Source organism: Eubalaena glacialis, chromosome 3 (genome assembly GCF_028564815.1).
Source record: "Eubalaena glacialis isolate mEubGla1 chromosome 3, mEubGla1.1.hap2.+ XY, whole genome shotgun sequence".
NCBI lineage: Eukaryota > Metazoa > Chordata > Mammalia > Artiodactyla > Balaenidae > Eubalaena > Eubalaena glacialis.
In genome coordinates, this window is record NC_083718.1 from 34766920 (window position 1) to 35049849 (window position 282930).

At 50.4% G+C, this 282930-nt stretch overlaps 6 protein-coding genes and 1 long non-coding RNA gene across 25 annotated transcripts; 5 read left to right on the forward strand and 2 right to left on the reverse strand.

Moving 5' to 3' along the window:
* The first annotated feature begins 462 nt into the window (after window positions 1-462).
* PLEKHA6 (pleckstrin homology domain containing A6) lies at window positions 463-126166 on the forward strand. Of its 16 annotated transcripts, none has more exons than XM_061187448.1 (24): window positions 463-503; window positions 84071-84151; window positions 84808-84922; window positions 90255-90359; window positions 91031-91103; window positions 93619-93719; window positions 97327-97529; window positions 99041-99523; window positions 101079-101595; window positions 102074-102160; window positions 108531-108599; window positions 109832-109912; window positions 110199-110348; window positions 111164-111259; window positions 112654-112765; window positions 113336-113475; window positions 115863-115992; window positions 116192-116298; window positions 117160-117336; window positions 118362-118529; window positions 118607-118740; window positions 119262-119407; window positions 124977-125100; window positions 125789-126166. In XM_061187448.1, the coding sequence occupies exons 1-23, from the start codon at window positions 466-468 to the stop codon at window positions 125090-125092; spliced, it is 3429 nt and encodes a 1142-aa protein (XP_061043431.1). In that variant the 5' UTR covers window positions 463-465; the 3' UTR covers window positions 125093-125100; window positions 125789-126166. The 16 variants fall into 16 exon arrangements, with proteins under 16 accessions (XP_061043431.1, XP_061043432.1, XP_061043435.1 ...); XM_061187449.1 differs by having other exon boundaries at window positions 117163-117336; XM_061187452.1 differs by lacking the exon at window positions 124977-125100.
* An 8205-nt stretch (window positions 126167-134371) lies between these two features.
* GOLT1A (golgi transport 1A) lies at window positions 134372-148599 on the forward strand. The gene is made up of 5 exons (XM_061185500.1): window positions 134372-134565; window positions 144319-144410; window positions 145437-145615; window positions 147535-147598; window positions 148274-148599. Exons 1-5 carry the CDS (start codon window positions 134541-134543, stop codon window positions 148310-148312), a joined length of 399 nt encoding a protein of 132 aa, XP_061041483.1. The 5' UTR covers window positions 134372-134540; the 3' UTR covers window positions 148313-148599.
* Window positions 148600-149913: 1314 nt separating this feature from the next.
* On the forward strand, window positions 149914-155333 carry KISS1 (KiSS-1 metastasis suppressor). Of its 3 annotated transcripts, none has more exons than XM_061185502.1 (3): window positions 149914-150025; window positions 152903-153023; window positions 154935-155333. In XM_061185502.1, the coding sequence occupies exons 2-3, from the start codon at window positions 152921-152923 to the stop codon at window positions 155246-155248; spliced, it is 417 nt and encodes a 138-aa protein (XP_061041485.1). In that variant the 5' UTR covers window positions 149914-150025; window positions 152903-152920; the 3' UTR covers window positions 155249-155333. The 3 variants fall into 3 exon arrangements, with proteins under 3 accessions (XP_061041485.1, XP_061041484.1, XP_061041486.1); XM_061185501.1 differs by having other exon boundaries at window positions 149914-150021; XM_061185503.1 differs by lacking the exon at window positions 149914-150025 and adding an exon at window positions 152372-152407 and having other exon boundaries at window positions 152914-153023.
* Window positions 155334-165820: 10487 nt separating this feature from the next.
* Window positions 165821-176134, forward strand: REN (renin). The gene is made up of 9 exons (XM_061187464.1): window positions 165821-166012; window positions 169097-169247; window positions 169804-169927; window positions 170525-170643; window positions 171607-171803; window positions 174203-174322; window positions 174731-174875; window positions 175163-175261; window positions 175886-176134. Exons 1-9 carry the CDS (start codon window positions 165933-165935, stop codon window positions 176045-176047), a joined length of 1197 nt encoding a protein of 398 aa, XP_061043447.1. The 5' UTR covers window positions 165821-165932; the 3' UTR covers window positions 176048-176134.
* Window positions 176135-177385: 1251 nt separating this feature from the next.
* Window positions 177386-179067, reverse strand: LOC133087839 (uncharacterized). Its single transcript, XR_009700452.1, has 3 exons — window positions 179016-179067; window positions 178398-178722; window positions 177386-177542 (listed from the first exon to the last, which is right to left on the reverse strand). It is a non-coding gene; the product is annotated as an uncharacterized LOC133087839 (long non-coding RNA).
* ETNK2 (ethanolamine kinase 2) lies at window positions 178104-196256 on the forward strand. The gene is made up of 8 exons (XM_061185504.1): window positions 178104-178610; window positions 180258-180517; window positions 183494-183616; window positions 188244-188386; window positions 188982-189065; window positions 191509-191654; window positions 193354-193427; window positions 195053-196256. Exons 1-8 carry the CDS (start codon window positions 178353-178355, stop codon window positions 195123-195125), a joined length of 1161 nt encoding a protein of 386 aa, XP_061041487.1. The 5' UTR covers window positions 178104-178352; the 3' UTR covers window positions 195126-196256.
* Window positions 196257-199797: 3541 nt separating this feature from the next.
* Window positions 199798-244025, reverse strand: SOX13 (SRY-box transcription factor 13). Of its 2 annotated transcripts, none has more exons than XM_061187467.1 (14): window positions 243415-244025; window positions 211577-211775; window positions 210247-210358; window positions 210075-210161; window positions 208722-208894; window positions 208105-208173; window positions 207550-207661; window positions 205041-205126; window positions 204644-204806; window positions 204126-204235; window positions 203892-203988; window positions 203430-203573; window positions 202347-202563; window positions 199798-201698 (listed from the first exon to the last, which is right to left on the reverse strand). In XM_061187467.1, exons 2-14 carry the CDS (start codon window positions 211772-211774, stop codon window positions 201422-201424), a joined length of 1845 nt encoding a protein of 614 aa, XP_061043450.1. In that variant the 5' UTR covers window position 211775; window positions 243415-244025; the 3' UTR covers window positions 199798-201421. The 2 variants fall into 2 exon arrangements, with proteins under 2 accessions (XP_061043450.1, XP_061043449.1); XM_061187466.1 differs by having other exon boundaries at window positions 207550-207664.
* Window positions 244026-282930: the final 38905 nt, after the last annotated feature.

A 282930-nucleotide genomic window follows, 5' to 3' on the forward strand; every position in this document is an offset into this window, starting at 1 on the left:
TGCTAATTATCCATAAGGTCTGGGGCAAGTGACCCACCCTTGGCTCCAGCTTCTGTTTCTGTGATGTTAGCAGGGGTGATCCTGAGGACCCTTCCAGGGCAATCATCTGTGCATTCACTGCTATATCCCTGGGGGCCAGCACAGGGTCTGGCACAGAGTAGATACTCAATAAAAGTTTGTTGAATGAATGAGCAAAGCCTGCAAAGCAGTGATCTCTTTGGTCACTTTACTGCTGATTGATGGGGGATGTCTCCTCCACTGCCATCTTTCTTATTTGCTGGAAACACAGACTGATAGAAATAGTGGACGGAAAAGGGTGAAATTGTTGGTTTGAACACTGCTGGTTTATCTATGAATTTTCCTAGTTCTCCTGGCCCCCATCCTTCCAGAGTGCAGATTGGGCTTGTGGAAGAGAGGGTGATTTTGTGATCTTGCTTCCTCACAGGTTTGCCCAAGGGCTGGGAGATGGATTCCACCCAGGAAGGAGCTGTGTATTTCATCAAGTGAGTAAAATGGAGTTTCTTTCTGGTCTTGCTGTTGGTTCTACTTTTGTCCTTGTACCTGATGCCTCCTTGGGCAGGGAGATAGTTAAAGGGTCTTGCTGGAGGCCTTGCTGGGGTCTGTGAATGGCCAGGAGATGTCAAAGCTTCCAAGTGAGCACTGCAGATAAAACCCAGGGTGTGTGTGTGTGTGTGTGTGTGTGTGTGTGTGTGTGTGTGTGTGTGTGTATGTTCGTCCAAGAGAGCCAGTGTCAGTCATGGGAATTTTTCTGAGATGGGGTGGGGTGGGGAGGGGTGAGTGGAGCTCTGGGCTGGGCTATGTGGGTGGGAGGGACAGAGTAGAAGAAAGAGGCTGTTCTAGACACTCAGGGCAAAAGTTTAGAGGAAGGAGATGAAGCACGGTGTGTCATGAGAGGTGGGAAGTGGAGCTGGTTGGAGGGAAGGTGTGAGCCGGGCAGGTCAGGTGGTGGCAAGGTGGACAACGTCACTCTTGCCCTCCTGGATGGGGGCATTTGCCATCCTGGGGGTGGCGGGTGTGTGTCTGGGCTCTGTGTTCCCCTCGGGGTTTGGTCAGAGCCCTCTGTTGGCTGGGGTAGCTCGTGTTCTCAGCAACTTAAGGTGCACCTGGGAAAGCTGCCTGGATGTGACCGTGGAAGCAGAAGGCAGCTCTTTGGGCTGGGGTGCTCCACATCTACCCAGCTGGACTTATTTCCCTCTGCCTTGGCCTGGGTCTCTCCACCCTCCAACCGGGCTGGGTCCTGGCTTTGTTCCCACGGGTGAGGCAGGTGTGCTCAGGCCTGCAGGGCTGGTGGAGAGCAGCTGCACAAACACCGGCGCCGGCAGAGGGAGCCCTCACCCAGCCGGCGAGGGAGAACCTCCTTCCCGCCCTCCCTTCCTCCTCGCCTTCCTTGTCTGTGCTATGAGAGGTCCTCTTTCCATCTCCCACCTCAAGACCAGCCAGCACTTACATCAACTCGGCTGTTAACCATATTCTTAAACAAAAACAACAACAAAAATGGACAAATTATCCATTTTGGAAGTTGTTTTGATATGACATGGCTCTTATAGCCTGGGCTTTTCCTGAAATTGAGCCAACTCCTTGCTTCAGTTAAGACTTACTCCTTTTCTCCTTGAAGATACCACCTTAGTATTCCTTTATATATGCCTGGTTCTTGAGATCATTTATGAAGCACTTTCTTATTTATTTATTTATTTATTTATTTATGGCTGTGTTAGGTCTTTGTTGCTGCATGCGGGCTTTCTCTAGCTGTGGTGAGCGGGGGCTACAGTTCGTTGCGGTACACGGGCTTCTCGTTGTGGTGGCTTCTCTTGTTGCAGAGCACGGGCTCTAGGCGCGTGAGCTTCAGTAATTGTGGTTCAGTAGTTGTGGCACGCGGGCTTCAGTAGTTGTGGCTCGCAGGCTCTAGAGCTCAGGCTCAGTAGTTGTGGCGCATGGGCTTAGTTGCTCCGCGACATGTGGGATCTTCCTGGACCAGGGCTCAAACCCGTGTCCCCTGCATTGGCAGGCGGATTTTTAACCACTGCGCCACCGGGGAAGTCCCTTATGAAGCACTTTCACATGTATTTTTTTTTGGCTGCATGTCATGCAGGATCTTAATTCCCCGACCAGGGATGGAACCCATGCCCCCTGCAGTGGAAGCACGGAGTCTAAACCACTGGACTGCCAGGAAGTCCTGAACTTTCACATGTATTACCTCATCTCATCAGTCTTTAAAAACTACTATGGTCTGGCCTTGCTCCCCTCGCTGCCCTCATCTCCCACAACTGGGCAGCTGTGCTGATTTTCATCTTTCTTCTCCATCAGGCCAAACTCACTTTTACCTCAGGACCTTTGCATTTTCTGTTCCCTCTGCCTGGGTGCACTCTCCTCCTATTTTGTACATCTGGCTCCTACTTAACATTGAGCTCAAGTGTCATCTTCTCAGCGGACCTTTCCTGATGACCCTTCTGAAGTTCCCTCCTGCTCCTCCTTAGTCCCCCTTATTTTTCTTCATAGCACCTACCGCTACCTGAAAGGTTTTTGTTTATGTATTCCTTTACTTATTTTATTGTTGGTGTCCCCCACTGCTGTGTCAGCCCTGAGAGCAGATTCTGGCTATTTTGTGTTCTACTCTGTCCTGGAACCTTTCTGGCACAAGATAGGAACCCAATATTTGGTGCAATGAATGAATAAATGAAAAATGTTGGGAGATAAACAATAGAGGCATAATTAATTCCTCTCTACCAGCCCAGAGCATTCTCCTCAACATCCCCAATTCAGCCTTTCCAGTCCTGAACTCATTGCCTTCCCATCACCAACACCGGTTCCATCTTTGTCAGAAGTGCCACCAAAGCAGAACCTTCAGGCCCCTCCCCCATAGGTCCTGTCAATTTTCCTCCTAAATATCTCTCAACCCACCCACCTCTCATCATCCCCATGGCCACCACCCAAGTTCATGCCCACATGGGCTCTCACCTGGATCATTCTGCAGCTTTCCAACTCATCTTCCTGCCTCCAGGCCATACTGCTTGCAAGAGTGCTTTTTTCTTTCTTTTTCTCTTTCTTTCTTTCTCTTTCTTTTTCTCTCGCTCTTTCTCTCTCTCTCCTCTCTCCCCCGCCCCCCATCTCCCCCCCCCCTCTCTCTCTCTCTCTCTCTCTTTCTTTCTTTCATTTTGGCTGCACCAGGTCTTAGTTTCGGCATGCATGAGGGATCTAGTTCCCTGACCAGGGATGAAACCCAGGCACCCTGCATCGGGAGCATGAAGTCTTACCCACTGGACCACCAGTGAAATCCCAAGAGTGTTTTTTTCTACAATGCAAATTTGGTCATATCATTCTCCTTTAGACACCTTTCATGCTTCCCATCAGTTATAGGATAAAATCTAAATTCCTTACTCAGGCACTTGAAAGGGCTTTGTAATCTGGCTCCAGCCCCACTTCTCCAGCCTCCCCTGACACCCCATTTTGATAGACTAAATCGCCTGTGGTTCCCTTAAAACACACCTCCATTCCATGCCCCCAGCCTTTCTTAGTGGAATCCCTCCTCTAACATGGCTTGTGTCCACCTGTGAACACTTGCTCTTCCTTCAAGACTCTGCTCGTTGTGTCACTTGTTCAGGAGAGCCCACCTGTATTGTAATTGTTTGTTTACACATGTGTCATTTTCTCTAGATCAGTGGTTCACAAACTTAAGTGTGCATCAAAATCACCTGGAGGGCTTGTCAAAACAGATTGCTTGGCCTCAGCCATAGAGTTTCTGATTCAGAGGGTCTGAGACTTTGCATCTCTAACAGGTTCCCAGGTTATGCTGCTGCTGCTGCTCTGGGGACCACACTTTGGGAACTACTGGTCTAGAATGAAAACTCATCAAGGGCAGAGGTGACATAAGGTAGCTGTAAGGTCCGGAAACATAGACAGTATGATTTCATTTTGTATTGTGATGAAATGTCAGCTATCCTATCATACATTTGCATCATTCCCAGATTTGGTGGCCACTCTGTACACCAGGAGCAGCTGTGGCCACTCTCAGAGCTGAGTGCTTTACTACATTTACAACTCATTCAATCCTCGAACGGCTGTATGAGGGAGGTACTGTCATCTCTAACTGTTTGAGAAAGTAAGGAAAAAACCGAAACTGAGTAAATACTTGTTCAATGTCATGAAGCTTATAGAAAGCAAAGCTGGGATTCAGCCTCATGTCTGCCTGATTTCATAGGCTGGGCTCTTAGCATAATGCCACAGCTGCATCCAGCATCCTCGGTGCCTTGCTTGGACAAGGGAGGCATCAATAACCCCTGACTGAATGAGTGAGTGAGTGAGTGAATGAATGAATGATTCTGGCCCACTCTCCTTATTTTCACAGTTCCCTGCACAATCAATTCCTTACAAAGGTTTATGACATTCGGTTGGTGGGTGAGTTAGAAACTGAGGACCTCAGACATGGATCCCAAGAGGTAATAATAAAAGTCAGATATATAACTTGGGAAGCTGGTTTTCTCCTTCTTCTTCTTCTCCTTCTCCTTCTTCTCCTTCTCCTTCTTCTTCTCCTCCTTCTCCTTCTCCTTCTTGTGTGGTTGAGTCAAATTTCAATGAGCAAATACTGATATTTGCCTGGGATCAGACAAGTATGATAATTGTGTGTCGATAAACTCTTTCCTTCATAGTGCTTGGGAGGTGATTCTCATGTTTCCACAACTGATGTCATTGCTCAAGCCTGCCTGCAGTTTTAAAGGGGTCCTTTACCAAAAAGGGTGGTGCAGGAAGAAGAGAAAAAGCAAAGGGTTAAAATGTGGGTAAAACCCATTGCAAGCCTGTATGCATGTACCACATATGTCCACTAGAGGACACCAAAGCACACATGACTGGCCCCGCTAAGGCCTCTAAAGGGTCGGCTCAGTGGTGACTCCTCAGGCTGATTGGGTGGGTCCTTCCAGAGCCGATAGGGCCATCTTGACCATCCTCTGCCACATCTCAACCACTATGGGTCTGGTAGACTTCTTTCTGATGCTTAAAGATCTGGCTATGTAACACCCATCCCTGATTTTCTCTGGCCCCTGACTCCTTCCCCTGCTTCCTGCTAAAGCAGCCAGCTATGGAGCTTGTCAATTCTGTCTCCAAGAGTGCGTCTCTCTTCAGTTGGCAAAGAGAGTGATAAGGCAGGGACGCTTTCTGCAGAACCACACCCCTGATAACCCTTGTTCCCAATCTGGGCCCCACTGCTCCTCCCCACTGGTACGGTGCCCCCATGGGCCATGCCAGCCTGGCCTGGCACCTCCTCCATCTCAGGGAGTCCCACCCAGCCGCTGTCACTTCCTTGTTCTCGTCTGAATACTTCCTCCAAGAAGGGGCCAGAATGGGTTCTCTGCACCTGTGCCTCCGCTCAGTCGGGAGTGGCTCAGCGCTTTGCCAGGGTCTGTGGAGGGTAGGCGTGCAGGAGCCCAGGGCTCTGCCCCCAGGACTCGAGGGCTGGGTCACCGTGAGTCATCAATATAGACCCCAACCCGTGGGACCCGAAAGGAGGCAGTGTCCCAGGAAGTACGGTGGAGCTTCAAGAGCTGTCCTGTTGTCTCCAAAGGGCAGACAAAACAAAGGTCCCAGGGCAGTAAATCTGCTAATTAGTGACCCGACTGGCTCTGCTTTCAGAAAGGCAAATAATACCCCAGAACAGTAAAGCATGAGACAGATGAAGAGAAAGGTGGTGCATGGTATGTGGCTCAGGGCAGAGAAGCCCCATTTGCAGATGAGGAAAACTGAGGCTCAACAGTCAGGTAGCTTGTTCAAACTCCCTCAGCTGGTAGGGGATGGAGCTAGGGCTCAAGCTCAGGTAGGTCCTGAAAGATAACTCATCATATGGGGCTCCTTTTTCTGCTCCCCAACTGGTACCTTCTTGCAGGAAGAGAGCCATCTGGACGTGGCCAGTGAGGAAAGGGCAGGGCATATTTGAGGGGTAACGAATCAATCAATTTAGTGGCCACCAAGACTGTGTGGTGAGGGGTGGCGATGACACTTGAAAGGCAGGGCGGACCCTACCCGAGTGTTTAGAGACTGTGAATCCCTGACTGAGAGTTTTGCACTTTCTCTTCCAAGCGCTGGAGGCCATGGATTCCAGAGCAGAGAATGGACAGAGTCACAGAGGCACTTTCTTTGGAATATTCTCCCTCACACCCCCTCCTCACGCCCTCCCCACCTGAGTCTCTCAGATAAGTCTCGCTTCTCCTCTGCTGGGTTAACAGAAAGAGAATTTAGATTTGGCGAAGGTAAACTATTTTCTCAGCTTCACCTCACCCATCCTTGTTGGACCTCTAAGACTCTTCTGCCGCAGCATCTCCCCCGCCTCGCTCCCCAAAGCGAAGGCTCTGCTCCCACAGCCATCTTCCCTCGGCCTCTCATGCCCCCACAGCCACCAGATCTCCCAGAAGCATCAACACTTCTGGCTCTGGCCTCTCGGAGGATCCAAGGGACTCATCTTCAGCCCTTGCCCTCTGTCTGCCACAGAGAAAACCCTCCCCGTAGGCCCGTCTGTCTGTCTCTTGCCCTTTCCAGCTGTCTGAAGATTTTGTGGGATGGAGGCTGGGGTCCTTGTCCCCTTTCCCACCTTCTCTGTCCCCTCCTGGATGCTGTACTCTCTTGCCCCAGCCTTACTTCACTCCATTGGCTCTTCGAGGCCAGAGATCCCCCAGAGCCCCACATCTTTGTCTGGCTGGGAGCCAGCTCTCCCCCGGCCTGTACTGGGCAGCCTTGCCAAGTCCTGGAGAGCCGGGGCAGGTGGGTTAGGCTTAATCGGTGCTGCCTGCACTGGGCCTGCCTCCAGGACTTCTCTGCCTCTTCAGCTGGGTTGAACTCAGCATCTCAGCGTGGTGCGGTGTGACCTAGGGATCCCCCTCCCCACTACAGCTGCAGGCAATTGCATGCTACTCTAACCTGGGATCCCCAGCTCCAGCCTGGCCTGCTCTAGGGTGGGAAGGATGGTCATTCCAGTAGCTCTCTCTGGGGTGTGTGGGAGAGGGGTGTAGATCAGATGCCCTTAACACTCCCCTTCCCTCGCTCCTCCTGGACCCTGGGAGGAACTCTGTGCTCCTGCACCTTCCATAGTACATTCTTTTTAAAGATAAAGGCTTCAGTTGGTGAAAATGATGCTTACACTCAGATCACATTAAAAGAGACCCATGGAGAAGGGAAATAGTTGTATTTAAGTGAAGAGAGACTTATTTTTTAAAAATCAAGTTCATTCAAATAAACATTCAGGAAAGATCTAATAATCAGGTGGGTGGGTGCTGGCAGCTGCCCTTATCTAGCCCCTGCTTACTGAAATATTTCTTTGTTCAGAAGTGACCCCAGGAACTCACTGGGGTCTCCAGCTTCTGGGTCTCAGGGGCAGGTAGGACTGAGACCCGGTGAGCCTGCCTGGAAGCTCCCGTGGGAATACTCCATTTTCTTTCCATCTTTCTGATCCTGGCTGTGAAACTCAGTGTTTCTCCTGCACTTAGTTATTGTCACAGAGAATCTTTCCAGCATCCTCGGAAATGTAAAGAGAAGGAAACTGAGGCAGAGAGAGAGAGGGGGCGGGGGGAAGGGAGAGAAGAAGGGAGAGAGAGAGATCTCTGAATGGCATGGGCTTTTCTACAGCAGAAACAGGGCTGAAATCCTATTATCTGAAGCCCTCCTTTCTGCCTCTGACCCTCAATAATGCAAAACGCAGGTACCCCCAGCATCCTTGCCTAAGGTCATTGGAGACCAATTTGGGCTGAGGACCTAGAAGGTCCTGACATCTTGTAACAGACTCCAGTCAGCTCCAAACATGATTTCTTTAAATTCGCTGTGTGGGGTGGGGGGATGTGAGGGCACTAGGCCTCTGGCCAAGGCCTCCTGACACCCAGAGACATGCCCATCTCTTGGGCAGACAGCCATGGAGACAAAAGACAACCACAGGCAGGCCTGGTGAGGCCCCAGATGCCAGCCCCCTGGGCAACTTCTGGCTCCCTGCGCTCTGGTGGGAGGACTGCAAAATGCAGCTTACACAGACGGTGGCCCAGATCCCCTTTGGGGGGCAGCCTCGTCGCAGTGGTGGAAGGCTGGGAAGGCTGTGCTGAGGTACTCTGTTCTCACTCAGGCAGGCAGCATGGGTGGTTAACAGCTTGTCGCTGGTGTGGATGGAGTTAAAGCTTTCTGGGGACTATTTACTCCTGATCCTAAGTGACAGCTCGGGGAGGGAGAGTCACGTGGCCCTGAAATCCCTTTGGGAGACGATGGAGCATGCCCAGCTGCTTCTGCCTGGGAAAGACACTGGATTCTGCAGTCACCACAACAGCATCCTCTCCCTGCGCCAGGGACCTGCCAGCTGGAGAGATGACTGATTAGACCACATCAGATCGGAGCCCTGCTGCTCAGAAGGGGGCCCCAGGGGTGGGGAGGAGGACCCCAGCCGGCCTGAGCTGGGGGGAGGGGCGCCTGAGGGCTCGGAGAGTTGCAGCTTTTCAGCGCGGGGCTCACACCTCAGAAGCCGGTGAGTCTGTCTTGATGCACCATATAGATGAGGTGGGAGGAGGAAGGCTGGGCTCTGGTCAGGGCTGGCATCCCGCCCGCTGCCGTGTGAGTCTGGGCTGCTGGCACTGCGGAGCCACTGCCTTCCGCATCCCTCATTCTTGGCAGTGATACTTAGGGATCATGGATGCTGAGAATGTTAATTATAGCCCTCTCTGTGCCCCCACCCCCACCTCCAGAACCCCCAGTGAGGGATAATGTTGTCTGAATTTATCACATTTGAACCGAATCTCCTGAGTGAGGCCAGCTTTGGGGCTGCCAGCTTCCTAGGGTTCAGCTGGGGCCCCCAGCCTGGCTAGAGCAAAGAGGCCAGCCCCACCCTGCTTCTAATCTTGCCAGAACAGTGAGTTTAAGGCCAGCAGGAAGGAGAGATGGGGGTGTGGTCTGGGGGTCAGGCTCAGGTCAGCCCCAGGGACCCACCTCCTCAGTGTGGGAGGGGTCAGGGTGTGTCTTTTATGGGTCAGAGGTTGGGGCTTGGGGCTGCTGAGGCTCTTGAATTCCTAGGAGGCGTCTGACCTCTGGGGTCTCGGGTTTAGCCGGGAGCACCTGAGGAGCTGGAGCCGGATATGTGAGCATGGGGGGATGGGGGCATGGGTTTATAACGGTAGGGCCAGGCGGCAGCTAGCAGAGCCTCGGGCTTATTGTGTGAGGCTCTGGGCAAAGGTTGAGGAAGTGGCAGGGTGGGGTGTTGAGAGGTAGAGTGGGGGCGCTGAGAGGGAGAGTTAGATGGGAACGGTGGAGGGAGAAGAAGGGAGGAGAGGCTATAGGCACCTCCGTAGGGGAGATGCTCCTTGCAACCACAGGCAAGCGCGGAAGAGAAGAGAGGGGGCTGGAACCTGGGAGGGTCAGGGATGGGAGAGCCAGGAACGAGGGAGCCAGTCCTAGGGCGCAGGGCTGGGGCGGTCTGAGCGACTGGGGGGAAGGTGGTGGGACGAGGATGGACTCAGAGTCAAAGGGGGTCACGGCCTTCAAGGCTTGGCAGCACCTCCCCAATCCCTATAGGCCCCTGGCCCACAGTCTGGCTCCCCTGAGGGCCTCCTGCACGTGGGGGTGAGAGCCCTGGTTGGACTGTCTCTGCCTGAGCCTGCTGTCCAGACGGCCATAGGGACATCGCAGGCACCTGCCCTACGAATCCCCTGAATTCTGGCTTCCAGGCTCCTCTGCAGGAGCACGGAGCTTGGGGGATCCTGTGGGCTCCCACCTCAGAGCGCTGCATCCTAGCTCGGGCAGGAGATGAGCAGATTCCGCTGGCGCTGGCGGAGCGCAGGTGGGAGGGAGGCCCCACAGAGGCCCAGCCTCTCCCCCGCACAGGCGCACAGGCGAGGCCTCCCTGGAGGAGCCAGACAGCGGCCCGAGGCTGGAGCCATCTCCAGGTGGGGCGGCCGAGGGGCGAGCCTGGCACTGCCGTGGTGCTTGCCTGACAGAAAACAAGCGCTCTCTGTGTCCTCACGAGGGCACAGAGTGCTAGGCTGCAGATATGAATTATTAAAAGTCCTTGGCTTTCCAATCAGCGGCGAGGTGCTAAATGTGTTAGCGCGGCTGTGTAATTAATCCTGGCTGCGGCTGCACAGGCTCGAGACAATGGGGGCCTTTTTTTTTTTTCTTTTGCCGGGTTTGGCTTTTTTTCCTTCTTCACAGGAAGGTGATGGTGCAGGACGCATTACACAGATAATTACTTTTAACGTGTCTGCCTGGATTATTGAGTTGGATTCTTCCTGCTCGGTGGAAATGAAGTAATTACCGAGGAAGTCAGTGAACAGGCAGCCGCGTGGCCTGGGCTGACACCCGGCCTGATGGGCCTGAGCCCGTTTCCTCTGTCTTCCTCCCTGGCCTGCTGTGGGTCCCCTGAGGCCTTGCCACTGAGCCTGTGGGCCCCTCAGAGGACGGTCAGGAGGAGGGAGCTTGCAGCGGGGCGTCGGGGAGAGCTTGCTGAGCAGCGGGGGCTGCGGCCATAGCAGTGGGTCCTGGCTTTGAGAGGTTTCCCACGGTGTGCTGAGCTCTGGGCTGAGGTGCTTGGACATCAGTGCATTAGTGAGATGACTTTGGCAGGCCAGTCTCCAACCAGTTAAAAAAAAGCCCACATATTTAGTGAGGAAAGAACACACTTTGGGAAACATTTAAAATAAACAGAGAGGAAGCGCATTGAGGATAGGCTGAGTGGGACCCTTTCCTTGGCAATCACTCAGTCCAGGTGAGCTCCTGCTCTGCGCCCACAGCTCCAGTTGCCCTCCAAGCCCAGACCAGCCCTCTGTGGCCTCCCTGAGGGGAACACCATCCTCGCCTGGATAATTCCAGCGATGGGGAGTTCATTACCTCACCAGGCTGCCTGCTCCAAGGTTAGAACATTCTGTACGGAATCAAAATCTGCCCGCTTCTGTGTTCTGCCCTTTGGTTTTGATTCTTTGAAGCAGCACAGAGCAAGTCAGCTCTCTTTCCCACAGTGATAAAGATGGTTTTCTTCATATTTAAAATAGTGTATAATAGCCTTTGGATGTAATGTATTTTATGTAATCATATTTGTATCGGACATTTAGGTGGTTAACCTTATTTTCCTTTTACAAATAACACAACGTGATCATTTTTGTGCATGAGGCTTTTCCTGTATTTTGGATTATTTCCTTAGAATAAATCCCAAGACATAGAATTAATGTGATGGAGGGTATACATTTAAAAAATTACTATTCTGTGAGTATAAAAGTAGTACATAGTCATTAAAAATGTAGAAAAACCCATAAAGAAAAGATTAAATTATGTGTAATTCTCTCAGAGATTTAGTGTATAATTTTAACATTTTGGTGTATATATGTTTTTATGAATTCATACACAGACATATGACTATATTTATTATCAAAATACTGTTAAAATTTTGGAACAAGTATATATTTTTATCACTTAAATAAAAAGCATTTTTCCACGTCATTAAGTATTCTTTTACAACATCATTTTTAAGTGACTGTCTGGTATTTCATTATATACCTATTCTATTTATTTGTTTGTTTAATTGGCCCCTATGTTAAACTATGTGTTTCCAGTTTGTCATTTTTATAAACAATGCTACAATGAACATATAAATATCTGAATCTTTACACATATCAATGATTTTTTTCCTTAGGTTACATTTCCAGACGTGGAATTCCTACGTTTTAAAATATTTTGACATATTTTGCCACTTCCTTGTTCGAAAGTACTAATTTCCATTCCCAGCAGCTGCGTATAAGAATGCCTTTTTTTGCATGAGCATCAACATTGACAGTTATAAATTTTTCACTGTTTTAATTCATTGTTTCTTCATTGTTTTAATCCATTTGTTTGATTAGTAGTGAGTTTTAAAATTTTAAAAAGAGGTTTTAAAGTATGAAGGTCCCATCTGTTGTCATTTGTTTGTTCAAGTCTTTGTCTTTTTTTAAAAAACAATTTAGTGCAGTTGTCAAGATCGCAGTTATGGGGCCAAACTCAGGTTGAATCTGGGCTCTGCCACTTACCAGGGATATGAGCTTGACCGTGATTTAATCTCGCTGTGCTTCAGTTTCTCCATCTGTAAAATGAAGATAATAATGTACCTTATCTCATAGACTTCTTGTGACGATAAATGAGGTCACATATGTAAACCACATAGAATCATGCTGAGCAGAGTAAGTGATTAATGTGTTTGTTATTATCTTACTATTGTTGATTTGCATGAGAAACATATATATCTGAAGCCAGTATCATGATTCCCCTCCCCCCAAATCCCCCAAGTCTCCGTGTTTGAGGCTAGATGCCTCCAGTGACCACCACCCCCTTCCTCATGCTCTCCTGGTGCTTCACCCCAGGTTTGATCTCACCAGCACAGAGCATAGTGAGACAGCCACTCCCCATTCCCAGGGTAATCCCCTGGAATGTCACACTCTGTAGCTTCTTCTAGCAGGTGCCTCACAAGGGAGTTTGGCTCCTCTAGTGTCTTGTGGCTCCCCTTCTCCAGCCGCCCAGTCCCCCTGCCCAACCCCTCACACGCTGCCAGGTGCACATCCTCTCTTGATCCCTCAAACCTACCCAGACTGTTCCCCATTCCTTTGAGCCTTCTTTGCACTTTCCAAAGTAGCACTAGCTGATCTGATAAACTAATTCTGGTCCATCTGATAAACTAATTCTGGTCCATGAGAGAGTCAGTGCACTGCCTGCTGGGGTGTAGAGAGAACGCCCAGCTGGAATTTGAAGACATGGATTCAAATCCTGGTCCAAATTAGCAACTGTATGATTTGTAGCAAATTGCTTAATCTCGCTGAGCTTTTGTTTCTTGGTCTGAAAAATGGGGTTAGTATCACTACCTGCTTACCTAGTTATTAGCTAGATGAGTAATACATATGAAAGTGATTTGTAAACTGCAAATAATTACACAAATGTCAGTTATTATTAGACATGGTATTTGAACAATGTATATCAGAAGGCAATGCTTTAACTCAAAGGTCAGACAGGTGCCGAGGTGGGTTAGTAGGAAATATGTTTAGGGCAGATGGTATCCAGGGTGACTGTCAAATCCTCCCAGGTCATTTAGTCTCTGTAAAGGGTTGGTCCTTATTGTGTGAACCCAGGATATAGGGCTGGGCAAGTCAACACTGATCTGACAAACATGGATGGATGCTGAGGCTTTCCTCCTGCAGGGCTTGGGAACCCCCTCTGTGCGGGAGGTGAGGTCCCTCCCTAGCTCTGACATCACCACGTCCACTCAGTCTGGCTCATCATTACCTGAGAACCGGAGTCTATAATTGCAGGTGCCAGTTTGCTTTTAATTAGCCTAATGCTTGCAATTAGCTTGTTAAATTCAACCTGGCCTCTGGTGGTGAGGTCATTTTTCTGATTTTGCTTGGTTCCTGGGTCCTCATTAGCATCAATGGGCTATCGACAGACTGCAGGCCAGCCCGCTTGCCTCACCTGAAAGTGCAGCTGCCTAGCTGGGGAATTGAAGAGGTCATAGCAGGGAAGGAAAATCTGCTTTTGGTGAGGAGGGATGGTGGGGTGGGAAGGTGGGGTGGGAGTGTCCTAATGGAAGTGTAGTTAGCCTTGTTGGAATCACAAGTGAGGTCCAGAACCCAGGCTCCTTCATTCTAATCCAATGTTCTTCCACTTCTGAGCCTCAGTTTCCCCATCTCTAAAATGGGAGTAATAATTCCTGCCCTGCCTGCATCACTGAGGTTCAAATGAGTTAATGTAGGAAGTGGGTGTGGATGTAAAGCAACATGAAATTGCTTTATCACATCAAATGTGGAAGTTCTTTAGAATTAGAGAAATGGTCCCAGTGTCCCTGGACACTAGTTCCTGGTCACTTCTCATGATGTCCCATAATTCCTGATTCCCTTGTCTTCTTATCTTGTTCACTCTCCCCCAAACCATGGGTGATTTGAAGGCAGTGGCACATATCAGGTGCTCGATAAATGTTGGTTGGATATATAAAGATTTGGAGGGGAAGGAGTTTGGCCCAAGAAATAGACAATGGGGAAACAGTCATGAGAAAGCCTTTGATGGCATTGGTGGGGGGCATTTATTTCCTGTCCTCCTCAGGCATGCCCCCCCACTCCACTACACTGGGCTGTTTCAAGGCAAGAGATAGTCTTATTTGTTTTTGCCTTTGTGATGTTCCACACAGAGCCAGGCACATAGCAGTTGTTTGATAACTGCTTTTTGACTGACTGAATGAATGAATGAGACAGGGTAATGTGGTAGAGAGAGCATGGAATTAAGGCAGATGAACAGGACTTGGAATCCCAGCCCCATTACTTTCTTTTGGCAAACATTTACTGTATGCTCATTATGGACCAGGTACTAGGTTGTGAAAATGAATTTTTAAATTCACAGTCTAGTAAGGGAGCAGATGTGTGTGCAGATGATTGTCCTGTGTATGATAGAGACATATGTTGCATTTGTTGGGGGCCAAGAAAGAGAGCAATAGAGTCTCCCTGGAGAGTCAGGAAAGGATTCCTGAGGAAGGGCCTGAAGCTGGGTCTCATCAGTTTGGGAAAGTTGCTTAACATCCTTGAGTCTCAGTTTCCTAAGCTATTGTGTGAGGAGACTAAAACCTCGTTTATGGAGGTAAGGATGAAATGAAATAAAATAATGTAAATAAAACATCTGGCACCAAATAATCTTTTAATAAATGTTAAAAATGTTTTCTTGAAGTCGGGCTGGGTACTTGGAGGAGGTACACTAGCCAGGGGCTCAAGGAATTTCAGAAGCTGATTTGTACAGCTTCATTTTAGCTCTGCAAGTTAATACCTGTGTGACCTTGAACAGGTTCCTTAACTTCTCCAAGTCTCAGTTGCTATGTCTACCAAGTGGGGATAACAAGTTTGTTACCTGGATCGATGGAGAGACTTCAGGCAAGGTACCTGGAACATGCTTGGCACATAGTAAGTACTAGAAAATAGTAGCTCTTCCTTGTTATTATTACCAGCATATATCATGGAGAGACTACGTCTGCACGCTGACACACACATGTTGCATGCATGCTGATTCCCGGATATGCTCAGAAAGGGAGGAGGGTGAGGGGGCCCAGGGTTAGGCTGGGTGATAGCCAGTTGCTGCTCATTCTGAGAAACCTTCCTCAAGGTGAGGTGACCAGAATTCTGCTGTAAAGTTTGGAGGCTACCAGGCTTGAGTGACAGAATTGGGTAGGTTGGTTATAGCTCTTGCCCCCAGCTGGGGGAGGCTGTCTCATGGGAAACTAAGTAGTAGCCCCCTACAGCAGGAACTTAATTCCCTCAGGCACGTAGGCCCCTCAGTCTGGGCCATTCCTGCAGGCAACATCCTAGTGGCTCTGTCGCCCGGCTGGTCCCCGACCTTCCTAAGCAAGGCAGCCTGGCGGCCATGCTGGGTTGCCATGGTAACTGGCAGCCTCCCAGCTGGGTTGCCCTGGTAACCGTTTAGCTAGTATGGGGGGAGGGGGATGGTGAGCTAGGGGGAATCAGCCTCAAAAGAGGCAGAGAAGGACAAGGGTGGGACCAAGAGGAAGAGAAATCCCAGATGCCCCCAGCATAGCCCTCTTCTCTCTCCCTCGTGGGACTGGGAAAGCCAGAGAAAGGCAGGTAGGAAAGGATGTTGTGTTGTTTCCTGCCATGTGTGTATGTGTATTTTGTGGTATGAGTCATCTTGGGCAATGCAGGACGTTTGGAAGATTTGATAGGGTAGCGCAGGAGCTCTCTCAGGCCGTGACAAAGGCAGCGAGGTCCAGAGAGGGAGCCATGGACTGTCCAAACCTAGGTCTCCATCCTGGTCACCCCACCCCCGGACAACTTAACTTGTTTGAACTCCAGTTTCCTCATCTGTAAAATGTTAACACAGACCTTCAGGGACATTTATTGGGACAGTGCCTGGCACTGTCAATGATGGTTCCCCCCTCACCTTCCTCGCTGATTTTCTATTCATTGGATGCTTTCCAGCCTGTGAACAGCTTGTATTGGAGGCCCACCCTAGTCCGAGCCCAGCACAATGCGGGGAGGGGGTGGGAGGGTTGGAGTTCTTGAGAACCCAGAGACCTGGCTCTCAGCCTCAAGGTGTTTACCATCCCAATCTTCTGAGGGCAGGAAGCAAGTTTATACAGGTGGGAACATTTGCAAGAAAATTTTCAAAGTAGGACCTAATCGAAATTTTTGACTGCCACCAGCAGAAATACATTTTTCATCACAACCCAGCAAACACGTGTGCGATACCCTTACTGTGTGTGGTGCATGCTTCGTGTCATATTTGAGTCTAGTCTGGTCTATTTGTTTTAAAAAAAGATATCTTGACCCTTCGGCTGGATTTCATACCCACTTTTGGGTCACTGCCTTCAGTTTGAGAAACACTGGGAGAGAATCCTAACTAAAGCTCCTCAGGCACGTATAGGACCTCGGGCTTCTCCCACCTTCCATCTGTGAGGTTGTCTGGTTGGATCCTTACAATTGCAATCCGCGAGGTAACTGAGGCTCAGAGATCATATGACCTGCCCAGGGTCGCAGATCAGAGGTCATACTATTGGCCCAGGGTCGCAGAGGCAAGGCTTGAAAGGGGGTCTTTGTGCTGAATCTGTTGCCCATTTTCATTCTTGCTGCAAGAGGAATTGGAGGATTCCTCTTACAAACAGAGAAACCAGGCTCTAAAGATCCCAAATGAGGGCCTAGAGCTGAGCCTAGGCCTCTGTCCCTCTTGTCTGCTAGGTGCCGAGGGTGCTGTGAAAGATGAGGCTGAGCCTGAAGCGGTCTGGGTGCTCCCTCTGCGTCTGTGAGGGAGAAGGGGCGAGGAGGGGGGTGGGCCTGGCTGCACTGAAGCCGCCCCTCACGAGCTTTCCTGGGCGCTGAGCCTGTGTCAGGGTCCTGGGGCTGCCTACAGGCCCAGGCTCCTGGGAGATTTTCTGATAGGAAAGCCTTAAGCGAGGCCCAGGAAAAGCCAGTTTTTAATTGTCCATCTCCAGCGTGACGAAGGAAGTAATAGCAGGAGGCCGCTCAGGTACGGCCTTGACCACAGAGTAGGCTCAGGTTGGGGAGCGCTTAGTACCCAGAGGTGAGGAGTGTTGAACCCCAGGAGCACGGCCCTGGGCAGAAGGCTGCCCCTGTGAATACTTGTGACAGATTCAAGATCAGGCCCAGAGTAAGAATCAGAGTGTGTGGAGGAGTTCACAGGGCTCGGTTCCGTTTTCAGCTGTGCTGTGAGAACGTGCCTGTCTTTCCGTGTCCCAGGACCTGTGTCTCCCGTCCTGGAGACGGGCCGGTCCCCCTCTTCCGGCGTGGACTCTACCCTTTGCAAACAGCAGAGCAAGGTGCTCACATCTGAGGCGCTTCGTTTCCGTTTGGGTGTGTTCCCTTTGCAGCGTCTACGCAGCCCCTCCCGCACAGGCTGCCTGGTGTTGAACGGAGGCCTGGGGAGCAGTGGTGGGGCTGCAGCTGTGGGAGGAGAAGGCCGGCTTCAAGCCTCTGTCCTGGTCCTCTAGGCTTCATGCTGTCTGACTCGGTGGCCAATGTGATGAGCATCCACGACCCCGACCCCTCGTGGCCAGGCTGCTGGATTCAGGGCCTTGGGCCAGGGCAGTGGGTATGTGACTAGGAATTCTGCTGGGGCTCAAGTGGGGGTGTGTTTCTTTCTGAGGCTGGGTGAATAGAGGCTGAGAGATGGTGGGTTTCCAGTCAGGAGAACTGATGCCTTGGGATCATACAAGGAGACTGTGTTCAGTGCTTGAAGATGAACTGATTCACGTGGGAGTTGCATGAACATGTGTCTCGTAAGATGAACTGATTCACGTGGGAGTTGGATGAACATGTGTCTTGTAGGGACCCCTTATCTCTGCATCTGTGTATTCTATGTATGCCCAGTATGCTCTATAGTAGCTTGTCCAGGGCGACTTGATTACCCCTTTTTACTTATGAAGAATCTAATATTTCTGAGATGATGGGCCACTCATCCGAGACCACGTTGAGAAGTGGAGGAGGAATCAGAATTGGGATTTATGGTTTTCTGCCCCTCATGTGACCCAAGTTTGAATGCATGCATATTAGCCAGAGATAGTGAGATAATGGAGGTGGGAGTGAGAGGGGGGGAAGATGTGATTATTTTCCTCTACTTTGTTATGACACCCCCAACAGTCACGGCTCATTTTCGGCCTCTCAGGGCTGCCCTGCTGGCCTTCCCCAGGTGCCCAGACCCTGTGTCCTGGGAGGGGCAGGAGGTAGATGCTGCTTCCTCTGGAGGAGTGAGGGTGTGTGCATGTGTTACTTACAGGTTCATGTGCATGTAGGAAGGGGCTGTCAGCTGCTGGCAGCCCTTCAGACCATGTAGAAAGAAAGTCACAGAGATGCTGAGGAGAAGGCTTGAAGGCAGAGCTGAGCTGCAGGGGGAATCAGGGACCATATGCGGTGCTGGTCCTTACAGCCCCCTTGGCCCACATAGAGCTGGAGGAGGGCATTATCTAACCAGGCAGCAGCTCCTCCAGGAGCCATAGCCTCCTTTAGCAGTGTGGGCCTTCTCTGAATCCAGAAACCAATGTCCTCATTTAAACCAACTTAACCCTCTGGTGGCAGCCGGCAGGGCGGGCTTAGCTCCTTCTCTTCTTTCCCCTGTACTCCACTCCCAGGTGTTTCTGCCCTTCCCCAACATCCCCATCATTGTAGTTACTTTCTCTGTGTGTGTGTGTGTGTGTGTGTGTGTGTGTGTGTGTAAATGTGAGTGTGGAGAGAGATGGGGGAAGTTGGGTGAGCTTACTTTTCCTAATGCCTCTGATCCCACTATTAAGGTCGAGTGATTCATCCCAGAAAGGAGTGTTTGTGTAGGGAACCTGCCGCAGGGGCAGGGAGCAGGGCATGGGGTGGGAGAAGAGGGAACAGGAGGGGTCATGGTTGATGCTGCTGTCCTGTTCAGGGTGACGCTTGTCACACCAGCCACGTCCGTCAGCTCTCTAGGACTTGTGCTGTGGGTGAGGCTATACCCAGGGCAGCATGCACATGGGTTTTGAGGGGGACCAAGATGTAGATCCCACAGACCTGCCTCATGGCAGCAGATCCCAGATGTGAAGAAAGCAGGCAGAAGAGGGAGAAACTGAGACCTCCGGCACAGTGGCGATGGGGAGTGTGGAGAAGGTTCCCAGTGGAGGGAAGCCTTGACGGGAGTGGGGCCGAGGTCTGAGAAAGGAAGCCTGGATCGGCATGGACAGGGCCAGGCTCAGATACGTGTTGATGGGCTGCCTCTGGTCAGCTGTTCTGGAGGCGGAGTGGCAGAGTGTGGCGACTTAGAGAGTGTCTAGACCCCAGAAAGGACTTTCTTGAATCTAAACGGAAAGCATCCTGATCGGGCCCAGCATCTTCCAAATCTGGTGTTGTCAGAACCAAGGCCAAGCCATCAACACTTGTGTACTTATTAAGTTATATTTTCAAAAGTGTCCTTTCATTGGCTGAAACAGCCAGTTGGAAATAGAAGTTGCTCTGAAATATTTTCTTTCACATATGTCTTTCTGATAAATTTGTATTTCCCCACAGTAATTAGCATAGTGTCTTGAAATAGTAGATGCTTGATACATACCTTCCCCCACCTTCCCTGGGCATTATCCTTGGGATGGGGCAACATGCAAGAGAGTAAGATATGAAGATGCTCTCAGCCCAGGTCCTTTTGTGGGCTGAGATTTCAGATGATTTCTCTTCCTTCTGGTTTAGAGCCAGTTATTGGCTGAAGGATTTGCAGGGTGGAGTTTGATCGTATTTCATCCATCCTTCTCTGCCTTTCCTCTTGGAGACGTGGCTTCATCACTCACTTCTGGGGTACTTGGATAATGTAGATAAGGTGCTGGCCCAAAGTATAATTTGGGTTAGGAAACACTGACCTCTTTCATACTTTTTATGATGACTCTCTATATTTTTAATTATCTCTTTGAGAAGGAGTGAGCTATTTTCAGCCAGTTTAGAGGAGTTTATCACTCCCAAAAGAACCTCCTGAGATGGTAACAGGTCAGGGGAAGGAGGTGTCAGCAGGAGCTCATTTGCATATTTGCCATAATCCTTCCTTTGGCTCAGTTTACAGGCATCCTAGGCAAGTTGTAGTCTGGGCATAGCTGTCACTTTCTCTCCATCACATACACCAGAATCTGTGGGCAAGTCTGGGCTAAATGTAGCTCATTATAAACGCTGTGCTCAGATGTCAGAGCCTGTTTTTCCAGATGGAGGGACCAAGACAGGAGAGGGACCTAGAGTCTCAGGCTTGGAAGCAACCTTTCATTTGGTCCAAACTTCCTCCAAATAGCAGCACCCCAGACTTGTGATCAGCCAGCATCGCTTGAACCCCCAGTGACTAGGAGCACTGCTCTGTGAAGCAGCTTTTTCTACTGTTGGACAGCTTCAACTCACATCCTTCCTTGATGCTGAACTCAAGCTTTTCTTCTCTACCATCCACCCTTTGGTTCTAGTTCAGCATCCTGGCCATCCTGATCATTCTTTTCTGAGCTCACTTGTTTGTCATCATTTCAAGAGTCAGACCAGTGTTAAGAGACAATATGACACAGTGGGAAAACATAAGCTCCAGGATTCATCTGCCTGAGTTTGCACCTGGCTTCACACTCATCAGCTCTGTGACCCTGGTTATAATCCTAACCTCTCCGAGCCTCAGTTCATCCATCTGTAAAATGTGGATAATGATGGTACTTACCTCATAGGGTTGTTGAGAGGGCTAAATGAATTAACACATGTAAAAGGCTTAGAACAGGACCTGGCAACTACAAGCCACTCCGTGCATGGTAGCTTTTTATCTTCTCTTAAAATAAATTGTCTAGAATTGAACACAGTATTCCAGATGTTGTCTGTTCAGCGGGACTCTGATGCCCTCTGCTTGACCATCTCTTTCTATTATATCAGACTCAGTTTGCAAATCACCGGTGTTTAAATTGGGCTCACTGGGCTGAAATCCTCAGGTTATTTTCCCGTGGACCGCTGTTAGGTTTAGGTCTCCCCTCTTCTACATAAAAGATGTGATCTGCTTTAGAGGGAAGGCCAGTGTCAAGGGGAGCCCAGAGCGTCCCTTCACATTTGTTCCACTCACACATGAACCCTCATTGATGCAGTCTGGTCGTTTTTATAATGCTACTCTATATCTGGTGTTCTATTTGGAAAATACCTTGACCCACACTGGTCTGAAATAAAATCCCCACCCCACCCCCACCATGGGTCTTTTCTCTCTCAGTGGGTCTCTTTCACTCTTCTCTGCTCATCTGATGCAGACTTGCTTATCAAGTGAGCTGAGCTGAGCAAGTACTGTTGGAACTTCCTAACCTCCAAATTCAGCTCCTCCACTTCTCAGGGTTCCCGGGCTATAGGGGAGGGGACACAGATGCCCCAAACGTATTCAGAGTGCCTGGTTTCACAGGTAAACCTTTGAGACCCTGTAAATCCTTACTCTTTATAGGCCAGCTGCCTCTACATCATCTGGGAGCTTGTTAGAAATACAGAATCTCAAGCCTCACTCCTGACCTACACAATCAGAATCTGAATTTAACAAGATCCCCTAGGAGTTTCATATGCACATTAAAATTTGAGAGGTACTGGTCTACATTATTCAACTTGGGGTAGGAATGAGGGTGAGGTGGGGAGAATTCTGTCTTCCAAGATCTTGAAATCAGTCTTACTGACGAGGCTTCTAGGGACAGGCATAAAACTATTTCCAGGATATTTGATCACTAACTGTCTACATGCCCTGTTTGCTTCTTGGACTGCCAATAATAGGGTTTTTATAAAACACTCATGCATTTTTTTAAAATATATAGATTGTATTTGTGTTTCCCCATTTTATTAGTCACAAGCTGTTGAGCATATTTCAAAGCTTTGAATTATATGTACAATTGGAATCTTTTAAATGATAAGTGTAGGGTTTTACATTTATGATATATTGCGTTGGCCAAAAGGTTCATTCAGTTTTTTCCGTAAGATGGCTCTAGTAGCACTTAGTTGTCTCTAACTTCAATTTGTTAGATTGTATGTGACAGCTGTCATATTAACCTTCCTTTTAAAAAAGACATCAAAATTGGTGAATTTTTGTGTAGCCATTTTAATATTGAAGATGGAAGGAAAAAAGCAACATTTTTGGCATGTTATGCTTTATTATTTCAAGAAAGGTAGAAACGCAACTGAAACGCAAAAAAAGATTTGTGCGGTGTATGGAGAAGGTGCTGTGACTGATCAAACGTGTCAAAAGTGGTTTGCGAAGTTTTGTGCTGGAGATTTCTCGCGGGATGATGTTCCACGGGCAGGTAGGCCAGTTGAAGTTGATAGAGATCAAATCAAGACATTAACTGAGAACAATCAATGTTATACCATGTGGGAGATAGCTGACATACTCAAAATATTCAAATCAAGCGTTGAAAATCATTTGCACCAGCTTGGTTATGTTCATCTCTTTGGTGTTTGGGTTCCACATAAGTTAAGTGAAAAAAACCTCGACTGTATTTCCACATGAGATTCTCTACTTACACGTAATGAAAACGTTCTGTTTTTTAAAACAAATTGTCACGGGCGATGAAAAGTGGATACTGTACAATAATGTGGAATGGAAGAGATCGTGGGGCAAGTGAAATGAACCACCACCAACCACACCAAAGGCCAGTCTTCATCCAAAGAAGGTGATGTTGTGTATATGGTGGGATTGGAAGGTAGTCCTCTATTATGAGCTCCTTCTGGACAACCAAATGATTAATTCCAACAAGTACTGCTCCCAATTAGACCAACTGAAAGCAGCACTCGACGAAAAGCGTCCGGAATCAGTCAACAGAAAACGCATAATCTTCCATCAGGATAACACAAGACCGCATGTTTCTTTGATGAGTAGGCAAAAACTGTTACATCTTGGCTGGGAAGTTCTGATTCATCCGCCGTATTCGCCAGACATTGCACCTTCAGATTTCCGCTTATTTCTGTCTTTACAAAATTCTCTTAATGGAAACAATTTCAATTCTCCGGAAGACTGTAAAAGGCACCTGGAACAGTTCTTTGCTCAAAAAGATAAAAAGTTTTGGGAAGATGGAATTATGAAGTTGCCTGAAAAATGGCAGAAGATAGTGGAACAAGAGGGTGAATACGTTGTTCAATAAAGTTCTGGGTGAAAATGAAAAATGTGTCTTGTATTTTGACTTAAAAACCAAAGGCACTTTTTGGCCAACCCAATATTTCATTTTTGTCAGTGTTAGGCCAGTATTTCAGTATGTGGAATCTTGATTCTGCCATAAATTTGTTAGCCATCCCTCCTGGCCTTGTCAGGAGCAAATCTGGTAGCCTTGCCTTCTGAGTCTTTATGCAATTTGTGGATGAAACCGTGGAACACAGCAGGATCTTGAACAGACCCCTGTAGTGCTCATTCATTCATTCAGCCAGCCTTACTGAGCGCAAGAGCTGCATCCTGCAGTCAGATGAGTTGGTTTGAGCTCTGGCTCTGCTCCCTGCTGCTTTTGTCACCTTTGGCAGGGTATTACCGTCCCAGACTCCTGTTTCTTCATTTGTAATTGAGGAAATTGGAGTAGTCATCAGGATCCCTGAGGTGCCTTAAAGAAATGCATGTGCCTGGGCCTCCTTCCCTCTCCCCCAGAGATCCTGATTCAGTTGGTCTGTGGTGGTACCCAGGTACTAATGTATTTTTAAAAAGCTCTCTAGGTAATTCTCTTGTGAAGCCAGTATTGAGAACGCCTGGACCAGATATCTCTAACTGCATGATCTGCCGCTCCGATCTCAGAGGCTCCCTGGCAGCCTGATAGGCATCTTCTGGGGCCTCTGGTCCCACAGCCTGAGCAATACTGGCTGGGTCTGTGGTAGGAGAGACGGCTTGGTGTGCCGGTGTAGCACAGTGGCCAGGTGCTGGGCAGGCCACGCAGAACCGTAGGGTACCCTTGTCTTCCCCAAATCCCTGGGAGAGGACTTGAGATGCCTCGTATCAGCCACTCGCTCTCCTGCCCTTCTCCTCTGGACAAAAGAATTATCTTTGACTTCTCTGACATTAGCTACTTTCCTGTGTTTCGGAGCTTGCTGCTTAAGAAAAATAGCCAAAGGCCAGTGTAAGTCAGTTTCAGCATCAGCTGGACAAGATGGCTCCCTGTCTGATTCCTCTCTGTCCTCTCTTTATGTCCCCTTGTAACTCAGGAGGTGACAGCACCTCTGAGGCCTTCTCTTACAGGTCTTTCCCTTCATGGGCTCCCATAGGCCAAAAACCACCCCAAGTTGCAGCTGTGGCAGCTCCCGGGAATCTTGCTGGCAACACATGGATGCATCAGACTCCTCTGACGTGGCACTGGGGGTCAAAGCACTGGCTTGCCTAGCTTGGCTTATTTGGGGCAAGACTGGCCTCTACCCTGGGGCTCAAGATGTTGCTTTGAGCATCCCTTCACTGCTTCTGGGGTAGGAGTGTGCCCAAGATCTGTGTCATCTTGTCCCATCCCCTTCCTCCCCACGGTCACTGCTGGGTACCACCGCTGGATACGGGGAGTGTCTCTGCAGTGGGCTTGTTAATTGGCGCTTCAGCTGGCTGATTGACTCTAATGCGGGTGAACATTTATTTACCCCGGCAGCGCCTCTCAGACAGCCGTTAATTGCAGGCACGAGAGACAATAATTATGGGATAATGGGTGTCTTTTGTGGGAGTCCTTCTCCTTGCACTGTGTTAGCAAACACGGAGGGTTTGTTTCCTAACATTCAGCTCCCCTACTGGAGAGATGCCACAGCTCCATCCCACTCGCTCCATTCCTGTCATCTAGCCCCCACCCCTCCCCCCAGGGTTTTACCCACATCCCCTGGGTAACATCTTCCAAAATATCATTTCCTAATTCCCATGCAGTCATGACCCTATTTTTAGGATTTGTAAGGTTGAATTGGTGCTTTTTAGAAAGTAGTACCTTAATCAACTTTGCCTAAAACAAGGGTAAGTAAATACTAAACTATATGCTTTATTCCATGGGCCCCTCTGATCTTTGTTAATATTTTAACATAGTTATAATTAGTGTGTAGCTATTGTCCTGTGCCATGCATTTTTTTGTTTAATGTTATTTTATCCAAACACGTCCAGATATGATGATGGTCCGTAAATTTTTCATTTTAAATAGCTATAAATAATTCTGTCATGTTATTCCATTACTGTATTGCTTTTCTCTTATTACTGGGAATCTAGGCTGTTTCCAGTTGGTTGCTATTATGAATAGCTCTGCTATAAACATCTTTATATGTTACTGATTTTTTCTCCTGGTTATTTCCCAGTGGGTAAATTGAATTATGAGTTATATTGATCTGGCATCATGTTGGGAAGAGTTGAGGGGAGTGGGGAGCTGGAGGCTACTGGGAGAGTTTAACCGATTCCCTCCCCTCCCTCTCCCTCTCTTCTCACCTCTTTTCCCATCCATTTCTAGTAGGATTCTTGCTCCAACTTCCCTAGTAACAGCCCAGGTTAGTGAGGTGGAGACTTAATGCTCTGGCAAGAAGTGCTGCAGAGTAGACCACCCCAAAGGGTAGCGGCTTAGCACAACAGTGATTGCTCCCTTAGGGTTCTCTGGGTTCCCCAGGCTCAGCTAGGTGCTTGCTTGGGTTGTCTCCTGTCCTTGCAGTCATCTGAGGGCTGCACTGGGCCAGACAGCCAAGGTGACTCCTCACATGGCTGTCCTCTGGGAGCTCAGCTGGGGCTGTCAACCTGAGTACCTACATGTGGGCTCTCCATGTGACCTGGGCTTCCCTCAGTGTGGCAGTTGGTTCCCAGAAGGAGTGTCTCAAGACAGAGTATTCCAAGAGACCCAAGTGGAAACTTTAAGGCTTCTCATGCCCTAACCTCAGAAGTCACACAACGTCACTTCTATTACATTCCATTGGTCAGACTGAGTCATGGGCGCACCCAGATGCAAGGGGAGGTGGAGCAGTCTCTATCCTTCAATTTGTAGCCATCTTTGATCTCTATTCTTAAAGACGGAAAGCATGTACTGATTAGTATCCTATGAATCCTATTAGCTTCTGCCTTCGGAAAGGCCATATGAGAGACCTGGCCCCTTGGTTTCCACTCTGAATCCTGCCCATTCTCAGGCTTAGAAGTCGTGTGATCTCTCCTCAGAGCCTTCCCTGGTGGCCCCAAAGGCGTCATATCTCTCTTCCTGGTCCCTCCTCTCTTCCCTTTCTAAACTCCCAAGGCTCTGTATCTGTGTCTGCCCTTGTCTTACACAGCTCTTATCACACATCATAGCATTCAGTTATTTATGGGCTTGGCTTGTTAGGTTGTAAACTCCTGTCCCATTCTTCTTATTAACCTCCACACCCTACCCTAAAGACCTAGTAAAGTGCCTGGCATGGAAAAAGGGCTTCCAAAATTCCATTCCCTTCCCCCTTTTCATACATTGGACACTCCATTGTCTGTTGAATGAATGAGTTATTTATCTTAATGAAAGCAGGGGTAGGGGAAGAGGACAAACATTTACTGAACTTAGTATGTGGAACTTTATATGAATTATCTTATTTAATTTTTACAACAACCTGGGAAGTATGTAGTGATATCCCTATTTTACAGATGGTAAAGCTGAGGTTTAGAAATGTTAAATAATATGTCCAAAGTGACAATCACTGGGTCACGGAGGTAGAAAATTGTAGAGCCTAGGTCTTTGGGAACTTGGGGCAAATGTTCTCTCCTGTACACTTAACCTCTTGGAACCTTAATTTATCTATAAAACAGGGAGGATAACACTTACCTCATAGGGTTGTTTAGATGAAAGGAGATAAGACATGCCAAATATCCCGTGCTTGGTGTAGAGTAGGCATTCACTCCATGTTGCCTGTCATACATGACTTCTTGTTTGGGAGGGTTTGACAAGCACTCTGTACATTTGGGATGCCTTTATGGCTAGCGGTGTAGTTGATGGAACTGCCCTGTTAACATCTTTGTGTGTGTGCATTGTTCGCCAGCACATACATAACTGCTCTGGAACATGCTTCCCAATTACTCCTCCCCTCCCCCTGGAGCACTTGGGAGTCATTTCCCCTGGATTTTCCTCTGGTGTGCACCCTCCCACCTTCTTTGTAAACATAGTGCTGGCAGCCAGGGCTCCAGTCACCCAGGTGGCTTCCCCTAGAGCAGCTGAGCATGGGGATTCCACTCTTCCACATTAATTGCTTTTGTTTGGTCTTTGAAAATTAATTCCAACAAGAGCTCCTTAGTTCTCTTTCTTTTTCCTTATCCTCATGCTCACGTGTTCTCTTCACCTCTCTGCCCTGTTTCCAGTTTTTGGTCTCTCTCTGTCTCATCACATACAAGTATCCCATTCAGGATGATTATACAGTGGTGATGTTTCACTGGGTGAATTATTATATAAACTTGAAAGGAGATTGCCTCATCATTCTCTGGCTGGCGATGCTGCCTAGGAAGGGAGGAGCTGGCTAGTCCAGGCGTCCACTAGTCTGGTTTGGTCTTCTGTCCCTTCATTCCAAGCTCAGTTTCATCTCCCACCCCCTTGCCTGGCCACTGATATATAGCATTGAGTTGCCAGAATCGCAGATGGCAGAGAAGGTTGGATTTATTTTTTCTTAACTCTTCTCATACCCTTCCCTCCAAAGATCCAAACTGAAAAGGCTGGGAGTACAGAGAGACGGGAGTTACTTAAAATTCTTTCCTCCCTGCCTCAGGTTCTTCTTTCCTCATGATGCTAGGTATTTGGTAGGGCCACAGGGCTGAGGAGAGGGGAAATGGAAGCCCTATTAGCAAACCACCCTGCAGGAGCCATGGAGGAGGCCTCTCTATACCCTGCTGTCTTTATCACTCTGGGCCAGCAGTAGCAGGAGGCTTGTCACAGGCAGTTGCTAGCTTTTGTGATTCTGTTCCAGTCTGATTCTGTTCCTGGATGCCTGGAGTTTGACAGATCTTCAAGTGCAAAAAAAGCATTTCCTGCATCCACATGTATGTCCTTTTTGCTTACCAACTCATGATGGGGGGGTGAAGTAAGGAGGAGGAGGGCAGACCAGTTACAAGCTGGTCCAGTGCATGATTCTGAATACTACTTCCCACCACACACACACACACACACACACACACAGACACTTTCCATGAAGTCTGGCCTGATGGCCTTAGCCAGAAGTGATCTCTCCTTCTACTGGATTCCTCTGGCACAGTGACTTGTAACACTTACAGGAAATTTATGCTTTTGGTTGTAGGGTGGAAGTAGAAGATCATATTGGACAAATTGGGGCTGGATTATATAAGGCCTTGCATCTCGAGCTAAGAAGTTTAGCTTCTATCCTGTAGTCAGTAGAGATACATTGAAGGTTTATGAGCCAGGGCATGACTGAATTATCATTTGAAGAGGGGAAGGGGGGGAGTGGGGTGTGGAAGTGGGGGAGACCAGATTCAGAAGCACTCTTTCATCTCCAGGGCAATGGAACTGAGGATTACATAGTTCAGGTGGGTTCCTGGGTCATGTTTAAGTCTGTAGTTTAATGACAACATCATGGACAGGAAAGATTTGTTGGTGATGGAAGTTTCTGATGACAAACCGAGAGCTATTTCAGGGGCTTAGGGGGTGAGGTTGGAAATCCAAGTCTTAGGATAAATTTGAATTGGTGAGTGGAGGCAGGAGGATTAGGGTTAAGGTTAGGGTTAGGGCATATGGGACCAGATGGGAGATTAGGTACAGGACCCCTTGGAAAGCTCCTCTGACACTAGAGAGGTTTGCATCCCCACGTGTAGGAGATTTTGCCCTGTGCTCTGGGTGCTAGTCGTTTGTTAGAACAGTAGGACTCAGGAAAGGTGAGCTCTCAGGGGAGGGATCAGGTGTCCCCCTGGAACAGCTTAGAAGCACCTCTTAAAGTGACCCAGCAGAATTGTTTGCTGGCCATCAAAGTCATTGAGGTGAGGTGACAGGGGACTGTGGTAGAGCAGTGGCTTGGGGGTGTGGGAGATTGAAAAGAAGGTGCAGATATGCCTACGTCACATATGTACCATCGTTCCCCTTGCATGGCTAAGAACAGCTGGCCCTTCCGTCCCCCCTTCCTGCCGACACAGAAGAGGGGAAGTGGGGGAGTAACATGATTCCTTGTCTGTCAGCTTTCTTCCAAGGTCACTTTTGTCTCTGCTCATCAAAACTGGCACCATCTTTCTGGCACTGCCGTCCCTCGAACTGGGGCTACCCAGTGTTTCCTGAGTGTCTTCTTGCCTTAATCCGGTTTCTCTGGCAGAGAGCAGAGAAGGGTGTAGCTGCCCACTGCAGCCTCAAAGATGCAACCATTTGAGAGATGGAATCCTCCTTCAGACTCTAATCCTGAAAAACAGCCTCCCTCTCCCCACTTCCTCCCCCAAGAGGGGCCTTCTCTAGAGCCTTTCTTTGGTGGGGAAGGAAGGGAGGAGCTTGGTCCAAGGGGCCCAGCCTGGGTGTCTATACATTGAGTAGAGCTGTCTGCAGTGCTGGGCTGAGGCCAAGCTCAACACACCCCCAGCCCCACCAGCTGCCCCAGCCTTCCATAGCCATCCTGCTTTCCCTGCCTGGCTGGGAAGGGGGTGGGGGTTGTGGGAGTTGTCTGTTGGTTAACCCTTTGGGGGCCAAGGGGAATGAAAGAGTCCAGGAGGAAAGTGTCTCTGTCTGTTTCCTAGACAGGTGGTCTCATCAGACCAAGTCTAGAATGGCAGGCCCAGAGCCTTCCTCCAATGGTGACTTTACGGGGAGTGCAAATGTATTTCAGGGATAATTAGAAAAGTTGTTTGGATGGTCGGGAGCTTTTATTGCCTCTTTCTTTTAGCTCAAAGATTTAAGATTTCATTGAACAGGATGCAAAGGGGACTTTGCTTACAACTCACCTTATTGCCTCCCCCACTTGGCTTCTCCCTCTGAGATGGGGGGAGCTATGCTGTTTGTCTTATTCCCCTGCCCAGATGCATGATTGCCTCGTGAGAGCTTTCTCTGGCACCTGGGCTGAAGCATGTCTAGTGCATAGAGCCTGCTCCCAGGGAAGGCTCTAGAGACGGGGGATTCTCATCTTCCTCCACCTCTGCCACGATCAGCATCATATGACTCTTGCCCATTTATGTTCAAATGCTGGGGAGAAATGGCTCAAGGCTGGACCTCTCAGAACTCAAAACCTCAGAAGGACTTTGTAATTTGAATAGGCTGAGGAAGAATTTGTTGTCGATCAGGAGCTAGATGAGTGGACATTTCTTAAATTTTTAAGGGAATTTATTGCCAGTGAAACCCTGAACTTGCCATAGAACAGCCTGTGTTTAACCCCTGAGGCCCCTGAACTTGCCCGATCTGGAAGTAGGTTGCTAACTCTTGGCTGAGGTAGCCCTTCAAAGGAGCTCTTCCCAGAGCGGCTGAAGAGTAGGACCAGGGCCCCCCCCCCCCAGAGAGCAGGACCTGTCCTCCCCATTTAGTGTTTATCCTGCCTCCTGAGGTCCAGGCCCTGGGCTGCCTGAGGGGAGAGAAACAGGCTCTGAGAGACAGAGATGGGGTTCCTGTCCTGCCTTTGGCATTTCCCTAAGATGTGTAACTTCAGATTACTCACTATCCCCTCTGAGCCCCAATTGTTTAATCAGCTGAGGAATAGGGATAACAATGTAAGGCTTCCCTCCTTTGGGTTCTGTGAAGCTGCAATGGGAAACAGTCTGTGTATATAAAGAGCAATGTGCAAACGTCAGAGATGATTATTTATAGCATTATTCTTAGGAGAGGCAGAGAACTCTTGGAGACCTGGGTTTGAGCCCCAGTTCCCCGTGGAAGTTCCTGCAGCCCACAGCTTTCTCCCTGGAGAAGTAAAGGAGAAGCGACCCTTGGGGTATGAATTGCCTGCTCCTCCAAGCCACTGTGCTTTAGCTCAAGCCTGATGGTTAGAGAAACCCTGGTCAACCCACAAATACCAGTCCCAGGGCCAGATCATGCTACCCTGCCCCATCCCTTACTTGCCATCCTTCCTGACTCTCCTGTGCCTGCATTTTCCCTCTGATGGGGCTGGGGGACCTCTGTTCTTCTGCGTAAGGTGCTGAGGCCTGGAGGCCTCAGTGTTCTCTGACTTGGTTTGTCATTTGCCTTATCCTTCTTTGGGATGGAGCTGCAGAGCCTGACCGAAACCTGCTTCCTCCTTCCTCGGTGTGGCGAGAACTTTGTTTATGGTAATGACACGTCGCATTTATAGAGCGTGGCTTCCTCTACAAGTCCAGCGCTCTTGCCCTTCAGCGCATGCTCCCATCGCTCTGCAGGCACGGGCTGAGCAAAAGGATCACGGTAACTTTATGACGAAGACTTGGAGCTGCTCAGTGACTTGCCTTAGGTCGCAGCCAGCAAGTGGCAGAGCCAGGATTTGAGTTTCAGAGTCGGCGCTGCCTCTGGGGTTAGTTGCAAGGTCCCTCGACTCTCCGTTGGGGAATTTGTGGTCCACTTGCTCAGGGCCTAAAGGGTGAGGATGGATGCCTGCTCTCCTGGCTTTGGTGGAGGTTGACTCCAAGGTAACCTTGGGTCTTGTGGTCCCTGAAGGTCAGTGAGCGTGAGGAGGTAGGAGGCGGTCATCTTGTGACCGCCCAGCATGGGCATGAATATGGAACAGGCACCTTGGATGAACGCTAGGTTAATCCCGTGTCCCCTTCAGCAGTGTGTCCCAAAAGGGCGGGCTCTGGCAGACTCCCTTGATTGGCCACTTGGCCTGAGGTGGAGCCGGCCCCTGGCACTCCTCCCCTCAGGAGGCAGGTGGGTCAGTCCGCTGTCTCTCTCCAGGAGCAGGCTGCCAGGAGGTAGGAGAGGACCATGGGGCCACGAGGTGTGTCCGAGAGCTGGCTCCTGCATGCCCGTCCTGGGCCAGTGAGGCAGGGAGCTCTCTCTGAGCAAACTGGGCTGGGAATGGCCGCTGGGACCCTGGAGGCCAGGGCTGCGGGAGTGGGGTGGGCAGTTGGCTGACCCATGGCTCTGGTTATGTGGTCCTGGGGGCCTCTGGAACCTTCCCCACCCCATCTCTCTCGCCTCCCTCTTTACCGCTGCTTTCTTTCTCCCTTGCTCTCTTCTTCTCTTCTCTCCCTTGTACTCAGTTATTTCCTTGGCAGATCTGAGCTCTGGAATGTGCCAGTTCTGGTGCTCACCCCTCTACTTCCTCCCTTCTAAAGGCTTCTGCAGACACCCCGTCGTACCTGTCCAGTTCCTTTCCCTTCTGAGTTCTGCGTCCCCTCTCCCTCAGTCTTGTCTCCTCTCCCAGGAGCTCTGCGAGCTGCAGCAGCAGGAAGTGGTAGGGGAGGACCAGCCTGGGCGGTGCCAGCTGTTTGCCCAGGGTGGGGTTGGCCATGGCCTGGGTCCCTGGGCCGGGCCAGAGTGTGGGCTTGGGCGCTCAGCTCTGCTGCGGCCTGTCCTCCCCACTCCTTCTGCCTTCTCCCTCCTCTGCTTCCCCATAATGGAAGCGGAAAGGCAGCTCAGCATTTGATCCGGCCGCTGCAGATGCTCCTTTGCGGGATGCCATTTCTTTTTCAACCTCCAGGGTAGTGAGAGGCTAAATTCAGTATGGGACTGGGAAAGCTGGGAAAGCTCTTCGTTTTCAGCTCTGAGTCAGGATGGTCTGAGGAAAAGCCGGAGTGTGGCATTCCGCCTCCAAAGGTTTGATATGGCTCCACTGCTGTCTCGTGGTGGGACCTTGGGAGGGTTGCTTTCTCTTCCGTAACACTAGCTCTACCTCTGTCAAAGGCCTGAGGGGATCCAGCTGTAGAAAGTGAGGTGTAAGTTGTTACAGTGCTAGTACTGGAAAGGGGAAGGCAGTCTGGGGGGTCCTCTCCCATCATGTTCTCAAGGGTGGGAGAACAGAGGCCAGAGCCACTGGCCTGGCCAGTTTGGAGGAGTTTATTGCACTGTGCTTATATCACCACAGTGATGATCATGGAGAGCCTGATTTTTACTTTAAAAAAACTTTTTTATCATAGAAAACTGCAAACATAGACAAAAATAGAATAGTGTAGTAGCCCTCATGCACTCAAGCTTCAGTAGTTTTGTTTTGTTTTTTGTAAGCTTCAGTAGTTTTGAAGTCATCTCATGGCCCATCTTGTCTTAGGTACACTCCCAATCCTTTCTACCCTCTGATTATTTTGAAGCGAATTCTAGACAGCTTATCATTTCATCTCTAAACATAGGGATTCTTTAAAAAAATCATTATCACACCTAAACAAAATGAACAATTCCTTAATATAATGAAATATCCAGTTAGTATTCATATTTCTCTGATTATTGTAAAAATTTATTTTCTAGTTTTCTTTTTAATTTGGCTCCGAATAAGTCCATGTATTGTGATTGATTGCTACAGCTCTTAAGTCACTCTTAATCTATAGGTATTCTTTTTCTTTCTCTTGCAATGTTTTTCTGAAGAAACTGGGTCATTGGTCTTGTAGAGTTTCTCACATTCTCGATCTGGCTGACTGCATCCTCATCATGTCATTTAACATGTTCCAAACTTGGAACATGTTAGGGCTTGGTCAAACTCAGGTTCCTTTAATTTATTTATTGGAGGGGCAAGGATCCCTTGGTTGTGGTGTGTACATATGTCAGGAGACACACAATGTCTGGTTCTCTCCCCTTTTGTGATATTAGCAGCCTTGATGATCATTGCCTAGATCCATTCATTCATTACAGGCTAATTGCCTATTAATGACTCTCTCTAATTAGACGTTGCTTCTTTCATCCCACAGTAAGTGATCTCTTACTTTGGAAAGAAGCCTCCTTCTTTGGGAGGTGTTGCTGTGGAGGCTGAGACCACATGGCAACAGGGTGGCCCACTCCCACCCGTTTTGGTGTCTCTGTGGATTGGTAAGGCAGGTGTCTTATAAATACCAGATTGGGAGTCTTGGAAAGAGTCCTGTGCATCTCTACAGTGTTCAGTCGGATTTCAGGTTTTTGTGTTGATGGAGGGAGTGAAAGCCCGGGATACTCCGAATAATTTTTCCAATTAGCTTTGATTTACAGTTCAGCCATATTGAATCAGATTAATGCTCAGACACAAACCTTCCCTATCTCCTATACCCACCCCCTAGCTCATACTACTATCTACATACTACTACTCATACCTGATAACTCTTTATATTTGTATAATAGTTGACAGTTTGCAAAGCACACACACACACACACACACACACACACACGCGAGATGGAGGCGTTGAGGTCAGCTTGCTTGAGTGTGGATTTTGATCCAACTTTCTAACTGCTTGGCCTTGGGCAAATTAGCTAACTTCTCTCTCCATCAGTGTCTCCACCTACCTTACAGGGTAGTTATGGATATTAAATGAGATAATGTAAACAAAGAGCTTAGCACAGTGCCTGACACATAGTAGGTGCTCAGTAAGTGTTAGCCATTGTTATTTTGAATGATCTGCTCAGAGCAATCCAGTATCTAGCTGTGAGATCTGCAGACACTGTACAAGAACAGAGCATCAGCAGACAACTGAAAGCTGACCGTATATCACAGATGTAGGATTGTATGCTAGCTGTTCCAGGAGCCACCGATAAGGAGGTCCAAGCAGCATTTGATAGCAGTTTCGTTTCTTTTCAGCTTAGCCAGAGTCATCAGAAAGTGGCCCAGGGCTTCAGCCAAAATTTTAAGGATGATGAAGTTGTATCCAGAGAAATCAGGGACCTTGCTCTCAGAAACACGTGCCTCAAATGGGGAAAGCAATCCAGCCACCCTGGCTCCCTGATACCTGCTCTGTCCCTTCCTTAGGAATGGGAGCAAGCGGGGAGGGAGTGGGAGGCCGTGGGGTTTGGCTTAGACTTGCTCTTGTATTTTTCCCTTTTGGAGGCCTGGCTGTTTCTTGCCCTTGAGGAGGCCCCCTGAGGCCTTGGGCCTAGAGAGCCAGGTGGACGCTCCTCCTCCCCGGGAGCTTGCAGTCCCCTGGGGCCTGGCACAGCTGCTTGCCCATCTGCCCATGCAGATCAGAGATGGAAATCTGCAGTTAGACAATTAGACACAACAACCTGCCTGGGCAGAGGAGGAAGCCTACTTACGATGTGCCAATCAAGTGTGGGACTTCCAGTGCTCTCCTTGGCCTAAGTGGGCCAGAGACTCCAGGCCGAGAAGGGCTCTGGCAATGGGGCTCATGGAAAGAGAGGAGACTGGCAGGCACCAAGCTCCTTTGCTCTGTATGAGCTCTTTATCACTGGCTGGTTCCTATAACTCTTCAAGTGCTGGGCAGTGTAGACAATAGGACACCATTTGTGGGCCTTGAGAGAGACAGAGAAAGGAATGGAACTGAGATGAATAGGAAGTGAGGCCTCAATGGGAAGGACAGGTAGGAAGGCTGGGCAAACAGTAAGCATTGCACTGCTTTCTTAGGCATCAAAAAAGGAAGACTGGAACTTAACGAACAAAATAAATTATTACATTTCTGTTTCACTGGCTCCTGCCTATTATATCCTTGAGCTAGTTCTTTTGCTGGGAGCTCAGTCTTGTGACTCAAGCATGTGAGCAGAGAGTGGCAGAGTTTCCATCCCAAGCAGAAGAGAAAGGGGGAAGGGAGAGACTGGGGCAAGGCAGAAACCCAAGTAGCTGCTTTGTCCATAATTTCAGACTACAGAGGCCGCTGTTTGGAGCTGGCTTCTGCCTGGACCAATTCTAAGCAGAGGGCCCCAGGGTCTGGGCAGTAAGCAGAATTCAAGGGCACAGAGCCATGAACATTTGGATCATATAGCTGGAATGAGGATGCTGGGGGCCAGTGGACACTGAGTGAGGTCGGATTAAACTTTCCCCCAGAGTCCTAATGCCTAACTCTGTGCTGGCACACAGAAGGCACTCATGAAATACGAATTGAGTGAATGAATGGATGAATAAATGAATGAATGGACCAGTTAAGGAGAAGGAAAAGGGGTTTGACTACATTTCTCCTTAGACCCTTTAAAAATTCTCTAGCTTGATCCTTAGGGTTTGGACTTAGGTCTCAAAATGGTTGTTTGTTGGGAATGTGTTGTAAATCGGGGCAAAGCTTGATTATCTATCCCACAGAGCACTGCTTTGTGAATTAACCAAGATTTGGGCTTTCTTCTTTCCCTTTTATCTCCATGTCTCCGCATGTGCTCACTTGGGTGGGTCCGTGGGGACACAGAGTGGGACAGCCATACTTAGAACCTTAGAGTGAGAGCTGGGAAAAATCTGTAGCTTTCAGCTCCCTGAGTCCTCCATCCCTCCTTGGGTTCTGAGTCTGGGTTTCAATTGCCTGTTTCTTTCCAGTGCTTTGCACATAGTGGGTACTGATAGGACATTTGCTGAATAAAGAAATACTAAGTTGGCAGAGGCAGGAGGGAGAAGCCTTCTCCATCCTAACTTCTTAGGCCCTGTTTCTTCTTCCCGGCCTTATAATGGGGCAGACTGCCTTTAAGGGACAGAGGAGGTAAGTATCCAATCATGCCCTCTGGTCTCCATGAACTCAGGGGCCCAGTTTGAGCCTGGGCTCTGTTTCAGCTGGCAGAAGGGGCATGGAACTGGAGCCTGCCCTCGGCCCTAGAGAAAGTCGGCTACAGCAGGACTGGACACGTCAAGTGCTCAGCAGCCTGTCCTACAAAGCAGCTTAGGAGAAAATTAAATGGATTCAAGCCAGGGGAAGCTCAGCTCACGGCACTGGACTCATTAGGTAGGGCACTGGGCAGGGTGAGGAACGGGGGGCACTGCCCTTTTTTGTGCTCTGTCCAGTCTGTAAGTTAATGACAGCTCAGCTGTACTTGGCATTGGCAGCCTGGAAATGGCTGTTATTGCCTCTCCCCATGCCCATTCTTTTTTTTTTTAATTTTATTTATTTATTTATTTATGGCTGTGTTGGGTCTTCGTTTCTGTGCTAAGGCTTTCTCTAGTTGTGGCAAGCGGGGGCCACTCTTCATCGCGGTGCGCGGGCCTCTCACTATTGCGGCCTCTCTTGTTGCGGAGCACAGGCTCCAGATGCGCAGGCTCAGTAATTCTGGCTCACGGGCCTAGTTGCTCCGCGGCATGTGGGATCTTCCCAGACCAGGGCTCGAACCCGTGTCCCCTGCATTGGCAGGCAGATTCTCAACCACTGCGCCACCAGGGAAGCCCCCCATGCCCATTCTTGAATCTCTTGCTTGCCCTGACCACTGAGATCTTTGTAGGATGAAGTGACCTCTGGGGAAAGCCAGGAAGCAGAGTCCTGCTCTATGGCGTCCTCCTGGGTTTTCTTGCAGGCTACCCTAAGAAATCACCAAGAAGGAACTTTTTCAGGCCTCAGGGTCCTGAGCAACCTCAGTCATTTTCTAGCAGATTTTGTCCTCAAGTTTAAAAGGCAAACTTATCCAGATCTTCTAGAGGAACTAAGGCCCAGCGAGGCCAGCATGTGCCCAAAGGCTCCCTGGGAGGCATCTGGGCACTTGGCGCCAAGTGCAACCCTGGGACCCAAGCTCTCAATATTTCTGAGCATCAGAATTCCATGGGGTGCCAAACCAGAGGCTTTTTAAACATGTGAGCCCTTCTTTAGGGTGACCAGTTGTCCCGATATGTCTATGTTTTAGCACCAAAAGTCCTGCATTCTGGGAACCCTTCTTTGTTGGGCAAACTGGAACAGTTGGCCACCAATCCCTGGGGATTCTCTGTGCCAGCCCTCTAACCCCGGTTTGCATTTCTCTGCATTGCTTAAATCACGGGGAACATTTCTTCCCGCCATTCAGCTTCTGTGGGCTGATCCTAGAGATCTGAAGGCACAGATAACTGGGCAGAGATGTCACCTACCCAAGGTGCATAAGGCACTTCATTCCCATTTCTCAGGAGCTTTAAGACAATCAGAATAGTTGCTCCTCTCTCTGCAATTGGAGCAACTGAAGCACAGCCTGGAGGTGGCTCCTGCCTGTCTGTCGCCAAGAGCTCTGACCAGATCTCACGTTTCTGCATCTCTTCTCCTCTAAATAACTTCAAGCATCCTCTGGTCCCTGGTCTTCTGTACCCTAACATGGTGCCTAGGCCAAAGGATGAAGACATGTACAGGTGACACAATACCCTCTTAATAACTGGAGAAGCTGAAGTCTATGGAAGGTTTAATAAGCTTTTGGCCCAAGATCACACAGAAGCACTAAGATCAGAATCAACGTATAGTTCAGCACCTTTAGGCACAAATCTTCAGCTTTTGTGATTTCTGCAATAGTCTCTCCTGCTTCAAATCAGTTCTTCTGAATCACATCCCTCCCAGTTAAGATTTCGTCAGAGAAACTCGGCCTCAGAGAAGATTATTTCTACATTCTCTATCTTTGGCCCCTGTCCCTGTCTTGTTGGTGGTGAGACTTTTCCTGTCTAAGTGTCAGCCTCCTTTCTGATGGGGGCCAAAAATAGCCAGAGCTGGAGTTGCCTAGCCCCGTCCTTCCCATCCCCTCCCATAAAGGGGTTATTCACTGAGGCCCCTCTCTTTATCCTATTTATAAATCTTTCCAGCATGTCTTTGTCCCAGTGACAGACACTGCTCTACCCTCCTTAACCCTGCCCTCTCCTTCAGCCTTGGTTGAGATGCTAGAAATTTCCTTCTATCCTCTGTTCTTCACAATTCGTAGCCCTGACTCTTACCAGGCCTGTTTGACAATCAAGTCAGAGAGAAGAGCTGCTCTTTTGGGGATAGGCCCCCGGGTCACGGCAGGACTCTGGGAAGTAGACACTGGAGAGGACTCATGAAGTCCTTGTGCAGCTGAAACACCCCCGCTCCCTGCACCCGCCCCTGCCCCGGGCTGGATTTTCATTACACTTCATTACAGCCAGGGGTGACTCATGCGGAACCTTGGGGCCCAGGGCAGAAGTGTGACTTCAGTCTTCACTCAGCACTCATCAGAACGCTCATTCAGTGTACTTGTAATGGGAATTGAGTGATTATAATGGATGGCAGGAGCATATGACCTGCACTTGGCTAACGTGGTCAAGAGCACAGCTCTGGAGTCAGTCTGCCCAGGTTCCATCCAAGTCCTGCCACTCTGGGTATTTAACCTCATTTTGTCTCATCTGTAAAAGGGAGATGATAACAGCCATCTCAAAAGATTGCTGTGAAGATGAAGTGAGTTGCATTTAGGATTATGCCTGACACAAAGTATGCACTCAAATAGCTATTATTATTAGCTAGCTCATACCCTCTGCCATTTGCCTCTCTAGTAAGTTGTTCATTCATTTGACAAATATGTATTGAGTGCCTATTATGTACCAGGAATACAAGGATAAACTTGTTCAAAGTTTCCTGTTACACGAGCATTTTCTAAGGCCCTCTATTTTTGCTTTAGCCTCTTTCTTCCTCAGGATCTATTGGCAGCAACTGCAACTGAGGTTGAGAAGTGGGTCATCACTCAGGTCCCATCTAGCTCTTGATGACCCTAGTCTGCATGGTGTGGGGCAGGGTTTTGTGCATAGGTCACTCTCCTTGAGAGTCAAAGGACCTGAATTCTGTTAAAGACCTGGCTGGTAACCAGGTCATATCATCCAAGTGACCTTGAACAGGTCACTTCATCTTCCTGGGCTTCAGTGTCCCCATCTTTCAAATGGAATAATAACGTCTTCCAGCCTTACCTTGTATGGGTGCTGTGCCGATAAAATGAGATAATGGATGCAAAAGCACCTTGCAAAAGTAAAGTTCTTTGTAAATGACCGGTGCGAGGATGACAAAGAGGGAACAGTTTCCAGAGAACTCCCAGTCTAAGTGCGGAGGTGGGCCTCCCCCAGGAAAGGGCCTGAAGGTAATTAACATGAGTGCAAGAAGCTCCTTGAGGGCACTGAATGTCCAGTGCCTAGCAGAGTGCTTGGCACATAGTAGACACACAATAAATGCCTGGCACATAGTTGTAGGCCTTTAGTAAATGTTTGTCAAACGAATGACTATAACGAATTGCTCTGTCCAACGTAGTTGCAGGGAGGATATTAAGTTCTGAGGAAATGCAAAGCAAAGTCAAGATCAGCGTTGGGTGTGGTCTATCAGGACAATGCTAGGACTAAAGTCATACAATTTAGAGCCTTGAGTTAATACATCATTATTAACTCCTTAAAAAAAAAGGAAGTCTGGGCACACACAGGTGCTCATTTATTTGCGTATTTAAACTGGGCAGCATGAGACTAAGGGCAAGGGGTGGTCAGACCGACCTGAGGTCCTGTCTAAGCTCTGCTGCCTACTGTGTGACTTGAGCAGGTTTTTCAACCTATTGGGACCATCCTGGAAGAGATAATTTAGATTTAGGATGGGAAGAAGGAGAAGAACTTGCATCAGTAAAATGACACTCCATGAGACAGGAAGGGCATTTGCAAAGTCCCCAGGGCCAGTTAGCTTGGTTTGAGTTGGTGGGGGGTGGGGGTGGGGTGGTCACAGAAGAAGGGATTAAAAGGAGTGTTGTAAAAGGGTGTTGGGGAAGAGCCCTTGAAGCCCAGGCAGAGGAGTTTGCATAGTCAGTAGCCACAGCTGGGTTTTGAGAGAGAAAAATGCTTGGTAGGGGAATGTGGAAGAGCACGTTTGAGAAGTTGATTGTGGCTGGTGGGGGAGCAGACCACAGGAGGCCTGTTATCTGCTGTTTCCCCATTAAGGACAGAATCCCAGTGGTTGATAGCTCTGGATAACAGGGACAGTGGTTGGGGCTGCAGGGGCCTGGGACCACCTGCCAAGCAGCTGCTAATGACACTTTGAAGATGGCAAAAGCTGGATGGCAGCCCTCTGCCATGCAATTTCACTGGCTTCTCCCAGGCAGAGTGGGGAGCTGGCCTGGCTTTTTAGTTTTGGGAACTTCTGTTGCAATGGGAAAGGAAGGGAATAGAGAATTTCGGAGGCTGCCTGGGCAGCTAGGACTAAACTCATACAGTTTAGAGCCTTGAGTTAATACATCATTATTTCCTCCTTTTTAAAAAAGAAGTCTGGGCACACACAGGTGCTCATTTGTTCACATATTTAAACTGGGTGGCATGAGACTAAGGGCAAGTGATGGTCAGACCAACCGGAGGTCCTGCCTAAGCTCTGCTGCCTGCTGTGTGACCTCGAGCGGGTTTCTCAGCCTCTCTGGGCACCACTTTTCTCATCTACAAAGGCCTTCGTCAGAGAGTTAATTTGAGGATTATAAAAAATTGTGTGTCTAAAGTACTGAGAGCTTCACTACATAGTAGTATGTAGTAAAGTTCTCAGGAAGTGGTCATGGTTTACGTTTTTAGTGTCTTCTTCCCAATATCCTTTCGTCTCCTGCTAAGGGAGAGGAGGCAGAGCAGGTACTGCAGAGCCCCAGGGGCAGCTCCTGGCACCTGCTTTTCCTGACTCTGCTGTAGGCTGGGCTCTGTGCCTGCACTGTCCTATGCACTGGGGACACCAGCCGTGAGACTGCCTTTCTCTCCTCTGTATCCTGGTACCTCACAGTGCCTGGCACAGGGCAGACATTTACTAAATGTTTGTTGGATGGAAGGTGAATTTGACATGGTCCTTTAAAGTTCAAAGTCTATCAGGGGAGACAGACTTATAAACAAAGAATTGAGAAAAATAAGACTAGATGCACAGAGGGCTTAGCAAACACAGAGGAATGAAGACTGCCTGAATGGAAGTCAGGAGTGGCTGTAGGGGGCAGGTTTGGGCTCCACCTTAAAGTATGGGTGTGTGGGTGGAAGGGGTGCAGCTCAGGCAGAAGGAACAGCATGCCTGGAGGTTGAGATTCACGAGGCAGCATGGGAACTGGAAATACATCTGCACGGTCGGGGCTGAAGCACAGAGAACATTTCAGGAATCTCAGGGTAGGAGGCCAGAAGGTGATGTGGCTTGTGAAGAGCTTTGGCAGCTCTACCCAGGAGAGCGGGTTTAATCCTTTAAGGGTTTGAGCAGGCATGGATCACAGTTTGCTTCCTCTTTTCTCCTTGCCCCTGTCCTTATGGCCCTGCACAGATGAGTTACCTGAGGATCAGAGAGGCTTGTGGCCTGCCTGAGAGCACACAGCACATTAGCTGTAGGGTCAGAATGAGAGCTCAGTGCCTTGGCTTCCACTAACTGTTGCTTTATATAGTGGACTGTCGTTGTGGATGCTCCCGAGGACCATCAGGGCAGCCATGGCCTCCGGCTAACACTATGCAACATTCTGCCTTGCAGCAGCTGCCTTGTCCATTCAGAGAGCCCGGTGCGATTGAGCCCGGACCTCCCTCCCCCGCCCAGTTCTCTGGCACAAAGGAGAAGCCACAAGATCCGCTGGAATACCTTCCTGCTTCATTTCCAGGTGCCTGGCTGCCTGGCATGTGCCAGATTTGGCTTGAGGACTTGTTTTTCAAAAGAGATTGGGCAGGATTTGCAGAGTGTGATGGCATTATTCAGGATTTTTTGGAGAAAGCCAAGAATCCCTTCTGCCCTCACCTGCCCCTACCTATTCTAGAGATCTAGTCCCCAGAGTTTGCCTTCAGGGCCAGTGTGCCTTGCAGATAGGAGGTCTCCACAAACACATATGGAGTGAGCAATGGACCACATGGGAAGGGGCTGGGGACCTGGTACTTTCCAGAAAAGGAGGAGGAGCAGTGGGGGCCTCACAGGAGCTCAGGCTGAGCAAAAAGTCTCCTTATCTCCTCACCCCAGGGAAATTCCAGAGAGGAGCCAGCTTGTTAAGTTATGGTTTCCAGTTGTTTTCCTGAGTCATGCAGGAGCCAAGCCTGTTCAGGAGCCCCCTTCCCACAGAAGCTGCCCCTCCCTCCTGCCTCAGGGAGGTGGGGTGGGTGTTTGTGGGGAATCCAGCTGGAGGAATGTGGCTTCTTCCTCAGGTTCCTGTGGCACCAGCTCCTCACCTGGGGAGCACCCCCAAAAGCTCACCCCACTTCTGGGGCTGGGCGTCCAGTGGAGGGGCCTCCCCAGCCTATGTTGCAGGCTCCCATTCCCCTGAATCCATCCCCATCAACCAGGACAGGAATGAGCCTCCATGTAACAGGTGGGAACGACAAGGCATGGGAGGCAGTGCAGCGTGGGAGCATCCGAGAAGAAGCGGCAACGGGCTCTGCTCACTTTCTGGAGGCTCTGCTTCACTTTCTGGAGGTGAGAAGGAAGGACAATGGTGTCCTGGGAAACTGCCGGGCCTCCCTGGCAGCTGAAGGCCACCCCCTTATAAGTGCTCCTTAATTATGTCCTGGACAGGCTCTGGAGGGTGCAGCCTGTGTCTGTGCGTCCCCGTGAGACTTAGATCAGCCGAGGGCCATGTGCCATGGTCCAGTCCCACTGGCTTGAGGAGACATTATCTCCTGGTACCCGCTCACCCATCCTTCCCCCCTCACTCCTGCCTGGCTTCCTGCTTGCTCCCCCATCTTTCCTTTCTCCCTCCTCAGCCCTCCCTCCCCCTTCCATTTCTCTCTTCTCCCCCCTCCCTCTTTATCCATTCCACTTTCCCTGCCTTCCCGCCCTTTCCTCCCCAGACGTTTATTGAGAAATCACTACATGCCAGATACCAGGAACACAAAGATGAATAAGGCATGGTCACTGCCCTCGAGGAACTGGGGGAGACAGATATGTAAACAGATCATCGCAATATGGGATGAAGTCGTGGCTCAGAAATACCTGTGCAGGAGAGGGAGCAGTCACTTCTGTTGGGGTGGGAATGGGGGATTGCTGGAGGAAGAGCAGTTCCTACCAGTTCCAAAAGGAGCCTGGCCTTGCTGGGACCTGCCCTCACATATTCACAAAGTCTGTGACCAGGAGCAAGTCCCTTAACATCTCTGGATCTCAGTTTTCCTTTTTTTTTTTGTTTTTGTTTAGAGTGTTTGAGGCTTACTACAGAATGAAAAGACACAAACAAAATCATGGGTTTGGCCTAGTAGGAGGCAATGTTAGCCAATTCTCACTGGAGAGGATGGTGAACAAGGATGCTGGGAATTTCAGAGGAAATGGTCCATGAAGCTGGTGGGAGAGAAGCGGCCGCTCCTCCTCTGGCTCTGTGGAGGACCGTGGGCGGACCCCGGGAAAAAAGAGGCTTCATTCAAAATTACAGTCGTGTTGTGTTCTTTTGTCTCTCCTCTTTCTTCCCACCAGAAGTATCAGCTGGGTTTGATGAAGCCCATGGTTGGTTCCAGAGATAAACTGCTCAGATTGAGTACTTAACACATATGGTTACGAGCCCTGTTAACCAGCTTCATTTCCTCCAACTATTGTAGTAGAACTCTCTGGACTCTATGATGGGACCCTGGGGGTACTGTTTCCTGAACTCAAGCCATTAGAAAATTAAATTGCTTGGCCTTGAGGCGAGTGCAGATGAAGCACCCCTCTCACGAACGGGGCAGCCTCCTCGGTGGCAGAAACTTTTTAGGTCTGGCTTCCCTTTCACATGTGAGAAGGTGGCGTCAAAGTGAAGCAGACAGTGTAGTATAGTGGGTAAAAGTCCAGACTTGGGAGGTAGAGCTCAAATCCCAGCTCCACTACTGATGAGCTGTGGGGCACATTAACCTCTCTGTGCTGTTTCCTCGCTTGTAAGACGGGAGCAGTAATACCTCCCCCATAGATTGTATTGAATTAAATGAGTTAATCTGGAAAGCACTTAGCATAGTGCTCTCAGATGCTTGTACTCACCCTGCTCAGGCTCATGTTCCTCAGATTACCTAAGCCTCTTTCCCTAAAGCTATGTGTGCAAACACTCATGAAACCTATGAGACTTGGGAATCTGACTCTTAGCATGTATTGCCTTCGAGAGACACTTCTTAGCTTTTCCCACAGCACTGGATTTCAGTCTTTCCCTCCACACTACAGAAAGGTATTTACCATGTAAGCACACACACACACACACACACACACACACACACACACACGTATGCATAAATACAGAAATTACACTTTTATATAACACTTGTGCCAAACACCTTTCCAAACGCTTTATGTATATTAACTAATGTAATGCTCACAACAGCCTTATGAGCTGGACACTGTCAGGGTCCTCATTTTATTTTATTTTATTTTTTATTTATTTATTTATTTATTTTTGGCTGTGTTGGGTCTTCGTTTCTGTACGAAGGCCTTCTCCAGTTGAGGAGAGTGGGGGCCACTCTTCATCGCGGCGCGCGGGCCTCTCACTGTCGCGGCCTCTCTTGTTGCGGAGCATAGGCTCCAGACGCGCAGGCCCAGTAGTTGTGGCTCATGGGCCTACTTGCTCCGCGGCATGTGGGATCTTCCCAGACCAGGGCTCGAACCCGTGTCACCTGCCTTGGCAGGCGGATTCTTAACCACTGCGCCACCAGGGAAGCCCCAGGGTCCTCTTTTTAAAGATGAAGACACTGAAACAGAGAAAGACAAGTGACTGAGTCAATACTCTGACACTGTGTGTGTGTGTTATGGGTTTGAAAAGTATCACAAAATAATACTCTTACCAAGTGCACACTGATATTTTCTATTCTGTTCCATTAAATTTTAAAAGTGCTGATCTTGATTTACACAGTTGATTTCACAATCTGCTGATGAGTCGAAAATTAACATCCTGAAAGTCACTGTCCTACAGAGTCTACTCAGAAGAGAGGAGGGTAATGAGGGGAAACTTCTGAGGGGAATGAGGACAAAGACATGGCAGCTTCGCATGGCCTTTGTCTAGAAGTGGTGGAGCTCTTGCTGGGAGCGCTGGGGCTCTGAGAATGGGAAGGGGCCTTGTGGCTCCCAGATGGGGGCTCTCAAGAGAATGTGCTCCGACCCTTGGAGGTGGCTGGAGCAGGGCTCAGGATGTCGCTCTTGTTATCTTATCCCTTCCCAGACTCAGATCAGGGAAAGGCATCCCAACCTGGAGCCCTTGCCTGGAGCCCAGGATGCGGGCCTGACTGCTGAGGGCTTGAGGTACCTGGGCCTCGTCACGAGCTGATTGGTGTTCTATCAACAGTACCCTGTGTCTTGCTTTTAGGTTTAACTTTTTTTTTTTAGGAATTATTTATTTATTTATTTATTTATTTATTTTTGGCTGTGTTGGGTCTTCGTTTCTGTGCGAGGGCTTTCTCTAGTTGTGGCAAGCGGGGGCCACTCTTCATCGTGGTGCATGGGCCTCTCACTATCGTGGCCTCTCTTGTTGCGGAGCACAGGCTCCAGTCGCGCAGGCTCAGTAGTTGTGGCTCACGGGCCCAGTTGCTCCGCGGCATGTGGGATCTTCCCAGACCAGGGCTCGAACCCCTGTCCCCTGGATTGGCAGGCAGATTCTCAACCACTGCACCACCAGGGAAGCCCTAGGTTTAACTTTTGAAACACTCATATTTATCAAGTTACTTTATGCTCACAAGAGCTAAATTGAGTGTAGGTTCCATTCCATTCCACAGGTGAAGGAAGAGAGTCAGGTTCAGCCTCTCTTTTGGCCTCAGGTTTGTTCAATGGTTCTGCCAGGGCTCAGGGAAGCCTAGAATGCAGGTTTCGGGCTTCCGGTTCCAGTGATATCAGCTGCAGATTATACGGTCGGTGGTGTGATTGAGTGTCAATCATGGAGATGTTTAAGGAAGTGGATACACAGAGGCTGTTTCACCCATCTGGGGTTCATCACCTGGTTCCTCTGTGCTTCAGCCCCAGTTGCCCCCGGTGAAATATAGCAGAGCACCCCCCGCCCCTGGGTACCCTATGCGGAGGCCGGAGGCACGAGGAATAGGCCGTGCTCAGCTTCCGTCTGCCTGTGGTGTCATTCTTATCAGGGTGAGTTTGATATCTGTACTGACTTCCCCAGGGGGGGGACGGCTTAAATCCCAGCCAGCCAGATAAAGGTTAACCCAAAGACTGGGAGGCTAGAGAAGGCGAAAGCCAGGGGAAGCTGTGACCTTTTAGAAGGGACCTCCGTCTCTCTGGAACAGGTCAGCAGAGCCACTGCCCTCTGGAGCAGGAGGAAGGACAAGATCATCTCAGGAGGCCCTGCCAGCTCTGCGGAGCCCTGCCCCACAGGTCCGGCACTGGCATTAGGGACAAGGGACTGCTGGGGAGGTTGGGACCACTAGGCGGGCCTGGCGGGAGCATTTCTCCCGGGTCCCTATCCTGAGCGCCCTACAGCTGTCTTTCAGGGCAGCTGTCTCCCGGGCCTTGCTCGGGTTTCTGGTGGGGACTGTGCTCTCACACCCACTCCCACATCCTGTGTCAGGAAAGCCAGCCTCTCACCCAGCCAGCGCCTCGTCTCCCCTCATCTGTCCCAGTGGTGCTTTTAGTAGTCTAAAAAGTTAGGAAAATATTTTTCAGAGCTGTGGTTGCTCCTGAAGGAGCCCGGCTTCCTGTTGCTGGGAGTGAGCCTTCAAAGATCATTTTATCTATCGATCAGTAAGAACATATTTATTGAGCAGGAGCCACTTCGTGCCTGGTGGGATTCACAGCCTGGCCCCCAACACTCCCCCAGCTCTAGTTAGTTATGAGGGGTAAACGAGGTCATAAATATGGAGCGGTAAACTCAATAGTGAAGACAATACATGTTAGTTCCTATCGCTATTCTTTCCTCCCAGGGTGACCCCTGACCTAGTCAAGGGTCCGGTCTGCCCCACCTCTTTTCTGTGGCTCTCTTTCTGGGATGCCTGCCCTGGGTCTCTCAGGAGCTGTTGTCTCCATGCGGATGCCTCCCTGACCGTCTCCCGACTCTGCCTTCATACTGCCCTCATCACGGGCTGTCTTTGAGGGGAGGGCAGTTTGGTGGGTTTGGTTTGTCTGTGTCCAGTACTAGATTGGGTGTTCCTTGAGCACAGGGACCCCCTCTCATCTTAGTCTCTAGCACTGTGGGTGCACAGGATGTCCGTGTAATGAATGGCCATATCTGCACGGGGGAGGGGGCTTTCTGTGGGCTGGGGGTGCTTGGCAGAGGCTTTCTGGAAACGGTGGCATTGGAGTTCAGCCTTAAAGCAGTGTCCACCTGCCTCCCCTGGGAGATTTGGATTCAACAGGCAATCTGGGAATCTGTTTTTTAGAGAAATTCCTCAGGTTCTCAAACAATCAGTTTGGTTGAGATCTGTTACCTTAAAGGTTGGCTTGCTCTGGTGACTGGAGAGGAGTGGGGCATCCTGGTGGGAGGTGGGGCATGGCCAAAAGCAGAGATCCCTAAGGCTTTTGGGGGGAAATATTGGGAAGCTCTGGCTGGATTAGAAATTTTTTACATGGAGTAGTGGAATAGGATGTTTGAAAGATGACTGGGGATGAACTGTGGTGAGCCTTAGGTGCCAAGACAAGGTGTTAGGCCTTTATGTAGCAGGCAGGGGAGGGGGCAGCCACTGGAAATTTCTGAGCAAGAGAGTAACATGATGAAAACAGGCATTAAACCATACCCTACAGGGAGGAAATTGGCTGTATTTTTAAAGTACAAAGGCAGAGTCCTAAACTTCCTCTTATCACTCATTCCAAGTGCTTCTTGGTGTCTAACCTAAATCTTTCTTGCTGCAAAGTACAGTTTGTCTCCTAGGAGTTGGAAAACACCTGGACAGAAAGAAAAGTCCTTCTCCCATTTCTGTCAGAAGAGAACCCACATATCTTGGTGGAACAAGTATGTGCGCCAGGGTCCTGGGCCAAGCCGGCAGAGCCCCGGGGCACGGGAGGGCACTGCGGCCAGCATTGATATAGGTGCCCACCTCCAGGGGTGTGGGTTAGAGTCATTAGAGCCCCCATGGGATTAGAAGCCCTGGATTTGTCTCTTTGGTGCTGTTGTGCCTCCCCACCCCCAGTACCAGCATACGCACTGCCCCTTGGAAAAGCTTGCGGGCATCAAGACAGGCCCCTCTACCCTCCTGCTCCGTTGTGAAGGTAAGAGAGATGAGGCTGATAAAGGTCTCTAAGCCGGGAGAGAAGGGCATAGAAGAAGAACAAGGTATGATTCAGCGATGGGCACAGGAGAAGAGGTTGGGGGGTGTCTCACCCCTGCTTGTCGGGGTGCCCATCGGACACCTGAGAAGAGGCTCTGCTAGGAGGGAGGAAGCTGCGGTGTCTGCCCTCCAGTCTCCAGCTTAAACCAACCCCAGGCTCAGGGGAGCGGGCTCGAGTTTGAGTCTGTCTTGTCCTCCGAGGGTCCTCCTCGGCTGTTGCCCTCGCCCCCTTCCTCCACCTGCCGTCTGCAGCAGTATCTGGTGGAATCCCAGAGATGCCAATCTCTAAAAAAGAAAGCTTTTCCTGAACAGGGACTCTAACCCCCTCCCCCCGGGCTTCCAGGGCAAGTGGAACATTCCATTTAAAGGGTGAAACAGGAACAGGTGAGCGTACAGTGCAGAAAAGAGAGAGGACTCAGAGACAGGTGAGAGGGGTGCAGCTGAGCCACTCACGCTGCCCACCTCCACCTCTGCCACCTTCCTACCCAACTGCTGGAGGGCCCCTTGCTTCCTGAGCCCAGACCCCAAAATAGGATATGGCTCTGGGACACCTAAAGAGGCCAGGTAGGCAGACACCCTCTCAGAAGACCCTGTCCTTCGCACCTGGGGACCTGTACTTTCCCACCCACCTGGGGCTGCTGTGTCCCAAAGTTCTGGGGGCACCATTCACACTGTGCTCCGTGTGAATGGCACCCCCGAGCTGTGCCAAGGCCGGGAAGTCAGTGCCAGCAGATAAGGAGGAGGGCAGAATCAGACACTTTTCCGTTCCAGGCAAACAATAGGGACCTTCCAGGAAGCTCGGGGTAGGGAGTTGCCTGTAAGAGGATCCCTGCTGGATGGTCTGTGGGGTGACTTAAACAGGTTTTTGCATTTGCCACTGATTGCTTAATTAGACACCTACATAGTGCTCTCTGCTAATGACCATGTCTCCCAGGGAGATGATAGATAAAGGGGTGGGTGGCTTCAGAGGCCAGGTGGAGGTCTCAAGGACAACCGCCTGAGAATGGGGGCGAGGGAGGTAGAACCTCCTGGCATTTCCTTGGGCCGGTATGGACTACAGAGCATCAGAGAGAGTGGGTGCTTTCTCTCCAGGGACTGAGGAGAGATGCAGGGCTCGGGGCCTGTTTCTGTCTCCAGTCTTAACATCCTGTGTGGGCTCCAAACTCCTGGCTGTGGTTTGCCCTCTTGAGAAATGGGGAGGGTCATCCCCTGTGTCCAGGTAGTCACTGATGCCCGATGAGCCCAAGGTGCATGTTTCTGGAGGTAGGTGCTCTGAGGTGCAGAACAAACCGGTGTTTTTCCAGGCACCTGCACGTTAGGTTGGAAAGAGCCGGGTAGGGAGCTCTGACGATTGCCTGGAGGAGGGCATCACTCAGCGCTATGAACTCCAAATGGACAATTAGGAACCATTCTGGGATCTGAAGCTGAGTTTTGATAATGGGCTAAGAGCTTAGCCGCAAATATTTCAGAGCTGCTCAGAGGGTGTGCTAGAGGCAAACTGATGCTGGTAATTATCTGCTCATGACTGGGGGACTGGCTGGATGTAAGTGTTTGTGATCCTTCTTGCCTATCCTCAGCCCTCTCCAGCTCATCTTCCTAGAACTGTGGTTGTTGGGATGTGGGACAAAGAGGCCCCAGCCCTCTCCTGGGTGAGCCAGCCAAGTATTTACCAAAAGCAGGGCTGCAGAGGAAAGGTGCCAGGATCCAGGTAAATGTTGTGTTTGTACTGCCCAAACAATGCCATGCTTCATGGGCTCCCGAACGCCACAGCTCCCTGAGCCAGGCCCCCGTGAAGACTGACTGTAGGGAAGCACGGGACTGTGCACCATGTGTGAGACAGAGGGATGCCATTCCCATTCTGCCCCTGGGTATCTCTGGGATGCTGGCATCCTGGCATTGGATTGTCTTTGGTCTCCTTTCCTCCATCCCAGGAAGGCCCGAGTGTCTCAGGAGTATGGAATCCGTTGAGGGACTGCAGGATGGCTGTATGTTTCTGATGGTCATGATGGAAGTAATCATTTCTGCCCATTTCAAAGACGGGGTGGGGTTAGCAGAGATGATCTAGTGTCATGGAAACTTTGGGCTGTAGGGAAGACTGAATTTTGAAGCTGGGCAGACCTAGCTTTGAATTTTGGCCTTACTGCTAACTAGCTGTGCATCTTGGGGCCAGTTAACTAACTCCTCTAATCAGAGTTTGCTGTGGCCTAAAATGGGATTTCAGGACCCACATTGCCATGGGTGATTGTGATCATTCCTCCTATAATGAAATAAACCAATCTATTCTACAGATTAGATAAAGCATAACCCTGAATGCTTTCCTGTTGGGGAGCAGGGACTATATTCAATTTCATCCCATAAACATTTTTTTAAATTTATTTTATTTTATGTATTTATTTTTGGCTGTGTTGGGCCTTCGTTGCTGTGCACGGGCTTTCTCTAGTTGCGGCGAGCGGGGGCTACTCTTTGTTGCGGTGCACGAGCTTCTCATTGCGGTGGCTTCTCTTGTTGTGCAGCACGGGCTCTAGGTGTGCAGGCTTCAGCACTTGTGGCTCACAGGCTCTAGAGCGCAGGCTCAGTAGTTGTGGCACATGGGCTTAGTTGCTCCGCGGCATGTGGGATTTTCCCGGACCAGGGCTCGAACCCGTGTCCCCTGCATTGGCAGGCGGATTCTTAACCACTGCGCCACCAGGGAAGCCCCATAAACATTTTTGAGCAAAGGTATTTCCAGTTCCAAAGAGTCAATGATTTTATGTCTTTAAAAACCCTTTGAACATCTTGGAAGGAAGAAATATTCGAAAACTCTATTATATTTGGCAATTATCATTAGTTTTCTTTTTGTAACCCACTCAGAAAGTCTTTAACTGTTTAGTTCAGAACTGGAAACAATGGGTGGAGGCAGAAAGTGTGATGATGGCACTCTTCAGTAGTGGGATAGGCCACCTTCAAAGGTAGTGAGTGTCTTGCCCTTGCGGGAGTTCACGTGGCACCTTCATCTTTCCAAGTGTTGGAGAGAGCTTTTCCTGCATTGGGTGGGAAGGAAGACTGCTTTGTGCTGAGATCGCTTCTCCTAAATGTGGGAGGTTCTGATTCTGGGATCACCAAAATTCCCCAGTTGAGGACAGGGGGTTTCCCTACACTACCAGGCGAATGCATGAGAGATCAGAATTAGGGGAAATTTCCCCTGGAGCTTCCTGACTGCCTTCTCCAAAGCACAGCCCCTCTCGTTTGGATCAAGCCTTGACTCTAACATCTTTCCTCTCCCTATATGTTCTTTACTACCATCAAAGGCTTGTGTGCACTCTTGCCTTGCCACATGTCTCAGAACCAGCTTCTATTCTGGGTGGGTCTTTTCCCTGTATTCCAAACCATCTGTAGCAGGATGGGAGATTAACAATCAAGCAACCATTTATGGCATTCCTACTAGGTGCAAGGCACTGGTGTAGGAGCTAAGGGGGAAGGCAAGGAATTGTCGCAGTCCTTAAAAAGCTTCAGTCTCTCTTTGGAAATAAGCTTTACACAAGTAAAAAGTCAGTTAAGGGTACAAGGCTGTATGAAACAACAGCTGAGTGATAAAGACAGTAGTAGGGGTGTGTGTGAGAGAAGTAGATAGCTAGTTCTGGGCTGAGGCACTTGGTGAACTGGGCCAATGGATTTTGGACACTGATTACTGTTGGAGTGAGAGACAGGGGTGGGAGAGAGTCAAAGCTGACCTTGTAGTTATAAGCCTTGTTGCCTGGGACAGTTAATGTTGACATTGACAGAAGTAAGAGAACTTAGATGGGGAGCCCATTAATAATTGACTGTTTTTTTAACATGCATAGGTTACAGTATTCAAATGGTACAGAATAGTATTCAGTGAAAAGTTTCCCTCCTGCCCCCTCTCAGATTTAGCCTCAGCTCCCTCCGTGAAGGTCATCACTGTTACCAGTGTCTGGTATGTCCTTCCTGAGATGCTCTAAGGCAGTCTAGGCTATGACCCATGAGCCAAATCTGGCTCCCCACCTAATTTTGTATGAGCCAGCAATTGTGTTTATGTTTAAAGGGCTAAAAAAATAATAAGAAGAAAGTGGTTTGTGATGCATTAAAGTTGTATGAAATTTAAGTGTGTCCACAAGTACAGTTTTATTGTAATACAGCTATGATCATTTGTTTACGCTCATTTCTTTGCATATTCTCTGTGGCTGCTTTTGTGCTACAAAGGCGGAATTGAGTAGCTGCAACAGAGACTATAAGGCCCACGAAGCAGAAAATATTGATATTTACCATCTAACCCTTTACATAAAAAATTTGCTGACCTCTGCTCTAGGCAAATATATATAGGTAGTTACAAATCATTTCTTAACCCAAATGGTAGTATATGAAGTTAATTGCTCTGCCCCTCACTATCTTCATTTACTATATCTTGGAGACTGTTCCATATCAATACTATAATATAGCTAGTCAGTGGGTGGTGAGTCTTAATTTGATTTTCGATTTGTGAGTTTAAGGCCGAGAACAGTTACCCTTGGGGAAATGCTCAATGTGTGGTTGTGCTCGTGGGACTGAAGCTTGGAGCCTGGAGGTGGAGATGTGAGGGGCATCTGCAAGGAGGGCTTCGATGCGAATCTATGACCTTGGCCTGTAGATCAAAGATTTTCCTTTATAGAAATGAAGCATTGCATTCTGAGCACTGTTCAAAGTAAGCTCTGAATGCTAATAGGTTGACATAAAGACAATGAACTGGAAACATTAAACCAACACCTGGAGGAACAGTAAGTACTAAAGGCAATTTAGAGTTACCTTCTTGAGTCCGAAGCCAGCCAACAAAAGCTAGTGTGCAGTCGTGGACAGAGGGGTGCACAGTGGATCTTTACTGAATGCCTATTATGTGCCTACTGCTTTATGCCTGTTACCTATGTATTGATAATTGTTACTCTCTCATGTAGAATCGTTTGCCTCATTTTACAAATGAGGAAATTGAGGCTCAGAGAGGTTAAGTGATTTTTCTCACAATCAGTGGTTCAAGTGAGAACCTAGTTGTGTTAAAGCATATTCCATCTGACTTTTGAAGCCTTCTCTTTCCATTCTACTACCCAAGATGCCAAATCTGGCTAGGAGTCACGGCCTAGCTTTGACAAGCCATTTCATCTTCCTGGCCTCATCTCCCTCATCTACAAAATGAGCCAGTTGTCATCAGATTTCCCTTCCCACTCTCACCTGGCCTGATTCTGTTACAGGTGAAACATAAGGGAAGGGGTGGCGCTACAAGAGCCGGATGCAGACACTTGGAAGAGGAGAGGAAGGTGTGGTTAGCAATGAGTATATACCAGACCAGTTATCTGGAAACTGATCCTTAGGAGAATATTATTCCTTGATATGGAGGAAGACTCTAGAAATCTTTGCTCCTAAACTGAACTTACCCATCACCGTCAATGCCATGACCCTGAGCGTCACTTAAGCACCTGGACTTGAACAGCTGGAGGGGCTGGGGCTGGGAGAGACTGTGGACAGCGCCTGACAGGTCTCTCTCTGGGCCTGCATGGCTCCACTCTGCTCTCCTCTCTCGGGCTTTCTGGAGGAGCTGCAGCTAGAGGGCTGTCTGATGTTACCAAGTTGCAGCCTGGGTGGGGAGGGAGGGGAGTGCGAGGGCGGGTAAGCCATCAGACCCAAGGAGCCGGGGGTGTGAGTGTATTTATATAGGACTCAGCCAACCTGCAGTTTCAGATTTCAGACTCCGCTTTATCAGGAGAATTTTCCCTGGTTTTCAGTCAATGCTAGAGCAGGGAGCGAGCTGACACCAGAACCTTCCTGGAAGGCTGGGGAAATTTTGGATTCCCGGGCCCTCCTTGTCTCCTTCCTTCTCATGGGAGCTGCAGCAGCCACTCTTAGCAATTTTCTTGGGTCTGGAGTATTGTTAGGATTCCTTCCCAATCATCAGTCTGCGTCTTCCAGTTGGGATCTGACTTCCAGCATGGAAGGTAATATCTGGGGTCCTGGGCACGTGGGCTAGGAAGAACTGGGGCTACCCAAACTTCAGTGGGGAGGACCGGGGGGAAGGATGCACATGCTGGGCAAAGAGGAATAATTCACAATAAGAGCGATGAGGGAGAGAGAGAGAGAGGGAGGGAGGGAGGGAGGGAGAGAGAGAGGGAGGGAGGGAGGGAGGGAGGTGTGTCTGTGTAGGAGGGAGAGGGGGGAAGGGAGTGTGTGTGTGTGTGTGTGTGTGTGTGTGTGTTGGGAGCATTGCTATTGTATTTGGAAAGCAAATCTTCTTTTAACACTTTCTCTTTATTTATCCCCTCTTTATCTCCTAACAAATAAGACTGTCCCAAGAACGTCCATCTTCCTTGAGGGTCTCCAATCATAAAGTTAGAGAAAATTTCTAGCTTCTGGAATGTGAATATTTCCTCATTTGTGGGTAGGGGGCTGCAGAGGGAACTTAGTGACATGGAGGTATGTGTCCAGAGGACTAATGTCCCTAGAACCGGCCCTGGTTTTTGCAGGCATTTGGAAACACTCCTGGTAAAGCTAACTGTAAGTCTGCGGCGTGGTGGGAAGGTGTAACCAGTATAGATTCCAGCATGGTCTCTGTGTGGAATTAGCTTGAACCAGCTGAACAAGATCAAAGCTGTGAGACAAGTGCCAGGAGCACTTTCTTCTCAGAGGCTCGGAATTGGGCAGGATAGAGGCCAATGTCTGGGGTGGGCGTGGGGTGGGGGCTTGGTCCTCTTCCCGAAAGCACAAATTTGGATAGGGTGGTGATTGGTGAGTCAGGCTGGCTGAATGTGGTTCTGTCTTCCCAGGGCTTGTGTGGTGTTTCTCAGTGGCAGGAGCAGAGTTCAGAGACCTACCTCGTACCAGGGCCGGTGGGCGGGCAGCCTGGCCTCGCTGCCAAGACCTGTCTATGCAGTCGTGCCCAGTGGGCAGCACATGCAGTGAGGCAGGATCCGGCAGGAATGGCGGATGGGCCAGGCTGAATGTGACTTGGCAAGGGCCTGGAGGCGGCTTTTGAGAAGCAGATTTGGGGCAGTGCGGTAAGCATTGGAAGAGGGGAGTGGTGGAGTCCGCTGGAGGCAGAACATGGAGTGGATGGAAAGTACCCAGGAGAGGGGACCAGGGAGTCTTAAGTTCTGATACAGTCCCAGGCTGCAGCCAGCAGGGACCTCAGCTGTCAACATAGGTGCAACCTGAAGGAGGTGAGAGAACCAGGGCTTACCTACCGACTTCTGAATATAATGAGATAGATGGATGAGAGGTGATGTGGGCTGGGCAAGCACAGTAGAAACACATTTTCAGCCCGAGAAATTATATAATGCAGTAGAGTCTGGGAGGCAATCACACAGTTATTTATTAGGCAATATAATTAGTAGGTTGTATAGTCTGGTCACTTTTGAAACTATGGGCATTTTAAAAAATTATTTTTTATTTGCATCACCTGCTACTTCCAAATAGAATTCCAGTGTCTTTGTATACTTGCAATGCAAGTATACCGATGCAATGCATCAGTTTGGCCAACGGATAATAATAACCTTTCATTTTATTCAGTTGTGTACGGTTTTCCAGCTTGGAGTGTGCTTTCAGAGACACTCCCTTCTGCAGATTCAATATATTGAAACATCGGCTCAATTCAGCAGATGTTTACCAAGCCCTATTCTCTCCTAGGTACTGTGTTAGAGATTACGTATATAGACACAGATGAGACCTGTTTCTGCCCTCAAGGATCGCACAGTCTAACTGCAGTCCTGTCAGGAAGACAGAATATCATTCCCACAATATAGATGAGGAAACTGGAGCCAAAAGGTGCTAAAGGACTCATGGTTAGTCGGCAGAAGGACAGGGATTAGGATCAAGATCCAACTCCTAATCCAGTGCTCTTTTGTGTTTCCCCTATACCACAGTACTGTCTCGACTTCCCTCCGCCTCTTCACCCCCCACACTGTCTCCGTCAGAGTAATGAGCAAGAAGCAATCATCTGTGGAAGGCAGCCCGGAAAAACTGCTCCCTGGAATGGAGTCAGTCCTCTCTGGGCTCCTACTTGTGCAACTGAAACGGCATCAGTGGGTCTGCATCTATGTTAGCTGCTGATCTGATGCTCTCTACCACTCACCAGTGGCCGCCTTTATCTCTTAGATAATTCTTGACTTGGGGCAGATTGTCTTCCTCCTTCTTCTCCCTGGATTATCTGAACAGATAAGGGGACTGTAAAATCCAGGGGCTCACGGAAACCTGGGAGGCTCCACATGGGGGTGGATGCTCACTGAACACTAGATTTATAAACTAATGAACATTGCTTAGTTCTTTGTAGTTGACAGAGTGTGTTCACATGAGCAGAGAACAGTATGCTTGTCAATTCCCCCTCCCTTCCACATTTGCCAGCTCAGGTTTCCTGGAAGGGTCTGAATCACCAAAGCTTAGGATTGTTCTCTTCATTTTTAGGCTTAAGCTAAAAGGGACATAGAGAGGTCATCTGTCCCAGTGATTATCAAATTTTGGTCTGTGACAGAGTTTTCACCAGTCTGAAATGAAATGAGAAAAAAAGGGAAAGCATACTGAATTTTTTTTCAGGAAGCAAAATGTATTCAGTTTAAAGGATTACTTTTGGGGGCAGGAGATGTACTCAAATATTTATTCTGAGGTTATGGCTTGCTTATTCTTTTCATGAGCTGATGATGAGAGTAGATGGTAGCTAGGCTTTTTTAATGTCCTTATTTGGCAAAATAAAGAGTTGGCAACTTTACAGCGGTTCCTTACGTTTCATTTTTTGAAATTTAACTGGTCTATGAAATCAAAAAATCTTGCCTCCCGGCAGGCTCTTCTTCAAACAGATGAGACTCTATCTCCCTGATAAGGGCTCTTTGGGGCAGATTTCTGAAAACTTGGATTCTGATCTTGTCACCACTGTTCTTTCCCTGTGGGTCCTTGGACCATGATAAACTCACACGGAGTCTCAGTTTCCTCATTTTTACACTGTGGGAGGTTTCTGCCTCCAGGATAAGGTCACTGGCAGAGGAATGTGTTCTCACTTCCTCGTCCTCTTTGTCAGGAAGTCTGAGACTCTCCCTTCTCTGAGGGGCTCTGGGATCAGGCCTTGCTGGTTCCTAGTCCTATAGTCATTTTTGGGAAATGATGGAAGTCATCTCTTATGCTTGGAAAAGACAGAGAGGATTTGTAGTTTGAAATATGGGAGCAGCATGAGGTATATTTTACATTTGAGGTCTTGGCATCCAGTGTTAATCATTTGGAAACACGGGTATTCAAAAGATCTTGCCATCAGTTTTTGAAATGGTGGACCTTCTTGAGCTCTCAAGAATATCAACTGGAGCTTTTCTAAATCTGGAGGCTCCTGGAGGCCTTAGAGTGTCTGGGTCTTCTACCTTCTGGAGAGTCAGGCCTGGAATAGCAGCAAATACGTGGGAATCCCCAGGCAGCCCCAGCTGCCAGACTGAGACGTGTGGTTGGGTGTGCACATGTGTGCAGACTTGTAGGAGAGAAAGCGTTTAGAGGAAAGTCAGTTTGAAATCACCCTGGAAATTTAACTAGATGCTCTTTTTGAGATTTGTTCTAGGACCCTTTTTTCCTGAAAGTCAAGAGGCCTCTTAGTAGGAGAGAATTTTCTGATTTTCCACCCCAATTTTATGTTCTGAAACAAGAGCCCTCCTAGCCTGGGAAAGCAGTGGAGATCCTACCTGGGCTGTTGAGTTTGTGGGAGTGGGTAGCAGACCCTTACCTGAAGCTTTCCTGGGACAGAGAGAGAAGTAGGACAAACTACTAAAGGCAACAGGGAAGCCTTAGCCTGTGAGCTCGAAGACCAAGCCTAGGTGCATTAAATTCTCCTCTCCCAAAGGTTTCTGGATGGTGATGGGGCAGTAGAGCAGCACAACCCCTAAGAACAGTGCTACAGAAAAGCCTAAACCCATGAATGATGGCAGACACCACAGACTTATTCAGATCAGTGGAGGGGGAAAGACAAAGTGAAAAAGAATCCAAGAAGTGCAGATGAAAGATCTCCGCCACCCGAGGTGCTCCTGCACAGGAGACCCCTCCACAGACCCTCTGATGGCTCCACCTAGGTTTGGGACAAGTGAATCATGTGTCAAGGCAGTGATTCTCTCAGCTCATCTCTGGTCACCAGCGACAGTGGCTTTCCCCAAGGGGGCTTTCATAAGGATTTTGTCCTAACTTTGGGTAGATTGGGACACAGAGTCAAGGAGTACAGTGAAATTCTTAGAAATTAGGATCTCTTCTGAGATGTTCAAGACGAAAGGGCAGAGGGTGAGAACCATTCAGCATGCCTTTTTCTGACTGTAAAGGTCAACGAGAACATGACTGGGACCTCAAAGATGTTCCCATCCTTGTCACGGTGAGGCAGTGGAAAGCAATATCCGGACTCCAGGGCCACCTTTGTCTTCAATCGACTGCATGATCTTGGGTAATTCAGTCCCTCTCTGGGCCTCAGATTTCCCATCTGTGAAGCGAGGGGGTTGAATTTGATTGCCACCATCCTAGTCAACTCTACATGCCTCAACTCTCCATTTGACCAATAGGTAGACCTTATCACTCCAAGAGGAGAGTCTCGTGCCTTTCTCAGAGCTGCAGGTCTGCTGTCCAGCAATTGCATGTCTGTTGGAAAAGTGGCTTGAGGTGGCAGGATGAGATGGGTATTTTCAAGACAGCAGATCCAGGGTCAGAACTGAGATGCCCACTTGGACGACAGTGCATTGGGACAGGTCAAGTCCTTCCCAGTCATCAGTAAGTCCTGTAATGGACGGCTAGAGCCAAGGGAGCTGAGAATAACAGTTGCTCAATATTGCTCACAGTTATGGGCCAGGGCTGCTTTCCTATTTTAAAAGCCTCCTGGGGCAGTGAAACAGCATCAGGAGGAACATGCCAAACCTGTTCCACTGTGTGTCAGATATTTGTTTCTCATCCAGAGTGTCCATCTTCATCATCTGCCTCACACTCAGCATCTTTTCCTTCCTTTAGCCCAATTCCCCACACACTTTGGCCCCCTCTACCCCTTAGTATTCCGCGAGGCGCTGTCATTTCTTCCCCTGGGAATGCCTCTAGGGAGTAGGTAGCAGAGATGAAGCTGTGGGACGGTGGTAGAGTGGGGAGAGCGCTGGAAGCCCAGTGAGGTGGGGAGTTGGAGGCATGTTTGGAATATTCAGGCATGTCTATACCTGAAGTCCAATCAAATAACAACAACACACTGCCTCTGCTAGCTCTGTTCGGGTGGAAAAGCAGCAGATTTGTACAGGCTGAAGGGCTGGTCTTTGGATCCTCTCCCCTACCCCATGCCAACTTGTGTCTCAGGTTGCTGGCTCCAGGCTTCAGGAACCCAGGGACCCAGGAGAGATTCAGATTGTGATGAGGCAAATGCTTTAAATGTTTGTCAACATCTTTAGTTTAAATAACTCTAGTGGCTTCCTGAAACCCCTGACTTCAGGGGCTGGAGGAGGAGCTCAGGCAGCTCTACAACTCATCATCTGGAATGCCTGGGGCCTGTGGATTTCAGAATGGTGACATGACGCACACCCTGTGTATTACATAAGAACCTCCAGCAGGGTCTGGAGCAGCTCTGAAATCACACATACTAATATTTCTGCAGCAAGATATATCTCAAAAGTCATACAAGTGGGATAAATAAAGGCTAAAAAGAGTCTCATGCCAGTTCAGGTCATGCTTTGCTACTAACTAGGTTCAAGTCAGGTTGGGTTCTGTTGAGTTAGGAAAAAACTTTTGATTTTCAGATATTTGTGGATTTGGGACTGCTATTAAGGCATCGCAGTTCTATATTGCCTCACATAATCCTACCAGGTGGAATTAGCATTCCCATTTTACAGGTGAGGAAGCTAGGGCTCAGAGAGCATCAGTAACTTGTCTAATGCCATTCGGCTGATAAGTGGATTCCAATCACAGAGCTGAGCTGTGATTCCAATCCAGGTCTGTCCGTCTCCGTCTCCGGAGCCAGGCTTTTTCCTCCGAGGTATGATGCACTTTACCTTTAGGAGTGACTGAAGGAGAGTTGAGGGTGGGGGTGGGGAGCGCTGACTTCGGCATCTTCCCTGATTAGGAAGGCGCTTCCTGCACATCTGATAGGGATCATTTATTGGCTTGTTCTTATTCATACCTTGACTTCTGGGATCCCAGTAAGCTAAAGTCTCAGAAGAGAGGAAGCTAAAGTTCAGTCAACTTTGTGGCTTACAAGAAGAATCCAGCTGGCTTCGTGGGGGCTGTGAGAGCCAAGAACAAATGGGGTCAAATTGGATTTAGTGAGAGAAGCATCATCTGCAGTGGAAACAACCCCGTGCAGAACCAATGGAACGCACAGTGCTTCCTGCTTCCCCGCCCACCACCTGCTGTAGAAGGCTTGCTTTGAGTAGGGACCCATCTTGAGAGAAGGACTGTCTGGGAGGGTCACAAACTCCAGATGAGGGTGAGGGTGATGTGCAACTCGAAATAAGGAGAATTCAATTGGAGGGGGGATCTCACTGGTCTTCATTAGTGATGTGAAAAAAGGTCAAAGGAAGAGCTAATTCAATTTGTTGAAGATACACCGCATGCTTTTTAACACTTCATTGGAAAGATGGACGTTGGTCTGTTGTCTGGGCAGTGACATAGGTAACCCCCTCCCCCTACCTTCTAAGTGCTGTCAGATGGTGGCTGCCATTTCTGGGTCATCTGTAGGTCAGCTAAGATTTGAACTCTTACTATGCAGGCACACAGGAGTCCACAGTGTCCTGTGCTGTCCTGCTGTCAGTGAACTCTAAGCAGCACTCGGGCCAGCTGCTCTGGTTGGGGAGTGGTCTGTGCTGTGTGTGTCCTTCTACCCATTAGGAAGGGTGGTAGGTTCGTTGCCATAGGAACAAGGAACATCTGCTCCAGACAACTAGAGAACAGAGTGGGGGAAGATATTCTTAAAGGGACCATTAGCTCATGGAGTTGCTGCCCGGAAAGTAGGTTTTTCTAAAGAAGACCTGAGAAGCAGATCAGAACCCTTGGTCTGAGAGAACTGTGAGCCTCTAAGGTGGCAAAGGATCCTCATTTGCTTTGGAAAGTGCAGGAGGGAGGATATAAGATTTTCTTCTCCCCCAAATAACGGATGTCCTCTGGGAATGTGTCTCAAAGCTGTGTTAGCCTGTGGGCTCCGAGCGCCCTGGCCCATCCATCAGCAGGGCTGGTCTGCCACCTTCGTTAGGGATCTTAGTTCACCCATATAGCCCCCACTTCTCGTGTTGCCCACTCCCCCTAAACATCCTGGGAGCGTTTCTAAACTGGGTAGTAGCAAACTTATCTGCTTTCTCTGACTGTACCTCCACCCTGTCCTCTCAGACAGCCTGACTTCTAGGCCAGTCAAGGTCTTCCAGCACCGTTTTCTGCTCCCCTTGGGCAAACTCCCTGGTCCTTTTCCTTCCTCTTTTACCTTCCTTTTCTTCCTCATGCCAGCCACATCTGCAGAGTTGAGACGTTGGGTCCTCCAGAAGTCATCTTGTTCTTCTTCCTGGTATTAGTTAGGACTTTTGAGTACGTTACTGGAACTGCTCAAAGCACCTTAAACCCCAAAGGGGATTTTATTGTAAGGGCCAGAGAAACGGCTGGACCACAGGAACAAACTAGAACCAAGAAGCTAAATGCTGCAAGTATGGTCTTGCCCTTTGTTCCTCTCCGTGTGCTGGCTTCAGTTTCTTCTCCCTGCAGAGCCCTTCCAGCTCCGTGGTCAGCCTACAGGGTGGAAGAGATGGCTTCCAGCAACTCCCTCGTGTACCTGTTACCTGGAGAAGGAATGATCTCTTTTTTTCTCTCAATCCCAATTCCCATCCCTGGAAAGGTGTTTTGACTGAGCTGGGGTCAGGTGGCTACCTATAACCAAGAGAGTAGTGTCAGGTTTTAGGAGCATGGCTGTTACCACCGGAACTCTGTGGGTATCAAGGTGGAGGGGCAGTTTCTAGAAAGGGATGGGTACTTTCTATCACCATTAGCCTTTCCTGGACCTCCAAGCCTAGAGGAGTTTGGCTTGGAGAGTTCACACACCCCTGGCCTCTTTTGTTCAGCTCTTTTCCCGCCTGGCTATGGGGGCTGGCAAGTCCTAGTAGGTAGCACGGCAGTGTGACTGAAGGAGCCAGGGCATGGCTGCGGAGTCCTTGCCGCTCCCCGTGGGTGGAAAAGGCATGGAACCCGAATCTTGAAGGCCATTCAGGCCCCCAGCCTACCCAGAGTTAACACTCTAGCCTTTTAGTAAAGTCCTTCAGGAAAGATTTTATCGTTCCATCAGACACTAGGGAGTCAAGATCTAAAAGCCTCATGCCTAAAAGCGCGTCACTGTTTCTAAATTCAGTCTTTCATAATGTTATTGAGTCCACTGTCCCCCATTCCATCTCGGGCTTGTGAGGAGGACCGATGCCCACCATCTTGTTTAGGTTAGGATCGAATCAGTGACTATGAAATCATCCCCTTGCGTGAGAAGACAGGGATTTGGGCCAGGGTATATGGGATTTGGAACCATTTCTGGCTGGCTGCTGCCCTTCATCCAAATGAACTCCAGGGAAGAGAAACACATTGAGAGGTCAAGTTGTCTAAGCCTTTCATGGAGCTGTCCCTCCTTCACGCCTTCCTCTGCCCAAACTCTCACCTCCATCCACTGTAATGGCAGACATGGCCAGAAGTGCTGGGGCTGGAAGGAGGAGGCGCTGAGGAGGCAGGCCCCACTTGGCTCTGCTCCGGGAGGGGCGGGAGGGCAGTGGAGAACTGAGCCCTTCCCTCTGCTCTTGCCTGACTCCCCTGGAGCCTGTGAGGTGGGGGTGTCTCTGGGTGGAGGAGAGGGAGGGCCTGCAGGGACCCAGGAGCTGAGCTATTTCTGGAACACAGAACACATCTGCAGCAGCCGCAGAGAAGGTCAAACTCTGGGCGCAGGGCTGGAATGCAGGGGCCAGGCGGCCGGGGGAGCTGCGGTTTTACCCCTCTTGGCAGCTTGGAGGGCCCCTGCCTTGCCCTTTGGGGAAGGTGGGGCTACCCATAGCAAAGTATGTGGGGTAGGGAGAGATGTGGCCCCGGTGGCGATGGTGATGGTGCAATGCATTGGAGGGGATTTGGGGAGTGGCACAAAATCCAAATACCCATTGCACTGAGGTGGGGAGAAATTTAATTCCAGGGTATGGGGGCTCTATTTCGTGCTCTCTGTCATGAAAAATAAATCAGGTCAGGCAAAGCACTGTGTGATGGGAAAGAGAAACAGTGCTGAGGCAGGAGCTGGGAGGCTCAGACAAACACAGGTGTGTGAGCTGTGCCTGAGTTCAGAGGTACGGATGGACAGACGTGGGGGCGAGTTTACCGGGAAGCGGTGCAGCTTAGCTTCAGCCTCCCACTCGCACCAGCGCCTTCCAAGGCTCCCTCTAACTTGTACTTGTAGTCTTTTTCTTCCTAAGAACTGCCCAAATTGTATAAGCTTCAGGCCCCACAGACCTGGCTCTGCCCCTCCATCCTCATGCACCCACATTCACTCACCCTCCTTCCTTCCCTTGCTGCCACTTCACAAGCCCTTTCTTCTACATACAATACCCGGTGTCCTCTATGCTTTACCCTCATCCTCACACATGCCTGTGTGTGGCCTGGGGCTTCTTGAGTTTCTGTTTATAGTTAGAAAATTGCCCTGCTCCAGCTCTGCCTTTGTCACAGAGGGGCCATCTTGGCTAAATCTGACCGCTGCTTGACCTTTGGGCACCCTGCCCTTGGTCTGCCCCTCTTCAGCCCCCTAGATGCATAATCTGTTGGTTTGTTTTCCTTCTCATGCTGTGGGTCCTCCTCAGCTGGACCCAAACTGTAAAATAGGGAGAGAACGCCAGAGGAGCTTTCTCAAGGAACCTGAAGTGCTGAGGACTTGGTAGCCTCTTTTGTCCTCTCATTCACTCTATGCGCAAGGTAATTCCCTGCTCAGGCCCAGTGGGCCCCAAGGGGCAAGCACTTGCCCACATTATACAGCTGGATGGGTGCAGTACAAGCACTAGAACTTGGGTCTTCCCAGACAACTCCTTCAGCCCAGTGATGTAGTCCCTAGAATTGACTTGCTTTTTAACTTCCAAGTGTGACATGACACAGAAAAACAGAATCTCTCTCCTAGTTCAGAGTATGATACGCCGGACCTCCCTCCTCTTTGAGATTCTTAGGTGTTGATTATTCTGGCTCCTAAGGGTAAGGGGTCTGCCTCAGATGATCACAAGTGATCTGAGGTGGGTGGTGGCTTAAAGGCATTACAAACTAGATTGAGGAATATCTAGAGTGCCATCTTGATGGATAACTTCTTTACGAGCAATTATTAAGCATTCATCTTCACGTGTCAAAGTGCTAAGGGGTTTTGTAGTCAAAAATTAGGTCATTGGTTCCCATGAGTGAATGATCTGAGACAGAGGCAGACAGTTAATAATGATTACTGGCATTTACTGAACATTGCTAGGTGCCAGGATCTCTCTTGAATTCTCTGCTTGTATAATCTCATTTAATCCTATGACAGACCCTTGAGGTAGGAGTTTATATTATCCCTGTTTACAGATAGGGGAATGAAAGCACCGAGAGGTTAAGTCACTCACTCAAAGCCCCTTAGGTAGTAACTGGTAGAGTCATAATTGGAACTGGGACAGTCTGACTCCAGAGCCAAAAATCTCAAGGCCAATGCAGATTCAACTCAGCAAAAATAAACTAAAGGATTAGTTTGTAGGATGATGCACGAGAAGGGAATTTCAAGTTGCACAACGAACTTGAAGTGGGAAAAGACTGGCTTTGGGCTGTGTCCTGGGCTCTAATCCCAGCTTTCCCACTTCCGAACCGTGTAGCCTTGGGCTGCTTACCTGACCTCTCAGGTTCCTCCTCCATAGGTACAGGACAGCAGTACCTATCTCGGGAGGTTCAGCAGAGAATGTGCTAGTGTCATGCCTTGGGTAGGTGTTAATTTCCTTTCTTTTCTGTGCCAGTTGTCAAGGTTAATTCTTGTTTCGGGAAGAAAATGTCCAACCAGCCCTCCAATACCTAGTCTTCTGGACAAGACTTCCTGCCATCACCATTGGTCCCTCTTGGGACTGCCTGGAATTGGAGGAAAGACAGGCTGGAGAGAGAGGGGCATTTGGCTTAATGTAGCTCTCAGGCAGCTGTCACCCTCTGACCCTTATTACTTCATTATCTTTTCTTTCTTTTAGAAACAAGGATATTCTCTTGCATAAACACAGTACAATCAACAAATTCAGGAAGCTTAACATTGATACAATACTATTATCTAATAGACAGTCACCAGTTGCCCTAGTAATGTCATTGGAATCTAATCCAGGAGCATGTCTCTACTCCTCTTTAATCTGGAATAATTCCTCAGCCTTTCTTTGTTTCTCATGCACGGAGGTTTTTGAAGAGTGCAGGCCTCTCTCTGGCCCTTTCTGGGCCTTGTCCAGTCTCCCCATTTCCCTCCCAGTCCCCCCAGTCTCATCCCTGAGCAGGGCTGACTTGGGTGAGGTGACTGAGGCACTCTCCTTAGGCACAAAATTTAAGAGGATGCCAAAAAACTCAGTAATCAAGATAAATAACATTTAATGCGATATTTTCAAAAATCAAAATCAGTGTAAAAATTTCATGAAGAACAAAAATATCAACATTTTCAATAACAACAGGATAAGTAACAGTGTCATTCCAAGCAATGTTGGAGCCTCAGGCTAAAGGGAAATTGAGTAATACTGATCTGGTCTTTACTTAAAATGATATTTCATTCATCATGGATTTTTTGCACTAATTTTTATTCCAAAAAATATTACATTAAAATATTATCAATCTCGATCATTGAATTTTTAGATGCCTCTTACATTTTGTGCCCCCATGCCCTGCAGAGTGGGTTTCCTCCCTCCTGTCATCCTGTCCTCAGAACAAGGGAGAGAGAGAGGTGGGGCTCCCAGCCAGCCCTGGCCCTGGCCAGAGTGGAGGAGGAGGGAGGGTGGGGGACAGAGGAGGAGGGAGAGGAGGGGTGCAGAGGCCTGGAGCCCTCTAACAGCTTCCAGCTGCTTCCACACCCACCAGACTTCCTGCCTTGGGAGTGGTGTTTGGTTGGTTTTTCCCCCCTCTTTTCTCATCAGATGTGTGATCTGATTAGATCCTTAGATACCCTCATCTCTCCCAGTCTCCCCTGTCTTAACACTGCATGGTTCCCCTTAGTTGAGCCTATTCTGACCCTAGATCTGCTCCTGTTTTCATCCATCCTGGGACCCCTTCTGGGTCTGTCACTTGTGCTGTAGAAAAGCATCCACCCAGTGTGGGGTGAGCACCACGATGCTGGTTCATGTTCCACAGCTCTGGGAGCGGAGCCAGGGCTGAGGGACAGGCGGGGGTGTCAGCCAGGCTGTGGGCAGACCGCGTGTTAACAGGAAAGAGCTCCAGACTGAGGTTAAGAGACTCTGGGTTTAGCCTTGCCTCCCATGTAGGAGGTGGGTTATCTTAGTCAAGACCCTTTACCTCTTTGAGCCTCAGGTTTTTTGTTTGTTTGTTTGTTTTTTGTAAAATGAGAGTGTTAATATTTTTCTGCTTACCTCATAAGACCGTAAAAGAATCAAGTGAAATAATGATGAGAGGGCTTTGTGAACTGTACAGGGTTTTACCTGATATTTTCCCTCTGTCATAAAACAAATAATTCTTTATTTTTATAAAGGCCACATTCAGGTCTGCCACATTATTTGACCTAAATCCAGGAGAGGAGTCCAGGCTGATTCAAGGCCATGTCCATTCCTGTCTTTAACCAGCAGACTAAAGCGGGTCACTATGAAAAGCTGGAATCCCTGCCCACCCCGCCTTCACTTGCCCACATTCATCACAGTATAAAACATAATGGGTGAGGCCCAGGAGTAGGTGCTGGGTTTTTTTTTAATGTCTCATATAATATACCTCTATAAGAGGTATAATTGATTTATGATAAACTATTTAAAGGGTAAAATTTGATGCATTTTTTGAAACCATAACTACAATTAAGATAATGCACATATATCCATCACTCCCCAAAGTTTCTTCCTGCCTTTTTGAAATCCCTCTGTCTACCCTATGTCCATGCAACTTCTGATCTGCTTTCTGCCACTATAAATTCGTTTTATGTTTGTAAGGGTTTTGTATAATGGAATCATACAGAATAGATTTTTTATTTGGGGGGAAGGGGTCTGGCTTTTTTCATTCAGCACAATTATTTTGAGAGGCATCCATGTTGTTATGTATATCAATAATTCATTTCTTTTTATTGCTGAGTCATATTCCATTTTATGGATGTAACACATATTGTGTTCACCTATTCATGGACATTTGAGTTTTTTGCAGTTTGGGGCTCTTACAAACGAGCTGCTATGAATATTTTTGTTCAAGTCTTTGTGTGGACATATGCTTACATTCCTTTAGGTAAATACCTAGGAATCAATGGGTTGTATGTTAAACTGTATGGAAAAGTTTGGCAGTTTCTTAAAAAGTTAAACAAAGTGGACGTACCATTTATAGTCTCATCAGCAGGGTGTGACTTCCAAGTCATTTACATTTTTGTCAATATTTGGTATGATTAGTCCTAATTTTAGCAGTTCTGGTGGGTGTGTGTAGTGTTATTATGGATTCAATTTGCATTTCCCTAATGACTAATGATGTTGAACATGTTTTCATGTGCTTTATTTGACATAGTATATCCTCTTTGCTGGAGTGTCGGTTTAAATCTTTTGCCCACCTTTTTTTTATTATTGTGTTTGCTGTCTTAATATTTAGTTGTAAGAGTTTTTTATATATTCTAGATGAAAGTTTTATGTCACATGTTTTGCAAATATTTTCTCCAGTTTATGGCTTACCTTTTTATTTTGGTAACAGCATCATTTGAGAAGTAAAGTTTTTTATTTCAATGAAGTTCGATTTCTTTTTCTTTTTGGCTGTGTTGGGTGTTCATTTCTGCGCGTGGGCTTTCTCTAGTTGCGGTATGCGGGGGTTACTCTTCGTTGCGGTGCACAGGCTTCTCATTGTGGTGGCTTCTCTTGCTGCGGAGCATGGGCTCTAGGTGCATGGGCTTCAGTAGTTGTGGCTCATGGGCTCTAGAGAGCCGGCTCAGTAGTTGTGGCGCACAGTCTTAGTTGCTCCACGGCATGTGGGAACTTCCCGGACCAGGGCTTGAACCTGTGTCCCCTGCATTGGCAGGCAGATTCCCAACCACTGCACCACCAGAGAAGTCCCTTAAGTTTGATTTCTTGATATTTTGTTTAAAGTGGGTGCGTTTGTGTCATATTTAAGAAATTTGCCAAACCAAAAATCACTCAGATTTTCTCCTGTGTTTTCTTCTAGAAATCTTATAGTTTAAGCTCTTACATTTTAGGCCTTAGTCCATTTTGAGTTCATTTTTAATGGTAGGGTCAGGGGTTTTGTTTTTGTTTTTGGTATATGGACCTCTAGTTTTCCAGCACCATGTACTGAAAAGGCTGTCATTCCCACATTGAATTGCCTTTATACCTCTGTGGAAAACCAATTGACCATATATACATGGTCATTTGGTCAATTCCTGGACTCTCTATTCTGTTACATTTATCTGTACATGTATCTTTATGCTGATACCACATTGTCTTGACTACTGTAGATTTATAATCTTGAAGTCAGGTAATCTAAGACTTCTAACTTTATTCTTTATTCTTCTAACCTTATTCTTTTTTAAAAATTTTTTTGGGGTTATTATAGGTCCTTTTCATTTCTATATGAATTTCAGAATCACTTTGTCAATTTTTACAAAGAACCTATTGAGATTGTATTGACTCTATAGGAAAATAAGTGGAGAATTGATATTTTAACAATTTCCTTTTCCATACAAAGAGTATATTTCTCCTTTTATTTATATTTTATTTAATTTCTCTCGCTAGTGTTTTACAGTTTTCAGTATATAGGTCTTGCACATCTGTTGTCAAATTTATTCCTAAATATTTCATATTTTTTACCCTATTGTAAGTAGTCTTTTTAAAATTTCAATTTTTCATTGTTTGCTGCTAGTATATAGAGATACAACTGATTTTTCTATATTGACTTTTTATCCTGAGCCCCTCTCCCCCTTTAAAACTCAATTTTACAGAGCTGGAACCTGTAAATACTGAGATGCAGGGCTTTTACATGATATGATAAGCATTTAAAAGCATGTAAAAACATCAGCATCTTTCCCCATTTTAAGTTAATAAATCATACTGTAGCAGCCCTGCAGCCAGATGTGAGAGGAGGGAGTGGTATGGTGAACCTGACCCTCCACAGGCAGTGCAGCCCTAGATTTCTGGGGTATTCTTGAGGGTGAATGGAGCAAGTGGGAATGCATGCAGCCCCTTTAAGAGACCAGGGCCAACCAGCCATCAGGCCGCTGGGAAGGCAGCCCAGGAGATAAGATAAGGCCCCCTGGCAGGTTTAAGCCAGGGTCTTGAGCCACAGTGACTGGACTACTGACAAACAGGAACCAGGGGTGATGAGAGGAGGTGCAGCTACTAGACTCAGACTGGCACGAAGTGGAGCAGCCTGACCACCCACTGGGGCCTGAAAGGAGAAGGGGATATTAACTGTGGGTGTGGAGAAAGAGGGCACTTGCATTCTCCTGTATAGCCTATCACGTTTATGATCATGGTTTAAAAACGCTACTAGACTGTACTTCAAGGCTTTCTATGTAGTAAATGTTCCATAAATATGTTTATTAACCTCTATATGCTCCCTCTACTGATATCCTTATGCTGTCATGAGATGCTTTGTTATTGGATTTGGAGACTACCTGATTTTTTGCTCAAACTAGAAAAATCCTGGCAAGGACTTACTCTGAAAAGTCTGGAGCTGCTCATTTGCACATATCTGCATAGATTTGCATGTGTCCTACATGTAAATACTTCTATGCTGGATTTAGACTTCCCCAAATCAGTTGCCTATTTTTAAAGGGATAAAGAGGTGATTTGACTCTACTCATTCCTGCTCACCTTTCTTCTGCATCCTCCAAAGATGCAAAATTATTTCTGCAACTTTGAAATATAAAGAAGACCACCCGTGACACACAGTTTGTGCAATTACAAGCAATCCTTTGCCTGTCAAGTTATTTTCCATCTTCGTTTCTATTACAATTCCTAGCTCCAAACTCCTGGGTGAGTCAGGGAATTATTAAGGCAAAGAAACCCTGTAGCTAAACAGCCAGGAGCTGAAATTGCTTAGAAGCCTTCCAGGATTGTGCCCTGTACCTAGACAGAGAGGCTAGAGGCACATACATTGACCTGAAGACCACCTTCCCACTGTTTCCTGGCCCAGGGCTAGGGATGCTATGACTACCTTTGTCTGTTCTCCCTCCTCCAGGAATAAATAAAAATCTCATCCCCTCCCCCCAATCCTGGCTCCTCTATTGGCCTGCTAGGCAAATATTTCATAATGTGGGCTCATCCAATTAGGCATCATGCCAGAGCCGAGCACCTCAGGTTGCCAGCGTGCTCCAATCAGGCGGGGCAGCCTGGGTGGGACTAGAGGGCTCCTGCTTTCCACATGGGAGGCAGCAGCATTACTCAGGTGGATGGCATCAAGGTGGGACTTGCCACTTTCTCAGAGCTGGGAAGAGGGGACAGGGCTGTCCATCAGCCAACTGGAGGCAACCAGCACTGAAGGGGTTAAGGCCAGTCAGCATGTGTGGCTGTTAATGATTGCTACCCACCAGGGACCTGGTGAGTGTTAAAGGAGAACCTTTTCCCTATTCCTGAGTGTGAAAGGAGTCAGGGCGAGAGCAGAGGGGACCACAGAGAAGAGCCGGTGAGTGAGTGGTTATCTGTCTGCTGTATATTTGTCTGGGTGGCTCTGGAGCAGGTAAGAGAGCACCAATATTCCCATTCCATCAGCTAGAGTGGGCTTTTGTTACAACCGGATACAAATTCTCAGCTTGGGGCCAGATTTCGGTGTCATTCCTATTTATTGGAAGGAAATCTTTAGGGTTGTCTTAGTCTAAGGGGTGTGAACTACTTGGCACAGAAGCCGGAAATACACATCATTGTCTGTCCTGACGCAGAGACAATGGTTTGGTGTGGCCACCTTGCACACAAAGCTGGAGCCCTGCTCTTCCCCTCTCCCTGAGCCATTGTCTCCGGAGAGGGGCTCAGGAGCCCTGGGCAGAAGCACCATCCGCCTCTTCACAGCCATTTGCTGGGACCAGCCCAGAAGGAAGGCAGGGAGGGCACAGCCAAAGGAGATGGGCATAGCTGTGCCTTGCCTTTTATTCTTTTTACTTCAAGTCAGGTGTGGAGAGGTGGGAGGCAGGATGCAAGGGGTGGGGGTGGAGCAGAGAGTTGGCGGGGACTCAACGTGTTAGAAGATAAAGTTTGTCATTTGGGAGCAAAACAAATCCAGGAAGAGAGAGAACCAGTCTTTTCTGTTTAGATGTCTGTTGTCCCCTTGCCCCCAACTGCCCATTCAGGACCCTCATTCCCTCCAAATATTGGGCCTCTTTGACCCAGGCACCTTCTCATGACAAGTCAGATTTGTGCAGGGAATGTGGACAAGAGTTTCTTGGCTTCGTTGGAGGAGGTGCTAAGACGGAATTTTCTCAGCTGATTCTGTGTGTGTGTGTGTGTGTGTGTGTGTGTGTGTGTATGTACTCATGCGTGCACAAAAAAATGAAAGCCTGATTTGTCTCCAAAGCAGAAATGTTGACTTTACCCCCTCTTAGCCAGGAGCCTTTTGTCCCCCTGCCTCTTTCTCGGGAGGAAAAAGGTTCGATGACAGAATGGTAATGGCAGGCGGCCCTGGAGGGTCTGTTGGGTAGGAACAGAGTGCGCCCTGTGCCAGTCTTGAAGGCAGGTTTGAGAGATAAGGCAAATCCACCCCCCGTGGCTTTCAGCTGTGGTGCTTCCTCCGGCTAAGCTGCCCACAGGCAGACAGAAACCAGGCACGGTAAGGGGGAGGTGCCAGCCACCAGACCCAGTGGGACAGGAGCAAATGCAGCCAAGCTTCTGGGCGTGTGAGCCAACAAAGAGGGGGAAGTCGGGACTGGGAGAGGAGCCGGGCCACTTTCCGTGTTCTGCTTTGTACTAAGAGTTAGCCACACGTAAGACTAGCCACCGTCTGTTCTCACACTCCCAGGAGAAGCAGCCCAGAGGAATTGGTATTCCCAGGCAGGGAGGGCTTCGTGGGCATACAACCTGCGCAGTTGCCCTGTGTCCTCAGAAGGGTTTGGTTTAATGCTCTTCTGTCACCATCCTGAACTTCTTAATTTTTGAGCAAGGAGCCCTGCATTTTTATTTTGCTCTGGACCCTGTGAAGTATATAGCCAGCGCTATTCCCAGGCCAGCCACAAGGGGCAGCAGCAGGATGGTGTTCCTATGCTCCAACAGGCATAGGCAGACTCACCTGTTAATCAGGTGTCACTTACCAAGACTGGCTTCTGTCCTGACCGGGACCAGTACAGCATCCCTTTCCCTTTCTTCCTCTCTACTCTCCTCCCAAAGCGTCTGTTTCTTCTTGTCTTAGCAACCCTGCCTAGTCTTCCTTCAAGGCTACTGCGTGGCAGGGGGACAGGGGAGGGGCCAGCAGTGTCCCTTACCTGATCCCCCCCCCACTTTCCTTTTCTCCCCAAGTTCTTCTTTCCCTTACCTGGGCTCCAGGCAGGGTCTAGGTCTGGGAGTGCCTCTTCCATTCTTCTGAGATCGTCTCCTCTCCCCTCTCTAAGCCACGGTTATCAATGGACACACTCTGGCACCTGCTTCATGTGCTATTTGTTTAGGAACAGATTGTACCCCTGTGATTACCACAGGCTCCCGGCTGGGTGGGGGCCGGGGTGGGGACAGGGGAAGTGCAAGGGAAGGAAGACTCCTGAGCCTGCTGTCCTCGGTGGCAGTTCCTCTTCGCCTCTCTTCCCCTCTGTGCTGGCTCCTCCCACTGTGGACCGCAGGACCCTGCAGACCACGCAGCCGACCTGTCTGCTCTTCCTCCCTCCAGCCTCACCAGAAGCTGGCCAATCCAAGAAGGAAAATGAGGCAGGAAGGAGGGACAGTTCCTTGTTCTTTCCCCTTTTCCAACCTCCATGATCCTCTCTGTAACCTTTCCCAGTTGCCTCCCCCAGGGCCTGCCCCCAGTAGGGCTGTTAGTAACAATATTTTCAAGCCCTGGAGGGGAGTCTTAATGCATATATTTTAAAATGATGTATTATCCAAATTAATTTTGATTGGACTTTGGAATGTATCATTTGATTTTAGATTTTTAACTTTTTGGTTATTGTTGGTAGCAGATTTCCTTTTTGTTTGTTTGTTTGTTTAGCTGAGGACTGTAAGAGAACTTGCATTTCCTGAGGACACTGAGCACATATCAGCTGGCAGAAGGACAGACTGCTTTGGAGTTATGTGTTTTATAGAGTCCAAAAATATTAGAACTGGAAGGCGGCTTAGAGAACACCTAGCCCAGTGCTGTCCGATAGAATACTCCACAATGGTGGAACATGCTACAACTGTCCTGTCCAGTTTGGTGGCCTCTAGCCATGGTGGCTCTTGAGCTGTGGCTAGTGTGACAAAGAAACTGAAATTTTAATTTTATTTAGTTTTAATTAATGAAAATGTAAATAGCCACATATGACTAGCAGCTACTAAATTGGATGGAATTGTGCTCCTTGTTTTATTTCATTCCTTTATCTTATAAATGATTATGACATCAGCCACTGACTGAGCAACTGTTAGGTGCCAAGCGTTCTCCTAGGTGCCTTAAATCTGTGATCTTGTTTAATCCTCCCAGCAATGTGGTATCATTCCATGTTACAGATGGGGAAACTGAGGCCCAGAAAAGTAAAGAGGTCAGTACTGCTCAGCCACAGCCACGCGCCAACCATTCTTTGTTTTCATGTTACAGCTCTCTTCAAAAGTTCTCCAAGTCCTTTCCCTTCCAGGTCTCACTTTCCCTCTCTGGAATGTCAGGGGAGCTCACAGTGATTTTTCTCAGCACACAGAGGTGGAGACAACAACGTCTCTCTCCAGACACAGTCATTTCCTGGCTGGTTCCACTGGTGGCCCTTGTCCCCAAGCTCCTTTTGGATCTTTTCTACAGCAGACAGCAATCCGGGGAGATTCCTCTGCCCTTCGAGCCCTTAGCAAGCTCCCTGAGTACATGGGAAGTTCCAGATTCCTCACTCCCTGCAGAAGGAGGCGTTCAAAATTTCCCACAATCCACCTGCATCCCTGCTCACCTGTTACTCCCAATCTAGGAGAGACAAGAAGCTGAGCCCTCCTAGGGGGCAGGTGAGAAGCAGTGCTCACACTAGACCTTTGCTGCCATCCCACCTGCCTTTGCATCCACACCCCATGCAGCCCTCTGAGGTGGGGGCCTCCTTCTCCCAAAGCAGTCACCAAGGCTCCTGCCCTCCTGCTCCCATTGATTTATTGCTCTCTTCTTCCCCAGACAAAGCCTCTGCTCAGTAGACTCTTATCAGAGTCCGGCTGGCCAGTAGGAAGTGAGAGGGGAGAGGAGGGGCCATGGAGCAGATGGAACCCACCCATTGGATTCCCTTGTGAGAGGATTCAAGGCTGAGCTCTCCTGCCTCGCACTAGCAATTCAACATCCCAGAGCAGAACAGCACACGTTCCCTCCTCCCACTGTGGTCAGACCACTGGCCTGCCTCTAAGCCACTCCACCAGACAGCCATTCAGTTCCTAGGTGTGAGGTGCCGGCCAGGCACGGTGACAAAGAAGGTCCAGGTTGTAAGCAGTTTGTGTGTGGCTGCCCCTCCACACCTCTGCACCCAGGCAGGTGTGGTCAGACTAACATTTTTGGGTACCTCCCACCCTACATCACACACAGTGCCCAGACCTGTAGCCCATGGGGGTTAGCAGCAAGAGGGTTTGTGACTTTCACCCCTGTGTTCTTGCAGCAGGCCTTGTGGAGCTGTAGTCTCCCCCCTGAATCATGAAGCTCTCTTCTCTCCTGGAGATGAGGAGCTCAGGTTGGAGAAGCAGCAGGGACTGGGGACAACCAAGGAGACAGGAACTTTGTCTTGTCTCTCTTGTCACTATAGCTAGGGCAGTGAATCTTGGCTCCCCTGACTCTGGAATGGGCTTTGCCTTCCTCCCAGTGCAAGGGCCAGAGACCACATGAGTTTAATGTTTTCCCAGTGTTTACCCCTTCAGAGCATCATCACCTTTCTTCCTCTGCTGTCTAGTCTGGTAGGAAATTTGTGTTGTCTTATAAACAGGTCACCACTTATTACTACTGTTTCATTCTTAAAACGAGGAAACTGAGGCATGGAAGAGCTTGACGCCCGCAGATTGCTGGATTGGGAACCAAGAAGGCATTTGTAGCTTTTGAGGGTGTGGAAGGAGGGGCACCAGCCCAGCTGCATTACTCTCCAAACACTTACTTTGTACAATTCGTTCCCTTGGGGTGGGTGGGGTGACTGCTCTCTGTGGGACACCAGGACCAAATCTGCTGAGCTAGGAATGAGGAAGGCTGGTTCCAGTGACCTTCCATAGGCCTAGAAACAGACAGCTGGGCTTCCTCAGTCTCTGAAGGGTAAGGGTTTGGGATTTGGCTCAGAGCTTGGTGGGGGTGTGTGTGTGGGGGGGGTGGTAATTAATTATTGCTCTGCCCGTTACCTCTTGGGCCTCTTTCCAGTTGCTGACTGTCAGGAGAAAGCAGCTTGGAGGCTGAGGGGAGGGGACTGGAGCCCTTTTCCCTCTGCTTCTATCTGGCTTAGATGGGGGCCACTCAGGGGAAGGATGAGAGAAGGAAAATGTGGAGCTGGAGCCGTAGAGAGCTCCCGTTTCTCCTTTCCTTTCCTTTTCCCCTTAGCAGGGACAACACAGAGGCACAGGACGAGGAGCATAAGGACCCCCAGGGAGCTGGGTTGCCCCAGTTTTCCAAGTTGGGTCAGGGTGTGAGGGGAGAAATGCCTCCCGACCTGCCTGAGATGACTTCTGTGCCCAGAATCACAGTTCTTAACACCTGGAAGGGCCGTCGGTGTTCAGATAGTTAAGGAATGGTCATCCCAGCAATGACACTCAGTAATTTATCAACCAGAAAGGACACTGGCCTGGAGTCCTGGAGGGCCCCAAGGTGTCTCTGGATCACATAGAGGAGGGGAGGGCCAGTTATTAAAATATTGAAATTCTTCCTTATTGGAAGAGTAGCCCTTTACCAACCAATATGGAAGAACTTCAGCATTTTAATAACTGGCATGGTTATGCCGAATATCCACCCTGTTTATCTTTATTTTTCAGAAGACAAATGGAGTTCCATAATGTAAAATAATCAGTTTGAAGATAAGATAATCCAAGTTGGGGTAGAAGATCAGCATGAAGATTCCCCACGAACTTCCCCTGAGTGATATTTGTACTCTCCCCCTCACCAGACACACACACATACGCATAAACACACATGCACGCACTCACATACACACAATGAAGCATTACCCTGACTAAAGAGTACACAAGGCCCTCATACCCTTACCTGCAGTTGTAAGCTTGAATGTCCAGGCTCAGGTGATTATATAGTGAGAGACTAGAGAAGGACATCCACATAGGATGGAAGGGAAGAAGCCTGGATCTGGATCCCTGATTTGTAATTTCCATCCCTTGGCTACTGAGCCAGCTTTTCTGCTTTCTACCTGAGGTAGGGGCCAAACTCAGGTGAAATTCCCCGAGTGTTCCATGATTGGTCATAGCAGGGAAGGAAAAGGTGTTTTGACCCTTTGGGGCAGGGAAGGGGCTGTGAGGACAGGCAGAGTTTAGCAGGAAAGAGAGCAGCCTGAGCCTTATCTCCTAGGCACTCAGCCCAGTAGCCAGCATTTTTGGATGTTCCAAGCTTACTTGGAGAAGACACTCTAATCTTGCCAGTTTGGAAATGACTGTGGCACAGGAGGAGGGGTGGAGCGAGGGCTGGAGCGAGGGCAGGGAGGAGAGGAGAGAGTAAATGCAAGTACAGGGCTGACAGCTGTGTTCCTAGAGCCTGCAGGACTGGTATTTTGATCTGTTGGCAGCATTTGGAAAAAAGACAGTGTCAGGTAGAGGGGCCTTTCCCGCTTGCAAATACCTAGAGGTGCCACCAGGGCCGACCCCTTTCGACCTCCTCTTTGTGTGGCTGCAGAGGGATTTGGGTGGGGAGAACTTGGCTAGGAAGTGTATTTTTTCCCAGGAATGACGGGGGTTGGTGGGAGTCTCAGGAATCAGGAACATCAGGATTGTTGAGAATGTAAACCAAGTTGGTTTTTCATTGGGAGAGAAAGGTAGAACACATAAAGCTCCTTGAAAATGATGATGAGATCCAGAGGGGAGGTGGAGAGCAGGAGCCAGAAGTCTCCCCCACTTCGCCTCCTTTGTCGGCTGCAGAAATCCTCCCTGGTGTGTGGACAGTCTGAGCTTGGAATTTGCTAGCTGGGGGAGAAGGAGGTGGGAGGGACGGGCCATAGCAGCCCTCCTTCCCACTCGCCTCACAGTCCTCTCTCCATCTAATGAGCGATAATGCCAGAAGCCAAAGCCTTGTCTGGATGGGAAAGCCTGGCGGGGCTAATTCTCAGGAGCTCTGGGGACGCCGCAGCTTGGTGTCCTGCAGATAACCAAGAGGGGCCCAGGGTGGAAGGAGTTGAATGTATCTCTCTAGTCATTCTGTATTTATCACGGAGGGACCTCTGGGTGTCCATCCTGAGTGTGTGGTGCGTGTGTGTGCACACACGTGTGGACATGCATGCCTGCAAAGAGTCACGAAGACCCGGGTTGATTTTGCTGCTTTTGACTGCGTAGTGCCAGGTATCACTCCAGATAGATACCGATTCTTGGGGAGGATGTTTGGAGATGAATCAGTACACAGTTACCTTCGTAGTGAGGCTGTCACTAGCGCCTGCAGTTAGAGGCTGCAGGTGTCTGTAGAACTGTAGAAAAGCCCAAACTAGATGGAGGACAAATGCTTGGAAAATGGAGAGGATCTACCTCTTTTCTTTGTAATTTATTGGTTTTGGCACTTCTGGAATGCCAGTCCCTCATTCCCAGCCCCTGCTCCATCCACTGCCATCTTAAGCCTGAGACTGTGTTTTTCATTTTCTAGCTCCAGTACCTAGCATATTTCTTGATTTGTTTTTTAAAAATATTTATTTATTTATTTATTTATTTATTTATTTATTTATTTATTTATCTGGTTGAGCTGGGTCTTAGTTGCGGCAGGCCTTAGTTGTGGCAGGTGGGCTCCTTAGTTGCGGCACATGGGCTCCTTAGTTGTGGCATGTGAACTCTTAGTTGCAGCATGCATGTGGGATCTACTTCCCTAACCCAGGTCACCTGCATTGGGAGTGTGGAGTTTTATCGACTGCTCCACCAGGGAAGTCCCTCTTGATTTGTTTTTAAGCAGAATAATCATAGCCATTATCTCTTGTGCATAAAAAAAAAAAAATATTTCACATTTTGAAAGTTTCCAGTTATTATTTCATAGAATTAGAAAGTACCTCATTTGCATGTGAGAAAACTAAGGGCCAAAGAAGTCAAGTCACCCTCATGTTGGACCTTGGACTGAAAGCCTGGTGTTGCCAATTCTCTTCTCACTGACGGCACTGCCATTGGGGCCACCTTCGTAGGTACCGTGGATAGGGGAACACCTAGTGGGCAACTTGGGAGTTTAGGGATGCTCCAGCCTTCATAGCAAAATCTCCTTTATTGCTTGAGATTCCCCCTTCCCTTGGGTGGAATTCAAGAAGTCCATTTGGAGATGGATTCATAACCATTTGTTCTTGAGAAATGGAGGCCTTTGACATCCCAAAAGAAAGGGAAGAGGAGAGAAAAAAAAAAACTGATTACCTGTCCCTGTTTCCCTTTTTTAATGTTCCGTACCTGGTAAGTTCTTCCTGGTGTCTAACCTAATAAAAACCTGTCATCTGTGAAGTTTAGTGGCAAAGGAAAAAAACTCCAGCCAGGCATTCTGTGTGCTCACTTAATCCTGAGGATTTCAGAGCTCTCAACAAGCAGGGGAAACCCTTGAGCCTTCCTTCCTCCTCCTGTGCTATCTTCAGTGGGCATGGGAGAAGTAATTTAACTTGCAATTTAAGCAAAGGCTGTGGGAGGCCCCTGAGCTCAAATTGAAGGGAAAAGGGATATTTTTGCCTTCTAGAGGAAGAAAACTCATTTCCCAATGCACCTCCACCCCTCCTCCTCTGCAGATGAGCTTAATTTTCTTCCCCTCCTAATGAAGATGGATCAAAGCCAAGCTATATATTCAAGGGGGAGCCAGGCAGGGGAGCTAAGTGAAGGGGTGAGGGGACGGAAACAGAGCTGCTCTCATGGAGAGGAAGTAATTAATTTTAAGAGAGAGCAAAGATAGGGAAGCCCTTGGTAATAGAATGTCAAACTCCAAATGCAGGTGGCTAAAAATTAAATCAGAGCATATGGAGTTTCTTTTGTTCATTCATTCACTTATTCATTCAACAAATATTTATTGGGTACCTACTCTGCACCGGCAGAGACCCCAAGCAGGCATCAGGAGAGAGCCCAGCTCTCCATAACCACAGCAGGGCTCCAGTAACTGGATTAGGGATAGGGAGAGGTGGGATCTGGAAAGTGAAGCCACTTGTCATCAGGATAAAGCATTTGCAGAAGTACCACTAAATGGCTGAATATATTGACCTTTTGGATTTAGGATTAGTTGCTTAAATATCAGCAGCTGTTGACCCCAGCTATATCCACCCGGCTTGTCTCATCACTGGTTAAATAATTATGTTGTCCTTTTCCATTCACTGATTGCTTTGTTCTCTGACCGAGTTCTGTCCTCAATCCAAAAAATTAGATTAGCTCCTCCCTTTCAGTGTCTGTTGACATCACATAATTGCCATAACAACAGACTATGATGTCAACAGAATGCCTGGTGCTGCTGAAAGGAACCACATTGGTCAGAAAGGATTCTGTCATCCAAAGATAAAAATGGAATGATATCAAAAGCCAGAGGAACTGAAATTTGATATCAAAAAGAACATCTCGGCAGTATAAGATAACAGTGGGTCTGGAGCTTCCTTTCCTGGAACCCTTCACAAACAAACAAGGCACTTATTGAGACTGATTGGAGAGCAGGCTTGCCTGGAGGCAAGGGCTTGGAAGGGATGACCTTCAGAAGCCCCTTGCATGGAGGGCCCTAAGACACAGAGGACATTAGGAAAAGGGGAGATGTGACCATCTTCGATCTCTGGAGAGTTCAGAGTAGCTAACAACGATGCAAACCTCCCTGCCCCAAGCAGATCTGACAGTTTCCAGCTGGAATTTATTATATTGCATCTGGGCAGATTTACAAAAATAAACACATGGTGACCCCCTCTGAGCCTCATTTGCTACCCTCTTCCTCATAAGATTTGGGAAGAAGCTTTTCTTCCATTTCACCCAAGCAAAGAAGCCAGTCCTCGCCACCAGCTCTGGCTCCATGACACCCACGCCCATGTGCTTCACTTGCTCCCTCATCTGCTGGGCCGCCCCAAGCGCAGGGCAAGCACCTGGGGCTGTATCTAAAGGGAGTGTGTAGGGGGATGCTGCAGACAAGCTTCGTGTTCATTCTGCTCCTGTTCGTACCGAAGGCTGGGCAGGCTGGGAGGAGAGAGAGCTTCCCGGCTTCGGCAGCAACAACAATAGCAGCACGTGAATCTGGAGCCTCATGTAACCCTTGTGCCCACTGGGTCGGAAGGGTCTCTCTGAAGCAAGTGGATTTCAGCCCAAGGGCCTGCGTTCTGGGCTAGGAGTTGGGGAGGCAGGGAGGGCTGTCTTCCTGCAGGTTGGGCTGGCATGGGTTTCTGCCGTGCAGATGGGAATGCAGCCCCAGACTCCTCCGTCCGCCCAGCTACTCTGCGTCCTTAGCTCGGCGAGGTCAGACTACCTGGAAGTTGTACACCTGCTCCCTGTACTCCGTCTCTCCATTTTTGCATTTTCTCCTTGGGCACCTGAACTGAGAAGATGTCATCCCCTGCTCACTTATTCTGCCTCTGGCACTCTGCCGGGCAGTGTTCTGTCTGAATGCTGGGAAGCCGCAGACCCCCTAGGGCACCTGGGCACCCCTACCACCACCCAGGGAGAGGCCCTCCCCCTTCCTGGTGCTGGAGCCAGGAGGAGGGGAACGAGCAGCGCCTGCCGCTGCCACGTGCGCCTGGAGCTCAGCCACGGCCCTGCGAGCCGGACCGGAGGACTGACTTCTCAGAGGGATGGTATGAGCAGGGTGGCTGGTGGGTCCTCTGAGGCTGCCAAACAGGGGACAAAGCTGCCAAAAAGATGTTGAAGTTTCGAGCTGATCGACGGGTCAGGTAGGGATTTCTTCAGTGGATTTCTTCAGTGGACTGTGAACCAAGTGAAGTGAGAGCTGAGTTGGCAGGTCACTGGATCTGGGGACGTCAGAGCGAGGGGCCTGCCCGATGTGACCTGGAGAAGGGAGAGTAGTTAGGTCAATGGTTGCTGCATTGCAGTGCTTGTGAAGGGGAAGCTGTTTTGAAATTGGTAGCACCGGGACGGAGCAAGGACGTCATTTGTAGGGGTTGCTGGGTAGGAGAGTCTGGGGCAGGAAGAAATTTGGTGTCCTCTGAAAGACTGGTGCCAGCTGACAGCAGACTGTGAGTGTGCCTCTGTGTGTGTCTGCCTCTCTGTCCATCTATCCATCAGTGCCTGCAGGAGAGGTTCCAGCAGAGTTAGCACAGGGAACGTGTACAGCAGAATGGGCCAAAGGGGACGGAATGGGTGGAGGGGTGTCGGGGGGCAGGTGATCTGTGCCACTGGGAAACAGCAGAGACCTTGGTGCCTCAAGGATCTTAGCTGTCACAGACTGCCTGCCCCCACCCCTAGATGAGGCAGAGCCAGGGATGAGGGTGACTGGAAACAGCTACTGTTCCTTGCAAAGATCCCCTGTGGTTAAGTTGAGGAGAGCATCCTTATTGGACCTGGGAAGAAGGGAGGAGTAGAGTTTAAGAAGCAGGGAGCGGGTTATCAATGTGCTAGAGTTAGAACTCAGGCCGAATAGACACTGGCCAGGTTTAGGGTCCTGGCTGCAAAACCAGATTTCCACAGAGGCTGTGGCCACTGCCCACTGGGCTTCTAACTCCCACATGTCTTTGGATTCGATCTGAACATGACTGGTTTGGAAGCTGAAAAAAATACCCTCTGATATGATCTTTAGCTTCAGCAGACATCTTAAGGGCTGGGAAGCATCCTCGGCTATGGAAAGGTGCTCTCCAAAAGGTTATTTTACTTCTCTCATGCAGCTGAAGGGACCACGCTGAGGTCTGTTTTCCCCTGGTGCTAGCTAACCTGCCACTTGCCAAGCAGAGTGCTGGCCCTTTGCTGTGGGAGTGCGTGGTGGCCTGGTATTAAGACCCACAAGCCGCCGTGCAGCCTTGGTAGGCTCTGTGCAGGCACCAGCTTCTGGGGGTGGACTGAGCATGCTCTGGGCTCTCACAGTATCTCCCAAGAGGGGTAGGTGAAGAGGACCTTAAAATTGTTCCAGCCCCCCACTGGCTGCACGCTTGAATCTCCCACAGCTTTCTTGCCAGGTGGCCCTCTGCTTGCAGAATCCATCTCAAACTGCTGCCATTTATGGCTTAGACCCTCTGCACCAGCCCCTCCCTAAGCTCTGTCTGTTGCCCTTCCTCCCTTACCTCCCTGCAGAGCCACCGGGACCTAGCCTGGCAGCCAGCCAGCCAGAAGAGCCACAGCTCCCAAGGGAGCCTCCCATCTGCCTCTGCACAGACCCCGGCCCTGGCCCATGTTCGCCCCTGCTTCCTGGCAGGCTGTCCGCACTACCCTCCCTGGCCACAGCATCCCTTAATTAGATCTGACTGAGAGCCAGCACTCACCTCAATGCTGGACAGCTCCTGAGGTGTCGGCTGGTCAGGTAGCCCCTAGACGGGGAGGCCCTGGACTTGGGGTGTGAGTGGGGCCCAGCCCAAGCTCAAGGATGGAATTTCTGGATGTCTCATTTCATTTGAAGAAAGAGATAGAACAGGAGAGGAAGGAGTCCAAGGTTGCAAGAGAATTCTTTTAGCAAATAATGAGTGAGCGGTTTTTATGTGGAGCCCTGGCAGGAGTTGTCCCTGGGAGGGAACCAGCCAAACACCAAGTCTTGACTATTGGGGCCCCTCCCCGCCCCCCACATACATGCCCAGGATGGCCACTGAAAGGGTTAAGTGGGGTTTCTTTCCAGCCTGGGGATCTCTAGTAAGTAATTAACGCTGTCAGAAAGACATCTTCCCGCCCCCTCCCCTCCCCTCCCCTCCCCTCCCCTCCCCTCCCCTCCCCTCCCCAAACGACCTTCTACAGCCCAGCCCTCTGTCTTGCTGCTTACGGTCCCACTGGAGGACAGAGCAACAAGCTCCTGTGTGGTCACCATCCCTGTCACTGCCGAGGGCCTGTCCACCCTTTAGCCTGTGTCTCTGCCTTCTTCGTCTTGACCACAGCTTCTCTCTCTCTCTTTTGCCTCCACAGCCATAATGAAAGACGGAACACATTTCTACACCCACTGACCGGCCAGGTCCCAGAGGAAAACAAAAAGTTTGACTTGAAAATGTACGTTTACCCCTTACTTGCTGTTTGGCCTTTCCGTCCTTAACCACCATCATCCCGCTGCCTCTGCGTAGCTAGGAAGAGGAAGGGAGTGGGGGTCAGAAAGGAGAGCGGGAGAGGTTTCGTGTCGCTCACCTCAGTTCTGAGGACTGGAAACTTCTGAGACCCATCTGGCTTGATACCCTCAACCACTTTTTTCTGGAATCTTGCAGGTCCCAGGTTGGTGTATCCCATGGGCTGAGCTAAAGGAGTGAGACATGTCTGAGGCTGGCATATCACTCACCCGGGGCCTCTGAGGAGAGTAGTGAGGGAATCTGCTATGACCATGAGAGCTAAATGCTAGTTCCTCTGGTCTTGGCTCAGTAAATGAAAGGAAAAAAAGATAATTAAATGACTCTCATAGTCCGAGTTCCAGAGTCCTAGGGTCTAGGTTTTTAAGATAAATTTGCAGGAAAAAAAGAGGAGACTGTCCAGGGTTACTGGTATATAATCTCGGAAAAGCAGCGGGAGCCGCTGAGAGGACCCCTTGGGAGCGCTGAGGGGACCTAATTTGTGCTGAGTGCTGGAACAGTGAATGGCAGGGTTGGGAAAAGGGATGGGTGGCACCTATTGTTTCCTGGTCTCACTAGTCACTTCTTTTTTGGTCAACTTGAAATCAGATCGACCTTGGACATGTCCAATAAAGCAGGTGGGAAACACCCAACTACCACCAACAGTGACCTATCCAACCACAACATGGTGTCCGAGGTCCCTCCAGAGCGGCCCAGTGTCCGGGTAAGTCCGGTCCCCCACGCAAGCTGTTGGGGAGGAATCCTAGGAAATGTATTAGGCTGCTTACTTTTTTCTACAGGTTCCAAAGAGCAGGTGACGTGATGCAGGAAGTGGAGAGTGGGGAGGAAAGAGGGCTCAGACCAGAACCATACAGAAGACCAACATCTAGACCAGGGGTTCTCAACCTTAGCACTATTAGCATTGGGGGCTGGATAATTCTTTGTGGTGTGGGACCATTCTTTTTCTGTAGGATGTTGAGCAGCAGCCCTGGCCTCTACCCACTAGATGCCAGTAGCCCCCACCCTGTGACAACCAAAAATGTCTCCAGACATTGTCAAATGCCCCCTGTGGGACGAAATTGCCCCACCCTCACTGAGAACCACTGATCTAGGGGGACAGCGAAAGAAGAATAACTCATGAGGGACATGGCAATTGGGCGCTCACAAAGGAAGGAGGAAGGAAAAGACCGTCAGGAGGAAGAAGTAATCAGAGAAGAATGTTGCAAAGAGGTCCAGTAAGATAAGGGCTAAAAGTATCCATGGGGTTTAGCAACATCGTGGTAATTGGAGACCCTGATAAGAGCAGTTCAGTGGTGTGAGGAGGGCAGAAGACAAAGACAAGCTGGAGAGGGCTTAAGAGGAGATGGGAGGGCAGATACAGGACACTGAAAAGTAGAAAACTGCTCTTCTAAGAAACTAGATAGTAAATGGTAGTGTAGTCATACAATGGAGGACTCTCCAAAAATTAAAAATGGACTAGAGCGAGATGTATAACAAGGATAAATCTTAAAAACATAATGCTGAGGAAAAAGCAAGTTGTAGGATATGAAAAATATGGTATCATTTATGTAAAATGTACAAACATGAAAAGTAATTCAGCGTTTTTATAGATAAGCTTGCAGTACAAGCATATAACCATGGACAGGCATACTAATTTGTGGTCAGTGGTCACCTCTAGGGAGGAAGAAAAGGTAATGAGATTGGGGAGGGACTCAAAGGGAGTTTCAACTCTATTTGTCATGTTTTATTAGGGAAAGAAAACAACATGCAATGGTGACTTAGTCCCTACTTTTCTGAAATGTTTGAAATATTTCAAAAAAATTTTTTAAAGAAACTTGACCATGAAGGGAAATCAGGGGTGGAGGGTGGCAGCTAGGAGAGATGCAAGATGCCGGGAGGTTTTCTTTGTTCACTTTGTTTTGTTTCAAGGTGTTAAGGGCAGGAGGGGAATGACCCAGTAGGTAGTTTCAGGAGAAAAGGCATAGCCAATGAGTCGTGTTTGTGTAGAGACAGGAGTCAGGTGCCAATTTGCTGTCAGCCTGGATAGGGGAGGGGCCCTCTTCCTGAGGCTGCATAAGAAAGGTATGTGAAACGTGGCGGTGGGGCTAGGAAGTTCGAGACACTCCCACCTGATGTTTTCAACTTTTGCAGGGAAGTAGGAAGTAGGGTTTTCTGCTGAGAAGAGTGGGGTGGATAGAGAGGCGTTGGGGGGCGGGGGGCTTCAGAATAAGCCCAAGGGTCAGTGGTCAACAAGGAACATTTGGAATATTGCCCAATAATACTGAAGGGTCATCTGAGGTCGTAGACTGAATCTGTGTGGCTCTGATCCACAGGTGTGTGTGGTTTTTCTCCAGCAATGCTATGGCCTGGCAGATGGGTGCATTGACCGGTTGAGGGTTGCTGGGAAGCTGTGGCAGAAAGATAAGGAGGCTAGAGTATAACTGCGGGGTTGGCAGGGGAATGGCTGAAGTGGCAAGGAGCAGCTTTTAGGCTGCAGAGAGCAGGTGAAACTATGACAGATGACGGACTGAGAAAAAAGGGAAAGATTTTAGGATTTACATATTCTGAGGGTGGTGGATGACTTCTTCAGATGGCTGATCTCTGCCATTATATGTGGGTTTTTACAAGTAAAGTACAGAAAATAATTTCATTTCCCAGTTTGGGAGGTACTTTATGATAAACCCCAGTTTCTTCTTTCCTTCCTTCTGCAAGTATTTACTAAGTGCTTATTGATAGCTGGGCACCTTGCTAGGCTCTGGTGATAAAGAGATGAACAAAACAAAAGTTTTTCCCTACAAAGAGCTCACAGTCTCGTACGGGAGGCAGAAAGTCCACAGTTCTGTTGCAGTGTGACAGATTCTAGACTATGAGAAGATTCTGAGAAGAGGAAGCAGCAACTACTCTGGGAGAACAGGGAGGTTTCGTGGACATGGGGGGCCTGCACTAGGCTGTGAAGGATGAGTTGGGATTTGGTAGTGGACAAGGGAAGTGGGGTTCCCCCGCCTCCCATGGTGAGCAAAGCCCTAGGGAGATGGGAGAGAACCACTCGGAGTTTGGCATGACCAGCGGTGGTGCCTTTCTGGTGGAGTGGCAGAAAGTGGGTGGTGGCCCAGCCAGATCTTGTAGACCTGTCCTTGTGTGCTGTGCTGAGGATTGGAATTCTCTCCTAAGTGACGAGAGGTAGTGAGAAATTTTAAGCAAGAGAGTAGTATGATTAATAAAGTATTTTTAGAAAGATAACCTTAGTTCAATACAGAGGGTAGACAGCCAGAAGAGATGACAGCCCATGAGGCACCAACAGCGGCACTGGAGAAGAAAGGACAGGCTTGAGATCCATTAAGAAGACAGACTTGTCAGCCCTGCGTAAATGATGGTGTGGAGGAATGGAGGGAGGAGGGGACGGTGCGAGCTTGTTCAGAGTTCTGGTTTGGGCCACTGGGTAGATTGTGGCCCAGTCACTGAGATGAGAAATACGGAAGAACAAGTTTGGTTAGAAAGAGGATGAGTTTGGTTTTGCGCTTATTTAATCCTAGCTGGACAACTAGTGAGCAAATGGACTGGGACAAATGAATCTATATCTACATTCATTCTAGCAAATGAATCTAGATATGGATTAGGGAGTTTTCAGCATATTGCTGGCAGCTGAGGCAATGGGTATGGATGACATTACACAGGCACAATGTATGACGAGAATAAAAGAGTAAGTTTGAGGTCTATCAACACTTAGAGTGGAGGTGGAGATTGAGAAGGACTGGCCACAGATGCAGATATTGGAAAGTAAGAAATAGTGCCCCAGAAACCAAAAGAAGAGTTTCAGGAAGGACATAAAGGTTCACATTGTTGGTGCTTAAGAATGTCAGGGACTGAGTGGCCTGAGCTGACATCGCAGGGACCATTTCTGAAAAGAGGTGGAGGAGGTTTAGGAGTAAAGGGAGGAGAGGAAGTCAGGACTCTTCCCAGCAGCCTATCTCTGAGGAGAAAGAGAGGGAAGGGAGGGAAGGTGTTACCTGACGGGGACAGTTGGTGGAGGGTAGAGGGGGCAGTCAGGTGTGTGTGGGTGCGTGAGGGCCAGTGAGAAGGAGGAGAGAGAACGATTGAGAGAGACAGAGACAGACAGTGAGAGAGAGGAGAGAGAGAGATTGAGAGAGAGAAACAGAGACAGACAGAGACAGAGAGAGAGACAGACAGAGGGATGCTTTAAGATGAAGAGACCTGAGCATGTTTGCTTAGGAGAAGCAGCCAGTGGAGGAGGAAAAAATGAAGACAGATTTGAGAGGTTATCAATGAAGCAAGTCTCAGAGGAGACAGCAGGCTGGACCCAATAGCCTTGGAAAGGAGGAAAACACCTCTTCTTCTGACATTGAAGGGAAAGAGACAAGGAGAGTGGTAAGGGCAGTAATTTTCTGGGTAAAAGGGTGTGAAATTGAGGAAGCGCGTGTCTGACAACCTCAATTTTCTCTGTGGGGGAGGATCCAAGCCACTGCGGGGAAGGCAGAGGCAGGCAGGTCGCTGGGCTCGGGAGAGAGGTGAGGGTGTGCAGCGGAGCACCGGGGACCGAGGGGTCATGGTGGCCTCGTCTGTACTGTGGTGTGATTGTTCTCCAGCAGCACCATAATCTGGCTGTGAGTGCAGGGAGGGTGGATAATTTGATTAATCTGGGATTTAGAGTTTCAGAGAAGGTCAAGCGGAAAGGCACTGGATAGGGTGTTGGTGTTGGAGAGTGCGGTTGATCTATTCCACCACGGGGCCTAGGCTTTGTAGGGAAACAACTAACACCAGGAGGTAGCTCATGGATCCAGGAAAAAAAGGCAAGGATTGAGGAGTTGGGGATCACAGTGGAGTAGAAAAGCTGGTGTCGTTGAGGGATGGAATGAGACAGCCCAGAGGATGGGATGCTGTGATCAGAAGATGGGGATATGAGAATTGACAATGCTGGTGGTGAAGGGGCTTGGGAGCTGGCCAGGTCTAAGGTGTTGCCATGGGAGTGAGTTGCTGGGGTGGAAGTGGAGGATTTTGGACTTGAGGACATCAAGGTAGTTTAAAGTTAGGCCACTGGATGGGTCATCCTCCCTCTCACTGTGGAGCAATGAAATTGTCCACGGTGATGGCAAGACTTAGAATGGAGAGGATGACTGATATCAAAATCCTCAGACTCTGAAAAAATGATCTAGAAGCTGATAGTGGTGAGAAGGGCTAAACAGTGAAAGATCACTGATACTTCGAGAAAGAGAGATTGTTGCCAGAATGTGGGGAACTCCCTGTGGCAATAAGGAGCTAGGAGAACACCCGTACATCCTCCCTGCTCTGTGGTGTGTTGGACATTCAAGAATGAATAGGGGGCTTCCCTGGTGGCGCAGTGATTAAGAATCCGCCTGCCAATGCAGGGGACACGGGTTCGAGCCCTGGTCCGGGAAGATCCCACGTGCCGTGGAGCAACTAAGTCCGTGCGCCACAACTCCTGAGCCTGCGCTCTAGAGCCCGCGAGCCACAACTACTGAGCCCACGTGCCACAACTACTGACACACGCCTAGAGCCTGTGCTCTGCAACAGGAGAAGCCACTGCAATGAGAAGCCTGCACACCTCAACGAAGACCCAACACAACCAAAAATAAATAAATAAAATAAATACATTTATTAAAAAAAAAAAGAATGACTTGGGCTTGGAGAAGATGATGACGTAGGGAATTTACTTGAAGTTGAATGGGTCTGAGAAAGCATTATGAAAGAGGTAAGGAGTAAGGACAGTAGAGAAGGATAGGCCAGGAGTGAAATGAAATATCTTATTTTCTCCTTAAGAAAAAACAAAAAACACACATCGCTGTGAGACAGGTAGGACTATAATTTTGAGCCCAATTTTAGAGATAAGAAAAAGAGCCAAAGAATTGAAAGGCCGTGCCTTGAGTTAGTAAGAGATCCAAGCTTCTCACCTGGGCCTCTTAACGTGAGGGCCCCCAGGGCCCTGGAGAGGGATAGCTCCCACCAAGGGCAGCTCCCCTTGCGGGTGGAGCAGGAAGGAGGAGAGGAAGAGTTAAGCTGCCTGCTCTCTGCATCCCTAGGCCACCCGGACGTCCCGCAAGGCCATTGCTTTCGGCAAGCGCTCGCACTCCATGAAGCGGAACCCCAGTGCTCCTGTCACCAAGGCAGGCTGGCTTTTCAAGCAGGTGAGGCCTCCTATTCCATTCTGCCCACCGCATCCCTGCATTCTCCTCATAGCGCCGTAATTCCTCTGTGGTTATAACAGCCCATGTATATTTTGCTATGTCCTTCCAGGTCCTATTTTGGTATATCTCTGTGAAATCTCCTAATTTTATAAAGGCTCAGAGAGGTTGAGTATCTTCCCAAAATCACACAGAGAAATTAGTGTTATATTTGGGAATTCAGCCAGGTGTCCTGATGGGCAGATGCAATGACTTTGAAATACGCTGTCATCAACCCTATCAGAGCAACCCAGTGGCTCAGTCAGCAGGGCCCTCTTGCTATGAAGGGAGGGGGTTGTCTCCTCTAAGTCTAGGGGTCCAGTTCTCCTCGTTGACCTGGCCACTATCCCTGCCTGACCTTCTGCTCACTCTTTCTGGCTCATCGCTGCACCGTTTATCTTCCCTGGGGGAGACACTGAGGCCCAGAATGACAGAAGTGGAAGGTCACAGGCAATAACGTAATGTCATTCCCTGCCTCTGAGGGCTCTTGGGGGTTGCTGCCACTTGTTAGTGGCAGAGCTGCAAGCAGAGGCAGGATGTCCTTATAATGAGTGCAGCACTCTTTCCACTGCACACACCCACCTCCCCAGGCCCAGGTCACAGACTATCCTGTCTATTCCCCACTTCTCCTGCAGGCCAGCTCCGGGGTTAAGCAGTGGAATAAGCGCTGGTTCGTCCTGGTAGATCGCTGCCTCTTCTACTATAAAGGTGAGCTTGCACCTGGCACTGGCAGGGGCTGTGGGAATCCAGGGCCCCCTCTTTCTCATTCTGCCCTGTCGCAGAGCTCGGTTTCTGATGGATGTTGGGGGTCGGGGGGGCACATATCCCCTCTGTGGTCTCCGGCACCAGTGGCACGTGACAGGGGATAAAGACAAAGCTCACTTGCTCACTCATTCACTCACTCATTTCACATTCGACAATATTTACCGAGTGCCTACTAGATTTCAGGCAGAGTTCTAGGCCCTGGTGGGTGGTGTGGTGGATGAACAAGACAGTCAGATGACAGAAGGTGAAGTCCGGGGGAGGGCGTGGGTGGGAGAAGAAAAGGAGGAAGAAGAAGAGGGTCCCTGGCCATCACTAGCAGGTCACCTGCTAATTGGACCTTGTATGTTGAGCTTCCCCCGTCCCACTGGAATGTATGATCCAATCTGTGTAGGCAGGATTTTTTGGTCAGTTTTGTTCGCTGCTGTATCCACAGCACTGAAAACAGCACCTGTCACATAGTAGGTGCTCAATCAATGTGGAGTAAATGATTATCCCCCAGCTTCTGCCCTCTTTGCCCACCCCAACACTCACTCCCTTTCCTCCCCCACAGAAAGGAGGGCAAAACTCTTATAACTTTGGTGCAGCAACCTCTAGGAAGTTATTTTTAAAGTATGTACAGCAACAATATGTCAAGGAGGGCAGGGAGGAACTAGTGAGGGTTGATGACAGTGACGGTTCTGTCACACTGATGCCGTGCAAGGAGGCCTGGGCGCTGAGGAGAGGATAAAATGATCTAGCAGCAGGAGTGGCTGTTTCCTTTTCCTCCATGCCCTGGGAATGGCAGAGCTCTGATTTCTCCAGGTGTCCTGGGAGCAATTCACTGAATCATTAACTTTGGCAAACAAAGGTTGTACCCAGTGACCACCCCCTGCCCTTAGAACACTGCTGTCCCTGTGCCCTGAGGCACCTGAATCCCAAGGAGAGAGATCAGGAAGGGGATGCACATCCAGGGTCTAGTCACAGAGGAAACCCCAAGATTGAGGGAGAAGAATCTGCTCAGGCTGGGCCCGAGGATGTAGGGCCGCACAGGAGCCAGAGTATAACGGAAGCTGGAGGGAAAGCCAGGGTCTCTGCAGGGAAGGCACTCTGGGCCTGGTGTGAGGGGAGAAACTTATGAAACTCTGAACTCAAGGGACATGGAGATGGGGGGTCACTATGCATGGAGAGATGCTCTCAGGAGACCCCTAAACACTGGCCTGGACTCAGCCAGGCAGGGGGCCCACCTCCTCCTGGGGATGATGGCCTCTGCCTTCCTGAAGAAGCTCTGGGTTTCCAGCCCTCCTGTTCCTTTAGCTTAGTCCATCCTCTGGGTACCATGCCGAGGTCTGCCCAGGAAACTGGACCTTGGGCTAAGTATCTTGTGCAAGTGATGAGTAAGGGGAGAAGGGGAACTAGTGGAGTCTGTAACCCCTGTGAGATTTCTTCTGAACCCTAGCTGAGGGTTTTACAGGGTCTCCAGCCCCAGGAATAAAGAGCTATCCCAGGGAAGTGGGGAGGGTCTTGCCATGGCCTCATAGTTAGCCCCAACCTCATGGTTCCCACACAGCACCCCTACCCTTTCGGTCTCCTGCTGATAGCTGGGGGCCTGACTAGCTAATCCATCAGGCTCCTTTGGAGATTCGGGATGAATTACGCAGCAGCCTGATTGTTAGCCTGCTCCTGGGGATCAGAGGGCCAGAGTGCCATACAGGGGCATGTCTTCTGTGCAGACATGGGGACTGTAAAGGGGAGGGGTCTAGTCAGGAGAAGACAAAGCAAGCTGCCAGGTGCCTGGGAGAACCTTAGAGACAGTTACCCAGAAGAGCCAGAGCCAAAGATTCGAGCATCCACTCTACCGCGCCCCATCCCATTATATCCTGTTCCATGTGTCACTGTTGGAATCACCTTGTTTGGAGAGGCACTGTGGATGGGAGGGAGGTTAAGAATGCTAGCTCAAAAGTCAGACTTCTTGGGTTAAAGACTAATCCACCACTTTCTACTTAAGAAACCTTGGACAAGTTATTTAATCTTTCTGTGTCTCAACCTCCTTACCTATAAAATGGAGATCATAAGAGTACCCATTCATAGGATTGTTGGGCAGGTTAAATCCATTAAGCCTTTAACTTAGAACAGTGCCTGACATATAGCAAGCACTCCAAAATGTTGGCTCTTCTGTGCTTGTTTGCTTGCGTACTGGAATGTGAGCTCCCCAAGTGTGGGTGCTACTACTCTCGCATTCACCTCTACAGTCCTCAAGTCTAGAACAGTGCCTGGAGGGCTGCCACGCTCCCCAGCTCCAGGGAGTGTGCCTCTTGCTGTGCAGAGCACGCCCCGTGTGGTTGTGTGGTGGCCCCAAGTGCCTGACAAATAGTAGATGAGTAACAAATATTTGTTGGTATTTATCCTAATAGGGCTGATACCCTCCCCTCCCCCCCCCCAACACACATACATCTCACTTGTGCCTCTATTTCCTTGACAGATGAGAAGGAGGAGAGCATCCTGGGCAGCATCCCCCTCCTGAGCTTCCGGGTGGCTGCGGTGCAGCCCTCAGACAACATCAGCCGAAAACATACCTTTAAGGTCAGTTGGCCTTCCTCTCCCAGGTCAGGTAGGGGAGGGAGGCCGGCTCTTCTAGAGCACGCAAGAATGGAGCAAGATCAAGAGCCACCTCCTTAGGAATCCCAAGTGGTAGTATTGGGGGGAGAGGCAGTGGTCCCCGGGCTCAGTACAGGCTGTTGTAAGGCTCACGTGAGGCTGTGCCGGGACCCCTTCCTCTTCTCTCCCCAGGGTGGGCCTGTACAGATGAGCTTCAGTGGTACCACAGTCTTTCCTGGGGGAGAATTAGTTATGTGCTGAGGCCATGGACCCTCTGCCCGGCGGCCTGGCACCTAGGAAATCCCTCACAGCAGAGGCAGGAACTGTGGGCGGGTGGGTTTCTAAGATCCATTCTGGAAAGTCTTCCTCCCCACTTTGGGCCCAGGGAATTAGACCCCCAGTCAAACTTACTCAAAGGGTCTCAGATGTAAGTTGTTCACTACTATTCAGTGTACAGCACATTCCCACTGGCCCATGTAAGGGCTCTCAATTTGTCATTTGTCCTCACTTTCCTTTTTTCCCTTTGCCCTTCAGCCTTGCTGCCTGCACCCTGTCCCCTCTCCAGCCCTTGTCATGGGCCAGCACCCTAGTATTTTTGCCACCTTGGAAAATGGGTTTGGTAGGCCTGTGTTTTTTAGTTTCCATAAATGACATGCTCTAATTAAAAAAAAAAAAAAAAAATCTTTGCAGAAAGTTAGGAATTGAGTTTCATTATAATTGAAAGCTACAAACCTCACAGAGACACAATTTGAGGGAATAAGGGCCCAGGGAGATAGACCTCACCTGCCTGCTCAGCGTCACTCCTCGGAACCCCTGGGGGATCCACCCATCAAAGACGGGACTGCAGCTGTCTCATCCTAGGCCAGTGTTTTTCCACATTTAAAAATTCATGGCCCATTAAAAACAATGAAAATTCCATGCCCTTTTCATATTTTATGATGCAAAGATCATAGGTTCTTTTTCATTTTCCATATATAAAATTATGATATCAACCATGTATTTTCTTAGTACAAAGCCCTCTCTCCCCCAGTTGAGAATTGCTGTCCAAGACCCTGAAAACCCACAGGTTACTCGAGGGCAGCATCCGAGTTCCTGGGGCCCCAGAGACTCTGCCCTTTCTGTCCTTCAGCTCTGGTCACCTGGCCACAGAGAGGTGGGCAGACACACAGATGCTGCTCCGGGGAACAAAGAGGGACTTCTTAGGCACATAATTAGTTTCCAGCCTCCAAGGGTCCTGTCTGCAGAATGAATAATCAATAAAACACTGGCTCCAGGGAGCCGGATTTTAGCTGGGGAAATAGGAACAGGCTGTTTAACCAACAACAAACAGGCCTGCTATACACAGACACGCACACACACCCACACAGTCAGACAGCCTGTCTTACCCTTCCCGTCCAGACCTGTGCGCGCGCGCGCACACACACACACACACACACACACACACACACTCCAGCTCGGGAGCTCTGCCGGCAGCCGCATTAGAACAACGTCCCAATGACTGACACACCCCTCCATAAACCCCAGATCTCTGTGCCCATCAGCCCCTCTCCTCCTTCCTTTTCCCCTGAGGAGTGCACTGCCTCTTTAAAACCCAACTCTGAGGGCTGTGCTCAGTGGCCCACAAAAGGTTCGGATTGTGGCTATTCAGTGGCCTTTCCCCAGGGAAGGGAGGGGAGATGAGACAGATGGGGGGCTTGTCCTGCTGGGGCCACCAAGCGAAACCCTCAGATGGCCAGTAATGAGCCAGCACTGTTCCCACCCAGCCTGCTGCTGAATGGCCTTCCTCTGTCCCTGCACAGCCCCATGGGGGCTCTGTGGGCTCATCCATGGGGGCACCTCCCTCAATTCTCTGGTCCCCTTTCATGCTTCCAGGCTGGTGCCCTCTCCTGGCTCCCCATCAATCACCCTGTCTTTTCCCAGGCCCTCTGCCTTCTCCTGTCACAAGCTGTTGTTCCCGTGCCTTTGCTCTCTCCTTGTTTCCCCGTGGGTATGTTTTGTCCTCCAGCTTGACCGTGAGCTCTTCAAGTGCTAAGAGCGTGTCTTTGCTTTCCCTGTGACTGGTGCCCAGAGCAGAGCTCTGCACACACAGGATGCTCACTGGATGCTTAGCTGCCACTCCTACCAGCCCAGGACACACCCACTCATCCCACCTGTGTGTCTCTCTCCTCTACAGTAACCCTGTGTTCTCCACCCCAGAGGCCTTGCCTGGGCCCCTACTCTCCATATCCCTGTGCAGTTTCAACCCCCAGATGCCTCCTTACAACTTCACTGGCTTTTTGTCAGCACCTCCCTGTCTCTGCCTTCCTGCTGGGCAGCCCTGCTGGAGGGTGGGGACTGGCCGGATCCAGAGGAAGGAGGCCCATCTCTGTCCTTAGAGAAGTAGGATGCTCCCTCACTGGGTAATGGCTCCTGTGGAAAGACATCATGGGCTGGGGAAGGTGCTGAGGAAAAGTGAAGGTCCGGCTGGGAAAGCACTCGAAGGGTGTGGATTTGACACTTTTGCTTAGGAGAACCCTGGGGCTTGGTCAGAGGAGCCCTGTCTTCTCTCCTTCCAACCCCCAGAGACCCAGGATTTAGCACCCAAGGGGTCATAGGCCAAAGTGAAGTCCACATCTGAGACTCTTAAACACTTTTGGGTCTCTCATGTTGAATGGGATGAACAAGGCTAGCTGCTTTTTCTGGGTGATTGGTCTCACCTAGGAAGTGTTCTGAGACCCCAGAAAGAATCTAGCACTGGAGCGTCTTTTCCTCGTGGACCCTCCCCATCAAACAGATGCATCAGTTAAGGCCAGAGCAAAATCTCGAGTTGTTTACAGTTGCAGGGCTGGTCGGGAACAGAGCTAGGATTAGCACTGGGCTGCCCTGCCTTCTCTCCTCAAGCAACCCAGGTTTGCCGGGTGCAAGCTCTCCACCCCCACTCCTGGTGGGCTGACCTGAGCCTTGCTGGGTGCTGAGGTCCCAGTGGTGACACTGAGTAGAAGGGGCTAGTCTGAATAGCTCCCCACTTCCCTCTGCTCCTCAACGTTCCTGTCACGTCTCCTGTCTCTCCCTCTGGTGTTCGGTTGACCTGTTCTCTGCTTCTCCTCCTTCTGGCCGCGTGAGGACCCTTCCTCTGGACAGGAGCTGGCTTCTGGGTTACCGCCTGCTGCGCCTGCTTGCAGCCGCCAACTAGGTAGCGTGCTCTGACTGTCTGTGCATGCCCCCCGTGTGCCCGCGCTGTCCCGCTGCGCGGAAAAGAGTGCCAGCTTCTCAGAGGCTGAGCTGGGGCCGAGACTGGCATGTGGTTGTGGTAGGGGGGCATCTCTCCCGGGCATGGGGTAATTGCCGTTCAAATCAAACATGGAATTTGATGGGAGAGCGGGCGAGGTAATTGTCCCTCAGGTGGGGCAGGTCAGCTTACCTGGCTATTGAGCTGCCTAGTGGTGTCCAGAGAGCTAGTCAAGGCAGATACTTGGATGCCAGCTGGAGCACTTGGGACAGCTGTGGGCCTCCTCACATTGCCCTGAGCTCCATATGGGGCGAAGAGCTGCAGGTCAGGGGAATGACCTGCCTGACCACCTGTCCTGTGGGCGTGGGTGTCTTCTCCCCACAGGTGACTGTGTGCTGGGTGAACGAGGCTGGGGACAGTTCCACGCACTGCCTCTCCCCACAGGCTGAGCACGCCGGGGTCCGCACCTACTTCTTCAGTGCCGAGAGCCCCGAGGAGCAGGAGGCCTGGATCCAGGCCATGGGGGAGGCTGCCCGAGTACAGATCCCCCCAGCCCAGAAGTCGGTGCCCCAAGCTGCACGTCACAAGTGAGTGCCGGGGACTGGGCATAGGTGTGAGGACTGCTATTAGAGAGAGAGAGGAGGGGTGAAGAGGCGCCCATCTCTATGCCCTTGCTGAGCCCAGCATGTGGACTTGAACCTCTGAGAACATGTGAACCAACTCCTTGCCTCCCAGCAGGGTGCCTGGCTAGTGATTTCAGAGCCTGTAGTCTCTTTTCCCCTGGCCAGCTCCTCCTCTTCTCTCTGAGCTGGTGGAGGCCAAGAGAGAAGCCAGGTTCCATCTGGGACTGGCCAGGAGCCAAAGACCAGGGTCATTTGCTCGTTTTGTTATGCATACAGCCCTTGTGGGACTCAGGTTTGAATCCCAACTTGGCCACTTGCCCACTGTGTGACCTAAGTGTAAGTTACTTAACCTCTGACCCTCAGCGACAATAATTATAATCCAACCTCATAGGGTTGTTGTGAGGACTCAATAGTATAGGTAAAATGCTTGACATGCAGCAAGCACTCAGTATGTGACTGCTCCTGTCACTTCATCCCGTCATCACCCGGAGTCTCAGCACCTGTCTCTACTTGAACTGGGCATTGAGTCTTAAGTTAGATGTTAACAGGGATCCAGCAGAAGGAAGTTTTACAGTATAGACTCCAAGTCTGTGTACATGTCTTGAAAATGTTTACCAAGCAGTGTCTCAACAAGGATGCTTGACTATGTTGAATTGGGGAAGGTGTAGGGAAAACATTGTCATGAGATTCCATCTTTGCTTTGACCAAGGGGTGGAATTCCAGAACTTCACTCATTCTCTTCATAAATATTTACTGTAAATAGAAATGTGTATAGGGTGCTAGGAAAACAAGGTAGGAAAAGTCTGACAAGCTCCTACCTCATGGAGCTTATACTCTAATAGAAAGTCCTGGAAGATGCTTGTTTGGGAGAGGGGAACTAGCCTCTTTCTATGCCTGTGAAGTTTGAGGCAACAGCTTCAGCCCCTGGTGCTCCTGCCATGTTTGATCTCACACAGTCCTACGCACCCTGCCAACGAGGAGTCCAAGACTCGTGGAAGTTAAGTAACTTTCTAAAGGAGAGAGGGCTGACCTGTCACAAACCTCTGCAGCTGAGACATCAAGGATGGTTCCGATTATGTGTGGTGCATAGTGCACACCAAGTGAGGGGGGCTGGATCAGGGACAGACTACAGGAGAGACCTAGTCTGGGTGAGGTTAGTCTCGGCCATAGCTAGGAGGCTGGACTCAAGGCGTTCCAGCAGAAGGGAGCGGAGGGTGACACACGAGGAGGACCACGAGGGCAAGACGAGCACATATGCACAGGCAAGCTTGGATTATGCTTTATAATTGCCCAGGCTGGAGCAAGAATATAAAATGGTAGGATTTAGGAAACAGAATTGGAATTCATTGAATCCTGTTTCCATCACTGCCTTCCTGTCCATCCTTCTGCACTCCTTTTCTCCTTCCCAGTTTCCCCCCACCTGAACTCCATGCTGGGCTGGAGTCCCTTACAACATCTCCCTTGGCATCCCACAGCCACGAGAAGCCAGACTCTGAGAACATCCCACCCAGCAAACACCACCACCAACCCCCCCAAAACAGCCTTCCCAAGCCTGAACCAGAGGCCAAGACTCGAGGAGAGGGTGATGGCCGAGGCTGCGAGAAGGTGGAGAGGAGGCCTGAGAGGCCTGAAGTCAAGAGCGAGCCTCTGGTGAAAGCCAATGGTGTCCACGCTGGACCAGAACCAGCCTCAGACCCGGGCAGCCCTTACCCTGAGGGCCCAAGGGTCCCAGGAGGGGGGGAGCGGCCCACCCAGCCCAATGGCTGGCAGTATAGCTCCCCAAGCCGGCCGGGGAGCACAGCTTTCCCACCTCAGGACTCAGAGAGTGGGGGGCACCGGCAGAGCTTCCCGCCACGTGCCAACCCCGACAAAATCGCCCAGCGCAAGAGCTCCATGAACCAGCTTCAGCAGTGGGTGAACCTGCGCCGAGGGGTGCCCCCTCCTGAAGATCTTCGGAGGTGAGGCCTGGTGGGGTGGGATGGAGTGGGGATGGTGTTCCGGCTGGGGGCTGGGGCTGGGGGAGTGACATGGAGGCACCCTCTGTTGGAAACCTTCTGGAAGCCAGGCTGAATTGGGAAACCAAGAAAACCCCAGGATTCCCTGCTTGCCCAGATGCTTACTAACCCCATGGTTCCATCTGCAGAGTTTGCCCCCTGCCCCTGATTCTTGCTCCCTCTGTCTACTTCCTTCAGAGGAAGGGACAGAGCACCCAGTGCCTCTCACAGGACGTTGGGCAGCCTGAAACATGCAGGCAGTCACAGCGAGGGGCCTTTAAAGCTGTTCCAGCCAGACATCCGTCCGTGCTTCCCACCCTTGTACAGCATCCAGTGTTTCTACCAATGTGAGACTCACTAACTGCCAAGGCAACTCACTCTGTTTTTGAAGCTCTGTTTGCAAGCCATTATTTATAAGCAGTTTTTAAAAAAGAAAAATGTTGCCACTCATTGGCCCTAGTTCTTCCCAATAGACCAATTTACTTCTTTATCTAGTGACTGGCTTTCAAATATTTGAAGACATTTATTGGACCTGATTGTGTTGATCAGGGCAAGTGGGGCTGCCGCTCCTTCCCTGGGGGTCTGGGCAGCTCCAGGGGCTGCAGGTAACAGCCTCAGGAGGGCAGCTCACTGCGGTGGTCTGCCCTGCCCTGGGGAGAGCGCCTCACTAGGGTTGAGTCCCAGGAACGGACTGGTTGGGTCCTTGACAGGATCATAAAATCAGCGAAGGCGTCCCTTTGTGCCTCCTCCGTTGTCCCCCTCCAGGTGCCTGGTGCACTAGTGCTCCCTTCTGCTCTTAGCCTCTCTGGAAAGAATCTGATAAATTGGTTCATGCTGAGACAGAGATGGCTAATACGGCTTAAAGTTTCTCCCCAGGGAGACAAAGAGACATCTTTGTCTTTTTTTTTAAAAAGGAATTCCTTTATTTTTATTTATTTTTATTTATTTATTTTTGGCTGTGTTGAGTCTTCGTTTCTGTGCGAGGGCTTTCTCTAGTTGCGGCAAGCGGGGACCACTCTTCATCGCGGTGCGCGGGCCTCTCACTATCGCGGCCTCTCTTGTTGCGGAGCACAGGCTCCAGACACGCAGGCTCAGCAGTTGTGGCTCACGGGCCCAGCCGCTCCGTGGCATGTGGGATCCTCCCAGACCAGGGCTCGAACCCGTGTCCCATGCATTCACAGGCAGACCCTCAACCACTGCACCACCAGGGAAGCCCATCTTTGTCTCTTTTAAAGAGACAAAGATGGAAGCTCTGAATGGTGAAATTTCTGGCCTCAGGGAACTAACTGGTTGAGGGGGAGAGCTTTGAGGACAGGTCTTTCCTTGCACTTCTGGAAACGAGCCTCCGTGCCTGGGCAGTGGGCGCCCCCGTATGCTCGCAAGGTCAGCCTAGGGCACCATTCACCTAGTCAGACCCCACTCTAGGCTGGAGGACAAGGAGGAGGGGCTGGGGCACGGGCAGGGGTCTGGGGGCGTGCCCATTTTGTCTGGCTTCCTTACAAAGTCCTCTCTGTGTCAGTCCCTCTAGGTTCTACCCTGTGTCCCGTAGGGTCCCTGAGTATTACAGCCCCTACTCCTCCCAGTACCCTGATGATTACCAGTACTACCCGCCAGGGGTACGGCCCGATAGCATCTGCTCCATGCCGGCCTACGATCGGATCAGCCCACCCTGGGCCCTGGAGGACAAGCGGCACTCCTTCCGGAATGGAGGCGGCCCCGCCTTCCAGCTGCGGGAGTGGAAGGAGCCTGCCGGCTATGGGCGGCAGGATGGCACCACCTGGATCCCCAGCCCCTCCCGGCAGCCTGTCTATTACGATGAACTGGATGCCGCCTCCGGCTCCCTGCGCCGCCTGTCCTTGCAGCCCCGTTCCCACTCTGTGCCCCGCTCGCCAAGCCAGGGGTCCTACAGCCGCGCCCGCATTTACTCCCCCGTCCGCTCACCCAGTGCCCGTTTCGAGCGGCTGCCGCCTCGCAGTGAGGACATCTATGCTGACCCTGCTGCCTATGTGATGAGGCGATCCATCAGCTCCCCCAAGGTGAGCCACCAGCCTTCCCCTCCTTCCTCAGCCCCTGAGATCCCCCAGAAGCCTAAGACGATCTGCTGAGAAGAGGTGGAGATGCAAGGGCATCTGGGGACATGGGGTCACTGGGCTGTGTCAGCAGGACCAGGGATGCTGCCCAGGGGGAGCCACTGACCTTGCAGTTCTGTCCATAGGAGAGCAGCCTTGGGGGCTTTGCCTTGCCCCTGAGTAGGAACACTGCTCTCTGTGCCCATCCCCAGACTGTACCAGGAGCCCTAATTCTATATAAGAGGACAGAGAGTTCTATCTTTTCAAATCTTGAGGACCTGGACAGATCATTGCAAGGATATTGCAATGGTTAAAGGCTGTCCATTTTAGTTTGAAATCTGCTCTGGGACAGGTTACAAACATCCCTAACCTTGAACTTCAGTTGGTGGGGAAGTCCATATCCCAGCCGGACCCCCTCACCTCTCCAATCCCCTTTCTCTTCCAGTATGATTACCTGGGAGACAGGCGGCCAGTCCCTGCAGGACTGTTCCCCTACAACTACCCACCATCCCCCACGGTCCACGATAAGATGGTACGTCCTCTCCTCCCACACCACTTCCCCTCAGGACCTCTCCTCCCAGGGCGGGGCCAAACTAGGGCAGACGCAGGGATGCTCTGTGCCCAATGCCTGGCCCATCTGGTCTTTAGCAGCCTCTGGATACCTCCTCCCTCCAGCCTGGACTCTAGCCCCAATATAGAGAGTGGTGCCAGTTACCCCTCCTCCTCTGTGACACAGGGCAGAGGAGCAGGGACAAGATCTGGAAGCGTGAAATGTCCCCATTCTCTCAATCTCAGAACAACTCCTTCAGCATGCAGAGGGGCCTGGACAGGGGGCTTAGGCTATGGGCTGGGAAGAAAAGTTAAGCTAGAGATCCCAAAACAGGCATGATCTTCTAGTCTTCCTCCCCCTAAGCATACTTGCTTCAAGCTTGTCCTTGCCTGGAATGTCACTTTGGGGGGAAAGAGACTAGAAGTCGGATTGAGGAAGAAAAGATTTTCCATACTGTGTCTCCTCCTACTTTCTCTCCCCTTTCTACTTGTGTCTCTTCCGGGAATTTGTTCTCCTGAGAATTTTTGTCTCCACCTGGAGAACTCGATGCAGATGCTCCACCTGGGGAGTTGGGGAGAGCCACTGGAACCAACCGGCAGAATCCTTGTCCCCGACGGCCTGTTACTGACCCCTCTCTCTGAGTCTCCTCTGCCGGTGTCCAAACTCTATAGCCAAGACACACAGCAAATGCACCCATCCATAAACAGTGGATTTTCCAGAAAACTCAGAAAAAGCTCCAGGAAGTGCTGACTAGATGGCTTCAGTGGTGCTTCCCTCTCCCAGGGCAGGGCCAGGCCAACCCAGGAGCCTTGGAGTGTGTCCCTTCTCTAGCTGGGCTTGTCCAGCAGACAACCTCTGTGGCTGCCCGCACCCTTCCCCCCTCCCTTCCCTAAACTCCTCAAGGCCAGAGAGGCCTCTCTTTGTCGCTGCCCAGCTAACTCTTAACTGCTTTGCTTCCTTTTTATTGTTTTCTTTTGTCCTGTTCCTGTTTGTTTGTGTTGCTGTTGGGCCTCGGGCTCCGGGTAGGATGAACTTTTAGACCTTCAATTGCAAAGAAACCTAGAGTATTTGGATCAGCAGGTAGGCAGAGCTGGTGCCCCTTACCATCCCCCTGCCCTCCCTTCACGTCTCCCTGCTCCTCCCCGCCTCCTCATCCTCCATCCATTTGACAACCTTTGTTGGCAAAAGCAGGACACAACAAAGTGGCTTATATTTTGGTTTGCACCTTCACACCCCTTCTGTGCAAAGCCCTTTAGGGCAGCTGGGAGTTTCCTGGGGAAAGGAGAATTGTAAATTACCACATGAATAATTAATATCACCACCTATTTGTTCGGCCCAGATGGAACTGCCCCCAGGGGGCAGGCGGGGATTTGCATTTTTGCTGGATAGAGTTGCAGAGACAGGGAGGAGCTCTGTGCTGGGGCCCAAGAGGCTAAGGATTTAGTTCAGCCTGAATCTGGGAAGTTAGCCTATCCTATTCCACAGGTTGTGGTTAAACTCCACATTTTGTAAGCGAAGGACCACAGACCTGCCCTCCAATGATTTTTTAAATTATGGTAATTCAGTATATATTTTAGTTCCTCTGCAAAGTTCTTTTGTATACATGGCTCATGTTTTCCTGAGAATTCAGTGCTGTAGGCAGAGGGAATGTTATCAATCCAGTGTTACAGATGAGCATCCTGAAGAGGCAATGAGTGTCCCCATGTGATGAAAGCAATCGGCTGCCTGGGCTCTCACCTTTGGCTACCTTGCCTTTTGAGACTAAGGAGGCTGTGATACTGGGTTTAGACAGGCCAGGGGTCAATATGCTGGGCAATTTATATGAGCACATACTCATATTAAGATCTGTGCTACAAATCATGGGGGACCTGGATGTGTACCAGATCCAGGTGGAGGCAGCCTGGGGTGGTGGAAATAATAATGTTAGTAATAATAATAATAACAGTGGCAGCAGTTACGATAATTGGATGCTTCCTCCATGCCCTGCACTATTCTAAGCATTTTACAGATCCTAACCTTAATAACGACTCTGCAACGTAGGTATTGTTATTATCCCCATTTCGTAGGGGATATGATGAAACTAAAGCCCAGAGAGATCAAATAACGTGCCAAGGACACACAACCAGTGAACAACAGAGCTTGGATATGACTCTGAGCTTTTGACTCAGTTTACAGCTGAGGAAACATCTAACATGTGAAGAAGCTGGGGTTGAACCTCATCAGGATGATTTTGTGCTCTTAACATTGCAGAGAGAACCATAAACTTGATATCAGAGGACATGGCTGCAACTGCTGGTGGTTCTAGTCGCGAGCCATGTGACCGTCATCTCACACGGTCTCGGTGTCTCAGTGAGGTCGTCCTCATGGGAGCCCTTGGGTACTGGGAAGCATGATATACACATTTTAATCAGCAGTGATGGCTCCTGGCCCTCAAGAACATTGCATTTTAGTCCCAGAAGGAGCATGTGGTGTTGACACCATAAGCATTCTAGTCTATGTGGGGATGACTCCCGGCGGGCCTTCCTCCCCGCAGCCCATCCACACCGCTGGCTTTCCAAGCATTCAGTGCAGATGGCAGGGCCCCTTCCTGGGGGCTTCTGCCCTCACAGAGGGGCTGGGGGCTTCAGAAATAACCTTTCAGAGGACCTCTTCCTAGATAAATGATAATACTCTTAAAAGGCAGTCTTGTATGATAAGAAGAGTCCAGAACGTAGTCAGACACGGCACTCTAGTTCCAGCTGTGCCATTTACAGGGATTTTTTTTTTTAAACTTTGGTCTCTCTGGGTCTTTGTTTTCTCAATCATGAGACGGACATTGTAAGACCTGCCCTTTCTGCCTCACAGAGTTATTGGGAGAGTCAAGTGAGAATGTATATGAGAGCACTTTGGCAGGCATTGATGAGGGCTAGTGATTGCTACTATGATTATTTTATTGTTCTTTTTCTTCCAAAACTCAAAAATATTAATTGACCACCCTTGACCCCAGTGCTATATATAAGGTACTGGGTTAGGTGCTTTCTCACAAAATTTCTCCAACATTTTGGAGAGACAGAAGGTGACACACAGGAATCCTCCTAGAGGCAAGGCCCACATGGGCTGAACGATCCTGAAAGCCACAGCATGTGTGGGAGCAGGCCAGGGTGAGAAGACCCCTGCTTCCTTTATTGTTTTAGATCTACTGGTTGGGGAAGGAATGAGGTCTGTGGGTGACCAAGAAGAGCCTGGGCCTCCCTTGCCCTCTCAAAGCCTGATGTGTTGGTAGATCTGCCTTGTCCTACACACATACACATAAACACCACACACGGGACACAGGTATGACACACAGGCAGCAAACATAAACATACACATACCACATACAATCACACATACACCACACTGGCACACCCCATACACAACAAACACAATCTCATTCACACACACACACACACGCACATGCGCGTGCACAGCCTCTAAGAAGACAAGGACTGACTTGAGTTCAGATCCTCACAGAAAATGCGGTTGATGTCCTGTTGACTTTTAACCATTTTGCAAAGACTCAACCTCATATTACAATTGCTCTTTTTTTTTTTTTTTTTTTTTTTTTTTTTAAAGTGAACACATGTCCAAGATTTTATTTGACTCATGGACCCAGTAAGATATTACAACTAGTTCAGACAGGAACTCAACATACCACCTTTGCAGTCAGATAGGGATGCTGAAGTAAATTTGCAAATGGATGCAAAACTGGGCAATATTCATAGGGTTACAATTACTTGCATTTTACTAGATACAATTTGTATTTCTCTGGACAGAAATTGTTTGCATTACTATCAGTTTTCTGCAAATTCTACTTCTACAGAATTGTGAGATAGTCTTGTCAAGGACAAAGGTGGAGGGACTTCCCTGGCGGTCCAGTGGTTAAAGACTTCTTGCTTCTGCCACAGGGGGCATGGGTTCCATCCCTGGTTTCAGAACTTAATGAAGCTCAGGTTCTTGATGTCTCATCGCAGAAAGAATTCAGTGAGAGACAAAGTGATAGATAAGAAGCGGATTTATTTAGAGAGAAACACACTCCACAGACAGAGTGTGGGCCATCTCAGAAGGTGAGAAAGGCCCAATTGCTCTTTTAAAAGCCTTTTAAATCACACTTTATATCATAGAAAAAATTCCCAACTGGGCTAAAGAAGTAGCAAAATCAGATCCTAGGAAAGCCTTTTAAAATGCTCTAGAGCCTGTGAATGGGGTTGGAGGGGTGCCCCTCGCCCTGTCTACAGCGCGCAGAAGCAAGGCTGCTTTGGGGCTGCCGCCTACACAGGGCAAGAGGGAAACATGTGTGGGTCCAGCAAAGATTGGGAAGACAAGGGCAAAAAACGTGGGGGTTCCCTGAACCGTGACCTGAGAAGATCTGCCCTAAGGTGGCTCCGTCCCTTCCCTTACTCACTGCCCCTCCCCAAGAAGCTTTTCCTGCACAACTCCTCTCTGTCTTCTGCTGCCTTCTCCTGGAGATCAATTGAGTTAAAGGGACATAGCCAAGGACACTCCCTAATATGTTTACATTAGATGCTATCACACTGGAACCAGTGGGGGAAATGATGGCATTCCTGGTTGATTTGGTTGGCTCGTCCTCCCTCCCTCCCTGTCCCTCTCCCTCACCCTTCCTCTCTCCCTTTTATTTTCATCTGGCAAATAGTCTTTCCCCCTCCATGTTCCTGATGATCATTGATGCATAAGGATAACGTGTTGGGAGAGCAGTGTTCCAATCTCTGGTGTCCCTTTAACGTGGCTTACGTGCTTTGGCCTCCTTGTTTGCTCCCTGGCGCCATCCCAGATTGGCATGGATGCTACCAGCCCAGCTCTGGAAACTGTGTTTAGCAATCCTTTGTACTCTAGAGCAGAGGTGGGCAGGGTTTGGGGAGAGAGACGTGTGCCTTCCCAATGTGACGGCCCATCCAAAGAGCAGGTCACATTTTCTTTAAAGTGGTTTCATTTAGTTCAGATTTTGGGAGATCGGACTTTCCAACTGCCTTTGTGGTCTTTGACCAAACCAGTGTGAGAAATGAGAGCTGGTCCAATGGGATGAGACCCACCACACTCAGGCGCCCTGGGGAGGTGTCACTGGGCTGGGGCCTCTTCAGAGCCACAAGCGAGGGCACAGTGGCCTCCCAGCTCCCTTCTGTGGGCTTTCCTCAAGGGCAACTTCAGTGCGGGTCCTGAGACGGAGTTCACAAAGGGTGAGTGATGGGCAAGGCCAGGCAGAGGATGCTGGAGGCCTCAGAAGGAGCTGTCCTTTCCTGTTTCCTGGAAAGCAAGCACAGGCGGGCGTGGGGAGACGTCTCTCTGTGGGTCTGAGTTTGAATCGTCTATTCCTTCCTCTGCTGCAGATGAGTGAGAGTGAGACTCTCATCAGTATGGTGAACCGCATGGTGGAGAACTCCTCCCCCAGGGCCCAACTCTTCATGCAAGTAAGACCTCTGCCTGGCAGCATGGTCCCCGTCAACACCATTTTTCAGCTGCTTGTGCATGGTCGGTGCACCCATCAGGGATGAGTCCACTCCGCCTGCTCACCTGCCAGGCCTCATCTCCCAGGCTCAGCCTGGCCTCCCTCCTTTATTTTCACTGTGTCTCCTCCATTCTTCACGCTCATGGGTGAACCCAGGCCCATTTCCCAGACCATCAAAATAGCCAGCACTGACATCTCATGCCATGCCAGGGATCGCAAAGCTGCTTTTTAACGTTCAGGACTTCTCTTTCATGTTTGGTATCTTCTTAACAGTTGTTGGGGTGAAGGGCATGAGGGGTGTGATATGGAACCATCCAGTGACAGAGTTGTGTAGAATGTGCTATGGTTGCTGCATGTGTCACCAAGGGCAGGCGCCTTTGCTGGACTGAGAGACGCTTCTGGTTTAAGCGCAAGCCCTGGGGCTGGCGTTCAATCTAGTAGGGTGGTCGTTCTCAAATTCTTCCAATGCTCATTCTGTTCTCCCAGGTCTTATCCTTATCAAAAACAGCCAAGACTTAACTGCTGTTCTCATGGTTGTTACCAATAAGCCATTTGGGAGCTACACAGCCCTGGAGTCCCTCTTGGCAGTAGATTCTAGACCTTAGAGGAGAGGAGATACAGAGCACGAGTGAGCAGCATCTCTACCTCCAGAATCAACCCAGGACAGTTGGGACGGAGCTTAGGCTGGGCTGTCCCACGCTTTCCTGCCAGGGGGCAGAGCACAGCTCCGCCCAGGTCCCCAGAACAGATGCTACCTGAGGTGATGGAACTGTGGTCGGTGGCAGGAACGAGGCAGGATCGTCAGCTCTCCCGTCCCTGCGTGCCCGGCCCTGGCTGTCCTCTGCTGTGGTAACCGGCCTCCTGTTCCTGCAGGTCCCTCCATACCCAGAAGTGTTCCGGGACAGCCTCCACACCTACAAGCTAAACGAGCAAGACACAGATGTAAGAGCAGCTCGCCCGCTCCCTCTGTCCACTCCAGCGCGCCCCCCCCCACTGCCCTCCTCATCCTCACTCTCCTCTGTGGGGGCTTTTCCTCCATCCATCTCTCATCTTCTGTGGCCCTTCATACATTTGAGTCCTGTCCTCTGTCACCGCAAAGACAACATTCTGCCTGAGCCTCCTCTCGTTCTTACCACTCACCCCTACCCCCCACCATGGCTGTGTGTGTTTCTCCACTGAGTTCGAGGCCCTCTTATCTACAGCGGTGGCATGTGCCTATTTCAGGAGCACAGACTTTGTTAGGAGGTAGAGCATGTAGTCCCCAGGTGCCTGGAAAGAAGAACGAGGCCTGGCTCCACCCTCAGGGAGCTTCTGGGCAGTGGGAGGCCCAGGTAGCAGCAGGTGGCAGCACAGGATTCATATGCTGAGCGGACTGTAACAGGGTCTGCAGGAGTGCGGGGCAGGGGGACCACGTGGGCTGGTGGAGGCCGGGGACAAAACAGGTGGCACGTGAGCTGGGCCTTGAAGTAAAGGGCCCAGAGGACAAGATTTGGCCCACTAGAAATAGCCAAGGGGGTATTTGAGGAGTGGCGTGGATAAAGGTGTGGATGCAGGAAAGCACAGGTCTTCCCAGAAGACAAGCTTGGCCTAACCTGCCTTGCCTGGGTAACAGATCTGCCCAACAGGCAGGGGAGACGCTCTGTACAGGCAAGGACCAGACCTCAGAGGGAGCCACCGTCAGCCATCCTGAGACTCTGGAAGGAGGAGGGGAGATCAGGGTCCTGTGGGACTAGGGAACCAGTTTACATTGTTCAGCGGTTTTGCTAAGACTGTTGTTCAGAAACCGGCCTACGCCTCTAATTCATACACACCTGGAGGCCTAGGAGGCGAGGCCGTGTTATCTCCTCAACCCCTTGTGAATTGGAACCACAAGAGGATGGGAGTGCAGAAGCTTAACATTTGGCTCTCAGCCCTCTCCCCTCTCAAGCTGACTCGCTTCCTCAGAGAATAAATTTGTCTCCCCTCCCAATGGGTCTTTGGAGAGTCCCCCAAGGTGAAGACCATCTTCCCGTTCCCAGGAGCCTCCAAGGTCAAGGTGAAGGCCCAGGGTTCCTTGGCAGGGGAGAGGAGGTGGTATCCAGAGGCCAGGCCCTGCCAACCCAATTCCCAGGTCCCCATCAAACCGTGTCCTTCACTCCCTTCTTTCTCCCTCCCTTCCCCCTTGGGGACCCCAGAAGCTGCTGGGCAAGTTGTGTGAGCAGAACAAGGTGGTGAGGGAGCAGGAACGGCTGGTGCAGCAGCTCCGAGCTGAGAAGGTGAGAGCCGTGGGGTGGCCCTGAGTGGGGCAGATGGGGGGCTGGCCCAGAGAAGGTGTGGGTTGCTATCTCCATCCTGACCAAGCTGATGAAGCTTTGCCCCTCCTTAAACTTCTGTCCTGCCCTTAATCAGACCTGCCGAAGCTCTTCTGGGGACCTTAGCCAGTGGGAGGGAAACCTCCACTAAGCTGCCTGGTTGAAGCCCTAGGGCTCAGGCCTCTGCTGCTGAAAGCCCGGGAGAGGAGATATCAAGGCTGCTCACAGCCATTCCCCTGCCTTTCTTCAGGAGAGCCTGGAAAGTGCCTTGATGGGGACCCATCAGGAGCTGGAGATGTTTGGAAGCCAGCCTGCCTACCCGGAGAAGCTGCTGCACAAGAAGGAGTCGCTGCAGAACCAGCTCATCAGCACCCGGGTGGAGCTGTCTCAGGCAACCACGGTAACCTGGGAGCTGGGTGTGTGCTCCCACCCCGGTCAGCGCCTGGACAGGGGAGCCACCTTCCAGCCTGTGCTCCTCTAATTCCTGTTCTCCTCTGACGGCAGGAGCAGGGTGCTGTCTGCGAGGGGCATAAACAAAGACCTTAACACTGCCTTACAAAGAGGCAGCAAATGTGCCGGCCTGCTCATCCCATTGAGTCTCCACCAGGGAGACTGGCTTGTTTCCCACAAGCCACATCTGCACCAGGATTCGTTCAGCACAAAGTGAAGTTGAGGGCCACTTATTTCCTTGGCTGCTCTAACAGCTTTGCTGCCCACCTTTTCCTCTCCCCTGGAGAACCAGGATACCGGCAACATGCCACCCTGGTTACTTCCCAGTAGACACAGGGCAGACCCTCTGACACAGAGAGCAGCAGCAAAAGCCCCAGGAAATTGTGGCCCAGAGGGAGGAAGGTCTCTAACCTCCAGAGAACAGGCACTCCCAGCTCTTTCCTTTTTGCCCTCTACTCTCTATCACCCAACCTGGGGAGAACAGGAGGGGTGTGAGAGTGAGGTTAGCCCCTTTTGGCCTGCCTGTCATCCAGAGAGGATTCCGTTTTCCCTCTGTTTGGGCATGCAGTAGGCTGGGCTGTTGCACCTCCTAAAAGGCCAGTGTTTGGCTGTCATCAGAATGTCTCAGCCCTGTGCCCTCTCCCGTCCCTCTGCATCCTCCTCCCTGATCTGCCGGACCCCAGGTACCCGGGCCCCAGGCCCTGAGGCAGGATGAGGAGGGGAGGTTTGGCAATTGCAGCTTCTCAGTAAGCCCTCCCCTTGCAGGCCCTGGCGAACAGCACCATGGAGTACGAGGGCCTGGAGGCAGAGGTCTCTGCCCTGCACGACGAGCTCTGGGAGCAGCTCAGCTTGGACCTTCAGGTGAAGAGGCCCACAGGCAGGCGGGGCTGCTGTGTGCTTCAGGCCTTCCTTTGTCATTTTGGCCAAAAGAGACCACGGTGGCTTCCTTTCTTGCTTTAGAAATTTCAGAGACTTATGACCAGGAGTTGGTCCTGAGATGAAAGGCAAGGTTCAGGGCCTCTTAAAACAGACTCTGAGTTTCAGGGTGAAGATAATGTGGGATCGTTCTTTAGTTCCATCAAATCATGGGGGAAGAAGAAAAGTTGAAGCATGGGAGACTTTAACAGATATATGAATGTAAACAAGATCATGATAAATACAAATCTCTCTCATGACGTCGGAAGAGTACGCAGTGTGGGAGCCATCCACCGGGGAATTTTTAGGCGGGAAAGAGGCCTTTCTTTCTGGGATGGGTCAAAAACACTCTGCTTGGAGGCAGGAGGATGGACATTCCTGGGGCATTCTTCTTCTTTTCCTTCCTCTGTCTTTTCTCTTCCCAGGCTCTGCCCCTTCTCTAGCTCGCTTTGCAAGCCCTGTCTCTCTGATGCAGTTAACACCCTGGTTTCCCCCATTTTCCTCCTGTTTCCCTCCTGGTAACAAAACTTACCACCCAACCTTGCAGCTTGTTAGGTGGGTGAGGTTAGGGGCCTCTGGGCCAGAGGCCCCAAATGCCACCATGTTCTGTGGGCAAGCCTCACTTTCAATGCAAACATTTTGGGAGGTGAGATAGCATCATGGTCAGGAGCACCAGCTCTTGAGACCAGATTCAGATGGTGGCCACACTGCTTACTAACAGATGGTCTTGGGCGTGAGCCTCTTCGCCTCTGAAGTGGAGACAACTGCTGTCCTTGCCTCGTAGAGGTGTTGTGCAGCCGCAGTGAGTTCATGTGTGCAAAGCACTCAGCACAGTGCCTGGTATAGGCGGGCAGGGTGGGGTGGGGGGCAGCGGGGCGGGGAATGTTAAATAAAAGGTAGCTATTATTTTTCAAAGAGTGGACACTGTAATTGAGTAGAATTCATGCGTATCAAACAGTCCCACAGTATGTGAAACAAGACAGTAAATCAGAAGCTCTTGCCTCTGGAAAACAGGCCACCATCAAGTGTCCACCTAGAGGGGCGTTCACTCCAAGACCACCCTGAGCTCCCCTGGGTCGGGGGGGGAATCAGAGGGACAGCTTCTCACTCTCTTCATTCTGAGGCCACATGTTCACCTAAAAGTGCTCTTTGCTGTGATGGCAGAGCCCTCTCCTCCCGCAATTCCGGAAGCCGAAGAGGCAAAGGCTGCCCGTGAGAAAGATGAGTGTGCTAGAGGGATGTGTGTGTGTACATGAGCGTGTGAAAGCTCCCACCGGGAGCTACCTTGGTAGCCACTCCTTGGTAGCCACTTCCTTTGACCTGCTCTCTGGCTGTTTCAGAATGAGGTGCTCAACCGACAAATCCAGAAGGAGATCTGGAGGATCCAGGATGTGATGGAGGGGCTGAGGAAGAATAACCCATCCCGGGGCACAGACACAGCCAAGCACAGAGGTAGGCGCTCTCTCCGCCGGCCTCCTGGCTCCTGGCCTCACCAGAAAAACCTCCAGTGTCTCTGGTCTCCATCCCACACCTGCCAACTCATACCTCTCCAGGCCCTCACACTGTGCTCAGAGACAGTCAGGGCCTTCTCAGGGGTCCAGAAATTTGCCCCCGCCCAGAATAGACAAGATGTACCAATCAGAGGTGCTGTTGCCCTGATACTCTAGATTCCTCCCCAGAACAGGTCAAAGAGCACCTGCACCTTCCCAGCCCCTAAGCCCATGGGCCCATTGGTGATCTGAGACCATTACCTTAGTGTCTTCCTTCAGCCCAGGGACCTTGGGCTGGCTTTCTGTGACACCTTTGAGGTAGTGGTGTCATTTCCATCCATTATCTTTTCCTGCCCAGCTCGCCTCTCAACAGCCAGCCTGTGAGCCAGCCCGTTATAAGTCCCTTCAGCAGGCCCAGGTGGCCCTGAGACCCTAAATCCTCCCCTGCCTTCTCCACCTACAGAGCCCAGCCATACTCCAGGCCACACCCCTACCCCTTCCCTCATCTCTCTCCTCTTCTGTTTCCCCAAAGGAGGACTTGGCCCCTCAGGCACCTACAGCTCCAACAGCCCCGCCAGCCCTCTCAGCTCCACCAGCCTCACCAGCCCCCTGAGCCCTTTTTCATTGGTGTCTGGCTCTCAGGGGTCCCCCACTAAGCCCGGGTCCAATGAGGTAAGCTGAGATCACGGAGAAGAAGGTGGGTGGGGGAGGGAGGACTAGGTCCTCATTTGCCTGAAATTGTACCAATTCTGTGCCCATCTCTTCCCCAGAGGCCTGCAGTCCTAGTGCTTCATCTCTGTCTAAGATAGTCATTCTCACACCCAGTTTGGTGACCCTCCCTCCAGACTTCTCCTTTACTTGTTCTCATCTCCAACTGTCATCTTTAGTTGCCTTTCAGGGAAGTCTTCCTGAGCACCAGGATGGTTAGCAGAGACACCAAACACTTAATAGGAATTTAAATCTAGGATTGTTCTGCGGGTGAGAGGGCTGAGGGTTGGTGTGGGGGGCATTTGCCTAGTCAGTCAATCAGCAAGTGTTTTCTGAGGCTCTACTCTGGGCAAGGGACGGTATGAGACCCTCTCAGAAAGATGCCTGAGGGCCTTCACCCCACCCAGCGTCCAATGGGGACCAAGACCCATTCACAGTGAATAACCCTCCTCTGGAACGTGGTGGCATATGTCTCAATACTGAGCCACGTGGTTCAGATTATAAATGTTCTGATGTTCCAAAGAGAGGGTGGAACTTAAACTGGGCCATGAAGCATTGGACAGGTAGAGGAACAAGGGAAAGGCATTACAGGCTGGAGAGCTGGCAGAAGCAAAGGTACAGGGGAGGGGTGTGCCCGATGTGATGGGGAGACAATGAGGAGAGAGCTTCAGAGAAAATGGGGGACCAGTGCATAGGTGGGGGCTCAGCAGAGGAGGGCCTTGTAGGCCAGGCAGGGTTAGCTCTGGAGGTGGCCCTCCATCCAGGCGACGGGCGGGAGTTTGGTGGTCCAGGGCCCCGCCCCAGGCTCCAGCAATGTTGTCGTCTGCCTCTGCTAATGCTCTTTTCTTCTGCTCTCACAGTGGCTGCTCTTGTTCCTCCTAATGCTCTGGCTTCTCTCTGCCTCAGGAGCCTGGCCCCCCGCGGCCTCCCCTCCCCAAAGCCTACGTCCCCCTGGAGTCTCCTCCCACCGTGCCTCCACTCCCTAGTGAGAGCCGCCTCTGGCCATACCCCAACTCCCCTTCCTGGCATCGCAGTGGCGAGACAGCCAGGGGTCAGGTACCCAACACCCTTGGGTCCTGGAGGGCAGGGACGGAGGGAACGGGGCCCGGCAGGAGACCAAGTCATTGTCCCCTTTCCAGTATTAATTTTCTCACAGCTCAGCTTCTACTGGCCCTCTGTCAGACTCTGGGATAAGCAAAGGGGTGGTTGAGATCCTCATACTGGTCCTGTTTCCCCTTTTTGCTTCCTGTGGACAATGAAAAAATGAGTTGCTACCCCATGGCAGCCCATGGCTGTAGGTGGTGGTTATGCCCCCCTCCCTACCAGCATGACCAGATGATGGAAATCCAGTGACACCCCCCCACCCCCCACTGGTGCCATTCCAGTCCCTTCCTGCCATTGTCCACCTCAGACCCCAATCCTCCCATGCTCTCCCTCTCCCCTTGCCTGTGTCTCTGCCTTATCTATGTCCTCTGAGTCTCATCAGCCCCTGAAGTGTAAGGATACAGACCCTTTTCTCCCCTGTTCTGGCTCCTTCTCTCACCTGGATCCCTAGCCAAGATCCAGGAGAAGTATGCAGTTAGGCTTGGAAGAGGTTGCATGGTGAGTAGAAAGACTCCTAAAATAGGCTCAGCTACTTACTGGTAATATGCACAACCCTTGAGGGTCTGCCTAGTGAGGTGGGCAGAGCAGGTATCATTGCCTCGGTTTTACGGACAAAGAAAGGTGGTAGGACTTACCCATGCTCTGTAGTTGGGCCAGAGCTGGAGTTTCTGACCTCTGGTCTAGTCTCTCTGTACTCCCCTCACTGAGACTTAGATTCTTCATCCCCGTGGGAGGGGATGGCTCAGATGATGTCTGAGGTCCTTTCTAGTCACATGATTCTGTGAGACCACCACCTAAATGCCCTTTTCCTTCCCACAAAGCTCATCTTGTTCTTTTGCTCAAGTCTTGGGTGGGATCCCAACAGAATCCACAGATATCCTTGGCCTTGTAGCCCCCTCCTCCAACCATTCCTCCTCAGGCTCACAGCAAGTCTGTGCTTTTCGTGTTTGCCAGGAGGACTGGTTGGGCTGAGGGATCTCTCTGATGGGCCTCAACGGAGGCCCTCTTGGAGGCCATGAGCCCTCATTCCCCAAGAGGACCACACATTGGCCAGTTTAAGGTGGCATGGGTGGGAGGCTCCAGTGCATCCTTGCCCACTTCCCAGCTGGCACACACAGTTTCCCTGCCCCATGTTTTTTCAAAGGTTTGCACTCCCACCACTGCAAAACAAAGAAACACCACCAGGGACCAAATTCTCAGTGGTCACTCTAGCACCATCCATCCGTCTTCTCATCCCTTCTCCCTAGCCCAAGGCAAGCTATGAGCAAAGCAAGAAAGACCCCCACCAGACATCACCCCTGGACACCACTAGAGACATCGGCCTTGTGCCCACCAGGCAAGAGGTGGAAGCAGAGAAGCAGGCAGCTCTCAACAAAGGTACTTCCTGTTCCATCCTCCCCTGGAAGTGAGGCTAAGGGTCAGAGAAGAGCCCAGAGAGGTGCTCGCTCACATCCAAGGAGGTGCTTCCCCACCTGGGCCTCTCACCTCCATGGAGGGCGGGACTGAGCCTCTCTGAGAAGCAGGCTGCCCTGTGTCCCTTTTTATGGGACCCACTGGCTACTGTGTCTCCCTGCAGTTGGCATTGTGCCCCCTCGGACAAAGTCACCCACTGATGAAGAAGTGACCCCATCAAGGGTGGTGAGGAGGAGTGCCAGCGGGCTCACCAATGGACTCTCCTCCCGGGTGAGTGCACGCCCGCAGGCCTCGAGAGCTTGTGCAGGCCTGAGCTGGGCTGGGAGCCCAGGGGCCTCCGTGTGTCCACCTATCTGTCACTGTTCGAGAAACCCAGGGCTAGAGGAGGAAAGTAGAACAAGAAGGAAGAAGGCAAGTGGAGGAGTTCTCCCTCAGGGAGATGTCACGGGACAAGGAAGCCATGCATAATAAAGATATAAGAATATTTAACAAAATTATTGTAATGTGCCAGTGATGAAATACAAATGCAAAAGTCAGTGGTCAGAGTCAAATGTGCTGACCAGAGGCACCGTGGTAGTTTCCTGGGATTGCTAGGAAGTTAACAAAACACCACAAACTTGGTGACTTAAGACAATAGAAGCTTATTCCCTCACCGTTGCAGAGGCCAGCAGTCCAGAATCAAGGTGTCCGCAGGGTTGGTTCCTTCTGGAGGCTTGAGGGAGCCTCCATTCCATGCTCCTGGCTCTGGCTGTTGCTGGCAATCTTTGGCTTGTAGACGCACCCCCTCCCCCACCAACTGCTGTCTCCACCTTCATATCACCTTCTACTCTACGTGTCTTCTTTTTTTCTGTTTCTTATAAGGACACCCATTATTCGATTTAGGGCTCACCCTAATTGAAGATGATCTCATCTTGAGCTCCTTAACTTGATTACATCTGCAAAGACCCTATTTCCAAATAAGGTCACATTCACATGTACTGTGGTTAGGACTTGGATATATCTTTTGGGGTCCACTCTTCAACCCATTACAGGCAGGCTTCCCAGAGAAGGGAAATTTTAAGGGATTAGAGCAGATGAAAAATCTGGGTGGGGGGGTGAGGCACCAGTCAGAGCCCCGTTCTCCCACTACAGCAGGAGCGCCCCAAGAGTGCTGTGTTCCCTGGTGAGGGCAAGGTCAAGATGAGCGTGGAGGAGCAGATTGACCGCATGCGGCGGCACCAGAGTGGCTCTATGAAGGATAAGCGGAGGAGCCTGCAGCTCCCGGCCAGCCCGGCCCCCGAACCCAGTGCCCGGCCTGCCTACAAAGTGGTAACGTCCTCCCAGCCCCCACAGGCATGGCCTGGCATCTGCCAACACTGCCCACGCCCAGGTCCCCACCAGCCTGGCCTGGAGGGGTTGCAGGGAGGGAGGAGGTCTTAGTCAGGGAGAGACCAGGAAGGACCCAAGCTGGGCGCCTGGGAGACCTGGGGGACGCTTGTCCCCCACTGGGCAGAAGAGATACTACAACAAGTGTTTCCTTTTTTTGTGTTTAAAGAAAAATAACTCACAAAAAGGAATGCCTTGATTATTTTGGCTGAAATGAATTATACAAAATCAGTTAACAGAGGATAGTACAAAATCTGTAACCTAGAAGTAGCCGTCACTTGTTTCTAGAGCATTTCCTATGTGCTTAACATTGGGCTGGGGGTTACTGAAGGTAATCATCATAGCTCACCATCACGTGGCACAATACAAGTCACAATCCTTTTCATGTTATTTCATTTAGTCATTTCAAGGATGCTGGATTAGGAAGTATTACCCCCATTTTAGAGATAGGGAAACAAAGTCATGAGAAATTAAGGGATCTCTGGGCCACACAGCTATTAAGTGCAGAGCTGGGAGTAGCCCAGACTATTGGCCTAATTTTTCTTTCCATTAAATTTCAGAAATACAAGAAAAATTATGGCCCATGAGTCCTGCCCTCAAACACTTTACATTCTAATTGGTGGACTAGAACTTCTAGCATTTGAAAAAATTAGAGATCAATGTAAGACACACTGATTCAGTTGCCCAAAATATTATATATGGCCCAGGATGTGAACACAGGTACAGCAGCATGGGGGCAGAAGACAGTGATGAGATTTCACCTTGGGGCCCTTGTAGGTGAGCAGGCTTTGGACAGCAGCATGGAAGAAGGATAGCTTAGCAGTGGGGGGTGGCCAGGTCAGGCCTGCTAGGCAGGGACAGTGAGGACACGGGCATGGTTAGGGCTGCCTGGAGGCGTGGGTAGCAGTGGAGGTGCTGCTGGCAGTGGGACAGAGGCCCTGCATGGTCACAACGGTGCTGCCACCTAGGTGCGCCGTCACCGCAGCATCCATGAGGTGGACATCTCCAACCTGGAGGCAGCTCTGAGGGCAGAGGAGCCTGGTGGGCAGGCCTACGAGACACCACGGGAGGAGATTGCCCGGCTCCGCAAAATGGAGCTGGAGCCCCAGCACTATGATGTGGATATCAGTAAGGAGGTGAGCAGAGTCCAAGAGGGGCCGGGCGGGGGCAACCCCAGGAAGGGATAGAGGCGGTGACCTCAGTCCCTCCACAGCTCTCCACCCCAGACAAAGTCCTCATCCCTGAGCGGTACATTGACCTGGAGCCTGACACTCCCCTGAGCCCAGAGGAGTTGAAGGAGAAACAGAAGAAGGTGGAGAGGATCAAGACGCTCATTGCCAAGTCCAGGTAACAGGCCTTCGGTGAACCTCCACTTCCTCTACCCACCCTGGCTCCTGGGGCACCTGGGGCACTAGTGCCACGGAATCCAGTGTCCGGACTCATGCAGTTGGGGTTCCCGAGCGTCCCCAGCAGAGAGCAAATGAAAGCAGTGGTTCCAGGCAGCAGACCGGGCCCAGGCACATGGCAGGGTTGGTGACGCTGCCATCGGTGCCAAAAAGACCTACTGGGCTCGTGCACGTGCTGTCATCAAGACAAACTGATGGGTTGCTCTCTGGTGACTTCTTTTCCCTGTCAAGCCGGCCCTAAATGTTCACTTGACCCTTCTAATTCATTTCTAAATGGTGCAGGTAGGGGTCCCAACACGCATTTTGCTAGGGTCCCACTCACCCCAGGAGACAGGCTTGCTGGGAACCGGAGCCTGCACATTCACAGGCCCCTGGATCCCTGCCAACCTCAATCTGCAGGCCCCCAAGCCAGTCGGACCATCCTGTCCCGCCCTCCATTTCTGTGTGTCTGTGCCTCTTTAGTATGCAGAACGTGGTGCCCGTCGGCGAGGGGGACCTTGTGGACGTGCCCCAGGACTCAGAGAGCCAGCTGCAGGAGCAGGAGAAGCGGATTGAAATCTCCTGTGCCCTGGCGACCGAGGCCTCCCGCAGGGGCCGCATGCTGTCTGGTGAGAGGGGCTGGGCCTCGCTCCGCCAGGGAGACCGGCTGACCAGGCATAGGGGAGGTAGTGCAGTGCGGCAGGGGGCCAGGGACAGAACAGGGAGATGTTCCTTGAGGTCAGAATGAGCACTCATTGAGCGCCAGGGGCTGTGCTAGTCTCAGGGGGTGCAAAGGGGCCAGAGTTGCCGACATCTGGGAGCTCAGAGCCAGGACGACCCGCCTAGCTGCTGGATAGAGGAATGGCCAGAGGCCATGCGGGGAGCACAGGGAGCCATTCTACCTGGGCAGGTCCAGGAAAGGCCCAGAGAAGAGGCGATAACTGAGCTTGATTGGAAAAGATGCAAGTATGTACCAGTGGTGGAGTGAGGGCCAGGTATTCCAGGGTATTCTCTGACTTCCCATTCGTGCTGCATGCAAACAGCAGGAATGAAAAGGGAAGATGGTACAAGCAGCCAATACAGTCACCGCCTTGGCTACTGACCCAAACCCACTTTTCTGCTAAGAAAAGATGAGTACAAGGAACTGACTTCACACTGATACAAAGGCTAGTGGGTCTTAGTGGACACTATGGGGTTGCAGCCAATAGGATTCACTTCCCCTCAGCTTGAGGAGAAGCACCCCGGAATAGAGGAGAATGTAATTGGGAAGAATAGAAGAGACCCTATGAATGGGAGGCTTTGAGGTGGAGGAAGGACAGTGGTTAAGTAATTAAGCATGGGAGACAATATTCCCTCCTCCTGAACACGAAATGTGCTTAGGAGGGAGAGAGAGAGGGAGGGTTCTGAGGACCAGTCCAGACGAATGCCCTGGATGGATGCCAGGCTTGTGATGACTTTGGTTGAGGGGGCAGAGACAGGTTGTGCCGGCCAGAGTTATGGTAGCCTGGGCAAGTGTCAGATTAGAATCATGGCTGGACGCACAGAGGAAGGAATGGCGTTTCGTGTTGGTGACTTGGAGGGTTTCAGTTTTTGCTCTTTGAGGCTCCATTTCCTCATCTGTAAAATTCAAATAAAAATACCTGTCTGGTGGTGTGAGGATGGAAACAAGGTGTGCTAAGCACCTAGCACCGTGTCTGTCACCCAGTAACTGCTCAATAAATGCTAGCCGGCTGTCGTAGAAGTAGTGCTGGTGCTGGTGGTAGTATTAGTTGAAATAGCAATAGCTAAAGTAGAAAGAGAAATGTTTTGTGGGTTTTCTAGCTATTTTAAATATGGATATTTTCAGAAACCAGAGGGTTTTAGGCTACAGCAAAGGGGATTTAAGTAAGCGTTAAGGAAGAACCTACTAGCAGTTGGCATATAAATGGACATTAGAATGGGTGGCCAGGGAAAGCCCTTGGAGATACTTCAGAAACAGGCTTTCAGTTGGTCAGGAGTTGAGGGCAAGAGAAGGGATGGGCTTCAGAGAGCCCCATCTTGCAGCCAGAACCAGAAAGCAGCAGAACCAGTTTGGCTACAAGGAGGCTTCTGACAACCGCCCTCGAAGCTTCCAAAGATCAAATTCCACATGTTCTGGGCAAAAGTCAACTTCCTATTTCAAGGGTTAGAGCATACAGCACTGTTAAAACTTCCCTCTGCCCCTTCCCCTGTCCCAGCCCCTGGCTCTCTCTTCTATAGCTCCCCCGCCAAAGGTGCCATGAAAACAAAACCCACCCTGGCTCTTCAGATTCCCCCTTGATACACATGGGCTTATATTTCAGGGTCAGTGTGCTGAAAACAAATGGTCGCCTTGCTTTTGCCAAGACCCCAACTATTTAAAAAATGGCTGTGGCAGGGCCAGACCTCAGACTTAGCCCACTGTCCCCACCACCCCTGGCCTATGGCCCAGATTCCCAGAGCCACAGTTCTGCCAGGCACAGCAGGCGCTGTGGGGGTGGGGGGAGTGCTGGGCACAGGGGGCATGAGGACAGTGCAGCAGGCAAGGGATGTAGATAGTGCCTGAGTGGGGGTGTGTGGCATGGATGCTGTGGTCGGTGGCGAGCTTGTAGCAGTTGTTGGTATACCTGGTGTGCAGTATCTGGGAAGATGCGGCAATTTTAAGTTTGTATGTGTGGCGTGATGTCATTGCAGTGTCTGTATTGGGTAATGGTTGTAGATACATATGTATGGGTGCGTATGCACGCATGTTATGTGTGGGTGGAGGGAAAGTTTGAGTACAAATATAGGAGTGTGTCTGTGTGTGCAAAATGTCTATGGGTGTTGTGCGGAGACCCATTATTTATGAGTACAGATGGTGTTTGGGAAGCTGTTGACGTGAGTGTACAATACGTGGGTGGAGGTAGTGCTTATGAATGCACATATTTACGTGTGATAGGCTTTCTCTGCAGTATGAGGAATGATAAAGAGTGTTTGTGTATATGTTGTGCACAGTGTATGTACTGCACATTTGTGAACACATACCTGTGTGCGCAGGATGGAGAGAGCACAGCCTCATGAATGTGAGTACATGTGACCGATTATGCCTGCAGATGTGGTAGCACTTGTGAACACACAACTGTAATAGCACATCTGTCCACTGCCTATCCACTGCATATGTGAATTTATTTTGATGGATATATTCCTAATGTGTTTAGTATTTTTCTGACTTCTTAAAGAGGTTATATTTAGCAATCAATCTTTCTTGCTCTCGCTCATTTAGTATCATTATAAACATCCTTATTTTGCTGACCTCTGTGGAAGAGATGCCCTTGGGGGCTGTAATCCATACAGATCTGTTTGTAGCCCTGCTAAATGCTACCAAACTGTTACACTTTTTTTTGGTAATAGATCTTTATTAGAGTATAATTGCTTCACAATACTGTGTTAATTTGTGTTGCACAACAAAGTGAATCAGCCATATGCATACATATATCCCCATATCTCCTCCCTCTTGCGTCTCCCTCCCACTCTCCCTATCCCACCTCTCTAGGTCGTCACAAAGCACCGAGCTGATCTCCCTGTGCTATGCTGCTGCTTCCCACTAGCTAACTATTTTACATTCGGTAGTGTATATATGTCGATGCTACTCTCACTTTGCCCCAGCTTCCCCCTCCCACCCCGTGTCCTCAAGCCTGTTCTCTATGTCTACGTCTTTATTCCTGCCCTGCCACTAGGTTCGTCAGTACCAGTTTTTTGGGGTTTTTTTTTAGATTTCATATATATGCATTAGCATACAGTATTTGGTTTTCTCTTTCTGTCTTCACTCTGTATGACAGACTCTAGGTCCATCCACCTCATTACAAATAACTCAATTTCATTTCTTTTTATGGCTAATATTCCACTGTATATATGTGCCACATCTTCTTTATCCATTCGTCTGTTGATGGACACTTAGGTTGCTTCCATGTCCTGGCTATTGTAAACAGTGCTGCAGTGAACATTGTGGTACATGACTCTTTTTGAATTATGGTTTTCTCAGGGTATATGCCCAGTAGTGGGATTGCTGGGTCGTATGGTAGTTCTATTTTTAGTTTTTTATGGAACCTCCATACTGTTCTCCATAGTGGCTATATCAATTTACATTCCCACCAACAGTGCAGGAGGGTTCCCTTTTCACCACACCCTTTCCAGCATTTATTGTTTCTAGATTTTTTGATAATGGCCATTCTGACCAGTGTGAGGTGACACCTCATTGTAGTTTTTTTTTTTTTTAATAAATTTATTTATTTTTTTTATTTATTTTTGTCTGCGTTGGGTCTTCGTTGCTGTGTGCGGGCTTTCTCCAGTTACCGTGAGCAGCGGCCACTCTTTGTTGCGGTGCGTGGGCTTCTCGTTGCTGTGGCTTCTCTTGTTGCAGAGCACGGGCTCTAGGCGCATGGGCTTCAGTAGTTGTGGCGCACGGGCTTCGTTGCTCCGTGACATGTGGGATCTTCCCGGACCAGGGCTTGAACCCGTGTCCCCTGGATTGGCAGGCGGATTCTTAACCACTGCGCCACCAGGGAAGTCCCCTCATTGTAGTTTTGATTTGCATTTGTCTAATAATTAGTGATGTTGAGCATCTTTTCATGTGCCTCTTGGCCATCTGTACGTCTTCTTTGGTGAAATGCTTTAAAATTATTATGTCTACTTTTTACAGAAGATTTTCTGTCTTCAGTTGTGCCTTATATAGATGTCAGTGGGCCTCTCAATTCCTCTCTCTCTCTCCTGATTTTCCTGTTTCTAATCTCTCATGGGCTAGAAACTCAGCAAGTCAACATATATCAGAATTGTGTGTACATAAGTGTAACTGGACTCCAAGGAGCTCTTCAATGAATAAATTGTAAGAGCTTCACTGCATGTACATTGTAACATCTATTTGGCTTCCTTGAGATCTTCCTTGCTTAGGTTTTGATTTTTTGACTCTTTTAAAAGTTGAAGTTGCCAGCCAACTAACCATTATCTGTGATACGGACATGCACACAAATGCGTGTTTTGAAAGAGTTTGTGTATGTGTTTGTATGGCAAGTTACAAGTGTGTTGGGTCATGTGCAAGGCACAGGTTCAGAAGTGCCCATACACACACATCTGAATTATGTGTGCTGAGTAGAAAGGTTTGGTATTGCTGGATCCCATGCACAGACTGTGGATCACTTCCCGTCGGGGAGAGCACTGCGTGTCTTATGTATGTATGTGGGCGAGTGTAGATATGCGTGGGGCTGCATTGGCCCTTTCTCTTGTGCAGAGGCCAGGGAAGGTGATGAGGTCCAGGGTAGGGTGGGAGCAAGGGACTGGGAAGTTCAATGCCAGGATCCCTCTCTTGGGGGAAACACAGTGTGACCCTGGCTGAGGTCTGGTTCTTCTCTGAGCCTGAGTGAGGATGCTCTCTCACAGCTGCACCAGGGGTGCACAAGGGTCCGGAGACGGTGCAGAGCTTGTTCCTAACAATACGACTCCCCTTTCCTTGTCCTTCATTTTGCTGTTCTCAACATGAAATAATAATGATAATAGAGTAAAATCTCATTAATTCGAATGGCAGCACTTTAAGGCCTTTAATGATCTGTTTAGGGGTGGATTGGAATTTGCCTTTCCTGGTTTGATGAAAAGAGATAGTAAGTGACTGTGGGGAATCGTTTTCGGAACCCTCCAGCCTAAGTTAACCGACTGGCTTGAAGCCTGTCAGAAACCTCTGTTTGCATGGAATTGATAAACACGGTGATCACTTGGATTGAGTCATTGAATGAGGGCCTGATGATTTGGATTAGTGTGATTTTACTGCACTATTAATCATTATCACTAGCGATATCACTGCCTATGAGGTGCCATCCCTCATTCTGTTCCACAGTCGTGGAAAGGTACGTGTATCTCCCGGTTGCAGGGATGGAAGGGGAGCCCTGGGCTCAGAGGGGCTGGGCCTCGCCCACAGTCACAATGGTTCTCAGCAGAGCCTGGATTGGGCCAGGGCTCCTCTGGGGCCCCATGCTCTCCTCCATGGCACCCCTGGAACCAGGCCAGCTCTGCCTCAGCTTGAACAAGTTCCCAAACTCAGCTCTCCTTCTGCTTGCCTCCTGCCTTGCTCCCGCGCACCGCACGGAGGGGGGCCTCGCTTGCTCTGGGCGCCCAACCTCCCTCCTCCCACCCCCGGCCGCCCCTATTCACTTCCCTGTTCATTTCTGTTTCCAGTGCAATGTGCCACCCCAAGCCCTCCCACCTCCCCTGCCTCCCCGGCTCCACCAGCCAACCCCCTATCGTCTGAATCCCCACGGGGCGCCGACAGCAGCCATGCCATGCGGGTCTGAGCTCTGACGTAAGCACTTTTCTACTGTATTTCATCCAGCCCAGGGAGCGGGACCCCTTCCCTCACCCCCGTTGAGCCATCTGCACCCTCTTGTTCCGTCCGGCACTGCTTCTCCCCTCACCCCAGTGCCCCTTGCCGCTCTTTCCCTTCCATCCATCTGCTTGAGCCCGCAAGCATCCCCACGCAGTGTCGGGCTAGAGCCGGCTGGCAGGGCCGCTTCTTGGATGCTGCAGTGCCAGTGGCTTTGCTTCTCCAGAAGCAGACGGGAACAGAGCTGAGGCCTCTCCTGTCCGCTGTCTGAGGGACTGCCCTGACTCCCACCCCTGCACTTCCTGTCGGCCAAGAAGCCTGCCATCTGTTGAGATACACAGCAGTCCTGCCTCAGAAGCCCCCAGAAGCTGCTTGTCCCAGATCTTATTTCTCCCAGATCACTCCCAGATCTTACTGTAAATTAAAATAGCACTGGGAGATTCTAGGCAAAGGCTGTGTCCCTTCTTTCCCCCTAGCACGCAGCTGCTCAATATCAGGCAAGTGAACAAGAATTGACTTCTACTCGTTTGTTCCCCTCTCTCAGGGTTGAGGGGGGTGGGCGGGTTTCCACAGGTTTTTGCAAGGCAAGACTTCTCTCTGGGGAGGGTGGGCTGGAGGGTCTGCCCCTCTGTGCAGCGCTTTTCTCACCCGCGTCTCTCTCCTCCAGCGCAAGCCCTGGCCGAGGCCAACGCCGTGAAGCTCCACAGAGCCACGTTCTGAAGCCCGCCTCTGCCCATCCTGGCCCCCTGGCCCCCCGCCCCTGTGCTCCCATGGGAATGCCACAGAGAGCCAGGCTGGGGACCGGGGTTCTGCCGAGAGGAGCACGGATGCCTCAGTGTTCACATACCCACGGCACCCGGCCCTGAAGTCCTTGCTGCTCAGACGGTGGTCCTAGGCCAGGGCGTGAGATGGTGGGGTGAGGAGCGCCATCCTATCTGATGCCCACGGCACAGGGAGCGTAGGTCTGGCTCTGGCTGGGGTTGTGATGGCCCTACTGGAACATTCCCTGATGGAGAAGATGCCCTGGTGGGGAATGCGCTCTGGGCTATCTTAGGTTAGGACTCCTCTCTTGACGCTGAGAACAGCACCCACCATCACCCCCTTCCCCCATCACCCCTGCCGTCCTGCCCCAGCTGTGCCCAGGGTCTTGGCACATCTCTGCTTATGGGTGCTCCTTTGGGGTCCAGTGGAGACTGACCACCCTGCCTGAGCCAAAGACAAGATGATGAGAGATGGGGAGAGGCTCCTCGGCTCCCAGAAGACAGTGCTGGCTGTGGATAGAGAGCAGCAGGTCTGTGCAGTGTCTGAGGGCAGGTTGAGAAGGGTAGCAGAGAGAGAGGGAGAGGTCTCAGGAGAGTGGGAGGAAAGGGAAGCAGCAGGACTCATGCGCAAGTAGGAGGAGGAGGACGGAGATGAGAAGGGGTAAGGGATTGGTTTCCCCAGGGTGGAACCTTAGGTTAGTGCCAAGTGTAGTGCCAGCTGTTGGCTCTGCTTCTTCCACCTCGTCCCCAGGATCAGCGGGGCTGCCAGACCGAGGACCTGCCATGGAGCATACTGCTGTGGGTATGGAGGTGTGAGCTGAGGGGCTGGGCAGCAGCAGTCTGGGAGATGGCTCTTTCTAGGTCTGGGCCTGGTTCTGGGGTCAGGAGCAGAGAGAAGGACCTGTCTTACAGAGGGTGTGGTCAGCCTGGGGGCCTTTCCTAAACATTTCTGTGACATTATCTTGTCTCCCTTCCCCCTGAAATGTGCTGTGGGCCAGCTGAGCGTGTGCCCTGGAAAGAGGGAATGTGGCCTTAATCTGGTAGGCCAGATTCTGGGGCCCTACCCTGCATCCCAGGCATTCCAGGCATCCCAGATGAGGACAAGTCGAGGCTGTATGGAAGGTCTCCCTTCTAGCTTGGCTCACTCACAACCCACCTACCCAGGGAGCCAGTAGTGGAGAGACAGAAGCAAAGCCCATTCTCCGTATGCTCCACCCACCTTCAGATGAATGTAGCCAGAGAGGATGGAGGAGAGAGAGTGAAGCTGAAAAACCTTGGCCCCTAGGCCTTCTCTTTGCCAGAGTTGCTGCCCAGAGACTTCAGTCTGACCTCCAGTGGCCCCAAGAATGATTACTTCATCTTCCAACAATTCCTCTCCACTCCTTCGTGGCTGGGACAGTTATGGTTCATATGCAAGTAAAGTTGACAATTCACTCAACAAATATTTATTGAGCACCTTTTATGTACCAGGCACTGTTCTAGGTGCTTAGGATATTCTCATGCTTCTGAGCATTTACAGACGGGATTCCACTTACCTTCACTTCTAGCAGGTTTTTTGAACATGACCCTTGGCTGCAGTTCCCATCTTCAGCACAGCTCAAGCACCCCAAACCTGTCCCTTCCCCCCCACCCCAGACTGGCAGGTGGGATTGGCTCCCAGGTAACCGTCTCTCCCTTCTCCATCTTCTCCCACACCTTATCCATCCATAAGAAACAGATTTTTCAGGGCCTTCCATGCCTTCCCCTTTCTTTGTCTGTCTCTCCTTTTTTTTTAAGTGATATTTTTAGAAATACATGTAAAATACCAAGGATTAATGTCTGCCCCTCTGCCACCTCTCTCTCACCTCTTATTTCATAAAGCTGGCTCTTTATGTTGCTTTACATGCCTTAATATATGTTTTATGAAGATTATACATATTATAGATGTATATGTAATATATATATATATATTTGTTTGGCTGTCTGATCCTTTACTAGAACTCCTGCCCAGGCCCATTTTCTCTCCTTTACTTTCCACATCATTCCTAGCATACTGCGGCCATACCCCATGCCTTTTGATCCAAAGAAGGGGAGAGGAAAGACTTATTTTAAGACAGATCTATTTTACGCTTTTGTTATAAAAGCAAATCTATTTTCAAAATGTGCAATGTCTGAATGGAATTGGCAAATGATATGAGGAGACTGGGACGGCTGCCTCTAGGTCCAACCCTCCACCCTTCCCTCCTCCTCGGCAGCTTCCTTCGTCCCATTCCCCAGTCTGCAAAGGGCTGGTCCCCAGAGCTCACCCGGAGAGGATCTTGCCAGGGCAGGACATTCTCTTGCAAGTCCTGGTCTAAGGATTTGATTACGCTGTCAACTTTTGATGACCCTCTAGGGTTATTGGGTGTGAACCCTCTTCAAGGAAATGTTTACAGTTGTGTGCACAAAAGTACAGCCTCGCAGGCACACACCCCCCAGATGTGCTCCTGGACCACCTCCTTTATCACCCTGCTGGAAAGGGCAGCCTATGCCAAACAGCACTGAGAATGTCAGTCTATTCTTTGATGGACCTAGAATATTTTGCAACGGCCAAAGGAAACGGTTTGGCATCACAGGTCCTTCGGGGCAGATACATTCAAGTTCCTTGGACTTCTCACACTCCTTTTCACTTGATCCCTCACTGGTCTGGGTGACACCTATGGCATCTGTCTCCCTCTGTGACCTTTCTTCTGGGGGCCATTGTTAAGGGGATGGTACCCCAGTCTGGCATCCAGACTGCGAAGTCAGCCCAGAGGGTCCCACGGACAAGGTACATCTCAGACTTGCCAAGGACTTTCTTGCTGCTGGGGCTCTGAACTAAGCCAGCTCAGCCTTCCAAACTGCTTATCGACTGTTGAAGTGGGCAAGGGGCTCTTGCCTTGCAAGAATTTGGGCAGAATGGATGTCTTTTGTCCAGATCTGGAATCAAGGGTTTTGGAATCTAGCACAGAGCTCCTGGCCAGCATTTGAAGCCTGGCTTCCCACTTTGACATTTGCTGGCACCCTATTCCCAGCCTAAAGCATCTCGCTATGAATGAAGGGGGCCTAGATGGAGGCCCAGGGCGAAGTAACCGACCTGGTGACAGCCCTGGTTACTAATCTAGGGCCTTCCCAATTAGCACATTACCTCCCTCATCAATAACCAAGAGGCTGTAATCAAATACTAATACTGTCACTTTAGAGTTTTTCTGAGGTTGCAAGCTGTGTGCACTTGCTCGCCTTCCTTGGTGAGAGGGATGCTCTTGGAGCAGGGCTGACTATAGCAAGACAGAATTAATTCCTTTCCCTTTAGGTATCCCCCGACAACCTGGCAGCTCTTCAAACTAAGGAAAATATGAAATATACATATATATATATATACACATATATCTATTTATGCACATATTGGGGCCAATTTGATTTGCTAGTATTAGACAATAAACCATACAAGGAAATTTATGACTCAGTGTCTTTATTTAGTATAAAAGTGACCTTAGAAGAAGAGTTAAGTTTAGATAAACAGAGGGCATCTCTGTCAGGGGACCAAACAGCCGTACCAGCCCCTTAGCATCTTTCTAGCCGACGAGCCCCTCCCCAGGGAGGGGCCGTCCTGAGTGACAGGCGGGAGCTTGCTTCCCTCTCAGCAGCATTCTTTTTAGATATAGGTACTGAAGCACTCAGTGAGTTCTGCATTTGTATCTTGCAAGTTTGTATAAACCCAATGCAGGGAATAAATGGTTTGTACAAGTGGTGTGTCTCTGGCACTCTGTGTCCGTGTCTGCCTGTGGCTGGCCTTGGGGTCCATGAGTGTTTACGTGCTTGGCAGAAGAGGGGAGGGGTATCTGGGGCCGTCTTTCCCTAAGAGAACTGGGTTCAGAGCATATGCACCCCCCATTCCCCCCATGCCTTGGGCTGTCCATCTCAGCCTCCCCAGGCAGGGATCCTGGAGTTCTCAGAAGCGTGCCACCTCCCCATGAACTAGGGAATGATGGTTTGTTGTCAACACCACTGTCATCTTTTTGATCCAGGTGATCCCAGATCAAGGTTTGTCCCAAGGTCCTGTACAATGGAAATATCAGATTCTTCAGGCCCTGGAAGCTTCCACTGAAGGCAGGGGTGGGGGGAGGTGGTATCAGAAAGGTTGCCCAAATTCTTTTCATCTAGCCTCAGTGTTTTGGGGTCATTTCTCTTGGCAGGTACTCAGTGGTTATCCCTTATTGACACTCAGTGTGAAGGACTTTACCAGAGCTGCTCAATTTGAAGTGTTTGTGAGGAGTGAGAGTCAAGAAGCCCTGTGAATTCTATAGGGCGGGGGGGGGGTGGGGGTTGGGGGTGGGGGGGTAGGGGCGGTGGAGAGAGAACGGGAGCCCAGGACAGCGGCAGGCTTCCCTGGGCTTCTGCAGGATGTCTGGGGAGAGGAGGAAGCATTAATGGTTCAAGAAAGAGGATATAGGAAGGCAAGCTTCTTGTAATTCCTGATTAGCCTCAGCCTGGTTCTAATGGCTGATTTTGAATTCTGGACACTTCTCATCCTTAAAAGGCTAGTGGAGTATGTATTTTGTATCTATCATCTATCTATCTATACTTTTAAAAATGAGTAAAATGACTGGATTTTGTAACATCCCTGGGAGAGCTATAAACCTTGATGTCCTTTGTGAATCAGGGAGAATTGGGACCAGATACAGGCTCAAGACAGACCTTTAGAGTTGGAGGAGGTATACTGGAGAAATTGTCAATTTCCTGGACCTGCCTCTCTGTCTGCAGCTCCCCCTCTAGGCCAAAGCTATTGACCTGGAGAGGAGGTGGAATGTGAGAACACAGGGCACTGCTGGGCGCTTCTTTCCAAGCATGATGCTCACAGGTCCCTGCCCGCTCCACCCTCTGGCCCAGATCAGCCCTTCAATCAAGCCAGGCTGGGGTTGCAAAAGGGGGCAGTAGTCAGGAACTATAAATGAAAAAGCAACTAGCAGAATGCCCTTTAAGGAGTAGTGCTCTGTAACTGTGTGGTCGTGTATTCTTGAAGAGAGGCATGCTAGGGCCAGGCGGCAGCCAGGCTTCAGACCCTGCTGCTGCCAGGGAATGGGGGCCATGCCACATGCCCCCTTATCCCTAAGCCTCCAGTGCAGAACTGGCTCACCCCATTGCTGAGAATGATGGAGGAAAGGAGATGCCATGCTCAACTCCTGGTTCCGCTCCTTGCTACCTGCATGAAGATTTGGACAAGTCACTAAAATTCTTGAGTCTCAGTTTCCTCATCTGCGAAATGGGGGTATTAATTGCCATCTTATGGAGCTCTCAAGAAAGTCAAATGAAAAAATGGATGAAAAACCCTTTGAAAACTCAAATTCATTTACAAATGAGAGGAGATGGTGGTGACACTGTTGGCCCCTTGGCTGCCTTTAGGGGCATGATGAGGGAAGAGGGAAAATGTTTCCCAAGGTCTCCCCTTTGCTGGCTCCATAGCGTTCGCTGGAGGACGTCAGCAGGGCCCCTGTTGTTCAGCCATCTGAGGTGTCCTCCCCCTGCCCACTTCTATTCCTCCAGTCCCAGTGAGTAGCTGCACTATCCCAGCCCTTCCCCACGGTGATCAGGACAGGCTTTCCAGGGCCTACGTCCTCCTCCCTGGGGTTGCCCCCCATGAAGGGGGCCCCTCTCCAGGAAGGTGGGCTATAGACAAACCCCTTGGGGCCCAATTCTGGTGCCCAGTGCTGTAATCTGAGAACCAGGTGAAGAGGGCCCAGCTTCAGGAGGGTTCAGTTCTGAGCTTACAGGTGGGCTCCATTGTTAGGGGAGGTATTGTTAGCTGCTATTTTATACTCCTGTGGGAGCAGTTTAAAACCACAATTAAGAGGAGATCAGGTCTTTCACATAACAGCATTTAACAGTGCACGAATAATAGTAATATTAATAACACAGTAATTATCATAACTATACTAGAATAGTAAGAACAATGACTCGTTATTTACTATGAGCCAGGTACCGGGTTCTATGCACCTCACATGCGTTTACTCACTAATTCTCATTATATCTTTACGTGATAGGTACTATTATTATCAAAGGAACTGAAGCACAGAAAAGCTGAATAAAATATCTGTCTCATGGAGCTAGGATGAAGCCCAGGGCGTTCTGATTTTATAGCCTGAGCTCTTAACCTACCAGTTTCAATGGGGATGATACTGCCTCCTAGGGGTGATTTTGGAAATTTTCAGGGGAGCTTAAGTTGTCTCAGTGCTAAGGGGGCAAAACTCTTGCTGTCATTTAGTGGCTGCAATGCACAGGGCAGGTTTCCAAAATAAATAATTGCTTTCTGTCCTGCACGACTTTAAAATGTACAAATGGACTAAACCCACTACCAGTATGTCAGTCATACTGGAATTCATAATAGTCCTAACAAGTTTTTATAAGCTAAGTTTTTTAAAAAATAAGTTCTATGAATAACTCAGTAAGTTAGGAGATGGTTATTATGGAGAAGGCTCTTAAGTGGAATAAAGACATCGTCTCAAAATTGTTGAATAATCTGCTCCACGCATTGTCTACACAATGTATTCTAACATTGCAACTACCGTATATTTGGTTCCAATGCAGTAGGGTCTTACTGAATAAGCAAAGAGGCTGACTGAAAACAGTTAACAGAGGAGCTCTGAGAGAACCAAACATCATTAGAGCAAAGACACTTGAAATGCAAGGGGTCTCCTTGGATCTCCTCAAGAAATGTTTTTAGAAATTATTTCATATTATTGCCTCCTTTATATTTTTTAAGTTTTTTTACAGCCCAAAGACGAACACCTATGTTGTAACAATTATATGTGGAAATGTTTTGGGGAATTGCCTGTTGTTTTTCTATTTTTCTCTGACACTGTCCCAGGGGTCCACATTCAATTTCTCTAAACGGCTTATATCACCACTTCTCTTTCCAATCCATCCTCTCTTCCCCATTGCCTATTGGAAATATATGATCTCCAAGGCCTTTTAAGGTCCCACAGACTGAATTTTGCCTCAACACATGATGGCGTTTCAAAACACAGATCTATGTGTCTGTGACATGTCGCCACTACCCCATTCCATGTGGTAACATGGGGAGCTATTTAAACAACACACACAACACACGCAGTTTTTGGTTTGTTTTTTTTGTTTTTTGGCTGTGCAGCACGGCTGGCGGGATCTCAGTTCCCTGACCAGGGATTGAATCCGGGCCATGGCAGTGAAAGCCCTGAATCCTAACCACTAGACCACCAGGGAACTCCCTCAAACTCAGTTTGTTTGCATTCACATGGTGTTTCCTCAATGTCTCCACCTTGCCATCTCTAACTTGCTTTGCTATGTTATCTCTACTTCAGTGAAGTTTATTTCCCTCTTTTTTTATATGCAAGGACCTCTGGTCTGTTTTTACTTAGCTAACATTAGTTTTTATTCTAGTATTCACTCCCTACTGCTCTTTCATTTTCTTTTATGGAGAGAGGGGTTATTTGGGTTTTTTGGAGGGGTGGCGGTATATAATAATGGTGGTCTATTTCTCTTAAGTTCAAACTTATTGCAAGTAGGTGCAAGCAATCTGCCTACTTTCTTATGTCTTCTGTTAAGTCTTGCCTGAACACTTATATACTGAGAGACATTGTGTTTTATTATAATTTTTTCTTCTTTATTATAATTAGCTTTGAGGGTTTTTTTAATGATGTATGTAGACTGGTCATATCATCTATGAATTGCACTGCAGGATAGAGGGGACATTACAGAGGGAATGCTGGCTCTAGTGGGATTGAGAACCACTGCTCTACAATGAGAGAAAGGATGTTAGGAACTGTCCAGCCTCTCTTTTTTTCAGGCCCAAAGAGGGTGGAAAGGATGCAGCCACATCTACACAACTGGTAGGTGGATTAGAACCAGGCTTCCTGAATCGTTGTCCGGCCCTACCCTAAGCCTAAATTCATCTTTCATTTTCCATAGCTCAACTTCACAGTCCAAAGTTGGACACTGCTGGAGGAAAGGAGATCGAAGCCCTCCGTGTCTAACTCCCTTGGGACGTTTTTGCCCTAGATTCAACCGAATCTGGCGCTCTCCTAAGGCTGCCAGCAACAGGTTTTACTCAGTTGTTTGTCGCCCCTAGCGTCTAGCGTGGGTACTGGCACAAAGCGAGCAAACTACTTACAAGATGAATTTAGTACTTTTCCAAAGAGAAACAGATCCCACCTCTTCCCACACCTTCCACCAAGCCAGTAAGGAATCCAGGTACTCCTAAATCCCAATTCTTCCATAAAGAGTCCAAATTTTGCAAAAGAGATGGAAACAGCTGAACTCAGCCTCAGGGCATGGGGTGGTGGGGAATACAGGGGTCAGAGGGGCGTGGCCTTCTCCGAGTGGGCGGAGCGCGTGGGAGGGAGCAGTGCCCTCTGGGAAGAACCCGGAGGGAGACTTCTGACTTTAAGCAGCCGTGTGTGTGTGTGTGTGTGTGTGTGTGTGTGTGTGTGTGTGTGTGTGTGTGTGTGTGTGTGTGTGTCTGCCTGTGTGTGTGTGTGTCTGTCTAGGGGGAGTTAATGATTTACCAGAGGCTCATTTCACAACTTACCAAGGGTCAGCTTCCCTTGAGCATGTACAAATTCGGTCCTCTGGGCTCCTCACCCCTTGCCAGCTTCCACCCGGAAGGTCCCCCAGCCAGCCTGCAGCATGATCTCCATCACCGAATGGCAGAGTGAGTGCGAGGGGCCGGTGCTGTCGAGGGGGCTGGGCTGGACCGGCTAGGGTGGGTGAAGATGCAGCCCCTCCCAGCCGGGATCTTTCTCTGGGGAACCTGCAAGGCGACCTCTGGAGCTAGTGGCTGGGAGCTGCCCTGTTGGCATCCTTCAGGCAGCAGGGCCAGGGCCGGGTGTGGCTCCCTGCCTTCCAGGGGGTGGGGGGTTGCCCAGGGCCCCCAGGTAGCCAGAGGCTGGTGCCTGGAGGAACTGGCAAGTTCACCACTCAGGCTGGTCCCTTCCCCATTCAGGATTCTTAAACATGGGATACTACAAGGGTGGACCTAGAAGGCCTCTGCCTATTGAGACATCTTTCCCCCACAAAGTCTTAGGGTATCCTGTGGCCCTGGCCCCTTCTTATCAGAAACTAAACTCAAATCCCCTCCCCAAATCACTCTGTCCTCACTCCTAAATATCTTTCCCCTTTATTCAGGGAAGAGGGCAGGGAGGTAGTCCCAAGGTCCAAGAGAAGTGGTGAAAACTGTGGCTCTGTAAGTTTCATTTGGGTGAGTTACTTAAAGCCAGTGTCTTATCTGTGAACTGGAGATAATATTCATTCATTCACTGAACAAATTTGTCTCCTTTATGCGCCAAGCACTGTTTTGGGCACAGGGTATGCAACAGTGAATGGAACTGACATATTCCCTGCTTATGTTCCAGAATGAGGAAACAGGTAATTAGCAGATGAAGTCAGTATGTAGTATGTCAGATGGTGATACCTCCCTCTGGACAAAAGTAAAACAGGGTAAAGAGGCTTGGGAGTGCGGGGTAGGAGGGGTTACTGTTTTATATAGAGTGGTCACTAAGCTTACCTGGGAAGGTACTTTTATACAGAGACCCATAGGAAGTGAGGGAGCAAAGCCACGCAGCTGTCTGGAGGGAGGGGGGGAAATGTTCTAGGAAGAGGGGACCGCCAGTGCAAAGGCCCTGAGGCATTAGCATACTTTGGTGTGTTTGAAAAACCAGGAGGCTGGTGTGGGTGGAACAAAGTGAGGAGAGGGGAGAGCAGTAGGAGGAGAGTCAGGGAGGTCACTCAGAGGCCAGGCTGTATAAGAATTTTGGTTTTATCTCCATAAGATGGGAAACCATTAGAAGGTTTTGTGCAGAGGAGTGATATGATCTGCTTATATTTTTAAAAGATCACTCTGGGTGCTGGATTGAGAATAGACAGACTGTGGAGGGGTGGGGTCAGCAACAGAGAGACCAGTTTTGAGGCAAGAGGTGGTGAAGGAGACCAGTTCTGAGGTGAGAGACGGCAGAGACCAGTTCTGAGGTGAGAGGCAGTGGAGGAGACCAGGGTGGTAGCAGCAAACTGGTGGGGAGTAGTCAGTGCTGGATCTGCGCTGAGGAAGTTGCTGAAAGGATTTGCTGATGGACTGGATGTGGGTTGTGAGAGAGAATTCAAGTATGCCTCCAATATTTTCAGCCTGAACAATTAGAAGGGTTGAGTAGGGGGGAAGGCAGGAGTTGGGTTTTAGACATGTTGAGTTTGATGTCAAGTAGGTAGTCAGGTATATTACTCTGCAATGGAGAGAAATTTGGGAGTTGCCAGCGTACGGATGCTATGTAAAACCATGAGATTGCCTGGGCACAGTTTCTCAGCCTCCCCACTACTGACATTTGGGGGCAGAGTAGTTCTTTGTTGTGGGGGGAGGGGGATCTGGCCTGTCCATTGTAGGATTTTAGCAGCATCCCTGGCCTCTACCCACTAGATGGCAGTAGCACACTCTCACTCCCAATTGTGACCATCAAAATGTCTTCTTATGTTACCAAATGTCCCCAGGGGAACAAAATTGCCAACCTACCCATCAGCACCCCCCCCCCTCCACCCCAAGTTGAGAAACACTGACTTAGGGGAAAAAATAGAAGAGGGCTGAGGCCTGAGCCCAGGGGCAAGCCAACATTAAACCAAAATGTGCTAAGTTCTATGAAGAATGTGCTAAGTAAGTCCTACGAAGAGAAAAAAAATGAGGGAACCAGATTAAGTCGGCAACAGATAGTGGACCAGGTTTCCCTGAGAAACTGACATTTGCGTTGAGACCTGAAGGAGTGTGTGTTGGGCAGATAGCAAGTGGGGAGAAACCGCGTGTACAAAGGCCCCGAGGCAGGAAGGCTCATCATGGAAACAATGATGTGTTTGGAGTATGGCAGGCAAGGGCGGAAGATGAAGCTGGACAAGCAAGCCTAGGCCCCATCATGCAGGGCCTGTAAGCCAAGGCATGGGTGGGAGGACTCTTGCATTCTAAGCCAGTGGGAAGCCATGACGGATTGTACGCTGTGCTAATATGAGCGGGTTACATGTTTTCCAAGGCCCCTGACTGCTGTGCGGAGAAGGGATAAGAGGGTGGCAGGAATGAAGCAGGAGACTAACTGGGGGATGTCGCAGGAGTCCAGGAAAGAGATAATGGTGGCTTAGAATTAAGTGGTAAGAGTGGAGAGAAGTGGACAGCTTTCAAGATACATTTAGGAGGAAGAAGCAATAAAACTTAGCTGTGGATTGAATGGAGGAGGGGTGGTAGGAACAGTGAGGGAGACTCAGTGATGGCTCTTGGGCTTCTGCCTTGAGCTGCTGAGTGGGTGGTGATGACATTTCATTCATTTGGGGAAAACTGTGCCAGGTGCAGCTTTAAGGAAGGAAAATCAATAGCTCAGTTTGGACCTGTTGAGTTCAAGATGCCTTGGAGAGAGAAAAACACGCAGATATGCCAAGTAAGCAGCTGGATAGGAGTTTGGAAGCTCAAAGGAGGCATGGACTAGAAAGATAAATATCAACATTGTCAGCACACAAGAGATACTTAAAGATGTGGAAATTCATGTGAAACTAGAATGAGAAGAGAAATGACCTGGAGCTGAAGCCCTGAGCAATTCAAACCCCAAGAGAAGAGAAAGAAGTGGGAGCTGGCAAAGAAGCCTGGGAAAGAGTGGCCAGAACAGCAGGAAGAAATCAAGAATATGGTGTCACGGAAGCCACCACAGGATATTTCAAGAAGGGAGTGGCCAACTGCTGACAGATGAGGACCGACCCCTCTCCTTTGGATCTGGGAACATGGACGTCATGGGAGGCCCAAGCAAGAGCCTCTCTGTGGAGGGGGTGGGGGCAGAAGTGGACCGGACAGGGCTGGTTAAAGGCACTTTTTCTAGAGCCAGTCTACTGGGTTCACACCCTGGTTCTGCCAGCTGCCGGCTGTGCACCCCTGGGCACAGGTTAAGACCGCTCAGTGTTTCCGTTCTGTTTGTGAAATGGGGCTAAAGCATACCTACCTCATAGGCAGTTATGAAAATTAAACGAGTTAATACACATAAAGTGCTTAGACTGCCTGGCACCATGTGTTCATTAGTGTTAACAATTATTACTATTAATCACTGTTGTTAATTTTGAAAAGAGAAACAAGGCTCTTTCTCTTCCCCTTTGCTTCCTTCCTCTTCCTGAACAATTCAGTCCTAAAGCCATGAGGTAGCAGGGGGGCGGTGCCCAGGGTGGGTGTCAGGGCCCTCGCTGGGCTGGTGGGTTCACACTGGGGTTTGCCTGGTGCCAGGCCAGGGGGAGGGGGGCATCCTGGCAGGGTTGGGGTGGAAACAGGAGAGTAACTTTATAGTGGAGGGGCCTGCAGACTCCGCCTTGATGAAGTACTTAAAGAAACGTCATTCAGTAACAGGTCAAATTGGAACTGCGCATCACCTAATAGATGCAGTGAGAAGCACACAGCATCACCTCTGGTTGATATCTCTGCATAACCTGAATCTAGTCATGAGGAAACATCAGACAAACCCAAACAGAGGGACAGCTACAGGATAACTGGCCCAAATCTTCGTAAGTGTCAAGGTCATGTCAAGGGGGAGACTGAGGAACTGTTTCAGACAAAACAGCCTGAAGAGACATGGCAACCACATGCCACATGTGATTCTGAACTGGATCTTTTTGCCGTGAATGATATGACTGGGACAACTGATGAAACCTGAATGGGGTCTGAGGGTTGGATGGTAGTAATGTATCAGTGTTAATCTCCTGACTTTGACATTGTGTCCTGGCTGTATAGGAGAATAAAGGAAACCACAGCCAAGTATTCAGGGGCGATGAGATAGCTGGTGGCAACTGCTTTCAAATGGTTCAGGAAAAAAATTCTTTGTACTGTACTTGCAACTTTTATGTCCATTTGATATCGATTTTAAAAAAAGAGGGAGAGGGACTTCCCTGGCGGTGGTTAAGAATCCGCCTGCCGGGCTTCCCTGGTGGCGCAGTGGTTAAGAATCCACCTGCCAATGCAGGAGACACGGGTTTGAGCCATGTTCAGAGAAGATCCTACATGCCGCGGAGCAACTAAGCCCGTGCGCCGCAACTACTGAGCCTGCACTCTAGAGCCTGAAAGCCACAACTACTGAGCCTGTGTGCCACAACTACTGAAGCCCGTACGCCTAGAGCCCTGCTCTGCAACAAGAGAAGCCACCACAATGAGAAGCCCGCACACCGCAACGAAGAGTAGCCCCTGCTTGCTGCAACTAGAGAAAGCCTGTGTGCAGCAACGAAGACCCAACGCAGCCAAAAATAAGTAAGTAAGTAAATAAATAAATACAAAAGAATCTGCCTGCCAATGCAGGGGACACAGGTTCGAGCCCTGGTCCGGGAAGATCCCACATGCCGCGGAGCAACTAAGCCCACGAGCCACAACTACTGAGCCCACGCGCCACAACTACTGAAGCCTGCGTGCCTAGAGCCTGTGCTCTGCAACAAGAGAAGCCACGGCAATGAGAAGCCCACGCACCACAACAGAGAGTAGCCCCCGCTTGCCGCAACTAGAGAAAGCCCGTGAGCAGCAATGAAGACCCAACACAGCCAAATAAATAAATAAATACATAAATTTAAAAAAAAAAAAAAAAGAGGGAGAGAGAAAGTGAATGGTGTCTGAGGCTCCCTTGCACAGCCTCAGACCAGAGGGACCCATCCGCCTGCTCCAGGGGATATCGCTTTCCTTGGAGCTGTAGCTGCTTTCTGGATGCAAGAAAGACATTGAACCTGGCTTCAGTTAGTGCTGCAGGGCGGGGTCTAAACAGGACTTCGGAGCAGCCATCAGCCCGGTTGTTCTCTGCGGTCTGGGGAGGGCCCCACTTCTCACCAGGTGGCGCCCTGCAGAGCCAGGCCTCTCTGGAGAGCTCTGTCAGTCTCCCAGCTGTTCTCTGCCCCAGAGCCTGGAGACTGGGTGACCTCTAGCAAGGGGTGCGCTGCCCCAACTGTCTGCATCCTGGGGACGGTGGGCTGCAGGCGCTTCTGTCACTCCCGGTGACGTGTCCCACCCCCACCCTCTCTGCCATGCTTTCTGCCCCAAGAAGAACTTCAGGAGCAGCCCCTGGCTGGTAATTTGACTGAAATCCCTCAGCTACTCCACAGGTGAGAGAGGCAGAGCAAGGTCTGAGGCTTGTGTGTGAGAAACACAGTTTCTGACCCTTTTCTATGGGGTTTTGTGTTCATGGTGCAGTTTCTCCACTGAACACTGGAAGCACTAATTGTGGCCCATAAAGAAGGCTGACTCCATTGCAGAAAAATTCTGGAAATGCACCAGCCCTTGAAGGGCAGTGTGGAACAAGTTGGAAAAGTAATAACCATACAAGCCAGCAAATCATTGTTGCAGAAAAAAGTATAATATAGGAGAGAAGACATGAAATATGAATTTGAGAAATGTATGCTATTTCTACAAAGAGTAAGAGGCTGTACTTAAGTGTTTACAGGTTGGGCATGTGGATATTTTAACAAAACAAAATGAAAACCCAATAAAATGCCCATGTTATGTTTCCACACAAAAATATCTACTAAGGGAGATAGAGCGGAAGGGTGTATTGTCAGAACTGACCTATTTTTATGGTGAGTGTAAGCTAATAAGAGATTTTTATAACAGGCATAAAAACTTAAAATACCTTTGTCATTCAGATTAAAGAAATATGGTTGTGGTCTTCCTCCACAGTACCCTGGCCCGTGTAAAATTATCATGACAAGATAGATGTACTTCTAGACCCTCAACTTATTGTCTCTGAGGGTAGAAAAATCATGCAACATGGAAAGACAGAACACAACCTTCATAATGACCAAGGGGGTTGTACTCTGCCCAGTGTCTTGGGTGCTAAGAGATTTAATTCAGGCAGGCATTCTAGGAGGTGGAAATAGGAAACAAACTTGAATAGATTATGGAGATTTGTCAGAAACAGGAGGAATCGCCATTAGTAGCAGATGGATTCTGGGCAGCCGGGGGGATATGCTGAGAGAAATGATGTTGTACTGGTTCCTAGCAAATCCAGCTCTGCCAAAAGGGAGACCCAATTAGACTGGCATTTTTCTAGAATATGAGTTGCACGAGGTTTCAATCCATAATTTGAACAATAAATCTCATCTCTGTATTTTTAATGATCTTTTAAAGAAGTCCTTTGGCCTTATTTCTATACTGGAACTGATCCTAATCCTCTTAAGATCTGTATGGTAACAGATTAGGAAAGATTAACTACCTACCTGAAAGACGATTGTGTTTCATTTTCTTTCAGCTGTAAATGTAACTTAGCCAGTAAGCCTAATCTTCATAATTTTGTTTTTGTTTTGTTTTGTTTTTACAGTTCTGCCTCTTAACAACCAGACTTTTAACAACTTTTTACAACTCTCTGTAGAAACACAGCAATAATACCAATTTCATAGAGATTGTAAGGATCAATTCTAAGATGTTAGTTAACAAGCCCAGTAAAATTTTACTCTTTAAAAATTACCTGTGTTTTCTTTGTAAAAGTTAAGCCATTTTTAATAAAGTTATACATGTTGTAGTTTAAAAAGACACTCTTGCCCTAACCCTATTCACCATATAATTTACAACAAAAAGAAAATAAGGCATTTTAGCTATATTAAGTAAATAAAGCAAGTTGCAAAACTGTATATACAATATAAACTTCAAGTTGTACCTCATCAGTAATTTTTTAAAAGGAAGCAACACAGTTCCATTTACCATAGCATCAAAAAGAATAAAATACTTAGGAATAAACCTAACTAAGGAGGCAAAAGGCTTGTACCCTGGAAACTACAAACTGTTGCAGAAAGAAATTTTAAAAGACACAAATAGGTAGAAAGACCCATATTCATGGATTGGAAGGCTTAATATTGTTAAGATGTCAATACTACAGAAGGCAGTCTACAGATTCAATGCAATAATGTATCAAAATCCCAATGGTGTTTTTTGCAGAAATAGAAAAACCCATCCTAAAATTCACATGGAATCTCAAGGGATCTTGAATAGCCAAAGCAATCTTGAAAAAGAAGAACAAAGTTGGAGGTTTCAAACTTCCTGATTTCAAAACTTATTACAAACCTACAGTAATCAAAACAGTGTGGGACTGGCATAAAGACAGACATAGAGACCAATGGAATATAAAAGAGAGCCCAGAAATAAACCCTGGCATATATGGCCACATGGTTTTCAACAAGGGTGCCAAGACCGTTCAATGGAGAAAAGACAGTCTTTTCAACAAATGATGTTGGGAAAACTGGATATTCACAGGCAGAAGAATGAAATCGGACCCATACCTTACACCATATGTAAAAACTAACTCAAAGTTCATTTTAGCTCTAAGTAAGATCTAAAACAAACTCTTAGAAGAAAACATAGGAGAAAAGCTTCATGATGCTGAATTTGACCATTATTTCTTGGGTGTGATACCAAAAGCACAGGCAACTAAAGAAAAAAATAGATACACTGGACTATATGAAAATTTAAAACTTCTGTGCATCAAAGGACACAATCAACAGAGTGAAAAGGCAACCTACAGAATAGGAGAAAATATTGGCAAATCTTGTATCTGATAAGGGGTTACTATACAGAATATACAAAGAACTCCTACAACTGAACAACAAAAAACCCCAAACAACTGTTTTAAAAATGGGCAAAGGACTTGAATAGACACTTCTCCAGAGAAGATATACAAATGACCAACAAGCACATGAAAGATACTCAACACCACTAATCATCAAGGAAATGCAAATCAAAACCTCAATGAGATACCACCTCACACCCCTTAGGATGGATGCTATCAAAAACAAAACAAAGCAAAGAAACAGAAAGTAACAAGTGTTGGTGAGGATGTAGAGAAGTTGGAACCCCTTGTACACCACTACCGGGAATGTAAAGTGGTGTAACTTCTGTGGGAAGCAGTATGGTGGTTTCTCAAAAACTTAAAAATATAACTACCATACGACCCAGCAATTCCACTTCTGGGTATATATCCAAAAGAAGTGAAAGTAGAGTCTCGGAGAGATATTTGTTCACCCGTGCTCACAGTAGCATTATTTACAATAGCCAAAAGGTGGAAGCAACCCATGTCCATCCACAGATGACTAGATAAACAAAATGTAGTATATGCATACAATAGAATATTATTCAGCCTTAAAAAGGAAGGAAATTCTGACACATGCTACAACATGGATAAACCTTGAAGACATTATGCTGAGTGAAATAAGGCAGTCACACAGAGACAAGTACTGTATGATTCCAATCATATGAGGTACCTAGACTAGTTAGAATCATAGAAAGTAGAATGGTGGTTACCAGAGAGAGTGGGGAATGGGGAGTTGTTTAGAGGGTATAGAGTTTCAGTTTTGCAAGATGAAAAGAGTTCTGGATGTGGGTGGTGGTGATAGCACAACAAGGTGAATGTACTTAGTACCACTGAACTGTATACCTAAAAATGGTTAAGATGATATATTTTATTTGTATTTTATTGTAATTTAAAATTTTCAACTTGATTCAATTTAAAAATGAAGCAACAGAATGAATTTTCATTTGTTGACTACCAGAGTGGCACAGATAAAGTAAAATGAACAATTCTGTGTGATGGAGAGGGTTTAAGAGAAAGGGAACTTCATATCCTAAATAGCCTGCATATCTGTGCTGGGCTCCCTGGCTCTGAGCCAACTCCTGTAGTTCAAAGAACGAGGAGACACAAAGCAAAAGACACGCTGCTGCTGGGGCCCACCTGTGGTTGAAGTTAGGGTTCCGAGGGGTGTGTGGCAGGGCAGCCACGGTGCTGGCTGGGGTGTAGACTCCAAGGTGATGAGCACATTTCCGGTCAATGACTTCTCTTTCCCAGTCAAGTGTGAGAGGTCATCATCAGAAGGCTGGGAACCGGGGCGGTTTAGAGAAGGAAGGAGACACTGTGAAGAATTGTTCAGGAGGGCAAGCCTCCTGAGAAATAGGGCAGGCCAGCTGGGCAGTTCTGAGACACTTTGGGGATATGGTTGTGAGTTTTCAGTGGTACCCTTCGGCCCTGGTGTGAGTTGGGCATCAAGCGGCTCCCAAAAGCAGAGGCCAGGAACAGAGTAGGCAGAGGGTTGTGTTCAGCCAGAGACCCAACCCTGATAATGATCTAGATGACGTGGCATTTGAAGACAAGAGGAAACTGAAAATAGAAAGTGGTGAGAGTATCACTAGCTACTAGACGTTGTGAGGACAGGACGCCAGAGTATATAGAACTGACCAGCAGTTTCCAGGTGCTAAACATCGATTCGTGCCCATCCTTCCCTTCCCCTCCTGCCATTCCCTGAGAGCACAGAAGCCAAGATTCCTGGATGGCAGTGGAGCCACCCCATCCCCCGCCCCCCAGAGGGCACCTGTCCAGCGGCAATGGGGGGAAGTTCCAGCATCCCAAGCTGCTCCCCAAAGCCCATCCCACCACAACCTCCTTGCCCATTGCAGAGATTGGTGTGGGCACCACCGGCTTCGGCATCTTCTTTATCCTCTTTGGAATGCTCCTGTACTTTGATTCAGTGCTCCTGGCCTTCGGAAACGTGAGTCCCCAAGCCCTGTGAACCCACCTGAGGTCTCCGTTGCCGGGAGGGTCAGCCCTGAGTTTATTCAGATCATGCCCATCCAGGTGCTGGGCACTACCAAGCCCAGGCAGGCAACGGGTGGCTGGGGATGGATGGTGAGGCCTATGGGGCACAGAGAATCTAAGGACCTGGATTCTCATGCCAATCTCCGGGCAAGGCCCTGAGGGTACCAAGATGAATCAGACGCCCGTCAGAATCCCACCACCTAGGGACACGAATGTCACATCAACATACACGACTGGGGAGGAAGGCAGGGGCAGTGGTAAAGTCACTGTAAGATAAACACATCTAATATGAAACAAGGTGCTTGGAGAAAAGAGAGCGCGCCCTGTGGGAGAAGGATGAAAAACAATTTAGAAAAATAAATGAGCGTGGGGAGGATAAAGCACTTCCAGGTGGATGGAACAACAAGAGAAGAGGTATGGAGAAGGGGAGGGAAAGCATGGAACGTGCCGGAAGAAAGCCAGAGAGTTCAGTTTGACAGGAGGCCAGGCACTCTTAAGGGATCGTTAGGAGCCAAGCTGAAGGTGGTGACAGGGCCATAGAGTGGAGGGCCTGGAGAATGCTGCCACAGGCAGGAGCCCTGACACTTCCCTGTGACACTGGGTGTGGCTGCCTAACCCATTTAGGCTTCAGCCTTCACCTTCGTAAAATGGAGAGAATCTCACTATCTTTCCCATCTTACTTAGGAGGTGTGATGAGAAATGATATCATATAAGAAGAAGTGCTTGGGATCCAAGAAATTGGGTCGAATTGGGTGACAAGCTAGAGACCTTCAAAGGTCTCCTGGTCCACCCTGCCTCTGGGCACTTCTGTTCCTAAGCAGTTCAAATTACTCACCCTCTCCAATATTATCCCTCCTTGAAGAGTCAGCAAGTCCTGCCCCAGGCCTGATGCGCAGCTCCAGGCCTGGCCCCTGACTCCCGAGGGAGCAGAGGGAGCCAGTGTGTTTGTTCTCACACCCACCCCCTCCCTCTCCCACAGCTGCTGTTCCTGACCGGCCTCTCCCTCATCATCGGCCTGAGGAAGACGTTTTCCTTCTTCTTCCAGAGGCACAAGCTCAAGGGGACCAGCTTCTTCCTGGGGGGCGTGGTCATTGTGCTCCTGCGCTGGCCCCTCCTGGGCATGCTCCTGGAAACCTATGGCTTCTTTAACCTCTTCAAGTGAGTGCAGGTCCCCTTCCCCTGGATGGGCCCACCAGGGCCTCTGAACGGCTGAGATCAGGTTTGGGCAGCGTGACCAGCAGTGCATACAGAAGCTGGACTTTATCCCGCAAGAGACGGGAGCCTCGGAAGGGTTGAAAATGGGGAGGAGCATCAGGTGGACACCAACCGTAGGCTGAAGGATAAGTTGGGGGAATCGGCCCATCCATCAGTAAGCATGGAGCACCTGCTGTGTACCCATCACTGTGCCTGTCACCAGGGAGGAGACACAGGACCTGCCCTCAAGTCTAGCAATCCAGATAGGGAGGAAGGGCAGTGAACTAAAATCTACTAAGCCCCTCACATGCACCAAGCATGCTCACAAGCATCCTCTCATTTTGTCATCTCCACAACCCATTGTAGGACTGTCCTCTACTTGCAGATAAGGAAACCAATGCTCAGAGAGGCTGCCCCTGCCCGAGCAGGGGCAAAGGATCTGAACTTGACCCAGGTGTCTCTGGCTCATGTTCCCATATCCCTCGGCCCGTCCAGTGTCAGCCTGGGCCTGGTGAAAGACACGGTGGAACTCAGCGAAGGTGTGTGGCCTCCATCAGGGCCAGGGAGGTGTCCCAGAGGAAGCAGGACCTGAGACAGGCCTTGAGTGGTGGGTAGGGTCTCAGAGAAGACTGAAGGGTCCTTAAGGAGAAGAAAGAAAAGGATACTGAGAAAGACCATCTCTGGGGCACTGTGGAGAGAACAGGGGTGGGATGGGGATGATGTGGGCTAGAAGAATCATGGCTTATGGACTCATGGGAAGGAGCTGTGGACCAGGAACCCTAGGCTAATCAGAACCATCAGCTTGCTCAGTGTAGCCTTGAAAACACCTGATCGGCCCAATGCCCTAGACTTCAGAGACATCATGTAGTGTGGTTGCAGGAAATGAAATTCTCTCACATGTGTTCTGCCATCCATTATTTTTCAACGATGTCATTATTCAAACAGTCATTCACTCAAATAGTCAGATACATAAAAAGTACCTACTACGTGCCAAATACAGGGCTAGGTGTGGGGATATGGCACTAAACGAGGAGAAACTTCCTGCGGAACTTGCAATTTAGTGAGGAAGACTAACTCTGACAATAGTTACCATTTATTGAAGACTTGGAAGTGTGAGTGGGGCCACTGCAGACTCAGTAGTTCTAACCAAAAGTAAACCTTGAGAAAGACACCTTGCAGCAGCATTGAAGGGGCAAAAAAACCCCACAAAACTCAGAGCTATAAGAGACCTCAGAGACACAAGCGAACCTCAGGGACCTGAGGCCCAAGGAAAGGAAGTAGCTCAGCCAGAATTCAGATTTCTGCTTCCCTTCCCACACCAACCTCCGTGCCTCCAAGCCCGTTGGGGGATCACCCATCCATGCCAGGGGGTGTGTGGTAAGAATGGGGCACCAAGGCGTGGGGGAGAATAAAGTGAGCACAGCCTCCAATAGCAATCCATGCCTGGAGCCCAGGAAACCTGCGGCAGGCGGTACACACCCAGTCTAGGGAGGAGAAGACAGTAACAATAATAAAAATAAACATTTCCCAAACATTTCTTTGTGGAAGGCCCTATGATGTAGATACTATTATTATTAACCCCATTTTACAGGTGGAAATAGATTCAGAGAAGTGAAGAAATTTGCCTAAGTTTATACAGCGCCAATGAGTGGTAGAGCCAAGATTTGAACCCAGGGAGTCTGACCTCAGGGCCTTCATTCTTAACTACTCCACTTGACTGCCTCTCAAAAAACAGGGGTGCAGAACCACGCCCGCCCCCAGTGCCCAGGGGCCCATTCTCTTGGGAGCCAAAGCTGGAGCCTTTGGGGGGACCTCAGCCTCGCTGCCCTCATCCTCCCCTCTGGGGCCATCACTGACCACTCCCTCCGCCTCTCTGCTCCTAGGGGCTTTTTCTCTGTCGCCTTTGGCTTCTTGGGCAATACCTCCAACATCCCCTTCCTGAGCGTGGTAAGTGGATTATGCGTGTGGCTTGGTGGCGGTGCCCTGGGGTGGGGGAAGCGCACGGACTTAGTAAAACAGCTGCCCCAGGTGCAGTGGACACTTCCCCATCTCCCCTCAAAGCCCCTTCCCCAGGTGGGCCAGCCTCAGCTCCTCTTCCCCTCCCTGTACCTTCTCCATTTGACAACAGCAGATGAGATGAGAGGTGTGAGCAGTTGTGCCAAAGGTGTGGGTGTAGAGAACGGTGTTTGTCAGTAGCTCCCTATTAGAGCCAAAGAAACGGAGCCTTAGGGAGTCTAGGTGACCCAGCCAGAAAGTGCCAGACTTCTGGAGCGCGGGCTGAGTCTGGGCCCCAGGCAGAGAGAGGATGTGTGACAGCCAGTGACAACAGGAAAAGCAGGTGGCAGATTCTGTCCTCTCCTTGGGGCAGGCATGGGGCAGTGGTCCCTAGCCCCTGCCCCTCCCTTTCTCTGAAGCACCTGACAGAATACAAGCTCTCTGAGAAGCCCAGAGAGGCTCTAAGCCAGCACCTTGACATGCCTGCCCCCGGACACACCCCCGCTGTCCCCTCTCCATATCTGCGCCTGGCACTGCTCCCAGCTCTCAAGGCCAGCTTCGTAATAACCTAGATATTGAGTCTGCTCTGCACTCTTTGTCTGGAGTAATGATTCTTGGCTCCCACAGCTGTTCCAGAGGCTTCAAGGCACCAGCTCAATGGTCTGAACAGCAGAGATAAGCTGCTTGAACTTGGATCATTGGTTGAGGGGGCTGGAAAGGAAATGGGGGCCACCCCCTCAGGCCCCCATCCCGCACTGACTCATCTCCCCATCATACGCGGACCTCTCCAAGTCCAGAAGGAAGGATGGAGCCGAGTGACTGACCTCAAATCCCCAAGTCAACGCAAGAAGCTGTCAGGACTGCTGGAAGCAGAGATCCGGGTCCCTCCCATGGAGATTGAATGGAGACCACACCCCACCCTGTATTTATCAGAGGAAAAGCAAAGATTAAATTCCCAAGCTGTAAGTGCGCCTGAGACTCAAAGTCAGTGTCTCTAGCCCATTAAGTCCATTCTCTGACTCAGGGCAGGCCCACACACATGGCAAGAAGCAGGCCTGCTCTCATGACCTATCATTCTTACCCTCGTGTTTACTAGTCCTAATGAGTGAGATAATATGTTTGCAAGCCCCTATTAGCAGGAGGTATTAAACAAGTGATGGGTATTAATCCCCATCATGGTGGGAAGTGCTTCTCAGCCATTAATTAGGTGGATGTCTGCACAGCTCACTCACCAGGTAGCCTCTGTGCTGAGGTAGAGACATAGCCCTTACCTTCCAAGGGCCCCAGTCTCTGTCCTGGGAAGCACTTCATTCAAGGGTAAAGCGCATCCTTGCAGGCCCAAGAAAGAGACAGGAGTCCCCCGCAATGCGTACATTTAGTAAGTCTCTGTGAGGGCCCCTGCGTCTGTACGGAGCAAAGGAGCGGGTGCTGAGGGTGCAAAGGGAAGGAGACCTGCCCCACTTCAAAGCAAGGCTCACAGCAATTCCAAAACGGTGTGATCGAGGTGCCACAGGACATGACTGTGGGGCTCCAGGAGCAGCACGTCCGGACACACTGCAGCTGGAAGGCACTCCTCCAAGTTCCCTTAGTGCTTCCCAGGTACGCCCACCTTCTAGAGCTGCAAAGGTGCTGCTTTCTTAGCCAGCTGCTCACATACCTGTCCCGCCCATCGGACCACGGCACGTTCATCTCCAAACCCTGTGCTGAGCACATGCTCAGGAATTGCTTGGGGAAAGAAGGGAGGAAGGAAGGAAGAAAAAAAAAAAGAGACAATCCCCCCACCCAGTCCCAGATCCCAGATCCCAGCCCAGGAGCCGCCTTCTGGTCTGAGACCCCAACTGAGCTGCCAGAGCCGGGAGCACACGGGGAGCAAGGAGCCCCCGGGGCAGACTGTGCCACCTCCTCCCCCTTCCTCCCCTGCATCCTGCTCACTTGTCTGGAGGGGGAACATTGCACGCCGACACTCCGCCCCCCCAAACAGTCCATTTCCATGTTGTTTGGGGCAGAATGGGTCTTGGAGTGGGTCTGGGGAGAAGCGGTGAGAAGGCTGGAAAGAACTAGTGGCAATCAGAAAGCCAGCCTTGGAAGGCTTCTGGAGGGGCAGGAAAAGGCTGATTTCAGTCATGAGAACCAGGAGGCGGGAGTCAGCCGTCATCGGCTCGGAGCGCCGTGCTCTCTGAGGGGGTCTGAGGAGGAGGGAGGGGGAGGCAGAGGTGGGCCTATGCCTGGAGACGTCACCATGGGCTTTATAAAAGGGACGTGACCAGGGAGCTGGTGACAGCGAGCCCAGGAGCCCATCTCCCCTCCCTCCAGGTGTTCACTCACCCAAGCAGTGTCATCACCTCGGAGACCCCTCAGGACGGAGCCAAGGCAAGGTAGGTGCGCTGCAGCACCCACACCAGGGGAGGGGTCTGGCCGGACACAGGGAGGCTCCCAAGCTGGGAGCAGGAATTCAGTTCCAGGACTGACAGAGGTGTCCCAGGCAGGCCAAGGGGGTGCCGATCTTCCCTGATTACTCGGCTGGCCAGATTATTCTGGGACGTCTAGGTAAATAACGTTGACTTGCACTTTATGAAACCAGGACCTTGGGGATTCTTTTCTGTAGAAAGAATGAGTACAGTGAATGAACTCTCTGGCTGGGATGAGAGGCCACAGAAGCTTTTGGAGGGAGCTGGGGAACTCCTGGGGCTCACAGGCTCAATAGGACTCCTCTGGGCAGTTCCCTGATGTGTGGATGGCAAACACAGACCTAAACAAAGAGCCCCTGTGTACCCTGCCAGCCCTGGCACTAAGAGATGGGATCACCCCAGAAGGGAGCTGCCCCACCCCAAAAGCTTTCCAACCAAGCCTGGAATTCCTGTTACTCTCTAGGTACAAAACCCCTGGGACAGGGAGACCACAAAAATGCCCACAGCAGGGCAGCCACTAGTGGCCCCTTGGAAGCTGATGGTTCTTTTCCAAACAACTCAATTCTACCACATGTGTTAAAAGCCCCTGTGCTGGGCAGTGAACCAAGAGTTGGGGGAGGGGTGTAGGTGTGTGTTGGGGACAGGTAGTGGGGGAAAACCAAAGTTCTCATGGTAAGTGCCACCTATGATGGGATGGGGAGGATGAAATACGGGTGAGAGGAGCATAAAGAAGGAACGCTACCTTCTAACCATACAGCCTGCCCTCTGCCCCCTTCCTCACTCACCGTCCTGCTTCTGAAGAGCAGCCTGAATGCTCCATCTGAAACGCTAATCTACACACATTCTCCTCTGGCTCACACCGCTCCGGGATGAAGCCCCTGGTGGCCCCTTCCCCAGCCTCATCACTCACTCTCTCTCCAGCAAAGTTTCACCCTCCTGGCAGGCTGGAGGGCCTGCACTTCCCTCCACACCCAGCTTCAGCTCCCTTGCTGGGACTGCCTTCAGTGCTCAGAAACTCAGCTCAGGCGCCACCCCCTGCAGAAAACCTGCCTGGACCCTCCAGATCAGGCTCCCATGGGCTCTGACACACCACCAGGCCTCCCCACCCACCCTGTACTCACGTGCCCCCAGCCTATCATTTACCATGTTATTTTGAGATGATTCTGATTACGACTCAATTTCTTGTGCTAGATCTCAGGGGAGGGCCTGGGGGAAGCAACCCCGTGTCTTAGCACACCTGTGCACCCATAGCACCAACCAGGTGCTGCGATCAGGAATGATTTCTGAACTAACCTGTGCATCCATGGTCTGAAGCCACAAAAGAAATGGTTTTACACTGTTCTCTCTAGTGGACTGATCCTCTCTCTACTCCATGCCCCGCCCCAGGCCTTTAAGGCAGGTGCAGAAAGCCATGGTCTGGGTTTCAGGGTGTCACAGAGTCAAAGTCTGCAAGGATAAGTGACCATCTGAGGGGACAGTCTGTGGCCAGTCTGACTCAATGCTCTTATTTTATACACGGAGCAATAAGGTCTAGAGATGGGAGGTGACTTGCTCTTGTCTCACAGGGAGGGAGGGTGGAGCTGTGGCTAGATTTGAGTCCTCCTGATGCCACTCTTACTCTACCCCATGCCTGCGTCCTGGTGGGAGCAGGGAGAGGAGAGGGGACTGGGGGCAACAACAGAGGGATGGATGGGGCTGAGCCACCGTTAGGAGCTGACGGGCACAAATGATAGTCCGCCCGCCCTGCCCGCTTACCCCTCGACCACAGAGGGAGGCTCGAGCCTTTAGATCTGGCACCCACTCCCTCTGCTCAGCCTGCAGTGTTGCCTGGCTCTCCACCAATTTGTCTTTAATCACGTTTGGACAGTCTCAAAGTGCCTGATGACTTTTTCAAAGAGAAATCAGACTTGGGAGCTGGAAGAACTGGGGGGGTGGGGATGAGAGGGGAAGGGGGATGAAGAGGGGGTCAGAGTACACAGCTCCCACCTCAACAGCCAAAATCATGAAGTCAATTAAATTCATATCCTCTCAGAGACCACGGGGAATAGAATATGGAGACAGTGACCTGATAAATCAGGGAAAGTTTTTTTCTCTTTCCTGAATTACAGGCAATAAGACAATTTAATGACGGTTTTCAAGGCTATGAAGGGTTATGAGAGCAAGCAAGATGATTGCCCCTTTCTTCCTTTTTCTTGAAAAAGGAAAGGAATTAAGTTCCCATTACAGCAGGAGGGAACTGGGCCAGGTTCGGGAAGGCACATTCTAGCGGGGAGAGTGGAGCACAGAAAGTTGTCATTTATGCAGAGCCCAGCATGGAAGGAAGAAGCGCCTGCTCCCAGGCTCCAGAGAGCAGGTTGGGAGCTCGGCGTCCTCCATTCAGTGGAACTCCTTGCCCCACTTCACTTCACCTTTCCCTGCTCACTGCCACACTGCATCTCATTCCTTGTTTCTCCAACATTCCTCTCAAGCAAACCTGAGATTCAGAATCCTGGCCATTTTCCAACCCAAGCAGTCCTGCCCCTTCCACTGATATGAATCCTTCCTCCCTCCCTCCCTTCCTTCTTTCCTTCTCTCCTTCCTTCCTAACCTTACTGGCCTCACCTGCAGGAAGCCCTCCCTTATGATCCTCACCTAGCATGAGTTCAGCTTGGACTATACGGTGCAAGTGGTCTCAGTCCCATTTCCATGCTGTGTCTGTTCAGCCTCATCCCTCCACTGGGGGCCTCCAAGGGCAGGGGCTGTCTCCTCCCTTCCAGGGGTCCCACTTCACACTTGGATCTGCCCCACCACCCAGCCCAGAGGGCGTGCCTAACCTAGTCCCTCCTCCCTCTCTCTGTCTTGGTCTCAGGGCACTTCCAGGACCAGGATGAACTCACTGGTTTCTTGGCAGCTGATGCTTTTCCTTTGTGCCGTCTCCTTCAGGGAGACATTAGAAAAGGCGGCGCCCATGGAGAATCCTAGAGCCACAGGTATGTGTTGTCTGGGAAGAAGGGTGGGAGGGAGCAAGTGAGTTGTCGCAAAATGAGAGTTACCATATTTTTCAGATATGGCTAGTCTCTTGACGTGAATTTAAAGCTGCATTTAATGGAAACCTAAGACTGATACATGCAACACACTTAGGGGCCTCACTAACCTTGCAAGCAAGGAATGTCTTGCCACTGTTACGGACATCAGGAGGCTCACCCAGGTTCAGGTGCTTGTTAACCACCGAGCTCCTGCATGGTTTTCTCTGCTCTCCGCCAACCACCTCTCTGTGCAGATCTGCTAGGAAGGAATTTACTATGCAAGTTTGTCTTATCAGTGACCTCAGTTCCTTTATGGGAAATTTGAAAAAAAAAAAAAATAACCTACACAAAAGGACAGATCCTTAATATCTGTCAACATTATGAGTTCATTGTGAAACTGATGACCTGGAGAAACTGAGGCCCAAAGAGGTAAAGAAACGTTCCCAAAGTCACTCAATCCAATGCTGCAGAAACCCAGCAGGCACTGAGCTCCCCAAGAGTGCCCTCTACAGGGCATGAGCTAGGACGGTGCTCATCCCCAAGTCAGGAGGGGGGTTTAACACTGCTGGGTGGTCAGCTTGGCCTCTGGGGACCTCAGTTCCTCTAGCTACGGAACTTGCAGCATTCTCTCTATACACAAGATATCATTGTGCCCATAAGCTATCCCAAAGCAAAGAGAACATGGCCCTGGGTGTCCTTTGCCAAGTGTGTCTTCTCTCCTGGGATCCGGTGTTCTTTCTGGGTGAGGGAGGATCCCCCAGAGAATAACATCATCACTGCCCTGGGGACATTGAGCTCTTGGCTCTTTTTGGCAAAAGCTTTTAGGTGATGCTAAAAACAATAGCCTAAGCAGTGATCCTACTGCTGGGATGGTGGCTGTATCTAGAAAGGAAGTCATCATCCCTCCCATCTCAGCCAGGCCCAGGGCCCTCCTAGGAAGATTATAACTAACTCTGGACCATGCCCACTCTTCTCCAGAGTATGCCAGGGCATTGAAGAGCAGGGCTCAAAGCCAACTACCCTCCACCCAACACACACCCACTCACACCCCAGACCTCATTTCCACTCATCTCCTGCCACAATTCGCTGGGGTCATTGTCTCCTGAGAGCTAGTTGCACTACTTTACTGCTAAAAAGTATAGTGCACTTAATGAGCCTTGCATGTGAAGTGCCTTCCAAATTAGCCTCATTAACCCTCAGTATGAAGGGGAAAGATTATACGTGGAGTGGGGGAGGTGAGCTGGTTGAGGTGACCCAGATAATTTCCCTTCTTTGTTGAAGTCCTTATATAGCCTTTTAGGGTTCACACTTGTTGGGCGTGTGGAGGCACAATGGTCTTAGCTTCACTTTCTTCATTTCTGTAACTACAAGCCTTTCATTAGCTTTTATATATTTAACAAGCATTTTTGAGGCCCTAGTATGTGCAAGGCACTGTTTTCAAGACTCTGAGAGACTCAGAGATGAATGAACATGGCCCTAACCGCCCCAAGGAGCTCTGTCTAGTGGGAGCCTGATGCAGGGGCGGGCCAGCCAGAGAGCCACGAAGAGGAGCAAAGCTGGGTGTCCAGCAAATACTTGAGTTTTCTTTATTTCCAAGCTCTACCCTGCTTGCTTCCTAAAAAAAAAAAAAGTAATTCAATATAAAAGACATTCAAGAGAATTCTGTAAAACATTTGAAATCAAAGCTATGTTGAAGGAAGGAGGAGCAAATGGTCACACCACCCAAGCTAAGAGGCTGCTGAGCTTTGAGCTCTGAGCTTCCTAGGGGTCAAGGAACAAAAGAGAAGCAGAGGATGGGGATGTGAGTAGGTGTTCCAAAGCCGTCTTTCCCGGGCCCCGGCCTCACGTCCGCCTCTCCCTGTGGCTCTGTCCTAGGCCCGCGGCTCAGACCCCCGGCGCTCCTGGCCTCCGGGGCGCAGAGCCCGCGGTGCGCGGAGAGGAAGCCCGCCGCTGCCGGGCCGAGCCCTCGGGGGGCCTCGCTGTGCCCTCCTCCCGAGAGCTCCGCTGGGCCCCAGCTGCCGGGCCTGTGCGCCCCCCGCAGTCGCCTGATCCCCGCCCCGCGCGGCGGAGTGCTGGTGCAGCGGGAGAAGGACCTGTCCGCCTACAACTGGAACTCCTTCGGCCTACGTTACGGAAAGCGGCAGGCGGCGCCGCCCGGCAGCCGCGGCCGAGGCGCCGGGCGGGGCTGAGCGTGGAGGTGCGGCCTTAGACCTTCCAATCCCGGACGCGGATCCGAGCGTGGCTCGGGGCCGCGGCTGGGGGCGGGGCAGTGGGAGGGGCCTGCAGCTTGTTTCCTGAAGCAATAAAGGAAATGATGCCGTCTCACCCGCTGGTGATCTGTGGCTAATTTTTGCAAGCGGCGCGGATGAGATTGTTCCCCTTCTCTCTCGGCTGGATCCTTAGCTGGTTTTAAGATGGCTTTAGTGTTATCAAGGTCAATGATTTTCAAACTAGAGGTAAAGGACCAAGTTGTTTTTTCCCCCAATTCGGGGCGGATCGGTACTTTTAAACACACACACACACACACTGAATCTCTGTAAGACTTTTAAAAATAACTAAAAAGAAGCCCAAATTGGATGCTGCTTGGGTGGTGTTACAGCAATATCAAATAGCTATAAAAATTTCTGAAGATGTTCTCTTAATTCCTAGACCTATGTCACTGCAGATGGGTAACCAACATTTTTCAGAGGGCCATGAGCCGACACCCACACTTTGAGTAGCACTGATCTAGGGCAGGGGAAGGCAGATGGCTTAAGTACCTTCCCCTTTCCCAGGGAAGTTTTTAGCCAGTCGGACAGCCTGATCTGGAAGATGATGCCAACCACTGCCCCATCCACTGAGGTTTAAATAACACCTTAGTTCCACAGTCAGACCTCCACTGGGGTGCTTGGCCACAACCACAATGAAGCCCCACTCCATGCGCAAGGAGTGTCAGCAGTGCACTGGGCCATCCATCTGCCAACCCCCCCTCCCCCTGCCCCGGAAACCCTGGATGGGTCCAGTGCTTTATGTTCATCACTTCTCTACATCCTTTGAACCACCCAGGGGGCTGAGCATGTATCAACCCCATTTTCACAAGTGAGAATCCTGAGGTTCAGAAAGATAAATATCTCACTCAAGGCACACAGCCAATGAGTGGCAAGCCATTTCAGGCTCCTGGCTTCCCCATTGCACTGTCACACCTCTCTGACGTGGCAGGGTTTCCATCTGAGTCAGCTGTGGTGAACATCAGGAATGGTCAATCTGCCTTGTGGGGACATTCCTGGGGGCCCCCAATAGCTGGGGAGTTTAAACTGCTGTAGGAAGGAGTAGAGCTTGTCAGTTGGGAAACTCCAGGAAATCTAGGCTTCTAAGCCCACAAGAAAACCCAGCCCTATTTGACAGCCTCACGCTATGCGTACCCTGCTTGGTTTTGGCTGCACTGGCTCTTCGTTGCAGCACGGGCTTCTCTCTAGTTGCAGCGCACGTGCTTAGTTGCCCTGTGGCATTGGGAACTTAGTTCCCCAACCAGGGATCGAACCCATGTCCCCTGCATTGGAAGACAGATTCTTAGCCCCTGGACCATCAGGGAAGTCCCTACCTTGCTTGGTTTAGAATGGAAATGTTCTTTCCTAGAAGGATTGTGTGGTCCACCACCACTCCATGAAACACCAGTGTTCCACCCATTACAGAAACCAGGACTCCATAGAATGGAGGCAGAATCTTGTTGCTATGGCAATGAGATAGGCTGCTATGGGAACACGACAACCTGCCCTACCCCCGTCTCTACTCTGAAACCGTCCTCCAGGATCTCTCAAATTATTGGTACTGCTGTGAGCTCATGTCCTAGCATGCATGACAGGGTGATGCTGTTGATATTTCATCCCCCAAACTGCCTGGGGTGTGTCTCTGTACCTCTGGGAGAGGAATCATAAACTCAACAGCTATTCTGTTAAGTGAGTTATTCTCCTATTCCCTGGACCAAACCTTTCTCTGATGAAGTCTATGCATAGGAAGAAGCTAATGGATCTCTAAAATCTGCTCTTAGCCAACCTAATTTTACAAAATTTCCTGTGATCCCCCCTAACTTCTCCTCGTGACCTCAAGTTTAGGCAGATAGAAGGCAGGGGTGTGTGTGTGTGTGTGTGTGTGTGTGTGTGTGTTGCTTCAGGGGCAGGAGAGTGAAATGTGTTCTCTGGTATAAGAAGCAGGCCTGTGTGTGAGAAGGTATGTGTAAGAAGAGTAAATGTGAGAAACATACATGTGTCTGTGTGATGCTGTGTGTGGTGTGGCCCCTCTAACTACATTTCAGGCCTTACTAGCTCCCACTGCAACCCAAGTGCTCTCCAGGATCTCTGTTCAGCTGCTTCAGTGGGTAGCAGGAGAAGAGCTGGATCCACCTGTCCTGGTCTTCTTGCCCAGGACTGTGCCTGTGAGACTCCAGGCTTTGCAGTTCTTGGCCCCATATGCTGTGAAGGGATGGGGATCTCCATGGGATGAAGGGATTTTTTGGTTTCATGAGGCTCCCAGCCTGACTCTGAACTGATTGGAGGGAAGGTACAGGCTGTGAGGGGCCCCAGGGACTCCCATCTACCTCCCAAGACTTCTGGGTGGGCTCAGAGAGCTAGGGCACCAGAGCCCAAAGACTTGGAGGTCGGGCTGCCTAGGGGCTCTCAAACCCTCTCCTTCCTGGGAACTCTAGACAGTCCCCAAGGGGCAAGAAACCAGGAGGACCTGGGCATCCTTCCCTGGGGAATGGGAGGTAAGAGCATCTCTTTCCATATTCCTTTCCTTTTGGTAAGTCTGTTGCACTAGTAGGGAAGTGGTCTCATGCCCCTAAGCAAAGGAATATGGGGGGCGGGGGTGGGAGGGATGCAGGGGGATTTATGCCTCTAGTATCACTAGTAATATATTAACAAGCAATTTTTTAGTCCTGTAGTGTGCCAAGCACAGGGCTACTCCATTTCAACCTCACAACAACTGCAAGAGGTGGGCAGTATTCTTGGAGAAGTCAAGTAGTGCGCCCAAGGTTGGCTGGCAAGTTAGAGAGCCCAGAGTGAGACTCTCACATTCTAATTCCAAGTATCATAATCTTCCTACACACTACAGTCTTTCCTTTTTCTCTGGCCCTGCTGTGTGGCAGAGCCAACCCTCTTCCTGAATGATTTGTCTTGGGTAGCAGGTCTCTGACAGCCAATGTAACTCTATCCCGATGCCTCTCCAACTTCTTTAATGACAACACAGGTGAGGTTACCAATCCCCAGAGCAGGTCTCCTCCCCTCAAACCTCCTGTTTGGGGTCAGGCAACTGACTTTTGCCCCTGTCTGTCTCCTTTCTCTGGAAGCAGCTTCCCCAGGTCCCGACTTGGTCATAGGGAGGCAAAAGATGTCAAGTCCCAGGGGAGTTAGTATGCCCTTCCTCGCCCTTCTTCCATTTTAAAACATCAGAGCCCAACAGGCTTCCATACTCAGCTCAGAGCAGGGAGCCTGGAGGCCAGCAGGACTGGTTTTGGTTGTTGAGAAAGCCAGAGCAGAACAAAGAGCCCCCAGTTTCATCCTCTTCGCGGGTTTTGCTTACCTATATTTTCTCTATTATCTGTCCAATAGAGTCTTAACAGCAGTCTCATCTGCATGTTACCTTCACAAAATGTTTAAAGGTACCACTTTTGACACATTCATGTCTGCTCACACCCTAAGCCCCTTAAAAGATAGCAAAGGAACAAGAAAGGAATAAACTCCCAAGGACAAAGAGAAGGGAAAGGAAACCACAGCAGATGAGAAATGACAACCAGATATTGAAGATGGAAATTAGATGGAGGGCTTGGCAGAATGAAGGAAGCTACAACCTCAAAGCCAGCAAAAAGGTCTACTGAAGGGCCATAACTGATTCATCCCGAGGACCAAGTCTCGGTACTTGGAGCTACCTGGGACGAATTCTAGACTGAAAACAGGGGACTGGCTGGAAATCTCTACATGGAGAAGTTAGACTTCCTGAGTCCCCTATCTCCAGCTAACACAGCCGGCTACCCTGCTCCCCCATGAGGAAGAAGCTAGAGGCTTTCTCTCTCGAGGATTCAGTAGAGACCTCTAGTCAGGGGGTCACAAGCACAATGAGGGTGGGGATAAAGAGAGTGTCTGAAAAGAAGGAAAAAAGAGAGTGGACTGTGTGAAAGTCTGCCTGGGTGAGCCCTTTCCCAGTTTCTTCCCAGAACGCAGGGCACAAGGACCACCTCCCCAAATGGGAGAGAGAAAGCCCCAAAGAAAAGACCAACAGATACTGACATTGAAGGGTACCTACCTTTGTCCGTTTGGGCTGCTTTAACTAAGTACCACATACTGGGTGGCTTATAAACAACAGAAATTTATTTCTCACAGTTCTGGAGGCTGGGAAGTCCAAAATCAAGGGACCCCGGATTCAGTGCCTGGTGAGGGCCCGCTTTCTGGTTCATAGATGGCTATGCTTTTGTTGTATCTTCACATGACAGAAAGGAGCAGGGAGCTCTCAGGGGTCTCTTTTATATGGGCTACTAATCCTATTCATGAGGGCTCCACCCTCATGACCTAATCACCCATGAAGGCCCCCCACTTCCTAATATCATCACATGGAAGGTTAGGATTTCAACATATGATTTTGGGGGGCACAAACATTCAGTCTATGGCAGTGCTCCAGGGAAAATCTGCTCAAAGCCCCCATCTAGAGTGGGGTACACCAGCTGTGAGCCTTGCCCCTGCACACCGAGTTTCTAGGCCCCTCCACCTGTCTGTCTTAACCCTGAATGGAGAGCCAAGTTGTCCCAGGAGCTTGAATAAAACCTCTAGTTTGGAAGAGAAGACCAAAGCAAACAACACAGAGAAACCAGAGACACCATGAAAAAAATTAGTCTGTAATTAATATCCTCAGAGGGCATAAGAGAAAATTTTGCACTCATAAAACAAGTAGTGGATGCAATAAACATAGGAATAATCAAAGAATGAGAAAGGGCCTTCAGAGGTTAAAATTACAGGAGGATTTTTTTTTTTAAGAAATAAAAGAGTTGGAACGTCAAGTTAAAGAAATCTCATAGAAGGTAGAACAACAACAAAAAAAATCAGGAGATAAAATATAAGAAACTTAGAAAACAAACAGAAGTTGCAATATCCTACTAATATGAGTTCCAGAAGAGAGAAAAAGAGAAAATGGAAGGGAAGAAATGACCAAAGAATTAATGCAGGACGATTTCCCAGAACGGAAGGACACGAATTTCCTGGTTGAGGGCATCCATTGAGTGGATGAAGCACATGAATGGAAAAAGACCCATGCCAGGGGTAAGGAAAGGTGGTGAAACCCACTAGAGATCAAACCATAGAAGAGTCTGGAATCAGAGTTGCACCAGACTTGTTAAAATCAGAAGATATTGGAAAAACAACTTCTAATTTCAGAGGGGAAATAAGTTTCAACCTAGCATTCTATTCACACCCAAACTCTAAAGAGTAAGGGTTGAATGGAAACATTTCTAGACCTGCCAGGACTCGAAGTGTTTACTTCTCCTGCACCCTTTCTCAGCAAGCTTTGGAACACATCTTCCACTTAAATACAAGTGTCACCTGAGAAAGAGGAAAACCCCAGAACCTGGATGTAGGAAGCCACAGAGGAGAGCAGCAAAGAGATCCCCCAGGAGCACCGAGCACTGAGCTCCTGGTGTGCAGGAGACCCAGGAGCACCGAGCCCTCAGGAGAAAATCCCACTGGTGCATTACCTGGGCATCACATCAGGCGAAAGGGGTTGTGGAGCAGCTGGGCACAGAAAAACAAGGAGTGGGAAAGGGGCGGGAGCAATGATGAACTTAATGAAAAGCAAAAAATTACACAAGGAAATGTCATTGTAGTACACCATGAATGTTAATTTAATTATAATAATCTAAGTACTGGCTTTTGATTTTGCCAAAGTTGGAGGGACGGAGCATAAGAGAGAGAAATCCTTAATTACCATAAAAGAAGGAGAAATAATGAATAAAATTGAAAAATTAAGAAATGGCAGTTTAAGCATAACCTTTAGGAATATGGACAACCATCAGTAGCAAAATTGCTGAGAGAGTTGAAAGGCATTGCCTCTGTAGAGCAGGACTGGAGATGCTGGTTATCCTTAAAAGCCTCTGAGTTCTACTGGATTTTAAAACTAGAGTATTTATATATGTCAATCCCAATCTCCCAGTTCATCACACCACCATCACATATATACACGAATATGTATAAAATGGATAACTAATAAGAACCTGCTGTATAAAAAAATAAATAAAAGAAAATTCAAAAAGAAAACCCCGAGAGTATTTATTTTTCTGATAAAAAAGGAAAGCGAGAAGAAAGGAAGAAAGGGGTCCATTTTCTAGGAAATGTTCTCCGGATACCACCACTTCCTTATACTTCTGCTGGTGACACTCTAGCGCACAAACCGCTAGCACCCTCGCATCAGAACCCCCGCCCCTGCATCACCACCCCCCACACAGCACAGACACACACATGCTCCACTGAGCTGCTCCACCGTTACCCCTCCTCTGGAAAAGGGACCTTCCGGTTTAAGCTTTGTCTGATAATGAAACAGACCACCAGTGCCATTTGGGGAAAAGCAGTTTATTATGTTTCTAGCTGTCATGCCTCAGGATACGGTGTCTGGTCCCACTACATTGGGTGCATCTCATTTCAGGAGTACTCCTTCGACCAAGCTCTCCCACCAAGCCCCCCGCCCCCTTGCCAATCCTGTCCTCCTCCCAGGCGCTTGTAGTTCCCAAGACCTGGGTGACCTGCCTTCAATTTTCCTGGGCCACCACTTGAGCAGGCCTCAGGTTGGGATCACCCCAACCCTGTGGCTGAATTCCTGTTCCTCCAAGGCCCCCAGAACAAACAGCTAAGGACACTTGGTTCCCTGCAGCTCCACCCTGCAGCTCCAAGGTGCTCCCAGTCCCAGCCCCAATGCCTTCCAAGTAATTATTCCCTCTCGAGGGTCCACCCACACAAGGCAGCCCTGGCTGGTTATTAAACTCCGTTCCGGGTCTGTTTTTTCCTCTCAAGGCCCCAGCTGCTCATCTCTGCAAGCTCACTGCTCCCATCTGATTGAAAAATTCCTCCCAGGAAGCAGCTGGGCCCTCCGGGGTTGGGGAGTTAAGTGTGACATGGGGAGGAATACAGGTGAAGAAAAGACATGTCCATTTTTATCTTTTCTCCTGTTTTCTCGTTTGCTTTTTATGAACAGAAGCAGTACCGGCCCAGAGATATTTAGCTCCCCAATTCCAAGCCTCAGTGAGTCTGACCTCTTTGCCACCTTCCCCAGGGCAGTGGCCATGGCAAGAGCTTTCCACTAAACTAATGCTGGTGGAAATAAATCCATGCTCCTTTCAAAGTAGCAGAAATCAGGCTCTTGGTACCACACAGCCTTCTCTCCCTCCACACTTCAGCTCCGTTGGTCCCTCCCAGTCTTGATCACAATCCCAAATCTCCTTGGGATGATTATCCTGGAGCAAAGTGGGATTTGGGGGCATTTTTAGAGAAACCCTGAGCACCACTTGTCTCCTGAGAGATTCCCAGAGCCCCATCACCCCTCTGAATGCCCCTGCCCCCCACTCTGCACACACAGCGTGGGATCTGAAGAGAGAGGAGAGGACAGGACCCAGGCGGGATTTATGCTTCTCCGGACTGGTTCTCACGTCATGGGTCTGCCCCAGGGGAAAGGGCAGGTGCGGCCCAGCCCTTCCCTCTGCCTCCAGCTCCGCTTCCCCCGACCTCAGGTGACGCAGCCTGGGGCCTCGACGTGGGATCCTGGGGGGCTTCTGTGAGAAACACTGGACCCCTGGGCTGATGGGGCCTGCGAGATAACCTGGGAAGGGTCCCTACCCATGCGCCGTCCCTCCCACAGCCCAGGGCACTGGCAGGCCCAAGTTCAGAGGGAGATTCTCATGGAGTTCCACCCGCCTTCCAATCATCCTCACCCGACAGGGAAAATGGGGAGTAACAGGCTGGGCCACCTGGCAGGGAGTCAGGACACATAGAATCCTAAAAAATACTGGAGCTGACTGTCCCAGGGTCGGAGGTGACCCCATGCAGGGCATTCGCTCTCACTGGGCAGTGCTGACTGCTCGACAGTTCTTCCTTAGAACGGAACTAAAACCGGATTCTTTCTCCCTGCCACCCTTTAAGGGCCTCAGCTCTGTACGATGAGGCTGTACAAACGGGTCTGACTCCAATTTCTGTGGAAGAACCTTCAAGGGCTTTATGATCCCTGGGGCTTCTCTCTCCCAGCTAAGCTTCTGCAGAGCTGCCCTCCACGAAGCTTCACGGCTTGATTTCAGGATCCCTGCTCATTCTGACTCCAGGCCACAGTCTTGCTGGGATGTGGCACCCACTGTCCAGTCTCAGGATCTGAGCCCCACAGGAGTTGAGGGGGTGGGCTGAGAGCAGCGTGTGAGAAGAGCAAGGAGCGGCTGCCCCTCCCAGCCTCTGAGCTGGAGTCATCAGGAGAAACAAGATACCATCGTTTCTGGGCCCTGTTACCCTCCCAGGGGCTGATTTCCTCTCTTCTGGTCCCTGCAACTCCGGTCTATAGTTTGACAGTTGTGTCTTTCCTGGGGAAGTTATTCACTCTTCTTATTCACACTTGTACCCACTGCTGGTCCCAGGGTCAGTACTCACATGTGCTGCCCCCACTGGCAGGAGACAGGGATGTGGGCAGGAAGGGCATTTTTGGTTGGAGAGTGCCTGGGGCCCCAGAGGGCTTGGCTGGCTGTTGGGACCCCCAGCCCTGCCTTTGCCATAGAAGAGTCCTAAGTACTGACCTGAAATACATGTGAGGGTCCTGCTGCACTGCGCCGGGCATCTAAACTGCAGTGAGGCCGGGGCTTTAAAGAGCTCCTTCTCCCCCACAGAAAGCTCTGTGGGCTTGGCAGACTCAGCCACAGCCCAGCACCCCTCTCCTTCGCATCCCATTGGCTCTGCCGGTCATCTGTGACACACACAGCCCCAGAGAGGGGCCTGGAGTCACAAGGCAAAGCGCTCATCTTGTCCTTCCCTAAGTTCTCTGAAGCCTCAGCTTCCTGTCTGAGCAGTGGGGACGAGGGTCCCCACTTCACAGAGCTGTGCAGAAGGAATGGTGTTCGTTTCCGTCACCTTTGTAACTCCAGCATCTAGAAAAGTGTCTAATATTTAAGAAATGCTCAGTGGATACTTGCTAATAAATGAAAGAGCACCGAGACCTACAGGGATGCTTAATAAATATTTATTCAATCTGACAAGACAGATGTTCCCACTTTGAGGGGTTCTTAAAAGTTCTCCCCTGCCCTCAAATGCTTCCCCCAATGCCAACCACAGGGCCTGAAAATTCTCCAGTGAGAGTTTATACCAAGAAACACCAAATTCTCCCATCACTTGGTAAGAGTGTTATAATTTCAGAGATCCAAATGCATTAATTAGACAACACGTTGGTAACAGAGATTAGCTCCTCTGGTTAAGTTCTTACTGCCCACAGTCGGTGCAGAGAGCAGTGCCCTGAATACACAAGACTTGGATACCAGACTGTCTACCCAGGAGGGTGCCCTGGGGCCACCCAGCATCTACTTCATCTTCCAGATTGGAGAACTGAAGCCCAGAGAGGGGAGGGGGTTCCCACGCCACACAGCAAGTTGGTGATAGAGTCAGAACTAGAAGCCAGGTCCCTGACAGCGATGCCAGGGCTCCTCGCACTGCCGATCACGGTTCACTGGGCACTCATCTGATGAGTACTAAGCACCACTCTGGGCGAGAGGCAGATGTACACACACAGAAGTAATTCCGAGACAAGACAGTTGAGGTCTGTGCTCTCACAGAAGGCTCGTGTCCGCACTGTGGGAGCCCCCAGCAGAGACAGTCAATTCCAGGCTGAATCCGCGCCTGCTTCACGGAGGAGATAGTGATATTTGAAGTGGGCCCGAAGAGCGAGCAGGGAGAAGCCAGGAGAGAGGACATCCTAGGCTGAATAAATAGCACCCATCCTGGGATTTAGGGGCCAGGTGAGTGTGTGGTGAGCTGCCCCTGACTGCTTGTAAACTACAAGAAAAAGGGAAGGGGGCAGAGACAGAGCCCAGAAAGGAGTTAAGGCCAAGCAGAAGGAGGAGGAGGGGTTGGAAGACCAGCTGCCCCACCTCGCTCTTTGGCAGCAGCCTCTCCACACCCCTAGGGCTGCCCTTCCCTTCCACCAATACTAGGTCAACTGAGGATGGACACACGCCCCCTGCCCCCAGGTCCCTACTTCCAGAGGAAGGGCTGTGCTGCACTTTCCCATAAACAGCCACTGCCGACAGAGGCTTGGAGGGAGGCAGCATCGAGGCCCCTGGGTCTGGCTCTGTCAGGGAACAAGCCAGAAGGGGTCACCCATGTTCCAGATGGGAACACTGAGATGCAGCCTAGGAGAAGCTAGTCAGGGGCACAGCCAAGGTTAACCCAGAAGACAGAGCTACAAAGGCAAGGGGTGAGGGAGACTGGCTGAGGGACTGGAAACCTGGGTTCCATGCTTGTCCCAGCCCTGACCTTGTCCCGTAGCAGTGCTGTTTCTCATCAGCCTCTGTCTTCCCTGAGGGGTCACAGGGCCAGGCCGAGACAGGGCTACTGGCGTCACTGGGCACAGCCTTGCTTTCCCACAACCTTCCTTCCTCTGGCTCCCCTGCTCCGCGTCAGAAGCCTGATCACCCTTCACCCACTTAGCTCAGTCCCACGGAGGGATTTATTACTGACTGCCCTGCCATCTGCCCCACGGTAATAAATTAGGGCAGAGCAGAATCGCAGCCATCCCAAGTGTGGAGCATACAAAAGGAGAAGGGTTCTTCAGTGGATCCCAGAGAGAGCTGGGACACAGGCAAAGCGTGGACCCAGGGGAAGCGTGGACCAGTGGAGCAGAATGCCTCGCTGGGGACTCCTGCTGGTGCTCTGGGGCTCCTGCACCTTCGGTCTCCCCGCAGACACTGGCGCCTTCAGACGGTAACTGGGAGAGAGGGTGGCAGGGGAGAAGGGATCCTCATTTTCCTAACACCTAGGCTTTCAGATATGTGATGTCACCCAGTCCTCACGACCAGCAGGGCAGCAAAGTTTATGGTTCCATTCAGAGAGGTCAGGTGACTCGCCCAACATTCACACAGCCAGCAGTGGCACTAGTCAAGCCTGGAAGCAGTGTCTTTTGATCCCTGACCAGAGCTTTCACTTCCTGCATAGATCACCATGCTAGGCAGTGGGGGCACCCAGAGATGACTGAGACATACTCCCTGCCCCTCAGGAGCTCACAGCCTAATTACTAAGAAGGGCGCAGTACGGTTAAGTCTACCAGGGAAGCAGCACAACATAGTGGTTAAATGCAAGGCTTCCAGGATTGGGTAGTCTTGGTTTAAATTCTGCTCCACTAGCAGAGCCAACTAGCTCTGGAACCACGGGCAAGACACTGAACCTCTCCAGGTCTCAGTTTACCATTTTTAAAACACCTATTTTACAGAGCTGCTTTGAAGACTGAATGAGATATTGCATGTAAATCCCTCAGCCTGGTGCAGGCACGCTGTAAAAACCCAGCTGTTATCATACTCCAGGGTGGATTATCACAAATGTTAAAAGAAAGGCTTAAGGCAGCCCGAAGGTGGGAGGAGAGAGACCTAACATCCATGTTTGGTTCCAGGCCCTGTGGGAACAAGCAATTCTTGAAGGCTGCAGAAGGGGAGAGGCAGGGGGGTGGGGGGGCCTGTGGAGAAAGGGTTTCAGGTTGGGGAGTGCAGATGGGACCAGAAGACCTGAAGGTAAGAGGGCAGGTTTTAATAACAGTAATAGTTGCTAAGTCTGTAAAATGCTGAGGAATTCACAGGATCGTGTCCCGTATCTCATCTCAAATCATCCTCCAAACAACTCAGCAGTCCCATTTTGCAGCTGGGGACACTGAGGCTCCCGGAGGTCACAAGTAAGAGGCTGAGCCTGGGCACACACTGGGCCTTTTGTTTCCAAAGCTGGTTTCCCCTGCTCCAAGGCTCATGGAGAGTAGCTGCTGGGTTGGGGGCATGGTGTGAGAGAGCGGGGGGCTTCCCAGCAGCAGCGTGTGCCTGAGCGCGGCCCCACCCCCCAGGATAAAGGCAGGGAAAGGTAGAAACATTCTCCCTTGTTCTCTTCAGAAAGAGAAGAAGAATGGAATTGGGCCAAGGTGAAGAGGGAGTCAGGCTTTCAAAACATACTTACAGGAATTTTGCTACCTGCCATGTGCAGGGCATGATGCAAGGCTCTTTGGGAGATACAAACAGCAGACCCCATTCTCAAGGTGTGTCATTGCCTTTACATACACAAGTGCCTTTTACTTACCGAGCAGTGGGCAGCTTGCTTAATCTGCAAAGTGCTTCTCCGTGGTAGGTACTACCATTCAGTCCATTGTTATAGAGGAGTTAATGGGGGCTCAGAAAAGGCCCAGAGAGGTTAGGTAAATTGCTCAGAATCACGCTGGTAGGAAGGGATTCAAGCATGTCCCCACAACCACTATGCCCTCAGCACCAGGCAGCATGAGGCTGTGCAGTGCTGGCTGTGAGCACCCGGCGAAAACGGAGCAGGAGCCCAAGCAAAGGTGAGGCCACTGTGGAGGGAGTTCATGGGGCAAGCTTCCTGGGGACAGGGGTGCATGCTAGGCTTCGAAGGATGAACGTGCTGGGGTGTGGGGAGGGAAGGGGAAGGGCAGAAGGAAGGGACTTTCTAAAAGGAGAAAGGTAAAAGTAAAGGTCCAGAGAGGAGGTTGTTCATAGCAAATAGTGGAAAATGAGCCCTCTTTGGGGTCAAGCCTTCTCTGCCCCTCCATTTTCCCATCTGTAAAATGAGAATAGTAAAATTACCCAGCTCATGAGATGGCTGAGAATCAAAGAAGATCATAATTGTGAAAATACTTTGTTGAAGAGCAGACTATGTTATGAATTTGACAAGTCATTTCCGTTAAAATATTATACCGACGGGCATGAAAATTGCCTTCATGTTTGTGGGCGTAATGGGGTACACAGAATACACGGGGTGTGAGAAGGAAAGGATAGTGCAAGTACAGAAAAAGAAAGAGGGATACTCCAGACACTGGGCTGCAACCCTGGGACCTCCCACCAACAGCTCAGGACATCCTCCAGCCTCTGGCACACAGCCTTCATGTCAGAGCCCAGGGGACCCTATATGGGAAACGGGGCCGATCACGCCGCTTTGAATGTCTGCTCCATCGCTTCTGAGGCACCTCACTCCTTATCATAAAGTGAGGATAACGACAGCCAGCTTGCAGAGTTGTCATGAGGGTTACGTGGGCGGGGTGGCGTGCACAGTGTTTGGCACTCATGTGGTGGCAGCTCAGTATGCTGTGAGTTTCCCAGGTCTAATTCTGCCTCCCAAAGGTGATAGGAAAGTGTCAGGACAAGAAGCCGAGTGACTGGCACTGAGGCTCCAGAAGGCACATCTTTCCAAGGACAGGCTGCACAGGCACTCTGGAGAAGCCCACCTCTCCCCCACCGCACCCAGTTCAATCCGTCCACTGCATCCCACAGTCCTGGCTGGGTGCCTGCCTGCAGCATCCCACAGCCCCCACAGGCCACTGAGGGTGTCTGCTGCCACCTGCAGGCCCCATGTGGCACTGCCCCCTCCTGCCCAGCCTTGAGAGGGGCACTCCCAGCCTTCACCTCCTTAGAGGGGAAGTCAGTGCTGTTTCCTCCTCTGTCTCCTGGCCTGCTGGAGCTCCTTGAAGGCAGTGATGATCTTTATATCTCTAGCATCCAGCACGGTGCAGGCACAGAGTAGGTGTTCAACCTGTGATTATGGAATGAATGAATGAACAAATGGCCTTGCAGTGATAAGGATCAAAATTAGACAACAGGAGGAGTTAGTTGAGGGTTATTTAATACCAGCGTAGGTGACCATGGAGGTTTGTAAATTCTCCTTTAGAGGCCTAAGGGCTCAAGAGTGATTCTTAGGTGCCTGGGCTAAGGTTAGGGGTAGTTGTATCAGAAGCTTCCGGAACTCTACCATTATTATGGGGCAGGACAGAGCCCTTCTACTTTTTCTTATTCCGTCATGGGCCAGGATCTTCCTCAAGAAAATGCCCTCCGTCTGGGAAAGCCTGAAGGAGCGAGGCGTGGACGTGGCCAGGCTGGGTGCTGAGTGGAGCCAGCTCACCAAGACACTCTCCTTTGGCAACCGCACCTCCCCCGTGGTGCTCACCAACTACCTGGATGTGAGTGCCCAGCTCGGTCCCTTGGCCCCCACCACCTGCCCTCTCCTTTTTCTCTTGGGCCTAAGGCTTTCTTTGCCCTTTTTGAGCACCTCACAAAATTCCCATTTCACAGCTGGAAAGCCTGAGGCACAGAGGGCAGGAAGGAGCCCAGAGGCAGGGTCAGGTTTGGCACTCAGGAATCCAGGCTCTGGGCCCCAAGCCCAGGTGTCAGGGGTGGGCAGGAGGGGTGTATGACCTCAGATGCAGGTTTCTGTGACCAGGCTCAGTGCAGCTTGACTACTTACTGCATCGGTGGTTCCTTAAGGCTTGGGGCACCTTCCTGCTTCATTTGCAGTACTTTAATTTTGCCCTCTTGTCTCACCGAGCCTCCCACTTCCTGGGAAGTCATAAGACAGTGCTAAGCCTCCCACCCCATCCCTGCTGGTAAATGGAAGCCCAGAGAGGCTGCATGATCTGCCTCATCTGGCCCCAAGTGCCAAAGGGGGTATCAGGCAAGACCCCAAGGCCCAAGGCTCCCCAAGCCCCTCAAGCCACCTCTTTCGTTTCATCCCTGCAGACCCAGTACTATGGCGAGATCGGCATTGGCACCCCACCACAGACCTTCAAAGTCATCTTTGACACGGGCTCAGCCAACCTCTGGGTGCCCTCCACCAAATGCAGCCCTCTCTACACGGCCTGTGGTGAGACCCGGGACCTGGGGTGCCTCCTCAAAGCCCCTGCCCTGTCATGCTTGGGCAGTCCCACCTCACACCCAGTTAAATCCCTCCTGCTACCACATGAGCTGCTTCCTCCCCACCTCTGCTCCCACTGCCCCTGAGAAGAGAGAGGAAGAAAATGTCCCCCATTTTTCTTATATGGCCACCAAGGTAAAAAAAGCAGGCTCCAGGAGCCCCCAGCCCACCCAGAAAGCCATTTCTCACTCCTCCTGAGATTGGGAGAGGACTGAATTCTCAGACCCATCCCAGGCTCCTGGGCTCTGCCGTCCTTACCCTCAGTGAACTTACTGAATGCTTACCGTGACCAGAATCTTCTCCCCACCCTAGTGTTAGCAATTACTTTAAAATACTTCATTTGAGACAAAATTCTCAGAGATATGAGCACATTACAGGGGCCCAAGGTACACAGTCCTTGATTGATGAAACACATTTTCCAAGCCTCCAAGCTCAGGGCCACCCTGTCTCTGCACTCAGGCCTCAATACATGGGCCATACCCAGCGTCTGCCCCCGAGCCCCCTGCCTGGGCCTCCTTTGGCCCTGAGCCTATGTCTCCCTGCCAGAGATTCACAGCCTCTACGACTCCTCGGAATCCTCCAGCTATGTGGAGAATGGGACGGAATTCACCATCCACTATGGATCTGGGAAGGTCAAAGGCTTCCTGAGCCAGGACCTGGTGACTGTAAGTGAGGCCGCCCCAGGTCATCTGACCTCCTGCCCTTCTTGTCCCTAGACGTCTCCTGCCACCCTAGGGCCTGTGGTTGGGGAAGGTGCAGGCCAGTCCACCGTGGAGCCCGGGGAGCTGAAGAGCACCCTCCCCTGCTGCTTTTCTCCAGAGCTGCAAAGCACTGGGGCAGAGCAGACCTGAGCTCCTGGCTCAACCTGGGTGATTCGTGGAGGCCTTTGCATCTAATGCACTCATAGGGTTTGTCCTGAGCCCCACAGCCTGCAGTCAAGTAACCTGCCTGAGGTCACCCAGCTCTGACTGGGCTCTTAACTAGACCCTAGACTGAAATCCAGAGTCAGAGTCAGGGTCAGGGGTATTGTCATCCTTATGGTCAGCATCACTTTTGGAGTCAGGCTTAGGTTTTAAGGTCATAGTTGAGTTTCGAGTTTGGGATTAAGGTCAGTCCTGGTTTTCATTGTCACTTGGCCTGTGTCTGACCCTCCTCCATTTCTGGGTTTCTCCAGCTACTGCTCCGACAGAGTTAGGGGAAGGGTACATATGGAACTGAAAGGAAATCAGTGTGAGCCCTTACTCCCCCTTGTCTGTGAAATTAGGGAAAAAGGAGCATGAAGGGCAGGCCTGGCTGTGCTGGAGAAATCCTCGGCCCATCATGGGGGTAGGGGACCAAAGCCCAGTCCTGCCGATGTGAAAGCTGGGCCACTGGGGAGCTCCTGGCATCTCTTCTACGACTGCTTGGCAGTACCACCTTCTCAGCCCCTTCCAGTCCCTCTGGACTCTACCGCCTACATGTGTATTAGGAGAGGTGATATGCATGCAGTGTTGATGAAATGGTCTTACCCCAGATCGTCCCACCCTGGGGCCTGTGTGTGCCCGGGGGCCCCAGTGTGGAAGCCTAGACCATACCCTGGCCAGGGTACAGGCCGTGGGCTTGGTCTCCTCTGGCCCTTCCTCCAACAGGTGGGTGGAATCACAGTCACACAGACATTTGGAGAGGTCACGGAGCTGCCCCTGATACCTTTCATGCTGGCCAAGTTTGATGGTGTTCTGGGCATGGGCTTCCCTGCACAGGCCATTGAGGGGGTCACCCCTGTCTTTGACCACATCCTCTCCCAAAGGGTGCTGAAGGAGGACGTCTTCTCTGTCTACTACAGCAGGTAGGCCTGGACTCCAGGGGCAGAGGCGGGGAGAGGGAAGGAGGCAGGAGAGCTGGGAGAGTAGGAAGAGAGTTCTGCGCCAGGATTTTGATGTATTCAGGATCAGGTGGTATTCAATCCATATCTAGAGCTACACCATCCAATATGGAAGCCAATGCTTAAATTAAAATTAATTAAAATTAGGCATTCAAATCCTTAGTCACACTACATATTTCAAGTACTCAGCAGCCACAGTGACTAGTGGCTACCACTTTGGATAGTACAGGTGTAGCACATTTCCATCTTTGTGGAAAGTTCTTTTACTTTCTGTTCAGTTCAGCACTGCTCTAGAACAAGAGGAGAATGCAGGGTGGGGATGATGGGAAGTAAGGCATTGCCGTGGCTGGCGGACCTCCCTGTAAGGGCCCTGGCTCCTCTCACATAGACAGCTGACTTCATTCATTCATTAATCCCTTCATTTATCTGCTCATTCACTGATTCAACAAATATTGGGCGCTGATATGACAAGCATTGTGCGAGGCTCTAGGGGTACAGCCATGAACACGGTGTACAAGACAGAGTCCCTGCCCTCACAGAGCTTACAGTCCGGCAGGGAAGACAAGAAACATTACAACGTGATGGGCAACAACAGGGGCCATGAGGCTGAAACCCCGTGCTTTCAACTCTAGGCTGAGCTTATGTGCAGTTCAGCCAATCTTGGAGAAGCTGCTATCAGCTGTTGAGCGGAAATGTGATCTGCTCTCAGCTGCTGGGTATGAGCTGGAGACAAGAGATCAGAAGGGTGAGAACAGGAGGCCAGTAGCAGTGAGGACAGAGGGGAGGGTCAGTGTCCAGAGAAATCACAGAGATGAAATGAAAAGGAGTGTCTGGTTTGGTGAGAGAAAGGGAGGGATTGAGAAAAGGCCACCAATTGGCTGTCACGGGCAGTCTTGGGAAGAGGTGTTTTAGAGGCCAGGCAAGGGCAGATGGCAAGCAGCGAAGAGGTGGATGTGTGTCAGGAAGGCAAAGGCAGATGTAGGCTGCCCTGAGAAATTCATCAGGGGAGGGAATGCCAGGTGGGGTGCAGACAGAGCTGCACAGAGAAGCAGGGAAAAGAAGGGTGGGTGTTTTTAAATGCTGGAGGATGCCTGAGTATGCTTGCAGGTGGAGGAAGAAGCCAGTGGAAAGTGAGAGGTTGAAAATGTGGAAAAAAAGAGGAGATAACTGAGGGTATAGGAGCCTGGAGGCCATGGAAGGGAGTAGGATCCCAGCAAACAGGAGGAAGGCGGGCCTTGTTGAGGAGAGGGCCTGCCTCTTCCTTTACACTGGGATGAGAAGTAGGGAACATCCAGAGAGATCTTGAAGTGTTGGGAGAGAGGCAGAGGGAAATTGTGCTAGCACATATGCATATGTACTGGATTTATAAAAATGCAATTAATTGCACTTGCACCAATAACGTGCAACCTACACGCTATACACCCATGTGCATGCACACTTGCCTTCTACTATGAATGCTGGAAAATCCCATCTCTCTCTCTCTCTTTGTCTCTCTGTCTCTGTCTCTGTCTTTGTCTCTCTCTCTCTCACACACACACATAGAGGAAACCAGCCCTAAGGTAGGCCCTGAGCTTTGGGAGGCATCATGCCACCTTGAGGAGAGGAAAGCAAGGGGCATCAGCTTCGGATTGGGCACCAGGAGCCCTGGCTCCAGTCCCCCACTCAGGCAAGTGACTTCAGGCAAGTGACTTCACCTCCTGGTGAATCCATTGCCTGTAGGGTAAAAAGAATGCGTAATACCCACCCTGCCAAACAACAGGCTGGCGGGGCTCACCTGAAACAAAGTCTTCCTTTCTGCTGTGTCTCTTTCTCTGCAGAAATTCCAAGTAAGGAGATGGAAACCCCCCCATTTGGCCCTGACCCTCCAGAGCACCTGGCCCAGAAGCACACATGCCACCTGCCCAAAACTCACCTCAGCAGGCCCAGGCTCCGCTGGATGCCCAAGTTCTCTGCTCCTCCTTCCTGCTCTCCTCATGTCCCTGCCCACCCCCACCCGACAGCTCCCAGAGGCCCATCCCGTGTCCCGTGCCCCTGCGCAGCACACAGCTACCCGAACCCAAGTGAGGGTGGGGCTGATTTGTGTCTTGTTTGCACTCTACTCACTGTCCTTGTGCCTGTTCCTTCTCTGTGACCTCTCTGGAGGTGCTTTATTGGGCGCAGCCGGACTATCCTGGAACCACCTCTGACTGGGCTTGGGAAGGGGCAAGAAAGGTGGAGAAGCGGCATGTTCGGCAGCTCCCTAGCCTTGCCGTCCACCCCGCCTTCCTCTGCCCCACCCTGCACCTGTGCCCAACTTCTCTTGTTCCTGGGGTTACTGAGTCTCGAGGTTGTGGGTCTCCAAGAGCCTCTGATCTTCCCTTTAGGAATTCCCACTTGCTGGGGGGAGAGATCGTGCTGGGAGGCAGCGACCCCCAGTATTACCAAGAGAATTTCCACTACGTGAGCGTCAGCAAGACTGGCTCCTGGCAGATCAGAATGAAAGGGTCAGGAATCCTCAGCCCTCCTCACTCTCTAAAAATGCTGCTGCTGCTGTGGGTGGGATCTGGAAGGGGCAGGGTTACCATCCTGCCCTCTCTCCTAATGCAGCCGCTTCTTAAGGTCCAGCCAACATTTGCTCTCTGCCTGCTTCGTCCAGGGATGGGGAACACTGAGATATATGGTTCAGAGGGGACGGGGCCTACTGAGAGGAAGCGGAGGGTCACTAAGCCACATGCTGAGGGAGGGGCAGCACCTGTCTTCTTCCAGCTCACGCATTACCCCTCCTTCACTGCATCACAGGACCACCAGCACTCCCTCCCATCATCTGCCCTCACTCAGGAAAGCCATGCAGCCTGGTGGTGCCCCATCAGCCTGCTGTCCATCTGTCTGTCTGACTGTGTGGCCTCCCCCAGGGTGTCTGTGAGGTCGACCACTTTGCTCTGTGAGGAGGGCTGCATGGTAGTGGTGGATACCGGTGCATCTTACATTTCGGGTCCCACCAGCTCCTTAAGGCTGCTCATGGAGACCCTGGGGGCCAAGGAGCTGAGCACAGATGAAGTAAGGAGCTGGCAGGGAGGGCGCTAGGGGTGGGGGGAGCACCACCTGGTCCAGGCCCCCAAATGACCCAAGGAAACATTCGGTCCCAAATGAGACCATTTCAGGCCTTCCTCTCCTGCCTCTCACACTCTTCCCATGTGTGGCTTGGTCCCTGGGAGAGGGGACTGGGGACTTGGGGACTGCGCCCAGCCCTCTCCAGGAGAAGGGCCAGGCCACAAGCACAGGGCTGTGTCTGCTGGGGGACCTCCCACGCTCAAAGGGGCTCCCTTGACCCTCCCCGCCGCCAGTACGTCGTGAACTGTAACCAAGTGCCCACACTCCCTGACATCTCCTTCCACCTCGGAGGCAGAGCCTACACGCTCACCAGTGCGGACTATGTATTACAGGTGAGGCTCTAGTCTGCCCCTCGGCAACAGGGAGGAAAGGTGGGCAGGGGCCCTCAAAAAGAGACAAGTTGTTATGCACAGATTACCTGCTAGACCAGTTGTTCTCAAACTTGGCTGCACATTAGGGTCACCTGGGAGCTTTTAAAAATCCCAGTAATAAGCCACATCCCATACCTATTGATACCTCTGGGGGTGGTACCTGGGCATCAATGTTTTCAAAACTCCCCAGGGGATTCCAACTTGCAGCCAAATTTGGGGATCACTGTGCTCATCTCCTGATCTCCATTCTCATCAAATGCCCCCAGTAATGTTATGCTCCTACACTCTTACCTGCTTTTTATATTCAGTGGGTTTAGAGGTGTTAAATACCTCGTCTAGGACCAGAAGCTCTGCCAGACTGTAAGCTCCTGAAGGCAGCACTGTGCCTGATGCACTGTTAGCAGCATCCAGCTTAGTGCCTGCATCTCGGAGGGGTGCGATCCATGATGGTTCAAAGGGCCAGGATGTGATGGAGGCCCGGTGTGGATGGGGGACTGGTGGGGGGATGTTGCTGAGGATGGCTGCTGGAGTCAGGCAACGTGGTTATCAGCTGGGCAGTGGGGAAACCCTCTTGTTTCCTGCCAGGACCCCTACAATAGTGATGATCTGTGTACACTGGCCCTCCATGGTCTGGACGTCCCACCGCCCACGGGGCCAGTCTGGGTCCTGGGTGCCAGCTTCATCCGCAAGTTCTACACGGAGTTTGATCGGCGTAACAATCGCATTGGCTTTGCCCTGGCCCGCTGAGGCCCTCTGCTGCCCTGCAGGTCCTGCCCTCAGCTCTAGCCCAGAGCTAGAGCACTCTCTGGGACTCTCCAACCCCTGCCTGTGCTTGTGCCCTCACTCAGGGGCATGGAGCACCTCCTGGATGTGCGCCCTGCCCCCAGCACCAGCTCTTCCCTACTTTGAGGACAAACAGAATAAAGACTTCATGTTCACAACCCCACTGTACCTGGGTTCACTAGGGTTTGAAACAGAGGGAAGCACAACCAAGAGATCATGTGCAGACAGGAACGTGACAGAATGACAAACTATATGTTCACTCACAAGCACAGGTTCCTGCGTGCAGGGAGGATGCCATCCATCTGACATCAGCGGGGTTCGAGTGGAGTTGAAGGTTTACACAACCTTGGGTGGGAAGTTTGCAGAGAGCCAGCCCCTCGAGGACCAGGGCTAACACTGTGGCAGCGGACTGTGGGCCAGAAAGATGGTGCCAGCTCATGGAAGCCAGCCTCAAGCTCAGGCTCTGCGCTCAGGCACTGCAACCCCCCGCCCCACATAGCCATTTACCCATGCAGTCTAAGGCACCAACACCTAAAAACGTAGAACACCAGAGATCCGACCGATGCTCCTTTTTTACATGTGGAGAAACTGAGGCTCAGAGAATGAAAGCATTTGGCCAAGAGTGCTCAGTGAAGTGTGAAAAATCCAGACTAGAAGGCTGCCCATCTGACTCAGGTCTGGGGGCTTCCCACCTTACCACATACAGTTGTACCTTCACAGGTTCAGAGCTTCACCCACCCTGGTATGGGGCCAGGTGCACAAGCACACAGATGTATGCACTGCCGTCCTCCGTCTCACAAGACTTGGGACTCAGGCTGATGTCTTCTCCCACTCTGACCCCTTGGACAATCTGCAGGAGATGTGTAGCTTGGGGAATGAGAGGCAGCATCTACCTGAATGAAGCCACTGACACTGTCCCTCTTCATGACAGCTGCTCACCCTTCTTTTGACTGAAGAGGGTGAGGCACTGAGTGGCCCACCCAGGCCCCAGCAAAGCTCATACCTCTAGAATTACAGGCTCTTGGAATTGTATAGAACACCAGGGCCTCTCTAGGGCAGCATTCCCACATCTGCCAGCATCCCAGTGCAGAGCCAAGAGCACAATTCTCTGAGTTTTCTTGCCTGCTTAGCTTTATTTCCTCACTGTTTGCAGGAAGGGTTGGAGTCAGTGTCGTTTCCAGCTCAACATACTGGGGCCCCATGACCTTAAGTAGGCAGGCCCCCCAATCATCTCCTACCCTGTTCAATAAGACAGCCATATATGGCTATTTACATTAAACATAAAATTAAATTAAATGTCACACTAGCCGCATTTCAATTGATGGATAGTCACATGTGGCTGGTGGCCACTGCACTGGACAGAACAGATATAGGACATGTCCATCATCACAGAAGTTCCACTGGGCAGAGCTGGATTCTGGACAGCAGTCAGGACAGGAGGCTTGTGGTTGAGAGGTTCCTGAATAGGTGAAAGGGGCAATGTGGGGAAATAGGCACTTTTCTGGGTGGTGCAGTGAGAGCTCTCCCACGTGGCCAGGTGACTAGTGAGGTCCCCATTGGCACACCCACCCCCAAAATGCATCCCCCAAAGTCCCCTTGCCATCGGAAAAGGCCTTTTCCCGCGGAGCCTCTTCCAGGAGTCCAGGGATTGGGGGGCAGGAAGCTGGGGGACAGGTGGTCTAGCCTAAGCTGACCTCTTGGGAGCAGCGGAATCTCCACACTCCAGGATGCAGTGGGGGGCGGGAAGAGGCTTCCCCCGGCCCTGCCCCAGGTTACACAGGGAGAGCGGCCCCAGCCAAGGTGGGAAGGAGGAGGCCACTTCGCTGCCACGGAAGCGGGGGGAGCGAACCGGGGGCTACCGGGCCTGAGACCCGGGTGGGGGCGGGCCCACCGGGCCTACCCCGGCCCCGCCCCCTGCGTCACGGCCTCTCCGGGGGCGTCACCCCACCAGGCTCTCCAGGTAACTGTGGCCGCGGCCGCCCGCGGTGGCAGGCAGCGCACCCCCGCGGCCAGCGGGCCGGGGCGGGGTGGGGTGGGGGCGTTCCCGCGGCCCCCGCCCCGCGGCCCGTGATGTCACAATCGCGGCGGGCCCCGGCGTTCCCGGGTCGGCTTCGGGCGCCCGGCTGCGAGGCGGCGATTGAAGCGGGCTGCTGGCTCCTGAGTCATGGACTTCCCCTGGCCCCTCCTCTACCACTCCCACTCCCGCGCCGGGCCCCCCCGCGGGGGCTAGCGTCCGCGCGGCGGCTCCGAGGGGGTGGGGCTGCAGGGAATGGCTGTGCCCCCTTCGACTCCCCTGCCGTGCTCGCCCTTTTACCTGAGGAGGCAGGCGCCTTGCCCGCAGTGCTCATGGGGCATGGAGGAGAAGGCTGCGGCCGGCGCGGGCTGCCGGGAACCGCCGGGCCCCCCGAGGGCCGCCGCCGTCCCGTGCTTCGGCATATCCGTGGACCAGGACGACATCCTCCCCGGCGCCCTGCGCCTCATCCGGGAGCTGCGGCCGCATTGGAAGCCCCAGCAAGTTCGGACCAAGGTAGCCGAGCGGGCGTGGGGCAGGGGATGGGGCCCCGCCGGGGCTGGAACGGGGATGCGTGGACGTGTGTTCGTGCATCCTTCCGGGTGTCGGTCCCAGGGGTGCGCGGCTGCTGCCCAGAAGAGGGTTGAAATGGTGGTTTGCGTATGTATTTCTTTCTCCATCTATTTTGGTCCCTAAGCAAAGCTAGGCTCCCGCCTCCCTCGGCCCTCCACACACACCCCTCCTCCTGGGGCTCTCGGGCACGCGGGAGATCCACCTGCCCACTGTCAGCACGTTGTGCGTGCGGGCCCCACCCCCTGTCGCTGTGCGCCGGTGCCCCTCGCTGCCCAGAAGCAAGTAGCCATCCGGCTCTGAAGCCTGCGGAGGCAGGAACTTTTAAGGGCACCCCCCACACTCACACACCCCGTAGTGGGAGCAAAGCCTCCGGGCTCCGAGCTGCTCCTGCTGGTCCCTGAGGAATTCCAGCTAGCCCCGAGCCCTGAGCTGCATGGAAAGCCTCACCATCGCCCCTAGCTCTGCCTCAGCTCCCCCTACACAGGGCACCTCCTCGCTCTGCTGGGCACATTGGCAGGGACACAGACGTGGGCAGAGCCTCCCCCTGAGGAGCCTCAGGCTGACTTCCCAGCAGACCTGCCTCCTCTGTAAAGAGTCTTGAGCTGTCCCATTCCCTCTGGGAGCTGCCTGTGGAGGATGCTGCCCTGAGTGGGCACCTGCAGCTTGTACTGGAGTGGTAGGGACTCCATGCTGGTGGGCCTTCTGGGTGGGGAAAGGTGAGGTTCAGGACCATGTGTGAAGGTTGACAGACCCCTTTTGGGGGAGGGGTGAGTGGGTAACATTTTCAAAATAAAAGACAACTTTGGTGTAAAACCGTCAGGGCATCAAGCAGGCCTGAGGTTAATTCCAGCACTGGCCTAACATGCTGTCTTCCAGTCCCTCCCCTCTCTGGGCCTCAGTTTCCCCACCTTTTATTACTTCGAATGTCCCCTAAGGCCCCTTCCAGCTCTCTCACACTGTGCCCCATAAATTCCATGGTTCATTCCTCCTTGTCACCCTACCCAGAGAACCTGCCCAGGATCTACTGTCTCTGTCTCTTCTGGCCCTAAGGAGCTCTGACCACCTGACCCTGGGGTGGGTGCCAACCTCAGTACCCTCCTGTACCTCTGCCGCTGCGTGGGGCAAGAGGGACAGCAAGGAGCCCTCTGCCTGGCAGGTGGTGAGAGGCAAGTTGGGTCAGGCTGTACCCATCCTAGGTGACCCCCCGCCCTCTGCCGCATCCTGGTCCATGGAGGTTTCTTTCAGGGCCTGATGGGAGACTGAAAAGTGTGGGGGGGAGGTAAGTGGTGTGAAAATTCCTCCACCGCCAAATCCCATCCACTAGAGGCAGACCCAGGAGAGGCATGCCTGGGCTGAGCCCAAGCTGCCATTTTTTTCTTGAACTCTCTGGTCTACCTCAAGCATTGGGAGAGGGTGGAGGGTTAGGAGCAGTGCTGAGCTCTTTACTAAGTGAGAGGGCTAAAGCACGGGGGTTCTGTGCGATTGTGCTCAGCATTCAAACGAGCACCCTGTGCTGGAGCTGGGTCACCACGGGGCAAGAGCAGAGTCCCTGCCCCACACGTCCCTGCGCTGCCCTCTCCCCCATGCCAGCGCTTCACTGATGGCATTACCAACAAGCTGGTGGCCTGCTACGTGGAGGAGGACATGCGGGACTGTGTGCTGGTCCGGGTGTACGGGGAGCGGACGGAGCTGCTGGTGGACCGGGAGAGTGAGGTCAGGAACTTCCAGCTGCTGCGAGCACATGGCTGCGCCCCCAAACTCTACTGCACCTTCCAGAATGGGCTGTGCTACGAGTACATGAGGGGCATGGCCCTGGGGCCAGAGCACATCCGTGAGCCCCGGCTCTTCAGGTGAGGAGGGTGCCCAGCGTGTCATTCATCTCCATGATTCCACAGGCCTTGGGCTTTGAAATCGTTGGCCAGCTTCCCTGGTGGAGTGGCGTCCATGAAAGAGACTCTTAAGATCTGTGAGCTACCTGAAATTGCATGAAAAATGTGTGTGTGTTTATGTGCCTTGCTCTGCGGAGAGGAGCTATAGTTTTGTGTAGATTTTCAGTGGGGTCTGCTGAAAGGATGTGTTCTTGGGGAGGCAAGTGAGAATTTTGGTGAACATGGGACCAAAGGGGGATCTGCCTCCTGGCCCATGCCTCAGTCCTCCACCCATCCCAAGTCTGACCTGGAAACATCTCGGAGCCTTGGAAGTGAAATCCCCAGAGTGCTCAGGGTTTCCTGCTCCTCCCCTCCTGCCGAGGGCTCAGGCATTCCTGGAAAATGGGCCTTATCCAGGGTGAGTGTGGTTGTACCAACCCAGAGAGATGCCTCCCCACCCCAGTCTGAGCTCCTTCTGGGCTTCCTGACAAGGTAGGAGCCCAGGTTTGGGGAACTGCTGAGGCTTCCTTCCAGAGGCTGACAAGGACCCATGGCCCCCAGGGAGCTGCTCCTATTAAGCACCTGGATGTGTAGGACCCAGGAACTGGACTTAACCTTTAAGCCCTGTGGATGCCACTGTTGGGGGTCTGGAAGGGGGAGAACCAAAGAAGAGCCCATATTATGCTCTCCTCTGACCATGCTAAGCAGGGATGTCAGGCAGGATCCTTCTTCCTCCCCACAATGCCACGCCCATGTGCAGGGCACTCAGACTGTAGTGAGGCTTGAGGCAAACCGAAATTTACCCCTGACACCGGGAACAACAGCATGGGGGTCTGCTTGAGACCCTTGGGATCTGTCCTGTCCCACCTAAGGGGAAGGAGCCTTTCAAATCTTGAAGGGAAACAGGAAAGCCCACGCAGGGAGTAGACCAAGAAGCTTCTTAGCTGTCACCTGCTACCCAGCTGACCTCAAGCTAGTGCGCCTGGCCCTATTTGCAGTGAACCCCTAGCAGGCCCTCTAGGGACTTAGAAGAAGGAAATCTGAGAGCACTGCCTCTCGGGCTGGTTGAGCCTCAGGATATTCACGTGCAGTTGTATGTTGTAGCTGTATGTGTGTGTATCTGGGGTGGGGGTGGGACATGCAGCCCTGTGCGAGGGTCTCCTCAGGCTCCAGGTGATAGTTCAAAATGCACCCAGCTAGAGATGTGAGGTCAGAGCGGGGCCGGGGGAACTCTGTCCTGACTTCTCCCACAGTACCCCTCCCAGCTCTCCCTCAGTCTTGTGCCAAAAAGCTCAGATATTGTCAGGTCCTCACCACTCCCAGTCTCCCGCTACCTCTGGGAATCTGATGCTGTCACTCATTCTTTCATGGAAACAATTACCATTGTCAGGAAGATTGAAGATGGATTTAGGTTTGATAATAAGAACTTTACATTTGGGGGAGAGCCAGAAATTGGGATAAGTATGGGAGGTAGACCCTTCCTTGATGATTTTCCCAGGATAGACCATTATCCTTCTGGGATGAAGGTGGATCTCTGAGGGAAAGGCAGGGAGGAAGAGGCCTCAGGAGCCACCGCCCCAGGTACCCCTGAACCTCACCTCCAGACTTCCGCCTCCTGCCGAGGCTTTGCAGCATAAAAACGCTGACTGTTGAGGTTACTTTCATTGCTATTCCAGACAACAGCCCTATTGATATTCAAGGAAACACTCTGTTTAGGCTCTTTTCCGAATCTTCCTTTGGGTAGGGGAACCCCGGGTCTCAGGGGCTGCTTCCCTGCCTTGCCCAAGCCCTGGCGGGCACCCTCCTGCCCCAGGGCCTCTCGCCTCTGAAAGCACAGCCTTCATCTCTCACCCACTCGGTCGCTGCCACGCCCCCTGCCCCCTCCACCCTTTAGGAGGTGGGAGACTTGGGGGCTTCTGGAGGAGCCCCTAGTCTGCCCTGCTATCCTGTTGGGCGATGGCTGTCCCTTCCAAGGACCCGGCCAGGGGAGGGGGTGTCCCTGGAACAGCTCAGTAACAAGGTTTCAGACAGCCAATGCCTTTGTTGTCTTTCCCAGTGATTATTATTCGAGCAACAGGCAGAGGCGAAGGAAGCTTGAATGCTGGAGGCTTGGCAGCTGAGTGGGGGGTGGGGCTCCAGAAGGGAGAGCAGGCAGAGGACTGGGGGAGCCCAGCTGGGACACAGGGCCTCAGACGCTGGGGTCCTTATCAAGGCCTTCCCTCTCTGCCCGGTCAGTCCTCCATCCACCCCCGCCCTCTCCCAGCAACCTTCCCCAGCTCTGCTTTCTCCTCTCCCCACCGCCCCCTCCTTCTCTCCCGGGACCTTGGATAATGTCCACAGGAGAACTTGAAAATAGAACGCTGGTTTGTTTTGCGTCCTTGGCACCCAGCCGCCAGCATCAACTCCCTGCCGCAGAGGAAGGGGCTGCCCTGGGCCAGCCTGCTTCCCTCCCCACCTTGGCCAGGCTGATAAGAGACAAGCATTTCTTCCCTGCGTGGCATTACCACCCCCTGATTCCTTGGTGCCCTGCATTTACCTCCCCCTGAGGGCGTGGGTCTGAGTCCAAGGGGGCGGGGCTGGGGTGGGGGGTGGGAGGGGTTCTGCCCCCCTCCCCAGGTGACCCCTCTGTCCTCAGGGGTTGCTGTAGGCACTCAACCTTGGGGTGGGGCAGGGTCACTGACCTGTGGCCAACGGCCCACTGCTGTGCCCTTTCGCTCCCTGAAGTTCCCCCGGCTCTGGTTCTGGAAGGGGAGCTGCTGAGCTGAAGGCCTTATCTCATTTTCACATCTTCTGCTGAGACCTTCCTTCTGCAGGACCAAGAGCTCCTAACAGATTTGTAATAGTCCTACACTTGGCCCCAATGGACCTTGTAGGGCCATTTCTTTATGCTCAGGAGTGGCTGAGCTGGGGAGGGCCTGCCCCACACTCATACTCTACTCTTCCTGTTTTCTGCTGTAGGCTAATTGCCTTAGAAATGGCAAAGATTCACACCATCCACGCCAACGGCAGCCTGCCCAAGCCCATCCTCTGGCACAAGATGCACAATTACTTCACCCTTGTGAAGAACGAGATCAACCCCAGGTACAAAGATCTGAGAGGGTTCAAGGCTACCACTGTCTCTGCTGCCTTAATATGACCTCCCTTCCCCAGCCCGCCCTGACAGAAGGTTTAGTGGCTTCAGTCCTGATTCCTGAGCCTCTGTCTCCAAGCAGAGTTGGGCTGATTGACGAAATCTCAGGAACTTGTTTCCGCAGTTTTATACCTATGTGCTTATTTCTTCTTCAGTTTTCTGGTTGTGGCGGGGACTAGGGTCAGCATCTCCCCATTTCACTTGAAGGATACTGAGCTCAGAGACTAAGCTTTGCCCAGTGTCACAGGGCTAGTCAGAGGCAGGGCTTCTGTTTCCACACAGGGCCCTTTCTACCTGAGCTGGCTTCTGAGCAATGAGAAGGGAGGGACCGACCTTCTTGAGAATGGGGTGGGGCTGAGTTCAGAGTCAGTCAGAAGAACTCAGCTTATCAGCTGACAAGCCCTTGGACTTCCAAGATTCCTGCTACTTGCCTGGGCACCTCTTGTCCCCACATGGCTCTGGGGCCCCGGTTCCTCACCTTGTTCAAGCTGACAGCTCGCTGCTTCCTCACTGCTCTTCCCAGGGAGGGGCGCACTCTACCCATCCTGACATTGCCTTTCCCCAGGTAAGACGCAGTTCCCTGGACCTATCCTTATGCTCTCGCCGGCAGCCTGAGAGTCCTTCTGGCCTTCAGATGCCTGACTCCCCAGCATACCCTTGAGCGCTGAGAAAAGGATGGTGGCACGGAGAAAAGATTGAGGTCATCATCCCTGCCTCCCCCAGAAAAGGCCATAGTGGGTCTCCGATTCCTCCATGTTCCCCACTGGGGCTGAACATCACTCTTCTCCAAATGTTTGTGGGAGCAGGGCACAGAAGAGGTTTGGAGGAAGGGTATCTCCTTCTCCCTCTAAGATGGTAATAATTAGCCATCCCGATTGTGTGTCTCTGTCACATGCACGCACACATGACTTTATCTAGATCCTCCCTCTCAGAGATTATTAAGCACCGCTTTGAGACTACTTGTCTAGGACGGCCTTTGTTCAGACCTTCTATGTCAAATGGCTCTGGGACAAGGACTGCTTCCCCCCTTAGGACTAGAACAGCACATGGAGAGCAAGACCCTCTGATCATCCAGCCCACCACTTTCGTTTGACAGATGGAAAAACTGAGGCCCAGAGGAAGGATGGGACTTGCCCAAGGTTATACTGATCAGTGGCAATTCAAGGACTAGAGTCAAGGCCTGATGCTCGGGCATGACCCTTGTTACTGCAGCTTCTTTTGACTGTACTGTCACTGTGTAACCTCGGGGTGTGACCTTGTTGGGAGGGGAGTGTGCCCTGAGGAAGAGCTGGCCAACTTCCTTTTCTCTTGTCTCACCTTTGACCTTAGGCAAATCAATTTGCTTAAATTGAGCCTCTTGAGGGGATGATGTCTGCCTTAAACTGTCTAACCTGCCGCAAGCAGGGCAGCGATGAGCAATCACTCGGATGGGGTGAAGCACTTGAGCTCCAGTCATTGCCTAATAACCCTGATTTAGTCAGTCCTTCATTTCACAAATACTGATTGATTGGGATTTAAAACAGCAAAAAACTTGAAGGTGACATGGGCCCTGCCCTCAAGGAGCTTAGAAACAGTCCGTGTAAATAGGACCTAGCTATGCAGTATGCGTGATGTATACAGGGGTGGGAGCACCAGGGAAGGTCTTCTTGGCAGAGGTAGTATGGCAGAGATGAGAAGGGAGGCCTCCGGCTGGAGGAGACAGCATGAGCACAGCTTGCTTGTGGATGCTGAGTAGATGAGGGCCTGGCTGGAGCAGATCTTCAGAAGGGATTGGGGATGGGTCGTGGGAGATGCGGCTGCAGAGGTGAGTTGGAGCTAGACTGTGAGGGGCCTTCAGTGCCAGGTTAAGGAGCCCAGGTTAATTTATCAGGCAGTGGAGAGTCATTGTGAAGGTGTTGGAGCCAGGGGTTCATTGTAAAGGACAGATTTGGGTGGGAGTTGGGGGCTTCGAGTCAGGGAGGCCAGCTGGGGGAGTCTTGTGATTCAGTGGGCAACATCTAGGACTAGGGTTCCCAAATTGGAGCATGAGATTCCCCTGTGTGCTTGCTAAGTACAGATTCCGAGCCTAACCCTGGAGATTGATTGGGAGGTCTTGCATTAGACCCTAGGAATCTGCATTTTGACAGGCTCCCCAGGTGATTCTGAGGCAGGTGATCAAGGAACCATGCTCTGAGGAACATTGCCCTAGGGAAGCTTCATGGAGGGATGGAGAATAGGGGGATGAGTCAGATCTTGTGGAAACAGATTTGATAGTCTTGGTGTTGGGTGGGACATGGAGGAGCCCAGCGTGGCTGGGGAAGGTGGGGTTGATAACTGCTTAAGGGGCATCAAGAGGAGCTTTGGATGGGTTGATTGGTATGAGGGCAAAGGTGATGAGTCAGTAAGTTTGAACACTTAGAAAGTCCTTTCCCTGTGGGGAGAAGGTACTTCCTCCCCCTCCCCCGCCCGGATCCTGAATGCCGAGTGGACACTTGCCAGGCAGCAGTCCCTTCAGGGGAACCCCCAGGCTTCCCTGAGGAGGGCCCCCAGCCCCTTCACCTGGGATGTGGAAGTTTCTGTGATGCAGTGGTGGTTACTATTCTGCCATCCCCACAGCCTTGAGAGAGTCGAGTGATGTCAGGGCTGAAGGTAGCAAAGCTGGTGACGTTTCAAGCGCTCAGGGGAGGGAAGCAGGGCTGCCCAGGGAGGTAGAAGGCCTGGACTGTTCCCACAGTAACCAGCTGTGTGGCCTTGGGGTGGGTAGGGTAGGGGTCAGACAGAGGTCAGGGCCTGGGCAGCAGGCATCTTGGATGTCAAAGACATGTTTTTCAGGCTAAGACCTGGGCAAACCAAAGGAAGCCTCCTAATTCTTATCTTTGGATGGTCTCAGTCCAAGGGGGAAAAAAAGAATCTTAAAGGAAAAGGTAGCTTCTTAAGAAAAGCCCAGATTAAAATGTATCTTATGCAGACCTGTCAACACAGATAAATTCCAATGAGGGTGAGGGGAGGCCTCCCCCATCCCATCCCTAATAGACCCCTAGACTCAGAGTGGCCTGTGCAGAGCCCCTGAGGGGCACTGAGGCCCCCTCAGTTCAGAGGCTCAGCTTGATTTTAGATTCTTGGATAGGCTGAGGACTGCTTTCCTTAGGTGAGGGAGTAGAGTATCCAGCTGTGTAAGACACATCTGGAGGCGGGAGGAAGTCTCTGCCCTCCCCTGAGCCTCCGATTCCCCATGGGGTTAGACTGGAGACCTAAGATCCTCTTTAGCTTTGACCTTCTCAGAGCCTGGAGGGAGCCTGCTGCTCATCCTTTTCCAGGGGAACATGGGGATGCCTTAGTCGCTGACTACTCTTCCCTGTATTCTGGCTTCTGGGCTGGGTGACGGGGCAATGGGGCGTCCTGCGGGAGGGTCAGAGAGGACGTGTCTCATTCACATCCTCCCGCATGTACCCTCACTGCCCTGGACAAGAAAGCAAACAGGAGTCATGTGAATGGAGATAAAAGCCCGGAACCACCAATGGGTGGAGGGGAGGAGGGAGGCTAGGGTTTTAAGGGCTCTGCTAACTATTTGGTTTTTCAGTACACAAAGAACTGTGTGCTTCCTGGGAGCAAAGTTCAGAGCATTGGAGCACAGTGCACCCTCACCAACTTCCCCATGACCTCTGAGAACATCACTGACTGACCTGTTCAGTCATTCCTCAACATGTACTTTTAGCAGAAATGCCTGCCGTGGGCCACAGGATGGGGTGGGCCGAGGGACAGGTGGCCTTCATGCATCTTTGTTCCTACACAAGCAGGGGGCCGGGGCAGGGAAACACACCCATAGTTCAAGGGGGAAGAGGTGAGTTATTGAGCCGCAACAGAGCAAGTGCTTTTCAATTGAAAGGCCCTCGTATGCCCTTGGCCTTGGAGGAGTGGGCCCAAGAAGCAATTTGTTCTGCTTTCTTCTGTAGACCTGAGTGGTCTCGCTGTGCGATGGGAAGCTAGTCTAGATGATCTCTAGTCCTTTCCAACCATGACGCCAGCCACCAGAGCAGGAGGGAGACACACAGGAACGTCCCTCTGTCTCCTCAAGAGGGCGCCAGTGCTGCCGCCACTGCCAGGGCACTGTCACTCTTCCACTGGAGGAGCTCTGGGGTCTTGTTTTAGAGAGCTTCACCTCCCCCTAGGAAGTGTTCCGCACATCCCAAGAGCAGGTCTGTTTGCATCCCTCCCCTGCTGCCCTTGTTCTTTCTGGAATAATTGAGTTTGGACATTCATTCTCCCTCCCCTGACACCTCCTTGTGCCTCCATCCTTATTTCCCTCTCCCTTTCACGAAGTATCAGGACATTGTTCGGTCAGGGACTTTTATGCTTTGCAAAATGCTTTTATGCCCACGTTTTAATCAGCTCCTTAGAATAACCACAGGAAGTCAGAAGGACAGGAAAGGCCATTTTACAAGTGACAAAAGTGAGGGTCTGAAAGGTCAGCCATTTGTCCAAGGTCCCTCTGCAATAAGAGGTAGTGATGGGGCCAGAGCCCAGGGCTTTTGAGGGCAAGCATGTGCCTGTCTGCCGTCAGCCCTCCCTCCACCGGCCACCTTTCTTGCCACTGCCCAGCCTTTCTGCAGATGTCCCTGAGGTCGAGGTGTTGGAGCAGGAGCTGGCCTGGCTGAAGGAGCACCTGCCCCAGTTGGACTCCCCCGTGGTGTTTTGCCACAATGACCTGCTCTGTAAGAACATCATCTACGACAGCACCAAAGGTACGGCTTCCCCGGCCCTGGCCAGGCAGCAGCAGGGCTCAGGCTGCTGGATCAGCTGGCGTTGGGGTTCTCCTCCTCAGGCTGGTACTTGGACAAGCAAAGTGAGACCTTCTGGTGTAGGTCTCAAGTTAATTTGTAGGAGAGAAATGAAAAAGAAACAAATTCCTACTTAGAAAAATCTTTGCCAAGAAAGAACTCAAAATCATGGTTTGTGGAGCCATTCCCCTGACAACGAGGACGTCTTGGCTGCTCTGAGCCTTCCCTGTGTTCCTGATGATAGCTTCACCCCCATGGAGTACTTGGCTTTATTTTCTGGTCCTCAGCCATGCTGAGGACAGATGTCTTTAGTTGGGGAGAGTCTGAGGACCCAGCTGCGTGAGAGGGACAGCTGGAGCTGGGGAAAGGGCAGACAGACAGGTGGAAAGATGGAAGGAAGCAACTTAGAAGAAAGTTGCCACTGAGAAGTTGGGTTAGGCTGGGTTGCTGCAGAGGCCGGTGAGAGTCAGTGGGTGCATTCCTGAGGTCTGTGAAAGCTTGATCAAGCCCTATATCCAGATCTGGGGCCAACCCTCACTGCCTTTCCTCTACCTCACAGGTCATGTACGGTTCATTGACTATGAATATGCCGGCTATAACTACCAAGCTTTTGACATTGGCAACCATTTCAATGAGTTTGCAGGTGAGAAGGGCATTACTCTTTGGCCTATATCCTCCTTGTGATGGAGGGCCAGGTCCATGGGAAGGGTTGGAGGGGGTTCTGTGCATGGGGAATGGAGGGTGGACACCCCTGTCCTCAAGATATCACAGCTTGAGGGAGGGACCAGGCACAGCCTGCCTTGAGGAAGCTCCAGGTCTCATGGGGTGGGGGGGGTCGGGCCGGGGCAGACCCACATACACAGAGCAAGCCCCTGCTAGCCCATATGGCACTTTGGTACAAATTAGGAAAATGTGCCCTCTGTAGGATCCCTGAGGACATTCGGCTTGGCATGTGAATTCTAAAGAGACCCCTTCCTTCCGCTGGGCAGACACAGCCCACGCCAGCTGGCCCAGCTCAGCTTGATGTCAGCCTCCACTCACCCCCTGTCCAAGCTCCTTTATGCCCAGTCAACCCGTGCAGTCGTAAATAGGGGCCCTGCAGGCAGATAAGGGGCAGAACAAGCTGCAAGTAGCTATTTGCCTGGTGGCCTGATGAGATTAATCATGGTGGAACTAGTTAAAAGTGTGTACTTTGCAACTTGACTCCCCTACTTCACATCCTGGCTTTATTGCTTACTAGCTGCGTGACGCTTGGGGCAGGTTACTTACCTTCTCTGTGCCTCTGTAAAATGGAGATGATAATAGTGCCTACTTCATAGTATTGATATGCGATACACACACCAGTGTGGCACATACTAAGCTCCACGTTGGTATTTACTGCTGATGTCAGGCAGGGGAGCTTTTCTGCCTCCGAGGGAGGCTGGAGCGGCCATGGAAGAGGTTGGATTTGGGGTGTGTCCTGGCGTAGGCCATCCTTCCATAAAGGTGGGTGTGTACAATAGGATCATTTGTGTAAAGGAAGCAGGGCAGGTTTTTCCAGCTCGAGGGCTTAATTGTTAAACAATTCGATGGGGCTAAAGAGGCAACTGGTGGATGGAGGTGGACACTGGGGCTGGAGGGACATCCCCAGGCTAGCAGTGTGGGGTGCTCGGCGTGATGTGGCCAGTCCCTACGGCTTAGGATAGGTGAGGCACGCCCAGACCAACTGTAGAGCCGGCACCTGGGCCAGCCTGAGGCACTCCCCAGGCCAATACAGGCCAACCCTCTCCCTTCTGGAACCCCAGGTGACCAGGGCTGTCAAGCACTGCTTGTACCTGAAGGTATGACTCCCCAGGGTGGCCACCAGCTGCATCTAGGAACCCAAGGGACAGATGGGGCCTCAGCTGGGCAGAGCAGCTGAGCTGTGGGGTGTGGCCTGGAGCAGAGGCTGGCACCCGCACGGCACTGGGCCTGTGACTGCTCAGCTGCCAGACCCACTGGCCTTTCCAAAAGGGATAATTTTTAAGCATTTTAAGTCCTTCTCACCCAGTCCAGCTGGAATTTCTCCAAGGGGGCAGATTGCATCCTGCTTCCAAGTTGAGAATGAAGGAGGAGGAACCTGGGAGCTAAGAACCAGCCTCTAACTGGCTGTGTGACCTTGAACAGCTTTCTTCTATCTGGGCCTTAGTGTCTACATCTGTGCCAGGACCTTGTTCTCCAGCCATACTCTTGGGGGCCCAGAAGACTGAGTGTGTTTCTCCAGGGACATAAGGGAAGCTTGGGAAAGATAGGAAGAAAAGAAGAGGGAGGAAGAGACCAGACAAGGTGGCCCAGTCCTGGTCCTGTCGTTAATAAACTGTTTCTTTCTGTACCAGCTCTGAATCTAGGCTCTCTGCCATCATGCCCAAGATGTGGCTGGTGCGTACGGGGCTGGCAGTTTGAGGACTCAAGGAAGGGTGGGACTAGAAGGAGTCAAGGCCATTTATCTTAGGGGTTCCAAGCCTGGCTGTGTTTCCGAATCATCTGGAGAGCTGGACATGGGTGGGTGCCTGGCAATCTGTATTTTCGCCAAGCACTCCAGGCGATGTTTTTAGGTTAACCACCTCAACACGGGTTCAGGAAGCAGTATTTGAGGTGCACTACGTCCAGCCCTTGCTTTACAAATGAGATTTTGGCCAGTGAAAGGAAAGGGCTTGCCCGAAGTTAACTGGAGGTTAGCATCAGATCTAAGACAACTAGGCTCCTGATTCAGGGCTTTGACCCAGCGCCTCCAATGTGCCGTGGTTTTGTGTAGGGCTCAGGGATACACTGGTGCTGTCTTAGGGGGTCCCCATCACTTCCAGGACTGTGCCTTGCCCCTCAACGAGTCTGCCTCTCTCTGTGCTTTCCTCCAGCTCAGCCCACTGAAAGCAGTGCCCCCAGCTGGGATGGGGGTCGACCCTCCACACATTAGAGTTTGGTGGTCAAAGAAGCTGCATTCTTTGCACAGCCCCACAGGACACAGGAGATGGAGGTTTTGAGGGGATCAGGGAACACCTACTGAGCTGGAGGAGACCCCCAGGTAGGCCCATCTCCCAGCAACTTCTGTGCGGCTGCCTCCCCATCAGGTGTGAATGAGGTCGATTACTGCCGGTACCCAGCGCGGGAGACCCAGCTGCAGTGGCTGCGCTACTACCTGCAGGCACAGAAAGGGATGGCTGTGACCCCCAGGGAGGTGGAGAGGCTCTATGTGCAAGTCAACAAGTTTGCCCTGGTGAGTGCTTGTGACTGGAAGGGGTGGGGGAAGGAGAGCTGGGGGGAGGGACTCAGGGCCCACCCCCAGCTCCTACCTTCTCACAGCCTTGTGGTGGAGGAGGAAGCAGAGCCCAGGGTCAGGGGTGAGGTCCTGGGGGAGTCCCATAATATGCTCCTGAACCCCAACCTAGAGGGGGGGTCTGGGAAGAGCCATCTTGGGCATCCTCTTAATACTGACACCCTATTTCCTGCTTTCCTCCCATTCCATCAAGTCCAGGTTCTCTCCTTCCTAGAGAACGACTTCCAAGAAAGATCCCAGCTTCCTATTTTAGCAAGTCTCTCATTTGGACAAGTTCTTTCTAGTGTCTAACCTTAGCCTTTCATGCTACAGTTAAATACGTCCCTTAAGTTTTGTGTTGTTGTTTTTTTTTGTCTTTGGAGAAGATAGAGAATGTCAGTTCTAATCCTCCTTGTTAACTATCTCCACTGACTCACTCAGAACTCTATGTAAGCCTTTCCCATCAGGCTCTTCCTTCTCAAATTACTGTACTGTCAGTTCTTGATTTTGAGTGCTGATTATCCGAGGTACATGGTTCATGCCAGGTCTCCACTGGTATGCACCAAGGGGATTGCTAACTAGTCTTACTAATATCAGCCATGCATAAGCAAGAAGACAAGTCAGCTGCCCTGAATTTCACAATACATCAGAGAACTTAAATAAAATCTTTAATTATCTGTAATTTTAAATTGCCTATTCTATTTTCCTCATTGGTGTAAAACTGATTCTTATCAGGTTCTTCCTTTTTTTAAAAATACTTATTGAAGTATAGTTGATTTACAATGTTATGTTAATTTCTGCTGTACAACCAAGTGATTCTTTTTCAGGTTCTTCCTCTTAACTGTTCCACCTATGCCTTCCTCTTGCTAAATTTTTAGTAACCATTCCCACTTGCTAATTGATCTCTGCTCCTTTTAAGTCGTGAAAAGAGAATAAAATGGGGGGAGGTACTATAGAGCCAACCCCAGAGTGAGCAGGACTTGGGGTGGGGCAGGAGAGCCACAGGAGTGGGGGCCCTGGCCTGGGGTCGCTGGAGCACAGGAACCACGGCGCTCCAGCTTCTTGAGCCTAGGGTGGCCTGGGCCCCGGGGGGTCTGGCTCTGGGGAGGCAGTTGACCCCTTGGTCAGCAGCCCGGCTCATGTCTACACTCACTGTCTAACCTCACCCACCTTGTGATAGAAGAGAGGGTTAGGGGTGAAAGAAGTCACTTTAGAGGTCTTCCAGCGACTGGACCTCTGATGCCCATGTGGCCAGGGCACTGCAGATGGGGTGCCACCCCCTCCACTGGCAACCAGGCCTGAGCTCTGCCTTAGGGATTTCTCTTGTCCTGGATACCTTGGGCTTGAAGATTCTCCTGGGTAGGGGAGCGGCCAGGGCTGGAGTTCAGGTCCGGCTTAGGCTGGGGAACAAGCTGAAAGTCTGCTTAAGCCTGAGGGCGGTAGAACCTACTTTGCTTGCCTTTTTCGAGGAGTGGAGTCCCCAGATACCATCCAGAGACTTGACCTCTGGAATATCTCCCACCTGTGCTGGGGAGACCCCACTGTGTCTCTGCCAGTGTCTTAGTTCTGCGTCTTCCACAGTGACTCTGTCCCTCCAGCTATGGGGTCCATGACAGGTTTGGGGGGCTCACTACACTGATCTTCTCTGATGTGTTTTCAGGCGTCTCACTTCTTCTGGGCACTCTGGGCCCTCATCCAGAGCCAGTTCTCCACCATCGACTTTAATTTCCTCAGGTGAGTGCAGGGAGCAAGTTGAAAGTCAGTGGGGGGGGGGGGGGCGGGCGTGGAGGAACGGAAGAGCCTTGAGCCCAGTACGTGGGGGTAAAGGACACCCCAAACAGAATGTCCAGGTCCATTCCCCTGCTCTGCTCACCATCCGCATTCCAGCCAGCCCATGCGAGGCGGGTCACTGCTCCAGGGATGCCTGGGGAAGCGCATGTGCCCAGAATCCCTCTCTGGAAGTGCTCAGAAGCCCTTGCACCCTGCCTCCTGATTCCTCTTTCCCTATTATAGCCTGCTATCTGCTTCACTGCCCGGCTCTTCTGCCAGTGCTCTTCCCCACAGAGCCCGGTGCTGAAGGGAATTGCTGGAAATTAGTCTGAAAGATCATGAGTCCAAACCTCATTTTATAGCAGAGGGGCCAGAGTTCCAGAGGGGGGGATGACTGGCTGAGGTCCCTTGGTGGTTTAGCTGACTATGCTGCCTCCCTGCATGGGGTATCAGACCCCACTGCTCCTTTAGTGGCCCCTAGTGATATACTAGGGGCTGTACCGAGACTGTACTTGAGTATTGACTACTTAGGCGGCCCTGTCGTGCGAGATACACATGTCCCTAAAACCAGGAATCATTTTGTCTTCCATTCTGGTCCAGTCTCTTTGTCTTTGTCCTGCCCACCCACCCTCAGCTGAAAAGGATGCTGGCTTTAAAGTGTTCACAAAAATTAGAGAAATGCAAGTCAAACCCACAATCACATCTACCTCACCCCCATTAGGATGGCTACTTTTGAATAAACAGAAGATAACAAGTGTTGGTGAGGAGGTGGAGAAATGGGAACCCTTGCGCACTGCTGTTGGGAATGTGAAATGGTGTAACTTCTGTGGGAAACAATACGGTGCTTCCTCAAAGAGTTAACATAGAATTACTGTACGATCCAGCAATCTCACTGCTGGGTATATGCCCAAAAGAATTGAAAGCAGGGTCTCAAGCAGATATTTGCACAACCATGTTCATAGTAGCATTGTTCACAGTAGCCAAGAGGTGGAAGCAACCCAAGTGTTCATTGATGGGTGAATGGATAAACAAAATGTGGTCTATACACACAAGGGAATGTTATTCCTTTAAAAAGGAAGGAAATTATGTCACATGCTACAACACGGATGCACCTTAAGGACATTGTACTAAGTGAAATAAGCCAGTCACAAAAAGACAAATACTATATGATCCCACTTAGATGAGGTAACTAAAGTAGTCAAATCCATAGAAACAGAAAGTAGAATGATGGGTGCTGGGGGCTGGGCAGTTGCTGTGTGGGGGAGATTAGAGTCCAGCTTTACAGAATGAAAAAGTCCTGGAGGTCTGTTGCTCAACAAGGTGAACGTACTGACCACACTGAGCTGTAAAGACTCAACAAACAAACCAATATGTTTGGGGAGGGGCTGCTCCAGTCTAAGAAGAAAAATAAAATTATAGTTGAAGTGAAAACAAAACAAAACAAAAAACCCCAGCCTGGGCTAGGGTCCATTTGCCCAGACCTAGGTGGGCTGAGCTGGTGAGAAACTTTCCTCATGGTGTGAGTGCCCCCAGCAGGGCTCACCTGGCTACCCTTCTCACCCCCAGTTCCCTTTCCTGTCTTCTGGCAGGTATGCAGTGATCCGATTCAACCAGTATTTCAAGGTGAAGCCTCAAGTGTCGGCCTTGGAGATGCCAAAGTGACCAGCGTTCCCATCCCTCCCCTCCCATCTGCCTGGCCAGACCTGTTCTCCAGGGCTCCATTCTGCTCTGGGGTCTTCACCTTTGGACAAGGTGGGCGAGGGGACAGGTGGGTGTCCCAGGAGAAGTCTCTGCCCCTGTCGCCAGCCCCCAGTGATGCTTCTGGTGACCATTCTTGTTTGGAGGGGCTGATAGGCCCCAGCTCTGGGGGTCCTCTTCACCTTGCCAGACTGGGTGGTGGGGAGTGCCTGCAGCCAGCCAGGGCTCAGACCACAACCACCCTGGAAAGGCCAGCATTCCCAGCCCCGGACCATCCTGGCATCTGGGCTGCCTTAGATGTGTCTTTGACCTTCCTGGCTTGGGGAAGGGGGAAGGTGGGAGGGCTCCTTTCTACCTCCAGGGCCCTGAGCCTCCAGCCTGTCTACCCCTGCATGCCCCATGTGGGAGGTGCTGAGCCCAAACCAGCATCCTGCCAACCCTGACAGATGGATGTACATATCTTGGGGGGGTGGGGTCTAGAATTGGGTTTGATGGCTCCCCCAGCAGCCACCTCATCTGAGATTACTCCCTTTCTCCAAACCATATCCAATCAAATAACCCCTTCCCAAACCTCAGCCTGAGAACATGTGCTCTCCTCCAGTGCCCTTTCTGCTCCAGGCTTGTGTTCTGTACCTCTGCCGCCTGCTGGGAGGGAAGGCAAGGGAATGGGCCACCAAAGCCTGGCTCTGCTTCATGCTGTGGCTTGGCCAGAGGGGACGGACCCAAGAGTGGGGTGGCTGGACAATAGCCAGCAGCCTCCTGCCTTGTTCCCTCCCTTGCCCTCCAGGCCCTCACTTCCAAGGAACAGTCTCTCCATGTCCACCTTCTGTCCTGAAGTTGACCCGCGGTCTCCCCACTGGGGAATGACTAGTGGGAGTCAAAGGGCAGGGGCCAGGGACCGCCGGGGCTTGCCCAGCCTGCAGGAGCCTGGGTGGGATCGGTCGTGAAGGTGCTGAAGGAGCTGTTGCCCCGACTCCCAATGGCCTCCGCCTCCTTTCTGCCCTCACAGCCTCTCAGGCCTTTCTGGCTCTGGCCTATAAAATTATTCATTTGTAAATTATCATGGTTTTCTGCATTAAAACGGCCATTTATGGACCACTCTGTGTCTGAGTGCCACTGGTAGGGTTTGACTCGGATGGTGTGACTAGTTCTCCTGCAGTGGGGGGTGGCACGGTGCTCCAGTCCCTCCTCTCTGGGGTCCCTTTGGGCTGCACACTTTGCACCACGCCCTCCATTTACCTGGCTCACAAGGCCTGGGGTGCTGATTTGGGGTAGACCTGGGCAGAGCTGGTGGTTTCACAGCTCCTCTGCTTTTGACCATCTTGCTAGAATAAGTTGACCCTGAGAGGGCACAGCTTCGAGGGAACTAGACTGTGGATTCCAAGAACTTGGCCTATCCAGGTGATGGACCAGTAAGACCCCAAATGGAAGGGCTCAGGACTTCTTCCTTGGTCCTCACTGGCCCCAAGCTGTTAAGGGAGTTGAGCGGGAGGTTGCTGTGCCTGAGAGCAGGCAAGGGTGATTTCCGGACCCAATATGTCACTTTCTCAGAAAGCCAGAGGGAGGGAGAACGGAAGCTCGAAGGTGAGTGAGGCACCCTCCCAGCTTCCCAGGCTGCACTCCCAGGGCCCCCAGAAGGTGCCTGGTACCCTTAGTGGTAGCAACCACAACAGCAGCAGCTGCCTTCCAGGTGGACTCTGCCTGTTTGCCTTTTGCCTGCAAAAGTACCAGGGTGCCATGGCAACCACTGGAGCTGAGCTGGCACTGGCAGTTGGGGCCTTGTTCAAGGTCATGGTGATCCAGGGTGGCCAGGCCCCTGACGGGTAGCAGTATCACATCTAGGAAGGGTGCTAGTGGAGGACACGGGTGAAAGGTCTGCCCCGGCATAGGGAGGGTGCCAGGGCTGGGCAGGTAGGGCCTCTGAAGGTCATCTGTGGGGTCAGGTGGTCATGGGCACCACCTTCCTGAGGACTGTATGGCAGTGCCTACCCTCCTTGTTCCTCTCAGATCCACCTCTGGAGGTGAGGGCAGAAATAACCACTGTGAGGGCAGCTTCGTTTCCAGCCTCCTGGGGCCTTGATGTCACAGCACTGAGATGGTGGTACAGCGGTGAGCAGGGAATGGCTGGGACAGGGCCCCCCAGGTATCATCTTGTGCCCCTACGGCCTGGCCACCACCAGCACCAAAGGAATTGACCTGCAGGCACCATCCCACTACCGCCTTTGAGAAAGTATTCTCATTCCTCCAATTCTCCAGGGGAGTGGGCAGGTGGGGGCAGGGGTGGGGGCAGGGGAGTTTAGGCACACCCCTCCCACACAAAGCCTGGAGGCCCACCATCTCGCCTTTCACTGCCACCCGGCACTAACCAGCCCCCCTGCCCACCAGGCTCAGCACCAGGCCTTGGACTCTCCGAGGGTGGCCTTGGCTCCACTCCCTCAGGCCACTTCTTGACACTTAGCAGCCTCTCCGGGCAAAGCACTCCTGGACTCTTCATCTCTGCTGGGCTCTCACCCCTAACCTCCGGAGAGGCACAGAGAGGGCAGAGAACAAGCTCGTGCCCCACCCTTCCCGGTAATGGTAACGTCCAGGACGCTCTGTTCCTGGCCTTTTAACCCATCTGACCCGGTCCTGCTTCTCCGGGGGCCAGGGGGGTGGGGCTCCAGGGCACCAACCACAGGTTCCCGGGCAGAGCTTTTCCCACCCTAGGAGGATGCAGGGCACGTGACTCTCTCTCAGCAGCTGGAATGAGGACAGGACAAGGGTTGCTGGAGGGAGTAGGAGGTGGGCAGTAGTGGCCTCAGGCTCTCCTGAGGCCACAGAGGACCTGGGAATAGGGAAGTGAGAGGAACTCAGGACTGGCAGGGGGTGAGGGCGAGCCTGGTCAGGAGTGTCCTGACCAGACTGCCCAGATTTGGTTTGGAACATAGTGAGGGGTGGCGGTGGGGACTGGAGGGTTGCGGAGATGGACAGGGAAGTTGAAATGAGCAACTCTCCCCTGTGACCACTAGGGGGCAGGCGCCACAGTCAGCCAAGCTCCTCTTCCCAAAGATCACCTTCATCTTTTCCTCAAGGGGCCCAAGAGGCTGGGCTCTGCGGCTTGCCACTGCCCTGCCGGTGACCTGGGGTGGGGAGGGCAAAGAAAAGGAGACTCAAAGCTCTGGGAGGCTGGGCTGGGAAAAACCAGCAAAGGCTAGCAGCCAGGATCCTCCCTAGATCAAAAGATCGGGACCCTAATTCTTGGGGTGTCTTTACTACCAAGTTTGTGGCCAGGGAATCAACCATACCTACCTTCTCTCACCACTACCCTCTCCAATTTAGAAATCCATTTTCCAGCATTCAAGAGCCTCTGCTTGAATACTTCTGTGTTGGGAAGCTCACTATCACTTTTGACTATCTTTGTCAAAAAGTTTTTTATGTTAAGCCAAAAATGTTGACCCTTGAGACTTTCATCAAAAGGCCAAGTGCTAGTGCTACCTCATGAGCTACATCAAATATCTATGTGTTGCCCACCTGACAGCTTTGAAGAAAGCAATCTTGTCCCTTCTGCCCTACCCTAGTCTCCTTTTTTCTGGACTAAACATCCCTGGCCCTCTCAACCATTCCTTGAAGGACATGTCCATCCACTAGGCTCCCTCCAGTCCTCTGTACAGGATGCCTGCCTCTGGGCCCCTCCAGCGTGAGAATGGCCTTTTCTATTGAGGGGCCTGGGGCTGGCATGATGCACCTGAGACCAGGACTGTGCGGTGTACACTGGCCCATCACCTTGCTTGTTGTTAACACATGCTTCTGTTCATCCAACCCAAGTCCAACTCTTTGACACGGTACTGTTCAGCTTTGTTGCCCCCACTCCATATTAATGGGGTTAATTTTTCAGCTACAAGAGTTGGTCTTTTTATCAACTCTTGTTGCATTTTGAGTTTGTCACCTAGCTCTTTTAGGTCTATGGGACTGTTATTTCTCTTAGTGTGACACGTAGGTCTTTGAAATCTCATTTCAAAGCGTAAGGTCACAGAGCCCTGAAGTACATAAATAGAGACCCTGCTTCATTAATCAGTATCCTGGGGGGCTCATAAATGGGCTCGTGGTGTCCATGTGAGCCCTTTTCTGGAATGAGGGTCCACAGCTTTCATTAGATTTTCAAAGGGCTCCTTCTCCAAGAGGATAAGAGCCATGGCTAAGGCATAACCTCCTTGTTTTCAGATGAGGACAATCAGGCCCAAAGGGGAGACCTGACACACACACACACACCCGCCCAACACACACACGCGCGCACACACACACACACACACACACAAACGGCCATGTGGCTAGTTCTGGGGAGAACCTGAGCTTCCTGACTCCTATTACAGTACTCTTAACCACTGCCTTCTTTCTTAGGACCTGCGTGGGCACTTTGCGGTGAGGTCTGCTCACCTCCTTGAGGCAGGGGCAGGGTCTTACTCGAGTGTGGGCTCTGGGGGTGGCATCTGGCCTGGGCCTCCCTTGCCTAGGATGTTTCCTCCCTGGCTCCATGCCTGAAGTTCCATGGAGCTGCCACCGGGGGCAGTGGTGCCTGGGCTGGTGGCACATTTAGGAATTCTGGACTTGGGCCAGCCTCACCACCCCATCCCGTCGCAGCAAGGGCCAGATTCTGAAATGGTCTGTCTTTATTATGTCAACAGAAAACAAAAAAATTCCCCCAAGTGTAAATAGGAGAAATGTGCTGGTTAAGTTACTAATCATTATCTTATTATTAACAAAATAAAGCACTATCTATGTTTACAGTCATAAAAAAAAAGAAACAGCCTGGAGAGAAGTTGGGTTCCGGGAAGTAGAAGGGGAGAAGATGGGGGAACGGACACAGACTCCACATCTGTCCCTGTAGGATTTGGGGTTCCCTTCCCACCTTGCCCCAGGGCTGTTCTGGATCTTTGGAGTCAGGTGCCAACGGGATTTGATTTTCTTAGGGAAAGACCTTGTGAAAGGGATCAGGAGCTGAGGCAAGTTACGGGTGTAGAGTAGGGGAGGGGAGAGGAGCGGGCAGGTGTAGGGGCAGAGCTGGGCGGGAGAGGATGAAGCCTTCCAAGGACAGGGTGGGGGTGGGGAGCTCCCATCCCCTGCTCAGGACGGAGGAGCGGAGACCAGCTGCACAAGAGCCCCCTCTCCAGGGCTTCTGTCACTTACAGAAGGGGTCACCATAAGTCCTCCTGCCCCCACTCCTGGCACTCAGGTTGGGACCAGGGGCTGGGGCACCATGACGGAGCCCCTTGGAGGCTGAGCACATTCCCATGCTGCTGGGAGCTAAAAATGGCTCCATGGGAACTGACATGCAGAGTCAGGGAGGGAGTGAAGGGGCAGGCAGGGGAGGTCAGGATGGCTGGGGAGCCCAGGGCAGACCAGGGGCTTACAGAGACCCAGCAGGCGTTAAAGGGGCAAGGGCAGACACGGAGGAAGGGAGAGACACAAAAAAAGGCCCTGCAGAGAAACAAGGACAGAGAAATGCACCAAGGACACAGAGAACCTGAGACACCCAGACTGACAAAGAGGTAGCAATTTGGGGACAAAGAGAAGCACAGAAAGAGCCCCCCGGACAAGCAAGAATGGCATCAAGAGACACACCCACAGGAACTCAGCGACAGTGCCTGGCACTCAATAAATACCTTGTGCAATAAAAGAACAGATGAAAATACATGTGCACTTGCGCACATGGGTACACACGCGCGCGCGCACACACACACACACACCAGCCAGAGGCACGAAAGGCTTGGCAGAAGATAGAGACATGGAGGAGAGCCAGACCTTTTTGCACAAAGTACAAAGCGATCCTCGTGGTAGAGGAGCGATCTGGGGTACTGTGGTGGGGGGTGCGTGTTGGTCCCACGGTGGCTGGTCCAGCCAGGACAAGAATGGAAACAAAGCATGTGGCCCTAGGGGAACAGGTCTGTAGCTGCCATACCCCTGGGATGGGCAGACCTGCAGGAGGGGAGGGTCATACAGTGTCCCCTGGCCACGAGCCCCAAGGGCCACCACGGAGCTCAGCCAGCCCAGCCCATCACCGCCATGCAGGACCCACTCAGGCCATCAGCTCCTCAGGTGTGCCCACAGGTGTGGTGGGGAGGGGGCATCTCCCATCATGAATGTATCTACAAATGCACAGCTGTGCCCATCTCCCGGGCATGCCCCAAGTCCAAGTACCAACGTAGTCCAGGTGGGGTGGCTGTGCCTGCTGGCGTGGGGCCCGGTCTTCCCCAGGGAGGAGGGCCAGGCCCATGTAGCCGGGATCAGTCTGTGAGTACCACCAGCTCCCCGTCGCTCTTCTCCTCGGCCTCCGAGTCCTCATCCTCGCTGTACCGGTACATCTCGCCATCAGCCACCGAGTGCCTGTCCTCTGTGCCCTCGCCCTCCTCCCTGAGGCTGCAGGTATTGACGATGACAGGCATGTTTGGGTCCAGGCCACGGGGCACATAGTGCTCCACCAGGGGCTGTGCCAGGGGCACGCCTGCCACCCGAGGGTACAGGACATCTGAGGGGCTCATCTGCACCTGGCTGGCCTGCGGGCTGCAGGACAGAAGAAAGGCATGGTTACAAATGCACCCGCACTTCAACCCCGACCCTGCTCTCCTCCGGTCTTCCTCAGGGCGTGCCCTCCGAGCTCCCACCCTTTTGGCTCCAAGACACATACACCCTGCTCCCTGGCTGCTTTCTGATGTCAAATTCACTGTCAGCTACAAGCCCCCACACACGTGCAGCCCCAGGGCCACAGGTCCAGACATTCCCAGAGGATTGTGTGTAAATCCAGTTTTGGGAAATTGTATATTTCATATGCCCCAGGGAGCTTCCTATTTAAAGAAATCCACTAGGATGCTTGTTTTGGTCAACTCCGGAATAATCCTCTGATTATTAGTACCTTGATTTTTAGTACCCCTGAATTTTTATTGAGTTTGTCAAGGGGACCCACGGATACATTTCTCCAGATACCCACTAGTCCCCAGTCAGTCACAAATCTATATCCTGAGCCACCAGGGACTCACCATAGTCACAGTCACCACTACAGTCACACACACATAATGCCCACACAAACCTATGCACACACACAGCTCCCCTGGAATCCCACACTAAGGCCACACGCTAACCCCTGCCACTCACAAGAGCTGCACACACACACACACACACACACAGTCTCAGGCGCTAGGGAGGCCTCCTCACGGGGTCGTGTAGCTCTGGCGGGCATCCTGGCGCCGGGTCCTCATCAGAGCCTTGTACTCGCCCACCCGCAGCCGCTTGCCCTCCACGATGCAGGTGCGCTTGGGCCGTGGCTTGTACTTGTAGTCAGGGTACTTCTCCAGGTGCTGCCGGCTCAGCCTCGCCTGCTCCTCGTAGTAAGGCTGCTTCTCCTGGTTGGTCATGGACTTCCAGCGGGAGCCTGGCCCAGCCCCCAGGGGCAGGCAGTCAGCGCTGGGCTCTGCTGACACCCCCAGCCCCCTGCAGACCCTGGAGGCCCCGAGAAGGTTTTGGCCCCCAGATATATGTGCAAGTACCTATACACAGCAAGCGCCTGGCCCAGTGTGGGTGCTCCATGGATACTGAGCAAATGAATGAGGTTGGCATGTATAAGGATACCCAATTGCTAGCTTAAGACACAGCACCCACTCACATACCAAACTACACAGCGACTCTGGGAGGCCTCTGGTCTGCATGTTTTGCATAAACAAAAGAGTAGCCACCCAGGCCCCCAACAATCCCCAGAGGCTCCCTGCTGAGGACAAAATACCTGGTGTCTCAGTTGACAGGAGACCTGAACTGGAGAAGCTGAGGTTTGGAAACAATTGCCCTCTTCTAGCTCCGCCTGCCCTGCCCCACATTTCTCCCTGGCCTCCAAAGAGGACATATAATTTCAAAAACCTTTCTACTGATAGCCCAAGAATACCAGTCTCTCCTGTCTCCTGCCAGAGCCAGCTCCAAGGGTCTGGGCAAACAGGGGAACAGGTTAGGGAGAGATGGGGTGGGGGAGCTAAAGAATGTACACACACACTCTCTCCCGCCTGAGTTCTTCGGTGCAGGTGCTAGCAGAAGAGCCCTACAATGGTACAAGACTCCAGGACCCAGCTGTCCCACATCCTGCCTGCCTCCCACGCGCCATCAGATTCCACTGGAGTTCACCACGGCATGGACCATCACCCAGAAAGCCCCAGTTAGACCCAGCTGACTCCTGCAACTAGATCCTGCTGGACTATGGCTCCTGGAGCCCCTAGAGCCCCCCGAGACCCCACCCCGCCCACTGGCCCTTACCAAGGATCTTGCTGATGCTGGAATTGTGCATGTCTGGGAAGGCCTGGAGGATCTTCCTCCTCTCATCCTTGGCCCACACCATGAAGGCATTCATGGGCCTCTTGATGTGGCTGCTGTTCCGGGACTCAGGGAAGTGGCGGGAGCCTGGGGAGCAGGGGAGGAGTCAGCCAGGCAGGGCAGCCAGTGTGGGGTAAGGAAGGAAGAGTGCTCCAGGGCTGGCAGAAAAAAAATCCCCTATTTGACCACCAGAGGGCGCCGGGAGGCTCCCACAGGGCCAGGGATGGCCAGGAGTAAGACCAGCAGGGGCCCAGAGACAGACAAGGGACAGATACGTAAGGGGACTCCACAGACAGACTAAGGGAGAGAAGGGATTGGAGACAGACACAACCTGACCCACCCTGGCCCTGGTGGGAAGCAGAGGTGGGCCCTCCTGCCCATCAGCCCAGTACCCGGAGCCCTCACCGTCCACATCACAGCCCAGCATGGCTTCTTCCAGTGGGTGCACACAGCTCTCCTCCAGCCGCTCCTTGGCTGGGGATGTGTCCAGGCTAATGAGGTCCTAGGTAGACAGGACAACTTGTACATCAGCCCCCTCTGCAGCACCCCACTCCCCTCCCCTGCTCTTCCCTTTGGTAGCCTCAGACACTGTGTCTTCCCCCCCTGCCCACCCAGGTGCAGGGTAGTGGGAGCCCATACCTTACGGAAGGAGGTGTTGGGGGAACTTTCTAAGGCTCCACTGTGACCGTGCAGCAGCTGTCTGGCATCCTGGATGGCTTTGGTGACCGCATCCCCTTCACCAAGGAAGCCTATGGGACAGGGGAAGGAAAGGAAGGGACAGGAGGGGCTACTGAGGGAGGTACACCCAGTTCATGTCTTGCCACCCTGGGGTGATGCTCCCTCTTCCCCTCTGTTGCACTGCACATCCCCAAGGAGGCGCCATTTACACTGGAGTCCTGGTGACAGTAGACTGGAAATGAGAATGGCCTGAATCCCTGATTCAGCGTGCCCAATCAGATACAGTGGGGAGAGCAGGAAGGGGATCTTCTTCAGGGACACTGAGTGCTGAAACTAAAAGGGGCCAAAGAGAGCAAGTCTAACCCCTTGTTTTATAAAAACTGTAACCCACAGAGGGGAAGGGACACGCTCAGGGTCATATCCTGCCCTCTTAGCTCTCTCCTAGAAGAGGGCTGAAGGGAAAAGTGTAGGGGGCTTACCCAAAGGCAGGCTGGGAGGGCTGGCCTGCAGGTCCCGTGTGGGGGCCCCATGGCTGGGAGGACGGGGTCCACAGTTGCTCATCTTCAGGCTCGGGGAGCTGGAGGCATTAGGCAGCTCGGGGGCCTTGGGCTTGGCCGTGAGGTTCAGGGGTTGGGAGGGCTCCTGAGGGAGACCCGGAGGGTTAGAGACACCAAAGGACACCTCCACGGAGGGACTGCGGGGACACAGGGTGACAGAGGGACAGAGGAGACAAGCATATCCAGAAGAGACAAGGAGACAGGAAAGGAAGACAGAAGAAGCAGGAGAACAAGAACAAAGGACCCCATGGTCCCCTAGGTGGGCAGCCAGCCACCACAGGTGAGGGCGGGAGCCCCCGGCCAGTGCGTGGAGCAGTACCTGTAGGGGGTGGTGGGCAGACAAGGCCCCAGGCCTCTTCACCACTGGGGCGGCGGGGCTGTGCAGCAGCTGCAGCGGATACTCCACTACGGAAAAGGCGGCAAGGAGAAAAGTCCTGGATGAGCACAGAACAGCAGACGCCCTGCTTGACGAGGTCCCGGCAGCACAGAGTGGGCAGAGGCTCGGAGCTGGCCCAGCTTGCTTCCAACCACTGCCTTCCCAGCCCCAAAGCGCTGCTGAGGACCTCTTGTGCCCTCGTCCCACACTGCCCGGCACACTGATCAGCATCTTCACCCTGTTCCTGCCCTTCCCGACCCACTGACCGCAGAGTTCCCACTCGATGGTGAAACGAGATCAGGTACACCATCTACTCTTTCTACGGGTACTTGTGTTTTGTACCTACTACGTGCAGGGTACAAAAGCAGCTGCCTGGTTTGTAGCCGGCCTCATGTGCATTATCTCAATATCATCCCTAGTATGTGGCATATAAGAGGTACTCAATACATCATCCCATTTTATGGATAATGAAGACTGGGAGAAGTTACATGGGTGCCCATATAGTTAATAAATGGGAGCACTGAGATCTGAGACCTGAACCCAGCCGCATCCTCTAGATCTTTCCCCCCTACATGCACTCTCTCTCTGCTACCTAGCTGGCTTCATTCTCCCTCAAGGAGGACCAGCATCCCTGACTTGACTATTGAGGTGGAGAGATAAGCCATGTAGACAACCCACTGATCACATGGCTGGCGGTGATATGGGCTGCATGGGTGGCATGCCAGAGAACTCTGTTCAGCTGGGGTGACTGGAGCAGGCTTCCTGGAGGGAGGGGAGGCATGAGCGGGCGTGGCAGGCAGGCAGGTGGGAAAGCGGGAGGTGGGAAATGAGGCTGGCGCTTGATGGGCAAGCAGGGCTCGGGGCCTGTGAAGGCTGAGCCCGGGAGTTTGGACCCTATGCTATAGGCACCCAGGCACCACCTAAGGCTTGTGAGCTGGGAGAGGTGTTACTCATACTCAGCCAGGGCGGGGGAGGTGGTGGCGCATCTGGCAGCCACAGGCTTCCTGCTTACTAGGATTCAGGAGCAAACAAAGCAGGGGGCAGCCTAGCCAGTCCAGGTCTTCCACAACTTATTTCCTGCCCCCTGCCCCCCTTGTCCAGCAAGGGTGTGGCCCCCTCCCCACAACTAGGCCCCTGCCCTCCTCACCCCTGCAGCTCGGCTCTATGGACATCTGTAGGTGCAATGGTTTTGTGCAACCTGTCCTCCCCCTTCACCCCTCCCCATTCCCAGTCCCCACTCCTTCACCCCAAATGAGAAACTGCCTTCAAAGTAGGGCCTGACTTTCTCAGTCCTTTGTGTTTTCCCTTCCCCCACCCAGGAGTCAGTGGTGCTGGCCTATGATCTGTGCCCACGGCCCAAAGGCCTTGCTGGTGGACCCGTAGGAACTCACCCGGCTAGATTTCCCCTGCCTTCTCTCTCACACGGAACAGGGAGCATTGACCAAAGGGAGCTGACTTAAAACCGTTTCCCCTCCTGGATCAATTATGGGCAGCATCTCTGCCCTGTCCCCAGGACCTCTCATAAGGAATCAATGATCGTAGCCTAATAATTCCATCTCTGCCTCCATCCCACTGTCACTGCCCTAGTCCAGGCTGTCATCCCCCATCTCTAGAATCCCCTCAGCAGCCCCTACCCCATCTTACCTCCAGTGGGTACCCCTCTGTTCCCCACCACCCACAGCCAGTGTGACAACACATCCTCTGCTGAAATGTTCCCGCGCATCCCACATTCTAGAAAATAAATCCCAAAGTCCGTGCTCAGCCCCAACTGCCCTCCCCAGGCATATCCCACTAGCTGCCATGTGCTCCCCTCAACTCCAACACCCCCTTGGGCTTCCTGCCTCAGGACCCAGGCCCCTGCCCTCCACCCTCAGCTCCCAGCTTCACCCTCACAAGTCTACTCCCCCAGCACCCAAGCGAGCGCCACCTCCTCAAGAAGCCTTCCCAGATTCCCCGGCTGCTGGTATCCTTCTGTCTCCCTCCCCAGACCGTAAATTCCTTGAGCTCAAAGTCCACATTTTATCACCCTCGTGGCTGCCCAACAACCAGTCAGCACCTGACGCTTGTTGCTGCTCCATCTGTGGTCACTGAGTCTCAGTGACAGGGCAGAAGGCAGCAGTGCCACGGTCAGGGCAGAGCAAGAGCATGAATTTGGGAGATGGGTAAATCTCAGTTAACGTTCACAACATTAATATTCTGGTACAGGAAATGTCCCACAACTGGGGGGCTAGACCTAGATAGGCAACATCCTCTTATGTCTGGAAAGCACTTTATGGTTTTCAATGTGCTATTGCTTTTCATTCTCCCAGTGAAATTCAGAAAGAAGGGATTATTCTTTGACTAGACAGATCCCAAAGTGAGGCCCAGAAAGGCCGCACTGCACATTAATGGATGAGAGTGGTTCCTGGGCTCCTTCCCTGACCTCAGATCAACCCTCCCCTCCCACACTCACCTGGCTTGCAGGGAATGGGCTGAATGGGCAAAGCCAGCTGGGAGTCGGGGGTGACAGGTAGAGGTTGGTGGCTTGGGGGGAAGGCTGGAATCATGACGTAAGGCATGTTGACCTGCTGAGGGCAAAGAAACCCTGTGTGAGTCCCTGGGGGGCCCAACCAGCTACCCAGCTGTGGTCATCCCTGGACACAGAGGGTGGACCCGGGGATGAGAGACGCAGGCCTGGGGCAGGGCCAGTTTTCAAAAGGATCCATCTCACCCTATGCCCCCTCTGTGGGCCTCTGTCTTCCTGCCCTCAGGTCCCAGCTGGGAGGAAGATATTCTGGGCCCTGCCCTTGAAACAGGGGACAAAAACAGGGGAGGGGGCTAGAGCAGAAATGAGCCCCCCTCCTTAGGGTCATGCCTGAGTGGTTCTGCTCAGTCCACACTCCCTGCCTTTCCCTGTCTCCAGTACCTCTCCACACTGGTGTCAACCCCTCAAGCCCCTGCTCCCCCAGAGCCCAGCCCTCCCGCCCCTTTACCTGGATCCCAGCATCCAGCCCTCCCCTCTTTTTACCTGGATCTGCTGCTGAAGGAGGTTGATCTTATGCTGCTGCTGAATCAGCTGTTGCTGCTGCTTAGCGATCTGGCAGAAGGAAAGAGTAGGTGATGGGAGCATGTACCTTAGGCCCCAGGATCCCACCTCCCACAAGCCTTTGTGGCCCCATCCACACCCTGCCTCCCATGCCTAGTGCAAGGACATGGAGCACAGCTGGACAGGGCAAGAAGCCGAACAGCCAACCCTCAGAATTTATTCTCCTTTTGCGGAGCGCTCACCCCTTCCTCAGAGACCAGAGATGGAGGCTAGGCAGGAAGCAGCCAGCTGCTTTCACTCAGAGCCCCGCGGCGCCGCTCCACGCCCTGTCCCCTCACAAGGGCTGACGAACCGCCAGAGGTGGGACCGCCCAGCCCCTGCCCACGGCGCCCTCCCCGCCTGCCCCCAGGCCTCAGCCTGCACCAGCTGGGCCTGCCCCCGCCACGCCCCTCTCTGTGCCCGAGACGCCACGCACGGCCTACCTGCTCCTGCTGCTGCCCACGGCCCCCTCCCCGCCTGCCCCCAGGCCTCAGCCTGCACCAGCTGGGCCTGCCCCCGCCACGCCCCTCTCTGTGCCCGAGACGCCACGCACGGCCTACCTGCTCCTGCTGCTGCCGGGCCAGCTCCATCTGCTGCTGCTGCTTCTCAAAGAGCATAGCGGCCATGTTCTTCTGCTCCGAGTGGGCCGTCAGGAGCTGGTCCCGCAGGGTGGACAGCTGATGGATCATGACCAGCAGCTGCAGCTCCTTTTCTGCCAGGCTCTCCTGGGTCCCTGCTCCACACGGACGCAACCACCATTGAGAATTTTTGTGTGTTCATCTGTTACCAGTCCATCCATAGGACATTGAGCAGTTGCTATGCCCCAGGCCCCTGTCAGGGGCTGGACCGCAGAGACGACTGAGATACAGTCCTTGCCCTGGAGGGGGCTCCTCATCTTGTCACCTGACAACTAGCTGCTCTAGAAGGTCCCCACCATCAGTCACTGATTCCAGGCCCTGGAAATGCTGATGGTGGGGCATATCTCAGCCCTGGCCCACCTCTGGGATGTCCTCAAGTGCCCAGTGCCACTGGGTCAGGGTGGATAACTAACCCACAGGAGGGCCCAGAGTGACATGCTTAGGCTTTGGAGCAAGACAGATCTGGGTTCAAACTCCCCTTTTAACTCATCCCTCCTGGGAGCTGTTGGGCAAGCTACCAACTTCTCTGCAATTCATAGTTTTTTGAATCTATAAATGAGCACAACGATCGACACTTCACAGGGTTGCTGTGAGGGTTAAAGGTATTGAATGTAAAGCTTAGTCCCGGATCTGGCACATGGTCCTCAACTAGCAATGTCAGTGCTTCCTTGTCTCTAATCCAGTTCATGTCAGATGCAGCAGTTACTCCTAAGTGCCAGGATGCAGACCATCTGCATCAGAATTACTCGGGGAGCCTTTGAAAAATACAGATGCCTGGGCCTCCATCCTCTGGGGTTCTCATTCAGTAGGTGGGGGTGGAACCTGGGGATCTGCATTGTTTTAAGGATTCCTCTGGGAGTGTGATCAACCACACTGGGAAACTTATCACCCTGATGAACAGAGGCAACAACACTTTAATTCACTTAGTGAGGTCCTGGTGGCCTAGAATTAAATTCCAGCAGTGAAAGGGAACGTTCGGCTCATTTTATAGTGAGATCTGAGAAGTGGCAAAGACATCCCCAAGGTCACAAGGGTCCCAGGGGATTTGATTCCCACCAGGCCTCTGCTGCATGGGAATAAGCCTAGTGCTTGCACCCCCCGGGTGAGGGATGGTGCAGACCCCTAGCGCCAGGCAGGAGCCAGAGTGGCACAGGCCGGGTGTGAAGGCACCAAGAGCCCCAGAAATTGCCCTACAGGCCTAGACTGCAGGGCCAGGCCTGGAGAAGGGAAAGGGGTTCAAACATCTGTCCCCTGCCCACCCATATGGGCCTTCACCTTTGACATCTTTGGTTTCCACACAGCTCCTTCCCAGAAACCTCTCCTTCCAGTCACTGGACAGCAGCTTCTCGATGGCCGGCACGACTGGAAGATACCAAAGGGCTAAGGAGTAGCTGTCCTAACACCTCCCCACCCAGGCCCCCGTGTCTAACTAGGGCAGACGTCTTACCTTCTTTTAAATTTCGGTTGAAGTCCAGCTTCTCCTGGCTTCCAGAAGCAGCCTCGGAGACTCCTGGTCTCTTGGGTTCTGGGGACCCATTGCTTTCCAGGGAGCTGCTGTCCTGTAAGACACACTGAATGTCACTGTCACCCCCAAGGGAATGGGGGCAGACTGCATTGTGGGGGGCTGAGTGCCCTGGGGATGTGTATCCTGGGGGAACTCCAGAATCTACCCAGCCCCACCCTCCAGTAGGGCCCTCCCTCCCTTCCCACCTTCCCGACCTTTGCTCTGACTTGGCTTGATAGATTTGGTGAAAAGAATAAAAGGTTTAAAGACAAGAGACCTGGGCTCAGTGATTCACAAGGTGCTTGAGCCCACACGAGTCCCTGAACCTCTCTGAACCTGACCTCCCTCTTCCGAAAATGGAAATACTAATACGTCCCCTGCCATAGGATTGTTGCTGGGATCAAGGGAGATAACGCATGTGAATGAGGTTTGCCACTGCAGACTTAGAGGCCAAAAGCCAGCTATTAATTATTACTCCCTTGTATGCACCTACCACTCCAGCCCGGCAGGTTACTCTCAAGGCCCCCACCCCACCCTCTTTAAGACATTGTCCCCTCTCTCCTCTTCAAGACATTGTCCCCTCTCTCCTCTTCTCATCTGAGTCCTCTCCATTCTTTAAGACCCAGCTTAAAGCCCTACTTCTCCAGGAAGTCTTCCTCGATCACCACCCCTACCCCTCAGCCCACCTTCACATACTCCTCCTGGCTGGATCCCTCCTCAGAGCCCTAAAACTCTCCTCATTTTCACTCATTTGGCTTTTGATTAGGTGTTCCCTTTTTACATCTCTTGCATGGAATCATGGAATTTTTAAGAGCTGCAAGAATCTTCACCACTCATGTAGTTCAGCTTCTTCATTTTAAGGATGAGGAACTGTATTGTCTTTAATAGCAATTTAACTCTGGTTTGGTTAATAAGGCTGCTTTTCTCGAATCATACATATGAAAAAGCTAGTAGATTATCTTTAAGCCAGACTGTGAGCGTGTGTATCCTATTTCTCAACTAGTCTTCAAGGGTAAGGACTGCTCACACATAGGTGAGCAGTTAATATCAGGTGAGTGAGGGCAGAAGTGCGTCCGTGTCCTGCTCAGACAGGTAGCCTGACCCACCCACTCACCTAAGTCTTGCCCCAGAGGAGAATGCTTCTGCCTGCCCCTCTGCCCAGCTAGGCTGGTGGGTGCCTGCTCCACCCACTAGGGGGAAGGGCACAGGCGTAGGAGCTACAGAGGCGGGGTGGGGACACTGACCCAGGAGCCCCTAGGAGAGTGCTGGGCACCTGGGCTGGAGCTTGAGGGTCAGCACCATCCTGGGGGGCCCGGGCTGGATCTCCGGGCTGGGGTTCAGCTGCGGTGGCCAAGCCCTGCGGGGCCTCGTGGCAGGGCTCCTTCTTCCCCTCTGACTTGACAGTACAGTTCACCATGGTGCCAACGTCATCCAGGGCCAGCTGGGCAGAGCCGGGGCTCCTCATGGACATCCTGAGGGAGGAGGGGCAGAGTGAGGGAGGCGAGTCCTGAACCCCAAGGCAGTGACTGTTCCCCCAGCCCCAAACAGGTACACTCATGCAAAAGGCAAGCTTCCATTTGGAACTCACTGTGACAAACTAGAAAAGATTCTTGCCCCCCCCCCCACCCGCCTATTTTTTTTTAACAGAAAGGTCTAGAGAAGACTGGGCCAACATTTGGCATGCCCTGCCTGTTGCAATGTTGGAACTAGTGGGCTGATGGGTCTCCCTGAGAAGCCTAGAGATTGTTAACTGGCTCCTTCTGAGCCCAATAAAGCCAAGATCATATATACAGTACGTGTCTGTGTATGTTTGTGTATGTACGTATTTGTAATTAGTTACCAAAATTTAAAAATCAAGAGATATCCCATAAAAATCTGGATTTGAACTTCTCTTGAAGCTGGTCTGTGGCAATAATTGGCTGGAATTGAGCAGTAGTTACTCTCTATGAACAGGCCAGTTTGCCTTACTCTCCACCACTCCCTCCTACTCCCCAAAAAGGGAAACCAAGTATCAACTACCCTATACACTTATTCTTTGTTTTCCTTATAGTAGAGGCAAGATAAAAGTGAACTATTTGGAACAATTTCTTATATCCGTGTATCTATCTACCAAAAGTGAGGAATGAAGTAAGCTGAGAGATGAGTAGCTTTCAGAAAAATATTTTCTTATATTAGAGTCTCTCAATTAGAGTCTGGCCCCTGTGGGCCTCTGCAGTCCCTGGTGTAATATAAGCAGAGACTGCATCCCCTGCCTCCTGTTGCTGACACCCCACTGCGTGGGATCACTACGTAGATGAGCAGGGTCCTGGGAGAAGTTTTCAGTGGTTATGCCAAGTTCAAGGCCAGAGTAGCAGTTGCCCAGAGCTCACTTGCTCACCCTCCAAAGTGACTTAGACAAGACCAGTGGGGACACACAGCAGGTTCCAAGCAGGCATGGGTCTTGCCTCAGCTACTTCACTAGCTGCTGAGTGACCTTGGGCAAGTTACTTAACCTTTCCACACCTGTTTTCTCATCTGTAAAATGGGTGGTGTGAGGGCTATGAATTGATATTTACAAGGTGTTTAGAATAATGCTTTGTACTGGTAAGCACCGAAGTAGCCTTTGTTAAAGCACTGCTGGGTGGAATGCAGCACAAGGACGGCAGCCTCAACATAGCTGGGGGGGTGGGTGTGGGAGGCTTGTTTGAAAGACAAAGTCATGGGTCACCCACAAATCAGAAATTCTGTGGGTGAGGGCATGGATCTGTTTTAACAAGCCCTCCAGGTGATTCTGATACATACTAGTTTGAAAAGCACTGTTAAATAAAAATTTTTTAAAACTTTGCTTATATGGGCATTAAATTTTTAGGAGGGGAGTGTAAGGCAAAAATTATATATAGTAAAACATCCCTTAAATTAAACTGCAGGTGCAGTATAATATTTGTATATTATATCAACTCCGTATAATAAAATGTTTCTTGTAATGTATAATGAATGATGCAATGTGCCATGTACAACAGATGTATACACTGTGTACAATACATGTACAGTATTTTACATGAAATAACTGAGTGTGTTTGATTTGATGCCATCCTACAGATCAGACGAGACTAAACTCTCCTGCCACTTTCAAAGGGCAGGGTGCCCTGGGGGCTGGCGTGGGACCCAGGACAGGGCACTGCAGGATGAGGAGAGGAGGCATACGTCAGCCCAGGAGAAGACACCCCAGCCCAGCTCACCCTGAGGCTTTAGGGTGCAGCTCTGGGTCCCCTCCTACCACCCAGGGACCCGGAGAGCAGCCAGGAAGCAGGCGCTCGGCCCATCCGGGCACAGGGAGGGGCGCAGAGCCAGGCCCCGAGCAGGGGGGCTGGGCGTGGGGGAGGGGAAGTCGGGGAGGGGTATTATCCTGAAGCTGAGGGCAGCAATTACATAACAAACAAACCCGGGGCTCAAGCTGTGAATTAATCAAACCGCTGAAAATAAAACCTTCCTCTCAGGAACTTCAGACAAAAGAAATGAAAACAACCAGGCTGGCTGGAAAATAAAAGACAGCAGCGCTGAAATGGGGACAAAAGGAAACCAGACAATAGGGTGTTGGACAAAGGCAATAAAGCCAAAGGAAGTGTGACAGGCGAACAATGCGGGCCTGTGGGCTTCTGATCCCCGGCCGCCTCCGCGCCGCGGGCCCACACCCACAGCGCCACTGCGCCCGCCAAGCCGCCGGGTGGCCTCCTCGCTCGGGGCTGGGGTCCTGAGGGCTTTCTCCTCCCGGCGGTCCCAACTTCATGGCCTTCCAGCGCCTACCTCAAAGCCTTTCTTCCCACTGCAGCCCAGAGACCCCGGAGGCAGCCGCAGGGCGCACAGTTACGGGAGCGTCGGACACCGGGCTGGGCCGCCAGCGCCAGCCGCCCACCCAGAGCTGCGGACCCGCTGTGCATCCCCCCAGCTGAAGGCGGAGGCAGAGGAGATGATGATCTGCCCTAATGAACTCCAGGACCGCACTGCCCAGTACCGTGGCCACTTGCCACGCGGCTGCTGAGCACCTGTACCACGGCCGGTCCCAATGCAAACGTGCTAAGCACAAACTACATCCCTACTTTGGAAGGGTTAGTACAAAAACAGAGTGTAAAACAGCTCATTAATAACTGGTTGTTGATTACATGTTGAAATTACACTTTGGATACTGTTGGGTTAGATAAAAATACATTGTTAAAATTCGTTTCACCTGTTTCTTTTTGCACTTCTTATTGCAGCTACAAGAAAACATTAAAAGTATATATGTGAGAACTTCCCTGGTGGTCCAGTGGTTAAAGACTTTGCCTTCCAGTGCAGGGGGTGCGGGTTCAATCCCTGGTTGGGGAGCTAAGATCCCACATGCCTTGTGGCCAAAAAAACCAAAACATAAAACGGAAGCAATATTGTAACAAATTCAATAAAGGCCTTAAAACTGGTCCACATTAAAAGAAAGTCTTTAAAAAAAATTATATATGTGGCTCACATTGTTGGAGCATGCTGCACTAAGACATCTCCTCCCTTTGAGCTTGATGGCCTTTTCTACCCACACTTAACCCCCACGAGCACTTCCACCTGGGTACTGGGATTATCTTTATTTGGGGAGCCCGCCTCCTGGAGCTCCCAACAGCTCACCCTGGCTTCTGGCACAGCGCCTGGTAACAAAGAAAATGGCTCCTGGTGACCAGCCAAGGTAGCGTGGAGGTGTCAGTCTGTTCACCAGGGCGTGGTACCCACCAGATAACCCTGCCAGACCCTGCTAGCAGCCCAGACAAGGGCCTTTCATTCCCACAGGCACCTGGCTCTACTTCAGGCACTGGCACTGGCTCTCCGTTGGTCCCCTCTCTGGACCCATTGGTTTATGGAGAAGCAACAGCCCAGGCTTGATGCAGAGTGCAGGCTTTTGGGTTCAACAATCTGGATTCAAATACATGCTTTGCCACCAGCTGACTTGTGTGACCTTGGGAAGTTAACTCTGAGCCTCCATCTCCTAATCCATATAATGGGTATAATAATCCATATGTCACAGGTGTCCATGAAAATTAAATAATACAGGGTGAGCATCCATTAAGTTGTCATATAGCCCAGGATGCTCCTAGAGCCAGGTGGTTGAGAGAAAAGTCTCTACCTGAGTCCATTTGAATCCCAACTCTGATTAATTAATTGCTGTGCAACGGTGGGCATGTGACATAACCTCTCTAAATCTCAGTTTCCTCCTCAGTGAAATTGGAATAAAACCCCCCAATATGAAGGGATGAGCCTTCCATTAACACTCCAGACCCTATAAGATGTGCCTGTTTTACATTCTCTTGGCACCCTGAAACTTGGCCTTCAAAGTACTTTTCACAGCTGGTAATGATACCTTCACATGTTTTATTTCTGACTCGCCCTGTAGCCTGAGAACCCATCCAACCTCACACTGCGGAAATGTGCTTGTTTTTGCTCTTCATTGTAGCCCCAGAGTCTAGCACAGTGCCTGGAACATACAGGTGCTCAATAAATCCTTGTACAACACTCAGAGAGTTTAATATAGTTCAGCAGCACAGCACAAGGCAGACCTGAATGCATAAGTGACAGCTATTATTATCATCATTATTAGATAGATGTTGCTCTCTGTGGTTTATTTCCCACATCTCCACCTCCCACACCCAGTTATCCTCAGCTGCATCTTCCTTGCATCTAAGTTCTTCCTATGAGTGACCCAAATCTCCCAGTAGCAAAGCAAGTCCATTTCCTCTTGTTCCTACCTTGGGACAGGTAAGAAACATTTTCCACACCTTTTGAATTTAAAGACCCTGTTGGAGTCTTCCCTTAAGTCTCTTCCAGAGACTTGAAAAAAAAAAAAATTCCCTTATTACCCTTTCCCTACAAAGCATGCTCCATGCTTCAATCATACACATGGTTTTTCAGGAGGTTTTAAGGTCAAGCAGCCACATCCTCCCCTCTCCCCAGACGCCCAGAAGTCAAAGACTCTTTTAGTACACAGGAGATGTGAATTACTGGGCTCCCCCAGTTCCCACCCAGGTCCTGGTCAGAGGCCACAAGCCCACAGGACTCTCCAGTGGGACTCTCACTCGGGTGGAAGTGCTCCCATGTACCCAATCTCCTCCCTCTCACCTAGCCTTACTCATATTTTATAAATGGAGAAACTGAGGCCCAGAGAGGTCAAGTTCACGTGGCTTGTTTGGGCAGTACTGTTTCAGGAATACAGAGTCAGAAGACCTTCAACCACCTGGGACACGGAACAGTATTCCTGCTCTGCCTTCCCTTCCCTTCTGGGGAACCTAACCCATAGACCCTCTGCTGTCTTCTTCTCCTTGGCCTTACCTCACCTGAGCATCTGTAGGAGGTGAAGGCCCCTAGGGAGAGAGGACTGTGGCCAGCCTCAACCTGGATGCCGCAGCGTCTTGAGTCTCTGAGCTGATGTCTGTGAGGCCCTGGGCCCCCAAATCCAGTGCCTAGGACAAGGCATAGAGAGATGCCTGCCCTCCACAGAGGGCCAATGGCTCAAAGCACGGTTCTTACGCGACAAAGCAGACTACAGGTGCTGATCTCCTTTTTCTCCTCCCCACAACCAACCCTCTCCCAGCCCCTCTGACCCCCACCCACCCCAGGCGCACACAAACCAAGCCCCTTTCTCCCCCAAACAAATCACCAGCCACTTCCTCTCCCAATCAGCCAACAACAGCCCAGCTGGACTGGAATCAAAGGACTTCTTGCTCTCAGACCTTTCTCCCTCCATAGCGACAGCCCTTTCCCCCCAAGAAATATCTAGATACAGATCAAGATAGAGATAAATTCTAGTCATCGGAGCATGACAGGTGACTCAGACCCAGGGGTACAGGAAGACTGCCTGAACAGACAGGCAGACCCTCCCAGGAGGGCCAATGACAACACTTCCCCACCGGGCACACACCTAACCTCTCTACTGAGACTCCCACTCCCAAGCTGACCCTGAGTAGGTGGTGCCGAGGGGCACTGCCAGGGAAAGAACCATGTGGCAGAGAAGGGCAGGGCCTGAGTCCCAGGGGAATGTCACTTCCTTTCAAAGCCCCAGAGAGTTGAGAGCCTCAGGCAGCCCTAAACAATAGCCCAAGGCGTGGGTGCCCAGAACGGTGCCCCGGTGCCACATCCTGCCATTCTTCTCCCAGGCCGCACCCTGCCACCCTTCCTGGCTACGCCCGATCCTATCTCTGCTGTTTACTCAGAGCTGAGAGCTGGGCTGGCTGCAGGCTTGGAACAAAGCTTTCCTGAGAGGCCCCCTCACCCTCTCCAGCCTCTGTGGGCCCTTGGGGTATCAGATCCATGGCGTGGCCCAGCCTGGTCTAGCCCTGCTCAGGCGGAGGCCACAGCCAACACCCCCCGTTCCTGGGCTGTTTCTGGGCTGATCAAGCAGCTAAGACCAGCCAGACTGAGGCTTGCTGAACCCCCAAGAGCTCCTGTCCTCCCAGTCAGCAAGAGGAGGCAGCCTCCCCCGCACCTCTGGCCCAGAAGCCCAGCTCCAGACAGAGCCTTGGCAGCTGCCAAGATTCAGCTGACCCCAGTCCAAGGGCACGAAGGACTGAAGAAGCCGAGGAGAAACTAGCTGTGCTGTTCCCATTCACAGCCCCATCTGAGTCTTCCCTTCCTGGAGAGTCCAGGAAGAGACAGAGAGGGCAGCGTGGAAGGACTGTTGAGGTTCCCAGCAGGATGGGTGCCTGCCCCATGGGCCTGGGTAAAATTGAGGAGGTAAACTGTGTCTCCAGGATTCCCTTCTCTGGGGGCCCTTCCTGCCGTCAGGACCTGATGCTGTCTCCAGCCGCTCCCAAGCCCCATCAGCAGCCCACCCACAATGCTAGGAAGCAGCCGCAGTCCTGGCCTTACCTCCCAGTGCAGGTCCAAGCCTATGTCCTGGATTCGGGAGTGTCTGGCCTTTTACACGAGCAGTGCCCAGCCCAGAGCAGGCATACAGCAGAAATGGTGTAGCCGAGGCCGACTGGCCTTGTCAAAGGCCTCCCTTTTGGGATAGCCCTGAACATTAACCAAAGGGAAAGGAGGAAAAAGAGCCTGCAATGACAGAACACCCACTTGGCTGAGAGCATTGGGTGAGGGGCTCGCCACTCATTTTTCCGACCCAACCAAGGCCCAGTGGAGCCATCTGAACTCAGGCCTCACTGATGCCCAAACCCACGTCTTTTCATCTGTCGGCTGGTGCCCTGGCTGCTCTTCCTCTACCCCAGATAACAGGATCCGGTCCAGCAAAGATAGATCTGCCACTGTCTTTGCTGCTTACAGGATTCTAGTTGTTTTTGACTTGAGTCATGGCCAAGGAAGAATTAATCGAAAGAAACCAAGGCCACTTTGGAAACTTGGGGGAAAGATTCAACCTCTGAAAACCTTAGTTTCTTCATTGTAAAATGGAAATTCCAATACCTACTTTGTGATTAGAAGGTAATCACAAGCTTAGAGAATCTGGTACAGAATATATGTTCAGGGAAGGAGAGAGGAAGAGAGACCTAAAGCAAGGAGGCTGTCTTTCCCTCCCTACCCCCAGAGCACCCAGAGTGAGACACCTATCCCTACATGTCCCTGGCTTTCCAGAGGCTGGCAGGTATGTGTGACCCTCTGGCATTGCTGGGAGGCATCCTGATACGGCTAAAAGAAATGGGCTTTATTGTCACCCAGACCTGTGTTTGAAGCCTGGCTCCACCATATACTACTGTGTGACCATGGGGAAGTTTCAGTTTCTCCATCACTAAAATGGAACAAATAATAACTATCTCGTAGAATTATTGAGAAGACTAAATGTGATGTTTGTAAAAAACAAAAAAAAATGTTTGCTCACTGAACCCTCTCATTCACCTTTTGGGGAGGCCTCCCCCACCCCTGCATGCCAAACACGCAGAAGACCCACACCCAAAGGACAACTGGGAGTGTCATCTTCTTCCATCTCCACCTGTCCCCTGTAGGTCCCCCTCTCTTTGGCACTGTTTCACTACCCTGCTTAGGTTGTCTGCATGTTCCATCGGTGTCCCCAACCACCCTGAAATCTCCCCTGGCCGGTGCCTACACTGAGCCAGACACCCAGGCCACGCACAGCGCAGACAGGCTGAAAGGACCTGAATTTGCCCAGGAAACCCACATCCTCAGTGCCACGGCCTACCTGACCAACCCCCCATGCCTTCCCTTCCCGATGGCACTGAAGTTCTGCAGACCCTCACAAGCTCCCTCATCTCCTCCAGAGCCGGAGCTAGAGGGTAAAGTGTTGTTCCATTAACCCCTGCCATCCCCTGCCAAGCCCAGGAGGGGACAGGAAGGTGGAGACTAGAAGGATGACTGCAGAGGCGGAAAAGGACAAGTGGGAATGGCCTGCAAACACCAGGCTGAGCAAAATCTCATCTTTGCAGACATCCCTTTTGTTGGGGCTGGTGTGGGCCGGGCAGCATTTGGCTTCTGCTTGGTGACAAGTCCAAGCCATGTGGACTAGGCCTTCAGGGTCTATGGTGACATGGAGGCTCTGGAGACACGCGCAGTCAGTTCAAACCCCAGCAGCCCTCTAACTAGTGGCATGGATAGGCCGACTTATTCAACTTTCCAAACCTACTACTTTCTTTATAAATAATGTGATCAGTAATATATACTCACTAGTGTGGTTGTGAGGAGTAAACAACATAACAGGCAAAGGCCAGTGCCTGAACACAGCCGTGCTAAACAGCTGTAACCTGTATAACCATTGTAATCTGGAGCTGGGGGTGACGGCTGAGAAGTGGAGAGTCAGCCAGTTCCTCGCTGCTCCAAGAGGGAGCCCAGTGAATACTTGAGACTTAACCTCTACACACCTCAGATTCTTTATCTGTAAAGGGGGCCAACAATAGCTACTTCTCGTGGTTGTTGGAGAATTAATAAGTATTGTATATAAAATACTTAGTGCAATGCCTGGCACAAAGCAGACTGGCACTTAGTGTTGTTATCGTGATCGAATGAATGAATGATTGTGCTTCCAGGGAACTTCTGCCAGCCAGAGCACTCTGCCCCAAGCCAGTGAACGTTGTGAAGGCCCTTCTTAAAGGTATTTCAAATATCAGCCTCCACACATCTGCGAGCCCACAGCCCCCTCTCAAAGTGGGCACCTTCACACCACATCCTCAGGTCTCTGAGGGCTCAGGAAAGGTATCTGATCCCTTCCCTACCTCTTCTCCCTCTTCCTGCCTCAGCCAGCCACTGCAGGGGCAGGGGAAATGGGGCAGCGATCAAGATAGGTGAGTGGTACAAGAAAGAGGAGTCAATAAATGCCAGTCACCAAGAAAGGCCACCAGGCAAGTGTTGACAGGACACGGTCTTGACCCAGAAGTTCAGCATGCAATTAATCAGCAAATACACTTGGCCTCATCTTCTCCTCCCTGGGATGTACCTCCTTAAGGCTCCATAAAAGATACACCTTGAGGGAAGGTCTGGGGGCTTCCAGAGGGGTTTGAGCATCCAGCTCCCTGGCTTGGGCAGACAATGGAGGAACAAGGTGGCTGGCAGCACTGCAGTCATGGTGGCCGGGGCCCATGGGCTGAACTGGGATGCATTAGCCTCACCTTTGGGCACCCTGCTCAGGTCTGCTGCTTCCCCCATAGCCTCCCCTTCCCCCATCCCAGGGTTTCTGCGCGGGACGCCACTTGTGCCTTATGAAAACCTAATCACCACCATCTCCCCCAAGACAAGCTCACTCATGGGAAACCCCAGTTGAGCAGCTCTTGCTCAAGCAGCGTTCATTCTTCCAGTGAACAAAGTGTTCCGTTCTGTTTCTCTGCAAAGGCCATGTTTCCTCTCCCATTATCTACCACATCGGCACACAAGCCTGCCACAAAAGATTTCTTCTTTCTTTTTGTTATTTTCATGGTCCCCTTTATTTATGAGTGGTTGTTTTTTCTTGGCCTGGGCTCCTTTTCAATAGGGCAGGGGAGCAAGGGGAGGAGAACAGTTTCATAGTCTTTGATTTCATCTAAAATGCTCATCAAACAATTCCCAAAGCAGCCAGCCTGCACCCATCTGCCTGGGACCCCAACTTCCAGCACCAGCACCCTTTGGAAACTGAGGCAGAAAAGAGCCAGATCTGGCAAAGGGGTGGGATATGGTATGATTCTGGGAGGGATCTTGACATCTGGAGCCCCAAATGGTAATAATAATAAAATAACAATGGTGACATTCAAAGTATTTAACAACTGAATGATGGGCACTAACCAGTGAGATGGGACTCTTGGGACAATCAGATGAGTTGGCAGATGCCAGACACACACTACTGGTTGCCACTCTGGTGTGTACCCCTCTGATCATAGCTAACATTTTCTGATTATTTACTATGTGCTGAGCACTGTTTGAATCACTTTAATCGATCTTCACCATAACCATCTGAGGTAGATGATATTATGATCTCCATTTTACAGATGGAGAAACCGAGGCACAGAGGTGATCTGAGCCCGGGCCGTCTAGCGTCAGAATCCACCTCTCAACCAGACAACAAGAATCAGGCACACAATAAGCTAAGGGTCACAGATAGGCATTAGCTCTTTTAATACTTTCCCCAGCCCTGTGAAATAGTTACTGTTATCATCTGTTTTACCGATGAGGACACAAAGGCTTAAGGAGGCTAAGCAACTGCCAGTGAGTGGTGAGCAAGACACTGACCCAAAGACCGGCTGTCAAGTCCCTTCTTTCAAGCACTGGATTACACTGGCTTCTCTTCCACTTGTTTGAGGTTCCAAGAGCCATGGAAAATCATCACCTGGAGCCTGAATCACCTGCCCCTCAACCCCAGCCTCTGCTGGCCCTCTGCTGCTCTCATGATGCAGGGTGTCAAGGGACCCAAGCAGGTCCTAGCTCAGTTGATGTTAGAAAAGTCAAAGGCAAACGCCACATGGAGACATCAAATGACTCAGAGCCAGGGTCCTAACATAGCATCCTCCAAGTGAGTTCGGGGCAGCACTGGAGGGCCGCCTAAGCTATCACCTCTCCTTTGTTTCCTGGCCATCCTTCCTTGCCCTCTACCCCGACACCTCCACTCCCTCTCCCTTAGCTTCTCACCAACAGCAGCGAGCAGAGCTGTGCACCTCATAGGCTCCCCCAACATATGTGCCTAACTACTGTTGCAGTCATCTTATTTTCTTATCAATTTTTTTCTGACTCTAAAAGGAATGTGTACTCATTGTAGAAAATCTGCAAATTTAGACTAACATAAAGAAGACAAAAAGAAATTAAAGTCACTCACTTCCCATTAATCCAGAGGTGGCAACTGATAACAATTTGGCCACTTTCCATCAAATATTTTTCCTGTGTGTCGTTTTCTTTTTCATCATTTAGCTCATAAGCAAGCTTTTGTACTATTCCCCCCACACACACACTTAATAGTATATCAGGGGAAGTTTTCATGTTACTAAAAACTGGAAATTATTGGGCTTCCCTGGTGGCGCAGTGGTTGAGAATCTGCCTGCCAATGCGGGGGACACGTGTTCGAGCCCTGGTCTGGGAAGATCCCACATGCCGCGGAGCAACTAGGCCCGTGAGCCACAACTACTGAGCCTGCGCGTCTGGAGCCTGTGCTCTGCAACAAGAAAGGCCACGATAGTGAGAGGCCCGCGCACCGCGATGAAGAGTGGCCCATGCTTGCCGCAACTAGAGAAAGCCCCCGCACAGAAACGAAGACCCAACACAGCCAAAAATAAATTAATTAATTAATTTAAAAAAACAAAACAAAACTGGAAATTATTTAAAATTCTTTAGGGAATTTTAGTCCAGTGGTTAGGACTTCTCGCTCTCACTGCCGAGGGCCCAGGTTGGATCCCTGGTCAGGGAGCTAAAATCCCACAAGCCGTGCAGCCAAAAAAAAAAAAAAAGAAAAAGAAAAAAAGAAAGAAAAGAAAATTCTTTATGAAGTCATTTGTAATGGTTGCACATCTCTTCAGTGGCTGTACCATAATTTACTTTATCCAATGCCGAGGGTTAAAACAATCCAACTCTTTAAATCTCATATTACTGAAACCTCCTCTTCACCCACAAGGTCATCTACCCTCCAGACACTTCTGGTGGGCCAGGGCCATTCTGCTCCTATGACAGATGGGAAGCAAAGGGCCCTGACAATCAGCAGACAGAGCAAGGTAGCAGAAGGACCTCACCTGCCTCTTTTTTTTTTTTAATTTTTCAATTTTTAATTTAAGTATAGTTGATTTACAATGTTGTGTTAGTTTCGGGTGTACAGCAAAGTGATTCAGTTATACATATATATATATATTCTTTTTCAGATTCTTTTCCCTTATAGGTTATTACAAAATATTGAGTATAGTTCTCTGTGCTATACAGTAGGTCCTTGTTGTTTATCTATTTTATATTTAGTAGTGTGTATATGTTAATCCGAACTCCTAATTTATACCCCCTCCCCTCACCTGCCTCCTCTTGATGGGACAAGTATGTAGCAAAAGGAGTACAGGACGGAATATGGAGGCTGTGACAGAGGCCCGGAAGCGTGGGCCCAGGGCCTGACGGCTTCTGCAATGGGGAGGACACGTCTCAGCATTTCTCGGGGCCTGACTTCCCCATAAAAAGTTGGAGAACCACAATGAGATGCCACTTCACACCCATTATGATGGCTATTATTTTTAAGAAAAGAAAAAGCAAAAGGAAGTGTTGGCAAGGATGCAGACAATTGCTGGTGGGAATGTAAAACGATACAGCTGCTGTGGAAAACAATATGGTGGTTTCTCAAAAACTGAAACATAGAATAAGCATATGATCCAGCAATTCCCCTTCTGGGTGTATACCCAAAGGAGGGAAAGCAGGGCCTTGAAGGGATGTCGCTCACCCGTGCTCATACAGCATTATTCACAATAGCCAAAAGGTGGAAACAACCCAAGTGCCTGTGGAGGAATGAATGGATAAAATAAAATGTGGTATACATATACAACAGAATATTATCAGCCTTAAGGAGGAAGGAAATTCTGGCACATGCTACAATATGGATGAACCTTGAAAACATTACGCTAAGTGAAGTAAGCCTAAGTGAAATAATAAAAAGACTAATATTTCTTGATTCTGCTTATATGAGGCACTTAATAGTTAAATTTATAGAGTAAATTTAAAAGAAAGTAAAATAGAGGTTACTAGGGGCTGGGGAGAGGCGCAAAGGGGGAGTTATTGTTTAATGGATACAGAGTTTTAGTTTGGGATGACACAAACTTCTGGAGATGGACAGTAGTGACAGTTGCACAATGTAAATGTACTTATTGCCTCCAAACTGTACAATTAAAAATGATTAAAATGGTACATTTCATTACTGTATATGCTACCACAAAAAAAAGATGGAGAACATGAAACTGCTAATAATTTACACCTTCATGGCACCTTTAATCTTGCAGACAGGCAGAGGTGAGAACATAACACAGACTCACAGGCTGGGGACTCACGTCCGGCCAGGGGTCAGGGAGCGCGCAGGTTGCAGACCGGCTGCCTTTAGAGAGCCCCTTGCTCACAAAGCCATAATTAACGTAACTAATTGAAGTGTCTAAAAAGGCCAGACCCGCCCCACCAGCTAGGCCTTCCTTTCAGTGCCTCCCTCACCTCTAGGAACAATGAAAGGCTTTTACCTGCCATGCAGAGACAGGTGTATTTAGGATTCCTCAGCAGGGAGAGAAAGGGATCTGGGGGCAGGAAGATGGGGATAGAGGAAGAGATTTCGCTCACTTCCTCTAAGTCAGTTCCTTGGCTTTCCCGGAAATGCTTGCCTCAATTGTCCTTCTTAGGGTGGCAGTTTCAAGGAAAGCACTGGGCTGACGCTTGGTTTCCAGAACAGCTCTTCCCCCACCTCCCCACCCCCGACTTGCTGAACAACCCTGGGCAGTTACTCTACAGCTCTGGACCTCCTTGAGGTCCATTTGGGGAGGACAGAGGGACAATAATCCAAACAAATACTCTAAAGCAGAAGGTCTGAGCTAACAGAGGGGGTGACTGGGGTGGGGCCACCTTGGGGAGAGAAGGAGGGAAAGGAGCAGCCTTCCCAGTTTTCAGAGTCATCCACTTATTGCACAGGTGCTGGTTTCTGTGGGCCACTCTAATCATCCTTTTCCTCTTCAATGAATGACAGGCTGGGACCAAAGTCCCATCCTGCCCTAAGGTTCATTTGATATTTCCGTTTTCTATTACTGGTACCTTTACCGGTAAAAACTATCCCAGTTCCCACTTACCCAAGAACACATCCCAGCGTTTCCAGTATCTAAGAGCTGCCTGTGCTCCATGGCCTGATTAAGAGTTCAGGCCACGCTGATGGCCTTCTACTGCAAGAGAACCTTAGGGATTTTCTATGGAAACTGAAAAAAGCCACTGGCATCTCTGTCCATCTTTGTCCAAAGAAGAAGAGAGATGAGCGTCCCCTCCCCTGCCCTTGCCTCCCTAGGCCCTCCCTCTGCCCACACAGGGCCATTAAAGCTGCTCTGCTTCCCTTCCCCCACAGCCTGTCGCCCTGACCCAGGGGGTGAGGGTCAATGATGGGGTCACTGGAGGCGCCTAGCTCAAAACCAGCTCCTTCGCTTAGGAAGGAATTTAACCCTCTCCCTCCTGGCTCATGACTATCCACCCTAGCAGATCTACGGATATGGAGGGAAAAAGTTATCGCAGAGAGGATCACACAGACCCACGTGATAATTCTGAGTGCACAGTGGAAATGAGCCCTGGATTTGGAGGCAGAAGGTCTGAGTTTGAGCCCTAGCTCTGCCACAAAATCAAGGTGCAATCCTGGGCAAGTCTTAATTCTCTGAGCCTCAGTTTTCCTATCTGTAAATTGGGAGTCAAAATACACCCCACCAAATTGCTTGGAGCCTCAGCACAGTGATTTTCTAAATGTCAAAGCACTTAATACACTTGATGGTTTAGAAAGCCCCATAAAAGTATAAGGGATTTGGACGCTTGTAACTCACTGTGGGGCCTGAGACACACCACCCAATCTTGCAAGGTCTCAGTTTTTCCATTTGCACATGGGATGAATTATTACTTCTTCTCTCAGAGATAAAATTTTAAGCTGGGGGTGGGGGTTCCAAGGTCTTTGATGTTGCAGAAATATAAGTGCTGCTAAGCCCCTGGTTTCTACCTTCAGGCTGCAACCCAAATCAGCAGAAAGATCGTGACAGCACCTGCCATTTTTCGAGTGAGCACAACAAGCTAAGTGCCTCACAGATATTTTTGGCAGCAACAAAACCCATTTTATAGTTGAAGCATCTGAAGCTAAGGGGTGGAAGCAAAATCCCACTGAGGGTCCACCTGACTCCAAGTCCAAAACCACAGCACAAGGACCTTGGAGAAAAGGCCGCTTCCCCGCAGGCACTCCCAACCCAATTAGCCCTCTCGGCTGTGGGGCTGGGTGCCGGGGGACAGCCTCCACTTCCTGCCGGGTTCCTGCAGGCAGCTCCCAAGGGCCCAGAGTCCAAAGGTTAGTTAAAGGCTGTCTATTACTATGAATTATTAAAATTCACCAGCAGCTGGGTTTGGTGAATGTGGTGGTTTCATGCTTCCAAGCGATCCCAACTTATACGTGAATTTCACCAGTTCTGCAAAAATCCATTCTATCTGGTGTAGAACTGTCCCCCTTAGTGACCAGTTTAAGGGACAACACTGGGCAAAGGACAAAAGGCAGTGCACTCTGAGCCATATCATTTCTTCTATACCTGGCAACACCCTGTCTGCAGCTAGTGTGTGAGAGAGTTCACCCCCTTTTCTGGGCTGCTCCCCAGCGCCAGCAAAGCAGGGTCCACACACTGGGGTCCACACCCCGGCCCACCTCCATCCCACACCCCCACCCCTGCTCCAAGCTCCTGGAACACTTGGGGCAGCAGCTCATTCCTTTGTTTCTTTGAGTGCATGGGTCACTCCTGTAACAGAATAACCACAGTAATAATTACAGCAGCAAACGCCTGGATAAGACACACCCCCTGTGCCAGACACTGTCTGAACACTTTCCATATAACCCTTTTTATTTAATCCTCTCAGTATCAGGTATGATTGTCAGCAGCATTTTACAGTTCTGGAAGCTGAAGCACAGATTAGTTAAGTAACTTGGCCAGGGTCACACAGCACATGTGTGTGCCAAATCTGAAGGAAGAATACAGTGGGAGGCTGAGAGGTGTCACAGCCGACAAAGTCTGTACCCACCACACTCGGGAGAGGTGCTCCTCCCCCTTTCCCAAATCCCACAGAGGCCATGCCCATGACCCAAGGGAGGAGCTGCCCCACATCCACACAGGCCCCAGGAGAGCCGCACTGTCCCACCCCAGCACAAGCCCTAACAACCACCACCGCAGTGGCCGCGATACTAATACCAGCTCCCACTTACCGGAGTCTCCTATACTCCAGGCCCCGAAACTAAGCACTGTAATATATACATCACTTCACTTCACTGAATCCTTTTAACCTTGGGAAGTAGGTATTAATCTTTTCCCACTTTGTAGGTGAAAAAACTAGGCTCTAAGAAAGTTCTAGTATTTGCCAGAAATCTCACAGCTCAGAAGAAGCAGAGCCAGGACTCAAACTGGGATCTGTCTGACTCCACCTTGTACCTAGCCTCCGAAACCAAGCCCATGGAGACAGAAACGTCTCCAGCAGTCCTGGTGCCCAGGCCAACTCAGCTGAAAGGGCTTGTTCCCACAATGCAGCTATTTCCCATGATCCTGTCTCACCTCCCCAGACAGATTACAGCTTCCCTGCGGGCAGGGTCTGGTCTCCTCCCCCCCCCCCCGCCCCCCGCCTCACCCAGTGCCTTCACATAATAAGGAATTGGTAGAGCTTATTCATCCCTGAATACCTTATTTGTTAAAAATATATATCAAACCACTGCCTTTAAAAAAGACATCCAGAGATTAATATTGATCAATCCTGAACAAAATAAGTTTGCTCATTCATCGAGGAATGGCACATCCCAGGAAAGTTGGCCACACTCACTCACTTGAGCCCCTGTGGGACCAAAGCCGGGGTGAGTGTGGGTCAGGGCAGACCAGGAAAAGGGACCTCCCCTCCGCAGGCTGCCAGGCTTGGCCTCACACCCTGGGAAGCCACAGCCCTGCAGGGGAAGGGAAGTTGTCTGATTACCAGATGGTTCAGCACGACCTGAAGGCAGCAAAAATGACTTTGAATGGAAAGAAAAAGCACAGGGTTCTGTTGGAAGTTTGTTGCAGAATAATGAGAGAGAAGTTTCAGCCTGAATGAATGAGCCACCCATTCTGAAAGTTCTCTGAGACACTCTCTGGTTCCTCGCTGTCAACAAAGTCCTAGCTCCTTGGCCTGCATTCAAGGCTCCCTCTGACCTTGGAGGTCTCTTCCTAACTGCACTATAAGCTAATGCCCCCCGCACCCCTTTCTACCGCAGCAGGGCTCCTTAGCTTCTCGGCTGGTAGCTTAGTCCCCGTTGTTCCTTACAGCACCTGGCACAGAGGAGCCCTACTAACATTTGTCTTAGCAAGACACAGGGGCTTGCTAATGGAGCCCCGAGTCTGGTGCTAGGCCCAGAGTACGTGCTCCATACACACCTAATGAACTTATCCATGCGAGATCAAATCTCAGAGTTCATCCTTTCATGAACCCCTGGCAAGAGCCTTGAGCTGGCCGGGCAAGAGGATGTCAACCCATAGAACAGAGGACAAGGAACCCGTCTCAGGACTGAGTGGCTGTCAGCTGTGTGAGGATAATAATAAGATAATAGTCCAATCCTCACAGCTGGAAACCAGGCCCATTCTCTCACTGCCCAACATCCCTCTCCCCCACTACCCAACGCATTACATTCTCTGCCCTGGCTCTTTCCAGAGTCCCACAAAAGCTTCTTATCCTTCCAGCAAGTCTGCCCTTCAACAACTATCCAACGGCACCAAGCTTGGGGACATAGTTGGGATATGAGAAACAGCCACTTGAGTGGTTCACTCTCCCCGAAGCAGCCTGGGCTCCTCCCAGCCATGAAGCAGAGGCCCGGTGATCAGGCACCACCGCCCCTAACACTGAGAAGCCCTCCACTGACCAAAGTTCTCTGCCCTTTGGCACCTTGGCCCCCTGGGGGACGCTGACCCCTTGAAGAATGGCTAATGTAGCTACTTCTAGTCAAAGCCAAACAGTTGGGAGGGGAATGAGGGGAAATCAAGGGAAGAATGAAACCAACTTACATGAGGAGTGGATGGAGGAAGGGGGCTTGCTTCCAGGAATGGGGACTGGTGATGAGTCCAGGGAAGCGTAGAGGCCAGCCTGGTGGAGGGGGCGCCGCGGGTGCTGCTCCTGCCCTCTCCATCGTCTTCCGGGACCCCACACAGCAACCTGCACACACAGAGCCCAGGCGCCCGCAGAGCTCTATCTACTGCCCCGATCTCGCAGCCGCCGAGCTAAATTCCACCAGCTCAGCTCTTTTGCAGAGAGGGGGTTGTTTTGCTTGTGCACCATTCTTTCCACAAGGGTGGTCATCTTGCCCACTCCCCCTCTTCTGGGGTCTTCTCCCACACAGCTGCTCTCCTTTCTCTGTAGGGTTCTTCCCAGGCCCTGCCGTCTTGAGAAACTCTACAGTGACTCTGCTCTGAGAGTCACTGCCCTGACCCCATTTCACAGAAGGCAATCTGCAGCCCAAGCCTCAGTGGGCACGATGTGGGAGGGGAGCTCACCCCACTCACTGAAGCCATTTGGGTTCACATGGGGAGGCCATGCCATCCCCACACAGGACTGGGCTCAAACTGGCCCCATGCTAAAGCTGCCCCTGGTACAGGCCGAGGCACCGAACGGTCAATCATAAAAGTGTTGACCTGGTTATCTTTCCTGTCCAGCCTCTTGCCATGGCCCTGCGAGTCTCCCCCCCGACAGTGGAGAACAGAATGTGCTTGGCTGCAGACCTGGTCGTCATAAATTGCTAATAACAGACTCTCAATCTGAAAAACAAAATAATAGAAGGCCTGGCCCTTTCTTTCTGCTCCTCTCATCCCCACCACTATTTCCTGCAAGGCCAAGAAGAGAAAGAAATGCCTCCTTTGGCCACAGTCAGGAGAGAAATCTACTCCCCAGAGGCTCACTGCTCCCCATCAACCTCGTCCTTCACGGGCACAAAGGCTGGGCACCAAGGAGCCTGAACAGGGTATGTCTTTGTTTTCCAAGGTTCCTGCCTGTCTCTAATCTCGATTTATCCTGAGATTTATTGAGCACCTGCTATGTGCCAAGCTCTGTGCACCTGCCTGTGAAGGTGCCCTGAGCCACATTCATAGGTGAGAGGGCCGCTGGGGAGCGGCAGGGAGGCCAGGCCTGTGTGTTCAGTGGCGGGGGCCACCCTCTGTGCTCACCCCAGGGAGGGCGATCAATAGCAGGGCTGACCTAAAGCTGACCCTCTGTCTGTGTCGTTTCGCCCCCCCCCCACCCACCCCACCCCGCCCCCATCACCTGCCCTCTGTGAGGGGGATAGGGAGAGCAGAATAGAAGTGAGGCCAGAGCCAGGAGCAGCCATCTTTGAAAAGAACCATAGTAAAAGGCAAACCCGCCTGGGGATAGATTATAAAATTGTGTTCAGTGTATTCGTTATATGCAAATTATATGTAAATATGTACATGGCCCTTGGAAAAATCCAAGTGTCACTGCTGCTCGTTCTGCCTCTCTCTTACTCAGGTAGTTTCCAGGGCTACCTAGGAAGCTATCTGACCACCTGGCCAGGAGACCCCAGAGTACTGTCCCAGCCCCATCTTACTGCATCAGCTTCTCTCCCTGACCTCACCTCACCCCGAACCCACTGGAGAAACGTGAGTACAGAGGAGGAAGAGAAAATGGGGTCATGCCCACGCTGGGCACAGCCAAGGTAGCAAATGAGGGAGGAGAGGAGGATGGTGGCCTCGCCAAGGCAAACACCCTTCCAGATCTGGACCCGGGATGGGCTCCCTGTGACTGTCAGGAGACCCAACGGACTCCAGGCATTCCTCGATGCCCCTAGCCCGTCCCATCAGCAGTTCCTCAAAGCCAATGGCAGCATGCCAGGGCAGGAGACCAGAGGGCCCTGCAGCAGGATCCTGGAGTGGGTTCCCACTTGTGCTGCTGCGTGGTCAGACGTGTCACACGGATCAGCCTCATCCCTTCAGACCCACAGTCAGTGTGGAACTACGAGGCCCCACCACCCTGTCTCTAAATCTCAATTTCCTCATCCACAAAATGAGGGGCTAGATACTCTCTGCCCTTCCTAACTGACAAGGTTTCATGAGGCACCCCTGAGATGAGTTGCGTGGAGGGAAGCGCACCGTGGAGGGCACCATCAGGTACGCACGAGGGAGTGTGACTAAGTGTCCGACTCCACATCTGGATTTTAAACTGCAACAAAAATTACTAGGGTAGCTGTCATCGTCCCCATCTGACTCTATTGCCACAGCAACACAGCATTCTCGTTTTATCCCAGGAGGGGTCCAAATGGTCCTCCCCAAGTTGCAGATGGGAAAAGCAAGGTTCTAAGAGGTGAAGTGACAGGCCTGAGGACACACAGTCTAGACCAGGGCCTTGGTCTCCTCTGGTGCCCACTGGCCTCTACTGCCCATCGGTCCCTCAAACACCAGCACAGCAATTGTTGGAGGAACGCTGGAGGGCTTCACCCCTGTGGGAAAGGCAGGATGTGGAGCCCCACTGCCTGCTGCACAGGGAGCAGCACCTGGGCTGGACCACGGAGGTCAGCTCCCTCCACTCAGTCCAGCAGGACCAGCTGGTGCCCTGGGAAGGCTGCCAGCTGGTCCTTCTGGTCCTGGGTCTTGGGCCTGACTGATCTACCCAGGAAATGGGCAGCCTGGCCCATTACCAGTTTGAAAATCATGGAAGGAAGTAGACAGACCACTGTTTCCCCCTTACAGATAGAGACCAAGGCCCAGAAAGGTTTATGGCATCGGCAAGACCACACAGAGAGTAACCCTAACAGCTCCCATTTACTGGACAACTGCTATATATCTAGAAACTTTCCTCCAATCCCCACAATAACCCTGCCAGAGGGGAGAAGCCGTGACCCCAATTTATGCAGCTCAAAGAAATTAGGTAAATGGCCCAATATCAAGATTCAAAATCCAAAAGCTTCGAATCCAGAAATTTCTGACTCTAAGACTCCATGGTGTTTTCACCAAACCATCCTGCTTCTCTATAAGTTGAAGAATATTCCAGCGTTAGACTGAGTGATTCATAATGTATTGGTGTGGGGAGGAGAAAGAAAGATACTGAGTGACCAAAGTTGGCACCTGACCCTGGAACAGACTAGGGATGAGCCCAAACCCCCTGCCGCTCAGGCCCTTTGCAGCCCAGCCCAGTCACCCTCCAGCTGTCGGGCTCACAGACCCTAATGCAGGTGCAAACAGGCGCCTTCACACCTCAGGGCTGCGGCTCACATGGTGCCCCTGCCTGGAAAGCCCTTCCTACATTCCTGACCAGAAAACTCCTATACCTCACTCAAAGCTCAGTTCAAATGTTGCCCCTCCTTTATGAATCACTCCCTAATAATCCTAGAAGAGTTGATTGTTCCTCCAGGGCATTCCAGAGCCCTTGGACATCCCTAGTCTCTAGTACTTGACTGGACTGCAATTATTTGTTTACCTGTCTGCTTCCTGCACTCTGGCGAGATTTGAGCCCCTGATACTCTCTCAGGCACAAGGACAATAACGGAACAATAACGGCCTTCTCTTATGTATCCCTTACTATACAATAGGCATCTCTTCACACATTTAACCAACATAACAGTCCCATGAGGCAGCAGCTATTATCACCCCTATGTTACAGATGAGGAAACTGAGACACCGGGAGGTTAAGTTACTTGCCCAAGACCACACAGGCAGTCTGGCTCCAGTCCGTCTGTCTGTGCGGGTACTATGCTATTCTTCCTTGCCTCTCCATCCCTAGTACAGTGCCTGGCACATGGCAGGTGTTCCGTAAAGGTCTGTTTCGTTAAGGGCTATGGAGGGAGGAGGGTGTTGCTGCACCCCAGCCAACTCCACCCCAAATCCCACCTGGAATCCCTTGGCCCAGGTCTCCCTACTTCTTGCCCCACCTTCCATCACTCCTGACATTTGCTGCTTCTTTCTTCTAAAAACCTCCAGGTCCTTTTCCTGTCTCCCATCCATTTCTTCCTTGGGTGCCCCAGCAGCGGTGTGGGTCTTTCTGTCTTTCCGGTGGGAAACTGAGACCCCCAGAGGCCTCATGGCCAGCAGATCTGTTCAGAGGCAGGTATCCCGCCTCCAGGGCTAGTGCCTCGTAAGGACTGGTTTTACCTCTGCCTCAAACAAGAAAAAACAAGCACCAAGATGCAGGGGAGTCTGGAGGTCAGCACCTGCCCTTCCCTCATTCCCAGCACCCCCTGGCTGACCTGGCCACAGGTCTCGAGGCTGGGCCTGAGAGAGGGGGGAGGGGGCTGCTCCCTGGGGCCGGGGAGGAGGAGACAAGAGGCCCTTTGTTTCTGCAATGATGCTCCTGAGACACCTGTTCTCCCTCCTGCCTGCCTGTGGCCTCCCTCCCTCCCAGCCAGCCTGTGTGAGGCCTTGTTTATCCTGCAGCCCTGGCAGCCAGACCCAGCCTGCTCCCAGCGTGGGGCTCGGCAGCCCCTGCCAGCACCTGCCTGGTCCTGGAAGCCCCAGAGGCTGCCGGCCAAGCACAATTACCCCGCTGTTGACACAGTTGTTGATTTTCGGGAGGGCAGGGAGGGACAGGAGGGGAGGAGAGAAGCAGCAAAGGCATTTAACGCCAGCCTGGCTAATTTGCAGTTGGCCCTAGCAATCCTGCACCCCATCCCCGCCCCCCACTTCCACCGCAGCTGCCTGGGAGAGGTTTGGGCTTCCAATCCCTGGGTCACTTGGGCCACACACCACAGGCAGCCCCCGCACACCCCATGTTTATAAGTGCACCCCAAAACCCATGCTCCCCCATGCTGCCATACACAATTCATAGTCGAACAAGGCTGTCAGGAGCCCCTAGCCACCCTGCCTTTGAGCGCCCACCAATCACCCTCCCCCGCAAAGTCATGATGCCCCAGGGTCCTTGGTGAGGGACAGGACCATCGGATATGCCCTTGGAGACCCAGGTGGGGGCCCTGGAAAACATGGGGGGTATCTGTCCTTACAGCCTTCTCTCCTCTCTGACGAGCTCTTGACAAGCTATCTCCTCCTCACCCTCCAGGTCATTATGTTTCCTCTTACAGGGAGCCTTTCCTGATGGCCCAAATCCGGTTGTGGTGCCCCTCCCTGATGCTTTGATGCTCCGCAGCCCTCCCCCTGCACCTCCCCTACCTTCACTTTTGTCAGTGAATGTCTAATCTTTATCTTCCTCAAAACTGTGTAAGGGCTGCACTGGTCTCTCAGCCCCAGCGTACAGGGCACAGCTTTGAGGCAGGCGACCCCCTCCTACCTGCTGAGTGGATGGGCAATGGAACAGCCCTCTCAGGCCCAAACACCTACCCCAGCTCCACCCCAGGTTCCCACTTTGACAGTCTCCCCTTGGATTGACAAGGCCTGGTGGCCAGTTAAAAGAGCTTCAAGAATTACCTGTTAACTTGCCACCAGCACATGAACTTAGATTGGTAAATCCGATTAGCCAGTCATCTCTTCAGAGATCAAACAGCAGGATCTTGAAGGACAAGGGATGAGTGAGTTTGATGATGGGAGGGGGAGAGAGGAAGGCAGGGACTTAAAGACCCAGTGGGTCGAAGGCCAGCAAAGGCGCCTGGGGGAGGGGTTACTGTCGGGGGAGGCAGGACCCTGCCCTCCTCCCCACCTGCCTGCCCCATCTGAGAACTCCTAAACTCAGCCAGCCTTCACTCAGGAGTCAGGAGGTTCGCTGCGCCTGTGGCCAGTTATCCGAACAGGACTCTGACTCCACAAGGAGGGTGGTGGCAGTCAAACTCTCCAGACCCTCTCTAAACTGCCCAACACACCCATACCCTCGCTCACACACAAGTCCTCTCCTCAATTCTGGTTCCCCAAACTCCAGGTCAATCAACACCTAGAAAGGGGTAACAAATAGCCAAAAATCACCTCCAAATTGGGGGTCTCATGCTGAGGAGTATGGACCTAAGGCCAGGCAGAGCTGGTAGAAGAGAAAGGAACTTACTTTGTGAAAACCACAGGGACCTGATGCTCTGAACCAGTTCCAAAAGGGCCAGCATGTATAGCTGTGCAGACTGTGCACTGCACAACTCCAAGAACGCCATTCACCCAGACTTGTATACTTATTCCAACTTGACAGTCATGTTCACCCCTTGACTTCCTCAAATACCAAAGAGAAAGCTCTTCTGCTACCTACCTCTACCCCAGGCAAGATGTAACAGATCCCCTTTCTCTGTTCTCTGCCCTGTTTCCTGGCTCCGGTACTGGTGACAGCTGAGCCCTTCACCCCGACTAAGAGGAGAGGCCTCCCTCTCCCTGCCCCACCAGCCCCAGCTAGAGGACCCCACTGAGTCTCCAGAGCTCCTCCCCTGCCCACTCCACCCTCACCCCGGCTTGCTGGGGGGCAGGGTGACTGCAGTCCCATGCTCACAATGACACAGTGGGAGGAGACTGCATCTCTGTAGAGAGGGAAAGGAGGGTGGAGGGGGATCACCCACTGCCCCGCCCTCACCAGGTGGACTGCAATTGAACCCCCAATCTGTGTGAGGCACCAGAGGCTCTGGAGAACTGAAGCTCAGGGAGGAGGGATGAAAGGAGGCCTCGCTCTGCTCTGCGGGTCTCCTCAGCACCGCCCCGGCCAGGCTCTCTTTCTGCCTCCCAGTCCGCTCTCCCCTTGCCTTCCTGACATTGGTCTAATGTCCCCACTGTCCCCTGGGGGCTCTTAGAGGCACAGCCTTGTCCCCTGGGGTCCAGCAGGGGCTGACCAAGGTCTTCAGGGTGCAGGCCCCGCCTGGCCACTTACACACACTTACACACACATACCCTCCCTCTCCATCGGCCACGGAGAGGGGAGCCAGGCAGCCAGAGAAATGTCAGGGGTTGGAGGGGCCCCTCCCTTCTGCTTTCAACAGCTCCCTGTTCACTTCCCACTCTCCTCTCCCCACTGGCCTCAGACAGCCTGGTTGTACCTGCACACAGGCTTCCTTCCAGCCCCTCCCCAATAACCTTTTATTCGTCCTTCCCTCCTCACCCCCCCACCCCACCCTTCGAGGGACAAGCCAGGAACCAAAGCCTCACAGGAATGGGTGAATGACTTTAGGCTCCTTCAGTAGGGCTGTGTTTCAGTAGGAGCAAGGTTTCCAGAGCTTCACACCTCACACTGAGACAGAAAACTCCTCACCCTCCCCTCGGGGCTGCACGGGACCTGTCTTGTGTGGCCAGGCAGGAGTTAATTGTTTTGAGTCAGCGTGAGGGCAGCTTAAGCCAAAGCTCACTCCCTTTCCTGCCTCCCCCCAGGTGCCAGAGCCAATGTAGGAGGTCTCTGGGCCCAGTCCCTGGACAGCCCACCCCAGCCCAGAGCCCCCCTCCCAGAGCCCACCGGGGGGATCCATAGGCCTACTCAATGGTCATCCTGAAGGGTATCAGTCCAGTGTTATAGGCCTTCTTACCATATTCCAACTACTGCCCCTCCTGCCAGGGACCCCTCTTTCTGCAGAATATTCTACTGTTTGGTCAAGCCTTGACTCCCAGTCTTCCAGAGAAGAAACACTGACTACTTTGTCTGTTTCCCCGTCTGGCAATTCGACATATATTTTAAATCCTTTCCATCCTGATTACAAAAGTAATACACATTGTTGTACTACTTTTGGAAACTACAGAAATATAGGAATTAGAAAATATAAGCCGCAATTAAAACAAAACAGAAGTCAACAAAGGGTGGAGGTCTGGGGTAGGCCACCCCCAGCTACTAGAGCTGGGGATGGCTCTGCTTGGCTTGCTATACCCCTGGAGTCTAACTGACCACCCACCAACGCCTTGGACTTAGAAAGAAATCCCCCCACCCTGGCTGCTCCTTCAAACGGCTGGAGCTGGGTCCCCGTGGTACCCGCCCCTGCCCTCACTCAGCACAGGGCCTGGGATTGGAGCGGGGCACCTCCAGCCCTGCCAAGGAGCAGGACCCAGCCCTGAGGTTCCTACCCGCTTTGTGGGGGGAGGGGAGGGGAGGGGACGGGGACCAAGGCCCTCTGGGAACTAGTTCCCACCCCATCCTGTTCCACAGGCTGCACATTCCATTCTGAGTCAAGCAGGGGGTGGGGACTGGGGGAGGTAAGGCTGAGGGGAGGAGAACAGTCTGGCCTCCTCTGGGGTGAATCCCCCAGGGAGCTCCAGGCCTGGCAGGGATTACAGACGCAAACCACCAGGGGAGAAGGGAGCCTGAGTGTTTCTGCCCCATCTGTGGCCCCTTCCCGTTCCCCTCTCTTCAAGCCAAAACACTGACACTCTACCTCGGACATGTCCCCAGAAGACACAAAGGGACAAGATGGGGAGTAACACTAAACCCTCCCCCCCCAACCTGGCCACAATCCCTAGGGCTGCTTATGGGGCTTCGTGCCAAGGCCATTTAAATGCTAAGGCCACTGATGAGGGGAGGGGAGTTTGTTGTGTGTATCAAGAGAACTGAATTCAGATTTGATGGCATGTGTCAGGCTTCCCTGAGTGACCAAATGAGCCTGGGTAATGATGCTATTTAAGAAAAAAGGTGGCAGCTAGAGATACTGTCCCCACTTCTTCCTTTCTCTCCTCTACCCCCCAACACACCCCTCCCCCATAAAAACACTCCTGGCTGGGATCTTCAACCTTTGGGTACAAATCTCAGTCCCTGCTGCTCTCCTATCTTGCCCTCATGTGCACACTCTGAGATGCTGGGCCACATATAGCACATCCTGGGCCATGCCCAGGCCTTGGATTCACCCACTGATGACCTTGGGAGCAGGCAGGGGAAACCCCAGCCACTTCCTCCTCACCTCACAGCCTCTCAGAGTTCTGACCACTGTCACTCTAGACAGAAACCTGCTCCTAGGACAGCCACAAGGGCCTTCACCATCATAAGGCTTGAGCAGGGCCGGTCTCAGGGGTCTCTGGCTAGGCCCATGGATGTAACAGGCACTCAGCTGAAGTGAATGCCCCATCCACCCTACTCCACCCCTCTCTTAGGAGAGAATTACCATATCACTGCTTCTTAGAGAAAGTATTTGAATTTTTAAAAGGAACAGAGTCACTCCTGATCAGAGAAGCTGGCAGAGGCTGAAGGTGGTCCTGCTGAGCTGGCCTGTAACAAATCTCCTAATTGAGTCTTCCCAAGGAGCTGGAAGGAGGACTAAGGAAGGGGCAGTCACCCAAAGAAGGGGTTCTTTGTCACCCAGCCAAAGAACCCCATCCAGGGCATGCCTTCTTGCTTGGGAGTAGGGAGATAGGGAGATGACAGGAGATATGAAAGCAACCCTCCATGGGTCCTGGTCCCCCGCGTGGTGACAGGCACTGTTACAGCCTTCCTGGCTAACATATCCAGGTTCCAGGAAGAGGACTAGCAAAGGGTGAGGACTGCAGCGAGTTCAGGCAGGAGTGAGCCCTCTTAAGCAAACACAGAGCACAAAAATAATTCCCATTCAAAGCACGATTTACTGTGGGCCTGGCCAGGCCTTTCCACACAGAGCCCTTTTCAAACACTCAGCTTCACCCCTGAATAAGGCTGGGGAAGGGGGCGTGCGGGCACAGCTGCATTTGAATTCCACTTTTTCCAGTGGCACCAGCTTCCTGGTGACCTACTCAGGGAGCTGCCCAACAAGGGCCAATCTCAAAGACCCCCAGAGAAGAGAAAACCTGTGTAGAATCAGGTGTCAGCCCCTCAAGGATAGGAACACCTAGATCCTCTGGAGGAGCAGGCCTCGCTCAAGCAAACACTTGTCTGGCAACAGCAAACCCAGACCCTTACCATTCATGGAACACTGCTGCAGACTTAATCAGACGTGAGCCTCCCAAATTCTAAGAGATAAGTGTTGCTGTTGCCCCATTTCATAGATGGGGAAATGGAGGCTCAGAGATGTTATGTGATGAACATCTCTCCTGGCTCTAAATCCTTCTTATTGTATATATCACGTTGCCCTGAATCTGCTAATTATCATAGTAGCAAAATGTTCAGGATGGGGCTCTCCCTATTAGGAGGAAAGATGGAAATAAGGATGTGGATAAAACTCAAGACATTTCCAAAGCCAAGGAAGGCAGCACTGGAAACTGTCTGTCACCATTACTGATCCCAGCATTGCTGACTACAAAATCTGAGCTGGGGGTGGAATGCCCTCTCTAGGCAAGAGCAGTGCATCGTGTTAGGCAACGGTGTGCTAGTGAGACCTGTTGGCTCTACCTCCAGAATGATCTCCCATCGGCCTGCCTTATCCAAGTCATCATCTCAGCTCAGAATCAGCCTCCTAGCCAGCCTCTCTTCTTTCATTCCTGCTCCCCTTCAAACTATTCTTTATGTAGTAGCTGAAGCAATGTCTCTTTTTCACATTTTTCCCCACTTATAAAAGTAATTCATGACCATTGTAGAAGATTGGAAAAATCAACAGAAGATAAAGGAGAAAATAACAATCACCCATACATCCAGTGTCCAGAATTAACTTCTGTAAACACTGAGGCAGCCATCTAGTCTTCCATCTATGTAGGTGCGTGATGGACGTGCATGTACATATCATTATCTTTCCAAAATTGGTACTATAATAACAGTTTTAGATTTTTTTAAAAACTTTTTATTATATACATTTTCCAGGCTTAAGCTATTCTTTTTTAACTATGCTTTCTGGTTTGGGGTTTTTTTTTGGCATAGTTGACACATGCACATGGTACTACATTTGGAAAGGACAAAAGAATCTACATTGAAAACACCGTCTTTCCTTCATCCCATCCCTCAGCCACCATTTCCCTCCCCTGGGGCAACTCTGATTACCAAATAAGCTGGGTTTTTTCTTGTGTACCAAATAATCTTTTAAAATCATAAAGCAGATCATGTCACTCCCCTCCTTAAAACTCTCCAATGGCTTCCCATGGCCCTGGCTGTAAAATCCAGGCTCCTAACCAGGTCCCGTGTGACCAGGCTCTGGCCCTCCTGGCTTCTCCAGTCTCCCTCTCCTGCCCCACTGTTACTGCCAACCCTGTTCTGGCTGCGGGGATTTTTCTTTTGCTGTTCCCTCTGCCTGGAATCCCCTTCCTTCAGGTCTTTGTGCAGTTGGCTCCTTCTCATCCTTCAGGCCTGGACTGAGCTAGTCTCTCCCCAGGGCAGGTTTCACTGGCCTCACCATCTAGGACCTCCCCTGCCTGTCCCCACACATACATTGTCTATCACATCACCGTGTCATATTTCTGAAAATCACATAGGATCTAATATTGTCTTGGTTACTTATTTCAAGTTATTTATTGCCAGTCTTCTCCCTCTAGAAAGAAGGCTCTCTGAAGGCAGGCACACTACCTGTCTTGGTCACCCTTGAAGCCCTACTGCCTAGCACAGGGCCTGGCACATAATAGGAGTTCAACAAATTTCTGTTAAAGGGATGAATGAGGGTGACTGCAATGCTGCTTCTCATCACTGAGAGTCCACTTGCAGGATCTCCAAGCTCCAAGAACCAATCTCCTGGCCATCCTCTCCAATGACTGGGGATGGGGTTAGAGGGTCAGAGAAAAGAGAGAGAGGAGCCCACTGTCCAAGGCAGTGTGGGTGGGCAGCAGCTGCCTGCTCTTCCTCACTGTCACACAGTTTACCCCTTACTTGTGCTGTGCATTTGCAGGGTCCAGAATCAGACAAGGAGCTTATGACCAACCCAAATTCCTAGTAAACACTCCAATAGCAAGTGGAAAGTTGAAGGTGAAACTTTTGCCCCTTACCCCAAATCCCACATCCAGTCTGCCCAGGCAGCTGGGATATTCCAGGTTCCCAAGTGAGCCCCAGCAGCAGGCAACACAGATGCCACCTCGGGAGCAGAGCTCCCCCTGGAACAGCCTCAGCCCATCCCACCTGATCCTTCCCCAGGGCCGCAGACACTGGGCTCCTCTCTCCATGAATTCACCCAGCCCCAGAGACACAAATGCGCATCCAATCCTGAGCCAGCAGCCCAGGTCAGGACACTCCTGGGGATATGCTTCCTTCCTGGGGCCTGATTTCCACTGAGAACACTACAGTTGGGCAAAGATTTATTTTTAAGAATGAGGAAAAGGAGGGAATAAAATGCCTTTCACAAAAGTTGTAAAGGGAGGGAGGGAGGGAAGAAGAGAGGAAGGAGAAAAAGAAAAAGAAAAAAGACTTCACAAGATGGAACTATGCAAGGAGTAGGGAGGTGCTAAAATCAGGAAAGGGTGCGAAGAAGTGTGAGGTTTCTTCCTTCCCAGAAGTGGACAATTATTATAATTGATTAAATGAGCACAACCCCAAAATGCTCTTCTGGGTTCTGTACAAAGTCAGTTAAGTAATAATGGCAATAACAGGTCACATTTCTCCAGCACTTACTATGTGCCAGGTACTGTCGTATGAGCTTCACTTTATTAAGAAAACCCCATGAAGTAGGTACTGTTCACATTAAACCCATTTCACAGATGAGCAAGCAGATACAGAGCAGTAAGATTAAACTTCTCAAGATCATGTCTCCAGTGGCAGTATCTGGGATCCAACTCCAGAGCCCTGTCTCTTAACCTCTAAGCTAGGCTTGCAGTGGTCCAACTACCATCCTGGCATTCATACCTTCCAAACCAGTATCCCTTAACTGATCATTAGATGCCCGTTTCAAAGCTGTGTGCATAACTCTTACCATTTTGCATAGGGGAAAATCTAGAAAAGTTAAGGGACTCGCCCAAGCTCACACTGTCCATAGACGGGAAATTAGGACCAACGTATGCTGAACCCCAGCATCTCGAGCGCCACTCCCCAAGGGCGCACAGTGGAAAGCAGGGTCTCTGGAAACTCCGCCCAGAGCAGCAGCATCTTCTCTGGCTGTCTTTCGCCAGACCCCTTCAAGCGCCAGCGCCAAGGCGCCCTGCCCGGAAATTCCCAGAGTCAAAGCAAACTTCCCAGGAAAACTCCTCGGCTTCCTCCTAGCCCTTGTCACGGAAGCGGCTGCCAAGAGCGCCGCTGGAGTCCTTGCAGCTGCCGTCGGCCCTCCAGGGCTGGAGGCCGCCGCTCGTGCGCTCGGGGTCCTCCCGGAAAGGTCCAGGGCTGAAGTTCAAAATTCACTTCCCGCCCAGGCCCAGCTCGCGGCTCCGCCCGGGACTCTCCGGCAACCCCCACGTCTCTTGCCCTCCCCAGCTCCAGTTAAGTAATGGAGCACCTCCAGACTGGAAGACCAGGCGGGCAGATGGGAGAATCCCGCGGGCGATCCCTGCGCGTCTGGGGACTGAAAGCAGCCGGCGCGCACGTGTGTGTGTACATGTACGTGTGTGTGTGTGTGTTTACGCACAGAACGCGCGGGGTGGGAAAACAATGGCGAGCCGCTGGGAACAGAGCGACTAGCCCTCCTTCCCACCTCCCTACCTCCCTACTCCCAGACACATTTGCTTTTGCAGAGAGACAGGGATGAAAAGATTCACCTCCGACATCCAAAGGCAGGAGGTGGAGGGGTGGTAAGAAGAAGGCTAGGGTGGGAGGAGAAAGGGGGGTGAAACTGGAGCAGCCGGAGCAGAAAACAAACAGGATGCAGCGCCCGGCTGGTCCGCTGGGAAACGAACCTGGAAGGGTGAGAGGGGCTGCGTGGCTGGCCCCCGGCACCCCACACAACCAGGGCAGGGGTAGATCCGCGCCTCGGTGCGGGCACCGGAGCCCCAAGCCGGACGCGCACTGGTCGCCTCGGCTTCCCGCTGGGAAATCCTTGAACTGGGCGCACAGACGGGCTGGTGAGAAAGACCTAGTGCCCCCGGCCGGTGGGCGAGAAGCGGCCGGGGGGGGGGGGCACCCCAAGCCCGGCTCGTGTGGTGCGCACACAGACACAGACACCCACGGCCTTACCAGGCTGCCACCCCTCTCCACAAGGACCCGGGTCTGCCCGCGAACAGACGCCACCGCCGGAGTAGTGAGGGGTAGGTGGGGGTCCGTTCCTTTTTGAAAAACTTTGCAAAGGATGGAAACTCGCAGAGAAGAGAGCCGGCGTGTGCCCAGAAACGCGAGGTCGCGAGTGTCAAAACTTCGGAGGGCTGGAGAGGGGGGCGCGGCGGCGCGCTCCGGGCACCGAGGGGGCGCACTTACTACTCAGCCGGGCGCTGGGCTCGCGGCTCGCGGCTCCGCGCTCCTGCTCCTCCTCCGTCCGGGTCCTCGCAGCTGGCAGCCTGGGCTTCCCGCTCACATGCCCCGGCGAGGCTACGAACGGGCGCGCGGGGCTGGGGCGGCTGGGCTGGGAGGAGGCACGCCCCCAGCCGTCGGCCGGGGAGTCGCTCGGGACTCGTGGCGACCCCGGGTCCGCACCCCACTACTGGCCGCCGTCCCGGGCGGAGAGCTCGGTTCCGGCCGGGCGGCGCCCTCCGCCGAGCCAGGTCGCTCTCTGCACTCTGCCCTCTGCCCTCAGCTCGCGGCCGTCTCCCTGCCTTCCGCGGTTCTGCTCCCTGACTCGCCGGTTGCTGCGCCGGCCCGCCCGGCTCTCCCGCTCCGCGCTCAGCGCCTCGGCTCGGTCCCAAATCAGGGCCTCGGAGGCTGACCGCTGCGCCCCAGGTTCAGACCCGGACTCGCGGCTCCGGGGCCGGGGTTCCAGGACCCGCACTCATACAGTTCAGTTCCAAGCCGGGACTGGGAGCAGGGCGCTCGTTGCTCGCTGCTGCGAGGCGACTCCACAGCCTCAGAGGAGAAAGAGGGAGGGAGACAGAGAGCGGGCAGGGGGAGGAGGAGGGAGGAGGAGGGAGGAAGGGTGGGGAGATGGAGAAGGAGGGAGGGACAGAGTGTTCCCTCCTCCTCCCTGCAGCCAGGTCCCTCCAGGCATCAACAGCCGGAATCCTCTGTTGGAAAGGAAAGAGCTGAGGTTCCTGGGCGGCGGAGATGGGTGGAGGTGGAGTGAGGGGATGGAAAGAATAGAAGAAAGAGGTGGATTCTGCCCACTCTCACTGCCCAGGTATGAGGTCGTTATAGAGGATCTTCGCTCCTTAGAGCAAGACCCAAGAAGTTGTCAATCCAACTCCCAGTCTCCTAACCCCTCCAGACAGATAACCTGGATTTAGGGTTTCTTAAAAACCCTGTTTCAGAACCTCCCTTAGGAACCTGATCCCACCTGCAGCTAGACTGCTTCCTGATGTGTCAGACCACTCCCTACTCCTGTCATTTTGCACTCTCAAGTCTTTTATTTTTTTCCCTGACCTGTTCGATATAGTGAGGTGTGGGGGGGATTCCTTTAAATCAATGTATTTATTAAATGGCTATGCCTGGCCCAAATGAGTGCTGGGGATACCAGGATGAATGAGAAATGCCCTGCCCTTTCTGGAAGGAGACAGGTAGTGAACACATGATTACAGTGAAGTGGAAGAGTGCTGAGATCAGCCAGGCACATGGGGCATGGGGACCATCAAGGGCACTAGGGTCTGGGACAGAGATCAGAGTCTTGGGGGAGGTGTCATCTGAACTGCATCTTGGAAAGTAGAGCAGATTAAAGGCGTGGCAATCCTGGATCTGCAAATAACACGTGCCCACAGTGCAGGTGGCCAGCATCTCAGCAGGTGATGGTCAGCCAGGCTCTAAGACTTTCTGAGGCTTTGGATTTCATCATTCCCCACCACCTTGCTTGGCTAACTTGTCTTATTCATCTTTTAGGCCTCAGCCCAGATATACACTCTTCCAGAGCCTTTCTTGATGGCCAAATCTGGGTCAGGTACCCCACCTATGTATGGGCTTGGGAAGCCCCCCCAGTCTAGATAGTATATGGTAACTGTTCATTTGTCTGACTCCCCAGTAAGCACCACAAGGGAAGGGATGTGTCTCTCTGGCTCACTGTTAGATCCCTTGTGTTTAGCCAGATCTTGGCAAAGAGCAGATCCTTGATAAACATTTGTCGATCAATTGGTTGATTGAAGAGAATCAATCAGTCACTGAGGAATTCTAAGCAGGGCCTCTGATGAGATCAGTCTAACTGAAGGCAGGGAGGCCAGTGACCAGACAATGGCGGTAACCAGGGTAAAAATAATGTGGGCCTGAGCTGGGGGTAAGGAAGATGGAAAGGAGGAAACAGGTGGGGGTAAGGAGGCAAGGGAAGTCAACATTAACTCTTCAGAGTCCGGCTTTTGGACGAATGTGGATGAAGCCCTTTCAGAAACTATGAAGCCAGGTGCCACCAAGCCTTTCCTCCTCCCAGCCAGCATACCTGTGTTTTCCATATGTCAGGCTGTTTTCTCTGGCCCCTGTTCAGCTTCAATGGGCAGTCTCATGGATCCCTCCTTGTAGCTATCCTTAGCTGTGGCAAATTGAGGCAGGAAGAAAGGAGAGGTGGGAAGTGGGCTTTCCTCTCTCCAATATCCCCGCCCACTATATCTTACTTCATTGGTGTCCACCCTTCCCAATCACTGCCACTTGAATTGGGATCTTTATAGTACCTGCCTACTGTGTCTTAGGCACAGTACTATTTTCATATATAACATCTATTTGTACCTTATCCCAACTCTGTGAGGGTGGTATCATTATCCCCATTTAGGTAAGAAAAATGAAGCTCAAAGTCATAGCCAGTAAATGATGAGGGGAAGTTATTTGACTCTGAAGATTCTAGGTCTTTCTATACTACCACACTATTTCCTGGGAACGCCAAACTTACACATTTAACCACTCCCTCCTTAAAACACTTCAGGATTCCACACTCTCCTGAATTTCTTCTGACCTCGCTGGTTGCCCTTTCTCAGCCTCCCTTGTTTATATTTATTCCTCCACCGTTGTCTCCAGGTGGGTGTGTCCTGTGGGCTCTCCTGTACCCCATTTTCCTTTCTCTCTACTTTCTCTCCCTGGGTGAAATTTTAACTGTTTCCATAACTTTAAATACAAATGAGGCACTGATGATTCTCCCAATTTTTTATTAAGTCTCCAGGACTGTCTAATGTACTTTGGACCCATGTATCCAACCATACACTTGACATTTTTACCCAAGGACTCACAGACATCCTAAACTTAACATGTTCAGAATTGAACCTATAACCACCCCCCTAAGCCTGTTTATACCCTGTACCATCTTTCCCATCTCAGCAAATCGTACCACCACCTACCCGGTGGCTTGAGCCTAAAACCTAGGAGTCATCTTTGATTCCTTCTTTCCGATCTAATCTACTTAGTGAGTGCTGTTGATCTGTCTCCAAAAATATATTCCAATCCATTTACTTCTCTGTCTTCACTGTCCCCACCCTAGCCCAGGCCATCATCATCTCTCCGCTAGACTACCACAGCCTTGCTGCTTCTGAGAACTGAGACTACCTGCAGCCACATAATTTAACTAAGGCTGCTTACATTGACGTGACTTTAATATTTGTTCCAGAAATTTCTTGCCTGGGAAGATAAGACTGTAAACCAGTAAATAACTTCATTATTTGCTTCAGGAACTTCCTGAAAATCAATTTATCTGAACAATAGACTGCTCAAACAGCCCCCTTCTCAGGACAATAGTTTGTTTAACCTGGCAAACCACTAGCTTATCAAACAATTGTTTATTTTTCAAGACCCTCCCCTTGCTGTGTCCTCCAATCCTGAATGGTTATCTCACAAAATTTGCCCAATCCCCATATTAAAGTATCAGCCTTAAACCAGACCTCAAACCCTATAAATATCTCTTTACCTGGAAAGTGCCTCCTCAAACCCTGCCCTTCCCAGAGTGGCTCCATTTCATTCTCTGCTCTCAACACAAATGTCCTTTCCTTCATCTTTCCTCCTTCCCCACCTACAATCATCCCCTACCCCCATCTCCCACCTTTATTCTTCTAGGCCCCATTTTCTGCCTTCATATCACTTACAACAATTGATATTTACTTATTTTATCGGTTTTCTGTTTTCTTGTGCTTTTCTGTTTCCACTTTAGACTGTAGGCTCTGTGAGGGAAGAAACTTGTCTGCTCTACTTTCCATTTAATTTCCAGAGCCCATAGGAGATGCTCAAAATATATTTGCTGAAGGAATGACTTTGATTGGCTTCAGTGAGTGTGGTCTCCAATCCACTTCGTGTGGTGGCAAACCTGCTCCTGAGACACTGGTGGGGGCTGCAGTGTCCGGGGATGCTGAGGTTCCCGGCACTGCTTTAACCTCCAAGGTTAGAGACAAAGTGTAAAATGCAAATGCATGTTGGAGAAATACAAAAGGATTAAATTCACAGAATCGTGTGAATTGCTTTCCTCACTGTTACAGGAGCAGGGCCTGGGAGAGAAGCTCCAGGATAGGAAGTGAGCTGAGAGCACATGGAAATCCCTGTCTGGCTGGTTTGCCTGAAGCCCTTCCTGTTTCCCCGCAAGACCACCGGCACCTCCCAAGGGCCATTTTCTCTGTGCAGCCTAGAGGAGGGAGCTTGTAGCTTGGGTCAGGGTAGGCCCAGCCTAGCAGAGTTTGTCTGGGCACCAGCTCTTCCTCCTACTGACCGAGGAAGTGCTTTTCTAGATCCCTATAGTCAGACATTTGAGTCAGGATTGAATCAGGAGTATTTGCTCAGGTGGGCCTCGGCTTTCAGAGAAGGCACTCCCAGCTGACGCTAGTGGGCCTCTAACTCAGTTTAACCCAAGTTTTTCCAGAGAGTCACCCTCAGTCTTGATTAGTATGGAAGCTGATCAGGAAGATAACAGGTGGATTCATAGAATGTTTCATTTCCCTATCAGAATCTGAGAATATAAGATCTGGAAGGAATCTCCTCCAGCTCCTCTCTTTGTGCACAGAAAGGAGAGGTACCAAGGCTGGTACTTTATACGTATGAGCTCCCTTTTTTTTTTTTAATTTTTATTTATTTGGCTGCGCCAGGTCTTAGTTGTAGCATGCGGGATCTTCACTGCGGCATGCGGTATCTTCAGTTGTGGCGTGAGAACTCTTAGTTGTGGCATGCACATGGGGTCTAGTTTCCTGACCAGGGTTTGAACCCGGGCCCCCTGCATTGGAAGCACGGAGCCTTAGCCACTGGACCACCAGGGAAATCCCACGTGATCTCCTTTAATCTCTCAACAACTCTGTGAAGATGGGAACAGTTCCACTTCACAGATGAGGAAAATGATCCTCAGAGAGAGGAAGGGAAGTTTCCAAGACCACATAATGAAGGGGCAAGAGTTGACATTTGAATCCAGGTTTCTGGCCCTCAAATCCATGCTTTTTCTACTATACCACCCTGCTTCACTTCTTATGGGGTCCTTAGACTCTGAACCATACAAACTAACACTTGAGTATTATTTAACAGCCTAGATTTTAGCTTAGACCCTAGAAGTAGAAACAGCTCCTTGCTTCTTACGTGACAGTCAGCCTCCTGTCCCCCAAGTGGAGGACTTTCTCCCAAGGAAGGACAGAGGTCTCAACCCATACCACCCCCCGCAACACAACTGCATGTGTGCACACGCAGGGACCCCACTCGGTGCATGTGCTCTTGGGTGCGCTAGTGCTGACGACTTGAGTCCTTTATATATACAAACACATGCACACACACACACACGCACGTGCGTGCTTCTAAAACATATTTGCTCTATTCTTCACACGTGTAGCTACTATGGGGAATCGAGCAGGGGGAAGAGGTATGGAGTAGTCATTCTCACCTCCAGAACTAGCACGCGTTCTCTCTGTAAATCTAATTACTAGTAGTCCTAAATGCTGAGGATAAAAAGCAGGCCACATGTCTCAATGGTCAACTTGGAATGGGTGCAGTGCAAGGACAGCCACCTCCCTCTGAGAGGGCACCTGCCACACACACACACACGCACGCATGCACGCACGCACACACGTGCACGTACACACAATGGTTGTTTTTTTCTTCTCTCTATTCTTTCCCAACCCTTCCTTCAGAGGGGGGCCATTGGGCCCCACCTGAAAAGGCAGCTGATTGAGGGACGGAGTGAAAGAGGTAAAGAGGGTGTCCGCTTCCCGGAAGCCTGGGCAATTTAGAAAATCCTGCTGCAGCCTACTCCTCTTCACCTCCACCCCACCCCGGGGCTTATACTGCCCCACCCCCACCCCCTAACTTTTTTTTTAACTCTCTTTCCTGTCTTGAGGAGACCTAGATCCTCATCCTGGGAGGGACTGGCAACAATTAACAAAGGCACCATGGAGTAAAGACAATTAACAATCCAGAAAAGAGGGGAAAGAGAGGCTTTGTTCTGGTCTCCATGGCAACGGGGGGGAGGAGGGAGGAGGAGGAGGAGAAGGAGAAGGGCCATCCAGAGAGGCTGATACTTTCACTTTCCTTTCATCCCTCCCCTCTCCCGCCCCCTTGGGTTTCTGCCGGGGAGACTGAGGGGATTTTGAAGAGAACAGGGCTAGGACAGGCCAAGTCTGCAGGCTGCAGATTCGAGGTGGGTGACTGAGGCTCGTGCCCCAGCTGAGGACTCACTGAGGAATCGAGGCCAGAGGGACAGCCTTGGACCTGAAGCAAAGGCGTCCTCCCTTCCTCCTCCTTCTCTGAAGGGCTTATCTTGTGCTAAGAACTGTACTCAAAGTCTGTGTTCCAGACAGCTCGTGGCCAAAAAGAGCTTGGGTGGCTTGTGCTTCCTTCCTCATCAGAACACAGTGGGAAGTGGGGCGAGGGGCAGGACTGGCCGCCACAAATTACAGGGCCCACTGCAAAATGACACGTGGCGTCTTTGTTTCAAAGTATTAAGAATTCAAGATGGCGATAGCAGAGCATTAAATCAAGCACAGGGCATGTACGGCTGCACAGGTTGAAGGCCCTGGAAGCTGGCCCTGTCAGAAGGCAGCCTGGGGGCTGGGCTCTGCCTGCCTGCTCCGTGAATGTGCGTGTTGAGGGGGGAGGGAGAGAACACTTTGGAGCAAGTCTTTCCTTCCTGGATTTCTATTTCCTCATCCATTAACGAGGAGATTGAACTAGGTGATCTGGGCTAGGTCATCTGTGAGTCAGGGCTTCCTCTTCCCCAGGAGAAGGACTTTCCAGGCTTCTCTCCACTGCACAGAGTTCTGAGCTCCACCTCAGAGAGAAACCAAGTACAGAACACTCATTCCTAAGAGTGGGGTGTTCCAGTGCCCAGCTCTCCAAGGCTTCCCTGCTTGGAAAAGGCAGAAGGCAATGATATACAAGCGCCAAAACCCGGCTGGAGATCATTGCTGTGGGTTTGCAGGGAGTTAGAAGACACCTTCGATATCACAAGGTGTTTGTAGCCAGAGCAGAAGTGTCTTGGCAGGAGAAGCTAGGCACACCAGCCCAGCCTTGTGGGTGGGCCTCTCCGTTAGGCACAGGAGACTGGCTGCCAGGACATTTCTTGCTCCCAGCAGCCCTAATGTCATGAGACAAAATGGGTCAGGGACTCCAGAGTCTTATCCTTCTCGGGCTCAGCCTTACTGCCCTGTGGGTTCAAGTGAAATGAAGAATATTAATCAGAAATCCAAATCAAGGAGAAAAAAATTCAGCTCTGTCAGAGGCCCCAAACTAGGCAAAAAGTCAAAGATTCTGCTCTCTGCTTTTATCTCTCTGCCTGAAGGGTATCCTCCCAGGAACTCCTTTTAGGGATGCTATTATGGGCCCTTCCCCAAATTATATCCTAGCCCATAATACTTCAGAATGTGACATATTTGGAGACAGGGCCTTTACAGAGGCAATTAAGTTAAAATGGAGTAATTAGGGTGAGCCCTAATCCAATAGGACTGTTGTCTTTATAAGAAGAGGAAATTTGCATGCAGACACACACAGAGGAAAGACAAGGAGAAGATGGCCACCTCCAAGCCAGGGAGAGAGGGCTGAGACGAATCCTTCCCTTGTGGCCCTCAGAAGGAACCAACTCTGCCAACACCTTGATTGTGGACTTCTAGGCTCCAGAACTGTGAGAAAATAAACTTCTGCTGTTTAAGCCACCCACTCTGTGGTACTTTGTTAGACCAGCCCTAGCAAGTTACTATGGATGCTTAGGGGTTGGGAGGTCTGCACAACCTTGAGGCTGTCTGGACTCAGAGAATGAGTCTGCATGAAGGCGAAGGCTTTTGCACTTGCATTGCAGCACTATTTTAACTTGAAACAAAACTGATCTATTACTCTCTTCCCTCATAGACTGGTCTTTTAAATTTTTTATTTCTTTTGGTATCGGTTTAACACGTTTTATTGTTTTTAATCCCTTTAGTCTTTTATTTTTCTGGTTTTAATGATTTTACTTATCTCAGTCATTTTTAATCTCTGTTTTTTCTTTCTTCTAGATATTTTATACTATTTTCTTTTATCTCATCCTCTAGATTTATTGTTATTGTATTATCTTTTTATTTTCCATCTTCTATTTCTAACCTTTGCCTTACCGTGTCTTTGTTCCATCTTTTAATTTCTTTTTAGTTTATTTGATTTGTTTTTAGTTCATATTATCACTTTGCCTGCTGCCTTTTTTTTTTTTTTATAACTGGTCTTACCATCTTTTTATTTCTTCTTAGTTTACTTTATCTTTTTATTGACTGTTGTATTATCTTCCATATTTTACTGTTTTCGATTCTCTCAGCTTATTAAATGCCAAGGCTGGAAACACAGCCCTCAGGGGAGAGCTGGGAGGCTAACCCAGCCCCCAAGCTGAGGAGGCTGGAGGCTCTACCTCCTTGAGCTGACCCTCCCAGCAATTCCCAATAGATGCCCAGTTTGCTCCAAAGCTGGCTCCTCCCACCTATAAGAATTAATCTGTGTAATATAGGAGACCTTGGGGTAAAATTCTCCCTGGAAGATATCAGGTTTGCTTACAGTAATAGCACATTAGAACTGTTGGAAGAGCCTAGCTTTCTCACATCATATGCCATCAGACTGCTCCATGTGCACTGCATCATCTAACACTTAGCCATCACTAGATGTTAGACCAAGGCTGTAAAGAAACCACACTATTTGTAAGGGTGGCTGTGGTGGGTAGGAATTTCACTTCGGGAAGGAATCCCAGCATAACTCCTCAGGTTTAATTTTGACAAGAAACCAAGTTCTCTGCATCCTTGCAACAAAAGTCCTTGGGAAGAGGCACAGTGGAGGGTCTTCTGAAATCCTTACATCTTAGCTGCCTCTCATTCATTCATGTATTTGATAAATATTGAGAACCTACTATGTGCATGAACTGTGCTAGGCAATGATGACAAAGTGAAGCGCAAAAAGAGCTAGGCTCCTTGCTGTCATAAAGTTTATCGTCTAATAGAAGTATCTTTACCTATGACTAATCTGATTTGCCCTCCTTCCATGCAAGATTAAAAGAGGTTATTGTGTCAGAGACTGCTAGTTGTCCCACAAGATGTTTTTCTCTTCTAGAATAATACAAGTTTTTGCTGAGAAACTGACTGTCAATCAAAAGGCTGCATTTCCTAGTCTCCCTTGCAGCTAAGCATAGCCATGGGCCTAGGTTCTGTCCTATAGGACCTAAGCAGAAGTGATAATACAACTTCCTGGTGCTGCCCTATAGGACCTACACAAAGTAATACATGCAACTCTCTGGTCATGTCCTTAACAAGAAAGGAAGTAATCTGCCCATTCTTTCTCCCTTTTGCTGGCTGGAAAAGGAAGTATTCTGCCCATTTTTTCTCCCTTATGGTGGCAGGAGCTGTACTAGGTATCTCAGGCCATGAGATGGGGCATTAAAAAAGGAGTCTGGGTCTCTGATACTACAGAGCCCCCATGAAGCTCTGTACAGCTTATTTTTGGAAAATTACAGGAGAGGCTAATAAACCGAGACACTGTGACACTGGCCTTTGTTACAGTAGCTGAATCGGTTCTCTTTAGCATGTAGGTCTCCCCCAAAACTTTCCCTTCTTTTGAGGTGAGCCTGGAATCATGTCCTTCTGAGAAGTTTCAGAGAAGAGTTAGATATATCCCTGCAGTGTTGCTCCTGTAGGCAAGAAAGAGAACCTTTCCTTGTCACCAGGGTGCATGAGGGTGGATGAGCTGCCACATTTCATGACTGTACAAGCCTCCTCGCTGTGTCCTGTTTTCTTGAGTCCTGGAAAAGTAAGCTAGGTCTTAGCTCTTGTTCCCACTTTAAAAATCCTTTTCATGAAAAAACTATGCAAACAGAAGAACCTATTCTGTTAAAAACTATCTTTCATCAGAGGAAGCTACACCAATGACCATACTGACCCCACCCCTCCACCAGCAATGTGATTCCTCTCCAGATTTTCTACTGTTGGCTTAGAACTCCAAGTTGGCCCTTGAAATGTTTACTTTCATGCTCCCCAGTCACACTTTCAGTTACTTCTTCAGCTGTTGGAGCTCCCTGCATCAGCCCAGCCCCTCTGCAGACAGAGGCTGCTATGAAAGCCTGCAGATTCTTCCACCACTGAAAGCTCAGTAGCATCCTAACACTGTGAATTTAGTCTTGCTTCTACTCAATCAGGTGACAGTAACCCCTTGTATTTGTCTGCTCAGGCTACTGTAACAAGATGCTGTAGACTGGGTGGCCTAAACAACAGAAATTCATTCCTCACAATTCTGGAGGCTGGAAGTCCAAGATCTAGGTGCCAGCTGATTCAATTCCTGATGAGAACTCTCTTCCGGGCTTGTAGGCTGCTGACTTCTCCCTGTATTTGTACTTGGTGAAGAGAGAGAGCTTTCATCTCTCTTCTCTTCCTCTTCTTATAAGAATACTAATTCCCATCATGGAGGCCTACCCTCATGATCTCATCTAGACCTAATTACCTCCCAAAGGTCTCACATCCAAATCACACTGGGGGGTTAGAGCTTCAACGTGTGTGTTCTGGGGGGACACAAACATTCAGTCCATAATACCCCTCATCCCCACTCCTTTCTGTCTTCAGTCCTTAAAATAAATTGAGTCATAATCCTGCATAATTCTAAACTATCAAAGGATAATAGTTACATCCTTCCAGAAGATTCCTTGAAGTTGCCTCCTAATATCTAAAGTAGTTCTCCCAGCACGGGGCTGGATAGGTTTCTCAGTAAAAACTCCTATTACTTTTTTTTTCCTTCCAGTTTTATTGAGATACAATTGACATACAGCACTTACAAGTTTACGGTGTACAGCATAATGATTTGACTTACGTATGTCATGAAATGATGACCACAAAATTTATTGAACATCCATCATCTCATATAGATACAAAATTAAAGAAACAAAAAAATTTTTTTTTCTTGTGATGAGAACTCTTAGGATTTACTCTCAAGAATTTCATATATAACATACAGCAGTGTGGGTTGTATTTATCATGCTGTATGTTGTATCCCTCTTACTTATTTGTCTTATAAGTGGAAGTTCGTACCTTTTGACCATTTTCATCCAATTCCCCCTCCAGCCACCCCTGCCTCTGGTAACCACAAATCTGATCTCTTTTTCTATGAATTTGTTTGCTTTTTAAAAAATGTTTTATTGGAGTATAGTTTATTTACAATGTTGTGTTAGATTCAGGTGTACAGCAAACTGAATCAGTTATACATATACATATACCCATTCTTTTTTTAGACTCTTTTCCCTTATAGGCCATTGCAGAATATTGAGTTGTGTTACCTGTGCTATAGAGTAGGTTCTTATTAATTATCTATTTTATATATAGTAGTGTATATATGTCAATCCCAACCTCCCAATTTATCCCTCTGCCCCGGCCTTTTTTTTTTGAAGTATAATTGACCTTCAACACTATGTTAGTTCCTGTGACACAACATAGCATAGTGATTTAGTATTTCTATACATTTCAAAATTATCACTACGATAAGTCTAGTTACGATATGTCACTATAACAAAGGTAATACATAGTTATGTACTATATTCCCCACACTGTACATAGCAATATATATATATGATTATTTTAAGTTGCTGATCTCTTAAATTCAAACACACTTTAACAACCCTCCATTTTTACTCCTCCCACCCCCATCACATTTAATGTTTTTGACATCATATTTTACATCTTTTTGTTTTGTGTATCCCTTAACTACTTATTGTGGATATAGCTGATTTTACTGTTTTTGTCTTTTAACCTTCCTACTAGCTTTATACATGGCTGATTTATACTACCTTTACTGTATATTAGCCTTTACTAATGAGATTGTTCCATTTGTAATTTTCATGTTTCTCATGGTCTTTTCTTTTTTGGTTAGAGAGGTCCCTTTAACATTTCTTGTGAAGCTGATTTGGTGGTGCTGAACTCTTTTAGCTTTTGCTTGTCTGTAAAACTTTTGATCTCTCCATCAAATCTGAATGAAAGTCCTGCCCGGTAGACCATTATTGGTTGTAGGTTTTTCCCTTTCATCACTTTAAATATATCCTACCACTCCCTTCTGACCTGCAGAGTTTCTGCTGAAAAGTCACCTGATAGTCTCCCTTGTATGTAACTTGTTGCTTTTCTCTTGCCACTTTTAATATTCTCGCTTTATCTTTAATTTATTTTTTTTTTCATTTTTAATTGCAGTGTGTCTTGGTGTGGTCCTCTTTGGGCTGATCCTATTTGGGACACTCTGTGCTTCCTGGACCTGGATGTTTCATTTCCCAGATTAGGGAAGTTTTCAGCTATTATGTCTTCAGATATGCTCTCTGTCCCTTTCTTTCTCTCTTCTCCTTCTGGGACCTCTGTAATGTGAATATTAGTGTGCATGATATTGTCCCAGAGGTCTCTTAAACTGTCCTCATTTCTTTTTATTCCTTTTTTCATTTTCTTTTTTCTGTTCAGCTTCAGTGATTTCCACTTACTGTGTCTTCCAGCTTGCTTATCTGTTCCTCTGTATCATTTAATCTACTGTTGATTCCTTCTAGTGTATTTTAAATTTCAGTTATTGTATTCTTCATCTCTGTTTGGTTCTTTTTTATATTTTCTAACTCAGTTAAAAACTTCTAACTTCTCACTCTGTTCATCCATTCTTCTCCCAAGTTCTTTGAACATCTTTGCAGTCATTACCTCAAACTCTCTATTGAGTAGATTGCCTATTTCCACTTCACTTAGTTCTTCTTCTGGGGTTTTACCTTGTTCTTTCATTTGGAAGATATTCCTGTCACCTCATTTTGCCTAATTTGCTATTTTTATTTCTATATAACTGGTAGGTTGGTTACATTTCCCAACCTTGGAGAAATGGCCTTTTGAAGATCCTATACGTTCCAGCAGTGCTCTCCCTTGTGGTCATCAGAGCTATATGTTCTAGGGATGCCCTATATTTGGGCTGCATAGGTCCTCCTCTGGTGGCAGGCTGACTACTGTGGGCAGTCTGGTAGGCATGGCTGGCCCCTGGTCTGGTTGGTTGCCAGGGCTGAGTCACAAGGCTGCAGGCTGCAGGGCCCTGAAGGATCTTGGGGCTAGTGCTGGCCCACTGGTGGGTAGAGCTGGGTTCTGCAGTGGGTGGTTGTGAGTCTGAGGGTCCCAGATCTAGTGTCAACCTGCTGGTGGGAAGGGCCAGTTCCTGACATGGCTGGCTGCAGGGTCTGGGGTGTTGGCCTGCTGGTGAGTGGGGCTGGATCCTGGGACAGCTGGCTGAGGGGTCCAAGGTGTCTTGGAGCTGGTATGGGCCTACTGGTGGGTGGGGCTGGGGCCCAGGGGGTCCTAGAGTTGGTGCTAGCTTGCTTGTGGGTGGGCTGTGTCCTGGTTTGGGAGGCTGCAAGGCTATGGTAGTCCTAGGGCTGGTTTCTGCTGTTGGCAGGTGGGGCCAGTGTCCATGGGATCCCAGGGCTGGTGCCTGCCCATTGATGAGTGAGGCCAGGTCCTGGGGCTAGTGCTGGCCCACTGGTGGGCAGAGCTGTGTCCTGGCTGCGGGACCCTAGGGGTCCCAGGGCTAGTGCCAGTGAACTGGTGTGTGGTGCTGGGTCCTGGGTCCTCTGTTGCACAGGCCCAGGTTCCAGGGCCGCTATGGGCTCAGGGAGTCTTAAGGCAGCAGGCCTGCTGGTGGGTGGGGCTGAGACTCTGCCCAGCTAGTTACATGGCCTAAGGCATCCCGGTACTGGGTCCCACGGGCTGGTGGGCAGGTTTGGGTCCCAGCCCTAATAGGCTAGAGGGAGGACTCCAAAGTGGCACTTACCAGCGCCAGGGTCCTCATGGTAGAACAAACTCCCCAAAATGGCTACTGCCAGTGTCTTTGCCCTCAGGTTGAGCTCCAGTTTCCTCCTGCCTCTCCGGGAGGCTCTCCAAGATCAGCAGGTGGGTCTGACCCAGGTTCCCTTCAAATTACTGCTCTGCCCTGGGTCTCAGAGCGTGTGAGATTTTGTGTGTGCTCTTTAAGAGTGGAGTTTCTATTTCCCACAGCCCCCTGGCTCTCCCCCGAAATGAGTCCTATTGGCCTTCAGTGCCATACATTCTGGAGGCTCATCTTCCTGGTGCAGGACGCCCAGGCTGGGGAGCCTGCTATGGGGCTCTGATCGCTCACTCCTCGGGGAGAACCTCTGCAATTGTGATTATCCTCCTGTTTGTGAGTTGCCCACCTGGAGTGATGGGTCTTGACTATACCACATCTCTGCCCTCCTTACCCGTCTTGTTGTGGTTCCTTCTTTATATCTTTAGTTGAAGAAGCTGTTTTCTGGTAGTCTTCCAGTCTTTCTCATCAATAGTTGCTCTGTAAATAGGTGTAATTTTGGTGTGCCTGTGGGAGGAGGTGAGCTCAGGGTCTTCCTGCTCCTCCGTCTTGGCCCTAAACTCCTATTACTTTTTATTTTAGGATGTAACTAGATCTATGAAATAATTTCATTTCTAAGAATTAGGTCCTTTTTTGCAGTTCTATGTGGAAAATGAGGCAAAGGTGAATTGGCCATTTCAATCTCAATGTCACTAAGCTTCTAGATTCTTAAAATTGTAGTCAGTCTGTGAAGATATCTGTGGTAGTAAGTCTCCAAGATGGATTCCCAGTGATGCCCACCTCTAGGTGTGCATGCCCTTGCCCTGCTGTAATCCCTTTGCACTGAGTGTGAGCTGGACTTTGTGACTCATTTCTGATGAACAGAATAAGGTAGAAGTGACAATATGTGATTTGGAGACCAGGTCATAAAAGGCAGATTGGCATTTGGATCATTCACTCTGAGAGAAGTCACCTGCCATGTCAAGCAGCCTTGTGGAAAGGCCCATGTGGTAAGGAACTCAGGCCTCCTGCCCGCAGCCATGTGAGTGAGCTTGGAAGCAGACACTCCAGCCCCAGTCAAGTCTTCAGAGACTACAGCCCTGGCTGATAACTTCCCAAGAGACCTCCTAAGAGAATCTGAGCCAGAATCACTCAGCTAAGCACACCTGGATTCCTGAACCTCAGAAACTGTGTGAGATAACAGTGTTTATTATTTTGAGATGCAAAGTTTGGGGGTAATTTTTTATGCAGCACTAGGTAGGGAGATAATAGATAAGGTGTCAGTATCAGTAAGATAACTCCATAGCTTCGACATATATTTACCTTCTATGGATGGGATCAGCCATCTGCAAAAAAGAAAATCAATATGTAGACAGGAATCTGAGAGAATATTTATTCTCTGGAAAACATGATTTAATCATCTGCATAATTTGTATTCTCCCAAACCTCATATCATGATGCTGGACACAAAATTAGCTAATTGATTAATTGATGACTGCTTATTGAGATTTGCATTGCTTTCTATTTGCCTTATTTAGGACAAATAGTTTGTAGATTCGCAAAGCTCCTTCTGGAGTGAAGAAGAGTTATTTTGACTGGTGAATCCATTTAAAATGTCTTATCTGAAGTCTTTACTGGCCACCCCTACCTCCACCCTTATCTTCACACCAGCCATCCATGGCACCCTGAAAACACCTCTGTTATGGCACTTGGCACTGCATTGTAATTGTCTGATTACTTGCTATCTCCATCATTAGGCTGGGAGATTTTTCAAGGCAGAAACTGTGACTTATTCAACTTTGTTCTTAGAACAGAACAGTCTCTGACCCATAGTACAAGATCAACAAATATGTCTTACATGAATGAATAAGAATATATTAATGAAGGAAGGAATAAATAAATGAATAAATGAGTTGGCCTTGGAAAAAAACTAAGTAGCCTGAGGAAAATTCCTTCCCCCTCAGATTTCTGTTCATCTATAAAATGAAGGTATTGGACAAATTTATGACTAAGATCCCTTTCCATTCAGACCTTCCATGATTTATGATTGAAGATGGGAGTGGGAACCTATGCCTTCTATGACCTTCAAAAAGCAATGTTGGGAAGGAGATAATAAAGATAAGAGTGGAAATCAGTGAAATAGGAAACAGACCAACAATGAAGAAAATCAATGAAAGTAAAGGCTAGTTCTTTGAAAAGATCAGTAAAATAGATAAACTTCTAGCTAGACTGATCAACAACAAAAGAGGAAAGACACAAATTACCAACATCAGGATGAAAAGGAGGGAGCATCACTTCAAATCCTGTAGACATTAAAAGGATAAGAAGGGAGTATTATTAACAACTTTTTAGAATAAATTTGGCAACTTACATGAAATCAACAAATTACTTGAAATATGCATTAGAAAAACTGGCCCAAGAAGAAATAGAAAATCTGAATAGCCTTCTATCTATTAAAGACTTGAGTTCATAATTTTTTGAAAAACTTGCAAAACTCTATCAATGATTTAAGGATGAAATAATACTAATAATACATTAATTGTTTCAGAAAGCAGAGGAAGAAGGAACATTTCCCAGCTCATATTATGAGTCCAGCGTTACACTGATGCCACAACCAAAGATATTACAAGGAAAGAAAACTACAGAGTAATATCCCTTGAACATAGACACAAAGCCTTAACAAAATTTTTGCAAATAGGACTTCCCTGGTGGCTCAGTGGTTAAGAATCTGCCTGCCAAAGTAGGGGACATGGGTTTGAACCCTGGTCCGGGAAGATGCCACATGCTGTGGAGCAACTAAGCCCATGCGCCACAGCTACTGAGCCTGCTCTCTAGAGCCTGTGAGCCACAACTACCGAGCCCACGAGCCACAACTACTGAGCCTGTGTGCCACAACTACTGACACCTGCGTGCCTAGAGCCCAAGCTCTGCAGCAAGAGAAGCCACCGCAATGAGAAGGCAGCGCACTGCTATGAAGAGTAGCCCCCACTTGCCACAACTGGGGAAAGCCTGCATGCAGAAACGAAGACCCAACACAGCCAAAAATAAATAAATTAATTAAAAACAAAAATTTTTGCAAATAGAACCCAGCAATACACAAAAGGATAATACACAGGACCAAATGGGATAGTCCAGGAATGCAGGGCATACACAGTGTAAAAGAAGAAATAAAACTGATGTTATTTACAGCTAAAATGATATGTATGTAGAAAACTAATGAATTTACCAAAAAACTGCTAGAACTAATAAGTCAATTGATCGAGGTTGCAGAATACAAGGTCAGTATACAAAAATCAGTTCTATTTCTATATACTTGTAACAAACTATTGGAATATGAAATGAAAAGATGCCACTTACAGTAACATCAACAGCCATGTAATGCTTAGAGATAAGTTTAATGAAGTTGTGTAAGACATTTATATAGAAGACTACAAAACATTGCTGAGAGAAATTAAAGATCTAAATGAAGAGATATGCAATGTTGGGACTTCCCTGGTGGCACAGTGGTTAAGAATCCACCTGCCAATGCAGGGGACATGGGTTCGAGCCCTGGTCCGGGAAGATCCCACATGCCGCAGAGCAACTAGGCCCGTGTGCCACAACTACTGAGCCTGCGCTCTGGAGCCTGCAAGCCACAACTACTGAGTCTGTATCCCACAGCTACTGAGGCCCGCACACCTAGAGCCCGTGCTCTGCAACAAGAGAAGCCACCACAGTGAGAAGCCCACACACCGCAGCGAAGAGTGGCCCCCGCACACTGCAACTAGAGAAAGCCTGCGTGTAGCAACGAAGACCCAACGCAGCCAAAAATAAATAAATAAATAAAAATTTTTTAAAATTATCTTTAAAAAAAAAAAAGAGAGATGCAATGTTCATGGATGGGAAGACTCAATATTGTTAAAATGTTAATGCTCCCAAAATTGACCTATAGATTCAATGCAATCCCAATCATAATCACTATGGACTGAATTTGTGTCTCCCCTCTCCAAATTCACATGTTGAAATCCTAATCCCAATGATTGCATTAGGTGTGAGGCCTTTGGGTGATGATTAGGTCATGAGGGCAGAGCCCTCACAAAAGGAATTAGTGCCCTTATAAAAAGTCCCCAGAGAGAACCCTTGCCCCTTCTGCTATGTCAGGACACAGTAAAAAAAGATGGCCATCTATGAACCAGGAAGCAGGCTCTCACCAGACACTGAATCTGCTAGTCCCTTGATCTTGGAGTGCCCAGCTTCCAGAACTGAGAAATAAATTTCTGTTGTTTAAGCCTATGGTAAGTCTATGGTATTCTGTTATAGAAGCCCCAGGGACTAAGATAATCACCCAGTAATTTTTGCAGAAATTGACAAGTTTATTCTAAAATTTACATGGAAATTCAAAGGACCTAGAACATCCAAAACTATCTTGAAAAAGAAGAGCAAAGTAGGACTTGACTTCAACACATACTCTAAAGCTATAGTAATGAAGTCAGTGTGGTGTTGGTGTAAGGATGGGCAGTGAAACAGACCAGAGAGTCCATAAATAGACCTACACATGTTTTGTCAATTGATTTTGACAAGGGTGCCACAGTAATTAATGAATTTATTTATTTATTTTCCCATAACTTTTTTTTTAATATGATGCTAAGCCTATTTTTAAATTTATTTATTTATTTATATGGTTGTGCCAGGTCTTAGTTGCAGCAGGTGGGCTCCTTGGTGCCACAGTAATTTAAAGAGGAAAGGATATCTTTTCAACAAATGAAGCTAGAACAACTGCATAGTCTTATGGAAAAAAATATACCTTGACCACAACCTGATAACACATACAAAAATAAACTAGAAATGGATCATAGACCTAAACATAAAAGCAAAAATAATAAAATTCTAAAAGAAAACATAGGAGAAAATATTTGTTACCTTAGAGTTATTAAAGATTTCTAAGGACACCAAAAAAGAAACAATAAATTTGACTCCATTGAAATTGGAGACTTCTGCTTTTCAAAGGACACTTTGGGAAAACAATAAAGGAAGTCACAGGCCACAGCCTGGGAAAATGTATTTACAATACATGTATCTGACAAAGGACTTGTGTTCAGAATATATAAAGAACTCTTACGTTTCAATAATAAGGCAAACAACCCAAGTTTTTTAAAATGGACAAAATATTTGAACAATAACTTCACTGAAGAAAATCTGTGAATGGCCAATAAGGCATATTCAACATCTTTAGTTATCAAGGAAATGCAAATGAAAACTGCAACGAGATTTTATTACACTCCTATTGGAATGGCTAAAAGAAAAAAGATGGACAATGCAAAGTGTGAGCAAGGAGGCAGAGCAACTGGAACATTCATATATTGTTGATGGGTGCATAAAATGCACCACCTTGGAAAAGATTTTGATGATTTCTTATAAAATTAGCATACACTTAGCATACGACCCCAAAATTCCCCTACTAGATATATACCCAAGAGAAATGAAAATATATACTCACAAAGACTTTTTTTTAATATAAATTTATTTATTAATTTTGGCTGCATTGGGTCTTTGTTGCTGCGCATGGGCTTTCTCTAATTGTGCAAGCAGGGACTACTCTTTGTTACGGTGCGCGGGCTTCACATTGTGGTGGCTTCTCCTGTTGCAGAGCATGGACTCTAGGCATGCAGGCTTCAGTAGTTGTGGCTCACGGGCTCTAGAGTGCAGGCTCAGTAGTTGTGGCACACGGGCTTAGTTGTTCTGCGGCATGTGAGATCTTCCCAGACCGGGGCTCGAACCCGTGTCCCCTGCATTGGCAGGCAGATTCTTAACCACTGCACCACCAGGGAAGCCCCACAAAGACTTTTATACTAATGTTGAAGGAAGTTTTATTCATAACAGCCCCAAAGTGGAAATAATCCAGGTGTCCATGAACAAGTATAAAGAAAGAGATTGTGGTGAAGTCACACAATGGAATACTACTCAGCAATGAAAAGAAAAACTACAGGTTCATGCAACAACTGGGGGAGGCCAGACACAAGTGTCCATGCTCCATGGTTCCATTTATATGAAAATCTTGAATTTGCAAAGCTAGTCTATGGTGACAGAAAACAGATCAGTGGCTGCCTGGGGCCAATGGTTGGAGGGAACATTTTGGGGACGATGGAAATGTTCTATATCTTGATTGTGGTGGTGGTTACATAGGTTTAAAAATTTGTCAAAACTCATCGAACTATACATCTAAAAATGGTATGTTTTACTTTAAGTAAATTACACCTCAATAAAGTTAATTTAAAAAGAAAAAAAGGCAACGTTGGCCACATCCTACATTGAAGGAGTAGAGTTTGAGGTTGGTCTCAGTCTCTATCTTCCCATCTCCCTTCAGCATCCCCCTTTTCCAACATCTTTACCCCAAAGCCATCCCACAGCAGGGGCTCCTTTCTCTGGGAAAGGTCTCTTTCCCAGCATGTCCTCCCCACCTGCCACCCCCAGCCAGGCCTTTCTTCACCAGTCTCCACAATCCAGAACCTCCTGTACCCCTGACCAGCTGGCTTTAAGGATAAGCTGTCTGTGTTTTCCCAGGTAAGGGCTTGAGGCCAAAGCTGACCAGTCTTAGCAAAATGTGTTCAGCTGATGCAGAGTTGGCCCTCGACTAAACACATCAGCCTCACCAGCTCTCACTGGGTCTTGGCAAGGGTGAGAGACTGCACATAGACTCTCTGGCACCTCCGCCTCCAGACCTCCACACTTATCCTGTGGACCACAGGCCCAGGCTCTCTGGCCTGTACATGAAGTTCCTGGCCTAGGCTTCTTGGTCTCTTCTCCACCGGAGTCTCATCCTCTTTTCGGATCCTAGCTCCTTCTGTCCCAGGTCCTCTCCTGCCCCTAAGACATCATTCCACCTAGGAAATCCCAAATAGAACTGTTTAAAAGAAAGAAATCCAGATTGGCAGTGATTGTGGCCTACGGCCCCACTGATGACCCATTAGAATCCCTTGAGAAAGAACAGCCTGAGCTGGCCAGTGTTCCTCCCCACCAGGCGAATGACTCTTTGCAAGGCTGGATGACCTTGTTGCTCACATTATTCATGGACCCTGCCACCACTCACCCCTCCCTCCCCTGGGGAGATATATATACAAAGCATTTGGAGACAAAGGAAACAATCCTAGCTAAGCATAGAAAAACGGTGCCAAGAGAGCTGAGAGGCTTGGTTAGGGCTCCTGCCCTGCATTTGTTTCTAGAGTCTTCTTTGCACCCCCGTTCCAGTGAGAGGCTAAAGCGTGGAATCCAGGTGGGCAGTGAGGACCAGAAACAGTGGGGGTTTGAGCAACAGCATCCTTAGGGGAGCTATGGTTCTTTGGCCCCAGCCCCTTGTCTTCCTCCTACTTTTGGACAGAAAAGAGGATGCAATTACCCTGGTCATGGGAATGGCTGGACCCGTCCGACTTGAAGACAATGACTTGGCCAGAGCACGTGGGCGAGCCCAGGAGACTGGCTCAGGTCTGCGTCTTCCTGGGAGGAAGTGAGGCATTGTTTCGGGGGCTGTGTGGGCCCGCTGGAACTCTGCACAATGCAGGGATCAGTGGGTGCCAGGTCCAGCCCACCATCGGGAACTTGTTTATTGCTTTAATGACCCCACAGTGGATCCACCTGGAAACAGACCTGCTAATGAGCGGAGACAGAGCTGGCACAGCCCCAAGGGAAGCCTGTCGGGCCAGCTCCCCTGGAGGAGCTAAGGGTGTGTGGTCTGAGACTGGGAGAGCTGGGAAGTAGAGACCTCTGTTCTGTCTGGGAAAACCACAGGGAGATCTCATGCTTCTCCATCCCCATCCGCCTCCTGCTATGGGGTCATGAGAAGGCAGAGTGGGGGAAGGGGCTGTGAGGTTGAGAATGGGAGGCATAACTGGGCTTCCCATTCTAGCCTCTGCTCCAAACTGCTGGTGGCCTTGACCAAGCTAAGCTTTCTGGACCTCAGTGTCTCCAACTTTCAGGAAGGGATACCAAAATCATTCCTGCTGTGTCTCTACTTTCCCAGGGTGTTGGGAGGATAAGGTAAGATCAGACACAGCAACTGCTTTGAACTCCTTGGAAGAAAAAAAAACTTTTAGACATCAAGGCTTTATACTGTTTGCTTCTTTGCACTGTGGCTGGAACCTGGGAGCTTGGGGAGATGTACAGTCTGGGACCCAGTTTTCCTAGACTGTTTGTCAGACACCTGCCAGAGACTGAGACAAAACGTAAAAACTGCCCCTGTGTCAAGGACATCTGGGGGTCAAGGGTGGGCAGCATAGGAGGGGGCAATGGTGTGCTGGAGCCAGCTTATGCCGGATCACGAGAGCCAAGTGTTCAATGTTCAGGAGTGTTAAATCCAATGGTAGCTTGCAATCAGCTGCCATAGGGGTTTTAAAACTGTAGAAATCGGAAATCTCTACAGATCAGGATTTTTTTTTTTGAGAGCTGGTTTTTTAGACAGGGTCTGCAGAAGGCTCACTCAGTGCTGTTCTGACCCCACTGCACTCCCCATCCAGGTCTCACTGAGCAGGTGTGGCTTATTTGCCCTCTGGACAGAGGCCCCTGGAGATTGGAGGCCTGAGCACTTAATGGCCCCCATCCAGGCAGTAGTGGGGCAGGAGTGGCCAGTGAGATGTAGGTTACTGGACTCAGTGCTGGAGCTAGGAGAAGAGTTGTCTCTTCTATACCACACTGAGCTCTGAGGGATGGGAGCCAAACCAAAAACTCCAGCTGGGTGCTGAAGACCACTTCTGCTCTGGTGTTTCTTTGGCCTGGTTCAAACACAACAAAGATTGGGGATGGGGTTGGGAGACCACATGAGTTGAACGTATCAGGCATCTGTGAGGACACTTATAGGAGGATAACTCAGAGATCTCATTAATTATTTGAGGAATTGTTTGTTTGCTTGAGTTTTGGGGGTTTGTTTTTAATGTAAGAAGTTTCTTTATAAACTGAAAATGGGTGATGGTCATAGATCATTTGACATAGCAGGCAGTGGGGGATAAAATTATGACTCTGAAGGAGGAAGCTGCCAATGACCTGAGATGGGTCAAGGGGACCGCTCTGGTCCTGGAAGCCAGGATACCCAGGCTCTACGTCTGGCAAATCCCTCTCTCTCTGTGGGCCTCCATTTTCTCATCTCTCCTCTGCAGTACATCTTTCACAGGTAAATGCATGTGCTCCAGAGTCCAGGAGGTCCTGGGCTTAAATCTTGCCTCTTATTAGCTGTGTGACCTAGGGAAGGTTGATGTCTCTGATCCCATCAGAGTTACCCAGAGTTACTGGGAGAATTAAGCAGGATAATTCATGTGAACTCTTGGACAGACCCTGGCACACTATGGGTGTGCAGTAATGAATGGCAGCAGTGGTCAGTCCTTCATTCTGAGGCGTTACCGCTCTCTAAAGCAAGATGACATGGGATGGGGGTGGGGGCCCAAGAAGGACCTGCCACTTAAAAGAAGTACGACCTGGTGGCACAGTGGTTAAGAATCCACCTGCTAATGCAGGAGACACGGGTTCCAGCCCTGGTCCGGGAAGATCCCACATGCCGCGGAGCAACTAAGCCCATGCGCCATGACTACTGAGCCTACACTCTAGAGCCCGTGAGCCACAACTACTGAAGCCTGAGCGCCTAGAGCCTGTGCTCTGCAACAAGAGAAGCCACCGCAATGAGAAGCCCGCGCACCGCAACGAAGAGTTGCCCCCGCTCGCTGCAACTAGAGAAAGCCCATGCGCAGCAACGAAGACCCAATGCAGCCAAAAATAAATAAATAAATAAATAAATAAAGAAGTAGGTAAAGCTCTGCATCTCCAGGTGATCTTACCAGGGGATTTCAACCCAGCAAAGTGGAAGTCACAACCTCCCAGAGGAGACCCCCATATTGTCACAAGGAAAGCACATAAATGATCTGAGGTGGAGAGGCAGGGCACTAGGGTTCTGGTTTTGACTTGGGCGAGTCACTTAGCTGCTCTTGTTCCCAGTTCTCTCTTTTAGGACATGGAGCTCCTCTTTGCCTGCCTCATAGCACCAGACAGATGAGGTCATGCTGATGAGCAGAATGAAATCAGTTAAAAATATTTTAGAGTACTCTATGAAGTGTATTATTATCACAAATAATAATGTAATTAATCTCCATGGCCCAGGACAGCCCTTGGAGATTTATCTGCGGGTAGAAGAATTTTCCTCTTTCCGTTCTTTTCCAGGGAGGCTTTTCTCCAGTAGTATCCTCCTCACCTCGGGCTCAGAGAGGAGCTGAGTGTCTAGTGTGTAGTCCATGGTCCTGTCTTCCACCCTCCCACTTGTCCCTCCACTGGGAAATCTAGATATATTTTTAGGGAAACTCATTCCTCCCGCCCTGATTTCCTTTCTAGGGCATGCCTGGGAAAGCTCTCTGAACTTGGGCTCAGAGGCTGCTGCAGGGATGTGCTTGAACAGTTCTCTCTGACCCTGGGCTTTGGTCCCCAGGAGGGCTGAACAGGGGAGGAGGCCCAGGGCCAGAAAGACAAAAGGTGTGGCAGAGACAAGGAGAGTGAGAAATGCAATAAAGTCTGGGGTGGGGGGCGGGGACACAACTGCTGAGGCCCGCAAGGAGAGAAAATGAGTAAACAGGCCAGCCACTGTCCGTGGTTTCTCAGTGGAGGCTGATGGCAGGGCTCCAGGCCCAAGGCAGGTCAGCTTCAGCTTCGCAGAGCTGGAGGTGGGGCAGGCGGGTGACACAAACTCCTCTGGGAATGAGGTAAATAATCTTCAGCTGCAACAATAAAGATCAGTTATGACCTAATCGCCCAGCCCATTTCAAAGGCCCAGGGGGTGGGTCTCTTCCTCCTGTCCTTCCAGGTTTAATTATCTGAAGAGTCTTTGGACTTTGAGAAACTCAAAAGAGAAAGAAGATCTGCAAATAATTAAGCCAGGGAATAGTCTTCACGAAAGAGGTGTCTGTGGGTATAGGGCGGGGGTTGGGGGGAGTCGGGGGAGACAGAGGGCGTGGCAGGTCCCCCTCGGTGCATCTGTGTGGGTTGGGTGAGGGTTGGGGACCGAGACTGGAGAAGAGGTAGAGCGGCAGCTGAGGCCGACAAGAGCTCCCGGGCCAGGAAGAAAACCAGAGTGAACCCCGAGGGTCCTCATTCTCTGCCCAGTAAGGCAGGTACCTGGGGAAAGCTGTCCTCTGTGGAGCCCTCATACCGAGGCGTCCTTTACACTGTTAATGGCTCCTTTTCAAATACTACAGTTGTTGGCAGTATCCTCAAAGAGACTGAAAGAACTCAAAACAACACTAAACAAGTCAGCTTAATTATTGCACTCACCATTGCAGTCCAGGCCGACACAGAGTCCAGGAAAGTATCTGCAGTCATCTCCTACTCACCCCGCTTGTCACCACTGCAGTAGTCTCTCTCTCTCTGACACCATCCCGGCAAAGTTCTCTCACGTTCAGCAAAGCCTCTTGCCTCCACTTGGCGATAGGCCTGGTACGGTCTCACCCAACTTGCCCAGATCCATGTTCTGCATGACATACATCACTAAAATATATCACAGCAGTGGCAGAGATCAATTTCACACATGACTGAAACCTGTGAAGGAATCATGGCACACAGGTTACACACTCCTGCTAGGATTTGGGCTGGGCCCACTGGTTTTTCTTAGAGGAGTTTTAGGATTACAATTCATTTGGCCTGGTCCTTTGTTTCTAATAGAGGTACCCATAAGGACCCTAATGGGATTTTTATATCTCCTCCACCATGTTTGCCCTTGGATTCCCGAGTAACCCCTTTAGAATCACAGCCTTTTAGCATCTGAAGGAACAGTAAAGGTCTCCAAGTCCATTTTACAGATGGGGAAACTGAGTGTTCTTTCCTAACCCAGAGCTGGCTGTCTGGACTCTCATTTGCTTTCTAAATGACTTTTCACAGTGTTTTTTGCTAGTTAGGTATATCTTTACTATGATAGCTTTAATGTGCCCCTATGTCATATGGCTTATTAACATGACGATGGAGGCTCACCCTGGATTAAACTGTATCCCCAGGCAGCCCACTGGGTAGTCACAACACAAGTTGCCTGTGAGCATGAGACCCATCCCGTACTCAAGCATTGAGGCTCTACTGTGTTTTAAAATTACCTTGGTATATTTATATATTAGAGTTCTTTTCTATTTTAAAAATGCTTTCCCATTGTGCTTTGGCTCACTGGGGCAATGTTGTTCTCCTGGTTGTGCCAATAGGCTTTTCAATCAAAAACAAGAAAAAAAAATCCACATTTTTCTATTTCTTTATATAGCTCAGCTTTTTCAGGAAAATAAATATTTGTTGAATTGAGAAAAATGTTTTTGTACCTTGTGTGTTTTGCTGTTATTGTTGTTAAATAAGTGCTTTCGGTGACAGGGCTTTTGTTCTGAGAAAGGGCTTTTTATGTTGGGGTTGGGAGGAATGTTGTGCATCCGTGGGGCTGTTAGGAGTTTCAAAGTGGAAGAGTCTTAAATCATCCAAGCCAGCAGTGGCTCCTCTTCTCCCCCACTTTGTTTCTGTCTAATTCATACCTTCCTTCCTATCACCAATGCCATCACCCCCCCAACTTAGCTTTCCAACCATTATGTGGTAGGAGAGCAGGGAAGACGGTAGTGCAGTCTGTTAGTCTACTGAAGTCCCAGGACCACTGGAAGCTCCACAGAACCCATCCAATCCAGAGTTGGGGGATAGGTGAAGCAGCAACATCCCACCTTGGGGTTTGAGTGCCTGGCCACCAAGGTCGCTCCTTTGCCCACCCCCAGGGATATTTCCAATGCCCACAGTTCACCTGGCTCTCTCAAGGATCTTTTCACACAGTGAGTTTCACTTAGGTGGAGCGAGGCCCTAGGAGCAAGGACACGGTGTGGGTACATGCCAATGCCAGCCACCTCTCACAGGGCTTTTCCCTCTCTTGTGATTCATCTCTCCACTTGTCAAACACTTGCTGAGTACTGCCACAGGCTCAGCACTCTGCTGGGTCTCTGGCGATGCAATGGTGAAGGAGACACAGCCCAGACCCTTCAGAGTTCAGCCTCTGGCAGGGCACAGACACTGAGATATTTGATCACACCTTATGGATGGTAAATATTAGGGTGGGGAAAGCTCTGGATGATATGGGGGCAAGCAGGAGGGACACCTGACTCAGGAGGCTGAACTTTCTTAAAAGATATGTAGGTTTTCGTCAATTGAAGAAGAAGGGAAAAAGCATTCTAGGAGAAAGAACAATGTGTGAAACAGAATGAAAAGAAATGTCAGGTAACTCAGTTTGGTCAAACAGGAGGGATGGCTGTAGGAAAGTGCTGGCAGGAAATGAGAGCTGGTTGGGCTCATTTATTTATACCAAGCACTGTTTTGAGATTAGCTCCCTGTTCTCATGGGGCTTCTATTCTAGCAGGGGAGACAGTAAAAATCAAGCAAACAGACATATCAGAGTGATAAGTGGCAAGCAGAGAATCACTGCAGGAAGGCACGTGGATGAGTGACAGAGGCACTACTTTGGGTTGGGCAGCCAGAAGAACCTTTCTGGAGAGAACTGAATAAGAAAGTTGACCATGTGAAAATAAGGCATCCCGGCAGCGGAAACAGCTACAAATGAGGCCCCAGTCAACAGAGCTGTTTGAGGACATTTGAACAGTGGAATCGGTTTAAATGATCCCCTCACTCCTACTTCTCTAGCACCTTGAAATAGTTATTGCTGCATAACAAATTACCCCAAAATTTAGTGACATAAAGCAATGAACATATTATCTCACGTAGTTTCTTAGGATCAGGATTCTGGAAGCAGCTTAGCTGGGTGTTTCTGGCTCAGGGTCTCTCTTCCTCACCCCGTGGGCCTCTGCATAGGGCTACTCACAACATGGCAGCTTGCTTTGTCCAGAGTGAGTAATCTGAGACAGAGACAGAGAGAAAGATAGCACACCCAAAACAATGGCCACAGTTTTTGATAAGCTATCTCAGAAGTGGCATGCCATCAGTTTTGCCATATGCTATTGGTGCAGTGTTCAAGGGACTACACAAAGGTGTGACTATCAGGAAACTGGGATCACTGGGGGCCATTGTGGAGGCTGGCTACCTCTGCCCTCTGGCTCCTAGTGTTCACATCCCTTCCACATGCAAAATACACTCACCACCCACCCCCCCAAGACCCAAAAGTCTTGCCCCATTATAGCATCAGCTGTATCTCATCATCTAAATCAAGTCCAGGTGCAGATAAGGCTCCTCTGGTGTAGTTCCTTCAGTACATGAAAGGTTCCTCTTGACCAGTTAAACAAAGAGATGAGTTATCTGACCACCCCCCCACCCACTACACACCCAATATACACTTTGGGAAAGGCATAAAATAGCTATTCAAAAAGGGGGAAAGTGGTCCATAGCAATTCTGAAATCCAGCCAGGCAGATGGAATAATTCTTCATGGCTCTTGGCTTTCCCCTCTGAGTTCTTGGTTCTGACCTCTGTGTCATCCTTCATTTTTCATGAAAGCTAACATGTGTTTGCAGCTGAGTAGTTTCCTAGCTTGCTTCCTACCAGTTGAATTTTGGGAGTCAAAAGGCCTCTTTTCATTTTGTGTTGTCTCTGTAGTATATGAAAATACTTAGGGGGAAAAAAAGACAGCCCAGAGCCTAAACTACAAAAAAAGTTCAGTAAATGGTAGCAATTATTATTAAAGGGAAGAGTCTAGGTGAGTGTGATAGGCAGTATAATGACCCCCTAAAGATGTTCACATTCTAATCCCTGGAAACCATGAAAATGTTACTTAAGTGGCAAAAGGGACTTTGCAGATGTAATTAAATTAAGGATTTTGAGATGGGGAGATAATCTTGGATTATTCAGGTGGGTCCAATGTAATCCAGAGAATTCTTCTAAGTGAAAGAGTGAAGCCAGACTTTTGGAGAAGGAGATGTGATGACAGATACAGAGGTTAAGGTGATACAGTTCCTGGCATTGAAGATGGAAAAGGACCACAAGCAAAAGAATGCAGGTGGTCTCTAGACGTTGGAAAAAAACAAGGAAATGGGTTTTCCCCTAGAGCCTCCAGAAGGAATGCAGCCCTGCCAACACTTTGATTTTAGCCTAGTGAGAGCCATTTTGGATTTCTGATCTCCAGAACTTTAAGATAATAAATGTACAATGTTATAAGCCACTAGGTTTGTGGTAATCTGTTATAGCAGCAACAGGAAATTAATATAGTGGGTATTGGTGCCATTAAGACATGAAGGGGTAGGAGAAGATTTGGGGACAAGAAAAATTTATGTTTTGGATATATTAAGTTTCTAGAGCCCAGGTGCAGATGTGCAAGAAATAGCTGGGCATTTGAGGCTGGAGCTTAGGAGGACATCTGGGCTGGGGAAAGAGACCCAGGGTTTCAGGAGATTTAGAAGCCATAAAAATGAATAAAGGATGATAGTGAGAAGAATAGAGGATGGAGGATACTTGGAGGGCAGGCCAAGAAGGAAAAGCAGAGGAACCTTTGAAGGAGAGAGAAGGAAACATTAGTAAGGATTAACTAGAGGATTAACATCCCCTCACAAAGGTGGCAAAGTGATAACACGGTGAAGACTCTTGTTTCACTGCTTATCCCTGGGTTTGCTCTTTATTTTCTGCATTGCCTGGATCACCAGAGTTTGTCTGGAAACCCTCATGACATGGGGCTCAGTGCTCCCAGGATGCCCAGGAGGAGGGCTGAGGGAACGGCAGACAAAAGCTGCCTCCACAGCAGCTGCAGCGTCAACCTGGCCGTGACGCCCAGGACCTGGCTCACGTCTCAGGAGCACACGTGGGATCCCCAGGGAACAGAGGGGCAGAAGGACCATCAGGGTGAAGCTGTCTCTTTCACTTCTTTGGCATTCAGCCCAGGGGCCTAGATTTATCCTGCGCTGAGTGAACAATATAGGGCCCTTCACCTGGGGGTTGATGAGGCAAACGTGGGGCCCCTGAGCAGGGCTAGGAGGTCCAGGTCATGCTGGAGAGAGAGCCTTCCGGATATTTCCCTTCCTAGATGGAGGGCTGTGCTGACTCATCTCCCCTGTTCAACTGTAAAGGCTGAGGGGCTCCTTTAAGCCTCCTTCCTTTGAAAACATCCATAAATAAGTTTATCACTTAGGAATGCTTTTCAATAACAAGAAACAGAAAAGCTAACTTATAAGGGCTTAAATAAATTGGGATTTATTTTACTTACTGGAGGTTGTCAGTAGCTGGCATGGGTTTAGAGCACTATAATATTAGGGTTAACATCTTGTATTTTTCTTGGCCTTTTTCTCAGAGTCACAATATGTTTGCTATAGCTCCAGGTATCATATCCCCATTCAAGGTGGGCAGCAGAGGGAAAGAATGGTGCCAGATATACCTATCCCATTTATTAAAAAACAAGGGTTTCCCTAAACACAGACAGGTTTTTGCTTATGTCTAATGGGCCAGGACATTGTCAAAAGTCACCTACAGCTACGGAAGATAAAAAGATGGTTTTCGTTTTTCAGCCTCTAGAGTGGAGACTGGCCGGGGAAAGGAGGATTTGAATGGGTGTGGGATAAGCCAGTCTATAGCTAAAGGGATGCTTGTTGACTCAAACTGCCTCTATTTAAAGGAGGTATTTTGTTCCATTCGAGGGGTATAAGGGTATAAGGGACCTCTTGCCCTGTCAGGGACCCCTCACCCACCACAACAGGCAGACCCTAGATGTTCTATCCGAGCACCTAGCACCATGGGCTACAGCCCACTAACATCTCCCCCTCTGGGGGCTCCTGTCGCACAGAGCCACACCACTGCAGGAGAAGAAGATGAAGTCTGTCTTAACTTCCAAGTAACGAAACTTAAGGTTATTTTTTTGTTTTTCTGTTTTGTTTTGTTTTGTTTTGTTTTGTTTATTTTTTACCATGCCACACACGGCATGCGGGATCTTAGTTCCCTGACCAGGGATTGAACCCGTGCCCCCTGCAGTGGAAGGGTAGAGTCTTAAACACTGGACCACCAGGGAAGTCCCAGGGCTGTTTTTTGAGGTCAAAGATACATATTCAGTTAACTCAGAGAGGAAGTAATCAAATCAGTTGTCTGGGATGGCCACTAGTTCTCATCTTTCAACCAGCCGTTAGGCCTTGATGAGACAGCTGGTATCCAGGTCTGGGGGTACATCAGGGCCTCGTTCCAGCCAGCTCTGCCCACTTTCCTCTCTCCTCATCTCTGGCTCTGCTGCCACCTTGTCCCACCTGATAGCTACACCTTAGTTTGGGCCGCCCTCTCATTCATCTCTCTCACGTGCAGATGGAGTACGTCTGAAACTGACAGTGTTGACACCCACCTCCTTCCTGCTCACCCACTTACTGCGCACCCCACTGTGGTGGGCTGGCAGGGAGACCCAGCATCCTAACCACAGTCCAGTGCTGGGCGTACACACGCTACTGGGAACATTCGCCAGAGCAATGCAACGCTGTCAGATGTGGTGGGAGAGTATGGAGGGGAAGGCTCGGCCCACTCCCGCTGGGAGAGGGTTAGGCTTTGGGAAAAACCCAGATGGACCTTCAAGTATGACTCACACTTGGTGCTCAGTGGGTTGTCTGCCCACGTGAACAAGAAGATAGGCACCCACCCATTCTCAAGCATGCCTGGGGGTCTCCTGCTTGAGTAGGTAAGTTACTGCTTCTGCTGAGCTAAAGGGAGCCCCTTGGCATGTGCTTCCGGATCTGGACCTTCAAGGTGACAGCACACAGCCTGCCTGGAGGGTGGAGCCAGAGCAGGAGCTTTGTCCAACCAAGGACATTGTATCTCCTGAGATTAATGGACAAGCACTCACCTCAACCCCATTTCCTGAATCCAAACAGCCTGAGAAAGGGGTGGAGAGGGGTGCAGGGCAGGGGCAGTCTGATACAGAAAGAATTTCAAAAGGTCTGGTTTAGACTCTCTGCTGTGCTCGTGAGGGTGTGGACAAAGGAAAGGGGCCCTTTTATAAGCTGTTGGTAGGAATATAAATTGGCCTAGAGGTTTTGAGGGCACAACTTGACGTTACCTACCAAATTTTAAATGGACATGTGCATATGCCACAGATATATTTCCATATATATGTTAGCAAAGTTACTCTGAGTCTGGAGCAGGATTTGGGGGAGTTGGGGGACATACATTTTTTAGTTTCATACCCTTCTGTATTTGCATTTCTTGATAATGAGCACTACTACCTTTCTAATTTTAAACATAGTAAGTGCTACCATCATCTCCCTAGTTCAGAGGTATTATCAGTATAGGTATTATTATCACCCTGGGGAGGAATTCTGGCCTGAGGGCTCCTGAATTCCACAGGTAGAAGTTTTTAAGAGTCAGGAGGGGCTACTGGGGACAAGATGCAACTGGTAAGGGGAACTGGGGGTCCAATCAGAGAGGGCAGAGCGTCCAGCCTTCTTTGCTTGGGTTGCCGCATAGCTCTCCTCTGAGGCCTGGGTCCCCAGCACTCAGTTTATTAAGCTGAAGAAATAGAAAACAAAGAGAAAAGAAAATATTATAGCAGTTCATTAAAAAGTAAAGTACATTAAAAGAAATAAAAAGATTATTAAAATGATGTAAAAAGCAGTGTGCAACTAAATAATGAAATGAACTAAAAATAACCCCCAACTCAGCCCACAGCTCTCCAGTGGCCATCTGACCTGAGGCTGATGGCCTCAAGTCCCATGGAGCCCCCATTGTCCCAACGACACTGCCCGGAGGATGGGCTGGGGATGTGGGTCTTCCCTCTACTGCTCTGTCCTGTGTGAGGACACAGGCAGCTCCCTAACCGCTCACAGCTGAGCTGGAATCTGGTGGGACCGTTCAGACAAAACCTGCATGAAGGCTTGAGACCCTCAGAGGGGCAGTGGGATGCGGAGAAATGCACAGTATGAGCAGGGACATTCTCTGAGTGCCCCCAGCCCCATTCTCAGCCCCTTCCCTGCTCCCCAGGCCTGCCTTCTCCTTCCTGGAGTGGGAGGATATCTTATCCTTGGAGCCCCAAAGCACTCTCAGGCCCCCTTTTCCCAGGTCTCCCTCTTGGGATCTGCCCCTTCCTGGGGTAACTGACAGAATGTGCACCCCTTTGGGACAAAAGAGCTAGTCTAGGACTTGGCCTAGCTCTGAGGAAAGGGTTTAACCAGCCTCTCTCCCCATTTCATACATTCCCCAGAGTTGGGTTCTTCAGTCTGGCGTAACCCCATGAGAAGACTTCAACATTCCCCACTGGTGGCTCTAAGGTTATCTCAGTCTGGCTGTCCAAGGACATCTGTGCCAGGTGGGGAGAATATAATGCCCGGCCCTCCTTCTGGCAGCTTTCTCTCTGTGCCCCATGTAGCAATAGCTAGAAAGGGACACATCTTCACTCATCTCTGATTTACAGGAACAACGCTTTCCACAGCCCTGTGGAAAAGAAACGCCGGCAACTCGGGGAGAGATTAAACACATATTGCTGCATCCTCAGCACGTGAAAGGATGATGAGTACCTGTATGTGGGGACAGTGAAGGGTACCTATGCCAGCTAATTGAAGCCCAGGGTCTGGTCTCCTAGAACAAAGATATATCTGCCCAGAAATAAATCCCCACCACTTAGAACAGCTTCTTGCTTTGAGACCAGGTGTTTTCCAAGGCTTCAAAAATGCTAGGACCAATTCTTGGTTAAGGCTTGAGTTCAAATTTTGAGGGCTCCCCACCCCTTAGAAATCTCCTCAGGAAGAGAAATTTTCCTGAGTACAGAGCAATCTGGCTTCAAGGGACGGGATAAATTATCACTGCTTGCTCTTCCAAACCCCAAGGGTCTTTTCCCCATCACCAAAAAAAAAATAGCACAATAACAATAAAAATGAGAAGATAAGATGAGATAAAATAATGTAATATAAAATTATGAAGGACAAAACAGAGATGAGGAATGATCAAGAAAAGTAAAACAGAACTAGAGGACTAACAGATTAAAAAGTTAAAAGAAAAAAATGAGCTTTAAAATTGCACACAAAATATAACCAACAATTTACAAGATGAGGAGCTTTCATAAAAACAAAGAAGGTTCACAATGTTTGAACAGACCAAGGCAGTCAGAGGTGTACACCGCCAGCAGGAGTCTTCCCCTCCTCCCACACAGAGTCAGGGTTTGAACCGCATTTAGCCAACCCTGACAACCCTTCTAAATTACATCTTACTGCTTAAACATCACTGGACCTTTGTCCTGACTCTTGCTGATATCTGTAGGGTGGTATCCTATTTATTTTTCTGCCCGGGTTTCCCAAAGCAAATTTTATTGGGAACTAGTAAAGTACAGGTTCACAATGACCAGTTCTCAATTCTGAAATTCAAAAAGCCCTGAAAACCAAGAAGGTTGTCATCTCTTATTTGGAGGCATAAACTGATCTGGCTGGAACTCATTCATTGGCAAAACCCAACCTGAACTGAAGTGAAGCTATTTCTAGGAGGAATATTCATGTATTTCCTTGCAGAAGCATTGATGTGTTTGATTACAGGGGACTACTACAGACCCTGCATGGAGAGTTGTGTAACAAAGGACGTATGCACTTTATGGTCTTTCTAAAATTCTGAAGCACATCTGACCCCAAGGTTTCAGGTAAAAGATTGTGGACCAGAATTAAAATCCTCTACCAGAGGATAGAAGAATGGATATATAAACTGTGGTGTATTTACACACTGGAATATTATACAGCAATGACAATGGCTTATCTACACTACATGCAATATCATGTTGAGAGAATGAAGCCAGACATGAAAGCATACCTGTTGGAAAGCTCAAGACTTGCTTTTCTTTGTTCATCTCTTAAATTATATCTATATCTATATCTATATCTCTACATCTATATCTATATCTATATCATCTATATCTATATTGTTCAAACACAAGAAACATAATCAGGTGGGATTTCTTTCAGCAAATACAGGCCAGGACCCTGATTACCTCTTCCCCCTCAGAGCCTCGGCTTACCTCCATGGAGGATGCACTGCGATGTCCCCCCCGTGCTTTCAGCCCTGCCACCAGTGCTGTGCTCCCTCCCTTTCTGCCTTCCTCTCTTAGCCTTTGTCTCCCACCCGGCTTTGCTTTCCCCCCTCTTTGCTTTCCCCGGGGCACGGAGTGGCTCATGGGATGGTGGCAATCTTGTCTTTTCATGCTTTTGTCCCGACTCCGTTCGGGGCCCCTCCCCACCCTCGTCCCTGGCTATTCACGTAGGCGTTTTATCTTCCTTCACTCCCTCTCCTCCTTGGCTTGACGGGGCTGCTGATCCCCATGCAGCCTGTTCTCTTCCTGTCCTTGTGTCTCCACTGTCTGATCCTTGGGATCGGCTGGTTTTAGGCTTTTGTTTGGGCCGCAGGGCTTTCTCTCTGCCTCTGCCTCTCTCTCCCACCACCCTCCCTTCCTTCCCCACTCATCTCGATGTCCTTTGTGGGATGTGCACTTTTATCTTCCTTTGATTTGCTCTCTCCTCTTTGTAGAGGGAGAATGAAAGTCTCGGCTAATTGTAGCAGGAGGGCAGTGACGCCCTGTTCCCCTTCCCAGCATCTTCCCCACCAGGCTGAGCAGGAAGAGAAATGAGGGCAATTCAGACTCCCACCTGCTCTCCAGTCAGCTCCAGATTTCTCTCCCCCATGCGCTTTTCTTCCCAGTTTTCTAGGGGAGATGAGGAGTCCTGGAGCTCCTCACCACCACCTCCACTAAGTCTCCCTGGACCCACTACTCACTCATTTATGTAGTCACTGCACACCGGTATGTGCCAGCCATCCTGCAAGGTGCTGGACACAGAGTGGTAAACAAGACAGATGTGCAGTCTCTAAGTTCACAAGTCATAGCAGTAAAGTGGGTCAGGGGTGTGATAGGGAAATTACAGTAATGTCTTCAACAGAGGATCTAAACACATGATGGGGGCAGGGACCATCACTGAGGAAGTGATATCTAAGCTGGGAACTGACTTGGAGGATTTAGGTGAGAGAGCAGAGGAAAACAGGTCCTAAACAGAGACAGCATTCAGTCTAATAGGGAGAGAGCATGATGATATAAATTTATTATATGAATTTATGGGGCATAAACTGCTGAGGGGCTGGAGATAGCGTCTTATAAGGAGCTTGGAGTTTATCCTAAGGATGCAGAGAAGTCATGGAAGTGTTTTGAATGGGGATGTGGACAGATGATATCTGTGTTTGGGGTGGTGTGGAGAATAGACTGGAGTACAGCGAGGCTGGAGGCAGGAATAGGATGTGTATTCACTTCCTACCGCTGCTGTAACAAATTACCACAAATCTGGTGGCTTAAAGCAACACGACTCTATTATCTTACAGTTCTGGAGGTCAGAAGTCCAAAGTCAGACTCACTGGGCTAAAGTTAAGATGTTGGCAGGGATGGCTCCATCTGGAGGTTCGAGTAGAAAATACGTTTCCTTTTCTTTTTCAGCTTCCAGAGGCTACCTGCATTCTTTGGGTTGTGGCCCCTTCTTCCATATTCAGAGGGTATCATGCCAATCTCTGCTTCCATTGTCACATCTTTTCTCCATGTCTGACCTTCCTGCCTCTCTCTTATACAGACCCTTGTGAATACTTTGGGGTCACTCAGATAATCCAGGATAATCTTCCCATCTCAAGATCCTAATTTAGTCACATTTGCAAAGTCCCTTTTGTCATGTAAGGTGGCACATTCACAGGTTCTGGGGATTAGGACATGGACATCTTTGGGGGCCTTTGTTCTGCCTACCGCAGGAGGTTATTGTGGAATTTCAGGCAGGACATAATGATAGCTTAAACTGAGTAGTAGCAATGGAGATGGAGCCAAGAAGATAGATTTGAGACAACTTTAGGAAGTATACTAATTGTTGACTAATTGGATATGGGAGATGAGGGAGGATGAGCAGGGATCACTTCTAACTTTCAGACTCCAGGAACTGACCAGATACGGATATCTGTCATTTACAAGATAGAGAACACAAGAGAACAGCCAGGTGTGGGGATGAAAAAAACAGGGTGAGATGACTTTAAGCTACCCCTGAGACATCTAAGAAGAAACAGCCAGAGGCCAGGTGGGCATGTATTTGAAGTCCAGGAGAAGGGTCTGAAGAGGGCAATATAAGTTAGAGTGGGGTGACCCTACTCTGGTAGAGTAGACCCGAGAAACCCAGCATTCAAGGAACAGGAATAATACACGGAACCATAGAAGGACATTGAGAGTGAGCAGCCAGAGACATAGGGAGACAACCAGGAGAGTTGTCTTGCTGCAGAAGACAAGTATGACAGTTTTAAAACATGTCCACAAATTCTTTGATACTGTTAAGGAATCAGAATATGTCACCCCAAAATATGCCACTTTGGCATAAAGATTATGCTGAGCTAAAGACAACTGAGAAACAGCAAACACCAAAAAAAAAAAAAAAAAGCTCTCTGTCCTCCCCCCACTATTTGCCTAAAAGCAGGCTTGAACCCTTAATTACTGGAGACTCTTATCAGCCCAGAGACGGCACTGAGAGGACTCTATATAACAAACCTCACTAAAATAACACTTTCTTCCATTAATTTTCTGCATATATTTATCTTCCCACAGTTTGCCATTCTTGGAAGCTTGAAACCCTTTTCCTTTGTCTTGTCACTTCTTTACAAATTTATTGTTTTTTTGTTAAAACAAAAAACAAGCCCAAGTTCTAACCAGCCCTTTGAGTTACTCATCACTGTTTTTCCTGCATGTATGAGCTCTGCAAACATTAATAAACTCTGTCTTTCTCTTGTTAATGCCTTTTGTCAGTCTAATTTTCAGGGCCCCAGGCAATCAACCTAAGAGGGTAAAGGAAGAAAGTTTTATTCCTCCCTTATTATACTCCTCCCTTTAAAAGGTGGAGTTTAGGAACTTCCCTGGCCGTCCAGTGGTTGGGATTCCGTGCTTCCATTGCAGGGGGTGCAAGTTTGATCCCTGGTCGGGGAACTAAGATCCCCATCCCACATGCCGAATCCCGCATGCTGTGCAGTGTGGCCAAAAATAAATAAATAAAAATTTAAAAATAAAAGGTGGAGTTTAATCCTTATACCCTTGAGTGTGGGCTAGACTTATTGACTCACTTCTAAGAAATAGAATAAAGTGGAAGTGACAGTGTGTGAATTTGGAGGAGAGGTCATCAAAGGACTACAAATTCCTCCTTCCTTTCTTTCTGGGGGAAGTTATGCCATGTTGTAAGGACACACAAACAGCTTATGGAGACATCCACATGACGAAGGACTGAGGCTTCCAGCTGAGAACCAGAGAGGAACTGGGGTCTCCTGCCAAAAGCCAAATGTTTGAGCCATCTTGGTGGATCCCCAGCCCTAGCCAAGCCTTCAGATGATTGCAGCCTTGGCCAACATCCCAACCACAACTACATGAGAGACTTTGAACAAAACCACCCAGCTAAGATGCTCTGGAATTTCTGACTTACAGAAAGCATGAAATAATAAATATATGTTGTTTTAGGTAACTAAAGTTTTGGAGTAATTGTTACATGACAACAGATAACTAATACAATAAGGAAATAAGTGTTTCAAGGGAAGAATGATCAAACACGTTCATGCAGTTAAGAAGTCAAGCAGAAATCAGTAAGTTGTACCCATAGTTACCTTCTAGTAGGTACTAAGTTCCAGAGTTGAGGAAAGCTAACCAAGCATTTGTAGGAGTCCCTTTGTTCCCAAACTCAGGTTCAGCCACTCGCTGCTCCAAAGCCAATACTTGAGAGACAAGTGTTGGTTGGAAGGAAAGGTTGCTTTATTCAGGAGGTCAGCAACCTGGAGAGAAGGATGACTTGTGTCCAAGAATGAACTCTGAAGATTCTGCTTGACGATGAGAGTTTTTAAAGGGAGAAAGGAAAAGTTGATCACAGTTAATCATTTGAGGAGGGGTTCAGAGTCTTCATTATCTTCCACTGTGGGCAGACTTTCTTCCGATTGATGGTAAGGTAACAGGGTGGTGTTCCAGGAATCTTGCACTCATTAAAAACTCAAAGATAGGGGCTACCCTGGTGGCGCAGTGGTTAAGAATCTGCCTGCCAATGCAGGAGACACGGGGTTCCACCCCTTTGTCCAGGAAGATCCCACATGCCGCGGAGCAACTAAGCCCGTGCACCACAACTACTGAGCCTGTGCTCTAGAGCCTGTGAGCCACAACTACTGAAGCCTGTGTGCCTAGAGCCCGTGATCTGCAACAAGAGAAGCCACCACAATGAGAAGCCTGTGCACCACAACGAACAGTAGCCCCCACTCACCGCAACTAGAGAAAGCCCACACAGCAACGAAGACCCAACGCAGCCAAAAATAATAAATAAATAGAATAAATAAATTTTTTAAAAAAAGCATCACAGGACTCTATGCCTAATAGACTTATCCTTTCTCATTTGCATACTTTTTGACATAGATTAGCCAGTTTGGTGAAAGAATTAAGCCCTAATGCTCTAGGCACCCACTGTGTGCAATGAATTAACTTCTCTCCTTTGCATTTAAATGGTACTAGTTGTGTACCATCCTTGGGAGAATTGAGAAAATCATTACTCAATTTTCTGTGTTCTGGAGTTTAGACAAGGAACCCTGGTTGAGGAAGACACTCAAATAGGTATGTTGGATTTTATGGTTGCTTCAGCTTGAAGAATTCTGGTTGACTTAGAAAGCATAAGATTGTTAACTAAATTTTTGAATGTGTCACTGCTCCATATTTAGACCCATTTACCATGGG

Coding starts and splice junctions, on each gene's coding strand:
- KISS1 (XM_061185502.1), top strand. CDS start 152,921: ATGAACTCACTGGTTTCTTGGCAGCTGATGCTTTTCCTTTGTGCCGTC. Junction 153,024..154,934: donor GGAGAATCCTAGAGCCACAG/GTATGTGTTGTC, acceptor GCTCTGTCCTAG/GCCCGCGGCTCAGACCCCCG.
- REN (XM_061187464.1), top strand. CDS start 165,933: ATGCCTCGCTGGGGACTCCTGCTGGTGCTCTGGGGCTCCTGCACCTTC. Junction 169,928..170,524: donor CCCTCTCTACACGGCCTGTG/GTGAGACCCGGG, acceptor TCTCCCTGCCAG/AGATTCACAGCCTCTACGAC. Junction 175,262..175,885: donor GTGCGGACTATGTATTACAG/GTGAGGCTCTAG, acceptor GTTTCCTGCCAG/GACCCCTACAATAGTGATGA.
- SOX13 (XM_061187466.1), bottom strand. CDS start 211,774: ATGTCCATGAGGAGCCCCGGCTCTGCCCAGCTGGCCCTGGATGACGTT. Junction 203,989..204,125: donor CCAACACCTCCTTCCGTAAG/GTATGGGCTCCC, acceptor CTGTCTACCTAG/GACCTCATTAGCCTGGACAC. Junction 203,574..203,891: donor GCTGGGCTGTGATGTGGACG/GTGAGGGCTCCG, acceptor CCTGCTCCCCAG/GCTCCCGCCACTTCCCTGAG.
- PLEKHA6 (XM_061187447.1), top strand. CDS start 466: ATGGATTCCACCCAGGAAGGAGCTGTGTATTTCATCAA. Junction 99,524..101,078: donor CCTCCTGAAGATCTTCGGAG/GTGAGGCCTGGT, acceptor TCTCTGTGTCAG/TCCCTCTAGGTTCTACCCTG. Junction 115,993..116,191: donor GCAGGCAGCTCTCAACAAAG/GTACTTCCTGTT, acceptor GTCTCCCTGCAG/TTGGCATTGTGCCCCCTCGG.
- GOLT1A (XM_061185500.1), top strand. CDS start 134,541: ATGATCTCCATCACCGAATGGCAGA. Junction 144,411..145,436: donor TGCTCCTGGCCTTCGGAAAC/GTGAGTCCCCAA, acceptor CCTCTCCCACAG/CTGCTGTTCCTGACCGGCCT. Junction 147,599..148,273: donor ACATCCCCTTCCTGAGCGTG/GTAAGTGGATTA, acceptor TGGCTCCCACAG/CTGTTCCAGAGGCTTCAAGG.
- ETNK2 (XM_061185504.1), top strand. CDS start 178,353: ATGGCTGTGCCCCCTTCGACTCCCCTGCCGTGCTCGCCCTTTTACCTG. Junction 188,387..188,981: donor CATCTACGACAGCACCAAAG/GTACGGCTTCCC, acceptor TCTACCTCACAG/GTCATGTACGGTTCATTGAC. Junction 193,428..195,052: donor ATCGACTTTAATTTCCTCAG/GTGAGTGCAGGG, acceptor GTCTTCTGGCAG/GTATGCAGTGATCCGATTCA.